The 275,293-nt window shown below is 38.4% G+C and overlaps 8 protein-coding genes across 10 annotated transcripts in view; 3 read left to right on the top strand and 5 right to left on the bottom strand.

Annotated features, from left to right (window-relative positions):
* Nucleotides 1–15,823: 15,823 nt before the first annotated feature.
* On the bottom strand, nt 15,824–16,357 carry LOC115760097 (enhancer of rudimentary homolog). Its single transcript, XM_030701282.1, has 2 exons — nt 16,292–16,357; nt 15,824–16,226 (listed from the first exon to the last, which is right to left on the bottom strand). The coding sequence occupies exon 2, from the start codon at nt 16,210–16,212 to the stop codon at nt 15,901–15,903; it is 312 nt and encodes a 103-aa protein (XP_030557142.1). The 5' UTR covers nt 16,213–16,226; nt 16,292–16,357; the 3' UTR covers nt 15,824–15,900.
* A 17,707-nt stretch (nt 16,358–34,064) lies between these two features.
* Nucleotides 34,065–187,630, bottom strand: LOC115760268 (CUGBP Elav-like family member 2). Of its 2 annotated transcripts, XM_030701538.1 has the most exons (12): nt 187,367–187,630; nt 133,919–134,999; nt 86,393–86,844; nt 78,378–78,460; nt 74,755–74,803; nt 53,950–54,131; nt 53,583–53,880; nt 52,902–53,090; nt 45,175–45,324; nt 35,899–36,408; nt 34,349–34,449; nt 34,065–34,280 (listed from the first exon to the last, which is right to left on the bottom strand). In XM_030701538.1, exons 2-10 carry the CDS (start codon nt 134,683–134,685, stop codon nt 36,137–36,139), a joined length of 2,442 nt encoding a protein of 813 aa, XP_030557398.1. In that variant the 5' UTR covers nt 134,686–134,999; nt 187,367–187,630; the 3' UTR covers nt 34,065–34,280; nt 34,349–34,449; nt 35,899–36,136. The 2 variants fall into 2 exon arrangements, with proteins under 2 accessions (XP_030557398.1, XP_030557399.1); XM_030701539.1 differs by lacking the exons at nt 74,755–74,803; nt 78,378–78,460; nt 86,393–86,844; nt 133,919–134,999; nt 187,367–187,630 and adding an exon at nt 54,387–54,486.
* Nucleotides 187,631–221,976: 34,346 nt separating this feature from the next.
* LOC115760271 lies at nt 221,977–224,829 on the top strand. The gene is made up of 3 exons (XM_030701541.1): nt 221,977–222,142; nt 223,041–223,211; nt 224,526–224,829. The coding sequence occupies exons 1-3, from the start codon at nt 222,088–222,090 to the stop codon at nt 224,729–224,731; spliced, it is 432 nt and encodes a 143-aa protein (XP_030557401.1). The 5' UTR covers nt 221,977–222,087; the 3' UTR covers nt 224,732–224,829.
* Nucleotides 224,830–225,849: 1,020 nt separating this feature from the next.
* Nucleotides 225,850–226,785, bottom strand: LOC115760270. Its single transcript, XM_030701540.1, has 2 exons — nt 226,631–226,785; nt 225,850–226,552 (listed from the first exon to the last, which is right to left on the bottom strand). Exons 1-2 carry the CDS (start codon nt 226,689–226,691, stop codon nt 226,158–226,160), a joined length of 456 nt encoding a protein of 151 aa, XP_030557400.1. The 5' UTR covers nt 226,692–226,785; the 3' UTR covers nt 225,850–226,157.
* A 418-nt stretch (nt 226,786–227,203) lies between these two features.
* Nucleotides 227,204–235,935, top strand: LOC115759968 (ring canal kelch protein). Of its 2 annotated transcripts, none has more exons than XM_030701117.1 (6): nt 227,204–227,751; nt 229,877–230,278; nt 230,984–232,222; nt 232,313–232,863; nt 233,174–234,288; nt 234,347–235,935. In XM_030701117.1, the coding sequence occupies exons 1-6, from the start codon at nt 227,288–227,290 to the stop codon at nt 235,136–235,138; spliced, it is 4,563 nt and encodes a 1,520-aa protein (XP_030556977.1). In that variant the 5' UTR covers nt 227,204–227,287; the 3' UTR covers nt 235,139–235,935. The 2 variants fall into 2 exon arrangements, with proteins under 2 accessions (XP_030556977.1, XP_030556976.1); XM_030701116.1 differs by having other exon boundaries at nt 234,344–235,935.
* Nucleotides 235,936–236,301: 366 nt separating this feature from the next.
* LOC115760116 lies at nt 236,302–243,894 on the bottom strand. The gene is made up of 7 exons (XM_030701311.1): nt 243,542–243,894; nt 239,678–240,020; nt 238,747–239,150; nt 238,561–238,682; nt 238,348–238,463; nt 237,604–237,721; nt 236,302–237,533 (listed from the first exon to the last, which is right to left on the bottom strand). The coding sequence occupies exons 1-7, from the start codon at nt 243,828–243,830 to the stop codon at nt 237,063–237,065; spliced, it is 1,863 nt and encodes a 620-aa protein (XP_030557171.1). The 5' UTR covers nt 243,831–243,894; the 3' UTR covers nt 236,302–237,062.
* Nucleotides 243,895–253,607: 9,713 nt separating this feature from the next.
* LOC115760040 lies at nt 253,608–254,305 on the bottom strand. Its single transcript, XM_030701208.1, has one exon. It carries the CDS (start codon nt 254,275–254,277, stop codon nt 253,939–253,941), a length of 339 nt encoding a protein of 112 aa, XP_030557068.1. The 5' UTR covers nt 254,278–254,305; the 3' UTR covers nt 253,608–253,938.
* A 3,431-nt stretch (nt 254,306–257,736) lies between these two features.
* The window catches only part of LOC115759990, a 24,826-nt gene continuing 7,269 nt past the window's right edge, over nt 257,737–275,293 (top strand). Inside the window, exons 1-2 of the mRNA XM_030701143.1 lie at nt 257,737–257,838; nt 257,895–258,117. Of these exons, the coding sequence (XP_030557003.1) occupies nt 257,834–257,838; nt 257,895–258,117 (228 nt within the window). The 5' untranslated portion in view covers nt 257,737–257,833. The remainder of the gene's footprint in view (nt 257,839–257,894; nt 258,118–275,293) is intronic.

Below are 275,293 nucleotides of genomic sequence, written 5' to 3'. Positions count from 1 at the left end.
AAGCTGCGTCACCGTCATCTAAAAGAAGTTTTCATGGAGAGCTAACGAATAGTTGGAAATTGATTATTAACGCTAAAATATCTCCATTTGTCAATCAATTTCGTATTCTGCCTCCCGTTCCATGCATGAATTACGTAACAGTAACTTTCGATAACTATCAAAGCAGCAGTGTATAACTCTTAAATCTCACAAATATTTTGATTTTTTTTATCTATGCAAAAAGAAACATTGACCGTGCTAAAAATTAGTTTTTGAAACTCTTCTTATTTCATGCAAATGGTTTTACAATTTTGTTCGATTCTTTTACTCAGAAATAATTATTGATTTCACTAGAATCTCATAACGTCAATTCGTTTTATCGCTAGTCCCAAAGCATATTGTATTCTATATTTCCTAATAACTTCGCTGAGCTGCTTATTTCTGTTGAGAACTCTGTTATATATGATTTCTTACTCCACAAGTTAAGTTTTGCTGACTTCTCAATTATATTGCTCAAAAACTATTGACAGGAAGTTTCTTATATTCCTTTCACTATCTTGATTATCAATAGCGCGAGCTGGCGAGAAACTTTATGTGCCACACAGCTCATCACACAAAGCTTATCTACCCTATAGCTCGCTTATCTATAAATATCGCTTGATAGGCGATTCAAGTGTCGGCTGTTCCATCTCCAAACAGACGAAATTTCTGCTCAGAGCACTGTGAAAATTTATGACAATGAGTGTCCACTTCAAAGGCTCCGGGACCGCACTTAATGCCCAACAAAAAAGCGGCCATCTTTAGATCCGTTTGGCCCGTGGCTCAAAGCGAGCCGAAACGCTTAGCAAACAATAGAAATCCACCGCAACCCAATCCCAGAGCCAGCCAAACCCAATTCGAGCCGCCCGCCTGACCACACATCATATGCGATTTAGCAGCTGGGCAGCATAAAATGCTTTATGAGATTATTTGCTGAAATGTAGCGAACGGTTTTTCTTATTTATTTGCTTTGGGGCCGGGTCCACACTTTTATGGCGCCTCAAGGTATGCAGCGAAACGGAACGTAGCTGAACGGGCCCAAAAAGGGAAATTGTTGCGGCCCAGCCCGATGGCAGGCATTAACCAACATTCCTGTGGCCAAAACATTGCCGCATATTTCATGTTTCAGGATTCAAGGACCTTTCCGCCTTGTTTTTCGTGTTTGGCTCAAATGCGCTCAAGTGTTAAAATAGGCCAAGATTTGCATGGCAGGCCATAAGTTTTTGATACCTTTATTGAAATATAATACGCTTTCCATTTCGTTGGGGCGTTCCCGCTAACCGATTCGATAGCTTTTCGATTTGTGCGCCTTTTGCTGCAATGTCAAATACGTCGATGGATTTGAGGCGATTTCAGTGGAATTGGACGCGTGACAAAACGCAACTTATGCTAGCTTGGGATTTATGTTACTGCTAAGCCAAAGCACACAAAAGTGACATAGCTCTACACACACACACACACACACTCACAACCAACTCGCACACACACGTACGCCCACCTCTCAGGCCTATAGATCTAGTGGTGCTCACAGAGCTGATGCCCTCTGTCGAGAGATGTCTGCTGCCGAGTGTTAAGCCTGCTCTTCAACGCTTTGAGTGCGCCTGTCAGAAACGTGAACGGGCTTAAGAGCCCTATGAAATGGTCAGCATGACGTCATCGATAGCCAATGTTAGGCCAAGCACCTCACATGTATGAGAAATCTACGATATGAGCTCCGTTGTCAAATATGCAGCAACAATTGCTTAGAAAAAAACCAAAAATTTGGATATTAACAAAATATTATCAAACAGAAAATATTATCAGAGCATCTGATTAATTCATTAAAATATTAATTTGTATATTACTTTCCGACCGTCCGTCTGTGCGATTAATCGGAATTATTTTAGTTGCAGAAATTAAAACTTCCCAAATTCCAATAAGAGTGTGCTGATTCCAGTGCTAGCAAGTGATTAAATGCATCAAATTGATTATTGAATATTCCAATTTAAAATTAAATATTGAATCAATTAATTTAGAATCCCAAATTTATCAAGAGGTTCAATCTTAGCCAAAATTCTTAGACAGAAAATTGTAAGAAATATAGCTTGGCTTGGCATTTTATAAGCACAAAAATGGCACAGGTTTTTCGTATCAAATTTAAAATCTGTTTTGCTGCTCATAATTGAGCAATTCCTTTTAAAAAATGACAGCCCAGCCGAAGGCATGTTGTATTTAATAGATTTTTATACAACATAAAGATATTTAACAGTGCCTGCCACACATATGCTGAAAGTTGTTTAAAAGCTAAGCGGCTTATGCCCGCTGCCAGTCAGCCATCCCGTCTGGCAGTCCATCTGTGTGTGTCCAGGCCGTCACTAAGTGCCAGGTACACGGTGCCCGTATCGATGGAACGACAGAAGAGCCAAAGCCGGCGCAGCTGGACGGAAAAAAATTCGCAAACAAAAATAGAAGGAAATGTGGCATCATGTGTGGGTTCATTTGTAGCGGAAATAACTTTTTGATGCACAGCTTCCACAGGCTGATTCACCTGGCCACAACAGCTCGAAGCAGAAGTCCGATGTGCTTAAACTGTAAAACATTAGGGACAGCAACTGAAAAATACAACAGCCAGTGGAACGGGCAGAGAAAAAATGTTTTTGGTGAAGTCCATTACTATTAAAAAAGTTTCAGCTGGGAACAACAGCAGCAGGAGCAGCAGCAGCAGCAGCAGCAGGCAGAAACTTTGTCGAAGGCCTGAGCACAAAGATGACATCAAAGTTGTGCGCTTAATGTAATGGCAAAGGGAGCGAATGAGTAAGGGGGCGTGTGCGACTGCAGGGTATATTGGAATATAGCATGCATGTTTATGTACAACATGCGGCGCTGTCGATGCTCAGAGTTAACTCTTTGTGTCCCCGCTCGCCGCCCTCGCTGCAGCTGCTCCTTTGGCAACTTTGTTTCACAATCGAGTACAAAATTCACTCGACTGGATTAAAAGATTAGTGCAGAGATTATGAATCATGTGGCGTGGAGTGTGGCGTGCGTGGTGGAGCATGGAGGGGCCAGTCGTCCCCTGGTTAGCTGCAAAGTTTTCATTTTCTGTGCGGCTTTTGTTGCTTACAGCCCAGAGCATGTGGAGCCGCAACTTTAAAGCCCACATTGTTTACGCTTCAGTTGAAGTCACGTTCGGTAATCTCTGAAATATTGACAAACTTAACTTAACGTAACCAGGGGCCTGTCAATTGCAGCTGCCGTTTGCCCGTTGACCCTTTTTAGCTTCTGTCAACCCCATTTAATTTCAATTTGACTCAAGTTTGTCCTGCCATAGACAAGAGACAACAGCGAGACTCTCTCTACTCCTCCCTCTCTCTGTCAGTTTCTTTACCTGTGACCCTAATTTAACGCCTTGACAATTTTTAATTTTTATTTGAAAACTTTGCGCCTCACTCAAACCCTCAACTCAAATCAAATTTTTAACGCCAAAAAAAGAAAATAAAACAAAAAACAAAAGTTGCCGCTCATTACGAATTCTAAAAGTTTTTTTTTTTTGTTTGTTCCTTGACAAGAACCACGCGCAGGTAAAAGTAAACTTTGTGCATTAATTTTATTGCAGCGACATCTTGAATGACAAACCCCAAAAAGCTCTTGTTCTATGGCTCTATCTCTATCTATCTATCCCTGTCTCCATCTCTAAGTCTGCCTTTTGGCCAGCTTTGGCAGTACTCGACATTTTTATCAGCTGCAAAAAGTTGTCAATTAAGTTTTCTGCCCTTCAAATTGGGTTTTCTCTATCTTTTTTTCGATGCTCTAGCAGTGGGTATTATAATTTTGTCACACTTTTAAGAAAACAGTTCGCATTGCTGAACATTTAATTATTAATCTTCATCAGTTTGTTGAATGAAGCATGATATTCCATAAAGATATGGGCTCTATATATGAGAGAGATCAGTAGGCATATTCTGAACTCATTTTTAAATCTATTAGTTTATCTTAAGACTGTTTATATATTTCTTGATATCGCAAAGAGCTAGTTCATAATTATAATATAATTAATAATAATTATAACTATAAATTTTAAAATAATCTGCCAGGTAAATAATACTGAATTGTTTTAAGAGATATTGTAAATAACCAGCTGACGATATTTTGTGAGAGCTTTATTGATCGCGACCTACACATAAACCTACTATGAGTAAAACTGAAGTAGAATTCGGATCAATACAAAAAATCGCTTAAAACATGTCCATTCTGTCTTTGACAGGCCAGCAAAAATATATATCATCTGCTGCCTACTATATCTTACAATTATAGAAAATTGAGCTTTTGCAGAAAAAGTAAAGTTCTTTACTATTTGCAAAATAATTGAAAGATACAAAGTTTTCCAAGCTTAGCATTTTGTTAAAGGGTATTTCTTCTTCGGCAGACTGTATTTTTAAACGTTTCAACTTGGATTTCGCTTCTTTTTTGTTTGTTTATAATTTGTAGTTGTTATTGTTGTTGTTGGGTCAGAAAATGCGCCTAAAGCTGCTTCAGATTTTTGAGCACTTGGTGCAAATGAAGTGCGCAGATTTGTTTACTTAGGCGGCAAAGGGTTGAAGGTGGACGGGCAAATGGGCTCGGCAGCAGCTTAATGAATTAAGCATAATGTGCTACGGAAATTTAATTTAAAAAAGGCAGCAAAATCTAGCGAGCCTTGTAATTAAATACACTTATCTAGTGATCTAAACGCTAATCAAGCTTATCGCATTACGCATACGCAACGTATTACACAAGCTGAAAGAGCATTATTTAAAGCAGGCTAATTGTTTTTCATTCTTTATTCATTTGCTGCATGACCATTTAAAAGCGCATTACAAACGCCTTAACAACTGTAAACAAAGGGCCAAAAGCTGGCAAAAAATGACAAACTAAATCTCTAAAAAACAAACACACATTTATGAGCAACACAGAGGGAAATAAGGTGGTGGGGGGGAGCGGCCCTTGGCAACTTTGGCAGTGTATAACTAAGCCCTAATGCGCAGCTAAGGATACAAATTACGAAACAATGACGTCAACGTGCCTGTCAACAACATGGCCAGACAATAGTTTTCCAACAGACAGCAACAGAGCGTAGTGCTGGATGCGGGGTGTGGTTATAGGTAGAGGGTTTGGCTGGGTCTGGTTGGAGGCCAGCGCCAGGTGCAGCGGACATTTCTGTCGCATGCACACAAATTACGTGCGAGATTATGCCGAAGTCCGAGCTCAAGTTGGAGTCGTTCCAAGTGGGGGTTGGGTTAGTTTCATTTGCGATCATTTTGCCAAGCGCACGTAGCGAATGCAACAAACACGGGTATTCGACTATAAGTTACCCTGTACAACATACAACTATGGGCCGCAACTATGAAAAATTAATTCAAAAATAGCTAGCTTGATTCTTGTCGCATTGTTTTTAAATGTTAAGGTCGAAGAGATGTTATTGAAATGTGTTTACAATTTTCCGTTTTACTTTTGGATAGATTTAGGAAGAACACCTGACAAGTAAATGGCATTTTATGTGTCTATGCAATAGGAGAATCTAAATAGTTGGTGCCTCTAACTTTTCTAATCTTTAATCATAGGATACAAGTGAACAAAACACAAACTCTTTCAGCCTCTCTCTCTCTCTCTCAGCTACTCTCTCCTCTAATCAGCTGTAATATACCCATCTTAAATTTTTACTGGGTATAGTCCATACGAACACACAGTTCAAGTTCAAATCATATATTATGACAAAGGCTGCAGCCATTGCCTGCCATTGACCAGGCTTGTGTGGGGCAGGGTGGCGGGCTGAACTTAAAGGAGTCGTCCTCGAGCTAAACATGCATTTAAATGCAGCCTGATTTGATAACAAAGCCCCGGGGATAGCGGCAGGGAGAGTAACTGAATGAGAATCGCTGACAGCGACAACAATTGTGCATTGTTCGCATATGTCAAAAGGTGTGAAAATTAATATTTACGCTAAAAAGAAAACAAACCTGAGCAAGAAAATAATGAAGAAGATGAGGGACAATAACAAGAGCAACAACAACAACAACTGCAGCAGCAGCAGCAGCAGAAGCTTGCATTGTCTGCCACGTGCAGTCAACTCTTGTAATTAATTTCCTGGGCTCCTCTTCACAGCCTGCAGCAAGCTTTTAGATCAAATGCATTATCCTGGTTTTGGTGCACAGCTCCTTTCACGCTTGTTGCTTAGCAGCCATCTAAAGGTGCTTCGATGTTGTTGTTGCTGCTGCTGCTGCTGTTTCCATTGTTGTTGCCCTGTGGCCATTTTATTGTTTAGCTGCAACGCATTCGGCTACGCATGTTGCTGGCAGGCGCTTTGAATTACGTGGCATTCGCTTTAAAGTGCTCTTGAACTCAACTTCACAGCGCGAAAACCTCAGCTTCCACTTAGCTGAGTGGCCCCCAAGTGATTGTTTAGTTAGCAGCTGTCTGGATTTGGCGGCTGTCTAGTTGGCTCTTCAACTGCATAAGTCTTCAAAATATCCAAGATAGATTAGTTATTCGCTCTTCAGTGCAAATAAATTGAGCACGATTTGCCTGCAGCGAGTGTCAATCAGTTGATTAGCTCGACAGTCAGGCAAAAACTGCACAAAAGCAGATTAATAGCTGCGCGTGCGTTTATTCATGTGCAATTTTCGGCTTGGAGCTTACGCAGGAAGATGAGTTCGTAGTGCAAATGTCTTTAAGAACTTAAAATTAATTCCATTGTCCATAATAGCAAAAGCGATCAAAAAAATAATTATTAATCATTTATTTTTAAAATTTCGGTTGTATAAGTTTAAGACAATTCTCATATCTTGACTGACAAATAGACGAATCTGTTTCTAAGCCCTTGCCCTTTTCACAACAGACTTTACCCCTCATATTTTTCTGTCAGTAAAAAGACAACGCAACATAATTTATTTCATTCATTTATTTATTTATCTCCACATTAATGACCTTTCTTTAAATGCGGCACTTTTTGCCATACATCTCAGCATTATTATCCATTATATGCCAGAGTCGAGTGCCTTTTCGAAGGTTTGCCTGAAAGTCATGCAACATAATATCTTTTGGCTATTCAGTAACAGAAAGCAATTATTATTGCCTCTAGCACAGGTAAAGCAGCTCTTTTGATTTGTGGCATATGCCGCACGCCTCCGCATAATGTGGTCGCACAATTAAACTTGCCACAAGCCGCAGCTGCGCTGCACTTTCGCCCATAAATTTTGGCGGCCACCGACATTTTTCGTTCCAAATACAAAATAAATGGCCAGGCAAGAACAGATATATTTGTATATATAAATAAATATAAATACTCGCACAGCTAAAGATACAAGTGCAGAACTAAAAGATATTTCCAGCGAGAATTTAACTGCTGTGCAGTCGCGCATGAATTGCGCAGTAACTGCGAATGCCTCACAGCTCGGCCCCCAGTCAATTATATGGGCCTTGGACATGTCATTACGCAGCAACAATCAAAAGGAGCAGCCTCTAGACAGAGGACGGGTGACGGGAGACGGGAGATGAGGGGCACAACATGAAGCAGGACGCAGGACACAGCAGCGTCAAGCTAAGCATGAAATTAAAATGCGCCCAAGATGTATTGTCGTCTGTCATGCGTTCGACTCTAGGCAAAGATGATGCCATACTTTAGGCCAACTTAGCTATGCTTCCTATTACACGGCTAGAATTGCTAGGGACTAAACATTTTGTTTTGTTTGTAAACTTTTTCTAGGGTTCATACTTATGCATATCGTATAAACCAGTCAGTATTTCATTTAAATTCTGCAATTTTCTATTTTGAAACTTAAATTTAGTTTAACAAATATTTTAAAAAATAATACATAATTAACCCATACAATTTTTCCATAAAATTCCAAGCTTTCTCACAATATCAAGTCCTAAAAAATAAATATTAAATGTTCGAAGACAAACAGATCCATTAACCATTTGCTGTGAACATAAATCTTTAATTCAAATTTGAAGAAAGTATCGTAAAATATAATAATTTAGTCGACTTTTTTTTATTGTGTAGCTCTGCCGCGCCGCGTCGCGTCGCCTCGTGTCGCTGGCAGCCTGTCGTTTTGCTTATAATTTCATTTTTCACACCGTTGTCTCAACTGCCGCAAGTTGGCAGCCAACTTGCTAGTCGGCTCGCCCCGCGCCCCTCCACAGCAAGCCCCTTCCCTGATGGGACAAAAGTGTGAAGCTCCGGTTGTGCCTCATTGTCTGGCAGCCTTTCGGTTCGTTTTGGGCCATTTTGTGCCTTTTTGGCTTTTGGGAATTATGCCAAAGCGATAATAATAATAAAATAAAAGTGCCTTTAAAAAAAAAAAGAGAGATGTCCTGCAGGCTCTCTTGGCACACACACAGACAATAATATATATTAAATTTCTGCAGCTGAAATTCTGAATTGCTGCTGAACGCCTGTTGCATAATTCGCCGTCAGACTACTTCAAATGTTTTCTAAAATTTAATTAATTTACCGCAAGCCACAAAAAGAAAATTATTCCTTTGCTTCATTTGAAATGCAAAATCAAAAAGGGGCCGCTCGCAGGCCACAGCTCGAAGCTCGAAGCTCGCAGCTGGCGGCGACTCAATTAAATGAATGTCAAAGAGCAGTCGCTGGCAACGCTTACAATGGCTTGTCCTGGCTCAACAATTCCTTTGACACGCACACCGGAGCACAAATATGACTTGCTGCTGGACGAGCACTGACAATGAGTGCGGCTCCTGTTCCTGCCCCTGGCCCTTGGTCCTGTGTTCCCTCTCCTGTTGCTATTGCTACTCCTGCGACCTGCTCCCGCTCCTGTTGCTGTAGCTGTTGTTGTCTTTATAGCCTGGTCGCCTCCTGTGGCCAGCGCGTTCTCTCTGTGTTATTGTAGCCATGGAAATGAATATTAATGCCGCCTGCCGAATTGTGCAGCTAACGTATACTCATGACCATGCCTACTGTCATGCCCACTGCCATGCCTACGCCCATTGGCAATCCCTTGCCCAATGCCGCAGGTCTTCGGCCACTTCGACAAAGTCCTTTGGCCGCAGTGCGGCTCAGTGCACACTTTGCTTGGCATTAATATTTATCAGCGGTATCAGAAGTTGCTATCGCTCTTCTTGTTGTTATTGTTCTTGTTGTCGATTCCCTTCGTTAAGTAATACATTTTGCATACCCTTTGCTTATTAAATTCCAATAAACAAATTTAATTGGGCGTGCAAACAGTCTTAGTTAAATATTCATTTATAAACATGCATTTTGTGTATAAACAAAGTGAATATTTTAAAATAATTTTGAATATTTATAAACTGAGTTGTATGTATAAATAATAATATGTCTCTATACAAATACCTTGAGTTTTCTACTTAAATTCATTTTCTTAAATATCATAGAAATATTATAAAACATGCGAAAAGAAAGAACGCTTTAACAATATTTAATACGCTTTAAAATCATTTAAAAGCATTTAATTGTTTTAACTCAAAGGTAACTTAATCGAATTTGAAGTGCCTTAAATATCACATAAATTAAAAAAAAAAAGTGCCCATATAAATGTTAATAGACCAGCGTCGGCTATTTAATTTCAGCATACTATTAACTGATATTTTACGAATTTCCTGTGATTTTTCAATTGATAAAGTCGAAAATTAAATACATTTAAATGCAGCGTTCGGGCTGCGATAATATTATATGCTTGAAACACGGCACCCTTGAATATGATTAAACCTTATCATTTAACCACACACTCGCTCACGCACACTCCGAGTGTGTTGTGCCATTGTCAACAGTAATGAAATTTACCTGTACACGAAACGAAATTAAATCATTAACACCTGAAGCGTGTGCAGCCAATGACATCGGCATTGAAGTTCGAGTCCTGCGCTGGCCAAACAGGACACTGCAGCATATTTAAGTAAATACCCTGCCATTATTGCTTAATACGTTCAATTGAAAGCTGGCACTTCCAGGAGAAGATGCGAAAAGGAATGGGTAAAGAAAAGCGTTTCCCCTGGACCATAGAATAAGTGTCACCAGGGAGATACAATACCGATAATAACAAACATTCATAACATATAATTAGACATATAATTAGACTCTTCTTGCTTCACTTTTCGGCAATGTAAGTCTTGTTCTTGCAAGGCAGTGCTATCGCCATACTATCCCTTGGAAGATACAAAAGCGATAACAGCGCATTCGAGCTTTCCATGGCAACCTCCTGCTGAATAATTTTGATAATGATAAAAATTATCGCAAAATGCTTGCAGAGTATATTTATTTCCTCTGTATGCAATTAACAGCGCGACTTTCAATAACATTTAAAATACGCACACACTCCAGAGGGCAGTTTGAGGGCATGTGTATGTATGTGTGTGTATGTGTATTGCGCTTTTATTGCGCCAATAATGCAATTTGTTGACATTGGCTAGGCCGTGTTAATAAGTCGCGCCGCGAAACGGTAATGCAATTTCCAGCCAGGGCCAGAGGGAAATTCCGTTTTTGCACGACCATTGAACTTGGCCCCAAAAGGCGATTGCAAAGAACTTAATTAATTAGCTGCCAAAAACTTTGCTTTTCAAGTTTTTTGGCCACAATCTGATACACTTGCCGCACAGCAGCTGCACTACTGAATCCTGACCATGAAAAATAAAACCCCAACCCGAAAAGGAAGAAAAACACAACCGGGGCTAAAGAACTTTGCGTGTATTTACTGTTTTTCTTTGGGATTTTCGATTCGGGCTGCTTTTTTGTTGCGGCTCCTAAGTGCAGGACAAGGACAACAAGGACCTGCTGTAGGAAGCTTTTGTATTTTAGTTACGCTGCGAGCCGGAAACGGATGCGGCAACGACAGAGGCAAAGGGAACGGCAAAGGCGGCTCAACATTGGGTTCAGCCATGTCCAGTGCTGACCGCAATCGCATTGTGGCATTGTCCACATCAATGTTGTCGCCTCCTATTTTTGTTACCGGCTCTGCCAGGCTGGATTAATGGTCTGGCCCATGTCCATCAGCACAGGGAAAGGCACAAAAATTGATTTTACTTTTTGATTCATTGCAACAGAGCAGCATACAGTCCCTAAACGAAACCTTTTCACTTGGCCAACAGATGCTGCTGCTGCTGCTGTTGCTGGTCCAACTGCAACTTCAATAATTTCATTGACAAATCTTTGGCTTTTGGCACTCGCACAGCTCAGAAACTTAGCACAAACCACGCCAAATGAAAATCAAAACTGACAAAGTTTTAAGCACACAACTCTAAAGAACTTTGCACACGCAGACACACACACACACACACAGAGGCACACACACTTTGAAACGACTCTCAAATTAAATTAAAGTTATTAAATCATCAATTCAATCAGACAATTAAGAAAGTTGCCAGTTGCAAGTTTTTGGCCACATAAACTTGACGACACATGTGGCAGGCCACCAACTATCCGCCTCCCTCTCTCCCTCTCCCTCTCTCGCACTATTTTCAACTCTATGAAGCGGATCTGGCTCTCTCTATCTCATTCTCTCTGCATGCAGTGAAAAGTCAGCATTTAGTGCTAAACATTCTGTAAAAAATTTGTTCCAGTCAAAATTTAATTTACTCACAAAACTCAATTTGTGGTTAGCAGCGAATAAAGTCACAAATTTCAACACTTGATTACGATGTATTCATATAAAACTTGACAAAAAAAAGTGCAATTGATTTAATAGAAAGTGTCTGGACTAGGAGATTTCCTGTACGTGACCCTTAAAGTATATTTATCTAGTTATTATATGTACAAAAGACATTACATAAATCGAAATTTATCGATTTTTGCTGTTAAAAAGCATATATCTATGCACTTACACTTACCCCACAAATGTAAGTCCCATTTTACGTGATTATCTAGATCGCAGACTCTCTTTTATAAGTTGTGACTTAGAAAGGGATTTTCTATCTAACTCAAACGCTTTCATCAGGACTCGGTTAGCTTCAGAATATTATATATATATATATATATATTTTATTCGGTACAGGGTATTCAAATATAAACACATAACCAGATATAATCGGTTTATTAGAGTTCTAGTCAAATTCTAAATGGTCAGTGCTGCGCTTTGATGTAAACAGCTTTGAATGGTTGTGTGTCTGTGTATGTTTGTGTGTGTGCGTGAGTTTCACTTGTTATTGATTTCAATTTCATTAACGCTTTGAGTTTTGTTTCTGCCATTTACACTCCGGCCCAGAGCACAACTGTCTGGCTGTCTGTTGTGTAGACTTGTCCGCCTGCCAGTCAGCCGCTGCTTTTGTCTGAACTATGACCTCTAGGCATGGGCATTACAACATGTAATGAAAGCTAACAACAACAAAAAACGAACTATTTAAGCTATGTACTAATGTGTTTACGTAAAATACTTACATTTTATTTACTTTACCTGATGAATCCGCGAAGAAGGTTTCTTACTTATCTTATAAATCAACTGATTGCATCACCCAAAGATAATAGCCAGATTTTTAAATTATTTACTTTTATACTGTTATGATAACTTGTGGTCTTTTGTAAAGTTTCGATTCCGACACTTAGCTTACACCTTGATCACAATTTGTTATAATTTACAGGTAATTTTTTGATTTAATTTCTTTATGGAGCATATTTTGTATAAGTTAAATTTCAATGTGAAGTGTATCTAAAGCTCGCTACATCCGATTCAATTTCCATCATAGCCTTTAAATCCTTAGTAAACAAAAACTTTTCAGACAGATACTTGATAAAATTTGTTGTATTCAAGTCAAAAGCTAGACCAAGCAGTTCTTATTTTGTACAAGAGTAAAATGTATGTGTGTATTTACAGGCTTCGCTTTCGATTAGCTTAATTCGAAAATTCCAAACTACGGGCATTGATTGAACTTGTCCTGCGCCTGGCACTAATGAAAATAACGCAAATGTTTAATGTTTTCTTTTCTTTTTCTCTCACCTTTCTCACTCAGGTTGGCAAAAAGCTGACAGCAGTGGGCAAGAGGGTTGGCTATGGGAGCAGGGCTTGATGTGGTAGCTGCCATCTGAAGCGTGTCCTGTCGGCGCCCGGCATGATTTTCAATTTGTGATCTTAATCAGCAGGTGTCCTGCATGGCTCTCTTTCAGTGCCTTCCTTTGGCAATGCCTTTCTTCTCGATTCTCATTTTGTTTTTAGCGTTTTTCTTTTGGTTGCCTATCAACATGGACATCAGCGTCATAGTCATTGCCTTTTTATTATTTTCATTCGGGTTTTGGCTGGCTGCCTACTAATAACAGTTGTTGTTGTTGTACGCCTTTGTTCGCTCTCAACGTTCGACGTTGCTAGGCATTAACTTTTGTCATTTTGAGCATCCCTCAGTCAGTGAACAATGCATTGTGAATTGGCAGGACCTGGCCCAGGACCTGAGGCCTCGTTGGCCCCGTGGCTCACACTCAAGTCTAGACTGTCTGTTGGCCTGGCCAGTACTGGCCAGACTGCCCGCTGCTTTTGGTCTACTGCTGTGTTCATTTAATTAAATTACACCAAATTGTTCGGGTCGTCCTTTCATTCAGCTCACAAAATACCAACAACAACAACAACAACGACGAATCGCATAAAATGTGTAGAAAATTACAAAATATGTTGGCCTGGAAAAATATTTACCCAATGCCTGTTGCCAGTTGTGCTTAAAGTGTTCGTAATTGTTTTGCTTGTTTTGTTTTCTTTTTTTTTGTGTGGTATTCCTTTCCAATTGAAAAACAATTTGGCTTTCAAATTATGTGAAATACATGAGAAAATGAGCACAAGAAATGCCGCATAAATAATGCAAGCAGAGTACAAAACAATTTTTATATTTTTGGCTAACATATTCGAAAGATACGCGTAGCAGCTGTGCCGTATTTATTTGTATTTGACTCAAATTGAAAGCTGTTTGTGTGTGTGTGTGTGTGTGTGTGTGCTAGTGTTTGCGAAATCTGCCGTCAATTTGCTGTTATCAAAATGCAATAGACATTTGAGCTGTGAGGCAGATATGAACACAAAACGCTTTCGCCGTAAAATCGCCAATATGCGAACAAGGTTTACTTTATGACAGACTAAATATATTGGGGAGTAGCATGTATATATTTTTTAAATTTTAAACAATCTCCATTCGGCTTTTCTTATACATTTGGCGAAATGTTGTTGGAATTGAACTTAGGAATATTTTGTTATTACAGGCTGTTCCATTGTTGACTAACACGCACGTAAATTCAGACACCAAAGCAGGCAAAACTTTTGCACAGCCCAGATGCGAATGCGAATCCCAACTGCACTATGGAATACATTTGAAAATGTTGAGAACAATATAATGTGTGCTAGTTGGTTAACGTAGCCCAAAAGATTCACAGTTCATTAAATGATAATACCTCATATAGATTTCTAAAAGAAAGACTTCTGTCCAAGATGCCAACTCAAGTATCTTAACTAAGTTGGACACACAAATAATGTGGGAACGACTAAATCTAAATCTGTTTACCTTACTCACTACATCTAGAAACTGTGACTTTCAATTGGTCCAAAAGAATGCTCAAATCTGGGCAAAAATTTCAATCTTAGCAGCTCTTATTACTTGGTATTACTATTTTATTTATTTGTTATTTTTGAAGACTGAAAATTCATGAGAATCCCATTGTGCAGCAGGCGAGCGTTTTACATTTTTCGTTGCCTACTTTTTTGGGCATTCGCAATGCTCGCAATCAAAATCATAAAATATAAGTTTGCACTGCGTAAATTTCGAGTGCTCGCCACAGCTGCCTAAATATTTTTTAATTTGCATTGTTGTTGCCATTTTGCCAACTGTGCGCGTTAAAGCTCAAGTTATATTATTTTATAAAAAGTTCTTTTGCTGCCAACTGTTGCCCCATGCGGCACGTAGTGATTAATCATAAACAGAAATCACTTGGAACGCAGCTGCAGCCGCCAAAGCCCCACACCTCGCCAGCACAACAAAAGTCTGTCATTCGAAACAAGAGTTGACAAAAAAAAAAAACGGAAGCACGATATAAAAAAGATAAAGGCAGGTAACTGACGGTTAGGTAACTGCGGCTCTCATATTGATCAATCAATGTCAGTCGGCTCCTGTTGCAAAATCTATAAGCAATATGATAACCATTTGGCAATAAACTCCAACAACGCCAGCATCTGACTGTCTCTCTGTCTATCTGTCTGTCTCTCTGTTTGTCTGTCTGGGCATCTGTGCTTTTGTCTGGCGTTGTCTTTGTAACACTTTGAGTGATTCGATATGGCACATAACTGCATACACACATACACACACACACACACGTGTGCCCATTTGCTGCTAAACCTTTGATTGAAACAAATTTCCAATATAACCGAATGACGGATGCGACGAAAAGCGACATTTTGTTTTCCCCTTCCGCCCACGGCCTTACCATTCCGTCCGTTTCACATCCTTTTGCTGTACTCCTTGTCTCTTTGTCCACCTTTGGCTGGTGCGCCAAAAAGTGTCACTTTTTATGAGCGATCATTTGTATTTTCCTTCTTTTTTTCCGCTTTCCCAATTCTGTTGACCCCTTTTTGGCACTGGTATTTGTTGTCGCATGTTTTCCTCGCCCTCCTCAACGTCTTCTTGTATTAGCTATTGCTTCTGTAATTTTATGCTTTTGACAAATTCGAGTTTAAGTGGATTACTTTTCACTGTGGCAACTTCCCCGCCGGGAACTCTCTGGCGAACGATTGTAGTTAATGTTCTCTTCTTGTTGCTGATGATTAATTAATTGTTTTTCCTGTTGCTTGTTTGTATCTGATTTTACCCGAGACATTGGTAGCGCAATTAATTTTCATTTGCATTTGCAAAGACGAGTGAAATAAACTGGACTTTTATTTTCAATTTGTGGGAATTGTTATAAAAAAAAGGCACAGGATCTTGTATTTCGTGAATCTACTTTATATTTAAAGCTGATTGTCGAAACTGTTCATAGATCTTATCCTTAATCCATTCCTTGCTGTGTGGCACATAGCCTCCTGTGCTCTTCTCATGCACTAGGCAGCTTATGTCCACGAAGGAATCGATGAAATCAAACAGTTGTATGATATCATAGGTAATCGTCGGCAATTGGGGCATGCTACGCTTCAGATGCTCCTCATAAATCTTGCAGACCGCATCCAGGCATTGCTGAGTGCTACTATATTCAGTATAGGTGCGCGTCCTTGGATTTTTCTTTGGGTGCACCAGCAATATCGTACGAGACATGGTCAGGAATAACTCTAAAATATAAAAAATTAGCAACATAAATATGTTTATTTTTATGAGAAAGCGGGGAAGTACGCACCTTCTTAATAATTGTGAGTAAAATTCAAAATTAATGCCTGTTTTCAATTGCAACTAAATTGGCATAAAAGGGAAAGCCTACTCTGATGTTCTTTTTACATTCAAAGCAAGCAGAGCTGGCAATCCTTTCTACCCTTGAGTCTGTCCTTGCGGGCAATTATTAAGGAGTTATGTTATGCTATATAGATATTTTTGATAACTATTCTATTAATGCAATTCGGAATACAGCATAAATATTCCTAAAATATTCTATCCTATTCTGTCAGCTTAGCATTTCGTTCAGTTTCATTAGCTAATTAATAATTTGACATATTTGAAAGAAGATTTCTCATGTAACTTCAAAGCAAACATGGTGGTTAGTTCTTCGCACCTTTGAGTCTCTTTTTTAGGACAATTAATAAGGAGATACGTTATTTTGTATATCTATAAGATTATATTTATACATATTATATCCTTTTTACCTCATGCCAGAAAGAGAACTTAAGGGTAAGGTGAAGGTGAAGAAATACGTTCTTGCCTCCAAAATGATTTTAAAACTTTCGTTTTATAAATGGCCAACAAAAGTTTTAAGATTTTGCGATCAATTGCACATCGAAACTGAAATAATTTTGCGCTAAACTGTACTTGAGTTGATTTCATTTTCCGGGTGGGCGTGGCCAGCTTTACAGTTAGCCGAAAAGTGTCCCATGCGAACAATTAGAGGCAAGGGTTTTAACGTCTTAAACACGTGCGTGCGCTTTCAATTTCATTTCCGGCTGTGCCAGGGTGTCCCAGCATCCATCCAGCTCCTTCCATAATATACTTGAGTATGAAGCTCATAAAAGATTTAAGCGTCGCTGCCATTACAAATGCAATTTGCAAAAAACTTTTGATTTCGCCAAGAGACCCCAGGCACAGGATCTGGCTCTGGGTCTGGGGCTGGGCCACAGGCTTTTATTGGTCTCATTAAACGAAAATGTTTGCGACTGAAGCGAGCTCAAGTTGGGCTTACGCTGAGTTCCTCGAGCTCTTCGAGTTCTCCGAGCTGTAGCCCAGTTCAGTCTCGCTTTCGATTTCTCGTTGCTCTATGGACGCTCTGGCATTGGCAAGTCAACTCACGTTTCGCTACCTTTTCAAAAAGGTGCTCGGCGTTGATTTTAGAAAGTTTCTTCTTTTCCTATTTTCTTTTTTTTTTTTGTGTTTGTGGGACGCAACCGAGGCTCGAGTGAGGCCAAAGATTTGAATGGTTTTTCACTTGACATTTTTGTTGAAGTGCTTGTTGGTTGCCGCGTTGTGGCCGGCAACGTGATTCGATTTCAATTCGTTTTGGTTACTTGGCCGCCGCCAAAGACTTTGATATACAACTTTGCAATTAAGCTGGCAATGAAGCGCAAAGCGGCCCCGACCACCCAGATTGGCGAAGTTTGATGTGAGTTTACAGCACTTTGCCAACTGAGTGACAAATCAAATTAAATTTTGCCAAATTATTTGTAAGTTGCCGAAAGATGGTCGAGGATAAGCGAGAGAGTTTGAGAGTCTGAGTGGGAATGGAAGTGGGAGTGGCACATTTGCTTTATATTCATATTCATTTGAGATTCAATTCAATTTTCACAAATTATTTGCTTGGTTAGTTTTGTGGCTTCCACAAAATTGTTTGGCTCCGCAACTCAAGAGCACAGACACACACACACACGCACACGCACACGCACTCACATGTGTGCTGCCAGAGGCTTCCTGTTCATTATCTGTGAGGCATTCGGGTAACCATAAAATGGCTGCTCCGTTACCCCGGCCAAAGAGACACTCGAGCAAACTATGCACGAGCAGCTCAACTCTGGCCACAATGCTTGAGTTTTGGTATTGAGTTTCCTTTATGACAGCCCATAGAATTGTAATTGAATTGTTGGGCCCAAAATGACGATAACAATTTGGCTTTAACACAAAGAATGAGTTCTGAAATCTGTCACTCTGATACGGCCTATACTCTTTAGCAATGGGAAATGCTTTATAATAAATGTTGAACTTGTTTTTAATAATTTTATTCAAATTATAATGTGTCATGTGCTCTTTATGATAATTTCATATTGATAGATATTCCGAACTTTAATTTGGAAATGCAATTTGTATAATTTGATATTTCCCATCGATAGCTTTATGTATATATATATATTTCCTACGAAGTAAAGGGTAGCACACAGTCGTGCGCTTTTCTCCTTTTTTGCCTCAATATATATTTTATTATAACTTGATATCTTTTGTCAAATATGGAAACTAATGAAGATAAATATAGCTTGGATTCATTAGGCTTTATTTGCAGCAGCCAAAAGCAACTGCCGACAGTTGAGAAATTCGAAAGCTTTCGATGGGAATAATACAAATTTGCATTTCCATATTAAAGTTTGGTCGGTTCAATAAATATGTAAGCTTAATTTCTATATAAACGAAATTAAATGAAACTTATTTTTTCCAAGCTTATGAACACAGAGCTTGATTGTGTTTATTCTTAAATAGTTATTGGAAAACTCAGCAAACTCGACCATAAAGTTCAATTCAAACAGATTTAAATACTTCAATGGCATCAATTTAAATCCCTCAATGCGAGATACAATCACAACTGAATATTCTTGCTGCAAAATTGACACAAATTCATGATCAGCAGCTTTTTGTGGCATGTCAAATTCTTTAAATCGAAAATCGATTGTCATTCGTGGGCTTTGTGGCAAATGTTCAGCGCTTTCTGAGCGATTAGGTGCCACATGAAGAGCAAAAATTTGTGTGGCATGTGTGGCGATGCCGATAAGAACATGATAATGATGTCTAAGTCGCGCAATCCAACAATGAAAATTAATTTCACACAGAGGGGCGGACGGGCGGACAGACGGGCAGACGGGCAGAGAGAGAGAGAGAGAGAGAGGCGCGAGTGTGACATGTGCTGCTACCCACATGGCCCTAAAGCAATTTATGCCAATTTTCACACACACACACACACACACACGCACACGCATACTAATGCAGAGAGACAGACACAGTCATGCCTGAAATATTTTTGACACCTGCAGAATTCCTATTGACAGCTGCGCCGCAGCGGCAGAGGCTACAAAATACGCGTTTGAATTCGAAGCGTTTAGCATTTTGTTGGTTTTAGCTTGTGTGCGTGTGTGTGTGTGTGTGCGTGTTATTGGTGTGTGTGCATGCGAGCCGCAGGCTTAGCGTGTGTGTTTGTGTGTATGGCATACGTGAAATTTTTGACAGTTATTTTAATGAAATTATGCAAGCGCACTTTCACACATTCAACACCAAAGGATCCCCCAGGTGAGAGCTGCGAGCTCCAGCTTGTGGTTGCACTTGTTGTTGTTGTTGTTATTGCTGTTGTTGTTATTGTGGCGACGTGTAAGGGGCTGTGGCGTCACGAATGTGGGTTAATTATATGCATTGGCAACACAATAACATGGCATTCCAAATTTTGGTTATTTAATTAGCTGTTTGCAGTTGGACTTGGTAATCAGTTTGAATAATAATATTGCTAATTTTCAGAGCTTGCTGAAAGTGTTTGGATAAAGCGCAAACATGTTATTTATTTCTAACCTTTTTTTTTATGCTCTGATAAACGAGATAGGAAAATATTCAAATAAATCGATATTATAACTGTTTTAAAGGGAAGTTTTCTTTTTATATTTCCTCTTTCCATTTAGTTTGGTTACGTTTTCTATTTCGGTTGATGTAAGATCGTGTTTCGATATCTTTTCTGGAAAGATTTCTTTCTGTTTTTGCTGAGATTCTTTCCCCAGACAAAAAGTTCTTAGTTCAAGTTCCTCGCGCTAAAATGGCTAGGCTCGAAACACAGTGTGCGATATTATGGCTATGTTGGACAAAAGTAAAAGTAATAAACGCCTTATAAGTTCAGTTGTTAGTTTCACATGATAATTTAACAGGCTTATGCTTCAAATGAGTAGGGTAGGTAGTCTACAAATCTAGAGTTGCAAGCAAAGCTGCTCAATCATAGAACTTGAAGGCTTTTGAAATATTTAAAGAGAAAAGAATCAGAAAACGCACATTGAACTTGAACCTAGTCAGCTTAATATATGACATTAATAAGAATTATTGTTGTTTTTCAAATTTGTATAACCTAACCCTATGTTTCGCTGACACTGCGGGAACATGCTGAGTCTCGAGCCGCCTTCAGTTTTTTTTTCTTCCATCATAAAAACAGCCTTAGCGAAGCCCTAAAAATTGTACAACTCGCACATTATTTGCACTTGTAAATAGAATTTCATGTTCAAGTGCTTTAAAAAGTTGTTGTCGCTATTTCTATTTTTTATTTTCTGATTATACTTTGGCTCGTTGTGCAACCTTTTTTTTCTGTTTTGGGGTACATTTGTGTCATCGTCGCCTCGTCAGCGTCTGGAGCTTCAACTCGAAACTCCCAAGTGGCTAAGCAGCACTCGAAAAATGTCGCATTCGCTGGCCCTGGACATGGACCTGCTGACAGCAGCATTCGAGCTGAAAGTACTCGTCAGCTTCACAATCACATTCATATCCGCAGGAGCAGCAGCACACAATGAGCTGGAATGGGAGCGGGACTGGGGTAGCTGACGCTGAGCACGTGTTGAGTGCGCACAAAAGTATGCTATGGAGCATACGAGCCATCTTTTATTTGATACGTTTTTGATTTGAGAACTAAAAGTCGCCGCAGCAGACAATGTCAATGTGTGCTCCCCACATCCCATGCCAAACCCATCCGCCCAACAAACCCAAATTGCTGTCGAAAACAATGACAGAAACACCCAGAGGAGTACATGAGGGGAGAGAGAGAGAGAGGGAGTGATAGCCAGAGCAGCAGTTGACTGCGCCCAGTCTCAAGTGCATCATGACACGTGAGTTTTTTTTCTTCTTTTTTGTCAAGCACATACCTTGTCCCAACACACACCCCGCGCTGTGCTGCCGGGCTAGGTGCATGTTTTTGGTAATTTGATTTTCAGATTTTTCTCTGATTTGTCAGAGATGCCAAGTTAACGCTACATTTGACGCCATTGGCCAAGACAAAACAAAAAAAAAACCAATAAAAAGCTGATAAAAAAAAAAGAAGAAACGGAAACGGAAACGTGTGCTGAATTTTCAAATGCAAATGCCGCTCGCCCGCACTTCTGTTTATCGTTTTGCATGTTGTTTGCGCTCTAATAGAAAATCTTTTTCGATTTGATTTTCACACAATAATTGAGCAGGCCGCACGGCAACAGAAAGCGCCAATTTGTGTCACATCAGCTTTTGGCAAGTTGCAAACGTAAAATATATATGAAAGAAGAAAAAAAAAAAACAAAAATAGGTGGCAACTGCCACGCCCCCAATACGCGCCCCTGCAGCCAATTGCAATATGGCGTCGCTCTGATGAGGCACTCGCCGTTAAATTTACTGTCACACAAATTTTTGTTTCACTTTGCAGTTGTTGTTGTTGTTGTTGTTGTTGCGCACGTATTTGTCGTTTCCATTACAGTTTGTGCTGATTTTGATTTGCTGCCCAAGCTGTGAGCTACATAGATGCCACCCCCTTCCTCCCCACTTCCCTGCACCCCCTGGGCAACTGCCTGTCATTCAATCTCAAATTCACTCAATCAGTCAGTGCGTTGGTCCGTCTGTCCGTCAGCCTGGCTGGCAGGCTGGCAGTTTCAGTTAGTCATTGCGTCAACACTTTGCCAGTGCAAGAGGCGTGCCGCACACACCCTCACCCACCCACACACACACACACACAAACACACACTCTTTGGTTATACACATGTTGTTGGAGTCACGTTTATTGTTGGCAATTTTTTCGCCGCTGCTGTTGCCTTTTCCATTGCCGACTTATGACTTTTGTGCGCGCATAGGCAATTTCTATGCAGCCCCAGCTCCAGTCCCTGACACGCCCCCACCCCCACACACACCACCCACTTTCAGTACGCAGCCCGCTTTGGCACGTGTGTGGGCGTGTTGCGTGGGACGCATTTGTCATACTCGAATTTAAAATTCAATTTACTTGCGTCATAAATTTAATAGCCTAGCTGGCAAAATCGGTTCAGTTGATTTGGGCCAGGTGCCCATCTGGCCAAAAAGAGGTTTCTGAATCTATATATCGTATATACATAAACATACATATTTTTATTGCGCAACGGCAGCTGTTTTGCACTTGTATATTTTGACATCGACAATTTGTTTTTGGCGTTTTGGAACATCATATCTCCGCGCGGAGTTATGTCGTTTTGGAACGTCATATCTCCGCGCGGAGTTATGTCGTTTTGGAACGTCATATCTCCGCGCGGAGTTATGTCGTTTTGGAACGTCATATCTCCGCGCGGAGTTATGTCGTTTTGGAACGTCATATCTCCGCGCGGAGTTATGTCGTTTTGGAACGTCATATCTCCGCGCGGAGTTATGTCGTTTTGGAACGTCATATCTCCGCGCGGAGTTATGTCGTTTTGGAACGTCATATCTCCGCGCGGAGTTATGTCGTTTTGGAACGTCATATCTCCAGGCGGAGTTATGTCGTTTTGGAACGCCATATCTCCCCCTGGAGTTATGTCGTTTTGGAACGTCATATCTCCAGGGGGAGCTATGTCGTTTTGGAACGTCATATCTCCAGGGGGAGTTATGTCGTTTTGGAACGTCATATCTCCAGGGGGAGCTATGTCGTTTTGGAACGTCATACCTCCAGGGGGAGTTATGTCGTTTTGGAACGTCATACCTCCAGGCGAAGTTATGTCCAGGCGGAGTTATGTCGCTTTGGAACGTCATATCTCCAGGCGGAGTTATGTCGTTTTGGCTGGCTGCCGAGATTTTTCTTAAAATCTGCCAAAATACCATATTTTTAGCTGCCGAAAATTATTCATTGCATATCCAAAAGGGGCGCCCTTGTCGCCGGCTGGGTCCGAAATTTTTAGCTTAAATTTCCCAAAAATACCAGGCGAACTGAAATCCCAGAAGGTCGACAAAAAATATTTTTAGCTGCCGAAAAAATTTTATTGCATACCCAAAAGGTCGCCCAAAACATTTTTGGCTGTAGAAATAAAAGGCTGTAGATCCGCCGTTTCCTCGCCGATCGTGATGTCCTTTGGCCAATCGTTAGTCCTCACCCTCCCAATTCAGAATATATAATAAAAAGGACGAAAGTCCTTTAGACAGCATATATATGAGTACAAATCTATCGTAAATTAACAAAGCCATAACTCGGTCGTATCCTTGCAGATCCTTGCGAGTCCTGTACCAAACGAACCGTATCAACAAGGACATCAAACTGTCCAAAGGACATCAAAATCGTCCTTACCGTTTCAGAGATATGCCTTATTTACTAAAAAGGACATTTTTCAATTAGCCATAACTCGGCCAAATCCTTAAGGATATCGGAAGGATATACCTTGTTAAACTCGTGGAGAGCAGGACTATCGATTGGCATCCAAAGATTTCCATGATTCGACAAAAAATTTCACCAACATTTTTCATAGGGGGTAAGTCGCAAAATTGGCAAAAATCGAAAAAATCAGGACTAACTTGGCCATTTGAAGGACTATCGGGATGTCCTTTGAACTGTAAATAGTGCTCGACCTCCCATTTAAGAAAATACAAAAAAAAGGACGATAGTCCTTCAAACGGCGAAGTTTTAAGGACGATTTTTGCAAGAGAAAATAGGCCATAACTCTGCCATATCCTGGCGTATCCTGTCGAGTCCTATGTCAAAAAAATTGTATTGACCAGGACTACCAACTGGCCAAATTTCATTAAGATCGTCCTTGTAGTTTTGGAGATATTCAAGGATTTGTGTTTTCGGGCCATTTCGGTGCACTTCGGGATGAAAATTACACAAGTAAAAATACAAGTCCTGGGGTTCTTAGATGACCCCATATTTTTTTGATGCAGATCGATGCAGGGGGTCGATACGATCCTAACGCACCATGTCCTTTGAAAATCTGCAAGGATATGGCCGAGTTATGTCCTTTTTTCTGAAAAAAATTGCCTTCATATTTTTTTCGTTTTTTTCAATTTTAATGTGTTTTTATCCTTTCAGACTGACAAATTAAGGACTATAATGAGCTCTAAGGACCTCCACGACTGACCAAGCACATTTTTCCAGGATTCGACTATAATTAAGCCAGATATACTTATTTTAAGTTTAAATAAGCTCAAATTATAATTTATGCTCGATTTTAATAATTTTGAGAAAAATAGTTACGAAAATTAGCAAAAAAAAACAACCATTTTGTAAATAAATCAATTATTTGAAAGGAAAAACGAAATTCCTGTTTTTTTATTTAAAAATTCAACAATTAAAAATTTCGTTGCATACCCAAAAGGGGCATCGGTGGGCAGCCGAGATTTTTCTTAAAATCTGCCAAAATACCAGGCGAACAGAAACGCCCAGAAGGTCGACAAAAAATATTTTTAGCTGCCGATAAATTTCATTGCATACCCAAAAGGGGCGCCCTCGCTACCGGCCGGGTCCCAGATTTAAGCTAAAATTTCCCAAAAACACCAGGCGAACAGAAATGCCCAGAAGGTCGACGTGGTTTGAATAAAATTTTTCATTGCATAGCATTAAGGGGCAAAAATGTAACTCAAATTGAGTGATGTTAGCTAGCAGTTCATGTTAAATGAATGCTGTAAGCCGGCTGTTAAGCAACAGCAGCAACTGCAGCTAATGTAAAAGGGCTTCTGAAAGAAAAAGCATACATGTTTTTGGACCATTTTAAAAGACATTTTGCAGGGATCTGGTCCTTTAGGTTCTATATCGATGGTATGGTATAACCAAGGATATGCTAGTCAACTAGAAACCATCCAGGGGCGGGTCTGTTGCTGGGGGCGGCTGTAAAAGAAAAGCATACATATTTATGGGCCCTGTTCCTACGCATTTTGCAAGAACTTGGTCCTTTAAGTTCGCTAGGACTACATCCATGATATAGAATAACCAAGGATATATAGGTCAGCTAGGTACCATGAATATCGATTGTTTGCTGGCTAAATGTTGTCAATGTCCATCCGCAGGTCAGCGGCGAAGTTATGTCGCCTTAAAATCCGATCCGGCGCCAATGCCAAAGATGAAGCGGTCGAGAACCTGTTAGGCTGAAAAATATACAAAGAAATATATATAACATCGGTTTAATTACGTCCGACTGTGGAAAGACACACCTTTGAGGATTCGTGACTTTTTCAAATTGATAGAATTATACAAAATGTTGACTTGAGAATCGACGCAGATTGGCAACAATTTTGATATAACCATTGCTACTTTGGTCAAAATTTCGAACACGATTGTAAAAGGTCATTCAGGTGCCAACGTTATTGAATGTTTCCTTGTCTATGGCAGATTAAGCTGCAATATTAAAAATAAATAAATAAAATAGTATTTTGTAAGCTTTTAATGTCGGTTAAATTAAGTCCGAGATCGGAAGGATATACCTTTTGGGGTTCATGAAAGCCATAAAAATCGGCAAAGCACTAAGAAATTTTTAATTCAGAACCGGCAAGAATTAAGCAACCATTTTGACTTTGACCATTGCCCTATATGGTCAAACCTCAGAAGGCCACTTTTTCAGATGTTAATTGGTATTCTCAATACGGACGAGAATTTACCCTTATAACATTTGCAATGAGCTTTACTCGAATGCTGCCCAGAGTCGGCGCACAGCAAACCGAGCAAGCAATCTACAAACTCGAGTGAGCGCCGATCAAAGCTAGATAACGCACAAGCCAGCATAAGTAGATATGAATTGCGAAAACACACACACAAACACATGTATGCAGAGAGAGTCGCTAAATATGTACATACATGTGTATGTGTATATTGCATGTGCACTATCTTCTTTTTCATCTCGCTCTCACCAACTTTTTGCAAAGTGAGGAGGCAATTACAATAAAATAAACACTTTAACACCCGTGAATGTCTATAAATTCGATGACCTTCATTAAATTTTGATTCCACTTTTGTCAAATTTATGTTTTATCTCTATGCTTAAATCTCTTATGCATTATCTTCTTATTCACCGCGTTCACGAATATTTCGCCAATTAAGGAGGCAATTACAACAAAATAAACACTTTAACATTAGAGAATGTCTGTAAAATCGATGGACTTCTTTAAAATTTGGTTCCATTTTTGTGAAACTTTAGAATGCGATTTGTTTTTATGGTTTAACTAACACAAGAAAGGTTGCGCGCACGAAAAGTGGACAAAAGTCGGCGAGCAGCAACTCGAGTAAGCAAAGGTAGATAACGCACAAGCAAGCATACAGAAGCATAAGGAGATATGAGTTGCGAAAACACACACCCAAACATACATATGCATGCAGAGAGAATCACTAAATACGTACATACATGTGTATGTGTATATTGCACGTGCATTATCTTCTTATTTATCTCGTTCTCACGAACTTTATGCGAATTGAGGAATCAATTACAATAAAATAAACACTTTAACACCCGTAAATGTCTATAAAATCGATGAACTTCTTTAAAATTTGATTCCATTTTTGTCAAAGTTCAGAGTAGGATTTGGTTATGGTTATTAATACTTCCGACCCGTGCAACTTGCTCGCGCGCAGCACAACAACATGCCATATTGACTAATAGGGCCACACTGACACAGCGTAAAGTTGCGCAGATCCATAAAAGCAGCGCTCAGAGAGAAGAGCGCTCGAACGACCAGCTGAGAACATAACTGCCAGCAGTAATTGATTGGACCAATCAGCGATCGGCACCAAAGAGAATCGTGAGTGCGTGAGCGTAAGTAGAAAAATGACAGCGAACACACACACGCACAGCTGACTCTGCTTATCTCAGGCTTTGGCTTATCTCGTGTTTGTGTGAGTGTGTATTCTAAGCAATGTGGCGCTTCGTTCTCACTCGAATTTTGATCGCTTGCTTAATTTCTGGGCGCCGGTTTTTTCGTCCGCTTAAGTCACTCACAATTTAACACTCTGTTAACTTGAGCCCAGTACATGTTGTTATTAACAGGAGCTGCTGACTCGGGGTAGTCTGAAAGCGTATTATGCATATTTTATTTAGCTTATTTAATAGCTGCTTTCTTAAGAAATGGATTACTCAACGGAACCAAAACAACAAGAGAACTACAGTTACAGTCTGAAAACATATCCCATATAATATTTTCACAGAAAACAGAAATATTATCTAAGGCAAATAATCTAGGATTTGTACGAATCCCTTCTAAGGAACTGCATTAAAAAAATTAAAGTAAAGTCAAACTTTTTTGCTGATTATTAGATTTTAAAGTGAAATATGTAGTAGGGCCATTTCGGAAAGAAGCTCAAACATCTTCGTATAAATTATTATTTTTGTACAAATAGATATTGTATATTTTCTTGTCGTTTGGAGCAACAGCTCTTCAGCTTTTTTGACTAAACTTAATAACTCAGAGGGCACATTTATTTGTATCTGTATCTTTATCTGCACTTTGTCTCTTATTTGGCAAATTTTCAACGACAGCTGCAAAGCTAATTGCTGAGCTTGTTAGACATATGAAAGACTTTTATTCCAAACCAATTTATGAGGGTGTGCGTGTGTGTGTGTGTGTGTGTGTGAATTTTGTGCTAAACAAAAGTGCGCCAATTAGTAGGAAAATGTAGTTTTTAAGCTCTCACAATTCCACACACACACACACACACGACTCACAACTAAATGTGCGCCCAACCGCAAATGCCAGAAAAGTTGATTTCTTAACAACTCCGAGAAAGGAGACCACAGAACCGCAAAAATGTCAGAACGTCAGGCAAACAGGCGCTGAATATGGGCAACAATTTTAAGCTCGAGCCTGGGACACCCAAAAAAAAAGTTCAGTACCAAGACCACAGTTTTAAGCCCAAATAAGTTGAAGGTGTGTGCGAGTGTGTGTGCGAGTGTGTGTGCGTGTGTGTTGTTGGTAAGTTGTCTGCTTGTTGTCTCTATTTTGCGGCACATTTGGCCTGGAAGCTCAGCTGCAAGTCCACACACTCACACACGCTCAAACAACACACATCTGACATGGCTATGAAAAAGATGAATGCATTTCATATAAACACTGCACACATACAGCTTGCCCTCGAATGGGTCGCATAATTCAGTCATAGGTTACGGACTAGTACTGCAAATTAAAGATCAACTTGTACGAAGATTATGGAAGCATACAACTGCGATACCTTCTCCTTCTCCAATATCAAGAGAGGCCTTGCTTATTTTACAAATCTGCGAATCTGTAGTCTTTCTTTAAAATATATAAATTAATAGAGGAAACAATGCTATATAATCCTCACTTTCTTTATATTATTTATTTAAGAAGTGTATTAAAAGTTCGTCATGTCAATCACATAATTTCCCTGTACTTTACTTAAAACTTTGTGGCTTGTTAGAGAGTTCGAATGTGTGTGTGTGTGTGTGTGTGTGTGTGTGTGTGTGACTGGGAGAATTCTGATTTGCGCTTGTCACGCTGAAAATTAAACTAAGTCCATTTTAATTGAGTTTTTCAGCATGTGACATGCATAGAGGCATAAAATAAAATTCAATTTTTTAGTTATTTGTCACACAAGCATTTGATTTCATATCAACTTGCACTCGCAAACGCACAATTCACAATTCACAATTTACAATTCGTTATGCAGGCAATTTGGCAACATTGTCGCAAATGAATTGTGAATGAAATGCAAATTTGTGTGGTGCAATTTAATGGTCGCACAACAAATCGAATAAGAGAGCATGACAAATTAAATTCCACACTTGTATTTCCAATTTTCCAATTTGTTTTCCCGCCCAAAATAAAAGAAAAAGCGAGATACTCGAAATTGCGACAAAGTTTTCTGCGTTATCAAAGGCAGATATTTACCGCAAGACACTCAAGCAGAATGTTTTTGTTTTTCTTATTATTTTTCTCAGCGCTTTTCCTTATTTTTCCTCTTTACTTTTTGTGCGTAATCAGCTACGAGGGCAACGAAATAAGTTTTACTGCTAAAAAAAATAATAAAAAATTTGTGTTTACAAATTTTAAACAGGAAACGAGGGCAACGGGAAGTTGTTGCCAGTATTGGAAAACACCCAAAGGCAATGGAAGGGCAAGGGAGGCGCGGTTGTGGTCGGCACATTACTTAAATCCGATTAGACGGCTTTGAACGGATGTGGTTTAGTTTGACAAAATGTTTTGCGGTGCTTATGAAAAGCTTGCGAATACTTCAGATCATAATGCACGACTAAGGGATACCCTGTATGCGCAGTGGATCTTAAGCATACACAAGGTTATAAAATATATCATTAGAAATCCTTATCGACGTTCTCCTATATTTCTACCCTACACTTAAACAAAATAAGAGAAAATATATTAATTAATATAATATATTGTGAAATTAAAACAAAAGTATTAACAAGAGCTAATGACTTGTAACGAATCGAACTATTGCTCAGCAATTGCACAATGTAATCACAACTTATACGGTTTCAAATAAAATGTGGGATATATTTTTTGGCCCTTTTGGCCGCAACAACCATTCAACTATTCATAGAACTCCCGACAGCGGCGCCCAAGTGCATTTATCCAAATCAATATGCAATTTTTACAGTATCCACAGGTAACTGATTTCAAAACTGGCAGCACAAAATGCCAGTCATAAGTGCGGCAGAAGGCACATAACAAATTCCTGTGTGTGTGTGCTTGTGTGTCTAGTTCTGTAGAAACAACTGAGCCATAAAAAGCGCAAAACTGGGTTAGCTGTCGAGATTTCCCAACACTGCGACAACAACAACAACAGCAGCAGCAGCAGCAACAATCAGTCGAGGAATATACAGGAACAGGAACATTGACAGCCCATACCCATCAGAGACTGAGCATTTGGGATTGGCAATGCATTTCGAATTGAGCGGGCAGAAAAAAAAGAGGAAATAGACAAGTTAAAAACTCACGAACTGAAGCTGAACGCTGGCAGCCAAGCGAAATGGCGGCCAATGCAAGCCGACGCTGTCACGCCCACCGCCCACCGCCCAACGCCCAACGCGCAGCATATATGTCAAGTGAACTGGAAGTGATATGGCATAGCGCAGCAGGACGAGCCTGAAAGCGAAGGACGAGCGTGTTCACGTGCAAAATTGCAGCTATTCCCAAACGGTTGCCAACCTTCTTCTTCTTTTTTACTGCTGCCGCTCAAAATCGAATTCACTTTGTGTGCGTGTGTGTGTGTGTGTGCGTTATTTGAGCGCCATTTTGAGCGTGATCGATGGCTGCTGGCAGGACATGCAGCAGGCGGCAGCCAATGGGCCTCGATTTTAATCAGCAACTGAAAGCCGATCGGAGCTCAGCCCGACAATGACAACGAGTGATATGCTTGCGGCTTTGCTTTGGCCTGTTCCAGGCATTTATCTCATGCACACACACACACATGCAGCTGTTCATGCACTTGTACTTCCACTTCCGCTTCCGCTCAATGGCGGCGCAAAGACACGCTGGACGCGGCCCATCTTCAAAGTCAGCTGGCTGGCAAACGGTGGCTCAGACGCACCGCTGATTGTTTGCCGCACGTTGCAATGCCACTAAATTGTTTATGCGTGTGTGTGTGTGTGTGTGTGTGTGTGTGTGTGTGTGTGTGTGTGTGTGTGTGTGTGTGTGCGTGCAATGCCATTAACAATACGCCCATGCCAAAACTGGCAAACGCGCCAAAGCCATTGTTATTTCGGCGGTCGATTGTTGTTCTTCCGGCTTGCGTGAGCTTACCCAAACCCAGACCCCAACCCCAGCGCCAGAGCCAGAGCCAGCCTCATCCGCTGCCACAAATTGTGCAAACAAGCGTGGGAATTGGCCAGAAAGAGTGAGCGCCAGCTAAACGCCAGCTGTGCCAGCGTTAGAGCAAGAGGCAGCAGCATCGTGATGCTCTCCATGCAAAACTTGTGCCACAAATCGCTTCAATTTTGTTGCGTGTTCGGGTTTTTGGCCTTGTTGCCACTGCTGCTGTTGTTTTTGCACTACTGTTGCTGTTGTTGTTATTGTTGTTGCTCTGTTTGATTGGGAGTCTGGCCTGGTTTGAGTTGTTTTTTCAGCTCGGTTTGTTCTCAACTGCAATAATCTTATTAGCAGTTTGTTGTTCGAACCTAATCAATTACCAACGTAATTACAAACTTTGCTAATCTGCTTAGCTCACAGCGCACACAGGGCGAAAGAGAGAGGGAGAGGGAGTAGAGAAAGACAAGGAAAGTGTGTGGCAGGAAGACATATTAGAACCCTATGCCACGGATATTCATGAACATTTATGGCCATGATTTGTTGCAAAGGCCCATTTTTGGCAATTCTGTTGCTGATGGCGCGACTATTTTCTTTTTTTTTGGCAACTCAAATTGCAATTTGCACATTAAACGGAGCGAGGTCTAACTTGGAAAAATAATAGAATTTTCACCTTGCAAAATATATATAGCTTAATTCTCCTCTTACAGCAAATTATGGCCATATGACTAGCAAAACTAGATCAAACATTTGGTATGTAAAATTAAACGCAGATCACAAACTGAACAATTCAAGCTACTACTTGAAGTTTATCCTTACGATGCTTACACGACTTTTCACTAGATGCGAAAGGTATTTTGTATTTTCCGATCACATTCGACTAATTTATTGAATTTATTACTTACCCCTTTTTCTTTGTCAAGTAACGCAAGTGCAATAAAGGCATTCAAAAAGGTCAGGATTAAGCAGATAAGATGTTTCATCAGAAGCTGCAAATGCTTGCAAGCCCAAAGCCCCAAATCCTTGGGAAGTCTGCAAGGATACGACCGTTTGAGCGGCATTTTCAATAAAGACAACCTTTTACTTACACATATTGAGAATGTACCGAAATATTGATTGCCCGCCTCCTAGTCAAAAGCAACCTGAAATTTTTTGCTGCTCTCATGATGATTCAACAGTTATCAGAAGCCAAAAGTCCATTTGACAGCATAACGAAAATCTTCCGAGCAGCTGTTGTTGCGCTTGTTGTTCTGCCGAACCGAACGATGCCAAAAACTTTTGTCATAATCAAAAGCAAAAATATTTGAATATGCCAAGACAAAATGAATGCCGTGTCTGCTGTATGCCTGCTCCTCCAAGCCTCTGCAGCATTTAGCCTGAACTCCCAAGGCCCTCATACGTTAGATTCTTGCCTTTTGCTGCCAACAGCAGCAGCAAACTTTTCCACGCATGATTTAAATGGAAATAAATCTTGCGTTAAGATTCGACTCGGATTTGGATTATGCAATGTGGCGGCGTCTGGCTGACTCTGTAGGGGCGGTGTATGCGTGTGCGTGTCCTGGGAGGGGGGGAGGGTAGGTGCGACCGGAGATGGATCTCAATTCGTTGGCATTTCTTTGGGGCGCTGCTGCATCACGTAGTTGCTAAATTTGTTTACATGTTGCCGTCGTTGTCGTTTTAGTTTTGGCTGCCCCACCCCCTTCAATGACAGCCAAACACCTCGCCTCCACACACACACACACGCAGACACACACGTCCACAATTGGCATAAACTTTTTCGTATGCAAATCGCAAGTTTAGCAAAATATTTCGTTTATTGTTGAAGTTTTCTTTAGTTGCTCGTCAACATTTTGTACATATAATTTCTTACTTTTTTTTGGCAGCGCAAAAGTTAGCGCAAAACTTTTGGAACTTGCCGCTGAATTTGATAAATTGCGCTAGGCCAGCGATATAAGTTCATCTTGCAGCACACATTGCACCAATTTATTTAGAAAACAATTTAAGATTTTTTTTTTGGATTTTAATATAAAAAATTTATGACACCTTTTATTGATTTAGTTTTGGTATGATGTGTGTGTGGTGTGTGTGTGCGCGTGTGTGTGTGTGTGTGTGTGTGTGTGTGTGTTGGTTTGTCTATTTTATACACCAATATACAATAATGCATATACATACATAATTTGTTCACTTAACTGCATTTATCACTAGATTTTTACGTTCTCGCTTTCGACTTTTGCCGTAAATCGAACTCAGCAAATTATTATTTATCTTGTTGTATTTTGCGCACATAATTATTTGTTATACTTAATTATCTAATTAGAACACACAGCCTTGCTTTGTTTCTCTAAAAAATTACACTTAATCCTCTTATTAATTACAATTAATTACACAACGACAAAAACGCTTAAATGTAATTTACAATTTGTATGCATTTGACGTGTCATTGAAAAAGCAATCATTTCTGTTTTTTAATTTAAAGCCACATTCAGATAGTTATACAAAATGCACAGTTAGAGTTACACCTATAGCTTACGGATATATATATATATATATATATATATATGTGTATATATATAATATACTACAATACTTAATTCAAATAAATTTGCTAAATAAATAATGCAGCCATATATAACTTAAAGAAATTATAAAACCACCTAAAGCCTGCATATTATTTCAGTGGTATTTTGCATATATCCTGCACAAAAGGTGGCAACTCTGCAGTAAGTTTCAAACAAAAAAACAATTGCAATACATTCAAATAATATTTTAGATAATTTTTAGTTTTTAGTTTTACAATATATACGAGAAGAACTTACTTTGGTGCTGCCACATCTTGTGCAGCATATAATCTGGCAACATCCACACTTTTAGTCCAATTGTATTCCAAACTTTGATTTGTCAATGCTTTTGTATTACTACAAATAAACAACAAATCATGAACACACACAATTATGCTAATAATATATATATTTTTGTTTGCTCATCTTAGTTCTTTTGTGTTTGTTTACTTTTCTTATCTTCGTTTTATTATTTATAAAAGTTTTTTTGCTTTGCAAGCTTTATTAAAAATGGCAATATGCTGCGCTATCTTACAAATATCCTCTATATAAGGTGTTTTCTCATTGTTTAGCTTTTTTTTTGTTGGGGTATTTTTCGTTTTTGTTTGTTTGTTTTTCTTTACAAATACAAGGCTTTTAAAATTTACACTTGTTGCGAATTTGTATGTATGACAGCAATTTGATGGGCAGCATAATATGTACAATATATATGGGACCAAAAATGCTATACAGAACGACGGCAAACATCTGAAAGAGCAACATTATCATTCGGATTGAATAGGCTTTATAACTTTATTTTATTTCGAGCTTCTCACCTTTTGACTCGTTAGCAGCATCACTTGACTTGGCCTTCGAAAAAAATATGATGTAAATTAATAATATCCTAGGGCAACTTGAAGAAACGTCAACTTGGAATCTAAACGGATGAGAAAAGAAAAAAGAACTTGATTAGTGGGGTATATAAATTAAAAATTTCGAAATCAAACTAGACAACAATATTGTATTCATGTGCATTTTGAAACAGAAAACAAAACTTTATTTATATTAATATATGTGCATGTTTTATGCGTACAAATGTATGTGTGTGTGTGTGTGTGTGTGTTGAGTGTGTGTAGAGATTTTTACATAAACAAAACTATGCTCTACATAAATTAATGCAAAATATATATAGCTCGACTAATTAACTACAAAATGTTTAACGCGTGAATTCGAATAAACACGATGAATTTTAATTTAAGACATTTTGAAATGATTACAAAAAGTACACTGGAAAAAAGAAGTGTATAAAAAAATGAAATGTAACAAAAATATAAACTAAAAACTTCATTATAGAAAATACGATTTGTTGATATTGTTTCTAATTTCAAGAGTTACAATTTTAAATTTTATCAGTTTTTTCAATCGCCTAAAAACTAAAACAGCTCGTTGAAATTATGAACAGATTCAACAGCATTATTTGTTTTTTTTTCTTTTTTTTTTTTTATTTCCTCACAATAACACTAAACAATTTTGTAGCGCATTAATTAAAATTAAAGCTAAACGAAATATATAATCATTATGATAGTAAATTATGTATAACAAAAACATTGTTTTTTCCATTCAGTACAAATAAAAAATGTTGGTATTTTTTGTTGATTTTTCGTTGTTTCTTTTTTTTGTTTTTTTTTTTTAACAATTCAGTTTAAGCACTAAAACTAATAATATATATATACGCATCAGCATATAAAAGAAAGATAATCCATTTAACAAAACAAAGTAACCAATATATTTTTGAATATATTCTAGATAATAGAGTAGTATATTTGTTAAGTTGAGAACTTCAGATATTCAACAAAACGGTTCAAAACTTGTGACTTGCAACATTATGAGATGAACATATGAAACAGAGACAAGTGTGGATTGTTCAAAGGAATTGGGCATTTTAAATAGGTTTCTTTCCTGTTATGTTTTGTGTGAAACTTAAGAGCTAACACTTGAAACAGATTAAATAGTATATGTAGTGTCATATTTTCAAAATAGGGGGAAAAAGTGTGTACAAAAATTAATCGTTAAAAAATTGTAACTGTACGACAACAGCTTAAAAAATAGAAATGTGTCGTTAAATTTGTTGCGAAAGTAACTTCAAAGCGTAACAAACAGAGAGTGTGTCGACAAAACTAAACGCTAAACTAAGGCACTAAATTTATAGGGTATCTATATATTGTATTTGTTTCTTGTTTTAACTTCAACATTTAATGTGCTAGGTATATATATATTTGCTGTCTCTTTTTGGCACAAATTCATGTCTTTTTCAATTGGATTTTTTTTTTCTGTGTTTAATATAGTTTTTCCTGTTTTTTTTTTTTGTTTTATAGGGTATACGTACAACGTAGGCTTCTTGACTTTTTGGTTTACTTTAAACGCGCGCGCTCCACACGGGTAACTCTTCATTGGACTACTCCATTTGACAATTTTTCTCTTGGGGTAAACATTTCTTGTTGCTCTTTTAGCAATTGTTGTTGTTGTTGTTGTTGTTATTGTTAATGTTGTTCATATTAGTTGGTTAGGTTGTTCTTGCAGCTGATTCTTCGTAGTTCTCTTCTCTCTGTCTGTTTTCTTAACCACTAGTAGGGCTTGGATGCATCCTTGGGTTTCTTCAGCTGCACCTTCAAACGCTTCGTGCCCACCTGAAAGCCGTTCATGGCCTTGATGGCCATCTGTGCCGATTCCGGATTGTCAAAGGAAACGAAACCAAAGCATTTCGAGAGACTCGTCTGCTTATCAATGAACACCTTGGCCGAGATTACATTGCCAAATGGCAAAAAAGTGGATGCCAAATCTGTATCGGTAAACTCCTGCGGCAAATGATAGATAAACAAATTGCAGCCTTCAGGTCCTGGAATAAAGAAACAATTAATGAAGGAATATTTAAAATAGATTATGGATTACGTTAAAGTAAGCACTGCTTGAATTGGATATATATAACCAGCAGTTAACCTTCAGAAATGATAAACAACTCGTAAAAAATGATTCCACTCACGAACGTGGAATGAGTGAAATTCTTTCGAACATTTTTAAAAAGATGACTAAGGTTCCAGCCTCCCAGCTGGATAAAAAATGACCAATATGTAAGATAGGTGGAATACTAAGTAAAATTGTTCTCTCTGAATCCAATTAACTCGTTCCACGCAAACAACAGGAAATCGGGTGAGAACTATAAAAACATCACACAGCTTGCACAGAGAGTTCCTCGCAAAGAAACGAGTGCACTTAAGTATAAATAAAGTTGGCTTATCTGATTCCAATAAGTATTCGCTCCAGGGTACTTCAACTACAGTATATACCAGCTAAGCTGACTGACATGAAAGTTGTCTGAATTGGCATTTCAACTGACCCCCAGCTTAAAAGTCATTTCATCTGCTGTCCGCTGCTCAATCAACAGTCGTTTTGGGGATCTTCAACTCGGGGTCTTATCTTTGCAATGAGCAATTAATTTACCTCGCACACATGTGACCGCAGACACACAAACACACACGCACACACGCACGCACACATGCACACATGTAAAGTTCGTATAATGACAGCTGCTCGAATGAGCTGAAATTTGAGCAGACAAAAGCTAAAATTATATATACTTAGAGCGCCAGCAGGACGAAGGACGAGGGAACGGCTGATTGCCAAAACGGATGCGGAAATGATGCGCCCAAGTGCCGTGCGTCTGTGCTGTCCGTGTGTGCGTGTCCGTGTGTGTGTGTGTGTGTGTGTGGGTGTATTGCTGGAGGCGTGTCACATTTTGTTTAGCAGCACGTGCCGCCAACTGTCGCTGGCAACGCATATTAACAGTTGCGCCCTCGTCAACGGCTTCGGTCCTCGCTTGCGTCCTGCTGCGGTTTGCACTTTTCGTGCAAATTACTGCCAATGTCCGCAGCAGTAAACCGGCCCAGCAGTGAGCAGTGGCAGTAGCAGTAGCAGTTGCAGCAGCAACAGCCGCAGCTGCAGTCAGCAGTCGGTGTTGTTGTAGGTGCTGCTATTAGGTTTTCACTTTCAAGCAGCTGCTTTTAATGACGCTTTAAGTGGCAGTTGCCAGTTGTCAGTCGGCATTTTGCGGTCTGTCAATTTGCCAAGCAGTACTATTCCAACTAATAAGCAAACAGTTGGGCAAGGGCAAATTAGAATATAAATTAAATTGAAGGCTATGCTTAAGGAGAAGAACAGCTAACTGAGTTCAAGCTATGCATTTAAAGCGTGTTATATTAAAACATCTTTGATCGAAAATTTAAAGAGTTTTGAACTAAAACCAATTGAGAATTATAAGGCTGGGCTAGGCTAAAAGGGAAAAATTCTCCAAATATTGTTATAGCATAAACAAACCAAACACTTAACAATAAGTTAACTTAAAATATTCTTTACGGCAGCTGACTATAATTTCATGTAATTAGCTTTGCTTCTCGCACCCTCATTAAAGACCTTACAATAGTTATATTTAATGAACTTAGTTAATTAAATATTATTGACTCCTTGAAAAACTGCAATCAGATCTTTCAACAATTGTTAGGCGGTAAATACAAAATTTCTTTGGGCTCCCTGTTAGGCTTTGTATTATTGTAGACTTAGGCTTTGCTGCGCACACGCGTCAGTCGTGTCGTATACGTAATTAATCTGCATTGCCTGCACATCAACGCTATCATAAATGCATGGCCATGGATAATAGCAACAGCAAGAACAGCGGCAACGGCAACTATCAATTTATGTACATGGCCGCTTTGTCGCAAGAGCCGCGCCCACACACACACACACACACACCCACACACATAAAGCTCATAATGCATGGCGCATTGTAATCAAATAACTTTGTGCGCCTCCTTCGTAGTGCTTGCTGCTGTTGGGAATGTCAACTCCATCATCGTTTGCCAGCAGCGCTATTAATAACATAGATACATCTTTTGTCATCTTTGCCGCGAGTGCAGCACACACTCGCACACACACGTGCCACGCCCAACGCCCCACATTCAGTTTGATTGAATTTGCTGGCAGCAGCAAAGGCACAAATCAAAGGACGCCGCTTTTGGCCGCCTGTTGACGAAGCAGCTCTCGCAGTGACTGATGCGATTATAAAATGAAAAGCAAATTGAGAGGCGTCCGCCCCCTACTCCACCATAAGGTTTGCCAGAAGACGGCGAGGGGGGGGGGGGGGGAAGGGATAGCGTGATTATTGCTCCTATATGGCCTCAAGATATGCCTATACAAATGCTGCTTTATATGCATTAATTGACTTGGCTTGTCCTGTGTTTGTGTGTGTGTGTGTGTGTGCGTGTTGCCGCTTTGTTATTTTGCACACACTCTACAATTAATTTGGCTCCACCCACACACACACACACACACATGACGTCTGGTGTGTTGGTAATTATAGAGTGTTGAATGACGCTTTAAAATGTGCTGCTAGCTTATTGAATTAGGCGCCTAACGAGCGGCACGTGTGCGTCTCATGTGAAATAAAAAGAGAAAAAAATATAAACATAAAACTCACGAGAGGACAGCGCATAATTAGCAGAACTTCAATGGTTGCCAGGACAACAGAAGGTGTAGCGAGACAAGCGCATTTGCCTGTTAACGCATCTCATTTTGATTAAATTTAAGTTTTGTGTAGCACACTTTTAAGGGCAGCCACGCCTTTAGCCTTGGTTAGGCTTTGAAGTTTTTGCATTCAGAATGGAATCGATAACATTACCGAAAAGGTGAGAAGAGTCTCGAATAGAATTTCTAGCGATTTGGATCGCCATTTGCCTTTTTTTCTGCAAACGCATGAATTTCTCTGTTCCCGCAGAATATAATTCAATGGTCAGCTAACTTTTCTTAGCAATAATTATAAGATTAATTATTAGTTAAGGACCGAAGGCTAAAGCTTAAACAATTGAAATCGAGTTCGTAGTGCAGAAGTTTTCTTCCGAAGAATCATAGCTACATACAAACTTTTGGCTGACATTATATATTTTTTTGTATCGATTACAAGTTATTTCTTTTAAATTCATTTTATATATATACATATAATATATATTTGCATACATCATGTAAATCATTTAAATTATAAAGTTAGCCTCGGTGAAATTATTTTCTACAAATATATTCCAAGCAGAAGCACAGAACTTGTAAACTAATACAAATCGATTCATATTATTTATGAAGTTCGTCTGCTAGTTTTCAACAATTTTGTCCATTAAAAACGTCATTTACAAATTTCTAAATGCTTGCTTTTGCATTTTCTAAGCAATGCCAGGAACAACAATGAATAGATTTTCCAACGTTTTTCATGTTTGGCAAAAATCTGAAATCGAAGTTGCGACAGAAGAAAAAAAATAATACAGCACACATTTGTGCAATCTGTGAAGGCGGCAGGCGGCAACAATATCTGGGGGCAGATACATTCTCAGCATGTAAAATTTATCAAATGACGACATGAACATAAGCAACAGCAACAATAAGAAGCAGCAGCAACAGAGGCAGACGAAGAGGAAGCAGTGCCAGAAGAAGCAGCAGAGTAACAACAACAGGAAACAAGTTATAAGCATGTAGACAGGCGCAGACGACAGGCGCAAAATTAAGCAGGAAGCGTACAGAGAAAAAAGTTAAGCTAAAGGATGTGCAAAAAAAAAGAGAAGATCATGCAGTTTGCGGACTTAGTAGTGGGTGGGCGTTACAACTAGTAAATGTAGTAAATAAATATAATGCTTTAAATGCGAGGCCGTAGAGCAAAAGGCAGCCAAATATGACAGTGACAAACGATGTTTCACAGCGGAAGGGGCTAAGGCAGCCGAAGGGGTTGGCGGGCGAGGCAGCAACAAGGCAACAAACCTCCAAACGGATGCAGCCAGCTTAAAGTCATGTGCATAAGCCGGAAGTTGGAATATAAAATAAGCAAGTGCAGGCAGGCAGACAGACAGACAGACAGGATACACACAAACACACAGGACATAAGCTGCGTGAGAGGGAGAGAGAGGGAGAGAGAGAGAGAGAGCGCGGGGTAAAGTCAAAAAGATTTGCGACTTTTAGTTGGACATGCGGCCAGTCCATTCGCACGCCAACAGTGAGTGATTATGAGAATAGGCGACATATAGCAGCAGCCACTGACTACACTCAGCGAAAAAGCCAAGCAGTTCGTGAGAAATCTGAACAGATTTCAAATTTATAAAGCTATGAAAAAAATTATGCAATTATGGAAAGCATATAAGTTAAAATATATCTCAATTAAGAACATTTTAACCTTCTTTTCATCAGGTGCACAAATTCTTGCCAATATTGTAAAATAAAGGTTTCGAGTCCAATCAACCCAGAATTCAGTGCGACTTTTTTCTCCGTGCGTCTGTGTATGTGGCAATAAAATCAATAAAACTGAATGCAAGCCAGATGTTATGCTGCCATATAAATTCCATTTGGCTGGGCCATGCCCTTGAGAGCCGAATTGAAACGCGGACAAAACGAAGTAGAAATTGGCAGCAAAAAATTGTTGGGCTGCTGCTTGTTAGCAAACATGTTAGAGGAACGCGGTACGCATAAAGATATATACCCTATATACTGTGTGTTTCGACTTGTGTGTGTGTGTGTGTGTGTGCATGTGCATCAATAGGAAGCACTATACAAAAAAAAAGGACGAGCTCGAGCACGAGCTGGAGTAGACATGGAGACAAGAACTCGTAACGGATGCGGCATCTTTGCTCAACGGAAGAGGAAAATGCAATATAGGAAATCGTTTTTCGCACACACACACACAAACAAAAGGAGAAAAAAAACAGGAAGTTTATTTGTGGGTGGAAAAAGAAGTCACGACAAAAAAAATTCGTTACATAAAACGTTTTTTTTTTCTGATTTTGTGGCAGATTTCTGCGACTTGCAGCGAAATGCAGTGGTGCATAATGTGGGTAGAATATGGATAATAATTCCGACTTAATCTGAAATTATAAGCCAAGACCAGTTATCGAATGAGATGAGAGTGTGTGTGAAGGCATGCAGCTTGCAAGGAATAAAATATTATATACAAAAGATGGAAAATTAATTTAAAAATAACATAATATATTATACGGATAAGCGAGAAGCAGTTGACTTTTGTATTCGCATCATTTTTTTTAGCTTTGATATAATAATACTTTTTTTAAATCTAAAAAAGGAAATAATAAAAGAGTATATATCAAGCGCTGAAATTACCATATAGATACAGGGGATCGCAAGGAATATTTTACATTAATTAATTTATATATTTCATAGACAACTGAAAGAAGTTAAGACTTCATCTGTGAAGTACCGGAGAGTAACTAACCCTAGAGACATATAACAGAAATGAGGTATATTAGAAAAGATTCATGCAATTTTTAAGCTTTTGTGTCATGTTAGAAGATCGTCAAAGCAACCAACATTATATTTAAAACAGTTGACCGATGTTGATGAATATCATTATATTAAAAATCAAACCAAAATAAAATATATTTTGCATATATTTTGCTTGAATATTAAGCAGATCCCCCACATATTAAATGCTTGCTAATGGACGAGTCTAGGCCAAGTTTCATCAAGCTAGAAGCAATAAAACTGAAAGGCTAGTTGCCGTCAATATTAAAGGCTGCAAACGTAATTACCAAACAAAGTTTATCTATATCTATTGATACTAAATTGATAGCCCCCACTTCTATAGGAAACCAAACTTTGACTTGATTATGTTTAGTTTTGTGACACACACACACACAGACACACGCACACCTGCCGAAAACTAATATGAGTCTAATTATTCCCACATGCACAACTTTTTGGCCACTTTATGAGATCATGCCAAAACGAAAGAAGAGCAAAACTAGAGTACTTATAGTCCAAAATGCACAGAAGCGTGAAGAGGCTGAGGGGGCAAGCGTGTGCGGGGGACTACGTAAACATGGCAGCTCGCATGTCGCATAACATGCGCAATTTGTTTGAATGTGGACGACTGACGACTACACTCATGTGTCTGTGTGTGTGTGTGTGTGTGTGTGTGTGTGTGTGAAGTTGTTGTTCTGCTTCTTGTTGTGTATGTTTTTGTTGGCCACGAGAGAATTTTTCGGGAAACATCATGAGTCAGCAAACCAAACAAGCAACACACACACACACACACACACACACACACACACACACAACAAGTCAGTCAACTGCCAAACTGTATACACACATATATCACGTATATATAGATATATTTGGCATGACTAGCTCTTGGCGAATGCCGCCGCGTGGTCCCCACCAGACGCTAAGTCAGCTCGCCCAACCGCCGGCAAGCCGCGCTCTCTTCAACCAGCCTGACGACTGTTGCTTATGTAACCGGAAATATGGCAAAAAGTGCAACGCCAAAACATTTTCCGTTGCATTTTCCCCAAGCGGCAGCAGCAGCAACAGCAGCAGCCGCATCAGCATCAGCGTCGTCATCGTCTTCGTGTCTGCCACTGCCACTCGCTGCTAAGCAGATAGCTGAGGCAACCCCTTTGCCAAGCTATATGCCACTGCAACTTTAATGTTATGTGTGCCACTATTCGCTGTTGGCGCTGCAGTTGATCTGAGTGTACATGTGTGTGCACGGGTGTGTGTTTGTGTGTGTGCCTGGGGTGGTGTCGGACACATTGCAATATTTTCTGATATCGACATTCACGTCTGACTAATGGAATTGTGTGTCAAGTGTGTAATATTTACACTGTGTCAAAAGCTGATAAAAATTTAAGCTGCAGCAGAATGCCGTTCACATAAATTCGCATTAGTTTCCCAAAAGCACGAGTGTGAGCGTGGAGATGGAAAATGTATAAGATGATTGATACTATTGATTTTTCTTATCTGCCCTGCTGCTTGAAATTGAAAAAGCGAATAAGGATTTGTATCAGCAACAGCCTTAAAGCTCGTCTTGCCAATCGAAATTCGGAGAGTCAGATAACCGAAAAGGAGGCATATTTATTTTTGTTTGTTTCTTTGTTTTCCGTTCTTGTTGCTGATGCTTCTGGCTTTGAGCCCAATTTGGGTTTTGTGTAACGTGATTAAACTGCACATGCACATATGAAAGCAGCCTTTCACAGTCTGTGCAAATTGTGAATAGCTTTGATTTCTCTACACAATTTTGAATGCACTCTGAATCGGACAAAAAATCACTTTATCCAATTTGAGATAAAGACAAGGGGGGGCATGAAATTGAACTGTTATACTAAATCGAATTGAGAAAATTAAAACAAATCGACCTAAGACCAGGTAAGTCAATTTAACTTTACGTTCGTGAAGTAACAGTTGAAGACTGCAGTTTTGATAATCAATAGTTCTTATATTCCGAATCGCTTTCAAAGATCCTTCTCAATTATCATATTTTAAGTATACTACAGATTCTTGCAATATATTAAAAAAAAAAAAACAAGTAGAGGTTCTAGTCGGGAGCTCCCGACAAGGGGATACCCTGAAGCCTCTTCTTCCAACATCAAATGCATATATATATTCTATTTTAAAAGCTATATGTCAAGTTTGGTGACTCTAGCTCTTATTATTTACCGAAATTGCCCGAAAAACAGGATATCGATATCGATTTTTATCGATTGCTTGAAAACGGAGTAAGTTATCGATTATCGGATATCGATCTGCGCAGGCACTAGGAGCAGCTACATCTAACATTTCAAGTCTCTAGCTCTTATAGGTTCTGAGAGCCTTGCGGTCATACATACGGACAGACGGACGGACAGACAGACAGACGGACATGGCTGGATCGACTCGGCTATTGATGCTGATCAAGAATATATATACTTTATGGGATCGGAGATGCTTCCTTCTGCCTGTTACATACATTTGGATTTTGCACAAATACAATAGACCCATATACCCATTTTTAATGGGTTTAGGGTACATAAATTATAGCAATATAAATGGATTGCTGTATTATTTTTCTTCATTCTTATTCCATACACTATTTTCATTGTATTTAATTTCTAATTATTTTCTTTTCTAATTCTTGTTCTAGAGCTCGCATTGTACTATTTAACCTTTCTGTTGCCCAGCTCCTCTTAATAACTTTTTGATAAATGATGCACATAGTAGCTACATCTGTGCATGTGTACGTTTATAGAAACATTAGTTGCATAACAGCCAGCTTTTTGCCCACCACAGAGACAGACAGAGAGAGAGAGAGACCCAGTTCTCCCAGTTGTGCCTCACACACACACACACACACACATACACTAATGAAAGATTAATCCAGCAGCAAATAACTAAGTAGATTGACAACCAAACGGGCTGCATGACAGGGCGCGCAAAGGCAGCGCACAAAACCGCAAAATGGATGCGAATGCGAATGACGCTGACAGCGATGAGCGGGTTAATGCATTTGATGTTGCAACACCAGCAGCTGCAGCTGCAGCAGTGGCAGTGGCAGTGGCAGCAAAAACGGCAACATTTAGTTTTATGTAATGCAAGCGAGCGAGCGACCGACTGACTGACTGACTGTGGAACTGACTGACTGACAGAACCGCAGTCAGACATTTTAGAGCATTTATCAAAATGTCTGGCGTTTAGACATTTCTATTTGTGCGCAGCGCAGCGGGAGCTGCAACCACACCCCCAATGGACCCAATGCATATGCCCCCCAAGTATTGCAGACTCCTCTCTCCCCCCTATGTTTCCACTCACTTACCTTCAATCTGCTTGCCCGCAGCTGCGGCCGCAGCGGCGCTCAGCGCAACGCTGGCTAACGGTGAGGTGGACAGTGCGGTGGTGCTTCCAAATTGCGGTAAGCCAGCGGCTGTTGACATATACGCCGATGCCAATGGATTCGGATCGGACCCTGGAACAAAAAAGAATAACATAGATGAGATATATATGAGAGAATAGGGTTGCGTGTTTGAATTTAGTTAGCGTTCTACCAAAGTAAATTACAATTTTGGAAAACCAAAAATTACATAACGTAATTAAAATCGCGCCGGTTTCGATATGTGAAGGTGTGTATGTGTGCGTGAATGTGTGTTTGTATAAGTTTGATCAAGCCAGATTTAACTGAGTTTCTCTTAAACAGTTTTCGTATCTCAATATGCTGGCTAGAGTTGGATGTTTTTAACATTGCTGTTAAAGTTCATGTTAAGCTGCAAATCGGTTGTTCAACCTCTTGTCAAACAATATCTGTGTGAAAAAAGGTGTCAACGCCTTGGCACGTGTGTGAAGTGGCAGCACCGCAATTCATGTGTTTGACTGTTAGATTAACCATCTTCTACTGACCGACATATTTGCAAAGAACATGTTGGGAAAGTTGCCTTGACTCGTTCATACGAACTAGTTCTCAATTCTGCTAATATTTGTTACCTATAGATGAGCTACAATTAGCAGTGAATCATATACAATGAGCTAGTTTTAGTTTTACTAAGCTTGATATTGAAACAAACTTGGTCGAGTAAGTTTTACTTCAAGGAACTAGGTTTTAATCCATAATTTTTCGTTTTCGGTTTACGGATTTTTCTACGTATTTTGCATGATTCAATGAACTAGTTTGAGCCACTTTAAATTGTTGTGTACAAATTAAACAAAATTATTTTTTTCTGACCAGTTACACAACTTAATTGCATAAACGTACATTTTATTTAATGAACCAGTTCATTTAAACTTTTTGGTACTTTATGTATTACCCTTTAAGTTAATTTTAAATGCCATCAAATAAAGTTACTCTTGTCATATTTACAAGCAACTCTTGTGCTTTCAGGATAGTTGTTCAGCTAACAAAGTTCACCAGAGTTCGTGCTGCCTTCACAATTGCTTTTCTCTCTGTCAGTTGTCCACTTTGTAACTCATTTAACACATCAGCCATATACTAAATCACATTGATATTTAGTTTTGAACTACAGCTTTTCACCCACCACCCAAATGTCAGACGTAATTAATCATCGAACCTAACACGCCACGAGGGCGACATTTGATTACATTTAACACAGCAAACAATATTTACAATTATTTTTATGTGTATATATATACATATACGATTATATATAAATCTAAAATTAATTTGTTGCTCATACGCCATGTGGCACTTGTCTCTCTGGCTGCTTGTGTGCGTGTGTTTTGTGTAATTTGACGCCTGTTGTTTGTTATTTAGTTGTTTTGCGCTGCCCGCCGTCATGCAATGCAATTTTGTGGTTTGCAGTTCAGTTCAAGCCGCCATGCCAAAGCGCGACACGATCTGACAGCCGGCCACCCTGCCCCCCTCAGCTGTTCATGCTGCTTGTTATTAATGAGTTTTGCAACTGTACGACTGAGTGTGTCAGTGTGTGTGTGTGTGCGGTCGCTCCATGTTGACAATGAGCGTCCAGTGCATTTGATAACTAATTTGGCTAATAACAAGTTATGATGTCAGCTCGCCACGGCGACTTTTGACTATCGAGAGCTCGAGAGGGAGAGCAAGGGGAGAGGGAGAGCGAGCGCGAGTCAAAAACTTTGCATTTTCGGCCAAGTTAAAATTATTTCTATGCCATATAAAATTATACGAAAAGTTCTTCAAAGAACTGAACTCAACTGTTCTCGCCATACACACAATCACACACACACACACACTTATGCGCAAACTGCCAAACTTTTGTGAGATTTTACAGATTTAATTTCAAAAGTTTTTACCCATGTGCTGCAGCAGCACCACCTCCACTCATACACTCCAAGGTGTTGCAATCAATTTTTGGGGGTGGCAGCATTTTTAATTTAACAGCTTGCAAAGTGAAGAGCAGACTCTTGGCAACTTCAGAAGGTGTGTGCGTGTGTGTGTGTGTGTGTGTGTGGCAACCAACAATAATAACGATAAGAACGTTGCTTTTAAAACTAACCGAATACTGGATGCTCTTTCGACAGTTTTTAGAACGTAAAGAATATACAGAAACTTCTTGTGGGACATCATTTTTTCAGGTTCAAATAAATTATTGAGCTAATTGTCAACTGTGACTTTCAAACTGTGTCCTTCAAGCTGTGTCCTTCAAACTGCCTTTCAAACTATGTCCGTCTAAATGTGGACTAACTAAAATAAACTCCAGTTTGTGACTTTCAAACTGTGGCTCTCCACACATGACTGCTCCCACAAATTATATATATACGTATGCATATATTTATTGCAGAAAAAGACGCATCTATATAATTCCAACATATTCCCGCATATGCTCATATTGCCCTTTCTGAAACAGGGTATACAACAAAAGAAAAAAAACAACATAAAAAAATAAGCATATGTAAAGGAAAAGCTAAAAGGTAAGTGTAACTTCAAAGAAGTTTTGCATATTTGCCAAGAAATTGTTTTAATTGTTTGTTGATGCTCCCCCACCCCCATTTTATGAAGGCTGGCGCGAAGTGGAGGAAGGGGGGGGGGAAGGTTCAGGCAGCTATGGCAAACTGCAAACTGCAAAAAGTAAGCAAAATGTATGCAACATGTTATAATAGCTAAAGGCTAACACTGAGCTTTGGCCAGGCCAATAATAACAAAGTAGACACAACAAATACACACTCAGACACACACACACACACACACACACACACAGAGCCTGCGACTATTTGGTACTTTTGTGTGTCTGTTGTAGCTGGTATTTAATGTCCTGCCCTGCCCATTCAATCCCCTACGTAACACCGACTATGGCATTCGACTTTTTAGCTGGCAAATTTGTGCAAAATTTGAGGCAACTTTTGTATATTTTTCTATTGTTTTGCTGTTGTTGTTGCTTTTGGCCCAAGACTTTGCCACTTGCAGGCACTTGAAGACTTTTGCCAGTTGTTGCTGTTGCTGTTGCTGTTGATTTTGAAGTGCAAAGAGCGAAAAAGCGTATAAACAAACGTAATGGAGAGCCATGTTGAAAACAGAGTTGAAAACGTGTTAGCTAAAGGCAGAGTGGATGAAGCGAGGGTCGAGGGTGGAAAACTCCACCCTAAAAAAAAAAACCAAACTATAGCCCGGGTTTATAAACTACATAGTTTACAGCACTTTACCAAACTTTGATTAAGATTTTCGTTTGTTGCTTCTCTTTTGATTTTGTTTTCTGATTTTATTTTTATTTTTTTTTTTTACACTTTTTGCTTCTATTTCGTTGGGCAAAAAAAAAAAAAAAGAAGATAGAAAAGTTTTGAATTGGATGTGCTTGAGATTGTAGCCGGATTTTGTTAGATTCTTTTGTTTCCATAGTTGTTTGGAAAATGGTTAATAAAGACCAGTGCGAATGCTAGAGTTGAAAAGGTTGCCGCAGCATAAAGAACGGATTGGGCTTTACTATCAACAGTTGAATGCAACTGAAAATATTAAAAAAAAAAAAAAAACGACAACCTTTTTAATCCGATTATTTAGCATTTCAGGCTTAAAAATAAATTTCAAATTTCACTCTTTTCGCAAATTCACAGACTATGGTGAAATTGTAGAATGTTATATTCAAAGTGAGACGATTTTCTCAGGCGCTTCTTGCACAAAACCAAAAACATTTTCTTTTTTATCCGATTATTTATATGAAGTGCTTGATACTAGTTTTTGAAGATAAATAAATAGTTTTATTGGAGGCGTGTTTCACCCTTTTCTTCAAATTCACCGTCAGCGGTGGAAAATGTGAAAAATATGTTATATTTCATGAAAAATACTTCACGCAGGGGTGGAAATTGCCGTCTTGCTCAAATATATATATATATATTTTTAATAATCTCAACATAGCTCTAGTATTGCAAACCTATCAGCCTGTATAGAATTCACTAATCGTACATTGCTTCCTTCACAATTGATTTTTCAGCTGCTGCAATGTTATAGAAATTATTATTACCACACATTATCAATTGGATTCAGCTTGAAAATTCTACTAATATCGACAGAGTTATCGGTAGTTTACTAATTCCAATAAAACTGCTCGTGAATGTTATCTTCCAATTACACAAAACTTCAAATGCCAATCTACACATTTTTGGATGCTATCGAAATATTGCCCGACAATTTACAATACCAATTTTCACGCACGCACGCACACACACACGCACAGACACTGGCAACAATTATGAGCCAATCTGTGCGCACATATTGATATTTTTCAATGGATTTTGCGCTGCGTTTGCCATAAACAATTTGCAGCAAACAAAAGCCTCGGGCGCAATTTGTTGGGCCATTTAATTACAACAACAAACAGTTACAATAGAGACTAGAAAAAACAGCAATAATATGAACTGCAATAGTGATTTTGATGCTGAGTTTATGTCGCAGTTGGTCGAAAGTAAAAAAAAAAAGTGAACAGAATAGCAAATGGCACAAAAAGCCTGCAAATTTTCTTGTACATTTATTCGTTCATTTATGGGGAGGGCAATACTAGATTTAGGCGCATTCCCGTTGTGGGTCTCAAGGACCGTGAACTTAAGATTTTCGACTCGACAAGAATTTTTAATATTTCATTAAATTAAGTGCCCCGGAAATCGTTCAAGTGGCACATGATGAGCACGCACAGCTGCACAGGCGGGCCGGAAGGGGCGGGGGAGGGGCATGAAAAACTAGAGAGGCAACAAGACAGGGGCGTGCCAGGGCCAGAAAGCACACTGTATTTGTAGTTTAGGCAGACACGAAAAATCCGCTTAAATATCTCCAGCTATTCTTGGTTTCTTTCGTTTTTGTTTTGTGTTGTTTGTTGTTTTTGGCATTTCTCTGGTTAAGTCAGGCACTTTTTTTCACGGTTCGTAGCTGCTCATGAAATTAACTTGGTAATGCGCAGCTTAGCCAGCAAATTCGCCTGGCCGAAAGTCGGAGGAAGGTTGCGTTGTCCTTTTGGGGTTTTGTTGTGTTTAAAATTTAACAATAGCTGCGCTGAGCCGAAAAGTGGAATGGGGCAACTTGGTAGAGAATGAGAAAATGGCTAATGACATTTCCGCGTTCAGAGATGCAAGTGTCTTGAGCCCTAAGCAATTCAGAAAGTAATCGGCCGCCGGATAAGCTGCTAGTGCTGCATGGCTTTGTTATCGATAACAATCGATCACCTGTTCAACGCATATTTACTACTAACTTAATTCGATTTGAATATATATATATTAGCGAAAAGCTATTAAAAGTTATCGATAAGAAGTTCGATAACAAGGTTTGTACAATTGGCCTATCGATTTCCATTACAGAGACTTTTTTTCTCCACGGATCTAATGTGACCCCGATGGGAACACTTCTGCTCTTGAATCCAGGCAAACCTTTATTTTTAGTTGAATCTATCGATATTATTGATATCAACTAATCAAACAATAGAAAGCCGAATGGAATGCTTATAGCATAAATTTGGGATCACTTATGATTGAAATAAAATATATAAATCTCCCTACTGCTGGACAGTATTGATATTTCTATGGAATGTCGGTAAACTATACTGCCAAAAGCAAGCAGAATACATTTTTGCAGAATTTATTAACTGAGCTACAACAGATATATTATAAAACCTTTCAAAGATACTCTCAACAAGTGCTGCACTTTATTGATTTCTATCTGCCTAGGGTTGCTTTTTAAGAACTGCATTTTTCCTGGCCATATTTTCATCCAGCCTATTGAAAAATGCCGAACATTGGGCCATAATTCTTTTGCACTTGTATTGCAGCCACATTCATTTTTATTGCTGCCGTGTAGAGGGAGATGCTACTTTATATCTGTCGGTCTGTCGGTCTGGTCTACTACTCTTGTAAGCCTGTGCCACGTGACAGTTGGTAAATTCTCAACTGGGGTAGCACAACTGCAAGTGGAGCTGAAGCATTGCAATTTGGCCCCAGAGCGAAACGCGGCTAAAAGTCAATGAGGCCAAAGTTTCTGCCATCCGACTCTACACTCTTTCATGTCCTGTTTGCCTGCTCTTGTTGTTGTTGCTGTTGCTGCTGCTGCTTCTTCTGCTACTCTGTTGCAATAAGTTCCGTGTTGTTAATTTCTGAAGAGAGTGTAACTTGTAATTTTGTACGCTCCACGTTCTACGGCTTCGCTTAACTGTTGCAGCAACTGCTACAGCTACTGCGCTACTGCTACTGCTACTGCTTTACGGCCATCAACTTTGGCGCGTGACGTAAACGACGACGTAAAACAGGAGCCACGTGAGCGTTACATAGCGTAAGCGACGCTTCGTTTGCTTTAAATGTCAAGTAAAATAACCATTATTAATATGATTTTTATATTCACATCCTTTTTTTTTTTTTTTGCATAACGACAAAATAAAATAAAAACGTGAAGCAAAAAATTGTCAAAATTGACAACCGAAAGTAGAAAGCGGAATGGAAGTCTGTCAAAATCAGGCAGAACAAAAATATCCATATTAACAAAAATTTACGACTTTCAGTTGTTTTTTTTCTCTTGATGATGATGATAAACTGCTCACCTGTGACTTTGGCAACCGCCTTTTTTTTTATCAGACCTGGTGTACAAAACAATTACAACAATATATCCACATATAAGTTGGTAAGCATTTGAATTAAATAAATGGGAGAGAAAATATGGTTAGCTTAAGTTGAGTTATTCTTAAATCTAAGCTGCTTTTGATTAAATAATTAAACCAAAATCAGGCCCGTTCATGCGGCATAAATTGGACTATTTTCAGTCGCATTTGATAGGAATGCGATTTCTTTAAGAAAGATTGACAGACAGAGATTGATGCATTTGTATATAGAAAAACTTTCCAACTGGCAACTATTCGATTTGCTTTAATTTGGTTAACTTAGCTCATTTTTGCTCCGAGCTTGTCTGAATTAATTTATATATAGCTTTATATTATTATATAGAAAATCATTTAAATTCAATGAAAATGTTTCAATGGAATATTTAATACTGGGAAAATAATTTAAATTTTAAACATTTATACACATTACTAGAAATTAAAGTCTTATGAATTCCTGAAGAATCCTTTAAATAAATATAAACTTCTACGATTCTTTCTATATGAAAGAAATATGAATCCTTACACCAAAATCCCAGCTACCCCTCCACCTATGACTACAAAAGCCTTAACTAATTTGCCAGTCATTAAAATCTATTAACAAGGCAACACCATGCAATGGATGAGGAGACAAAGCGAAGGAAAGGGCACTCCACAAATTAGGCGACGAAAATAATTAGAAATCGATAAGCAGCCGCATGAAACACAAGTGTTGGAAGCTGGCAAAAAGTTAAGCGTGTACAGAAGAAGGCTTTAAATGGGGAAATATTTCCATATAAAATTTTATTTGGCAGCTGTCAAAAGCCTGACACAGATCCATTTTGTGAGTGGGGTGTGATTACGGGCACAAATCGGGTAAAAAAATGGAAATTAGTTGATTAGCGCTAAAATCGATGAAGGATTTTTCACTGCTTTGGTTTTCTTTTTTTTGGTATGGGCATAGTATGGGTACAGCTGTTATTCAATAATGTATATATTATATATATATATAGAAACTTACATAAAAGTGCCGCCGTATTGGTCAACTGTGCACTGCCCGGCGATGTGGCTGCATTGGTCAGACTCGGCTGGGTCATGGCGGCAATGGCTGCCAAATTTTGTACGGCTAGAGGATTCAACAGACCAGCTGCGGCGCTTGTTGTGTCCTGTGACGAATTGTTTTGCTGGGCGGCACCTAAGCCTGTGAGCGCTGCAGAAATAAAAAGAAATAATGCTTAGATTGGGTATATAAATAGGATAAATATAAATAAATAATAAATAATAATAATAATAATGATAAATAATAAATATATATTAAAAATATTTAATGCTGATTTTGACGACCTTTTCTTTTTTGAAATCTTTATTTCCAAGAACCCGAATCGAACTTCGAATCGAGCTTCAAACGAAAATATTTGCCAAAAAATGGACGAGGCTTTAACCAATGATACATACTACAGATTGAATACATACTATTTTTGGCTTTTTAATAGCAATATGTTCAAGATTCAAGATCGAAGAGTTATACTTTTAGCCTTAAGCCACTATTACTGCCCAAAAAAGAGATGAGCCTTAAACTGATGTGAACCAGATTGAATTGGATACAAAAACAAAGAGCCTAGGCTGAACCCAAAAGCTGGCACAAAGCAGAACCTTAAGCTTCTACATTGATTTCTATGCACATCTATGTACAGATATTTACCTTGAAGCAGCTGTTGCTGCAGTCCAACTGTTTGGAGCTGCTGAAGCAACTGAATGCTGGCGGGCGTCAGCGCATCGGCGCCCATCACCGGCGACGGCTGTTGCGGTGGGTTTGGCAGTATCGGTGTGGATACAGTGGTCGGCGTTTGGCCTAGCGGTATGTTAATATTGGTCGCCAGATTCCATAGATTCGCCTGAATTTGCTGTATCTTCTTCTGTTCCTTCTCCTTTTGCGTATCGGCAAATTTAACAACCAGCGGCGATGTGCAGCCCTCCATTATTTTGTTTTGACTCAAGGTCTAAAGAGTTTTGGTCATATTATTATAATTATCTATATATTTTTGTTTATATAAAAGCCAGTTACTTACCACTTTAATGGCCGAGATGGCAGCGTGTTTGGTGGCAAAGGTAACAAAGGCACAACCCTTGCTCTGGCCGTTCTGATCGCGCAGCACAGTGCACTCCTCGATGGCGCCGTGAACTTCAAATAACTTACGCACGTCGTTCTCGTTCAGCTTCTTATTTAGCATGCCCACGAACAGTTTGCGTTCTGCAAAGGGAAGAAGGCGACCAAAATATGTATATTAATCAATTTTATTTAATAAATCCCAAAAATTTTAAATGCACAATTGGCCAAAGGTAAGCCCATGACCAAAAGATCAAATCTCTTGACTGCAATATAAAGAATTGAAATGGATTTTTTCGAACAGCAGTATTGCGGAAAGAAGTTGACAGCACTTTTTGAGTAAAAATTCTTTAAATTCTTTAAAATTAATTTTAAGCAGAGCTCGTGTTCAGATCAAACCTGGTCTAAAGGTTATCAATCATGAAAATCGGTCCAGACTTGTCACAGTTATGGAAATTCGAAATTTAGAATAGTCATAAATTCGAAATATAAAGAATCGAAATTTTGAAAATATTTTTTTGTTTTTATTTTAAAGCAGATTTTAAAGATCGAGTATTCCAATCGAATCTGTTTTGACAAAGTTACGAGAATAAATTACTAGGCGCAGCAGCTTAACAAAAAGCATATTTGATTTCAAATAAAATGAAATTAAGATTAATTTTGTAATTTTGTCAAGTGTATATCAATGTTGTTGCATATGACAGTTGTCACAATTATGTTAGCATTGCATTTGTTTTGACCTTGGTAACTTAATCGCAGCATGAAGAAAACGCAATGCGGAAGCGCCAGCCGCAAGCAGCCTTCAGGCGAGCACACACCGAGAAGGTGTAACCGAAAACCTCAGTTCAAGTCAATGTCTGACACCGCGAAACTATCAGATGACAAGGTTTCCCGTTTTGACATTGCCAGCAGCCGGAGCAGTTTGACCGTCAGTTTAGTTGCTTAACCTAGTTTTGCAATGGGCCTGTGAACCGACTAGAGCTGCCGCGCAGCTCACCTGGCCCAGAGCCAGAGCCAGAGCCAGACCAGGCGCTGAGCGGCAACTGAATAATGCTCAATTAATTTGGCATAAATTGAAATTCGTTTGCACCGTTTTAAGCACCTTGCTAAACTAATTTGTTGCACATTTAACATGGCGCCAAATATTTGCAAAGGCCACACACAATGTGGGCGTGTTCAGCACCACACACACACACATAGACAAAATTGTCAGCTAATTTATTTGCACAAAGCAACTCGAGCGCGCAACTGCCCAAATTAATTGTTATCAAATATGCAATTGGCTGGGACGATTTGTTGCAGCAATTGCCGCAGCAGCAGTAACAGTTGCTGCTGCTGCAGCTGCAGCTTTTTATAGCTGCTGCTAAATAATGCATTTGGTCTAAATGCAGTTCATTAAAATGCAATTTTTCACGCTCGAATGTTAGGGAAACAAACCCGCATTAAAGTTAACAAATTAGTTGTTTGCCAAAACAAGTAAACCTTTTGTCGGGGCAGATAAAAGCATTTGAAGTGCAGATGTAATGTTTAAAGAAGAGTATTAAATGGAATGATAAATGTACTTCTGGGGAGTGTGCTCCCTTTTGGGATATCATACTTAAGTATAATATGTTGGTATGCAATGGAATTTGGTAGCATAAAAAGTAGTATACAATAAACTGAGGTTCGGCTATCGATAGCCATATTTTATACTTTCACTAAAAATAATAACAATAATCCCAATAATGATAAAAAGTAGCATACCATGTCGGATAAGAATGTTTTGTTTGACTCCGGGAGAGATTCTACTCATAAATTATTGATAATAGTATTGTGCGACTTTACTTGAATATATTATTTATGTTAAAGAGGTTTTATTACGATTAAAGTGATAACACAAATCTGAATACTATGTCGAGAGAGTCGCTTAGGGTACCGAGATCTGATTCAGTTCCATACCTGTTCACGATTTCGCTCTAATTTATCGATTATAGTTGTTTTTCAAGTCGATGAGGCTGCGACTGTATTAATAAAAGAACTTCATTAATAGAAGGAACTTCACAAAAGCCAATCATAGAGTACTGTTATCTTCGTTAAATACTCTTGAGATTAACTATTTATTTCGTATTTCTTTGCAGTGTTTAGAACCTTTTTAGTTAAATGGTGTCTAATATGATATCCTCAAGCGTTGCATATTGCGGCCCATAATTATAAAACCCTCCAGTGCAACCACAAATTTAAATTCTTTACAATTTTTGCCTTTAGTGATGAGCCCCTCTGTGGCAATTGCAATTATTTTTGTACGCTGGCAGCGAATTTTCAATTGTTACCTATTACAATTATTTTAACGCTTGAATGGAGAACAGCAAATTTTTGGGCAATGCGAAAATTGCATTTTATTGTTTATAATTGCCGCAGCCAAAAATTATGATTATTATAATACAATTATGTATTGTTATTGTTGTTGTAACCGAAATATGTTTTGGAAATCAATTAAAATTATAATTAAGCTGTTTATAGAAAATATTGACTTTAGCACTCGCAACTCTCTCGCAGACTCCGCGAGGTGGCTTTTATTTAAACATCTCATCGCCATCAGCATTATAATAGATATTCAGTAACAATTTAAGCACCACAAAAGCTATGCAATTGTGAAATACATTTGTACTTCAGCGTAATGGCAAAATTAGAATGAGGTAAGCTCCATTTCGTATCAGTGAGCGATAGATAGACAGAGGGGGGCACTCTATCAGTGATACGTGCTGCAATGCAACAGCATCTACTGCATCGACTATAAAGCCCTCCACACCTCTCCCTTGTTGCAATTCCTTTGCCACTTGCTAGTCGAATTGCCATTGCCATTGCCATTTTAAGAGCTGCATCGTCATCGTTATCAAATGCAAACCGCCGACACAGCGTGACGGCGCCAACGGCAGCCGCCCCACTTGCATTATTATTATGATTATTGCAGCTGCAATGGCAAAAGCTAACTGCACTTGAGCTATATTATCATAATCCCAGTTGTAGCCAACAGCAACAACAACAATAACAACAGAAACAGCAGCAGAAAAAATTTTAAATTCATTGAATTTGATGCGTGTTGATCCCGTTTGGGTGGTGTGTTGACTGTGACTGAGCCACAAATCCACAACTTCCACGCCACACCCGCATTTTGTTGCAATCCAAAAAATTTGCTGTGGCAATGACTTTGCGGTAGTTACATTAAATATCTGAGAGATATGGCATTGGCAATTTACAGTCAGGCTTGTAAAAAGCGAACGAAGTCACAAGCATTTGCAGTATCTAACTAAGCTAAATCAGTTTATTTACGCAAATTCTGATTGAAGTATTTTTACTTTATAGTTCTCTGATAATTTTGGGATCAATATAAGGATCAGGATCATTAAGAAAGGAATCTTCAAAAAGAATACGTACTTTGTACTTAATCGAAGACTTTTTCTTATTCTTTATCATAAGCGACAATTTCCTACACAAATTCTTTTAAATATTTTAACCAAGCAATTTCCTAATTTAATATAATATGTATATAATAAATATATAATATATATGTATGCAACTTAAGTGAAAAACTAAAAAAACACACAAGCTAACCTATCTGGTTATTTGAAGACTGCATTTCTATTAACATTTTCCAGGCAATCCTAACAAATATCGTTGACTGCATTCAACCACTTCAAGCTCAAGCCTTAACTCTTCTTATTTCCATGCACAACTCCCAAGTCTCATTTCTTTGCTAAAGCCAACTTTCCAAGTGCAATTTAATTTCATATTAAATAGTTGACTGCAACTTTAAGCTTGTCGTTCGACGCCTGTGCGCCGCCATCGAGCATCTTTTTCGTTTCTATTTTAAATATTAATATTACCATGGGCCGTGACCGGTGTGGCCCGGCCCGGCCCGGCCCAGAGCGTCCGGGTCCAAGACTCGGGAACACCCTTAATGCAACTAATCTGCTTCTAGTGGCGCACATTAAGTGTTGCCACGCTTTCGACTTTAATTTGAAAACATAAAGCATGACGCTGCAGGTGCAGCAAAAGCAGCAGCGGCAGCGTCTAAAGTGCGGCCACTTGTGCAGCTGCAATACACACACACACACACACTCTCACTAGAAAAACACAGAGAGAGGCAGCCATTTGTTTTTCTTGCAGCCATTTTGCATGCAACTCAACTAACCGAGCGACCACTCAAACCAAACAAAAACCCAACCGAACCGTAGAAAACCCAAACGCAATACGCGCCCTGCCCTGACATCGACTCAGATGTTGCTGCTGCTGCTGATGATGATGATGAGAATCATGATGATGATACAGTGATATCGGCGAATAGTTTAATGAAAAATATGGAGATTTCTTTAACTCTCTAAAAAAAAGATATGCTGTGGTGCTTGTTATATTATGTTCGAAGACGACGACTTCGTCGTGTTAAAAAATTTCACCAAATCCTATTTTCTTTGTTTTTAATTTCCAATTATAATCTGGCAATATTTGTGCTTTTCTTATGAAGTTTTTCAATATTCTTCTTCTAAAATTGATATGACAATATTTAGAAGTTAGAAATATCTAGATGGGATTTTGTTATTTCCAGTTGTCCTGGAAAAAGTAAATGTTAGTTCCCAGTAATATTATTTACTGCGCTCTTATCACAGCATTCTTTTGTTAAATATAAATATAAAAATATATATAAAAAATATTTAATAATTTTAGAGAAATATTTTATTACCCCGCTTTCTTTTGTGAGACTTTCCCTCATTATTGTAATAATACAGATCAAACTCTAGAATTTGTCGCTTTTAAAACAAAGGCATTCAATGTCTGCCGTATGCGGATTGGTTAAAGCTTTTGAGACACGTCTAAAGTAGAGACGAGTTCTTTACAAAGAGGCTCTACAAAATTGTAGTTGAAAAATGAAATTGTTACCACTGTGCGACAGGTGCGACTCTATTCGCATTTGTTGATTTCGTATGTAAGCGGGTCATATTTGCCGCCATCGCACACAGACCGGGCTGTACCAGTGCTCAGTAGTCCCGGGTTTTTGACGGGGAACCGGAACCGGGGTTTAGCTTATTTATGTCAAAAATATGAGCAGCGAGCCGAGAGCTGCGAGCTGCGAGTGAGCGACCGAGTAAGCGTGTCGTACGCAATGCCACGGCTGGTTAGCCTCGGCTTGGCTGGGTTTTTGCCTCCGGTTGGATGACTCCGGGCTGATGCTGAGAGTGGGTGTGGCTGGGCTTGGCCGGGGTTTGGGGCTGCCCCGAATGGTTGGCCTGGCTGGTTGGCCACTTTGCATGCATCGCTGCGTGTTTGGCATATTTAACAAATTTTCACAAAAATAATGTAGCGCCCAGTGTGCCAGCTCTCCGCTTCACGTCCTTGTTGTTGTTGTGGCTGCGGTTTTCATTTCACACATATGGAACAGGAGCAAGAGCAGAAGCAGAGGCAGCAGCAGGAACACCGGCAGGTGGAACAACTGGTTAGCTGGCTAAAATCTAATCAAGCGCTGCGGCCGGCAGCCCAGCAGCAAACTTATCAATAAGCCACACACACACGGCGACCTGTGAAACGCCCTCGACCAAAAAATATATCACCTTGCCATCTAATGAAATTTCAGCGCTTCGGTTTGCATTATTAAATTTAATTTTGGAACAAGCGAACGCCGCGCTTTTCTCATAGAAATTATGGCAAAAATTCTTATTCTCATTTCATTTCGCTGGTTTTTTTCAGTTTTCTTCTCTGTGTATATAAAAATTTAAATTTTAATCGCAAGCAGCAAAAAGGAATTTTTTTTATTGGATTCAGCTTGAAGTGTGCACTTGATAAGCAGCGCGCAAGTCTTGGAGAGGGAAGGCGAGCGGAGCTGTGTTCAAGTGTGCCGAGCATTTCGAGTGGGTTTCTTTCTAGAATTCGCAGCGATAACAAGCAGCGCCAAGTGGATGGAACAAGGAACTGCTAAAGGCACACGCAGGCACATACGATTTTCGGGGTGTGCTGCGCCTTCACAGAATTTCAAAAATTCTATGCGTGAAATATGGCTAAGCGTATTAGATTTTAAATATATGCTCAACGAATTTTCCAGTAAGTTTTAAATTATTATTGATTTAAATAATAATGGATGCTTAAGAAATAAAAGAAAGTTAGAGGAAGCTACAATAAACACAACATTAAAACCCTGCTATAAAGGTAAACTAAACGAATTGTATTCACTGCGCGTTGTCTAATGCGAACTTTCTATATATATATATGGAATACATTCCAATTCGCGCACCTTACCCAAATTCAGAACCACATCGAGCACCTCCTACCCCTCCGTCCGACTACCTTACTGCACGGGCTCTACAAGAGTTTGTTGAGCGCTGTGCCAATGCCATCTTTTGTATAAATTTTTATTTTTTCAAGCATTTGGCTTCCGCTCAGCAGTCGATTTGGCTACATAGAGCAAGAAAGAAAGAGAGAGAGAGAGGGAGAGAGAGGAAGGGAGAGGGAAAGAGATACAGGCAAAAGAAAGCATCCTTTAGCATATCCTTTGGCCATGGCTTGGCGCATTTGCCTCCTTATTCTGTTTGCGAATGCATAAACTTTTGGGGCAACGAAATTTACATTTTAATTGCATTGAAATTTGTTTTTGTCTCCCTGCGTTTAATCTATTTCCAAAAATATTGAATATCAAGTGGCGAAGAAAAGGGAGCTTGAATGCTGCTTAACGCAAGCCACATACATATATCAAGGATAATTGCAAGGGTAGCAAGTTTTCGCATAAATTTCCATTATGCCATAACTGCCAACACTTTGGGTGTCGTCCAGAGAGACAGAGAGACAGAAAGAGAGTAAGAGTGAAAGTTCTCACTGAAGCCAAAGAACATTCATATCACACACGGAGAAAAAAAGAAATAAATTCAAACACTAAACCGAGAAAACGAGCAATTTCAAGAAACTAAAACACATTTATCACAAGAAAATCCAGAGATTGCCATAGAATAGGAGAGAGGGAGACAGAAACCAAGACAATAGTTCACACAGGTTAATAAATCGATATGACATTTTGAGCCCATCCAGTCAGCCCTCTAGCCAAAATATCCTGCGTGTGTGTGTGTGTGTCCTGTAACAACTACAACTAATACAAGCAACAACAAGCCAATAAAATAAGCCATTATTTTTCCCTCGACATGCACAAAAAACCATTTGAAGGCACAACTGGAACTGCTGCCGCAAATATACACAACTACATGCATATAAATTTCCATGTAAAGGCAATAAAAAGGACATGTTTTCATAGTTTACTTGCCTTCATAGAAGGCACTGCACAACAACAACAACAACAACTAGAACAACAACAACAACATTATCAAGAGCATAACAATAACGAGGCGAGTCCAAAAATTATTTGCATTTTTACACATTTTGAGGGTCAGCCAAAGGACAACACATACGAAAAAGAAAAAAAAAACTGAATGTTCTGCATGATGTCCATTATGTGAGGGGTTAAAAGTTTTGCCCAATGATCGGACAATGCGTACGCGTAAGTGTGTGTGTGTGTGTGTGCGAGTGTGTGTGTAACTGTGATAATGGGTTTCTGTGTCGGAACTTTCAACTTCCTTTATTGCATTTTATGGGTTTGGTGGGGTTATTCTTCGTCTTTTTTTTTTTTTTTTTGGGACTTCGTTTAAGGATATTAGGATGTAGGATGTAGGCATGTGTCCTGCCTGTAGGTTATGATTATGACATCGAACGACGTTAAGGTCGATTTTTTTTATTATGCAAGAAATTGAATTATGCGACGCATTCGAAATGCGTAAACATGTGACATTTATGCAAATAGAGTTTTGTTTATGGTACAATGCGAGGGAGTACGAAATATGAAAAAAGGGGAAAACACACAACTTGTCTGGGATATAATAGTTAAATTTTATTAAAATTGATGTTATGCGAAGATATTTTGAGCAGTCATGTGCCGATTGAACTAATTTAAAGACAATTGGAAAATTCCATAAATTCACATTTGATAAAAAATTTCATATCATAAATATGCTAAATGAGAGATATTGCTAGAAGCTTCTTTTTTCTTTGTTTTCAGTTAAAGATAGGCGATGAAAATGTGAGGAAGAGGTAGAGAAATGTTTGAAATTAATTATATTCTAAAAAAAAATTACTTGAGAAGCGCGTAGAAAGGCAACACTTAAGGGAAAGAGAAAGCAGGTAAGAGAATAAAGGATTGAAAGCGAGAAAGTAACAGAAATGAAGACTCGACTTTACGCAAAAAGAAAGGCAATAGAGATTCAGAGAGAAAAAGTTGGGAATAAGAGGAAACGGACTGTAGCAAAAATATTAAAGGCCTCTTACAATAGAACTTTTTCCAGCAATCAAAAAAAAAAATCATCGTGAATACCCAAAGATTAGTGGCAGTGAAGCACCAAGCTTCCTGCCTCAACTGGTTACTCCATAAAATAGCACAAAACCTAGAGATTTAATGGCTCGTCGGTCACACTCCAAGCTCCTAGCTGACATTCCAAAGATATCTGCAAGCAGACAAACGTCATTCACTTGGACACTCAGTCGGTCGGGTAGTGAGTCACCCAGTCAGTCAGTCAGTCAGTCAGTCAGTGAGTGCAGCAATCATTCACTCAGACTTGCACAGTCTGCCACTCAAAGCCAGATGCCAGGCGTTCAGTTCAGTTGCCGCTTCTGTGGTCTCTTCCAGCGAGTGTCACGCTGTATCCTGGCGCCGAGGCAGGAGCAGGGAGGCAGGGGCATGGGCTAGAGCCTCGAGACAAGGCGCGGCAACGGCGATAGCGAGGTCGACTCAGTTCGCGCCGGCTGCACGCGTTGGGGCAAACAAAGTGTGAAGTATTTCAGTAAAAACCAATTCATTTGCATAAAACGGCAACTAGCCGGGGCAACTGTAAATGCAGCCGGAACCAGGAGCAGTGTCCGCGTCGTCGTGGATTAGAAACGGGACACGGCAGACGCTTCACAACTATCTCAGCGGGTGGGATGCGGGCAGAAGAGAGAAACACACACACACACTCACGGCAGGCTGTATGTGGGTAAATGGCACACGCGCGCGCTCCAAATGTGAAAGTGCATTAGGCAACAACAGCAGGGCGGTCGGGAAGGGTGGTTTTTGGGGCTAAAAACTTTATGCAGGCCATAGGCAATGTGGTTTTTGTGGCCGAGTTCTGCTGCATGGCCCATAACCCAGAGTCAGGCAACCAGATCCTATGAGACATTCGCCCCACCGCCTGCTGCGTTTTTGGGTCAAAGCAATTAAAGGTTATAAATTTGTGTGTGTGCGAAAAATTACATATTTTATGCGCCTCGCACAACACACACACACACAGCTCGTTTAAATAGCAGAGAGTTCGGCTTGGTAAGGGCTTGGGTAATGGGGTCTAAAAAGGGATGCCTGTCACGTGCTGGCTACGTGGCCAGTTCATTTGGCGTTTAATTTAGCAGAAAATTAAAGTCCAGTTAAAATTTGCATGCCAGTTTGCCAGTTAGATTTATGAAGTGCCAGCAGAATGCAGTTAGAAAATTTATAAACCGATGACAGCTGCATATATTATAGAGAGTGGAGCAGGGGTTTTCTGGAAGAGGTAAAATTATCGATAAGAGTATCGATTACATTTGTAATATTATCAATGGACAATGGAAACTAATATCTGACTTAAAAAAAAAGTATTGCAATCTAACGTAATTTAGTTAAGGAATTCCCTAAATATAATCGATTCTTCAAATAGTCATCAAATGATATAATAAAAAGTATTGTCTGACTTAAGGAATACCCCTAATATAACCAATAGGTAGTACGGTCTAATAAAGTTTAGTTACAAGATTGTCTAAGTCCAGGTAGAAATTGTTTCATAGTGAATAGCTAAATAAGTCTGTTTACGTTTTTAAAGAAAAGAATAAAAAGAAACACCCTTTTAGTTTGAATTTCAAGACAATTTGCTAGTTTTAACTAAATAAGCACAAGTATCAGCCAAATATTTGTAAAGTTTAAGAGTAAATATCATTAAACTGCGTTCACGCGCACACACACACACACATAACCCGTGTTAATGTTAAGCATATGAACTGACTTGCTCAGTTTCTCATTGCACCTGTTCATAACATTTTCATGGATTTATCGCCCGCATGATATTGTGTCAACATGCTTCCGGCTCAATTTTAAATTTTAATGTCAATTACCCAGAAGCGTTTTTATGAACTTAACGCGTTGATGACATACTTTACCGTACGTCGCAACCCCCACAGTTTCGCATTGCCCCGCATCAGGCCACAATTTTTTTGTTTGTCGTCGCTTTTTCGCATTTAAAGACAAAAGAAACATATGCCAAACATATTAAAAATCATGTCAATGGCATTGTCTGGCGCACACCTGACATGACGAGAGCACGCCCACTGGCAGTGCGCCCGCCCACTTGGCCACAATTTACACTTGACTTTAACATCATTAACACACAGACACACACACACACGCACACACTTTGAGCTCTGGTGCAGTTTGTATTTTTCTCCTTTTGTCGGTTGAAGTTAACAAAAACAATCTGTGCCTGACGTTTGGCCAACTAAGAGATAAGAGGGAGAGTGTGCGTGTGTATCTCCATGTGAAAGTAGCTAAAGTGTGCATGTGTGTATGTGTGTGTTTGTGGCTGGATGTGTGTGTGTTAATGTGTGTCTGCATTGACATGTGCGTGCTGCTGGCACGACACTTTAGCTGTTTGAAATACTCAGGTTCAGAGACGGCAACCGGCTCAGGATTCAGAACTCAGGCTGAGGCTTTAAATTAAGCTCAGTTTTCTGATCCTGTCATTCTCAACATCTTTGTTGTTGCTGACATATATGGCATAAGTGAACATTTATATTTTACACTTAATGTTGTGTTTAACAGTGCGTGAAATTCTCAATTCAACTGACGCACAACACTCGATAAAGTTCTGATGCGTGTGTGAATTAATGTATAGCTGAGCAAAGTTGAGAATCACTTCGCGTAAGTCAACAAATATGCTGTCTATATTTTGTGAGGGAGTAAACAAAACTATGGCTAAACACATTATAAATATTAAGCCGACTTTTGATATAGATGATGTATAGAAAATATTCGAAAAGAATTAGCCTCTTAACATTCTAAATGCTCTCAAAATTTCAAGACAGGTTAAACAATGTTGCCAGTTTACAGCCAAATGTTAAAATATTTTCGCATTCAAATCCTACAAATGTTAAACAACATTTATTGTTGCTTATTGGTTACTTTAAAGCCTGTAAAAAGCGCATTCCAATTTGATTGATGTTCCCTTCAAGTCTCAAATGCCAATGCAGTCTGATACCTGGCAACATCATTTGGTCAAATTGAAGGCAAATCCCATGCCCGCTTTCAGTTTGTTTGGCAACAAAAGTCTCGAGCGCTGTTTTGGGCCATTTACTTAATGACAACTGCTTGGCAATTTTGGAGGCCAATAAATTGCTTTAATTACCCCATTTTAAAGGCAACCAATGAGAGGCACAGTCAGAGAGGGCCAGAGAGGTAGTGTAGGGGATTGTAATGTGCATGTAAGTTGGTGCCAGAGCAATTTGGACAGCTGCTGCTCCCAGGGCACACTGAAACAAGGTAGATAACACTCAACATCAACAGACCATCAATAAGAGAGACAGGAGAGAGGGAGCGAGTGTGTGAGAGAGAGAAAGAGAGATGGACAAACAGAGCAGAAGAGTTGAATGAAGATGGACAGCAGCTGTATAAGGCTTTATGTTGACTTGCTGGAACTGGAGCTGGACCTGGAGCTGGAGGTGGTTGGTGAAGGAGGAGAAGGACCAGCTGCTGTTCCTGGCTGACTGGCTGATGGCAATTGAGCGACTGTTGCATACCTGGCACTGTGTACGGTGATGGATGCGACGATGGCAGCCAATATGCTGAATTTATTGGCGGATAGGATTTATGCGTGGCATGCGACCTGCAGGTTGCCAGCAATGATGACGATGCCGATGCCGATGACGATGACGATAACGATGTCGATGCCGATGACGCTGACAATGATGCGGAGGACAATGCCGCGAAGTCGCTATTATTGGATAAATTCTCAATTACTGACGATAATTGACTGCTGCTGGCGTTGATGTTGCTGTTGCTGCTGCTGCTGTTGATGTTGCTGGCGTGAATGTTGCTGCTGTTGCAGTTGCCATTCTCTGCTGCTGCTGCTGCTGCTGTGTTGTTGCTGCCGCCTTGGCTATTTACGAAACCAATTGCAGCTGAATTATTTATCATGTCAGTTGGCGAGATGGCGACGGCGATTGGCGACGAAGAAGAGAAAATTCTTGAAAATACTTTACACTTATTTACACACACACACACACACAGAGAGAGAGAGAGAGAGAGAGAGAGAGTGAGCACACACACACACAACACACACACACACACAGAGCGAGCGTTAAAAACACACAAAAAGCTTCGCAATGCCGTTGTAGTGAAAAAGTATGTAAGTATCGAGTACTTTATAAATATATAAATATATATATATATATATATGAAGCGAATTGAGTGAGTGAAAATTCGTTAAGTAAATATCATAAATATTAACAACGACAGCGTTGACTTTTAAACAATTAGCGTCAGGTTAACACTTCTTGCTTTTATTGATTTTTCTGTTCGTCTTGATTTGATTTGATTATTAATATTTATTATTTTTTAGTTTTTAAACTAAAAACACGCAACGTTTTGCTTTTATTTATGCTTTTTTATTTTTTTTTTTTTAGCCACGCACGTTCAACTTTGCATTGAAATATTTAACGTTTAACGCTTAACAATTAAAGTGAAACAAATAATAAATATTTTTAACTGATTTGCTATTTAACAACAATTAACATTTAGTTTTATTTTTTTGTCGGAATTGCACAGCGTGTTTTTTGGTTCGCACTTTTAGCGTGTTTTTCGCTTTTTGTCTTTGGCTCTAGACAGATGCTGGCATCGAGTTTTCCTTCGGATTGCAGGCCATACGTCTGTCATGGGCTGCTTTTATAGATCGAATAGTTCGATTTGACTTGCCGCTATATATAGTTGGGACGTAAACAGGCAGATGTCAAAGCAGGAGACAAAAGGCGCCCAAAGAATTAAAAGAATTGATTCGCAAATGAGCAAAACGAAAGGTATTCGGCATTTAATTGCATAGAGTCCAAGTGGAGAAAGACAGCATAAGATAGAAAGTTGGCATTGCTTTGCTCTTTATAGGGTGGGTCATGGTTTGGGCCTACCCAAAGCTCAGTTGCAAAGCTATAGCAAACATATACTCTGTAGCTAGAATAGAGCACAACATTTTGTATCAATATAAATATGAAACGGGACTAAGCACGAAAGTATATGAGCCTAATTTGTCCCAGGATGGATATGAAATGCGGTGAATTTAATGTAGAAACTCAAAAGCATTTTTTTCGCTGATGACTTCGAAGAAGTTTAGGCTAAGAAAAGGTTTCTTGTATAAATATATTTATATTTATAAATAATTTTCAATGGATGTATATAACTTTTAAATGAAATTGAAACAAGAATAGAAAGTTTATATATTTTCCAGTTCATCGACAAGGGGCTGTCATTTGAGACAATTCGTAGATATTAGAAAACATTTTAATTTGCAAAAAAATTAAAATGACAAAAGGTTTCATAGTTCGTAATATAGTATTTATGAAGGATAAATATATGGGATACATATATAGTGTGAATATATACTGTATACAAAGTGAGGAATGCGTGGAGGAATGCAGAAATGCTAGGTTATTTATGCTAAGTTACAAAGAGTCTATGAAGATGCATTTGTTGTTTATAATAAAGAACCCAACTAAAGCTGGATTTGTATATATAAACGTGTAGTATATATAAACATTAGCAATATTCAGTACGTAACAATTAATTATCATTTGAATTGAAACTCACGGTAGTTGCTTTGCAATCAAACAATCTTTTAATTGATGACTTTGGCAGATATTTCAAGTTGTTGTTTTCAAGAGTCACCCTGTAGCAAGTGGTATTGTTTTTCGTTTCACTTTTGCGGCATGCGTCGTTGCATAGCGATTAAAATTTAATTTCAGACTAAATCGATTTATTTTGATTTTCTTTTTTCAATATATACATATATATATATGTATGTATGTGTATATATATTGTTTTTCACTTTTCCCCAGCGGCGGCACAACAATGAAGCACAGTTCGCATGTCGCGCGGCGGGCATAAAAAACGCGTATATTGGCAAAAATCAAATGGCTAAAAATAAATTGACATCAATCAGTGGCGCAAAGAGATAGGAGGGGCGGCGGGCAGAAGGGTGCAGCACTGCAACTAATTAAGCGACGTCACATGCAACAACAACAATGAATTGAAACAACGAGAATGTCGCGTATTTTTGGTATTTAAATATCAAACGAAAAAAAATAACCGACGACGTGCAAAAAATGCGCAGAAATATTGGAATTTATTTCGAGCCGTTGCGTTTGCGACCGTTTCACGTTTTAGCGGCAACTAAACCAAGCGTTTATCATAGAGCAGCGCGACAGACACAAAATGCAAATCCAACACAGCAGCAGCAGCAGCAGCAGCAGCAGAAGCTCATCCATCTAAAATCCCAACTCATCTCCGATCTCAACATTATCTATGTATATGTCAAAAAGGTTCTGGGCGGACTTAACTGGAAAAACTTGATTTACAACTTGTTGTTGTTGTGAAATTGTTGCGCTCTTTTTTAAATGACTTTTAATGTTAGTTTCTTGCTTTTACGTATTCTTTGTTCATTTGCAAGTCTCTCAATAGTTGTTATTGTTGCTGCAGTTGTTGCTGTTGCTGCTAATGAGTTAATTAACACATTTTGCTTGGCGAGTTTTTAAGGTGAACTTCGTAACACTGTTTCGTGTGCGCTAATTATGATTAGAATCAAAATGTGTGAATGCGCACAAGAGCAAGATTTAGTTTAGTTCGATCAAAAGAACATATCTATATTTTTAGATAACCAGAGCGTAAAATGAAAAAGTTATTAACAGAGGCTATTAGACAAGCTGAATTGTTGCATTTTTGTGAAGATTTCAAGTATGATAAATTATTTTCATCATATAAATTAAATGCCAAATTGTAGATAAATAAACATATTTATTTTTTGAAATCTTGTCCGACAGGGTCTCGAGGCGCAAAAATGTAAACATTTAATATTGGAGAGGAATACACATATCTAATGAACAATAAAATAAAATACTGCACAATATATAAGCTTTAAATTAAGCGCTTTTCATACATGTAGCTGAACAAAATATAAAAAATAATTCATTAAATATTCGCTTTCGATTAATCCTTTCTTCTAAAGCCCTTTTTGTTTTCATTGATTTGCCAAGCACAAGGAAAATATGCAAGAAAAACCGTGAATGAAAAATGCAAATACAAATGTTGTATAAACTTGGCTCAAGGCTCTGCAGCGACTGCTTCTACTGCTACTTCTATTCCACAATTGCCTTCCGGTAATTTCTAGCCACATTTTACATTTCAACGCGACAACACACAAGCAACACACCACGCACACACACACATGCACACTCATTTATGTGTACTTGACTTGCCATAATGGCTAATTTGAATTTTTATCATGTTTACAAGCAAACAATACGTGCATCATCATCGCAAAGGAAGTCGAGAGACGCACCCCGCGCACCCCACCTTCCCCCATCTAAATTATCGCAGTTCCTACTTGCGCGAACCTCGCACAACATTTGCATATCGATTTCATATGCGGCAATATATCCCCCCCTCCCACCCCTTTCCACTCCTCGTGCCATTTCGCGTACAAATGCAAATACAATCCATTTTGAATATTTTCTTAGGAGCGCGTTCGCAAATTGTGTGGAATAACCATGAAAATGTTTACATGTCTGCCTGCCTTTTGCTGCTTGCCGTTTGCCGTTTGCCGGTGGCTTACTGCATTTCTGGCGCGCCCTCAAGTATGCAGCGCCAAAAATATAAAAAAGGGAAAACACATTTGACATTACGTATTTGCAAATTTAATAACACCCCTCAAATATGACGGGAGTGTTCGACGAAAAGCATAATAAATATATTGACTGTGCAATACTCTGTTCGCAGTTGGAAAACAGTTGGAAATTGTTGTAAAAAATCATAGTGGGAAGACGGCTGGAAATGGCTTCTATTGCTCTGAAACTGTTAGGCTAAGTGGCTTTAAAATTGTAGAAGAAATCAATTGAAAAATATTAGAGAATCATTTGAACAAACTATTCAACAACAGCTTATGTAGGGCTTAAAACTGTCAACTCAATGACTGCTAAACTGTGACTGCGAACCACTGACTTACAACCTGTATAAGAAATTAATTTGTGTAAAATATTTTAAAAGTAGGCTCAAGACGGTGGCTTTTAAACTGTAGCCTGAAAACTATTTTTATTGAAAGATATATTTATATTTCTGAAAATATAGATTCTTGAAGTATTAGCTGTTTATCGTATCTAATATGTTCATCAATATATGTTCAACGGATAAGCACTATATCTAGTTACTACTAAATACTCTAAATATGGACCACTACACCTTAAAACCAATATACCCTATTCCACTTAATAAGCGGAGCATGAAAACCTGACGCCAGCAAACTTGACATCGTCTCTGGGGCGCTTCATCGTTGTCTGTTTGAAGTTTGCTCGCATGCAAATTGCACTGATTACCACGTTGCATTTTTCTTTCTACCATTTTACCACCTCGCTCTCTCTTTCGCACTCTTTTCTCTCTCTCTGTCTCTCGCTCTCTTCCTTTTACTCTTTAGCTCTTTGCTTACTCATTTGATTTGGTTGCATTTTGTCTGGCACTTTTCATGTTTTCTACTTAAGTAAACTTAATGCAAATCGCCTTTATTGCAAACACTTTTTCTTTGGTCTATTGTTCAACTGCCCCCCTCCCCACTTCACTATCCCCCTGCCACTTTTAACACTTGACGTATTTATGTACACCCAACCCCGCCTGCACAGTCTTTGTTTTGGTTTGAAGTTTATGGGACAGGGTCAGCACCATAAAATTTAACTACATTTGCTGCAATTCATGTGGAAATGAGGCGTCATTTGTTGGGTCTTTAGAAGGCTACAAGAAATTTGTAATAGCGTGCTGGGACTCTAGATATTACAGAAGGGTGTCTCGCATTGTACTTATGTGTAATAGGCACAATATGATTGGGTGAAGATCAAGAATTTTTGATAGCTTTATTGGTGCTATTGAGGTCTCTTTCACGAAAGAATGCATGTGGACAAGCCAGAATATAAATACACATATTAGATGAGATATTTCTGGATCTTAATTTATATTGAAATCTACATACACATCCATTTACAAGTGGTCATATATGTATACCTAAATATAACCCTTGCCTCACCATATAGGTAGTTGAGGTAAGCAGGCAATGCTAAAAAGGCGCTAGTGTTGGATAATGAATAAATGATTGAAGCAAGGCAACTGTTCTATAACGATATGTATATACCATCCCTATTTCAATCGTTACCCAGCACTAGAACCGCTATAACCACTTCGACGCTAAAAAGGCGCCAGTGTTGAATAATGAATAGAGAATTACAGCAATGGAAACTGTTCAAAAACGCCTGTGCTGCGATTGTTTAGAGATAAAAAACAAACAGAACTTCCATGTATTATTATCTTTATTTCAATCGTTAGCCAACACTTAAAGGCATAACCGCTTCAACGCTAATGAGGCGCCCGTGTTGGACAACGAATAAAAAGTTAAGGCAATGGAAACTGTTCTACGACACTTAATTGCTGCAATTGCTAAGAGATTCATGCCCCATCCTTAATTCAAACGTTACCCAACACTAACACCGCTATAAACGCTTTCAGTATTGTAATAACTAACAGCACAAGTCACAGACTCATTGCCACACTCAATCGCGACAACTTGAGCACTTTCTTAGCCACTCTTCTTCTTCTTCTGGCTGCGGCACACTTATATATATATATATATATATATATATATATATACATACTTTTCAAACTGCAAAGCTCTAACAGAAGAGCTCTCAGCCAGCAACTGAAATAACAACAAGAGTTGCACAGAAAACCCCAAAAACCAATCAAAGGTTGCTTCTGCTTGCCGCCGCCTGCTGCTTTGGCAACGACTGCCAAAAAGTATGCTACACTTTCTGCGACAGCAGCAGGACTATAAGGAGCAGCAGGATCCGCAGCAGGAAACAAAACTCGGCGACTCACTCAAGCATTTTATTAAATTGCCACCTTCCGTTTGTTGTTACGTTGGCTCCAACTTTTGTCTGCAACTGTCTCTTATTTTCGATTTCTAGGCATAAACCAACACACAGACACACCCACACAGCCCCCCTCATCTCTTTGGAGACATTGTAAAATACAAAATAAAGAGAAAAAAATCGAGGAATATTTCTGCCATCTTTTTCTATTATATCGTTTCCGCTGTTTGGCATAAATTTCTGTGTTGCGGCCAAAGTAAAACTTTTGCTATTTTTTATGCTTATTGCGAGTTTTCTTTCCGTTTTTTTTTTCTGTGTTATTTTTTGAGGTTAAAGTGCCAAAGCCCACGAATATAAAATACTAGAAAAACACAAAAAACTACAAAACAATAATAAAAAAACGAAAAAACATTAAAAAAATAAGCGAAATCGTGTAGTTTTTGGCTTTGTTGAGATATTGAAATGCGATTGAGGCAAGCAGCGACTCGGTTCATACACATCAACTATATATATTTATATATATACATGTATATCTGAACGAGTAGAAGAATACGCCTATAATGCGGCAAATGTTGGAGTTTGTCCAAAATGCATTTGCATTGCCATCGCTTTAGGCGCATTGCGGGTGTTTCGCCTTTTAAGCTTATCTAAAATTGAAATTCAAACACGACACAACAATAAAAATACATTTGCTTTCAAAGCTGCTTTTAGTCAAGCTAATTATAGCTTTTTAACCAGAGGGGTTTAGGGAAAAGCAAAAAAAAAACTAAATTACATAATGCATTGCCTAATGCATTGTAAGCTCCAGCGCTAATGGCATTTTCTTTGACATATATTTGAGCTATTAAAGGAATTAATAACACGGTTTACATTTGTGATGTTTAACGTGGAAAACTGACGCAAAGTAGCTGAAACCAAGCGATTGTAGCATGTCTTCAATTTAATCGATAACAATTTCAATAAGTTATTTCATAACGAGCTAGAATAGATTTTACTCTTAAATTTTGCAAATTTTAAGTTGTCGCTGGAAAAGACGCTTTTCAATTTGCCGGCTACTAACAGTTTTTTTTTTGCCCTCCATTATGCTCATACGCTATTCTAACTGATATTCATTTAAAATTTGTGCATCTCTATTAAAAGCAGCCACAAAATAGACAAGGAAATGGTTTGTGATGGAGCAGCCAACAAAAAATTAAGCATACTCCATGTTGAACAAGCGTAATTATACGCACAGCAACAACAGAGCGGCAGAAGCGGCAGCGGTCGCAGAGGGCGTGGGCGGGGGGCTTAAACCGGATGCAGTTGGTAGAAGCCGCATGTCGAAAACTTTTTTTTTTGTAAACTTCGCTCGCTGGCAGCAAACGCTACAACTTGTTAACAATACGCGCCGCTAGAGGTCGCCAATTAAAAATTGTATGCAGCATACGATCTGTGTGTGTGTGTAAGAGAGAGGGTGTGTGAGGGTTGTATGTGTGGAAAAGTCGACATTTTTGTGGTCACTTAAGCAGATTAATTTCATGGGTATAATTAAAAAAAGAAGCCGCCGACCAGGCGTGCGTGGAGCAGCAAAGAGGGAGGGAGCGGAAAGATAGTAGGCAAGCTGGCAACGAAGAAAAAAAATATTAACATAAATTAAATTTTTGCGCAGAAACTTTATTTAATTTCACTATTTTTTTTTATCGTTGTCGCTGTTAAACAATTTTGCAGCGCGGCGCACATAATTGATGGTTTTTAATTAACTGCCAAGTGACCGACACGCAACTGACAGAGGCCAAAAAAAAAAAAAACAACAGAAAAAAAAGAAGGCGGGGCGAGCGAATAAAAACCAAAGAGTGAAGCGCCAGTGCCTGGCAAACAAAAAAAAATCCGTTGAAATGTTTAAAATGTGGCCTGTCCATCGCCAGAGTCACACAGAAGCCAAACCGGTGGCAGCCCACCCTCCGCCTCCCCCCTTACGTTCATTGGGGCTGGCAACAAAAGCTGTCAAATGGAATTGCATGCTTTTAGGCTGTGTCAAACATTTGACATACAGTTTTGGAGCAGTTGGAAACGGCGGCCAGAAAAACAAATACGCACACAAATGAAAGTTTCGTGTTAAACTATTCAGCCAAATGCCTGGCCAGTTAGCTGGCAGTTGGCGCTCGCGACACTAACTATTAATCCATCAGTCAGTTTGAATCGAGGCTTGTTTCTCGTGTCGCTGTCAAAGTGCAAATCAGCTGACAGGCAGTTCAATTACTTTTCATTTGAACAAAAGCTTCCCGGCCATAAATGCTTAAGCTATGTAGATTGATGACAGCATTGCGTCGATAGATTTGACAGCATCTTGACAAGGAGTTGCAAAACTAAACTTATAAATTTCAATTGTGTGGTGCTTGTTAAATATTTAACAGCTGGACGTAACAAGGATAAACGCATGACTAAAAGCATTATGAGCTAAGATTGAGCTTGACAGTCTGTCAAAATAGTATCGAAAAACCTTTTGAGCCCATTCCAAATTTGACGCATTTAAATTTAATTCTTTTAAAAATAACTGACTTACCATTGCGATTTTCACTATCGGCGGGTTTCATTTGTATGGGGTGATACATCTGGAAGTAGAGAAAATATAAAGAGAAACAATGAGAAGAAGGTCTTAAGCGAAAATTATTAATATAAATAATATTAATTGTAATTAATATATAAAATGAACAGTTGATAAATCTGAATTCAGTCAGTCCAATTTACACATAAGCTCTACCTATTTCTCTCCCCGACAACAACTGCCAACTTTGTACAAAATCCACTTTTAATCCATTCTTATTCCACGCTTTCTGTACAGATTTTACTTTTCACTAAAAATGCCAAGCATTTCAGTTTTTTTTTTCCCCCACTTAATTTGCCGTGTTAATCACATTTGATATATTGTGGCGCTATAAACGACGCAGCCGGCGATTAATTTGCCAAGCTCTTTGGCGCAATGCAACCAGCCAAAATTGGACAACAGACATGCTGCTGTATATGCATATATATATATCTGTGTGTATATAGAGAAGTGGAGTCAATTTATATGGCGCTGCAGCGTGCTTGTTTTCCCGGTTTTCTCTGGCTTTTTTTGTCCCCCTTCTGGTAGGCGCTTAAGCTGCATAATGAATGAATGCAGCAAAGAACCGACAAGCTGCTTCTAACTGGCCGCCAAATCCTCGACTAAAGCCAAACACATTTATTCAGCGGTCGCCGAGAAGAAGCAGCAGCAACAACAACAGAGCTAACTGGGCACCTTTTTGGTCGCCCCTCTCTCTCTCTCTCACACACTCTCTCACTCTTGTTGCCGTGAAAATCCTAAAATATGCGTTCGCATTTCCCTATTTTGCCGTTCCTCTGACTCCGTTTAGTTGCAGCCGCGTTTTAAATGTAATTTTTCGCACAGCGTCTTCTAATTAAAACAAGCTTAAAGCGCCCGCAAAACGTGCCGCAGCACGAGGTCAGGCGGGCACGCCCCAAACGAGGCCGCATACCCAAGCACTTCCGTCGCCAAGTCCGCGCGGCTAATGGGCCGTGATTTATTGGCAACGGCGACAGTCTACGTTTATACGTTTATGTCCTTGTACGCAATACCCTTTCGACACCCAGCTCTCGCCCTTTCTTGGTCTTCGTGCCCGTCTCCATCTGCGTCTCCCTGTCTTTCTCGTTTTCTTTTTTAAGCTCGTAAATAATACACGCAACGCGACTTGTTACAAATTGCAGTCCAAGTCAACCTGTTCCCGGCTGTGTTGAACGCTGCCCTTTTTTTTCTCCTCTCTTTTTTAATGTGACGCCACGCCCCTTTTTATTTGACCAATTCCCTCATTTTTATGCAGGAAGTAGAAATTACCAGGGCAAACGCAGCCTTTTTAACGCCCCTAACTGCCCGGAATCAGTCTTTAAGAATTTCTTGCCTTTTTTCTGTAATTCTATCGTTATTCAACACTGAAATAGTGAATACGATCTATAATTTAAAGACGGAATTGTCATTGGCGTTAATTGAAGCTTTTCAAATAAATATACATTTAGTTGAAATGAATAATTTGACAATAATTTATAGATATTTAACACTAAATGCTATATTTTCCAGTGCTAAAAAATGTTTTGTTTGGATGACAGTCAGTGTTGTTAAATGCCAATTAAATGTAAACGATTGCCCCTTTATAATAACTGCCGCATATTTAAGCTCTGTTTGAAGCTGTTTTGTACTTTGATGAATTTCATGCACTTAAACAACAAGTTGCAGTGTTGTAAAACGCAAGCTGTCACTGTCAAAACTAAAGAGATCGAAGCTGTCGATAACTATATCTCGATACATTTAAATATATTCAACTGTCAATTTCCTAAATTTCCATGGGAACATTGTCAATTGGTGCCCTGCACATGCTCCAAAATGGGCACAAAACGCAAGCTCTGCCAATTTCTTGTCAGTTGCTTATCCTTTTAACTATTCTTTTACCCGCTTTTCTATGCTTTCTCAGCTTTCTTAGCATTTGTTGTGCCTTTCAATGGCAATTCTGTAAAAGAAATATCGCCGCGTGGCCACACTATTTTTGGCAGCGCACACGACATGTCACATTTTGAGCGTCTGACACAAAGCATTGTTATGCGGGGCTGCATAACCTATCCCAATACATATTCCCCCCTCCTGCTTCCCCTTTGGGTACCTACATGACATACCAAATAATAATATTCATGCTGATTTGATGGCGCAATAGAAAATCCCAAACGTTGTTCGCTTTTCGCTGACGTCGTCTATGTTTAACCCTCCTGCAACCCCTCCTCTTAGCCACAACCCCTTTACCTATTGTTGCTAGGGACTTGGTAGTTGGACGAGGTTGAATGCAGCTCCCAAGCGCAAATTGACATTTTTGTGCCTGTGGTTTTGGTTGACTTTGCATGAAAAAAAAAACTTTTGGCGCGTGTCTTGTGCTAACAATTTTTCTTATTTTCTTTCTTTTTTTTTCAAGAATTTTTCATATTTTTTGTTGCATACTTTTAAGCTGCCAGGACACAGGGCTAAACTTTGAATTTACTTGCATTTTATGCGGTTGAGGTTCGGGTCGGAAAGCGGCTGCGAACTTAGAGAGTGTTGCAAAAAACTTTATTGGGAAATAGCAAAATAACTGCAATGATTGTGGTATACCCTGTAATACAAACAGGCTTTATCTACTTATCTGAACAGAAACAAGGTATCTTTTCAAGATCTCCTAAGCCAACTTGTTGAGCGGCCTTCTCAAAATAGATCTAAACAGGCTTGATTGGTCACTGCGTATATAAAATTTAGATGAATTAGACTTTTCTATAGTCTACAGGTTATTGCAATGCAAGGTTCTTCGAAAGGTAGTCAAAGAGATTTTAGTAAAGTGAAACAAATAGGGTATTTAGACAGTCGTGCCTTTGCAAATCAACATTTTATATGGAATTTCAGTTAACGGCGTAACTAGATAATTGTAATTTTTTCACATTGTTTCTAAAAATTCCATAAAGTAAAGCTAACGGGGTATCCAGACAGTCGTGTCTCTCTAGTTTCAATTTATTTATTTATAATCGTACTAGAAAGTTCAAGAAACTAAAAACGACAGGGTATTTAGACTGTCGTCCTACTCTAATTAGTATCTATACCCTTTATTTTATGAAAATTATAATGATAAGCTAGCCGGGTATCTTCGACAGAGTCGTCACTCTCTAATTTTAATTTTTTCTATAGCTGTACTTGCATCTATACCCTATGTTATACGAAAACTCAATAAGGAGTATCTAGACAGTCGTACCCCCAAATTTTTCGCATACATTTTTTGTGCTGTGTCAGTCCACGCGTCAGTCAATCTGTCAGTCACGCAGTCTGTTAGCCATAATGAAGGCAATGCGCTGCCAAAATTCCTGCCAGCTATTTCCTGCAGTTGTTGTTGTTGTTGTTGTTGTTGCTGTGTTGCATGAATGCGTTTATGATAAGTTGATGCGGCCGACGATTTTTCGCGTTGCAAGCTCAGCAAAAAAAAAATAAATAATCGTTTCCAATTAAAAGCTAAAATCGTGTCTAAAATTTCACACGTTCGCATAAGCTGTAAAAATCTTATCACTGCCAATAAATGTGTCGCAAGAAAATTATGTGATATTATAAAAAGTAAGAGGAAAATCCTTGGGAAAAATCAAACTTACCCCATTCAGCGTTTTCACGTTGTGCAGTGCGTCCTGAGCCTTCAGCGCGGCGCGGCGCGTATAAAAAGTAACAAAGCAACAACCTGCAAGGAGAGAGAGAGAGAGAGAGAGAGGGAGTGAGAATTAAGGTGTGAGCGAGCAAGATATATTGAGATTAGCATAAGGGTTAAATTGGAGTTTATTCTCAAGCGATGTCAGAAAAAGGTGGCAAGGAAATTATGAAAATTATTGTTATTAGCAGGCACGCAAAATGGCAGCAGCTGGGCAGGGGCTGTGGCAAAAGAGGGTAAGATTGTGGCGAGGGGGAGAGGGGGTGTAACGCAAATGTGGCAACACGGCACAACTAAATTAAACATTATGACCAAAGCCGCGACCCTACTTGCCACGACCTGCCCGCAAAAAGCCTAAAATGTGTCGTGCCTTATGAAGCAAATGTGTGGAGAATGTTTGGGGCATGATTAAAGCAAGTGTGTTGTAGCTGTTGCAAGTTAGGCAGGGTTGCTTTTGTGGGCAGGTGGCAAGCATCTTTAAGCAGGCAAGCGATACTTAAGGACAACTTCTAAACGTTTACCATAGAGAAGAATATTAAGCTTATTAGCAGAAAAAAAACCTGTCTACGGGAAACTAGTTCGCATAAAAACAGACAGACTGGCGGACAATGCGTTACATTGTGCATGACAAACTTAAAATACCCTTTACAAGGGTATAGAAAAGTAATTTTTCTTAATCGGAATATAGGAGGAATTGCACTTTTCAGAAGAAAACATATATTTTTATCCTTCATACACATTTCGGTAAGTTTCTTCTTTTCCTTCGATCAGAAACTCTTATTCTTTATTTCCTAATCAAAATTGTGGAACCAAATTAGAAAAACTAACTCTTATATGAGTACTATTTCTTCGTTTAGGAAATACGTCTGGGATAACCTTGAATAAAAGCCGACATTTATTGCTTTATGCGGCAAATACTTTTCACCAGACACATTTTATTCAAAAGTAAGTTGGCAATACGTAACTTTCCCGGGCTTTTCTTTTACCATATGCCCGAAATGTACTTCATTTTATTTACCTTTTTGCAGTTTACACCAAATCTGTGGCCCAACTATAACAAAGTAAAAAAAAAAAAAACGAAAGAAAACAAGGAAAAGCCTAAGCGTCAGTTGAATTTCAATTCCGGCTCGCGCACATATTCCATTTAACGTGGCTTGTTGCCCCCTTCCCACCCTTTCGAACCCTTTTATCAGGCGCCACCTTTCGCATGCGAGTCCATTTGAAATTCTGGCCATTGGATTCTGGATTTTGGCCTGGTCGCCGCCGCCGCCGCCGCCGCCGCCGCCTAACTGTGAGTGGAAAACTTAATATGGCAATAGTTGCATAATGCAATTACCGGGCATATCGGCGGCGCTCGCTTCACCCAAGCGTAATGCGTTGCGGTGGACATGGCCCACGCAGACTAACCCCCGCCGCCCCCTCCACGCCCACCATTTAGCCCTGTTGAGGATGGGCTTTGACGCAACATATACACACACACACACCTGCTCAACACTTGGGTAATTCAATCTGTCGCAGTTTTTATGCCGTCGCCGCCGCCGTCGCCACACACACACACACGCCACACACACACACACCGCACACACACAGACACACGCACTTGGCCATTTTTCAGAATTTTTCACATATTTGCAAATATTTTCATTTCTCGTTTTGCGTTTTTTTGATATCCGGTGCAGTTTTAGGCAGAGAGCGAGAGAGAAATGCCGACGCCATCGGTGCCACAACGGATGTGTGAGAATTATGCGTTTTTTTTTTTAAATCTGCACGGAAAGCTTTCAGCTTTTAAAGTTTTTGTAAACGAACCAACTTTAATGCCTCTTTTGCTTACAGTACCTTGAATATACTTAATCTGCGGCTTAAAAAGCTCTTTTTTAAAGCTCATTTTAAGATGAAGCTTTAGAATATGTAGGATTAGTTTCTTTATATATAATTATTGACTAAAAAGTCGACGCTTTATTTGCACGGGAAGAGCAAATATAGTTGCGTAAGCTTGAAAGCTCGCTGAAAGCTCCTTAAAAAGCTCACATACATATTAAAGTACAATATAAAGCTAAATTCAAGCTCATTGTATACTTTATGAAAATTTCGTTTAAAATTACAAATAAAAGCTTTTCAGTTTATGTGGACATTGGGTTAAGATGCAGCCACTAACGAACTTTAATCTTTTAAGTTTCGCCCAGCTGAAGCAAACAAATATCGCATTTCACTTAACCCCAAATGAAATGAAATCAAATCGAAGGAAAATAAGAAAAAACGTAACTTGTGCAATCGCAGATTAAATATCACTTAAAATTAAACTAGCGTTAAATGTAACAAATGAAAGAAAATCGAAACGATTTCAAATGCAATAAAATATCGTGCAAGAAGTGAAAGAACAAACTGAGAAACCAAAGACGAAAACCAATCGCGCGATAACGAAGCAGAAAAAGAGAAAGAGACGAAGGCAGGCAGGCAGAAGGCGGAAGCAGAAGAGAAATCTCTCAATTCCCATTATGTGCATGTCAACTGCAGTTAGAATCAAAGCGCCAAAACAAGACGCAGGCTGTGGAGCGAGGAGAGAGAGAGGGAGGGAGTGCACTGGTTGAAGAGGAAGGGGAACAGTTGAGCTTTCGCTTGCTTGAAGGAACAATGCGATAAAGTAACAACAAAACCGGCGGCAAATGCTGAAAACGACATCCAGTCACGTTTTTGGACAAAAACTTAATCCACGAACAGGAGAGGGGCGCGGTGGCGCCCGAGTTGCGGGCGTGCGTGTGCATGTGCATGTGTGTGTGTGTGTGGAAGTGGGTTGGATTGGATTTTAAGATGTGAAATCGAGAGCCGCCGCTCGAGCCAGACACGACGTGCCAAAGTCCAGCAAAGGGGATAAACTATGGGATATATACATAAAGGATGTGTGAGAGAGAGAGAGAGAGAGAGAGAGAGAGCAGGATACGAATTAATCGAAATTAAATAAATCAATGTCATTAAACTTTGGGGCAGAGATTTAGTGGCCGACTCCGAGTGCACACTAAACAGAAAGAGATAGCAACAAAGGCAGTTGCAACACACAGCAACAACAACAACAACAACTAAAGCAACTACAGCAAAATGCAATTTCAATCGAATTTAGTTTATGGCTCCCTTCTGTAACCACCCCGCCCCCCTCCCCCACCAGGACTCCCTCACTCGGACCAAACCCAGATAACGCTCGACCTAGCGAAAGTGACAAACGTTTAGCAATAGTTCAGTGGGCGCCAAAAGTCATGACCAAAACCAAAAATGCCACAAGGACAAGTAAGACGGTTTAAGTCGAGAATGATCGACTCGCAAAACACCCTGTAATGTGTGAACTCTTAATACATGATGGCACTTATATAACTCACGTACTTGGAATCAAAACAAAGTTGTTTTTACTTTTAAAAGAATTTGACAAAAAGAAAGCATCGAAAAATTTTGGTTCTAAATATTGAATTTATCATGAATTTCCTTACCAGCCTGTTACATATTTCAGCATAAGTTCAGAATACCCCGTCTATTAGTCACTTCCAAAGAATACAGGGTATCTAGACCTCATAATCATCTCGAAGAACATTTGATTTATGTGCTTAGCTGCCTGTTGCATATTTTAGAGTTATCTTCAAATTACCCCATCTATTAACCATTTTTACAGGGTATAGGGTGGAATAAAACAAACGAGTCTTTGAAATTGAAATCTCTTTGAAAATTAAGTGAAATTTTATGCATTTTTCACGCTCGGCAAGCAACTAAATAAAAATGTCAAGCACACAAAGTTGGAAGACGGTAAGAGCAGAAGGGGGGGATGGGAGACAGTGGGCGAGGCCGATGAAGGCGGCAGATAAGTGCGTCTCTTGTTCAGTTTTTTTCTTTTTCTGCTTCTTTCTTTTAGGTGACAGCGGACAGCTGGCCCAAGCACAGTTAGACGCAGAGCTTGACAATGGGCGCGGGGGAAAATGAAGTTCTGAAGCACAGTGGGCGGCGGGGAGGGGAAAAAACCAAAGTGGCAAGAAGCAGAGCATCTTTTTCCTCTGTGGGTGAATTATAGTATTCGCGTTTTTTTGTTATTTTATTTTTTCCGGTTTTTTTGTGATTCGGTCAGCGCAAGTTAAGTTTTTTATATGGTCATAAATCACATTTATAGAAAAGAAATTCAAGAACTGAGGCTAAGGACAGGACAGTAAAAGCTCTTAATAGCCTCAAGCGGAAGCTCAAATGCGTTCTTTAAGCTTTAAAAATATTTGATATTATATTTAATTTAAGTTGGGAAACTATTTTTATTGTTTTATGTCAAATAGGGTTGCCCTCGAGCTGAAAAGCTTTAATAACAGAGTTGTGGTCTATTGGAAAAAGTTCTAATTATTGAAAAAACCTGTTTCCCAGACACAAGTTAAATAATTATTAACATTATTAACTTATTTCTTTCATTTCCATATTTTGCACATTTTCTTTATTTTCTATAACTTTAAAACAGGAAAAGAAATTTAACATGCGTGTCAAATACATTCAACATGTTAATTCGAATTTTACAAAATTTCTCATTTCTGGCAGCTCCAATTTCCGAGGGTAACTAGTTGAGTTATATTTGCCAAAATTTAATTTATTTGCATTGCAAACAGTTTGTCATTCATTGACTAATTTATGGCACACCCTTATCAACCCTCAGGTTTGCCGCTCGACAAACTTTAGCTAAATTTTACAGCTTATAAAAAAAAATAGGACGAGCCCCTCAAATTAAACGCTTTGGCCAAACGCAGCTGTAAAAGCGCTTTACACCTGAACGAACTGAAAGAGAAGCGCACAGAGTTAACCCTTCTCGCTCTCTCCCTCTCTTTCGCTCTGCGTCTCTTTCGCTCTTGTAGTTCCTTTGCTAACCGCAAGCGCTAATAAATTATGACGCTAGAGCTTAAACGCACCCTCGCACTCGCACTCGCACTCACCCTCTCTCTCGCTCGCTCTGTCTCTTTCTAACACACACGCAGAGCAACAAGAACAAGAAGCAAAGCGTAACCGCAATAACAACACCCGCAAACAACATAGAAAATCCACTCGAAAAAGTAACTGGCCGCTAACGAAATTTAGTGTGAAAGAAAAACAAGTTTTTGGCCAAAAAGGCATTAGACCAGAAATAATAATAAAAGCCGCGCACAGAGCGTCGAAACTTTTGCCGAAATGAAAAGGACATTTTTTTTTGTATTTTCAATCGCGAGGGGTGGGGGGGGGGGGGGGGGCGTGGTGTTATTTACGACTTTCTGGCTCAGAGGTCATCGTCGCGCTTAAAAGTGTCATTTCCCATTTTTGGTAGCTGCAGCCGGCCAAGTCCTGTGCTGGCTTTTGGCTAAGCGTTTTACCATAAAAATGCAACAGCAAAGTCCAAATTTAAAGGGCGAGGGGTGGGGCAGGGGAGGCTGCATTGACAACTTTTTGTCGCAGCCAAAAGGACCAAGGTAGAAAAAAACTGGCCAAAAGTGGGTTACAAGCCAGGCTAAATGGAAATGTTGTAGCAGGAAGTTGCAGCCAAAATAAAACTGCACATGAAAGGAAACGACAGAAAAGCGACTAAACAACAAAACTTCGGCAAGCGGCAAGAAAGTGCAAAAACTTTGTCCCCTTTACGCCAACGGACCACCCCTTCTCGATACACACTTGCCAAAGGGGGTGTTTTAGTTTTGTCATGCGTTTTGTAACGCATAAAATGGAGACCTGAAATATTCGTGATCCTAACTTTTCCAAGTAAATCAGATATGTTAAGATCTCTCCTCTCTCTTTCCCTTTCTCTCTCTCTCATTTTCTCTCTCTCTTTCTCTCACTCTCTCTTTCACTCTTTTGCTTTTTCTCTCTCTCACTCTCTCTTTTTCTCACTCTCACTCTCTCTTTTTCGCACTCTCTCTCTCTCACTTTCTCTCTCTCTCACTCTCTTTCTTTATATTTTTTTCACTTTTTTCTCTCTCTCTCATTTTCCCTCTACTTCTCTCTTCTCTCTCTTCTCTCTATTTTTTTCTTGTTCTCTCTATTTCTTTCTTGTTCTCTCTATTTCTCTCTTCTTCTAACTCTTTCTCTCTTCTTTCCCTTTCTCTCTTCTCTCTCTTTCTCTCTTCTTCTCTCCCTCTCTCTTCTCTCTCTCTATTCTCTCTCTCTTCTCTCTCTCTCTTCTCTCTCTCTCTTCTCTCTTCTCTTTCTCTCTTCTCTCTCTCTCTTCTTCTGTCTTCTTCTCTCTCTTTCTCACTTCCTCCCTTTCTCTCTTGTTTTCTCTCTTTTTATTCTCTATAATATTCTCTCTCTTATCACTCTTTCTCCCTCTCATTTGCTAGGGTATCTCAACTGCGACACTCGGCAGGTAACTGTTCTTTCCGATTTCTTTCATATTCTCTTTGCCTTTTTCGGGTCAGCGCCGACAACGCCACGCCCCTCTTTATTTTTGTTTGCCTTCTCGCATTTGACAGTTGCCTGGCATAAATAATAACTTTCAAATGCAATTTGTGTCGATTTGTGTTCGTGGCATGGCGCGCTTTTAAGCTCAAGTGATAAACAGCGACAAGCACACACAGACACAAGCACACACATACACACACACAGCACACATATGTGTAGGCAGGCACTTAGCCGAAAGCTTCCCACTCTCAATCTCAGAGTCGCAGCCGCTCTCTCGCTGTCTCACTGTCATAAATCATCAACACAACGCGCCACTTAAGTGCGTCCTAAAACTGTTTGCGCTTTTACTTTGTCACACACACACACACACACACTAACACACACACTTACTCACTCACGACTACCACGCCCATCGATGACAAGCTGACCATGCGAACGCCCACATTTCAAAGCAGCGGCCGACTGTCAACTGCAGCCCCACCAAAATGATATAGGAAGCAAGAGTGCGTGTGTGTGTGTGTGTGTGAAAGAGCAGGAGAGAGGAGGCGGCCAAATAAGTGCTACAAAAGTGGGCTAAAACTAAATAAGCTGCTGACAATAGGCAGTGTCTAAACACAAATGAATTTTGCAAAAAAAAAAACATATACATTAATATAGAAATAAATAAATGTACAAACAAAAGGCCTACACAATTGGTCACAATTGAAAATTCCGTTATGAATGCCAGCGAGAGCTAACGGAGAATGGTGCGGAAGCGCATCAATAGAAATGCTAGCTGACCATTTGGTCTGCCTGCAGTTAAATTGCCTGCAAATGACAAGAGCAACAATGGGCAAAGTGAGCAGTCAAATCAAACGCTTTTGAGTTATTTCTCAATATCGCACTGTGCATCACTTAGCTGTTTTTTTGTCTTTTCTTTTAAACAGCAATGTTTCCTTTGCGTACAGCATTCAAATTCTCTCAAACAGCAGCTCAAGGCAATGCGCGCTCAAGTCAAATACAAATGGCGCACAAAAAGCAATTTGCTGATGAAATGAAATGGCAAAGCGCATGACATGCAATTAAAATACACACACACACACACTAACGCACAATGCAGAATGCAAAAGCAGCAAGCGAAAGATGTCATATACTTATGTTAGTGTGCGTGTGTTTGTACCGTGGCTAATTTTAGCTCATTTACTTTAAGCGTATTAGTTGTGCGTGGGAGCGAGAGGGCGAGTCTGTGATATTGAGCTTTACCGTTTACCGTTTTAATATTTAAAATGCACATTTATTTCTATACCCTTGCAGAGAGTATCATTGATTGATCATGCAACTTGAGCCGAATTTAATAAATAGTCTCGAATATATATACTCATCAATTGGATTACTACAAATGGTTATATGGGTGACCATTAAGCAGACAACTATCGACTCTTAAGGGAAAAATCGGAATAATATAATAATATATTTAATAAGCTCGTAATGAAAGCAAAGTGAATTCAATGGGAGAAGCAACATATGTGATTGATTTATGCTTGCAGGGTATTCATACGTCGGTACACCGACGAGAACTGTTTTCAAATATTTCCCTTTCTCTTTCGCACTCACCTTTGCTAATGCCTGTGGCCTTGTCACGCAGCACATTTATCGAGTGCACTGGTCCGTATTCCTCAAACATTTCGCGCAGCTGAGCCTCGTCCATCGATTTGGGCACCTGGCCCACAAACATTTTAATGTTATCGGGATCGGGCTCCTTTTCACCATAGGTAACGACGGCCGTGTCCGGATCTAGGCGATAGCACGAATCGTCGTCCATGCTGACAACATTGCGATTGGCGCTGCACGAATTGTTGTTGTTCATCAAGCTGCTGGACATGATGCTGTTGTTGGCGTTGTTGTTATTGCCGTTACCAAAGGGTGTGCCCGTTAGCGAATTGTTGCTGCCCACCAAGCTTGAGTTGTTGTTGTTGTTGAGCAGCGACGAATTATTGTTGCTATGTATGGGACTATTCGGTAGGCTGTTGGTGGCGCTGCTGCTCTTATCGCTCATACCAAATGCACTGCAACGACAAAGAGAGCACGTAAAGAGCATGAGTAAATGTTAACAGTTATAGTTGTGGATCGCACAGCCTTTATAAAGAGAGGTAATAAAGGCGTAGGCTACATGGATTAACAGTTATAGTGTGGTAGATTTTGCTTTACACTCATTTCGAAAGAGGAGCACATAGGAAGAGTAAATGTAAGTATGGGTTAAAAATAATATCAAAATGTTCGATTAACAGTTATAGTTGTATATTTTGAGCACTGTTTTTTTTTGCTCAATACTCACTCCATATACAAGTCGGTGCTTTTTTCGGAGAAATCGAAAATCATGCGGCGATTGCCCAAAAACGAAGTGCGACTGCTAAACATATTGTTTATCTTATTACTTTTATTTTGATAGTTTTTTTTTGTTTTTTAACACTGTAAATCGATTACAACAAAGAGAATCGTGTACTAGAGTAAACAGACGCACACGGACAATAGTCAATTGTAAAAAAAAAAAGAAAGAAACTTGCAAATTTTAATTTGTAAATCAATTTGTTTTTTAAAATGTTTCCATGTAAACACTGCAACAAAATGCACGAATACAAAATGCACTAATTAAAATTTGGGCACAAAATTTTTCACGCACGCGCAACTCCTTTACACTTCCTTCTTTGGCAATCGTCCAAGAACAAATGAGCGAGCCATGCAGCCAAGCCTGCCAAAAAATCTGTGCGTAAAGAAGAGGAGAGAGTGTAAAGGGGAGCAAAGAAGAAGAATGGCGCGAGCGCAGCTTAAGCTTATGCAAGGCGCAGGTGCAGCATAGAAGCGCAAGCTAGACGACCGCTGCGCTCTCTCTCTCGCTCTCTCTCTCCCCCTCATTCTTTGAATGATTTTATCTGCTGCGCCTGATGAGGCAACATTTTGAGTTCTTTTTGCAGCACTTGTTCATTTCATGAGCTGAGCTTTATAGTTAACTGTAGTTTATTATGTTTTCTTGAGTGTGCATTAGATGTGTTTCAGAGTTTTGCCGCAAAATTTTAATTTTTATATTAATTGGTAAAAATATTGATTATTGTTATGCCTATCTCTCTCCTTCTCTCTCTCTTAATTTTTCTTAGTCAACCTTATTCTATTTACGATAAAAAAAAAGTTGGACTTGAAAGGTGCGCGCACACGCCCAGCTATCAATTTACCTAAGCAGGTGCTTTAGTATCTAATCAGCGTGGCCGGCAGGTCAGGTGTTTGAGCACTGAAATTCACCCATTTGGCGCTGTCTATTTACAAATGGCCATTAGGTTAATGTTCTTTGTGGTTTTTTCACGCTGAAAATTGTTGCATAAACAAGAGAGTTCACTCAACTCGAAGCGCATTAAAAGCTTAGTAACTGACACCTGCACAAATAATCATAATCAAAACCGTTACCCTTGTGGCATATCATGTTACACTTGTAATTAAACAAAACAAAAGGCAGCCCTTGCTCTGCCAAACTCAAACTTATGCGCTTTGACTCGCTGCTACCCGCCTTATAATTACTCGAACCCTTGTTTGCCCCACTCCCCCTCTCCCGCTCGCACGCACGCACGCACGCACGCACACACACACTCACTGACTCACTCACACACGCAAGTGCATGCTCATTTCATTTTGACTTCTAATTTCTTTACAAGTTTCGCTTTTGTGTAGCAAATTCTTTGTCTTTATCGTTGTTGTTGTTGTTCTTGTTGTTGTTGTTGCTGCTTCTCCCACTCATGAATTTTACCGCTTGCTTTGTTGCATTTCGGAATTTGAACTTTGCGCCGGCTTTTGTTGTTGGCATTGTTGCAATTGTTGCCGTTTCTTTTGTATTTTAAGCACATCGTTGCAAACTTTGCAACTCGTTTTTACTTCCGAAACTGTCTCATTTAACCCGCTCTTAGCTTTGGCATTGTTCGCTCTTCTATTTGAATGTGGCTCATATTAAGAGCGCCTGCCATTTGACACAATTATTGCATTTCCTTTGCCATGTTATGCCCTTTTGGCCCAATAAAACATTCAATTACAGCAATTCTATTTAGAACTTTGCTGCTCAACTTTTCCAGCGAACACAACAACAAAAAAAACAGAATAGGAAAACAACTAAGCAAAGCTTGTTGTGCATTTCTATCAAAGTTCTAACTGCAATTCATCTTCATCATCATCAAGAAAATGAAGAGCACAAGCAACAAGCACAATATTGAGATCAACAGCTGCAAAGTGTGTTCGTGTGTGTGTGTGTGTGTGTGTGTGTGTGTGTGTGTGTGTGTGCACACGCTGAAAACTTTTTAGTTCGACTATCGACTTAACAAGACTATCGCATTTATTTCGATACCAGTTACAGTTTACAAGTTTAATACCCTGTAAACAAATGACAGCAGAGGGGTATATTGGTTTTAACAAACGCTTTGTTAGTTATTTTATGTTATACAGAATATATTTACTTAATACCCTGTTATTAAGAAAGCAGGTATGTATATTACATATGCAAGCTTATATACGAATATTTAATACCCTGGAGCGTATTTTCTAGTGCCAGCTAGCACAATTTTCATCCACATCTCGACGTTTTGCCCGAAGTTTGGATAATTTGTGCATGGAAAAAATAAACTTTTGTTGCCCTGCTTAATGCACATTTATCTTAATTTGTCTACGCAGCAGAATAGCCAAAGAGGGAATGAAAAGAAAAAGAATATATATATAAATGTAACCCAAAGCTGTCAACAATTTACAGCCCAAATTATCCTGGGGGCAACCCAAAGGCCAAGACGAAAGGAAAGTTGGCATCCAATTCGGACGTGAGACGCTGGCGCCCTCTCTCGCTCTCGCTAGGAACTAGGAAAAACATACTAATTTGCTTGATTACTCTAGAGTATAAGAGAGGGGCGGCAGGCGGGCGATATTTGAAATCTATTAAAAAAGTTTCAAGTTGTAGGAAATGAGAATTGTGCTATCGGGCAGAGAAATCACTTGTCGCTCGGCGCTCGCTCTCATGACGGACAAAACGGAACAAAAGCCAAAGTAAGAGACAACGGCCAACGGGACTTGTAAAAAGGTAGTAAAAAGCGTAGTAGCCGTAGTAGTAGGTTTGGGGGTGTAGCTGTGTGCGCGTAAAAGTAGTAGAAAATATGTTGCACAACTTTTTGTTTTCTTGTGTCTGGCTACTGTTTGCCTTTTGCTCTTTCACTTTTTGCTTGGCCAACAGGTAACTAAAACTGCAGGTAAATTTGAAGCGTCTGCTCCACAAATCAAGTGCAAAACTGTACAAAAAAAAAAAAGTGTTGTCAAGTAGCGACTGCATTGTTGTTGCTGCTGCTCAAAAGAACTTGATGCTTGTTTTGTTTTGTTTTTGTGTTCTTGCTCTTTATTACAGCTACGCATGCTTCATAATGTCAATTTGTAAGTTAACTTCAAGACGTAGAGCGGAGAGTGGGAAAGACTTGGCAAATCAATGGGAAGTCTAGTGGAAGAGCTTTAAGCTTGCTTTGGCTTGGCTTAAGAGTTTATTGTATAAGACAGTAGAAGAGAGGCCGCGATAAATTTAAGCGTGATGCCAGATCCCGAGTTGAATTCTAGAATAAGCTATTTGCGCCCGTTTTTCAAGGGAATATATAGTAGAAGAGCTTTAAGCTTGCTTTTGGTTGGCTTAAGAGTATTGTATAAGACAGTAGAAGAGAGGCCGCTGTAGAGATGATGAATTAAGAGATCCTAGATCCTAAGTTGAACTATTTTACATAGAGATTCATGTGGTAGAACTTTAAGCTTTAAAATACAAGAGCTGAGCTGATTATAAGAGCTATATGAAGTGGATTCCAAGTTGAACTTGTAGTTGTGAGCGTAATAGAAGAGTTTCAACTGAAAGATTATCATTAACTCTTTTGCTCCTTAAGCACTTTTTAAGAGCAAGAATCTTTTGTTCTTGCCCCTACGCACACTTACAATTTATTTATGTTGGCCAATTAGTTTACCTTTTAACACTAATGAGCCCCTCCCCCCCCCACCACCTTCCAGTGAGCGCACCCCCTCAGCGACCACGCCCACCGCATCCACTGCTAAATCAGCTTTCGTTAAGCCGCTTAAACTTTGGCCCAAACCAAGTTGGACAGCAGCGCAAAGGACGACTTTGATCTCAAGGACCTTTTCGTGGAGGCGCACAAACGTTTGCCTATAAATTACTCAGCAGCAACATTTCGCCACGGTTATCAAAGATAATTTTAAGCCGCATTTAAAATGATTTCTTTGCCTTGCTTCCTCTTTCTATTTCTTTTTTAACCCCAGCCACAACCCCACGTAAACTTTGGAGTTACGTTCTCTTTTTTGCGCAACAATTTACGCTGACTGTGCGTTGTCTGGCAACGCTGGCAGCGCCCCAGCGCAAGCCGGGCAAAAAGTGCAAGTTGGCAGCGCGGTGGGAGGCGGGGATTGGGGCGGGCGTGTGGCTTACGTTGAAAAAGAACGCCGCGCCATGTTGACAGTCAGTGAACCCCGCCCGAAAATCAGTCCCCGCCCGCCCCCGCCCACGCGCACGTCGCCTGCTGCGCTGCGCTTTTTGTCAATGATAAGCTGCGTCTGCGTTCAGCCTGGCGCCGCGCGTCCCGCAGCCGCGACGCGACGTTGACGACGACTAACGGCAAAGCGTAGAGAGAGGCAGAGCGAGAGTGAGAGAGGAGATAGAAAGACAGCGAAGCTTGGACTTTGTGCAAATATTTGACATGGACGCAAAATGGACTCTATATAGCGAGAGGGGCGGGGGGCGAAGGTAGTTAGCAAGGGTCAGCAGCAGCTCATTTTTTGGCTGGCAAAGTCAACGCGACAAATTGGGGAAATTTTAGCAGAGTGGCAGTGGGAGAGGGGTGAGGGGCTTTGGCAAAGGACTCGTGTGTAATTAAGCAAAAATGTAAAATTGTTTGTTGTCATAGTTGCGCTTCTTCTTGCTACTCTCCTACTCCTTGTTGTTGTTGTTGTTGTTGTGTTAATAATTGCTTGTAAATAGATCAAAGTTGGCATTTGTTTGGTTTTGGCCCAGAGAGGGCGCGGGGAGGCGGGGCGGGTGCGCTTACAGCTGTAGCGCTTAGCTGGATTATGTTGACTAATTAGAGGTTGTTTGACATGCTCCATTGGCAGTTGAATGTGCTGCAAGTAGTGTCAAGTGGGGCAGAGGGGGTACGGGGGGCTGGGAGGGGGTTGCACGGCCAGCCATATAATTTCACAAAGTTGGCTAGAAGCTGCGGCCAATAGAGCTCGCAAGTTATTTAAGTGAAACTCCTTTTTGACTGCCTTTTTTAGCCATAATTAATTAAGGGCTGGGCGAAGAGGGCTTGACTTTACTGACAAACTATTTTAGTATAAGATCAAGTGCTACTTTTTTAATTTTTTTTTATTTTTCATAATTTTTAATTTGTTGTATTAATTAATATTTAATAAGCATTAAATCAAGTGTTTTTCATGTTTCTTTTTCTTTTTTAATCAATAATAATTAATATTTATTTATTTATTTTTATTAGTTTTAAATCATTATTTATTATTATTTATTTTTTAAATTTAGTTTTTTGGCTGTTTTCTATTCTTTTCTTAATTTAATTTTTTTTCATTTTTATTTTAATATTTTTTTTTTATTTATTTCTTTTTTTTTTGCTTATATTAATTCATTAACTTTTATATACTTTTGTGTTGTCAACTATTAAAATAAATAAATAAGAAATTAAAATAATAGAATATAAATATTTTTCAGAAAATGCTTTAAGCTGATTTGAAAAGAACTTTTAAGTTCCACCTTCACTTTAATTATATTTCTTTGAATTTTTGTCAATACACAATTGTGAAGGTTCCACAAATTGGAATAAGTATAAATTTGGTCAAGAAACAAGTCAGGAAGGATATGCCAGATATTTACACATAATAAAAGGTACATAAAAACTCGTATATATTACAATAAAATAAAAGCTGAGCTGTAATATAAGCGCGTAACCAAATACGGCAAGTCCGACCTGCCGACCGCAACGAATTGAATGAAATACATATTCCCAGAGTTTTTTTTATTTGCATGCACAAAGAGGACAGGGTCCACCTTTGGAGGTCCTGACAGCCGTAACGGCATTTCGCATACAGCGCGCGTTGACCGCGGCCCAAAAATGCCAAAAATGCCGCCGGATCCTGTGAACCAGGCGACAAAAACAATGAAATTTACTCAGTTGAAATAGGGTAACACTGGCATGCTCTTTAAAGGCTTGGGAATATCAAAAAACACAAAAGCTAGAAAATTTAAAACAAACTAAGTTCCAGTAATATTAAGGATTGAAATATTTGATAGAAAATAGATTATTTATGCATTATCACTCCACAAAAAATTTTAATATTTATTTAAAAAAAAAAAATAAGTTGCAATATTTGATTAAAATTATTAAAATATTTCCTATATATATAATCCTATATTAAAAATAAGTTCTCTAATTTCTTAAATATTTTATAATAAGTAGAAAGCATGCTTAGAAATATTTTAATTCTTAAACAAATATTGCAACTTATTTATTTTTTTTTTAATAAATTTAATTAAATTTTTTTGTGGAATGATGATTTTTAAATTTTTAACTAATTATTAAAAGTTAAAAGAGAATTCAGGAAAAAATGGATATTAATAATATTAATAACAATATTTTAATTGATAAACACAATATTAAAGAATTATTTGATTCTAATAAAAATAGGGTAACACTGACATTATATTTAAGTGTGCCTACAAATAGCCAAAAATATTAAAATTCATGTATTTAATACGAAATAAAATACTTATACAGATAAAAATGAATGAAAAAAATAAAAAATATTTTCTGCTATGAAAGTAGACTCAAAAATGGAAATGAGCTAAATTCAAATATGTTCTGTATTGAAAATAAGTTATATATTTTCTTATAAAACTAATTTTCTTTGTTAAAACTAATATTTAGATCAACAAAAGTCGCACAAAAGCCAGCATACCCCAAATTTGCGCAAGAGTATTAAAAAAAGGAAAGGGAAAGGTTTGCCGAAATAAAAAATTTGCTTAAACTTCGTCTAAAGAATTTATTGATTCATTTTGGTGAAAACCAACGACAATGACGACGCCGAGCTCCGGACTCTGGCAACAGCCAGTGCCCCAAGGCAGAAAGGAAAATGATTTGCATGGCAGCCAGTTTTCGGAACCCGGGAGTAAAGCCCTCGCAGTCAGTGTGTGTAAAATTGAATCAAATGCCTTTCATATATGCACACACACGCACACACACACACACCCCCCTTTTTAATGTGGACTTTTTCGGCGCGCACTTTTCGAGCATAAGTCTTGCAGCGGGCAGACATAAAAAAAAATAAGTAAAAGGTTCTAGTCGGGAGCTCCCGACTAGGGGATACCCTGAACCCTCTTCTTCCAGCTTCAAATGCATATATATATTCTATTTTAGAAGCTATATGTCAAGTTTGGTAACTCTAGATCTTATTATTTACCAAAATTGGCAACAAAAAACAGGATATCGATATCGATTTTTATCGATTGCTTGAAAACGGAAGTAAGTTATCGATTATCGGAAACAAACTCGATCTGCGCGGGAACTAGGAGCATCTACACCAAGTCTATTTCAAGTCTCTAGCTCTTATAGGTTCTGAGATCCTTGCGTTCATACATACGGACGGACAGACAGACGGACATGGCTAGATCGACTCGGCTATTGATGCTGATCAAGAATATATATAATTTATGGGGTCGGAGATGCTTCCTTCTGCCTGTTACATACATTTGGATTTTGCACAAATACAATATACCCTTATACCCATTTTTAATGGGTTCAGGGTATAAAAAAACATATATAAAGAAAATTATAAATGAAAATTCCGGAGCGTCGGGCATGCATGAGACCGAGCCGGGCAGGAGACTCGCCAGAATTGTCGCCACTTGTGCGCAAATTGTTGTTTGCCCGGCGAAATTGAAACAATTCACGCGGCCAGTGTTGCCACCCCTCCCAACACACACACACGCAATCTTTCACTATGCGAATCTCTTTACCATTCGATGCAAGTGGCGCATAAATTTTGTTGGTTTGATGCGCAGGCGAGGCCTTGCGGCAGCAAGCACTGACTGCATGTGGCATGCAGCACTTGGGTTGCCAGTTTGCAGCACTGTCGCTGGCGTTGCCATATTTGCGCATTTAAAGCTTAATTAAGTGGCGCGCCATTACAGCTCGGCCTGGCATTGAGCAATTGTTTATATTTGACTTAAAGCGAGTTCTTAATTAAAATAAAGCCAGAAAATTATTTAAAGCCATTTTACAAACATTTTAAAGCAATTTTTAATAATATAATGAAAATATTTGAGCTTAAACTACTTTTTGGCCATTTTAAAACCAATTTACTTTGTCCCTTAGCAGTTTTTTTTCAGCAATCTAAAACCACTTTTCAACAATTTAAAACCCACTTCTCAAAGCTCCTTTTAATCCGTTTTGGATCCAAATGAATTGGAACTTTCTGTTGGAACTATTTTGAAGCCCGTTTCCGCCGCAATTCATTTGTTTAGCTTTGAAATTTTCAGGTTTTTTTTTGAAACCACTTTTCATTCATCTTCAAACCCCCTTTTAACCAGTTTTGCAACCAGATCTTCTATTTCTAGCATTCCAATTCTCCTTCAACTCAATTTCAAAGGCATTTTCTACAGGTATTTGCTATAATCTAACAAATTGAAGCTCTTTTCAATCATATTGAAACCACTTTTTAAGCCAATTTCAAACCTCTTTTAGACCAGTTCTCGAACTATATAACAAGCATACTGTAGCTATTATTTTGAACCACTTTTCATTCGTTTGACAACACTTTTACAACACTTATATCCGCCCTCAAATCATTTGCTAGCATTTGCTTATTCAATAAACACAAATTCTCAAGCACTTTTCTACACTCGATTTATGCGCTCGCCTTTGGGCCGAGCATCGCGTAGATTGTTTTTCAATAAATTGAGGGCTTGGCCGCGCCTTATCATAAACCTGCCGCAGGCGTTGCACCTGCCACAAACTGAGCTGTCCCCCTTCTATTTTGTTTTGTTTGTGTTTTTGTCTTGGGCAATTAGATACCGAGACGGGCCTTAAACGCGGCCTACCCTAAAACGGGCAGCCGGGCTCTCTCCTCGAGGCGTCCCTGGGGCGTCGTTGGGAAAGGCCCATTATAATGATTATCGTTGGTCGTTTGTATGTGTGTGTGTGTTTGTTAACCTTTTGCTTTCGCAGCTCGTTTTCGTTTGCCGAGTTGACAAAATCATAAAAATGTAGACGACACAACAAATTATACAAATGTCTGCCGCATGGCCAAGGCAAATGTTGAATTTAAACTGAATTTATAATGTTTTCTCTCTCGTTCAACGCGTTGTCACCATTTTTTCGGTTAATGGGCCCCAGGCGACCCGAAACGGTAACTGCCTGCTGTGGGCGGCTGTTTGTGGGGGGCGTGGTCGCCGCTAATGTGCTCAAAAATACCATTCACAATGGGCTGTAAATGCGTCTAGACACGAGTCTTTGCGGAAGACTCAACTGCAACTCTTTAAGGCAGCCCAGCTATTTCTGTTCAAAATCAAATATATTCCAAAAGTTTTTAATTCCAAACGCAACTCTTTAAAAATGGCTTTATTTTCTGATTAACATTTAAAACTTTCTATCAATTTTAGGTTTTCCATTGAGAAAAAAAATGAACATTTTGTATAAATCCTATTGTTTTTATTTCTATATCTATACACTCCCTTAACCAGCATACATTTTCTGATAAAAATGAAATGTTTTAAATTTTACAATTCGTTTTATAAGCTTCCATAAAAAAATCTTTATCCAAAAGAAATTCTTTAGTTAGAAAAGCAGAATTCACTTTTTAATGCTTACAAAAATTGGATGAGTTTCGCTCTCTCTCTCTCTCATTCTCTCTCTTTCATTATCTTATCTATTCTCTCTTCTTTTCTCTCTCTCATTGTCTCTCTAACTCTTTCTCTCATTCTCCCTGATCACGGTAAAAATAATCTGTCTAAGTGTATTCCCTTTTTACTTGTAATTGTTAATAAAGAATTCCCAGCTGTAATCAGATTACTAATCAATTTATGAATTACCACCTAGCTAGCTTTTTGGGAAATCTGACATTTGAGAGCATTTTACAACACTACTGCGCCCAAATGTAGGCTACATATGAGCACAAGCACAATCCAATCTTGTCAGAATAAAAAGTGAGGCATCAACTTAAAAGCCACGTAAGAGACGACGTCTTAACGCCTGGCTGCACACACACACACACACACACACACACACACAACACACACCCCCTCGCACACATTTACAAAGCGAGAGGAGGAGACGCAGAGCACAACACGGCAGAGTTGTATTTAGACAAGTTGCCAGACTCGTCGCGTAGTTTGCGCAAAGAAAAAAAAAAAACACACACACACACAGACAGACAGACAGACAGACAGACAGACGAAAGCAAAACTGGCAATAAATATTTAGACAAAATTCGCATGTCAAACACAAAACAAGCGACAAGAGCGGAAGAGCGGAAGAGTGGGCTGAGAGTAGAGCGAAAAAAAGTAACGCAGCCAAGTCACGTAAATAATTAAACACGTGACATGCGTGGGGCGTCATTTTTATGGGCGGAAGAGGAGAAAAAAAAGAAACTGTCGCGCCTGCTTAGTTGTGTGCGTGTAAGAGAGACAGCACGATTGCGTGCGTGCGTGCGTGCTTGTGGTGCGAGCGCGCGCGCTTTGATGTCCGGACGACTTGTGTGTGTTTGCCTAAGTGTGCGTGCGTGATTTTGCACGCAGCAGGTATGGCAACGGTACTTGGCCCAAAAATAGCATTTGAGTGTGAGAAATTACATAAGTATATGTATATATATTGCCTGCCTCTCCTTGGCAATGTCAGCCTAATTAGCGTATATATTTAGTGTGCTTTTTTCCAAGCATACGTCCATAAATAGGCTCAAATTAGTGCACAGTAAATTGAATGCATAATTGGAAAGCCATAAAAAGAGTTGGCCAAGCCAGATTTAATCGAAACAACTAAGAAGTTCTAGTCTTCCAACATCAAATGCATATATATATATTCTATTTTAGAAGCTAGATGTCAAGTTTGGTGAGTCTAGCTCTTATTATTTACCAAAATTGCCCCAAAAACAGGATATCGATATCGATTTTTATCGATTGCTTGAAAACGGAAGTAAGTTATCGATTATCGGAAACAAACTCGATCTGCGCGGGAACTAGGAGCATCTACACCAAGTCTATTTCAAGTCTCTAGCTCTTATAGGTTCTGAGATCCTTGCGTTCATACATATGGATGGACGGACGGACGGACGGACATGGCTAGATCGACTCGGCTATTGATGCTGATCAAGAATATATACACTTTATGGGGTCGAAGGAGCTTCCTTCTGCCTGTTACATACATTTGGATTATGCACAAATACAATATACCCTTATACCCATTTTTAATGGGTTCAGGGTATAAAAAGCTTAACTTCTTGCTGGAAATATATTACGAAAGTTTGCAAAACATTTTCACATGACAATCAATTCTAAAGCGCAGTGTTGCCACCTAATAGGCGTTTTTTCCAGACTAAAATAGCCTTGCCAGCTTGTCAAAAAGGTGTTGTCCCTATGCCTGCCCTTGGCGTTGCCACAGTTTTCAAATTGCGATTGAAAGAAACATGTGTGCATTTTTTAATAAAAACAGTCAGTTAGCTGCCGGATTACAAATTGGTTTTCTGATTGTTCCAATTAATAAATTATAAACAGGTCACAAGCTAAGGCAAAGCATATATATTCTAACCACAGGCCCCCGCTTAATACATGAAATTCACAAAGTTGCACAATTGTACAGACAACAAACACACACACGCACACACACAAATCCATTCACACAAAAGTGAACACAAGCGCGCAGACAGAGAGGGAAGATTTAAAGAGAGCGCGAGAGTGGGAGAGGCATGCAAAATGCCACGCACACAATTAAAAACACAAGCAAAGTCATTAAAAATTTAAGCAGCTTTTAGGCTTACACATGAGACACTCCAACTCACACACACCCACACACCCAGGAGTGTGTGTGCGCAGCAATAACAAAAATAAAAACAAATTTGTCTGAGCCATTGCCTTTTCCAGTGTTGCCCTATGCCTGCCTGATTAACATGCGTAAACAGACTAACACGCTGTGTGGTGGGGCGGGGCGGGGCGGGGGGCAGAAGGGTTTGCTTTGCGTGCGCTCGACTTGATCAAATTTCATTAATTGAGTGCACACACAGCAGACAAATAAACAAACAAACAAACGCACAAACATTTAAATTAATTAGCACTGATGAAAAATAAATTAAATTTAAAAAAAAAAATTAAATAAATATAAATAAGTTTTTTTGTTTTAATTTCCATTTTGATAGGCTTAAGGGCGTTGCGAATTTTTGACGTGTTAATGAACCTGATTCTAAGTTTATTAAAAAATTCGTTACGTTCAAATAAGGTAAGGTCACGGGTTGGATGGGATTAGGAACCATAGGACCTATTGCAACAAAACATATATAATTTCTAACTTTTTTCTTTCTTTCTTTATAAAACATAAGAAAATAAAAAAATGTTTAAGATAATTAATGACTTATTGTAAATATATATGCTTCATTTTAAGTGTTCTTATAAAATATGGAATAAAGAAAAACTTAAAAAAAAATGACTATTTTTTTGTAATATATATTATTTTCTATACCTTATGAATCTGTTCTATTCTCAGTGAATATCCATTCTTATTCTTTATTGTTTTTATAAAATATAATATAAAAAAAATTTGTTGAATAAAAAAAGACTTATTTGGATTATCTATACCTAATCATTTTTATAATACAATATTATGTGACTTATTTAGATTATACATGTATTCCAATTTATAAAATATAATAATAATAATAAAAAAAATTTATTTTTTATAAGGCTTGTTTTGAATAATTAAATGTAACTTTGAATTAAGCGCAACCCAGACAATTTGAATATGCCAGAACCCCATAGATCCTCAAAGTAAATAATGCATATGCAATCGAGCAAAAACTATATTCAGTTTTTCTATAATTTTCACACGCTTTGACCACTTGACGTTTCCCTTGGGCACATCGCAAAGCGAATTTTATTGTTTGAACATGTCAAATGCATATTAAAATTTTGAATATAGAATGATTTGACATGACGCGAACCCAGAGTCCACATCAAACCCCGTTGTTGGCGTTTGTCAATCTATTTACACGCCCTTTTTTTTTAAATATTTTTATTTGTGTTTTTTTGTGTGTGTTATTCAACACTGCATGCATTTTAAAAACACGCCCAACTGGGCGATATGAAAAATTCAGTGCAAAAAACTGGAGTTTGCAATGCATTTTGTTGTTCTTGTGGTTGCCGCTGCTCGCCTTAAAATATGCAACGCAGGTGGGTGGGGGAGAGGGGGGGGCGTCTCCATGTCCTGCATCCTGTGGCATTATGTTGGCTCAAATGCGATTGACATGCGAACATCAAACGGCCCAAAAACAATTTTTGCCCGCAAAAAATGCGCCATGAAAAATGAAAATCAATGGAAATATATTTTTGTGTTATATTTTTAATACATGTTTATTTTTCGTTAATTTTTTCCATTCTTTCATTTCATTTTCATTCTATATTTATATTTTACGTTTGCTTAACCCGCATTTGGCAATGTGAAAACCTCTTTGCATGAATAAAATACACGTTTTTTATTTGCCCGCACATATTTATGTGCATATGTATATCCCTTTTATACTTTTGTGGGGCATATACTTTTGCTCACTTTTACGTGCGATTTATCAAATTTAATACGGCCACAATTCTAGCTGACAATTCAATGTGCATAAATTCATGCAACAATCTATGGGTTACAATACAATTTGTGTAGCAAATTTGTTTCGTATACCCTGTAAATGGCTACAAATGGGGATAAGTGGTGGGTGCTCGACCAGAAGTCAGACTTGTTTCCAATCAAAAAACTGCCTTTTGTTGTTACTAACAAATAATCTTTGGGTTATAAAACAATTCGTGTAGTATTTTGAATACCCTGTAAATGGCTACAAGTGGGGTATGCAAAAGACATTGTCGGGCCTATAAAACTGATGCGTGTTTCCGTTTAGTCGCGGATTGTGCATAAATCTATGCTTTCTGGAATATTTTTATTATTGTCAGCAATATCGCCATTTTATCGCATTTTTATCTTCCAGGCGATAGGCAAAGGTAGCATATGAGCTTTATACGCGGTATCTGCTAGTTGTGCTTCTCACTGATAAGCTCATTTCCTTTTTTTTAACAATATTTGGTCGAATTACGTATACGCCAGTTGGGCCGCAGGCTCTGGAAATGGCAGAACTCGCAACAAGGTAAGCGATAAAAGCTTTCCTACAATATCTGGATGTTCCCACAATATCACTGGATGTGTGTGTGTGTGTGTGTGTGCGAGTGACACACTTATTGATGTAATAACATGTGCATTAAATATTTATTGTATTGGCAGACGACATGGCACTTTCTTTTTTATATATGAGGCCAAGAATTGGTTGGAACGGACGGACGGACGGACGGACGGACGGACGAACGGAAGGGCACAAGTGGCTCTCTGGCAGCGGATTGTCGAAGATTGCCCGGCTCGGGTTCGGGGGTTCGGAAATGTGCAAGCGAAAACAGAAACTGTGCCATGCTAAAAGGAAGCAATTGCTTTGGAATTGGAATTGTCTGTGGCAGCAGTTCGTTTTTGCCGTGTAGCCTTTCGAGTGGGTAACAAAAGATGTGGCAAAGCGCTGTGCGAGTGTGTGTGTGTGTGTGTGTGTGTGTGTAAATACAAGAAACTAAACTAGAAGCAGAGCATTTAATGTTTAGAAATTGCTGAGAAAATTTTAAATTCCAGTCTGGCTAGGCAGAGGCAGGCCACTAAAAGGTGGGGCATATTGGATATGCTGATATACTCGTAAGCTGGCATTTTTCAAGAAGTTAAATCGATTACGATTACAATCAAGTCACAGAGAAATTCAAATAATATTGTACTTAAAATATTGTAGAGCTTGGAAAAAAATAACATAAGTTTCAGAGCTGGCAGATGAGAGGAGCATTTGTCAGATTGTCTTAAAGCAATATAAACTTATCTAGTAATCCAATATATTAAATTGAAATATTAAAAATATACTAAATTAAAAAATAAATGTAAAAATAAGTTTTAGAATTTGAAGAGTTGGGACAGAACTTTCATGCTGAATACATTAATTACAACTTAGAAGAAAATGAACTTTATATCACTGAGAATATGAAAGAATATATATTTAATCAATTAAATTTTAATCAAAATAGAAAAGGACAGATAGATCTTAGCTACCCTGTACTACGAGTAAAAATAAAAAGCTAAATTGTATTTATTCATAAATAATAAATTAATTTGAGTGAGAGATATACAGAAGGTAGGAGGGGGAGTAAATGAAAGATATACAGAGAGAGAGAGGGTAAGAGTGAGAAATGGATTGACTGCAAGATACACAGAGACTGCGAGGGGGAGAGGGAGAGTGAATGAGTGAGATATACAAAAAATAATAGAAATTGATGAATAAAAAATATATTCACAGGAAGGAGGGAAAGCCCCAAGTAAGCCACAATCCAATTGTATTACAACTTTTCCCCTTTTACAAAGAGCAATTTTTTGCAACTCACCTAGAAATGGCATCAGCGCACATGTAAAGAGAAGAAAATGTATGAAAAATGATTAGCTTTATGTGAATATAAGCAACAACTTTACTAATATTTATTAACAAAAGCAACACACATGCACATAAATACAAATAAGATTCTCCAATTTACAACAGCAAAGGGAGAGAAAACACACAGCTGCTAGACTAGAGTAAAAAAAGTTGCATAACTCGAACAATTTCTGTGTAATTAGACTTGCACTTAAATGGCCAACAAGGGGCAAAGGTTGGCCAGATGAGGGGCAGGGGGCGGAGGAGAGGAAGCGGCAGCTGCAGATTAAACTAAATACAAAGAGTTGAGCCAGCCAGAGAGGCCGCAACTCTCTATGAAAAGTACGACAACCGCAAATAAAATGGCTGGCAAATTGGTCGACTGTTTGGTTGGGCAAAGGAATGGTGGGGGGAGTAGGTGGAAAGGGGGGGGCTAAAGCTGAGGTGAGGCACAAGTTGCTCGAGTAGACGCCTTTAAACGCCTCTTAACCCAAACACAACAACTTCATAACTTTTTCCATAGTCAGCGCAAAATGTTTCATTTTGTTGTTGCTGTTTTTCTTTTCTTGCAACAGCTCGTTTTGACTTTGTTTAAACAACATTTGTTGTTGTTGTTGTTGTTGTTTGCCTTGTGAATATACGAGTATTTGCCTTAACGCCGTCGCCTGTCGAATTATATTTTATAAGCCTTGCCAAAGGAAAATAGCACGCAGTGAGCACGACTGAGAGTTACCCTTTAAAGGAATTACAACGAAAATTGTTGCCAGCTCTTTTCGAAATTTATGAGAAGTTCGATAGAATAATTATTTAAATTTTAATTTGAAATTTTAGCAGTATTTGTTCCTCTTAAGAAGGACAACAAAAATGCATTACTTTAACTATTATTTATTTTTATTTTTTTTTTTTTAAATTTGTTTGCAATTTTATCGACTTTAATTGAAATGTGAAATATTCAAGGTTTTTTTTTAAATTTGAATTTTTATTCTTATTTATTTGTATTAAAATTTTGTTTGAATGTTATTGATTTGAATTTATTTATATATTTCAGTTTTAGATTTCAGATTAATCGAAGACAAAAATCTTTAAAAATTCAACTTTGTTTTTGAAAACCTTGCACATTGCATGAAGTAAGAAATAAGTTCACATCCCCCTCATATACTCTATCAGGCATGCTTTGTAGGGTATTTGAACGTAAACGACACGCGCGTTGCAAACTTTTGTAGCAGACATTTTTTATGCGCTCGCCTAAAAGCGCGCCAGGCGCTGCTGGTATGTGTGTGTATATTAATATGTATATGTGTGTGTGTGTGTGTGTGTGTGGTTGTGTGCGGTTTTGGTCGCAGGTGCCACTTATGTGGCACAAAGACAACAACAAAGCCAACAGCGGGCGACGTTTGCGCTTTTTGCCATCTCCGCCGCAGCAGTTGCTGCCGCTTATTATAACGGTACCCCCAACGCTTTTTATTACGTTGCTAGAGAGAGCGAGAGAGAGAGAGCGAGCGAGAAAATTTCAACTTTTTTATGCAGCCCAGACTCGGGCGAGAGGTTCCAAGTATCCAGACGGCGGTGCTTTTAAGCATCTTAAAAAAAGGAGGTAACTGGGAGGAGGGAAGGGAGAAGGGAGGGGTGGTGGAGTGGAGGTGTGGCGGCGTGCTTGTCTGCCGCTGGCTAAATGTGTTTTCGCAGCCGCTTTAATAATTCATCTAGCACTATTTATGTGACAGGTAATATAGCTGCAGAAGGACCTGCCCGCCGGACAGTCCGGCAAATGCTTGGTTTCTTTGTCTAGACGAGCCGAGTTCAACTGAATAATTGCTGAATTGTGTGTAGACTCTTGGACCCTTGGGTAAGTACGCTGCAACTTGAACGGGTTCTTTAACGATAAACTAGCATTAGCATAAAAATATGCAAAGCTTAGCTGTTATTGTTAGCTGTTCACTTAATTTACAAGTTTGGGAATATTTTACAATAGTTTAAATAACAACAGAATAATAAATCAATTAGAAGAAGATTTCTCTTGTATCGTTTCCAGGTGTTATTAACTTGAAAACTCCGAGGGCTCACAAAGTCTATAAGTTTCTGTTATAAGCTCTGATACCGCCGCTGTCATACATATGGACAAACAGACGGATATGGCTAGATCGACTCGGCTTCTGATGCTAATCAAGAGTATATATTCTTTATGGGGTTGGAAATGCTTCCTTCTGCCTGTTACATACATTTGTAATAGTCAGGCCAAAATAGCGCAAATTGTTGACTCAAAGTATCCCTATTAAAGGCCCCAAGCCATATCAAAATTTCAGGTTTGCGCCCAATTTACATGAATGAGTTAATTTTGTTCATGGTTTGGTCTCACAAGAACTATTAAAACTACATTTTTTTCTCGAGATTTTACCACTTTTTCATTTTAGAAAAAAAAAACCGTTAGTTCTTGGCTTGCCAGTGTTACCATACATGATTAAGAAACTAGTTTTAACAAATTCGTATGAATTATTTTGGGTTTGATTTTGCCCAAGTTTTGTGCACTCAACTGGCCTCAGGCACTGCCATTTTTTTGTAACGTGCGAAACGCCTCGAATTCGTGCAGCCATTTCTCATTGAATATTCAAACAGCTTCGCTGCGAGCTAACCCAATCAAGTGCTCATTAATTTTGGCCCGCATAAGGTCCTGATGCCACTCGCAATGGTACTCATGCGGCGCAGAGCCTCGAAAACTTGATGAAGCACCGCAAGATTTGGGGCTCACATGCAAATTTAAAGGCAGCTCGAGCAAAAAAGTCAAACACCCGAGCCCGTATCAGTTGTTGTTTTGCTCGCATTTGGGGTTTCTTTGTGGCCATGTTTGGTTGAGGCAGCGCCCCGCCCCTCACTCTCTTGACATGGTTTGCCCCAGCCACGGCATTCATTGCCGCTTCATTAGACGCGCACTGCTGCCTATCAACAGGAGCTTGGGCAAAAATTGCTGCAAGGATATGAGTTGTTAGTTAATATTATGGGTGCCACATTTCCGGCAACGAGACGTTGCCTTACTTTTGAGTGACGAAGACGAAAATTTCGCTCGCTTGTCCTTGGCTTATGCTTTCGCTGCTTTTCTTTTCATTTCTTTTTTTTTTTGCCTGCTGGCGCAAACGCTTAAACTGTCGTTTAGTTAATGATGTAGCATGTAGTTGTGCTTGGGCGGCCGTTTGTTGAGCTGAGTCGCCCGACTGCCGAGTGCCGAAAGCCGCCTGGCTGCCTCTATCAGCCTGCATGCCTCATCTGGCACAATTTCCACTTTCTTTTGACGTCGTCGGAAGTTGCCAGCGGCTGTTAAAGCAACAACAACTACTACGGCAACAATATCGAAGGCCGCCAGCCAAAATAATGCTAGCCTGTTTGCCGGGATTTCTGGCTGCCTGCCGGCAACACTCGACGCCACTGACTGATTTTTTTGCCACATCACATTTTGTTTGCTTTCGCATTTTGCTTTTTAATTTTTTGTCAAGTGTATCACATTTTTTTGTCTTTTTTAATTTGCATTTTTTTTTTTTTTTGGCGGCCATGTGTATTTAATGTGCTGCAAGGACACTTGATAAAATGTCAGCGAGAGAACATTTAAGAGTTGAGTTTGTGAAAGTGAGCATAGCTTCGGGTAGCCGATCATTTAATACCCTTGACGGGCTTGTAGATGTGAGATTACTTCTAAATGCTGAGATTCATCAAAACATCTAACAAAAGAGAGTATTTCGCCATATAAGAACCTAATTTTCGACCGACGCCAGTTATATGATATAGTTTTCCGATGTTGATAAGATTTTGAAGATGTACGCAGTGTATAATGAAACTTATAAATGCCGAGTGTGGGTTTTGACCAAGTTATGGGGGTGGACAATTTTGACCCATGCCTATGTAGAATATTTTGGGGTACCATTTTGACATGAATTTCGACCAAAAATTATGTTGCCATATTTTGATGCAGGATTGATAATGAGGCCAAACCATGAACAAAAAACCAAACCTTATTAAAATCTGATGAGGTTTCACCGAGTTATGGGTGTGGGAAGTTTTGACCTATGTCTATATCGGATATTTGAGGGTCCCCTTTTGACATGAATTTCGACCAAAAATTATGTTGCCATATTTTGATGCAGGATTGATAATTAGGTCAAACCATGAACAAAAACCCAAACCTCGTAAAAATCTGATGAGATTTGACCGAGTTATGGGTATGGGAAATTTTGACCTATGTCTATATAGGATATTTAAGGGTCCCATTTTGACATGAATTTTGACGAAAAATGAGTTTGCCAGATTTTGATGCAGAATTGATAATGAGGCCAAACCATAAACAAAAAGCCAAACCTTATGAAAATCGGATGAGATTTGACCGAGTTATGGGTGTGGGAAGTTTTGACCTATGTCTATATCGGATATTTGAGGGTACTATTTTGACATGAATTTCGACCAAAAATTATGTTGCCAGATTTTGATGCAGGATTGATAATGAGGCCAAACCATGAACGAAAAGCCAAACCTTATGAAAATCTGATGAGATTTGACCGAGTTATGGGTGTGGGAAGTTTTGACCTACATATGTCTATATCGGATATTTGAGGGTACCATTTTGACATGAATTTCGACCAAAAATTATGTTGCCAGATTTTGATGCAGGATTGATAATGAGGCCAAGCCATGAACGAAAAGACAAACCTTATGAAAATCTGATGAGATTTGACAGAGTTATGGGTGTGGGAAGTTTTGACCTATGTCTATATCGGATATTTGAGGGTACCATTTTGACATGAATTTCGACCAAAAATGATGTTGCCAGATTTTGATGCAGGATTGATAATGAGGCCAAACCATGAACAAAAACCCAAACCTCGTAAAAATCTGATGAGATTTGACCGAGTTATGGGTGTGGGAAGTTTTGACCTATGTCTATATCGGATATTTGAAGGTACTATTTTGACATGAATTTCGACCAAAAATTATGTTGCCAGATTTTGATGCAGGATTGATAATGAGGCCAAACCATGAACAAAAACCCAAACCTCGTAAAAATCTGATGAGATTTGACCGAGTTATGGGTGTGGGAAGTTTTGACCTATGTCTATATCGGATATTTGAGGGTACCATTTACACATGAATTTCGACCAAAAATTATGTTGCCAGATTTTGATGCAGGATTGATAATTAGGCCAAACCATGAACAAAAACCCAAACCTCGTAAAAATCTGATGAGATTTGACCGAGTTATGGGTATGGGAAGTTTTGACCTATGTCTATATCGGATATTTGAGGGTACTATTTTGACATGAATATCGACCAAAAATTATGTTGCCAGATTTTGATGCAGGATTGATAATGAGGCCAAACCATGAACAAAAACCCAAACCTCGTAAAAATCTGATGAGATTTGACCGAGTTATGGGTGTGGGAAGTTTTGACCTATGTCTATATCGGATATTTGAGGGTACCATTTTGACATGAATTTCGACCAAAAATTATGTTGCCAGATTTTGATGCAGGATTAATAATGAGGCCAAGCCATGAACGAAAAGACAAACCTTATGAAAATCTGATGAGATTTGACCGAGTTATGGGTGTGGGAAGTTTTGACCTATGTCTATATCGGATATTTGAGGGTACTATTTTGACATGAATTTCGACCAAAAATTATGTTGCCAGATTTTGATGCAGGATTGATAATGAGGCCAAACCATGAACAAAAACCCAAACCTCGTAAAAATCTGATGAGATTTGACCGAGTTATGGGTGTGGGAAGTTTTGACCTATGTCTATATCGGATATTTGAGGGTACTATTTTGACATGAATTTCGACCAAAAATTATGTTGCCAGATTTTGATGCAGGATTGATAATGAGGCCAAACCATGAACAAAAACCCAAACCTCGTAAAAATCTGATGAGATTTGACCGAGTTATGGGTGTGGGAATTTTGACCTATGTCTATATCGGATATTTGAGGGTACCATTTTGACATGAATTTCGACCAAAAATTATGTTGCCAGATTTTGATGCAGGATTGATAATGAGGCCAAGCCATGAACGAAAAGACAAACCTTATGAAAATCTGATGAGATTTGACAGAGTTATGGGTGTGGGAAGTTTTGACCTATGTCTATATCGGATATTTGAGGGTACCATTTTGACATGAATTTCGACCAAAAATTATGTTGCCAGATTTTGATGCAGGATTGATAATGAGGCCAAACCATGAACAAAAATCCAAACCTTATGAAAATCTGATGAGATTGGACCGAGTTATGGGTGTGGGAAGTTTTGACCTATGTCTATATCGGATATTTGAGGGTACTATTTTGACATGAATTTCGACCAAAAATTATGTTGCCAGATTTTGATGCAGGATTGATAATTAGGCCAAACCATGAACAAAAACCCAAACCTCGTAAAAATCTGATGAGATTTGGCCGAGTTATGGGTATGGGAAGTTTTGACCTATGTCTATATCGGATATTTGAGGGTACTATTTTGACATGAATTTCGACCAAAAATTATGCAGTCAGATTTTGATGCAGAATTGATAAAGAGGCCAAACCATAAACGAAAAGCCAAACCTTATGAAAATCTGATGAGATTTGACCGAGTTATGGGTGTGGGAAGTTTTGACCTATGTCTATATCGGATATTTGAGGGTACTGACATGAATTTCGACCAAAAATTATGTTGCCAGATTTTGATGCGAATTGATAATGAGGCCAAACCATGAACAAAAACCCAAACCTCGTAAAAATCTGATGAGATTTGACCGAGTTATGGGTGTGGGAAGTTTTGACCTATGTCTATATCGGATATTTGAGGGTACCATTTTGATATGAATTTCGACCAAAAATTATGTTGTCAGATTTTGATGCAGGATTGATAATGAGGCCAAACCATGAACAAAAACGCAAACCTCGTAAAAATCTGATGAGATTTGATCAAGTTATGGGTGTGGGAAGTTTTGACCTATGTCTATATCGGATATTTGAGGGTACTATTTTGACATGAATTTCGACCAAAAATTATGTTGCCAGATTTTGATGCGAATTGATAATGAGGCCAAACCATGAACAAAAACCCAAACCTCGTAAAAATCTGATGAGATTTGACCGAGTTATGGGTGTGGGAAGTTTTGACCTATGTCTATATCGGATATTTGAGGGTACCATTTTGATATGAATTTCGACCAAAAATTATGTTGTCAGATTTTGATGCAGGATTGATAATGAGGCCAAACCATGAACAAAAACGCAAACCTCGTAAAAATCTGATGAGATTTGATCAAGTTATGGGTGTGGGAAGTTTTGACCTATGTCTATATCGGATATTTGAGGGTACTATTTTGACATGAATTTCGACCAAAAATTATGTTGCCAGATTTTGATGCAGGATTGATAATGAGGCCAAACCATGAACAAAAACCCAAACCTCGTAAAAATCTGATGAGATTTGACCGAGTTATGGGTGTGGGAAGTTTTGACCTATGTCTATATCGGATATTTGAGGGTACCATTTTGACATGAATTTCGACCAAAAATTATGTTGCCAGATTTTGATGCAGGATTAATAATGAGGCCAAGCCATGAACGAAAAGACAAACCTTATGAAAATCTGATGAGATTTGACCGAGTTATGGGTGTGGGAAGTTTTGACCTATGTCTATATCGGATATTTGAGGGTACTATTTTGACATGAATTTCGACCAAAAATTATGTTGCCAGATTTTGATGCAGGATTGATAATGAGGCCAAACCATGAACAAAAACCCAAACCTCGTAAAAATCTGATGAGATTTGACCGAGTTATGGGTGTGGGAAGTTTTGACCTATGTCTATATCGGATATTTGAGGGTACTATTTTGACATGAATTTCGACCAAAAATTATGTTGCCAGATTTTGATGCAGGATTGATAATGAGGCCAAACCATGAACAAAAACCCAAACCTCGTAAAAATCTGATGAGATTTGACCGAGTTATGGGTGTGGGAATTTTGACCTATGTCTATATCGGATATTTGAGGGTACCATTTTGACATGAATTTCGACCAAAAATTATGTTGCCAGATTTTGATGCAGGATTGATAATGAGGCCAAGCCATGAACGAAAAGACAAACCTTATGAAAATCTGATGAGATTTGACCGAGTTATGGGTGTGGGAAGTTTTGACCTATGTCTATATCGGATATTTGAGGGTACTATTTTGACATGAATTTCGACCAAAAATTATGTTGCCAGATTTTGATGCAGGATTGATAATGAGGCCAAACCATGAACGAAAAGCCAAACCTTATGAAAATCTGATGAGATTTGACCGAGTTATGGGTGTGGGAAGTTTTGACCTACATATGTCTATATCGGATATTTGAGGGTACCATTTTGACATGAATTTCGACCAAAAATTATGTTGCCAGATTTTGATGCAGGATTGATAATGAGGCCAAGCCATGAACGAAAAGACAAACCTTATGAAAATCTGATGAGATTTGACAGAGTTATGGGTGTGGGAAGTTTTGACCTATGTCTATATCGGATATTTGAGGGTACTGACATGAATTTCGACCAAAAATTATGTTGCCAGATTTTGATGCGAATTGATAATGAGGCCAAACCATGAACAAAAACCCAAACCTCGTAAAAATCTGATGAGATTTGACCGAGTTATGGGTGTGGGAAGTTTTGACCTATGTCTATATCGGATATTTGAGGGTACCATTTTGATATGAATTTCGACCAAAAATTATGTTGCCAGATTTTGATGCAGGATTGATAATGAGGCCAAACCATGAACAAAAACGCAAACCTCGTAAAAATCTGATGAGATTTGATCAAGTTATGGGTGTGGGAAGTTTTGACCTATGTCTATATCGGATATTTGAGGGTACTATTTTGACATGAATTTCGACCAAAAATTAAGTTGCCAGATTTTGATGCGAATTGATAATGAGGCCAAACCATAAACAAAAACCCAAACCTCGTAAAAATCTGATGAGATTTGACCGAGTTATGGGTGTGGGAAGTTTTGACCTACATATGTCTATATCGGATATTTGAGGGTACCATTTTGACATGAATTTCGACCAAAAATTATGTTGCCAGATTTTGATGCAGGATTGATAATGAGGCCAAACCATGAACAAGAAGCCAAACCTTATGAAAATCTGATGAGATTTGACCGAGTTATGGGTGTAGGAAGTTTTGACCTATGTCTATATCGGATATTTGAGGGTACCATTTTGACATGAATTTCGACCAAAAATTATGTTGCCAGATTTTGATGCAGGATTGATAATGAGGCCAAACCATGAACAAAAATGAATATCGGTGGAATATCGGTGGAGATTTGACCAAGTTATAGGGGTGGGAAATATTGATCAGTCTATATAGGATATTTAAGGGTCCAGATTAAGATGCCAAATTTAGAGGCCAAACCATAAACAAAGATCCAAATTTAATTTTGAAATTTCAGCAACATAAATCAAAATTATTTGATTTATAAAGTTTTTCTTTTTATAAATGTAAATTTAAATTTTAATATTCAGCAAATTCGATAAGTATTGCCCGCAAAACATTTACAATTTTGCAGCCGAAACATTTAAATGCGGTATTTATTCATTTTTGATTTAAGGCGCTTAAATATTTAAGCTACAATTTTCAATATATATATTAAAAACAAAAAAGGGTATAAAACTCAGTTGTTTTTCTGGCACAATTTAAAGCTATCAAGAGAGCAACAAAGTTCATTTGAATAGCTCGACGGCCCCGAAGCATGCAACAATGTTGAAATTGGCAGCAACAAACAGGCCACAAAAAGCCCAAAATTTTAATTGTCACATTTCGAGGACCGCAAAACACATGAGACCTGCACGAGCCGAGGAGAGAAGAGACAACAGACGACAGACAGACAGACAGAGACGCAGCGCCTAATTTTATGCTACACAATAAAACAGGCAGACAATTTATGAAGCAGGAGAGATAGTGGGGAGGGGCGAAGGCTGGGCATGAGACAAGAACAAAGGGCAAGAGTTTAAAGGCAATGCCCAGCAAAATGTCTTGCCACACGTTTATTTGCTGCGTATGTGTGTGTGTGTGTGTTTGGTCCTTGCTGCGCACTTTAATGGTCATTTTAATTGTCGTCTGTGTTTAGAGGCTGCAGCTGTGATAAAATATTCTGTGCCGTCTGCTAAGCAGCCCGCCTTTCAACCAGGCCGCCGCAGGCAGAGCTGGGCAAATTAGTTTCATTGATGGCCCAGCTGATCTGGACACATATATTAGACGGACGGCAAGCGAGAGGCAGAGAGCGGGAGGGCAAGTGAGAACGAGACAGCATTCATTCTGTGGCAGCATCATTAAAAATTATGATTATGACGAGCGGGCAAACAATTAAAAGGCATCAAGTGCAGCAGCAGCAGCAGGACGAAGGACACAGCTGATGATAATTATGTCGAAACAAAGAAGCAAACAACAAACAACTGCAATTTTTCTTGTAGTTGTTGTTGTTGTTGGTGTTGTTGTCAAATTGAATGCATGTCCTTGCGCTCCTGTGTGCGGGCACAGGCCACAATGAATGGCAAAATAAAGGGGCCACGCCCCGCCCCGTAAACAGCCCACATAGAGTGCACAATTAACAAAACGTAGGAAGCACATGATTATGATTATGAGTTCTCATTCTCATTCTCATTCTCATACTCGTTCTCGTACTCGTCCTTTTCGGCTGGCGGTCATTGGGCGCCCGGCTTCTTGCTTGGCAGGTTCACTTCAAAAATGGCAACTCAGTTGTTTTAATTGTTGTGTTGCGGCTGTGTGCGTGTCTCTTCTCTATGTGTAGTTGTATTTGTAATTATGCTTTTATTATTGTTCTTGCTCTTTTTGCTGTTGCTTGTTTTGAGAGTCCTGGCCGTTTGTGCCTGTTGATTACGTCTGCACTGCGCTGCAGCGGAGCAGGCGTCGAGCATTTATTATAGCATACTTTTCAGAGCTCGCTTTAAATGAAACTTAACGTCGATTAGTTGCGACGTTTGTGTTTCATTTATTTTGCGATCTCATAACGTACAGCAAATTGTTTTCAGCAAATTTAGTTAAGTTGAGTTCATTTTATTATACTATATTATAATATATATTTATGTATACTTTGATGTAAGCATATGCATATTTAAGGAGAATCTTGGAAGACTGTTTGGCGATATCGAAAGAAAAAATTGACATCCCTTTTAAGCTTCCCTAGCGACAACAGAGTATTATCATTTAAGTCTAACAGAAAGACAATTATAAGAAATGAGAAATAAAGTAAGTAATTTTTAACTCAAGGCGGAGATCAATTTAGTTTTGGAAATTGATTACAATTTTCTATAAAATTTCTAATGTATGTCAATTGATATTATAAAAAATTGCCAATGTTTCTGCTCATCTTAAACAAAAGAAAATTTTGATAGCAAGAAGTACTTGATTTAATGCTATGTGCGGTAGCTAATGGGTCAAATTGAAATTCAATGAAAAATATTACCAAAACTCAATAAAAGGAAAGGATATTAGTTTTCTTGCTTCGCTAACCTTTTTTGATACAAATTACAGCTTGCGAAGGATGCCCAGAAATAAATCAATAATTCATATTTGTACAATTGAATGAATGCATTCTGCATATTTGAAATCTTCGTATAAAATTCGTAATAAACATTTATTTATATATTAATTTCAAACAAAGCACGCAAAGTTTGCTTTTTATAATTGCCCCAGCCTAATTGTTTACACCTTGTTATTTAACACTTGTCAAACATGATTGAAACTTTAACAATTTTTAATGGATTGGGCTGCTGCCAAGCTGCCAAAAAACTCATTTAAATCACAACAAAAAAAACTTGTTTAATTATCACTTTATGCATTTTATTTGGGTTAGCTGAAATAAAACACACACACATACGCACACATTGACAGGGCTGCCATGCCTAAATGCATTTGAAAAGGATTCTTTTTCATTTTCATTTTCAACAGTATTATGAAAGCAAACTTTCTCTTTTTGGTATTATTTTTTTGTATTTTGTTCTTTTTGAGCCACAAATAATTCTCGTATTCTCTTTATTCTTTTTGCGTGTAAAATGTAATTAAAGCGCTGCGTACTTTAGAGTTTTGCACGGAACTTTCCCACAAATGATGCCATACACAAACAACAAATAAGTGCCAGGCCAAGCAATTTCTATAGAGACCGAAGAGAGAGAGAGAGAGAGAGAGAGAGAGAGAGAGAGAGAGAGAGAGAGAGAGAGCAGCAGCAGCTGCAATATGTGCAAATTTCATGGCTTGTGGTTGGGTTTCGTTGGATTACATAAAATGTGGCTAAAAGTGGTCATAGTGCTATCTGCCGCTACCCCAACCCTATCCCTAGGGTAGCCTCCCTTCCACCCACCCCTTTGCCAGTACTGTGCGCTCCGTGTGTTTGGGTTTTAACTTTTCAATGCGGCTTTGCTGTGTGTTGGCTGAAAACCAACAAAAAATATGTCAAGAGAGAGCTCGCACACTCGCGTAATTAGGAAACTTGCCACGCACTTGACTCGCTTCTGTGAACTCTGGCAGCGGGGGAGAAGTTCAGGCTGTGGCATAGATCAACAAGCGACCAACTTAAGACTAAGTTAAACAGAACGGAGAACACTTCTGCTAATCTAGTGTAGGTGTTCAGCCAAAAGAAAACTGGGTTAATGTGTTAACTGGGTTACATCTATATCTATATCAATATCTATATATCTATCTATATTTATATCTATATATCTATAACAATATATCGAAAATTCTTTTAAAAAAATATTTGAATTAAAAATAAACACAGTTTTTGTTAACAGAATTAATGCTTATTATGGTTTAGAAGTGGCCGACGTCCCTTCCTTGATGTGCTTCTATTGGAACCCCTTTTGCGTTGGGTTTAAGGACCTCCCCTCATGAAAGGGTACAAAGTGGAGCAGTTATTTTCCATTAAACGCTGCTGCACAGCTTCCTGCAACGACAACAGAAACAACGGGGCAAAAACCCGAACAGCATAATTGATGCCTCCCGGGAGCTGCGATAAAAACAAATCAGCGGAGCACACACACACACACACACACACACACACACACACACACACACACACACACACACACACACACACACACACACACACACACACACACACACACACACACACACACACACACACACACACACACACACACACACACACACACACACACACACACACACACACACACACACACACACACACACACACACACACACACACACACACACACACACACACACGTGCTTTTTTATGTGTATGCGTTGGCTTGGCACACACACACAGGCACACACATCGAGCGGACCATCAGTGCTTGGCCCCAGCCATAACCACGCCCCTGAACGCAGCTGTCTCGACTGACATACACAATCACAATCTCCCAACACACACACACACACACACACACACACACACACACACACAGAGAGAGGTGTGCGTGTGTATTGTTGGCAGCGTCGCTTAATATAATTCACACCATTAAACCAAGAGCTGCGGCATTTGCCCGGTTAGACATAAATTTTTATAGACAACACCCCTTTTTGGCAGCGAGGCGCGCCAGTGGGGCTTGTCGGCGGGGTTGTGATAGTCAGCGCAACCCCAAACGAAATATGTTAAGTGTGCTTCTTTTTTTTCAGAGAGAGAGGGAGGGGGCGAGTTTTCGTTGGGGACGGGCTGAGGCCAAGCGCGCAGCGGTCGCTTATCAGCGTTGTTTTGGCAGTTCATTTTTTTACTTTGCCTTCTTTTTTTGTTATAAATTTGCGTTGGTTTTTTATGTACACACACCTAGCTGTTTACCCCCAGCTGGCTAAAGTTTCGGGCCGCCTCGCCTGCATGCATGTGTGGCCTTTTAGCTTATCAACGCGTTATGCCAAAACACACACAAACACACAACAACAACACCCAGACACACGCACACGCACACAAGCACACCAAGGCAGCGTCACAACTTGAATTTCAGTTTGCCAAATCCCCCTGGTAGGCGCCCGAGGTTTGCTCAGGGCCTGATTATTGTGGCCGGTTAGTGCTTCAGGGGGTGGCGTTTGAGGCCGGGAGAGGGCGGATGCTGTGTGCTGCCGTGTGCTACTTAGCCTAATGTAAACCGTGTGCATGCCTCGCTGCGCAGCGACAGCTCCAGCAATAACAAGCAACAGACATGTGTCGCATCTAAGATGCTCGACCAAGAGTTACCCTATGGGGACGAACATATTTTAATGCTAGAGAGCATTGAAACGAAGAGACAATTAAATCTCTATTTGAATCTCTATTCATTTAAAGATAATAAAATTGCTGAAAATGTAAATACAGAAATGTGAAGCATTGCGAAGAAACAAAAGATGGGAGAAAACTAAGTCTTAGATATTGTTGCATTATCGACGATTTAATTTGTTTAAAACTAGAAAAAATAAATGTATATTATAGAACATTTAAATACAGAAATTTTGTTTCAAAAGCGTTCTCAAATGGTTAAAGCGAAATTTTGTTGTTTTTTTTTTCTTTATCAAACAGAAGCCAAAAAATTTTTCTAAATTTTTTAGTTATCTGTTGGGTTTTTTTTTTTTTAATTTCATAATGCAATCAAGAAATTTTTGCTTATTAAAATTGTTTACCTGTGCCTAACAGGTGCGGCAATCCATATTTTTTTCAAAATTCTGCCAACCCTGATGCGTATTCTTCGTTTTGTTTGCGAACAGCGTTTAAACCAATAATCTGATTGAAAAATTCTATAAAATATGATAAAAAGTATATTGTTATCTTTAATAGACTGTAATTAGATTTTAAGAACTTTCAACTATAACTTGAGATATTTTTATAAAAGCAAAATACGTTTTTTTTTTTTTAGAAAACTGAAAAACTGCCATTTGGAAAAAATCGAATTAAACAATCTTTTGAGCGTGCGATTTAACTAAAGAAATTGTTAAGAGTTGTTTGAAATATTGTTGTAAATAGTTGTATTTCTTGTACCTCACGATTTAAACGACAGCATTTTCTTATTATTTGTTAAAAATGTTAAAAATTTCGTATGAATCCAAGGATCTGATTATCAATGATTTGTCTTTATTTTCTAAAAGAGGACTACCCTGTACTTTAATTGTGTAGTTTTTCTATGCCCAAAGCGAAATGCTTTGCGGTTATTCATTTATTATTATTTATATTGTTTATTTATATATTATGACAAAGCAAAACAAATTTTTTTTATCAAAGAAAAATATATATAACAAATATGTATATAAAAAATAAATGATATATCAAATTTGGTAGCTATTTGCAGAAAACAAAGCTTTGTGCGTCTGAATTTAGGCTCATCTAAAAGAATTTGTAAAACTATTATAAAAAAAAATGTGGACCTGGCATGTGCCCGATATTATCAAAAAAGTATTAATAGAAAACAAATTGTTTTGATGAAGAGCGTGCCGCTGCCTAAAAACATTCCTATACACATTTGATAAATCGCACACGCTCGCATACCCTATATTGTGTGTACAGGGAATAACAACACTTTGCTGTGCAGCGATGCTTGGCCTGTTCGCTGGGCTGATTCACCAAAAACGGAGCAAGCAGCAACTCTCAGCATATATTGACACAGAAATTGTTAGCTGAAGCTTGTGCCAAAGCAAAAGCCAGCCTTAGCGAAAACTTTAACCCCTTATACACCTATAAATTGCTCAGTGCGAGCAAAAAAGACGACACACGTGGCAGCAACTTTTGGCCCATTAAAAGCAAAAGAAAGAGCAGTAGCTGCAGCAGGGGGTGCTTATTAGCAAAGTGCATTCTTCAGGCTCGCTCGCGTGCCTTCATTTAGTGAGTATATCTGTGTCTATATATATGTATATATATATATACATTTCAACTGGCTGGTCTGGCTTCAGTTGCATATTTTAAACTTGTTGAGCGAAAATTAAATTTTTAATGAATTTTGTGCGCAAAGTTTTCACGTGAGCCGAAAAACTATGGCAGCCAGTTTTAGATTTGGCTACGGCTCGAAGGGCTTTCATTTTGGCCGAACGCTCCTGCTGCTGGCCTTTTTTCTGATTTAATTAAAACATTCTTTGAGCCGGGCTAAAAGTGTTGAAAATGCTGTAAGCGCTTGCCCAGGTAGAATTAATACAACAAAGCTATTAAAAAGTTCGGCTTGATTTTTGTTTCCCCTTTTTGGTGCTTGCCTTTTTTTTTTTTTTTTTGCAAACTGTTTAAAGCTGTCGCTGGTAGCTGCTGCCAAGGGAGGCGGTCTTTAAATTGTTTAAACTGTTTGAGCGGCGCTCGAAAGTAGGCAATAGATTTTGGCACACAGACATTGACTGCAATTTTGGCTTGGGGGCCGACTTGCGAACCTGCGCCTGCTGGCCCATATATCAAAGCCGCTGCCAAGCCAAGCAAAAGCCATTGCCTGCTTAAACACATAGACAAACACACACTCACACACCAGTACAGCTGTGCCGGCACTTCAGCCTTATTGATTTTCAATTAAAAATGCACAAACTCCAAGCCAATTAGCCCAGTTTTGAGGCGGGCAACGCCACCGACGACAGACAACCTGGAATGCGCCTGCCCAAAATGCTGCAACGGAAATTGCTTACAACAACAATTACCAGGACAACAATGTGCATGCCACTGCGGGCACGCTGGGGGCCGCTGGCTAAGGACAGGACATGCAGGACTACAAAAGCTGCCACTTTACTTTATTGGTTTAGGCGCTAAGAGCGGGCTGACAATTTAAAGATAAATGTAATATAATATATTATACATTATTTAGAGGAAATTATAGAATAAATAATACTATTGAAAAATAGATTTTAATGCAATCGATAATTTCGATAACAATTTTGTTAGCTGAACCCAAGCGATTATTTTGAAAGAGGCAGTTAGCCTTAACCAATTAATCGATAATCGATAGTTAATCAATTTCGTTAATCGATACAAACTTATGATCGATATTGTAAAGTTGCTTGCATGTACAGAATAATTCTTGGCACGAACGTCAATCGATTTAGTTTCTATGCAGGGCATTTGCAGTTCTATCAACTTATACTTTTTATCGGGTTTCTTGCTGCAATTGTGCACACACAAAACTTTTTTGGCGGCAAGGTGTTGACGTCGCTGTTGACGCGTCATCAGCGCAGCGTTGCAAGGCACTACTTCAACTGGCCACGCCTCTCAGCCATTGGCATAAACCTTAGCCCATGATTGCAGTCAGCCGCTAATTCGCATAGACCAGACGACAACTTGACGGGCACAGGCTGAGTGCGAGGGGGCCGGCGGCGCAGGTGAGTCAAATGACTCGCTGATTGCTGAGCGCGGGTTGCAGCAGTTTGATTGACTGACGGACTGACTGACTGACTGGAGGTACACAAGTGTGTTGTTTTTAAGGGTTGCGGGTGGTGGCGGCTGCGGTGGCTCCGTTTATTAGCTGCACCACTCGAAGCTGCTGCCACAAATGTTGCTAACGATACTTTAGCTGCCAGACGGCGGCGATGTCAGTGGCCCAGACGACGCCTGTCAGCGTCTAGGCATGGAATTTCGAATGCAATATCGGTTTTAATGCTGTGTCTGTGTGAGTGTGCTTGCATGTGTGTGTGTGTGTGTGCGACGGTCTGTGAGCAGTTGAAAAAGTGTAGCATACTTATGTGCGTGCGGCAGAGAATGACAGCTTTAAGGCAAACGCAGAGTTTTGAGTTTGAGGTAAGCTAAACACAGGCGCAGTAGAAAACGCTATGTGGCAGCCTGTTTATGTCTAGTTGCTGCAGCTGCTATTCGCCCTGTCTGTTGCCCCTTCGACCTCTCCCTAGCAATCCTTCGCACACTGTCTGCCATTTTGCAAACGCATTTGGCCGGAAATGATATCCACTGTGTTAAAGTCCGCATGTTGAACTCTAGTTGTTGTTGTTGCTGCTGCTGCTGTCGTGTCGTGGTGTTGCATTTGCCGCTTCGTTGCACCGTCGATTGGCAACTGGCAACTGGCGGCGGCAACAGCTCGGCCTTTGTCTTTAAGTGGCCAATGAACACGGACAGGTGAACAGACAAACAAAAACGAAAAGAAGTTGCCGATTGTAATGGGCAAAAATGTTCTGTGTGTGCTTTGTGCAGCTGTCAGTTTGTGTTTTGCGATCAGCCAATGCCTTAATTGAAAGCAAAGTTCACAAAAAGTAGAGTAGATTTACAATAAATATTTTGATAATAGCAAAATTAAGCAACATTTGTAATGTGAGTAAACTTTATTTATAACAAATTTGCTCTAAAGATTTTGCCAATCTTATTCCATTTAAAAGCACACTAGTACATACGAAATTTAAGCATAAAATGCTTCTCATACAAGCTTTAAAATGCACACGGGCTTTACAAATGGAACAAGATTCGGTTTGCTTTTACGCACATTGCCCTTTATCTGAGTCCATTAACAAACCGCAGCATCATAAAACCGAAATGTTAATGTCAACAATTGCCAAGAACGTTGCTCACGCCAGAAGAAAATAAAAAGAAAAGGACAAAGGCACACGCTGCGTATGCGCAATGCGCGCAAATTGCCGGCCAGGCGCACAAAAGCGATTTAGCGTATTAAAAAGAAGATAGAAGCCACCCCAATAAAGTTAAGAAAACCGCTTTTAATTCTTTTTTAAGCAAGCACATAAAATTATGCAGCCGCGCCATAAACACGGCAAATAAATAATATGCACAGAGAAAACTCCCTCGAGTGCCTTCAATGGCTCGACAAAGTATAAAAAAAAAAGAATGAAACACATTTCACATTTGGCTGGAAAGCAATGAAAGGCGGAATACAAATGCCAAAGACACGCTGCCAGAGAGTTATGTCTGCTACAGACAAACAGACGGGGCGACGCAAAGCAGAGCAAAAAGTTGGGCCGCTGTCTTTTTGTTGTTTTTGTTTATTTATTTTCTCTGTGTGTTTAATGAGCTAAGCGGAAGGAAGTCAGTCAGCGGGAACAAGTAAAAAAACGTCAAAGTCGACATCGTAATATTAAATAAATAAAAACAGGCAAACATTTTTAAAGTCTGGCAACGCGCGCTTTTCAGTTTTCATAAAGCCAAGCCGAAAATTAGCGAGCGTCTGTCACTTTTGCTTTCCTTTCTTTTCGGTTTTGGCCAAAAGTTGAATTTTGATTTAGCTCAGACAGCAGCCAGATGTTGCACGAACTCTTAAAAGTTCGAGGCAGCAGAGGGTCGCTCACAATTTAATCACCCTCCCACCCCCTCAAAACAACACAGTCTATACAAAAGCTGGCTGCTGTCTGGGCCAACATTAAAAGATTTAATTTCTTTAAGTCAACATTTCGGTACAGCGCATTTAAAAAGCTTAAACAAATATCAATTGGAAGCTGAAATTGGTTTAAAATATTTATGTATTGAAATCAGTGTTGGAAAAGTACAAGTAGGCAGCAAGTGTTGGTAACTGTATGAACGCTGTTTAGCACTGCCGCAACAGATTTTCTTGGCAAATCATATAAAAAATATCTTTAGCTTGATTCGGGTTGAGCGTATTTCGATGCACTACAAATTCAAAAACAAAATTATAAATGAAAACGATATATATCGATTGCGGAAGAAACATATGTATATACAAGTGATCGCATTTTCTAAGAGTCTCTTTTGTGTATTAATATATACTTATTAAAAATAAAGCTATTGCAAAGATTTCTTTTCTACAACCAAAAAAAGCTACTTTACATTCAATCTATACCCTTATAAAAAACTAAAAGCTGCAAGAAATAATGAGGGTGCCTTTCTCCAGCTTGGGCTTACAAAGATGTATAAACTACTTTCACAATTTTTTTCAACATGCTGCGGCTCAGGCGCAAAATAAAAAAAAATGTTTATCCCTAAGCTCTTGTTATGTAAAACACGTGCTAAATATGCCACAATAACAAGAAGAAGAACAAGGGAAACATGGGGAACAAGGAGGCACAAGGCAAAAACACAAACAGGTAATAAAACACCGCCGTTTAGATATTTGACTAAGATTTTCAATAAAAACGCTGTGTGGCAACAATCCAACAATCCACAGGACTAGCCCAAATCTATGCCATAAGCCCAAGACAATCTAATTTTATAGCGCTCAATGCTTAGCCCAACTGATTTGCCAGTTGCCAGAGTGAAGTTGCGACGACTTGAAGGGGGAAACGGGTGGTCGGTCGGTCTGCTGCCCAAATAAATTGCGGCAGTCAAATTGTAAGCCAAACCAGTCAGGCAGCAGTCCGACAGGCTGGCTGGAGGAGAGACCGTGTAATGCGCTCAATCAAAAGTCAAATGTCTAAAAATATTATGAAAAGCCTTTTTTGCAGGCTGGTACGCTGCGCACCAGCCACCCAGCCACCCAGCCACCCAGCCAGTCAGTCAGTCAGTCAGTCGTTCCCTTGGGGCGCTTTGGCTACGGGCTTGTTTACGTTCAGCTGCTGGCCAACGCCTGTTTAGCATTCATTTATGCTGGCCCGTCGGGGTTTTTTGGTCTGCTGCTGCTTATCGTGTTGCCTACAAACACGAAATACACTCAGCGAAAATATCGAGAAAAATTAAAATTCGATCAAAATAAACCAATTCTAAACCTGAAAACATAATTCGTATTTGCATCCCAAGCTTTGCACTGAGGTTTTACTTTATGTGGTACGCTTTTTTAAGGCATAAACATTCTTGTTTTAAGACTATTTTTCGATATTAGTTCAGATAGTTTGTAGATTTTCTCTTTCTCGAATACTTGAAAGGGCGCTTTATAAAATATGCAGTACATTCGTTCACAAATTATTGGGCTTATTTCAATATCTGGCAATAATCTATATTGTGCTTAATTGCATATACTTTCAAAGATCAGAATGTACTCGAATGGACTCTGTTCAATAACATGTTTTTCTCGCAGTGTACGTACTTGTGCATATATATGTGTATAGCTGCAGCAATCGGTTTCGATTTCTTTTCATTAATACACTTTCCTGTTTGGCCTGGCAACTTGTTTCAGCTCACACCCCATCTAATAATACCTCTCTTTCCAACACTGCCCTCTCTCTCTCCCTCTTTCTTACTACCGCAATCTTATGTATGCTTTTTTTCTATTATTGGCTCCATTTACTTTTCGCAGTTGCTGGCGCTTGGCTCTGTGTTTGTTTATGCTTCATTTTGATTTTCTCGGCTTAAATTGTATTTGTTGTTTCTATTTTCGTTAGTTATCCGAACGGTCAGCGAGGCAGTGAAGACTATTTTTCGTTTGCTTTGCCGCAAACCCAGCAACTCCTCCTCCCTCCCTCCCTCCCTCACACACTCCTTGAGTCCTGCTCAAGCTAACCGAACTCCGTTTTGGTTTTCTCGTATACCCTTTTGTTTGCCTTGTTAGTTGAGTCGTCGCCTCTAAGTTTATTTGTATTTTGCTTTATAAAGCGTTTCGGTTCCTCTTTTTTTTTTGACTCCCCCTCTATTTATTTGCTGTAAGAGTTCATGTCTAAATTTATGTGGCCGCAATTTATTTAAATTTATGTGGCTTTTGTCAAATTGATTTCAATGTTAAGAAGGGTTGACAGGCTAAATGTGTGGGCAGAACGGACGGATCAAGCGCGTACGTCTGTGGCTACTCGTTTAACATTTTACAACACTGATTGAGTTAGCATAAAAGGGCGGATGATAAAATGATGAAAAACGTGTGGCAGATAATCGAAAGGATATTAAGTTGACAACTGAAATAGGCATGCAAACTAAATAATATGTGAGGTACTAGCCAAAAGTATTTCTATTTTGGAATTTAATTTATAATATATTTCTTTATATAAGTTTCAGATCGCATAGTTCATCATATAGTTCATTGAATTCAGTACTTTTGGCCAAGTTCTTAAAAAATGCAATAAATTAAATAATTTGCAGATAAAGTTTTGCTAAAAACTATATTATAATATATTATTAGATTAGAAGCCCATTAAACTATTAATGAGTGTGTAATAAAACAGATGAAGCCTAAATACTTAAGAAATCGCTAGCACAAAAAGCAACAATCCTTAACATTAAGCGCTATAAATAGACGTAAAACCAATTAATGTAAATTCCAGCCAGTTCCATGTTAAACATTAATGCTAATGTCTAGTCTAGAGCGCTTAGCAATGCATTGTTTGGATCCTGTCATTGTCAGCCACTTGATATTGATGAAGCAGGCCAAAAACAAATCATTAGTTGTGCCTTTTATGACAGGCCAAATAGGCACACAGGACCTCATAAAATGGGGTCTTCCATCACCACCCCCCAAAAAAATAGGCATTGATGGTGGTAGGTTGATTTCCTTATATAGCTGGTGGCGTAAAAAAAGGTTTCATATCAAAATGGCAATAAATAACAAACAATGCTGTCTGCAATTTTCCACTTTATAAAAGAAAAAGCCATAAACAAAAGACGCGTGGGAGAGGGGGGAGCGAGCCAGAAAATTATCATCTTGTTGTTGTTTCGAGTTTTGTTGTTTATATATTTATTATTTTTGTTGTTGCTGTTGGTTTGCTTTGTGCCTGTTGGCGCTCTCATAAATGCAGGCGCAGAAAACGACCGGAAATGACTGACAGAGCGCGCTGGAGCTGGGTAGCTTGTGGCAGCGCGAGGGGCGGGGCAGGTTTGGGCGGAGGGTAAGTCTCTCAACTTGTAGCATATTTTTGTGCCTTGCAATTAATTAATCTCCAAGGTAATAACAAAAGCAACAGCAACAAAAGCAACGACCTCGACAATTGTTTTGCGCTTCATGTTTTATTGTTTTGTGCGCTTTTCGGGGCTGGCAATGAAAAACAGAACCAGCAACAAAAAACAAAGTAAAAACCAATAAAAAAACAAGAAAATGTCTGCAACTCTTTGACGCTCGTGAGTTTGGCAACATATTTTTTGCATTTCATTTCCAGTTTTTCTTCCTCTTTTTCGATGGCGTTGAAGCGTCGTTTTAATTTATGAAATTGTTGACAAGCAACAGACTGAAGGGTAGGGTAATAGGAGAGTCGCATAGCGTGAGTCAGAAGGGTAGTCAAGTCGGGTTCACATTCCATAAATATTGACTTTGAGACTAAAAATATGAAAGAATGCCTTACGGGCGCTATTTTAAGTGAGGTAATTATTATACTTATTAAAAATTGCAGGCATAAAAGACTGAGATACAGATTTGTTGGGCAAGAGAAAAATACAAGCTCTTTTCAGGCCTTGATATCATTCCGAATCTGCCAACCCAGAAAGATTGTAGCAATACATTTTGAACAGTGGAAATCAAGAACCGATTTCTGCTCTAATATAATATATTACTTAAGTAGAGTTAGTTTACAATAAGCTGTATTCCAGGCCTTTGTATTTCAAGACTTTTCTTGCTTAAGCAAAGAAAAGGAACATTAAATATTTCAATCGGTCGGATTAGACTCACATATTGCTTACGTATTAGAAAAAGAACATTAAATATTCGCATCGCACAAAATAAACTTTCTTTATTTATGAAACAAGCAGCACAGGTCCTCAACCCTTATGAAATGCAACTGCGAATTACCATTTAATGTTCGAAGCTAATTGAGGGGCAAATTGAAGCCGCACACTAAATTATGCAGTCGCAACAAATAAATAAAGCCGAAAACGTGTGCAAATGTTAATTTGATATATAAAACTGGGCACAGGGTCGTTATTGTTGTTGTTGGAGTTTGCATAAATATTGCAATTCGCATAATCGCATAAACAAACAACAGCTCACATAGAAAGTCGACGGTTCGAATCCAACGAGTAACGAAATACGAAAACACATTCTCATTTGTTAAGCGGAAAAGTGCAAATCAATGGACAGAGAGGGTCGAGAGAGCTGGCCGGTCGGTCGTTTGGTTTGCATTATATATGGTATATATAGATTTATTTTTTTTTTACAATTTACTTTTTTCTTGTGCGTTGTTTTTTCAAGTGCGGTTTGTGCCCGCAAAATAACTCAGCTCGTTAACTGCACAAATAACATGTCAGCACTTTTGCAATGGAGCTTCAAACAGGGTCGAGAATGCGCCGCAAATTTGCGGCAGTCGAGGGAGCGAGAGAGAAAGGGAGAGAGTTGACGGAGTGGGGGACACGGTCTGCTGCTCGCTGGTCTGTTCCATCATTACTCAAGTGTCCTTAAGGTTCGTACAAAATAAAATGAAAGAGCCCAGGCACACACACTCACAAAATAAAACGGCATGGCTGTTCAAATAAAATACAGCCCGAGTTTTGGGCTTAATGTCTGACCAAAAGTATTAATCACACAAACACACGCACACACACACAGCCACACACTGTGTGGATACCCTCGCAGCGGTCTGCAAAGTTTTTTCCATATCGATGAGCCCTCGAGTGTGGAACAGAAACCAATAACTAAACCGTAAACCGTTTGCCCCAAAGTACAAGCCCCAAAATTAGTGAATGAAATGCCAAAGAGCAGTCGATATAAGAGTCGATGCTGCGGTTTTTGGTTAGCAAAAAGCGAAGAACAAGATATGCATATAAAATGAAAAAAGATAAACAAACATAAGATGCATGGGTTGGTTGATGAACTGGCAGATACCCTATTGGTGGAGATGCTCGTAAATACTAACAAAATCTTATCATAGCGCAAACATAAATCAGAAATGCTCTTAAATAAACTATCAAAAAAATATATCATGTATAAACTATTGAAATGATGTTCTCTTAGATACCCTACATTTAAAAGGAATATCTAGCTGCCTAATTTTAAAATTTAGAAATTTATATACAGAACTTTTAGTTTTCCAGCAATGTGCTAAAAAATTATTTTATAAAATAAATATAAAAAATAAGCATACAGTATATAGATATATCTAATCTTGATCAGCATCTATATAAAGCACAAAAGTAGATATGCACGCATAAATTCATACATACATAGATAGATACATATATACATTTATACATACATACATACCCTACACACACATACATTGATCACCAACATTGCATGTGCCTACAAAAAAACATTTCTTTAAAAATCTCAATTATTGCATGAGGCAAGTTTCTGCCATTTCTCAGATATCTTAAAAAGTATAAAGTATTCCCAATGCTCTTTAAATAAGCATGTATACTCTACATATTTCACTTGAAAACTGCGGCCTGAGCACTTGGCGCCCAACAGTTGGCTATGTGTGTGTAGTTGCGGTTCCTCAGGCCACATAATGTAAATAAAAATAAAATATAAATGTTTGCATATAGCAATAAAAACTAAATATACAGAAAAAAAAAAACAAAGTTTGTGCAAAAAGTGAAAACAGCGTGGAGCATTAATAAAATAAGCAGCACCGGCGCCGTTTGCTGTGCTATAGTTTTTCTCGACGTTTTTTTTTTCCAAACCATTTTTTACAGTTCTCAACTGTTTGCTGTTTTTTATTATTTCTTTTTCTATTGCAGGCAAGCGCCTCGAAAATTGCGGTTAGTTTTGTTCGGCTCCGCTTGTGCTCCTATTGCAAGTGTTTATGTGTGTGTGTGTGTGAGTGTGTGTGTTTTTGTAACTGCGTTGCGGTCTCCTCTCGGCTACAGTTGGCTGACTACGGCAGCCATCAGGCAGCGTTTCCCAGCCACGCCCTCACCGCCCCTTTAGTCGCCGGCACGACTGCGACCCTCTATTCGCCGCAATGGCAAAACAAAAGCTGCAAAGCTGTTACCCATTTTCCAAGACCCTCCCCTCTTGCCACCACAAACCCAATAAAGCCAGACCCACCCCAACAAGCTGTGTCCTGTCTGTGTCTCAGTTTGAGTGTGTGTATGTGTGTGCGTGTGTGTGTGTGCGTGTGTCTGCTTGCCGCCGCTTGGTTCATTGATTTTGGTGTGGAAATGAACTTTGCTAGTTTTTTGGTTTTTGTGGCATCGTCAGCGCCAGCGTCAACGTAGCTAGCTGCTAGCTGAATTTTTGCTCTTGCCCTTTTCTTTGTTTTGCTCTGCCTTAACTAGATTTTCGGCACTTTGTAAGCATTATTTGTTTTCGCTTTTATTTATGTTGCGGTCTGTTTTGTTTAGCATGCAATTTCTGTATCCGCAGCTTGTTATTAAAGTAACATTCACAAAAGATGCAAGCGAAAGAAATTGGTTAGCAAATGAAATTTGCAAAATAAAATGAAAACTAATTTTTAATATTTGTTTGCGTAGTTTGCATGCAAATCAAAGCCCAAAAGCTAGCACACTTACTTTCAAATTTATTGCACAAATTGTTTAAAGCAATTATCAACAGCATTTAGAATACATTTAAGAAAGAACAAATTTCATTTCGCCCCGAGTTATTGCACTATTTTAAATATTATTTTTAACACTAAAAAGCTAATATCACATTACTGAAACCAGTTTTATCGCTTGCTTTGCCACAAATATTTGTTACGCTGACAGCTGGGTTCCGTTTTTGCCATGTGGCAAAAATATCACGTATGCGTCAAAAAAAACATGCGCTCCATTCAAACTTTTGCCATGCATATAATTTATATGCAACTCAGTTTTTTCTTTTTCTTTGATTATTTAAATAACAAATTTTGCCAAATAGCTTTGAACAATGAATGCGTATGCTAAATAGACACGCCCCTAACACACACATACACCCTCGCTTAAACAAACATACAAATGCCAAAAAATGTTGAGCATTTATGCATAAACAATTTTCATAAAATAATAAAGCTGCGCACATACATATGCACATACGCTTGACTAATATATAGAAAACCCACTGCATTTCGGGCAAGAATATTGCAAAAATGTAAAAATCAACGAGAAAGTAGGAATATTTTTGGCACGACGAAGATTTAATACCCTTTCAGATTTGTGTAGTTAAACTTTAAATATTTTGCCATATGAGAACACACTTTTCGGACGATCGTTCCTATGGCATCTATTGGATGTTGTAAAAGAGGGACCTATGCAAAGTTTCCAGACGATAGCTGAGAGATAACTGATGACTAGTTCGTATAGAAACAAACAAAGGCTATTTGCTGATCCAATATATATACACTTTATATGGTCGGAGAGTCTCCTACTATAATACCCACACAAGGGTACAAAATATGAAGGTATATCACATTGTTGCACACATTTATGTACACACAAATATTCTTTTTTTTTTTTTTTTGGCTTCCGTAGACAGACAAAAATTTGAGCTCTCAGTGGGTTAGCCGTGAAAATATGGTCGAGATTCTCGCTGAGCTACTGTGCAGCTAAATTAGCCTGGCCTGGCTTAAGGGTCAGAAAAACAAGAACAAACGCAGCAACAGCAGCAGCTGCTGCAACAACAATTTAAACCGAAGGTTGCAGCAACGCGCCACGCGCAACTGCAACAATTGAAATGAAAATGTAGATCTGTGTGTGTGTGCGTGTGTAACACTGAGTGGGTGCTGCATTGTTATTCTTGTTGCTTTGGCATGCATAATAGAGAATGCAAAGCCAAAGCCAAAAGGCGCCAAGCACTCAACGAGACTAAGGGTTGGATTTTCTATAGCCAACGCATGAATGTCTATATGCCAACGCTTCTGACTATTTCCCTATCTCTCAAAGGGCATACTAACTTAGAGAAGCAACGCATAAATTTATGCGAAGTGAAATTGAATTGATGTTGCCACGAAAATAGTGTAAAGAAATACGAGTTGGGAATTAAATTGTCTTCAAACAAACACAAACCTAGGGAAACTGCATAAGCGAGAGTTTGGCGATTTATCATCGGACAAATGTCTATTTTAACCATTTACAGGGTATACATTAACAATTTGCCTTGCTCAATGATCATTGCTCTCTTGCAGTCAATAAGCTTTCCTATTAGCAGCAGTTTGACCAAAGTGAAGCGATTTGCGACTTATTTATATAACATCGTTATCGTGGCAATATCACGCCCATTTCATATATATTTTAGCAGAGTATGCCAGCTATTAATGAATCGAACTACCATTTGTTGTACTAATCTATACATCTAACTCGATGTTTTAAGCACAGCTATTAGGGTATTAAGTGCGAGATTTACTCCAGGTAATTCCCTCTAGGGTACACACAGACACAGGCACGTGAACTTAACTAGCTTCATACATGTGCAACTCCGTCTACCTACAACTCCACAATGTTTGCTCGCCTACGTGTCCGAGCTCGACTTTGCACATCCTGCCCCGGCCGCAGGACTCGCCGGGTAGTCACTTTAATAAATGAAAAACCATCCAATTTTTGTTTGCTTGCAAGTGTTTGTTCACGTTTGTTTATTGTTGTAGCTGTTGCTGTTGCTGCTGTTTTGTTGTGTTGCAGTTGTTGTTGTTGGCTATTTGCTGGCGCTTTTGTCACTCGTCATTTCACTTTCACTGAAATGCCCTGCGGGCCGGGTCTCTCATTTTGTTTTGTACAGCGCAAGGCAAATAGAATTTCACGTAATTATTATGGATAGTCGCGTTATCTGTGTCATCAGCTCGTAATTTAACCTTTCTATCTGTATTTGCTTTTTCTCTCTCGCTCAGTTGGTTTCTTCCTGTCGAAACTCTAATTGGCTGTTGGCCCCGTCACATGCAAATCCCTCGTTTCTCACTGATTTCGATTACCCAGCGCCGACTACTTTTCATTTTTATTTATTTTTCCCCCCTTTATTTTAAGGCTAATTGCATTACAGCACGCGCTTTAAAGTCAATGAACGGTTAGCTCGACATTTTTCAACAAAGAAGGCGGCGTGGCGCCAGGCTCAAGCACGCAAATGTCAACAACAGCAAGAACAACAACATTAACAAGCGGTACAACAAATTGCAAAAGAACAATAAACAATAAAATGTCATATGTGGCATGCGGCAGCAGCGCACTCCTGAGCATTTTTATCTTGTGCATAAAAATAAAAGATTTGCCTTTCAGAATGCATTAAAATAGCCCCCGAAAGGTGAAGTGCACTGCGCGAAAAGTGGGGATTGGCTTAAAGTATGTTTAAATATATATGTATCAAATAAATTAATTTTTCTGATGTCTGAACCGAAAAGCTTTGTATTTAGAATTATATAAATTGAAAATAGTCTGCATATTCTTAACAATTTTTTGTATATATAGACATACTCAACAAGTGTTGAAAATATATCTTACATATCGTGTAGAAAAATATATAAAAATAATCCGAAATAGATAAAATTATTCTAAAAAATAAAAATGTCCTATAAAATACCTCAATGAACTCGTATTTGCATGCATGAAAGCAAGGCCCATTTGCAATTCGAAACTAAGTATAATATCAAGCCAAAAACAGGCCTATTTCTCACAGTGTAATTAAGTTGGGTGCACAGCTGTCAGAACGGCGCCTACGCCCAAGCACCAAAATATATTTGCATGTGTGAAAAAGAAAGAGCAAGAACATGGGCAACAAGGGCAAACCGAGGGCAAACTCGCTGCGGGCAGTCGTTAAGTCAAAGGGCTACGTTACTTGAGCAACACACACAAATCAAAGTAAAACACGAAAAACAATATGTCAAATGTTATTATACATTAAATTAGTTAAGAGCCACAGTAATAAAATGCACAAACAAACATGTGTAGGTATAATAAAGTTAAATGTCGTCTCCGTGTGTGTGTGTGTGTGTGTGTGTGTGCGTGTCACTGGTTTTGCTAGCTGGCCATCTCTGTCTAACTTTCCCCAGCTCACTTTCTCCTTCTCTCTAGTTAGTTCATTGCTTGAGACGTTGTTACAACATTTGCCCAGCAGCAATTTGTCACGTGAATTTCATTTGCCATATTGTTGTTGTTTAGTTGCCCCATTGTTGTTGTTGTTGTTGTTTTTGTGACATTTTTGGTTGTTACGTTGAGCCGAGGCAAAGCCAACAAATTACAACTGTTTCGAGTCACACAAAATTCTGTTGCATGCTTTGAGGCGTTTCTTCCTTATTTTTTTTTTTTTTTGTGGTTTTACCTTGTTTTGGTATTTCTCTTTTGTGTTTCTCGACGTGTTTACGTGTTGAAGACACAACATGACAGACTACATAAAGATTCACAGTCACAATGAATGAATCAACCGAATGCTGTGAGTACATTCAAACGATTCAGCCAAGAATAGGCGTACATTCAACAATTGGTTGGTCGAGAGCGGGTTGACATTTAGTTTGCAATGTGAATTTTAAAATATTTAATTATTTGTTAATAATGTAATAAATAATTATAATAGTAATTCAGTTAAATGAAATTAATATTTAATTATTTATCAATAGCAGTTAGCATATTATCTTTTAAATTGATTCAAATGTGTTTAGGGAAAAAACTTTTTTCCCATAGCAGTCGTTATATATATCTCACAGACTAGATTTCTTGTCTTTATATGTCATTCTGTACATAATAGCCTTCACTCAATAACAGCAAACCCAATTAAAGCCTGATAAATAGTAAAAAAAGTTTTTATCAGCTATGCTGCAATTAACTGCCAGATAATTTATTGTTTTCAAACATTTACTCACAGCCAGTGGCAAATAAATTGAATTAAATGTGAATGATGAGCTATTGAACATGAATGAAATGTATATTTAAAGAGAAGACAGCATTTAAAAACATTCGTTAAGTTGGCAGCACTGGCTGCAAGCAAGGTGGCAACACTGCATTTATATCTGCATGTCAAATATTTAACAGGGCCAAGAGTTGATGGTAAATTGTACTGCTGCTTACAGCAAGAAATGAAAAGAAAATTAACGTTGATTACAAATCAAAACTGATATTAATTGTGAAGCATTTTTCATAGTTAAATCGATTAATCAAAATCAATAGCTGTAAATGAACTAGCTAATAAATATTCGAGGTAATTAACAAGGTATTTGAACTGTTGTCTCTGTTTGTAGATGCTTCAGCTCCTGTCTGCAGCACACCTGGGGGAATAAGAGTGCACTTTACACACCTGTTCAGTCATGTGAATAACAAACTGACTACCCCCCTGACGTTCTATATGTATATTCTTTTTAATGCATTTTTACTCTATGAAGAACAACAGGCAGCCGCAATTCAGCACTGCCCCGCGCTCAACGGTTGCTTGTTGATTTTAGTTAATGAATTAAGTTTGTTTTAAAAACAATTTTTCCCTTTTTTTCGTTTTTTTTTATGTGAAGTGCATGCAAACATGCAATGTCTGGGATAAGTATAAAACAATAAAAAAAAGGGTATATAATAAATGTTTATATATATATAAATATATAGAAGAGAGAGAAAAAATGGTTGTTTATGGTTTTAAAAGGGTACTAATTAGTAAGGGGCACGGTGTTTGGGGGTATATTGCGTGATATGCAACAAATATGACAGCTTTAAGATGGGAACATAACGTGCACTAGTAGTTGGGCATTTGTTTTTAGTCTGTGGGCGTGGGCGTGGCAGCAGACACTCACCTATCCCTCAGGCAAATTTTGTACTCATGCTGTGAGTCGTGGTCACTGTTGCAGCTATCATTATAATTAACGGCAGACTGGCGCTCTCTTTCCTGTTGCTGTTGCAAGTTGATCAGCTGCTTGTGGAACAGTTCCTGCTGTGACTGCAGCAGTTCCTGATGATGATCCTGCAGCGCGGCCAAATGCGATAGCTGTTGCTGATATGGCGATTGTTGTTGCTGCTGCTGCTGCTGTTGATGCTGCGGTGGACTGTGTTGCTGCTGCAACGCAGGTGACACTGGCCGCAACGGACGCTGATATGGATGATGATAATGCTGCTGCTGTTGCTGCTGATGCCTGGCATGACCATTACCTGCTGACTTGCCCGCCGCTGCCGCTGCCGCCGCCGCTGCGGCCTGTGCGCTATGATTGAGCAGGTGCATACTCTGGCTGCTGCGGCGATGTGTGAGCAGTGTTAGACAGCTTTTTGTATCCACTTCGGCCAAGCCAAACTCTAGCTCGGCCTGTGCCTGCTGCTCGTATGCATGTTGCGCCTGTTGCAATCTCTCGCGTTCGCTGCGCGGCGAATTGGCCAATTGTTCGGCAGGTGGTTCAATCTCAACGGCTGAGTAATCATAGTCCAGTTGATGCCGTGTTCCATGATGCTGATGCGCCGGATGATGGGCATTATTTGTTGGTTTATTGCCATTGGCACTGGCCGCCACGGCGCCTGTGCCCGGGGTCGCCTTGGCAATTTTACCAGCTAGCGCGTCCAGAGAACTGAGCATGATTTGATGACGGTCTCCCTCTATGTATCTCTTAATTGTACTTCCTGAATCTTAACGCTCTCTCTGCGCCTTTTGCTCTGTTAATTTTTCAATTTTTCACGCGTTTTTCGAGTCCAAGTGCGCTGTAATTGTTGTTGTTATTACAGCTTGCTTGCTTTAATTTAATTTTGCAACAAATTATTTATGTGAGAATTCTTGAGATTGTTGTTGTTTCTCGCTGCTCACTTGCGTTGCTCTCTTTAGTTTTTCTCACTTTCTCTCTGTTCTGTCTGTCTTCTGTATAGCTATATTTGCCCTGTTTATTGTTTACTTGCCTGAGGGAAAAGTTGGGAGGCAAATTGCAAATTGGATTAGTACAAATAAACGCCAAAAAAATGAAATTAGTTGGTTAAGATGGTTGTGCGACGGCGACCTTGACAATCATTACACACACATACATGTATGCACACAAACACACACACACACACACACAGATATATACATATAAATTCCCTTTGTTAAAAGTATCTTTCAGTCTTTCGGTCGCGCCCCTCGTTCTTGTGCACTGACATTTGCGTTTCTTATTGTCCTGAAAGTCGCCTACGTGCGCTGTGTGCATGTGTGTTGTGCGTGTGTATGTCCGTGCCTCGGTGTGTGTGTGTGTTTACGTTGCATTTGTGTTTATTTTGTAGCTTAGGTCAGCTACATTTCACTTAAGCTGGTGCTAGAAACTCTTCTACAAAATGCCAACGCACAAACACAAAACGTATAAAGTACACACACACACACCAGCAGCTGCTGAGTTTGCGTGTGTGTAAGTGTGAGTGTCTGCAAGTGTGTGGTTGTAAAATGCAAACACTTGAGCCATAGAAGCTTGACACTGAATGCCAACAGCAGCAGTTGAAGGGTGGCCATAGGCAAAGGGGCAGCTCATGTGGGGTCTGTCTGTGTTGGTGTGCGTGTGTAGTGGGTGGGTGTTGCCCTGTCCCGTGGGGCACTGGGGCGGGCTCAGTTTAATGGTCAACATTTTGAGGCATTTTTGAATGATGCTGTCGTTGCCCTCGGGCAGCAACAAATCAGACAATAAAATGAGAGAACCAAAAGAACTCAACTCAATTGATTGGAAGATATTAACAAGGTTCCCAAAAACTTAAAAATGTAAGCTTTAGTATAAACAGATCATAAGAATACACAAAAATATAATTAAGTCCCCGATATAATAAGTTCTGTGAAAGCCCCGCAAACCTTTGAATAGCATAAAATTGATTGCAATATCGCGTTTTTTTTTATTTTCCAACCTCCCCCTTATTCATTCTTAACAGGTTATTTTGTAATTGTTTTTATTCCATTTTCTCATGATATAATTTTGACCACAAAAATGAATTATTATTTACATAAGACCTCAAAAATCGTGTCTTAAATTTCGCTACCTTTCCGCTTTATTTTTAATTATCTTCCATAGATACATTTATGCTACACGCTATCCCTTTATTTTTTGCTAATTAAGCGCAGAAGCCTGGCCATTTCAGAGAAGATGAAAAAAAAAAAAATCAGTTTTGTTAGTTTTTCACTACTTTCCTGAAGATAACTTCCTGCTTGGCTGGCTGCCTGCTGTGGCAGCGGCAAACAACATCCTGCAAGAAACAGCAAACGTCAGCAAGCAACTACTTTATATATCTACACGACACGATATAATGCCATGTAATAAGAAAGCAACATTTACAAAAGCCAAATGCATACAATACATGTGCATATCTACGAATACATATACTTATATGCACTTGTGTATTGCTATATATATATACATATATATATATATATAAGGAAAGTGCGCGGCGCGTGTAAATTGCAAAGAGTAAAATCTTGTAAAGGCAAATTCCTTTCAAATGCAACCATTTCCTTGGCACCAACAAATACACACACACACACACACACAACTACTTAAAGTTGCAACAGTGTTGAAAGAACACACGCACACAAGCAAAGCTTTAGAACGCATTGCAAAATGCAATGCAACAGTGAATGCTGGGTGGCTAAATTTACACAGCGCATTCAAGTTGACTTTTATATGTCATACAACAAACAGCAAGGCCTCCTCTCCCACCCACAAACACACACTCTGCGTCTGTGTGTGTGTGTGTGTGATTGTGCTAGTCGAGTGGCATGCAAAGCATGCTGAAACGTACGACTAGACAACAGTCCGAGAATCCGAGTTGCCCAGCTGCACCAATGCAAGAATGAAAGAACACCCAACCAAAGCACATATAAGAGAAACCATGCTCAGACAACTGTGCAGCACAGTGTAAAAGATACTAAACAAACATTCTAGTTTAGATACTTGCAACAGCAGCTAGCAGCGAGCAGCAGGCAGCAAGGGCTAGTGAACTGTCGGGCTATTGAGGCTGCCGACAGTGGCAGGTGTCTGTGTATCTGTGTATATATGTGTGTGTGTGTGTGTGTGAATGAGACTTGACCAAAATGCTTGTAAGATGCTTAGCCATGGATCCGACGACGCTGTTGCGGTCAACTGCTTGCAACTACTTGAATAGCATCATCTGGCCACAAAATTATCTTACAGCTTCTTTGTAAGCCATTGAAAAGCGCTCGAAGATAAGCTGCCGCCTTGAAGTTAACAAGCGTTGATTGATTGTTAGATATGTTCACATTTAGCCGCAAAGAATGTAATGAAAAATCGAGAAGGAGTCTTCAATCGAAAAGTCAAGTAATTGTTAATCAAACTGATTACGAACAAATAATTTTGTAATTTGTAGACCTTTGCGCTTTTGTTGCCTATAAATTTTCTCTTCAAATATTATATATAGTATTTTTTAAATTTTAGCTTCCCGTGCGACGAGTACGGTTAAAATTTCGACGCTTTTATACTTCTTTTCTTCTCCTCATTAAAACATTCACAGCATTTTCTTTTGTTCTATTTTCATTCTTGTATACGCGCCTTGATCAAATTTCCTTTCATAAATTTTCCTTTAATGAGGACTTCAAGCGTATGTATTCTATGTATGTATTTTCTTCTGTAAGCTTTAATTAAATTTTCGCTCGAATAACAACTTTAGTTTAGCATTTAAATTCTGTCTTATACAGCTTCTTTCTTTATTTACGCCCTAATCTATTGTCAAAACTATGCCAAGTCTACAACTTAATTAGGCAAAGCCGCAATTACATTCAAAAAAAAATCCGCCCCATTTGTGACTCAGGCTCAGCCCATAGCCTTTGGCAAAGTTCTTGTCTTCATATAACAGCAGACGCGGCACAGCTTTTATTTTATTTTCATTATTTTTGCACTCTTGCGTTTTTTTTCATTAGTCAGCAGCAAAGCTGTCGCATAATAGAATTTGAAAAGGCTTTAAAAACTAGCTGCGCTATGTTATCAAACTGAAGCGTATGAAGAGTAATGAAAAAATTGTGATAAAGTGAGGAAAACGTAGTCGGGAAAAAAATAGCAACATCAAAGACAAGCGCCATAACCCAAAAACATAAATCCTATGGAAAATAAATAAAGCAAATGGCAAAAGAAATGAATATGCTGCGAGACTACGCGAGTTGCCAGACTATATAGGAGTTACACACACACACACACTTCCACTATACTATGCAAGTGCGAAGAAAATCTATATGGAAAAAGTTGATAAGCGGCAACGAGGAACCGCTTTCTAACACCCAGAGAATCGAGCAGGGGAATGGCTACAATTGAATGGGCTGGGGTCTCGGTTTAGGTTAGCTACTCTCTCTTTCCCTCTCTCTCTGTGCCTTTCTCTCTCTCCCTCTGACAGCATTGCCATAGGAAGCTGCGGAGCCACAAAAAAATAATGAGATTTTGCCGCATGAAAATGACAAGAGCAGTGCATAAAGAACTGAGCGTAAGCAAAAGACCAAAAAAATAAAGTCCATTTCGTTGCAGCTTTAATGTTTTGAATGCATGCTGCATAATAAAAAAAAACCCAAACAAATTTATTGAACAATAAATTTTTAGTTGAACTAGAAACTTTCAATTTAAGCAGATGTATTAAAAGTTTAATATCAAATATAGAGGAACTGCCTATTAAGTTTGACGAACATATATTCTGCGCTTGCCGTAAATGCAGGTGAGTTATAAACCTGCATCTATATATGCAGTGCCGCAAGAGATAATAAAACAATAAATGACGTAAATCGAGTTTTAGGAAGGAGCTAAGTAAAGACATTAAGCAACTACTTAAGTTTCCAGGGCGGATTCCAAGTAACAATGGAGGACACATGCAGTTACTGGATAAATATTAATGGAGGACAAATGCACTTGAGAAGAGTTCAGGAGAACAGGGCGTCATCTAGAGACATTGAAGGTTTACCATTAAATATATAGGTCTGGAACTGAATCAATTGATTATAGAAGAAGTATAGTGGTAAACGAAACTAGAATGTGAAAAAACGACAATGGAGGAAAGCTAAAAAGGCATTCATCAAGTTCCATCTGCAAAACCAATTGACAAAAGAAGCCGTAAATACAGTAAAAAGCTTTAAATAAAGTTGAAATCGGGAGGACGCTGAGGATATGAGAAACAATGCTGAACAATTGTCTATATATCAAGTACAGTCTGAGAAAATCATTAATACAGTATAGAATTTTAAATTGGAAGCTTGCAAGAGAGAAAGATGAGGCTCAATACAGTCAAGAGGCAATGGAGAATATATACATATGTAAATAAATAACTAAAATATTAATTTCATTACCAATAGTAAGACTTATGTTTGCCTAGTTCTTCTAAGTTCAACCCACACCAGTTCAAATATTTGCCAATATTCAATAGTCAATATTATTTACGAATTAAACTAGAATTAAATTAAGCGAAGCGTTTATTTCAAAATTGTGGCAACTGGTCGCCCGAAAACACATAAATTATCAGCTGACAATTGAATTACAAATGCAAGACTCTCATGATGCAATATGATGATTAATTCAAGGACTCAATTGGCAAAGACAGCCAGAACAATATACTTGGCTGCAAACTCATGAAAATAGGCTGTGTGCCAATTATCGAGCCCTAGAAGGCAGCCCCCGAGTAGAAGCTTGCCTAAAATGTTTATGCACCATTGAAAAGTTTGCAATTATTATTATGAATTTACTTGCTATTGTTCAAAGATTATTGTGGAAAATATGTAATCGGGAAAAAACACGAAAACTCACTTTGCTTGCGAAAAAGCGAAGAGTCTGTCATTGATTTGCCTTGAGCCAATGAATAAAATATAATGCGCATACGCCACGTGTGAAGCTGAAATATTTATAAAGCACTAAAAAACTTGAGAGCCTGGCACGCCCCCGCATCTGCAAGGTTTAAACAACAACAGTCCTAAAAATTAAACATAGCCAACGATGCGATTTTCATTGTATGACGGCAGTCGCCTAATGGCTGCCAGAATATGGCCTGAAGGGGACGTGGGACGTAGTTACCATGGCCACGACCACAGGCAGCATAGTCATGGCATACACTGTGCCGCCCCGCTCTTTCTGCTGCCACATAAAACGAAGCCAGCAACAACAACAACAAGGACAAGCAGGATGAGTAGCAGTAAGCAATTACTTCGTCTTCTGGCATTGCTGCTGCTTGTTGCTTCTCTGGAGCTGAGAGCAGAGCCAAAACGGAAAAACTTTTGGTTGCGCCCCAGCAGCCAACAGTTCATGCCACACTTGCCTCTAGTCAACTGTCAATATTTTACTTTAAGACAGCGCCACATCATTGCTATAAATTTACTTGGTGCTTGCAACTGCCAGACTGAAACAGTTCAAAAAGAGACAAAGGACGTAATGTGCCCCAAGCTGGCCACATGCTAGTCACAAAATAATAGTAGTATCTATTAGTTGTGTTCTTGAAAACTATTTCACCAAAAAGTTAATTTGTTTATGTAAGACATCACTCTACATTAGCTCGATAATTAGTATATATAAGAAGTTCAATTCTGATGAGACGTCCCACTTATTTAAATTTCATTATATACTGAGTTTTTACTACAAGCTTTTACAGTCTGCATTTAAAGCGATTCTTGATATAAATGAGAGACAGATTAAATTATCGTAAGACTTTAGTCTGCAAAACTAATCGATGATGATTCAAATATACAATAAGTGATTTTTTGTCGTATTTAAAATAAACGTTAAACTCGCTGTTTTTGAAACAAAAGCAAACGAATTAAAAATCGTTCAACAAAGGATAACGTATTTTTTTGTGTTGTCAGCGACATATGAAATTTTTACAAAATTCCCGCATTTTGGCGAAATTCTGTCGAATTGGCTTTGCAAGCCTTAAAAGCCCAATGATGTAAATATTTTAAGGCATACCACAGGCAACAACTTTTCAGTCATGCTTGAGCACAGTTGGGCTTTTACATGTGTTTTTGAACTCAACAGCGAGAACAGCCTAATAGCAGCCCGAGGAGCTACACAGTCGGGCACCTTCAGGCTCTGGCACAAGTCTAGCACAAATTTTGAGGTCAACATGGCTGCTTGGCATAAATCTGTGCCCACTCGAATGTCTTGGGCAAGAGTGTATACCATAAGCTTAACATTTCGGTGAACGGGAGAGTGAGAAGCGCGACACACAGCAGGACACACAAGATGCCGTGTCTAACGGCGAGCCTACAGTTTGTATTGGTGCGCTGCGGCGTTGCCGCCTTGTTGGTGCTGGTAATCAAGGCATTAAGTGTGTTTACTGTTTATTTTATTAGACTTTAAGGCTTAATAGCTTATTGTGTGGCATTTTGGGCTCTTTTGTTTGGCAGAATATTCAATTAAAGTCCAAATTTTTGATTTAATTAAAAGTTAAGCGCCGTTTTTCGCAATGAATTATTTATGTCATCAGCTGAAACTCAAAAGGCAAGTGCTCAGGCAAATAAACGTATTAAAAAAAAACTAGAAAAAATCAACCCAAGTGTAGTAAGAACTTGGCCACAACGCAAGATGGAAAAATTATGGGATAAGGAGGCGAGTGCACAGAAAATAAAGGAAAACTCTTACACTCATTAGCAAAAGTTTGTGGTGGACTTCGGGGCTAACCTTTCCTTGCGCCCACAACTTATTTTAAAATGTATGTACCGCTCAAATGGGCAAAGCACATGGCAAATATATATATATATAACAAAAAATTTTCCAGCGCATTCAAAAGTTTTTCGTTTAACTTTTCTTAACCCAGCCGCAGACGCCGTTAAGTTTCTGTTGTCGCATTCTCTACAGCATTTTCTTGAATTTGTTTCTTTTGGCACTTTCTCAATTTCCGGCAATCCTAGTGGTTTGTTTGGGGGGGAATTTGCAACTTTGACGACGTGTCCGAGTGGCAACAACTGCTGCAATCGACTGTCGCGGCGTATTCCTGCTCCGCCGTTAACTGCCGAATTTATCGCGCTAATCTGTCATCTTTTTTTTCCTCTCCTATTTTGCAGTGCAAAATTGTTGTTTTGAACAAATTTAGCAGCTGCGTTTTTTACATTTTATTTCTTATTTTTTTTCTTTTCGCAACTGCTTATCATTATTATGATAGTTGTTGTTTGGCTCGTTTGTGTTTTGATAAACGCCGCATGCCTGATGAAGGCCCCCAGCAGGAAGTTTGCTAAAGAAGCCACAAGAATTCTGATTGAGATAAACAAACGGAAATGAACTTGGGGAACAAACTAAGAGAAGAAAGTTATGCATTTTAAGCACAAGCGCTATCACTCAGCTAGGTGTTATTTTGATTCTTATAATTTATAGCTGAAATTCTTCTAAAATTAAAGGCAAAATGAAATTGCTTCAAATAATATTTGAAATTTTAGAAATTTCTCTAGCATTTCTTCGACGCAATTAAGAAATTAAATTTTACTTGAGTTCAATTGAAAAATGCAATATCCATTTGCCATAGTTATTTACTTAAAATGCAAAAAAAAAAATTGCCTTTCAGTTCATATACGAATATTACTTTCCATAAGCCAATACAAATACAAATATTTCTCATATTTACCATATTCCGTTCTCAATAGTTTCAATTTCAATTGGGCAAAATGCTGGCTTTTTTCTTGCTTTAAAACGAATATATCAAAATGTATTCTGCCTATAGAACAAACAGCGACAAGAACAATTGAAGCAGCAAAATTAGCAACGAGTTGAGAGCCACTTGGAATTTTCAATGCAATTTTCATATGCCAATATTTATTGCTTGCCCAGGATCAAAAACGAAATGCACAACAATCCACACAGAAAAAACTAAGCCTAAATATTTATATCGGATAGGCTGATGCTCTGCAAAAGTACATTAAATGTATCGTACATCAATTATGTTAAATATATAGCAGAAAATATTATTTTTCAGTTGAAAATATGCAATCATATCCGTCTATTTATATATCTGTCCATTTATCATTAAGTTCTAAATATATTTTCAGCTATCCATCTACCATCTATGCGTACATATTGTATTATTTGTCTCTATATCAACCTGATAAATATCTTTCAACGAATTTGATTAATATCAAAACATTTGTAAAGCTAGCTTTTATAATCCCTTAGACAGATAAAGATATACATCTACCTATTATGCCCGCTTGCTTCCAACGATTTTATAAGTCAAACATACCCTTACAACTCTAGGGCATAAAAACACAGATACGACAGACAAATACACGAAACCAGCAAGACTACAAAACACGATACATTCGAACCAAATATGCGAAATGTAATTCCCAAAACAGCCGCACAGGCGGGCAGGTGTAGTTGAATTGAAATGATATTTCACAATTTATATCGAGCTTCTTTTTTAATTTCGTTTTAACATTTAAAACAAGGACCAATATCAATAGCTACTAGCCCAACTAAAATGATAACTGCAACTGGAAAGCATTATGAGGGCAGCGCAAGGTAGCGAGGGCAACTGCAATACGATTGCTTTGCACAGGGTCTGCAATAATTTATATATATATAACAGACAATATGCTGTTATCTATTGACTACAAATACTGCAACGCTGAAGTCCTGGAATATATAGTGCGGGCAGAAGGTTGGATTTTGGCAAGCAATAGGTAGATTGGCAGTCGGTGCTGTCGTGCTTATAGATACACACTCACACACATCTGTTGCAGTGCATATCTCGGATGACTCATAAAATTGAATGAGGCAGTTTGAAATATGAACGGTTGCAAATCGAAGTGCAGATGGGTCAAAGGCTTACAAGGCTCGAAGGCTTGAAAATATAAAGTAATGTGAAAGCATCGAAAGTAATGACAAAAAAATATTGATTGGTATTCAGTCGAAAGTTTATCAATTGGAATAAAATAGACATGAAATAGCCAATCAATAATTATTATACATTAATCGTTGTGTATGATTCGCATGGCCATAATTGATTCGATAGTTATCGGTTGTCCTTATCGAAGTGCAGCCACTAATAAACGTTTGCCAACACTGCAAGAGGAAAAGAACATTACGAACAGGCAATTCCCAACTAGTTAACAGATAAAGCTAATCATCTTAAAGCCCCTTTCCATATGATTACCCAAATACCGGCTCATTAACGCACCCTACTTCTTAGACTCGCACGCGTACATAAAAATCAAGCAAAATTAGAAAATTGGTTCATGTTACGCTTTAATTAGTATTTAATTGCTTAATAATGCAAAGCACGCGTCGTATGTGCAATATATATTATTTTCTAGGCCCGAGCGGCGGGCATTGTATAAATTAATAAAACATCAACGGACGCCATTAATTTTATTACGTACAAATATTTTTGCGTGCGATCGCTGCTAAACGATGCTGACACAGAGCAAACCCCCAACCACAGACCACCCCCCAGCCCGAAAGCCGAAAAGGCAACCCCAAACAACACGCAATAGAGAATATCTGAGGGCAAGTTTGGACATGCCAAAAGTCGTAAAAGAGCACAAATCTCATAGCAAAAGTCAAACAAGAGAAAAAAAAACAAACAATATATAAAAGTGAAAGTAAAGAAAACAAAATTGATTTGTTCTTGGGAAATTCGGAAATGTGTGGGGTGAAAATTTAGTTGTTTGAGCGTCAAAATAAATGGAACTTGGTATTAATTAGCAAATGGCCAGCCAAAGCAGTTAAATGAGAAATGTGCCGCGTGCTGCGTGTATGGGCCACATAAATATGTCTCACTCAACTGCCAGCTTTAGCCTTTCAGGTGGGCCAATAAAAGCAAAAGTCGGTTGAGCATTAAAAGTTCGGTTTGCGAGTGTTTGGCACGCAAAGTTTCATTTTTAGTTTCAGTCCCAAATAGTTTAAGTGTTTTTGGCATTTCATGCTGAGAGGAGGTATTCGAAAAGTGGACAATGTGTTAATTGGCTTGGACACGTCGTAAGCTGCTCGAGTTGGGGGGTCCAGGAAGTAGAACTATTGCGCTAAAACCTAAAGGAAGGTACCAAAAATAAACAAACTATTTTATGGTTTTATGTGGAAATATTATAAGGTAAACCTACACTAGTGGGAATCAGGAATAAGGGTAATTAAATTCAGCTTAACCTAATTAATTTTGTATTGTATTATCTAACTTCTATCCATGACTGATTTCGCGAGACAGATATATATTTATATATAAATTTCTTTATTAAAAAAACTGACGGTTTCTTTTTATTCCTCTGCACCTTTTGCAGTACAATACAGAAAAGTGAATAATAGTAATATAATTTGTAATAGTACATAAACTACAAATAAATAATAAACTATAAACAAATGTTATAAGGATTCTAGATTAAGAGGACAAGATCTCCCCTTTCATTCAGATAAAATATCTACTACTTGTGAGGCGATTGAAATACATTGAAGCTCTAATACATTTCCAAGCTCTAATACTCTTGGAAAGAGTGTTTCTTTCTCTCTCTCGCTCTCTCTAAATATCTGCATAATCGCTTTCCACAATCATATATATTTCAGACCAATTTGGAGTGCTTTTCTAACAACAGTGGCCGAAAACCCCTTAGTTCTCAGCTCCTTTAAAATAATTTACATAATTTAAAATAATCTAAGCATGAAATGACGTCTGCTTAGTTTTCTACATTTATTGTCGCACAGGACACAGCTTTAAATATCAAATTAGCCAAAGAGTGCAGGCAACAAAAATGGTAGCAACAATTTTGCATGGCTAGACACAAGTTGGACACATTAATTGCGCCGTTGTGATTTGCATGCATTGTGCATTGTTGAGACCAGCAACAACAACAACAACAATAACAGCAACAAAAGGGCCAACTGAATTAGAGTGTAGTGAGAGTGCATTTAGACTAACCCCGTCGTCGTCTGCACAAATATACCACAAACAACTGCAGCACTTGTCTGGCTGAAATAACTCTTCAGCGCACTCGACTCGTGCCCCACACCCCGCTTGCAGTTGCTAATTACAGAGTATTAAAGTTCGCTGACTGCATTGAAGCTGCCACAAAGCGAATAATGCGCTTCAGAGAGCGAGAGTGGGAGAAAGCAAACAATTCTCAAACGCTGATAAATGCAATAAGCTTTGACAATATGCATTGTCAATTGTCATTCATTTGCTTTTGAGCTGCGTTTGTTGTGGCTGCTGATAAAAAACATGCATATACACAACTTTTCTGTTTTCATCAGTATCCGGTTTGGTTTTTATATTTTTTGATACCCTGCACCAATTGAAATGGATAGAAAGGGTATAATGTTTTAGTGCAAATATATGTAACAGGCAGAAGGAATCATAGCAGCATTAATTTGATTCCAATAATCGATAACAGGTCCCGTTTCTAAGCCATCGATATAAATCGATATTGAAATCCTGTTGTGTGAGCTAATTATGAAGTCTTAAAAGCTAGAGTCACCATATTTCACATGTTGCTTCTAGAATAGAATGAAATATCTTTCATTTTGTGTTGGTAAAGGAAGCTGCAGGGTATCCTCCAATCGGGCATTCCCGACTAGAGCACTCTTACTTGTTTTTTTGTGCTCTGTTGACATGCCAGTCAAATTGTGCGGCGCCCAACGATGTCCAATTTCCCGTTTCGTGTTCTTATTGCTGTTGTTGCATTTTATATGTCTATATACAGATATATATATCCTATCATAATCTTTACTGACACGCGATGTGTTCGCTGTGCGCTGTGTTTGATGTGCGTTTTTTAATGTTATCAGCAGTGGGTCGCCTTTTGGCTTTTTCTGTCCATATTTTTTCTTCTGCTGGGTTTGTTGGGTCCGTCCTTGTCACTCATTTGTTGCGTCCATCAATTTGATGTTGTCAATTTTCTGAAAATTTATCGTTTACTGCTACCAAAATTTGACATTGTCATGCAGTTCGTTAGCTCTTTGGTGTTGTGATCTATTTAAAACCGTTGACAGACAGGTCAACAACAAAGTTGACAACTCAACAGCATTATCTTGTTATAATATTGGACTTTTTAAAATATATTCAAATAGGAATTGTTTGATATTATATCTCCAGCTTTAGTCTATAGACATTACTTCAAGAGATTTACTTAATATTGTATAATTTTGTAATCCTAATTTTTAAATTTGTCTCATTTTCTTCAGAAAAACCCTGATAGAAAGATTTTTGCTGTTGTTTTTATAGTTTTTGTAAAATTGGTTTGCTTTGACGATCTATTATGTATCTATCTATTATATCTTCATAAAACTAAAGTCTTATGAGTAATTTCCTCAATTTTGTTATATTCTTTCAAGTTTTATTCTTCATACTTTTGGTTACCTATCTTAAGTCCAGATTTAAAAGTTCTTGCTCTTGTTCAGAAAGGCTCAAAACAATTCGTCCATTTTATTTAATTTATTTAAGGTTTACCAGTTTAATATGTTTCAGATCCCTTTCTGTTTTTAACTTTATAGTCTCTTCCCATTTATGGAAACAAGTCAAAAAATTCTTTAAATAATATCAAATAATGTACTTAAGTTGCTGCACATAATAAATTGCGGTACCACGCCTCAAAAAAAGTTACCGCAACTGGGCTGCAAACAAAATGAAGAATTGCAGTCAATAACTATAAATGTATACCCAAAAAACAAACAATAAATAGTGTATGTGCACAACAAACAGAGCACCCTCAGCTGCACCGCAATATGCAACGAGATGATAAGTCCGTCATAGATCTGCCATAAAATGCAAACGTCCCACGCGAAATAATAAACAAAAAAAATATATATTAAACCAAATAATTTCAGGCTGTGTTTCGCTTGGCTGCATTCAGAGTATTCCACACTGCCTCCACGTTGCAACGTGCGCTGATAAAAGTGCCATAGGGTTTTTTGGGCAAATAAATATGTGCAGCAGCCGCATAAAATACACAACAACAACAAACCAAAGCCGTAAAAAATTGCGCCACAAGATATGAGAGAAGGTAAACACAAAACTGGCGCACAAAGCTGTTGACATGTCTGTTGGCCTGTCCTGTGTGTGTCCTGCGAGTGAGAGTGATAGAGATGAGCACACACACACACACACAAGCACAACAAATGCAAATGCAAATACAGATACAGACGTATAGATAAGTTGCGACCCGTCGCTTGTTTATTTATTTTTGGACTTCATGTTAATTCGTGTGTAATAGACAAATGTGGCCCCGCAAAAGCAGGTCCAAGGGCAAAAGGCATAATAAAAGGCCAATGCGAAAATGGTTGCTTGTAACCCTTTTTTTTTTAAAGCAAAGTATTTGTTGGTATCTCTGTGTCTATTTTGTGACATCACGTCGCACGCTTATCACGACGGCTGCGCCCTCGCTCAAAGGGCTTTCATTTTGTATACTTTTTTTTGTGGTCCACCCCTTTTGTTTTACCAACTGCAGGTGTTTGACTCTGGTCAGTGAATGTCCCTTGCCCCTTGGACACATATCCCTTTTGCTAGAAATATTATCAAACATTTCCTTTTGCTTGTTTAACCTTTTCCCATTTTACTTTCGTTTTTTTCGTTTTTTGTATTTTCTTTACTTTGTAAACTGTTAAATTGAATTAAGTCAGTGAAAATGTCGAGATTTGTCTGTGTGCGAATTGGATTTAATTCTAGATTTCATGGAATGTGTGTTTTGTGCATTGAATTTGCTCGTTCATTGAGATAAATTGAATGGGAAGCACAGCACAGCATTGTAGTCAAGGCAAATGGGGAGAAAAAAAGGAAAGTGAAGAGGTAAAGCCTTATTTTACCAAAAATATAATTCGCCGTAAAGGCTTAGCTTACAGCAGCTCAAACATTTTCCAGCGTGTGTTCCAAGAAAAGCTAGACATTTCATATTTCAAGGAAAAGATTTAAATGGATATAAGGGCAAAACATGTTATAAATAAAATTTATGCGAATTTTGCAACAAGAAAAAAGTGTCTGTGTATAAAATATTTTGCTTTCGCCACACTATCATCAAAGAACTTATAGAAGCAATTAAAATTATGCGATTAAATAAATAACAATTTTAAAACTACACAATTTTCATTGAAAAATATTGTTCTTTAAGCTTTTGAAAAAGTCATTAATTTGCAGCTTAAAATCTTAAAGAATTTGCCAAGAGATAGAAGTGATTATGATGTTTATCATGATGCTAGCTTTAAAATGCTTTCACTTTAAAATAATATGAAAATTGTTTGCTTCAAAAACAACACAGATTTTCAGTCTGTTCGAGGCTCATCAATTATTAAAGACTGTAAATATGCTACAGTGCGTATGAGTTATGTAGTTCGGATTGTTATATATGAACTGTTGTTGCTGTTGTCTTTTGTTGTGCGTGTGTGTGTGTGTGTGTGTGTGTGTGTGTGTTATGCATCGTTTGTCGCTTGTTAATATGCCTCATAAATAACACATTTATGACACAGAGACAGACACACACGCACACACACTCGCGCGCACATTACAATGCAAAACACACACACACGTCTGTATTGTTTTCTCTTTTTGCTACGACGTCTCTTTCTCTCTCTATTAGCTGCTTTGATATGCAAATTTACGCCTCTTCTATTTTATTTACGTTTGTCTACATAATAAAGTTGCGCCAGATTTTCCGCATCTATTTATGAGGCAAACACACACACACACATGCGATTGTCGCACGCACACAGTTCTCTAATAGTTTAATATGCCTATAATTGTTAGAAAATTTGCATCCATTTTAGTTTGTTGCTGCATTTTAAATATTTTATTAATTTCATCCACATTTTTGTGACAATTTTAAATTGGCTGCGTCTAGCGCTGAGTGCAAATGACAGCCATTGTTTAGCTGCTATGTCTCCCCGCGCTCTCCCTCTCTCTATCTCTCTCTCTCTCTCTCTTTCTATCTCTATCACTCTCGCTGGCGCATTTAATCCGATTGTCTGTGTCGCTCTCATTGATTTATGTTTAATGCAGTTTTCGGGTAGCGCATTTAATTTATGTTATATAAAATGATTTCACATTTACTTCTCAAAATTTTTTATCGCTTTGTCAGTTTTTGGCGGAAGTGGCGAGAGTTTGTTTGGTTTTCGGGTTTGTTTTGGTTTGCATACATTTTTTGGTGCATACTTTTGTGCGCATGCATGAAGGATCTCACATGCTGGTTGTGCGTAGATGTGTATAGCAGTGATGTGTATGTGTGTGTGTCTTTGTGTGTGTGCGTACGTTGCTGTGAGCTATTGATTTTTGAACATGCTCGTTGTACTTGTGCGATTTTGTCGCCTGATATAAAGCTTGCAGTTCAACAAAATTGAAGAGTATATGAAGCAAGTGAAGTTGTGACCTCATGAGCTTAAATTGTACAGTGTATTCTAAAGAATTGCTATCGCAAGTGAGAGAATGAATTTTTGAATTTTAAATATTAGAAGTAATTTAATGATTTTTTAAGTATAATAAAAATATACGAAATATATTAAAACCACTTTGAACAGATCTATGAGAATTTAGGCAACATTTTAAATGTTTCTCATTGAGATCCCAAGAAAATATATTTGGGAGAAGATCAGCATTTTCCCTTGGGAAAATTCGTCCGCATGCTATTTTTATTACAGTTCCACTGCCAAACCCCTCAACCTTCCATGGAACTGACACAAAACATATATCTGACCTACAAGAAATGATGGCAATTCTTTTCACACGAACACTCGCACTTAATTTCTTAGCATTTGCTTATTTACGTATTTATTAAATGCGCCATCCTGCCGATCATTAAGTAAAATCTCGCCAAGGAGCAACAGCAGCAGCAGCAGACAAGCAGGAGCAATAACAACGGCTGTGGCAGGCATAAAAATGTCCTTGATATAAAGATGTTTGCCTAGCCGAGCGCGGTGCTGCGCCTGACACAGAAGCTGACGACTTTATTAAGACATTTTACGTTGAAATTTATATAAAAGTAAAATAACAGCAGCCACACACACACACACACACTAATACACACACATACACCCACACTGGCGGCAATAAAGCCAGGCGCAGCTGAGTTTCATGCAGGAATCGTGAGATTTATGACACAGCCGGTAAAGATAACAACAACACAAGGACGAAGACTGATATGCCTGGAAAACTCAGACTCTGCTCACGTTTTGCACGTTCAGGCCATGTTTGTCATAAAAGCCAAGTTAAACCAGGCAGCTGGCCAAGCAGCAGGCCGAAGCATAACAAATATTACCAACTTTTGTGCGATTTGCGGACTTTGTTTGGCCTTTTCATATAATTACGCTAAGTTGTTGGCTTCTCTTAAAGGCAAATCAAATTTTTCATCAATTTTAATGTATTCAACAAATGTGGGCGGGGATGTGTTATATTTGATTAAGTCGGCGAGCAATAAATAATTATTTTTTTGTTTTGAGTAAAAAGTAAAAGGGTTACACAAATTTTTATAGTCTCTTCCTCGATTGGGAAGATTCCATCGATGGGACTAATCAACAAATAACTATAATAACATTAAAAATCTATCTAAATGTGATTTTTTTCTGTTTTTATCTCTTGGATTTCAACTGAAATGACTGCTTATAATATTGAAAGTACAAGTCAGAAGCTGTGCTCATTTTTAATTAAAAGAATTTAATTGAAATAATTTCTGAGCTTTTGGCAAGAGGTCAGCTACATTTGGTAACTTTTTTCGAAGAAACATCGACAAAAAGAATGCCCACACACAAATGACTTTATGAGAGTTTAATTGCTTAAGAATTACGCAGGCAAGCTCAACAAATTAAAAATGTATTTCGGCTACCGTTTCAAGGGGCAAAGTTAACCTATTTTGTTTTTGCCTGTCTAGCTTGAAAATTTAATTAAAACAAAATTAATTTATTCCAGCTGAGGGCAACTCTTGGATGTATATAGAAATGTTCAAAAATAAAAAAATTGTTGCGGCTCACATTTGCACAGAAAATTTATAAGGTTTAATGTGGGTGCCACTTGTTAAATGCTGGCTTAAAGAGCGACAAAGGCAGCTGCTGCAGTAAACAAATTAGCTCGTTTCAACTTGCACAACAAACACCGACACGCACACACATATACACGTTGTGAAGAAAATATATGGTATATATGCCAATGGCAGCTGACGCGCCACAAAAAAATAATTAAAACCGCAGAAACGAAAAATATTTTTAAACTCTGTACAGTGAAAACTCTGTTAAAGAACCATTGATTAAATGCGAAGAAAAGTAAGCTGCATGCATGTATTCATAATTGAAGAAATTTTGTCAAGGAAGCGTATGCTCTGCTTGTGAAAAGAACGTAGGACAGTTTGTTAGAAAAGTAAGGAACATGATTTGAAGAAATAAAATTGGCCAGCTACATATATTTTCCAAAGTAGTCCACTTGCAGAGTTATCACTGCACATTGTGCAACATCTGAGTAAAATAAATAACAGAGTGGAAACAAAAAAGAGTGGTTGCTGCAAAAAAATTGTAAACGCTGCAATTAAAGACAAAGTCGTCTGTCAATAAACGCGGTTTAAGCGGCTATTTTTGTTGTAGCCGACGCGGCTTTAACAAGTGTCTGTATGTGGGGGGCGTGTACGGATATGTGTGTGCGTGTATGTGCGGCACGCTGAAAAGTATGCTACATGAATGCATAACCTGTGGGTCAGCAAAAATAATGTAGCCATGCTTCATTGAGCGTCGACGCTGACTGGCCTGAACTGTGCGCTGGGAATATAACGCTGACTGCTCGGCTGCTCGACTGCCTTTTGTGGTTGTATGATGATGACCGCAGCTACAAAAACCCACTCGACCAAAGCCAGCTCCATCAGCAACAACAACAACAAGAAGAGCAGCCAACTGTAGGATGAAAACAATGCTGCTGCTGCACAACATTTGCCACAATGGGAACTGGGAATCAACGACAACCGTTGACCAGCTTGGCCAGGTGAAAATTTAAGTTCGCTGCACGTTGGACACAATGCCAGGCGTTGTTATTCAGTTCTAGCCCCCCCTCTTTTTCTTGTTGGTCTTTCTCGCTTTTGTTTACGCCCTCTTCGAAAAAAATAAGAGAAAAAACAGCGGGTTAGGCGGCCAATTGTAGAAATGTGGCAGTGTAATGGACTAAAGCTAAAACTGTGGCCAGTAAAATTGTGGTTAAATGAAAAATCTTTCGTTGAATTGCGGTTATAATAAGAGAAAGCAGCCGGTGTCAGAGAAATTCGTAAATACTATATTATATATATAAATACATACATATATATAGAAGATTAGACATACAATAAATATTACATACAAATACATTAACATATTTTTGAGGTATATTCTTCCACTCTATTAATTTCTTATGCTTCTGAAAATATAAGTTTGTTTTGTTTTTTTTTTTTAGTTTTTATACCTTGTTGAGTATGCTTTTGAAACTGTTTTAAAAAGGCATGAGGTTTCTCTTCTATTATTGAATTTACATATAAACCATATTTTTTATATGTTGGGCACTTTGAAATCTCGTTTGGATAAGTTTTGTATGTACATAAACTTTCCAAAACATTTTAAAAATAGTAGAGCATTCAGTAAGAATTTAAAACATTTTAAACAAGGCGACGCAAATTTTAATATCTTTAAAACGTAAACCATTTTGGTTAGCATATACTAAACATCACAAATTTTCATTATCTTTATTGCCCCACGCCTACATCCTCCTCCTCCTCCTCCTACTCTTTAAATGTCAATTAAACCAGCCACATAAATATAAATATAAAAAAAAAAAAAACAATTTGCCTGCTGCAAAAAAGAAAACGCGTCATAAAATGAGCAATTTGCATGAAAATATTGTCGCTTTAATGTTAAGAAAAATGTGAGGCACATTTATAGCAACGAGTCCTTTAAGCGCAGCCCATGCGGGCCATAAGTTCGAGCTATGAGAAAATACACGCACACACATGGCAAAGAGAGACATTTAGAGTCATTTGAGTGCCGCCTTTGTTATAAATACAAACATACCATATAAAATGTATATATAGTATGTATATTTTTTATTCTGTTCTGAAAAGCCTGGGTAAACAAAAGTAAACACATGTCTGCTGTGGAGCATCAAATAACGGAGCGCACTGTGCAACAAAGGCCACTAAAAATATTATATCTAATAAAGCAGCTGGCAAAATGTAAAGCAAAACAACTGCGAGCCATAAGAGAAATGTTTTCGAGCCAGAGAAGAAAGAAAAAATATGTACAAAAATAAAAGGCAAAAACACACAACAACAATAACAAAAGGCATCAATCATAAGTCAGAGCACATGCTACATAATCTGCGTCCATCCACCCCACTGCTAACGATTGCCCGGGCATATATCTGTCTTGGGATCCTGGCCCGACTGGCATCCACCCAGCCATGCCTATTTTTTAGGCTGTCTTAAAGACTGCAAAAAGGCATTGAAAAATAGATTGCTGCAGCACCGCTCTCCATTTCCCTGTCCCTTTTTCTAAACGCCGTCAGTCGCCCACTCCCTCTCTCCTGCCTGGTGCTTTGACATTCAACGCTTGAAGTCTATTTGCCACGCCTCAGGCAGCTGCTGGCTGCCGGCGGCATATGTTCATTAAATTTATTAAATTACAGACACACGCAGCATATGACATCAAGGACAACAAGTGTCAGGACATGCTGGATATGTGCGGCAGCAGCAGCTGTGCAGACACTGCAACATTTAATAAAGACATGCGAAACTCTCTTACAATGATGTAAGCTAATTGGCTGCTTAGGCAGACGGCGGACACATCATTAAATTAGACCAAATGCGAATGGAAAAGCAAAATGTGTGTCTAAGAGTTTTGAGGAGAACAACATGCCCTGTTATTGAGTGAATGGCAAAAAAATATATTATTTTAAAAATATGATATAAATTGTAAAATAAATGCAAAAGCATAAGCAAAAAATAGTCCATTGCCTTTGAAGTGTACTTCACGCAGCTGGATTATTATGATTTATAAGCATCCTTTATTATTATTATTATTTTTGTTTGCGTTAACCCATTGCTATTTATTAATAAACTATAAATAAGCATTTCTGCAATGAAATCCAGTGCATTTTTTGTTCTGTGCCTACTTTCCGTTTTATTTGTGCCACATTTGTTTTATGCCTCGAATTGTTATACAAACAAATTAAAATTAAAACAAGCGAATTAATTTTTATAGAAAACTTTTACAAAGCACAAAACAGAAAAAAATACGGCAATTAGTTAACAATGCAGAGTTTCGAGAAGGAAAAAAAATTAGGGGCAAAGGGCATATGTTAGAGTATGCTGGACCTTAACATACCACACTTTAAAAGTCCATCTATTTGGAGATAAAATAATGTACAAAGAGTACGATATGATAGAATAATATATAATTATCCAATTTAGAAATTATCAAAAAATTAAGTAAATAAAACACATTAATTACAATTAAAACATCGCAATATATAACTTCCACTGCACTAGTTAATATCGTTTATTTTTTTTCTGTCTCCAATATTTTCTCTAAATATTATATTTTGTTTTTATACAAAACATACTTGGCAAACAAAGAGTAAATCGTGCTGTGTTATTCGGTCGTGACACACTTTTAGCCAGTCCAAAAAACAACCAACCGACCAACCAACCAAATAAAGCTTTTAATTGTTGCCAATGGATTAAGGTTTATGTGCGTATACTTAATATCCCTGTGCACTCGGTCGGTTTGTTTGGTTGCCTGGCGGATTGTGCCCACGTTTTTTTTTTTTTACTGGCTGGCTTTGCATCTGTGCTAATAGTAATTAAAACTATAAATTTTCAAGTGAAATTGTTCAGCAAGCACGCGTGAAATAATAATAACAATATACACACACCATATACATATGTAAACATTGTGTATATATGCTTTATTAATCGCTTTTTTATAACCAATTAATTGAAATATGATTGGTAATTAAATGCATACTTGATGGCCAGTGGCATATTTTCATTTTTCAAACATAATTAATGCCACTGTATAAATACAAATAATAAAACAAACAAAAAATATGTTTAAGTGCCGCTCAATTAAAGCTGAAAAAAGGGGAGCCACAATAACAACAAGCGAAACTATAGCCTACTTTTCAGCGTTCAATAAATGTGAACAATGACGATACGAAAAGCACGGCACGTGCCACAACGTCTAGTCGCGAAAACTAATTGAAAGTCAGACAGACGACAGTCAAGCAGCGTCTGGGAAAGCAAACAAAAAAAAAATGCGGCAGGAAAAACAAATTTGCATATGGCGCAAAATGGCCCATAGCCAGGAGCCTACAAAAGGGCTGGGGGGGAAAAATAAAAAACAAAGAAAGTAACTTTCCAAAGAAAGGAGCAAGGCAAAGCCAGCAAAACTCGAACTGGAGCACAGCTGCTGCTGCTGCTGCTGCTGCTGCAACTGCTGCTGTTATATAGCCTGGCGTCCTTGCCATCGTTAGTATCCTGTTATCTCTCTAATAATGCCTCAGAGAGTTTGTAATTAAATTTTTCAAAAACTGAAGCGCCCATCGTTAGAGCAGACCGTCCGCCGTAGTCATGGGCCACAAAACAGCGGCAGCAGCTACTCATCTCGGAGATGCAAAAAGCTTCAGATACAAGCCACGAGATACAAGCATTGGTCGCAATGGCGGGCAACGGGACGTCGCATAAAGAACGTTACGCGCACGAGTGCCACTAGTTAGTTAGATAATAACGCTCAACGGAAGCTGTTCAAAGCGGAAACGGAAGTTAAGTTAAGCGCACTACTAAACAGATACTCAAGAGCAGCCCAAGCCATACCACGCAATAGGGCCAAGCCGGACGGACAGAGAGCGCATTGCGTCGAGCGAATGACGAATGAATGATAGATAGAACAAATGTGCCGCCAATGAGTGTGTTCCTCGAAACGTTTTCACAGTCATTTCAACGCAAAAATTCAAAGCACCCAATAGTTGATTATGAATTCAACGCCAGTTCTGTCAGCTAGAGAAAGAATAGAATATCAATTCAGGAGAGACTAGAATATCAGTTCAGGTGAGAATATATCATCAGTTCAAGAGAGAATAGTTCAGGGGAGAACATATTTATCAGTTAGGGCTAGAATGGAGTATTCCTTCAGGTACAAACAAGGGAATATATGGCGTATATTGTGTCAACTCTCACTTATCACAATTCTCTTGCAACTGCACTCATTGAGATTTATTACTTTAATAATTGAATAAAATTTGATTGATTACTTCACAGCATATTTTAAGTAAATAACCGCCGCAGTCTTATATCAAGAGAAAATAATTGTCTAAGATGACATTTTATTTTTAAATTTGCCTAAAAGCAATCTTATTACCGTGAAGTATTGAAGCATTATATTTCCACCATTTGGATCTGGGATGCTTTTCTTTTTTTAACACTTGCCTTAAAGCAGTATAATTACCGTGACATTTTCCAGACTTCTACATTAAGATTTGTCTAGAATACGCTCTACAATCCATATAAAGTTTGCTCAAGTTTTACAGTTGGGTGCAACAAATTTGACATTTGGCGAAAATCGAGTAAAAGAGATTTTTGCGCATTTAGAACGTTTTCATGGCTTCTAATTATGCTCCGGTGTGGCTTTCATGACGTCGTCTGTTTTGGGTTGTTGCCACTGCGAAAGCAGCCGCTTGTTACACTCACTAACACAAATTAGTTACTACGCATAGCGCATGAAAAGCATAACAACAAAATGCGAGTCTGCTTCGGTCTGGGCACTTGTGCAACCGCAGACAGCTAGACAGTCACGTCAAAGGCTGCTGTCCCGGCAGTGGCTGCTCTATGGGCGTTGGCGTGGAGGCGTGGCCTGCGTATTTCATTTCACTTTGTGAAATTCGTGTGATGTCTATTTAAATGGTTACGTAATTGCATAATTATATGGCTGCTGCCCAGCAAGCCGAAACCGGCACAAAGCCGTACCGTCCCCTCCTATAATACGCAGAGTTTGTTTTCTGGCCTAATGGGACAAGTGTGGGCTTCAAACTTTTGCACAGACGCGTGCAGCAAATAGATAAATAATGAACACCCACACACACACACACACAGAAATAAATACAAGAATAGCACTTCAGAGGCATTTAATTAAAAGCCATAAATCAAAAAGCCGACAAGTTTAAGGAAATCATTTTGAAAACTACGAATAAAATAATCACAAAAATTGTACAGACTACACAAGTCAAGCACAGAATGGACTGTAAAATGCAAATGCATTTAATTAAAACAATATCAAATGTGTGGCAACTAGAAGTGGCAGGAAGATGGTTGGCCACACAAAACGCAGATCAAGAAATTTCGCATCCGCAGCACGTTTTTCAATTAAAAGCTCGTTGAGACGGTAGTCTTTGGCATTTTTGTTGGGTCCACAACCAAAGCAAACTGTCAACAAGCGGGCGGCGAAAATAAGAAAGGCAAAAGAAAAAGTTGTAGAACAAACGCGTGAAAAATCGCGCTCGCGTCTATTGCCGCAAACCGACGCTGCACGTGATTTGTGTGCGATTTTTGGTGTTCTTTAACCGTTTGGTCAGAGGCAAAACATTTGTGGCCAACGCACGCACACACACACACACACACACGTACACAGCAGCATACATATATAATTGCCAGTTGAATTGCGGTTAAATATTTGTGCAAATTGCTAAATTTCGTTTTGGCAAAATTTGATAAACTTTTATTTAGTTGCTTGTGGCTGTTGTTGTTGTTCATTAAATATGCTTTTCACATTTATTGATGCACATTTAAGTCTCGCATAAATAATGTGAAAACATATATATATATATATTGAAAAATATTTATAAATCTATTATTTAAGCAATCGAATTTAATTCAAGAGGTAAAACTCATCAAACAAGTGACAAAAATATGCTTAGAAATTGTCTGCTAATATTTATGTAAAAAATTTAAGCAATACATTACAGTAAATGTTGCTTGGAATAAAATTAAATTTTGTAATTAAATAAATTGTTAATCTTTTTAAGTTACACCTCTGATAATCACCATGCTTGAGAATAATTACATTTCTATTGTAATAAATTGTTTAGTTAAACTAATTGGCCATCAAAGTGTGGTGCGGCCAGAAAAAAAATTCAACATTTGGAAAATACTCAGAATTATGCATGGACACTCTAAATGAAAATCGAATGTGCAGCGAGTTGGTAAGAAATCAAAACATTTATCAAATATGCATTACGCATATTAAAAATCAATTAAATATTTATGCAAAATACACACACACACACAGTCAACATTGACTGCAAAAAAGCAGCAGCGACAACAAAAATGGCAAAAACACAAAATTTGAATTATGCGAGCAGAAGAAGAAATTTTGTATAGTAAGAAGCGAAAAGCGAGCGAGAAATTGTAATGTAATTGAGGCAGAAAAACACACAAAAAAAAAAAGGAACAATAAATAAAAGCAAATGAAATTAAAAATTTATTATGCTCAGCTGCTGCTGCTGCTGTTGCTGCTGTTGTTGTGTCGAATAAGAAGCGACAGCAGCCAGAAACGGAAATGGATATTGCTGTGAAAAACAGACGCACGCACACACATACACACACACACACACACACACACAGCTCGAGTGAGTGGGTTGGGCAACAGCAGCAGGAGGACAAATGATGCTGCTGCTGTTGAAGTTTTGCATTTCCGGTATGCAAACAGCAGCAAGAGCAATAACAACAACAGCGACACGCAGACACATGCTCAAGACATAAAAATGTGTAATTGTTGTTGCCATTTTATTGTTGTTGCTGTTGTTGTTAACCATTGATAAAGCTTAACAGTCAAGCCAAACGAAGTGCAAAGGGGTGCCGCAACGGCAACGGCAACAGACAAAAAACTCATTTGCATTTAACACGTTCACAATAGTCGCACAGCGGCAATAACAGCAACTAGGTAATACAGTAGGTATTAACTAAATGCAATTCAATTGAACATTTCACGCAATGTATATTAAATAAATATTTAGCACTGTTTACAATAAGCTATTTACACATATTGCCTGTGAGTTTCTAATTTTGCTGAGCTTAAATTAAGTTAGATTAAATTGGGTATTGCTATCAAATTGCTTCATTTTTTTTACTAATATATCATAAATTTTGCAATTTAATCGGTAATACTACTACCTAAACATATAAAGTTATGTTTTAATTTTAGAGTTTGACCAAGTGAAATAATAGCTTGACTTGTAAACATACAATTGAAAACCAGATTTACATTTTGTGTTAAGTATCGACGAGCTTTTGTCATTCTTAAAAATGCGCTGACAATTGTTTAAAGCAAATCAATGTACATAGCTAGTTTTGGCAACTATTTAAGGACTATATATTTTTGTCTCAAAATTGGAATTTACATTTACATTATAAGAATAAAGGAACACATGTTTCCATTCAAGTACTAACAATGAAAAATGTACTGTCTAAGATTAAGTACTTTACAAAATGTACTCCCATTTTTATTAGAATCCGGACAGTAAATTATGTTATCAAAATATGCAGATTACCAAATGTTAATGTCAATAAATTCTAGCGTTAAAAAAATGCTCAAGAAAATGCCATAATGCGACCCTATACTTTTATAAGAACCCACAAGAATTATTCATTAAAATTTAAATTAAAATAAATAACAAGAACTTCATTCAAATAAAGATGTGCCTGTGCCTAACAATAAACAATGCGCGCCTAACTGCACTTAAGCAATTTTTACTGTACCCGTTCAAAAGAAAACACTCACAAATTCAAGCACACAACACACACACCATCACACATTTTACAACAATAAAAATACCTTTAGTGTATGTCTTTTTTTAACTCTTTAATTACGCTTAATTATTTATTAAGCAGATTGCGAGCTGCGTTGGAATTTAATTTGGGCTGGGCGTATTGCGAGCAGCTCAGATATAAAGGACTCTGGAGAAAGTCGTGCAACCAGTTGTTGCCTTTCCGGCCTGTCATTACTTTGGTCTTTGCTCTGGCGTGTGCCCGGGCACTTGGAAGTGCCGCAGCACTTTTTGGCATACACTTCTTATGGTGCGCCAGAATTTTGGGTGCTTATTGGATTGACTTTGATACGCGCTGTATTTTGCACTTCTAAAGGACAACGAATCTTGCAGAAGAGCTACGCGAGCCTGTGAACAATCAAGTTTTCTGATTATTGTTTTGCCTAAACAATAAGTTTGACGTATGGACGACGATAACGACGGCAAGGACAACAACGCGCATCCGCACCGTTTGAATGCACGATTTGTACTAAACTCAGCAGCACGAATCGTGCAACATGCTCGGCAAATGCCAATGGCAAATTAAATTCATCGCCGTAGTCCTTGTACGAGCCAGGACTTGCTCTCTGTTTACAGGCGGCAAAATGTACTAAATAATAAACGGACATTTTTAGCTCGTCTCGACTCTACCCGTTGAAAACAACATTCGGTTGGTTTTCGCTCGGCTGTGCGAATTGCCTCGCTCGTGCGTCCACATGTTGCCGTGGCCAGCAACCTGTTAGACACATCCTTGCGAGACCGCTGCTGGCTATATGAATAAATGAATGAATGGCAATTGCAGTGGGACCCTTAAGCCTCAATGGTCGTTTGCCAATTTTAGACATGATTAACAAGAAATATTTATATCCTTATGGGCAAATCCAATTTTTTATATGCTATCGTTATAGATGTTAATAAATGTTTTGGGAACAATTCTGAGAAATATTATTTTATAGGTTTTTATATTTTAAAAATGTTAAAACTGAACAAAAAAATATACATATTGAAAATAATAAAAAAGCTTTACCATTATTAAAAAAGGAAACGTGGTTTTAAAAAATATAATTGTTGCAGTTTATCAATTTTATTTATATTAAATTAACCTTTTTCAAAATCCATCCATCTATATAACATTTTTTGTAAATCAACTTTTATAAATTGCAGGCAAAATATAATATATAATTTATTTTATACACTTTTTTTAATATTTTAAAAATTTTGATAAAAAACTGATAATGAAAGTTGTTTGGAAATTCGATTATGGTACATAGTGTATGAAGAATGAAAAGTTTATTATTTGAAAAGTTTGTTATTTTCTTTTTTGTAATAATATATTTGATCTTTGTTTTAGCCACATTTTTTAAAGGAATTTACTTTGGTGCAGACAGCAAAAGAGAACAATTTCCCAATAAGAGCGCGCATGCGCAATACATCGAATCGGTTAAGGGGAATAAAGCCGATGAAACGGTTAAACAAAAGTCGAGCTAAAAATGCCCAAAACAAAATGTAAACAAAATTAAGGGAAGCCGAAAACATGTCAATTGGCTAAAGCCTAGCCTTACCGACTACAGAAATGAAGGGAATTAATTGAACTAAGCGATATAAGAATAGAGCTTGTTGCCATAAGTCAATTTGAAGAGCAGCTCTCCTCATTGCGCTAAGCCTAATCCACTTTATGGGTATACAGCTCCTTTGGGTACCACAAATACCAACTAACTAACCAACTAAAACCAAACCCCGACCAAACTCAACTAACTGATGTACTGATGCAATATCATGCCGCTCGACTGTGGCAAGGAGCATGTCTAACAAATGCCAGCAACTTTAACCGCGAAAAAAAAAAGCCAAAGTTGTAGCGAAACGGCAGTGTCCCAGACAACAACAGCGAACAACAAACACAACAACGGGTTTAACGTTGGCCTGTGCCGTTGTGGTCGCCGCCACAACGACAATAAATACGCAACAGCAGCAGCAAAAACAACAAGCACGTCGAGCGGTAGCTGAGAGAGCAACAGCGTCAGAGTCTACGACTAACAGGCATATCAACAGCATCATGATGTAAAAACTTTTTGCATTCGAGAGCCTTAAACCACCTTCAACCAGCTAACCAACACCTACCCTTTCCACTGCACCGCAGTTACTTCTGCGTCGACCCCGTCAACAATTTTTGTTTACAAACTTTTGCTTGTTTGTGTATTGTGCGAAGCGGTTGTAGCCTAAAAGGTGGTAGGGGTGGGCCGCCCACCTGCGACAGCGACGGCAGCTGTTGCTGTGTTAGCATTGTCCACAAAGGACTCACAGGATTTGCTCCTGCCAGCCATCAAGTATGACGCGTCGCGCCAAAAGTTGCAAATTTTTATATTTTTTTCGCCTTTTCTATGTTGTTTTTTTTCTCTACTCCAGTTTACAGGGAAATTCCTGATGCGATTATGAGACGCCTTGTTAAGTCAGGTAACCAAGCTGGCTGGGTTGTTGCAAATAGATCACATGACAAAGATGCTAAATATTTGTGGCTTTGCGGTCAGGTGATAAGCTTAAATTTAAGTTTTAGTGCTGCAGAGAGATACAACATATATATATATATATATATATATATATATATATATATATATATATATATATATATAAGTATGTTTAAATATGCCTTAATTATCTAAGAACTAAAAATTCAATTATATACTGCCTACGAGCCCAAAACAATTGTTCGATGCTTCAATTTACGCGTTGTAGCAATGCATCGCTTAGAGGTTCGATTAGAAAACTTGACTTTCTAATTTAAATATTTTGAATTTTGAAAGCCGTAACTTTAAATATCAAAAACAAACTGTCAATACTTGAAAATTGTCCAAATAAAATACATCTTAGTCAAATCAAGTATTTAACATATCTAGTTTGGTTCAGTTTTAATGTCGGATGTTTCACATCGGTTTTAGTTTCGGATCATGATAAATATAAAATATTGGTATATTAAAGCAGCTCTGTTAAAAATAAGCTCAGCTTATAGCAGACGAAAAGAACCAACTAAATTAATAACCAAATCTATTTAACAAGCTATTTAAATGGTTGTCAACTGACGTTAACACAGACATGTACGAACGAGCATGTATAGAAAACATTCCTTTTTTTTTAACAAGTGCAGTCACAGACCTATCAAATTAAGCTAACAATAGCTTAACGTTGCTTAGGATAGTAGATATTTCTCTCTCCCAATGACAGCCCTAAACTAAAATGTAGGCATATGCTTCAATGCCAAGCTCACTTCACTTACGCTTAACAGATACAAAGTTGACTGAGCGCACTTACCTGCAACGAGAAAACAATAAAAAATGGAAATCAATTGGCTGTATCATAAACAGTGCTTCAAATTGATTATAAAGTCGTAGTAGCTTCTAAGTAAAGTACTTGAAATCCACTCTAGACGGACAGGCAGACAGACAGACAGACAGGACAACAAGCAAGCGTAGACACACACGCACACGCACAACCCTTGAAAAGGCCTCGGCCACAACGAAGTGCACTCAGTCCTTTCCATCAAACTGTGGAGCAGCAGGCCCTTCTCTAACCTACTCGCCAACTCCTGTCCGACCCACAATGCAATAACGCCGACAGATTACAAAGTGCACATGTGGTGCGCCATAAAGTAGTGGGTTGCACAATGCCAGAGCAGCGAGCGGAAATCCATGTTGCAACAACAACAGCAGCAGCGGCAACATCAAGCACAAGTCTACGAGACGAAACGCACTGCCGTGGCCAAAAGCCTTCGGCCGCTGCTATGACTGTACACACGCACACGCCTCTTCCTCCTAAAGGACACTCCTCACACAAAACCTCGTTTTCCTGTGGCCTTTTGCCGAACTCCATTAAGTTTACGCGACCAGCAACACGAAGAACTTTACTTCTGTGGTCGCCGGGGTTGCAGCTTCTGCTGTTGTTGTTGTTGCTTTGAGTATGTCGATGTCCCTGCTTATAATTGTTGTAGTTGTTGCCCTTGGCAACTATATGTCAGGTCTATTGCCTGCACCAACATAAACCGCAACCTTTGAGGCATTCGCTGATGCTGGAGCCCTACAACTTTATAGTGTTCGAAAATGTTACAAAGTTTGGGGTGCAATGTGCCCGCCCAATGTAGATTTCATACCGAAATATTGTTAACGTGTGTACAGCAAAATGTTTGATGAACAATTGCCTAACGTGTGGTCTATTCTGATAGACATAAGTTGTCGGAAAAGTATGGAATGAGATTGTGCTTTAGGTAGAAGAAAAGATTGAAATATAAAATAAATATACATATAATACACATAAATATGAAATAAATATAGCAAAGCTATTCTCTTTGTTAGATAAATGCATAGTGCTAAAAGTTTTCAGAGAGACCAGTCATTCATAAGCTTTATATGTATGTAAAAGGAATTGTTTTTGATCAAGGCTAGCCTTAAATTTAGAATATTTCCAATTCAAATGTGGTTTACTGTGAATATCAGAGATAACAGGAAAAGAAAAGGTAGATTTTAGATAGGCATTATCAGAGAGCTTAAGTTTTTGTTTGGAATTGCAGATGCAGAGACAAGCATTAACAATTAAGAACCTCGTAATTTAAAAAAAATTTATGGTCTCGAGAATAATAATAGTTAAAATAGTAAATAATAATAAAGTTATTTACTACAACAGAATGAAGAAAAATCCGGGTATTAAATGTTCGTTAAATTTGCGGCTTTATATTAAAGCACTTTGATTCATTCAGAGGTTTAAAATTTATAATATATACATTTTTAAACGACCAAATATTCAATATATAGACATGGTTAAAAATTTCCCACCCCCATAACTCAGTCAAATCTCATCCGATTTTCATAATGTTTGGCTTTTTGTCCATGGTTTGGCCTCATTATCAATCCTGCATCAAAATCTGGCAACATAATTTTTGGTCGAAATTCATGTCAAAATGGGACCCTCAAATATTCGATATAGACATAGGTCAAAACTCCCCACACCCATAACTCGGTCAAATCTCATCCGATTTTTACGAGGTTTGGGGTTTTGTTCATGGTTTGGCCTCATTATCAATCCCGCATCAAAATCTGGCAACATTATTTTTGGTCGAAATTCATGTCAAAATGGTACCCTCAAATATCCGATATAGACGTAGTCAAAACTTCCCACACCCATAACTCGGTCAAATCTCATCAGATTTTCATAAGGTTTGGCTTTTTGTTCATGGTTTGGCCTCATTATCAATCCTGCATCAAAATCTGGCAACATCATGTTTGGTCGAAATTCATGTCAAAATGGTACCCTCAAATATCCTATATAGACGTAGTCAAAACTTGCCACACCCATAACTCGGTCAAATCTCATCAGATTTTCATAAGGTTTGGCTTTTTGTTCATGGTTTGGCCTCATTATCAATCCTGCATAAAAATCTGGCAACATAATTTTTGGTCGAAATTCATGTCAAAATGGGACCCTCAAATATCCGATATAGACATAGGTCAAAACTTCCCACACCCATAACTCGGTCAAATCTCATCCGATTTTTACGAGGTTTGGGGTTTTGTTCATGGTTTGGCCTCATTATCAATCCTGCATCAAAATCTGGCAACATTATTTTTGGTCGAAATTCATGTCAAAATAGGATCCTCAAATATCCGATATAGACGTAGTCAAAACTTCCTACACCCATAACTCGGTCAAATCTCATCAGATTTTCATAAGGTTTGGCTTTTTGTTCATGGTTTGGCCTCATTATCAATCCTGCATCAAAATCTGGTAACATTATTTTTGGTCGAAATTCATGTCAAAATGGTACCCTCAAATATCCTATATAGACGTAGTCAAAACTTCCCACCCCCATAAGTCAGTCAAATCTCAAGCGATTTTCATAATGTTTGGCTTTTTGTTCATGGTTTGGCGTCATTATCAATCCTGCATCAAAATATGGCAACATCATGTTTGGTCGAAATTCATGTCAAAATGGGACCCTCAAATATCCTATATAGACATAGGTCAAAACTTCCCACACCCATAACTCGGTCAAATCTCATCCGATTTTTACGAGGTTTGGGGTTTTGTTCATGGTTTGGCCTCATTATCAATCCTGCATCAAAATCTGGCAACATTATTTTTGGTCGAAATTCATGTCAAACGGTACCCTCAAATATCCGATATAGACGTAGTCAAAACTTCCCACACCCATAACTCGGTCAAATCTCATCAGATTTTCATAAGGTTTGGCTTTTTGTTCATGGTTTGGCCTCATTATCAATCCTGCATCAAAATCTGGCAACATCATTTTTGGTCGAAATTCATGCCAAAATGGGACCCTCAAATATCCGATATAGACATAGGTCAAAACTTCCCACACCCATAACTCGGTCAAATCTCATCCGATTTTTACGAGGTTTGGCTTTTTGTTCATGGTTTGGCCTCATTATCAATCCTGCATCAAAATCTGGCAACATCATATTTGGTCGAAATTCATGTCAAAATGGTACCCTCAAATATCCTATATAGACGTAGTCAAAACTTGCCACACCCATAACTCGGTCAAATCTCACCAGATTTTCATAAGGTTTGGCTTTTTGTTCATGGTTTGGCCTCATTATCAATCCTGCATCAAAATCTGGCAACATAATTTTTGGTCGAAATTCATGTCAAAACTCATAGCTCGGTCAAATCTCATCAGATTTTCATAAGGTTTGGCTTTTTGATCATGGTTTGGCCTCATTATCAATCCTGCATCAAAATCTGGCAACATTATTTTTGGTCGAAATTCATGTCAAAATGGTACCCTCAAATATCCTATATAGACGTAGTCAAAACTTGCCACATCCATAACTCGGTCAAATCTCATCCGATTTTTACGAGGTTTGGCTTTTTGTTCATGGTTTGGCCTCATTATCAATCCCGCATCAAAATCTGGCAACATTATTTTTGGTCGAAATTCATGTCAAAATGGTACCCTCAAATATCCTATATAGACGTAGTCAAAACTTGCCACACCCATAACTCGGTCAAATCTCATCAGATTTTCATAAGGTTTGGCTTTTTGTTCATGGTTTGGCCTCATTATCAATCCTGCATCAAAATCTGGCAACATAATTTTTGGTCGAAATTCATGTCAAAATGGGACCCTCAAATATCCGATATAGACGTAGTCAAAACTTCTCACACCCATAACTCGGTCAAATCTCATCAGATTTTCATAAGGTTTGGCTTTTGTTCATGGTTTGGCCTCATTATCAATCCTGCATAAAAAATTTGGCAACATAATTTTTGGTCGAAATTCATGTCAAAATGGGACCCTCAAATATCCGATATAGACATAGTCAAAACTCATCCGATTTTTACGAGGTTTGGGGTTTTGTTCATGGTTTGGCTTCATTATCAATCCTGCATCAAAATCTGCCAACATTATTTTTGTTCGAAATTCATGTCAAAATGGTACCCTCAAATATCCGATATAGACATAGGTCAAAACTTCCCACCCCCATAAGGACCCTCAAATATCTGATATAGACGTAGTCAAAACTTCCCACACCCATAACTCGGAAAAATCTCATCAGATTTTCATAAGGTTTGGCTTTTTGTCCATGGTTTGGCCTCATTATCAATCCTGCATCAAAATCTGGCAACATCATTTTTGGTCGAAATTCATGTCAAAATGGTACCCTCAAATATCCGATATAGACGTAGTCAAAACTTCCCACACCCATAACTCGGTCAAATCTCATCCGATTTTTACGAGGTTTGAAGTTTTGTTCATGGTTTGGCCTCATTATCAATCCTGCATCAAAATATGGCAACATCATGTTTGGTCGAAATTCATGTCAAAATGGGACCCTCAAATATCCGATATAGACATAGGTCAAAACTTCCCACACCCATAACTCGGTCAAATCTCATCCGATTTTTACGAGGTTTGGGGTTTTGTTCATGGTTTGGCCTCATTATCAATCCTGCATCAAAATCTGGCAACATTATTTTTGGTCGAAATTCATGTCAAAATGGGATCCTCAAATATCCGATATAGACGTAGTCAAAACTTCCTACACCCATAACTCGGTCAAATCTCATCAGATTTTCATAAGGTTTGGCTTTTTGTTCATGGTTTGGCCTCATTATCAATCCTGCATCAAAATCTGGCAACATTATTTTTGGTCGAAATTCATGTCAAAATGGTACCCTCAAATATCCTATATAGACGTAGTCAAAACTTCCTACACCCATAACTCGGTCAAATCTCATCAGATTTTCATAAGGTTTGGCTTTTTGTTCATGGTTTGGCCTCATTATCAATCCTGCATCAAAATCTGGCAACATCATTTTTGGTCGAAATTCATATCAAAATGGGACCCTCAAATATCTGATATAGACGTAGTCAAAACTCCCCACACCCATAGCTCGGTCAAATCTCATCAGATTTTCATAAGGTTTGGCTTTTTGTTCATGGTTTGGGCTCATTATCAATCCTGCATCAAAATCTGGCAACATTATTTTTGGTCGAAATTCATGTCAAAATGGGACCCTCAAATATCCGATATAGACATAGGTCAAAACTTCCCACACCCATAACTCGGTCAAATCTCATCAGATTTTCATAAGGTTTGGCTTTTTGTCCATGGTTTGGCCTCATTATCAATCCTGCATCAAAATCTGGCAACATCATTTTTGGTCGAAATTCATGTCAAAATGGTACCCTCAAATATCCGATATAGACGTAGTCAAAACTTCCCACACCCATAACTCGGTCAAATCTCATCCGATTTTTACGAGGTTTGGGGTTTTGTTCATGGTTTGGCCTCATTATCAATCCTGCATCAAAATCTGGCAACATTATTTTTGGTCGAAATTCATGTCAAAATGGGATCCTCAAATATCCGATATAGACGTAGTCAAAACTTCCTACACCCATAACTCGGTCAAATCTCATCAGATTTTCATAAGGTTTGGCTTTTTGTTCATGGTTTGGCCTCATTATCAATCCTGCATCAAAATCTGGCAACATTATTTTTGGTCGAAATTCATGTCAAAATGGTACCCTCAAATATCCTATATAGACGTAGTCAAAACTTCCTACACCCATAACTCGGTCAAATCTCATCAGATTTTCATAAGGTTTGGCTTTTTGTTCATGGTTTGGCCTCATTATCAATCCTGCATCAAAATCTGGCAACATCATTTTTGGTCGAAATTCATATCAAAATGGGATCCTCAAATATCTGATATAGACGTAGTCAAAACTCCCCACACCCATAGCTCGGTCAAATCTCATCAGATTTTCATAAGGTTTGGCTTTTTGTTCATGGTTTGGGCTCATTATCAATCCTGCATCAAAATCTGGCAACATTATTTTTGGTCGAAATTCATGTCAAAATGGGACCCTCAAATATCCGATATAGACATAGGTCAAAACTTCCCACACCCATAACTCGGTCAAATCTCATCCGATTTTTACGAGGTTTGGGGTTTTGTTCATGGTTTGGCCTCATTATCAATCCTGCATCAAAATCTGGCAACATCATTTTTGGTCGAAATTCATGTCAAAATGGGACCCTCAAATATCCGATATAGACATAGGTCAAAACTTCCCACCCCCATAAGTCAGTCAAATCTCAAGCGATTTTCATAATGTTTGGCTTTTTGTTCATGGTTTGGCGTCCTTATCAATCCTGCATCAAAATATGGCAACATCATGTTTGGTCGAAATTCATGTCAAAATGGGACCCTCAAATATCCTATATAGACATAGGTCAAAACTTCCCACACCCATAACTCGGTCAAATCTCATCCGATTTTTACGAGGTTTGGGGTTTTGTTCATGGTTTGGCCTCATTATCAATCCTGCATCAAAATCTGGCAACATTATTTTTGGTCGAAATTCATGTCAAAATGGTACCCTCAAATATCCGATATAGACATAGGTCAAAACTTCCCACACCCATAACTCGGTCAAATCTCATCAGATTTTCATAAGGTTTGGCTTTTTGTTCATGGTTTGGCCTCATTATCAATCCTGCATCAAAATCTGGCAACATTATTTTTGGTCGAAATTCATGTCAAAATGGTACCCTCAAATATCCTATATAGACGTAGTCAAAACTTGCCACATGCATAACTCGGTCAAATCTTATCAGATTTTCATAAGGTTTGGCTTTTTGTTCATGGTTTGGCCTCATTATCAATCCTGCATCAAAATCTGGCAACATCATTTTTGGTCGAAATTCATGTCAAAATGGGACCCTCAAATATCCGATATAGACATAGGTCAAAACTTCCCACACCCATAACTCGGTCAAATCTCATCCGATTTTTACGAGGTTTGGCTTTTTGTTCATGGTTTGGCCTCATTATCAATCCTGCATCAAAATCTGGCAACATCATATTTGGTCGAAATTCATGTCAAAATGGTACCCTCAAATATCCTATATAGACGTAGTCAAAACTTGCCACACCCATAACTCGGTCAAATCTCACCAGATTTTCATAAGGTTTGGCTTTTTGTTCATGGTTTGGCCTCATTATCAATCCTGCATCAAAATCTGGCAACATAATTTTTGGTCGAAATTCATGTCAAAATGGGACCCTCAAATATCCGATATAGACATAGGTCAAAACTTCCCACACCCATAACTCGGTCAAATCTCATCCGATTTTTACGAGGTTTGGGGTTTTGTTCATGGTTTGGCCTCATTATCAATCCTGCATCAAAATCTGGCAACATCATTTTTGGTCGAAATTCATGTCAAAATGGGACCCTCAAATATCCGATATAGACATAGGTCAAAACTTCCCACCCCCATAAGTCAGTCAAATCTCAAGCGATTTTCATAATGTTTGGCTTTTTGTTCATGGTTTGGCGTCATTATCAATCCTGCATCAAAATATGGCAACATCATGTTTGGTCGAAATTCATGTCAAAATGGGACCCTCAAATATCCTATATAGACATAGGTCAAAACTTCCCACACCCATAACTCGGTCAAATCTCATCCGATTTTTACGAGGTTTGGGGTTTTGTTCATGGTTTGGCCTCATTATCAATCCTGCATCAAAATCTGGCAACATTATTTTTGGTCGAAATTCATGTCAAACGGTACCCTCAAATATCCTCTATAGACGTAGTCAAAACTTCCCACACCCATAACTCGGTCAAATCTCATCAGATTTTCATAAGGTTTGGCTTTTTGTTCATGGTTTGGCCTCATTATCAATCCTGCATCAAAATCTGGCAACATTATTTTTGGTCGAAATTCATGTCAAAATGGTACCCTCAAATATCCGATATAGACATAGGTCAAAACTTCCCACACCCATAACTCGGTCAAATCTCATCAGATTTTCATAAGGTTTGGCTTTTTGTTCATGGTTTGGCCTCATTATCAATCCTGCATCAAAATCTGGCAACATTATTTTTGGTCGAAATTCATGTCAAAATGGTACCCTCAAATATCCTATATAGACGTAGTCAAAACTTGCCACATCCATAACTCGGTCAAATCTTATCAGATTTTCATAAGGTTTGGCTTTTTGTTCATGGTTTGGCCTCATTATCAATCCTGCATCAAAATCTGGCAACATCATTTTTGGTCGAAATTCATGTCAAAATGGGACCCTCAAATATCCGATATAGACATAGGTCAAAACTTCCCACACCCATAACTCGGTCAAATCTCATCCGATTTTTACGAGGTTTGGCTTTTTGTTCATGGTTTGGCCTCATTATCAATCCTGCATCAAAATCTGGCAACATCATATTTGGTCGAAATTCATGTCAAAATGGTACCCTCAAATATCCTATATAGACGTAGTCAAAACTTGCCACACCCATAACTCGGTCAAATCTCACCAGATTTTCATAAGGTTTGGCTTTTTGTTCATGGTTTTGCCTCATTATCAATCCTGCATCAAAATCTGGCAACATAATTTTTGGTCGAAATTCATGTCAAAACTCATAGCTCGGTCAAATCTCATCAGATTTTCATAAGGTTTGGCTTTTTGTTCATGGTTTGGCCTCATTATCAATCCTGCATCAAAATCTGGCAACATCATATTTGGTCGAAATTCATGTCAAAATGGTACCCTCAAATATCCTATATAGACGTAGCCAAAACTTGCCACACCCATAACTCGGTCAAATCTCATCAGATTTTCATAAGGTTTGGCTTTTTGTTCATGGTTTGGCCTCATTATCAATCCTGCATCAAAATCTGGCAACATAATTTTTGGTCGAAATTCATGTCAAAACTCATAGCTCGGTCAAATCTCATCAGATTTTCATAAGGTTTGGCTTTTTGATCATGGTTTGGCCTCATTATCAATCCTGCATCAAAATCTGGCAACATTATTTTTGGTCGAAATTCATGTCAAAATGGTACCCTCAAATATCCTTTATAGACGTAGTCAAAACTTCCCACACCCATAACTCGGTCAAATCTCATCAGATTTTCATAAGGTTTGGCTTTTTGTTCATGGTTTGGCCTCATTATCAATCCTGCATCAAAATCTGGCAACATTATTTTTGGTCGAAATTCATGTCAAAATGGTACCCTCAAATATCCGATATAGACATAGGTCAAAACTTCCCACACCCATAACTCGGTCAAATCTCATCAGATTTTCATAAGGTTTGGCTTTTTGTTCATGGTTTGGCCTCATTATCAATCCTGCATCAAAATCTGGCAACATTATTTTTGGTCGAAATTCATGTCAAAATGGTACCCTCAAATATCCTTTATAGATCACCAGATTTTCATAAGGTTTGGCTTTTTGTTCATGGTTTGGCCTCATTATCAATCCTGCATCAAAATCTGGCAACATAATTTTTGGTCGAAATTCATGTCAAAACTCATAGCTCGGTCAAATCTCATCAGATTTTCATAAGGTTTGGCTTTTTGTTCATGGTTTGGCCTCATTATCAATCCTGCATCAAAATCTGGCAACATCATATTTGGTCGAAATTCATGTCAAAATGGTACCCTCAAATATCCTATATAGACGTAGCCAAAACTTGCCACACCCATAACTCGGTCAAATCTCATCAGATTTTCATAAGGTTTGGCTTTTTGTTCATGGTTTGGCCTCATTATCAATCCTGCATCAAAATCTGGCAACATAATTTTTGGTCGAAATTCATGTCAAAACTCATAGCTCGGTCAAATCTCATCAGATTTTCATAAGGTTTGGCTTTTTGATCATGGTTTGGCCTCATTATCAATCCTGCATCAAAATCTGGCAACATTATTTTTGGTCGAAATTCATGTCAAAATGGTACCCTCAAATATCCTATATAGACGTAGTCAAAACTTCCCACACCCATAACTCGGTCAAATCTCATCAGATTTTCATAAGGTTTGGCTTTTTGTTCATGGTTTGGCCTCATTATCAATCCTGCATCAAAATCTGGCAACATTATTTTTGGTCGAAATTCATGTCAAAATGGTACCCTCAAATATCCGATATAGACATAGGTCAAAACTTCCCACACCCATAACTCGGTCAAATCTCATCAGATTTTCATAAGGTTTGGCTTTTTGTTCATGGTTTGGCCTCATTATCAATCCTGCATCAAAATCTGGCAACATCATTTTTGGTCGAAATTCATGTCAAAATGGGACCCTCAAATATCCGATATAGACATAGGTCAAAACTTCCCATGGTTTTGTTCATGGTTTGGCCTCATTATCAATCCTGCATCAAAATCTGGCAACATTATTTTTGGTCGAAATTCATGTCAAAATGGGACCCTCAAATATCCGATATAGACGTAGTTAAAACTTCCCACACCCATAACTCGGTCAAATCTCACCAGATTTTCATAAGGTTTGGCTTTTTGTTCATGGTTTGGCCTCATTATCAATCCTGCATCAAAATCTGGCAACATAATTTTTGGTCGAAATTCATGTCAAAACTCATAGCTCGGTCAAATCTCATCAGATTTTCATAAGGTTTGGCTTTTTGTTCATGGTTTGGCCTCATTATCAATCCTGCATCAAAATCTGGCAACATCATATTTGGTCGAAATTCATGCCAAAATGGTACCCTCAAATATCCTATATAGACGTAGCCAAAACTTGCCACACCCATAACTCGGTCAAATCTCATCAGATTTTCATAAGGTTTGGCTTTTTGTTCATGGTTTGGCCTCATTATCAATCCTGCATCAAAATCTGGCAACATAATTTTTGGTCGAAATTCATGTCAAAATGGGACCCTCAAGTATCCGATATAGACATAGGTCAAAACTTCCCATGGTTTTGTTCATGGTTTGGCCTCATTATCAATCCTGCATCAAAATCTGGCAACATTATTTTTGGTCGAAATTCATGTCAAAATGGGACCCTCTAATATCCGATATAGACGTAGTCAAAACTTCCCACACCCATAACTCGGTCAAATCTCATCAGATTTTCATAAGGTTTGGCTTTTTGTTCATGGTTTGGCCTCATTATCAATCCTGCATCAAAATCTGGCAACATTATTTTTGGTCGAAATTCATGTCAAAATGGTACCCTCAAATATCCGATATAGACATAGGTCAAAACTTCCCACACCCATAACTCGGTCAAATCTCATCAGATTTTCATAAGGTTTGGCTTTTTGTTCATGGTTTGGCCTCATTATCAATCCTGCATCAAAATCTGGCAACATAATTTTTGGTCGAAATTCATGTCAAAACTCATAGCTCGGTCAAATCTCATCAGATTTTCATAAGGTTTGGCTTTTTGATCATGGTTTGGCCTCATTATCAATCCTGCATCAAAATCTGGCAACATTATTTTTGGTCGAAATTCATGTCAAAATGGTACCCTCAAATATCCTATATAGACGTAGTCAAAACTTCCCACACCCATAACTCGGTCAAATCTCATCAGATTTTCATAAGGTTTGGCTTTTTGTTCATGGTTTGGCCTCATTATCAATCCTGCATCAAAATCTGGCAACATTATTTTTGGTCGAAATTCATGTCAAAATGGTACCCTCAAATATCCGATATAGACATAGGTCAAAACTTCCCACACCCATAACTCGGTCAAATCTCATCAGATTTTCATAAGGTTTGGCTTTTTGTTCATGGTTTGGCCTCATTATCAATCCTGCATCAAAATCTGGCAACATCATTTTTGGTCGAAATTCATGTCAAAATGGGACCCTCAAATATCCGATATAGACATAGGTCAAAACTTCCCATGGTTTTGTTCATGGTTTGGCCTCATTATCAATCCTGCATCAAAATCTGGCAACATTATTTTTGGTCGAAATTCATGTCAAAATGGGACCCTCAAATATCCGATATAGACGTAGTTAAAACTTCCCACACCCATAACTCGGTCAAATCTCACCAGATTTTCATAAGGTTTGGCTTTTTGTTCATGGTTTGGCCTCATTATCAATCCTGCATCAAAATCTGGCAACATAATTTTTGGTCGAAATTCATGTCAAAACTCATAGCTCGGTCAAATCTCATCAGATTTTCATAAGGTTTGGCTTTTTGTTCATGGTTTGGCCTCATTATCAATCCTGCATCAAAATCTGGCAACATCATATTTGGTCGAAATTCATGTCAAAATGGTACCCTCAAATATCCTATATAGACGTAGCCAAAACTTGCCACACCCATAACTCGGTCAAATCTCATCAGATTTTCATAAGGTTTGGCTTTTTGTTCATGGTTTGGCCTCATTATCAATCCTGCATCAAAATCTGGCAACATAATTTTTGGTCGAAATTCATGTCAAAACTCATAGCTCGGTCAAATCTCATCAGATTTTCATAAGGTTTGGCTTTTTGATCATGGTTTGGCCTCATTATCAATCCTGCATCAAAATCTGGCAACATTATTTTTGGTCGAAATTCATGTCAAAATGGTACCCTCAAATATCCTATATAGACGTAGTCAAAACTTCCCACACCCATAACTCGGTCAAATCTCATCAGATTTTCATAAGGTTTGGCTTTTTGTTCATGGTTTGGCCTCATTATCAATCCTGCATCAAAATCTGGCAACATTATTTTTGGTCGAAATTCATGTCAAAATGGTACCCTCAAATATCCGATATAGACATAGGTCAAAACTTCCCACACCCATAACTCGGTCAAATCTCATCAGATTTTCATAAGGTTTGGCTTTTTGTTCATGGTTTGGCCTCATTATCAATCCTGCATCAAAATCTGGCAACATCATTTTTGGTCGAAATTCATGTCAAAATGGGACCCTCAAATATCCGATATAGACATAGGTCAAAACTTCCCATGGTTTTGTTCATGGTTTGGCCTCATTATCAATCCTGCATCAAAATCTGGCAACATTATTTTTGGTCGAAATTCATGTCAAAATGGGACCCTCAAATATCCGATATAGACGTAGTTAAAACTTCCCACACCCATAACTCGGTCAAATCTCACCAGATTTTCATAAGGTTTGGCTTTTTGTTCATGGTTTGGCCTCATTATCAATCCTGCATCAAAATCTGGCAACATAATTTTTGGTCGAAATTCATGTCAAAACTCATAGCTCGGTCAAATCTCATCAGATTTTCATAAGGTTTGGCTTTTTGTTCATGGTTTGGCCTCATTATCAATCCTGCATCAAAATCTGGCAACATCATATTTGGTCGAAATTCATGCCAAAATGGTACCCTCAAATATCCTATATAGACGTAGCCAAAACTTGCCACACCCATAACTCGGTCAAATCTCATCAGATTTTCATAAGGTTTGGCTTTTTGTTCATGGTTTGGCCTCATTATCAATCCTGCATCAAAATCTGGCAACATAATTTTTGGTCGAAATTCATGTCAAAATGGGACCCTCAAGTATCCGATATAGACATAGGTCAAAACTTCCCATGGTTTTGTTCATGGTTTGGCCTCATTATCAATCCTGCATCAAAATCTGGCAACATTATTTTTGGTCGAAATTCATGTCAAAATGGGACCCTCTAATATCCGATATAGACGTAGTCAAAACTTCCCACACCCATAACTCGGTCAAATCTCATCAGATTTTCATAAGGTTTGGCTTTTTGTTCATGGTTTGGCCTCATTATCAATCCTGCATCAAAATCTGGCAACATTATTTTTGGTCGAAATTCATGTCAAAATGGTACCCTCAAATATCCTATATAGACGTAGTCAAAACTTGCCACATCCATAACTCGGTCAAATCTTATCAGATTTTCATAAGGTTTGGCTTTTTGTTCATGGTTTGGCCTCATTATCAATCCTGCATCAAAATCTGGCAACATCATTTTTGGTCGAAATTCATGTCAAAATGGGACCCTCAAATATCCGATATAGACATAGGTCAAAACTTCCCACACCCATAACTCGGTCAAATCGCATCCGATTTTTACGAGGTTTGGCTTTATGTTCATGGTTTGGCCTCATTATCAATCCTGCATCAAAATCTGGCAACATCATTTTTGGTCGAAATTCATGTCAAAATGGGACCCTCAAATATCCGATATAGACATAGGTCAAAACTTCCCACACCCATAACTCGGTCAAATCTCATCCGATTTTCATAAGGTTTGGCTTTTTGTTCATGGTTTGGCCTCATTATCAATCCTGCATCAAAATCTGGCAACATTATTTTTGGTCGAAATTCATGTCAAAATGGTACCCTCAAATATCCTATATAGACGTAGTCAAAACTTGCCACATCCATAACTCGGTCAAATCTTATCAGATTTTCATAAGGTTTGGCTTTTTGTTCATGGTTTGGCCTCATTATCAATCCTGCATCAAAATCTGGCAACATTATTTTTGGTCGAAATTCATGTCAAAATGGGACCCTCAAATATCCGATATAGACGTAGTTAAAACTTCCCACACCCATAACTCGGTCAAATCTCACCAGATTTTCATAAGGTTTGGCTTTTTGTTCATGGTTTGGCCTCATTATCAATCCTGCATCAAAATCTGGCAACATTATTTTTGGTCGAAATTCATGTCAAAATGGTACCCTCAAATATCCTATATAGACGTAGTCAAAACTTGCCACATCCATAACTCGGTCAAATCTTATCAGATTTTCATAAGGTTTGGCTTTTTGTTCATGGTTTGGCCTCATTATCAATCCTGCATCAAAATCTGGCAACATCATTTTTGGTCGAAATTCATGTCAAAATGGGACCCTCAAATATCCGATATAGACATAGGTCAAAACTTCCCACACCCATAACTCGGTCAAATCGCATCCGATTTTTACGAGGTTTGGCTTTTTGTTCATGGTTTGGCCTCATTATCAATCCTGCATCAAAATCTGGCAACATCATTTTTGGTCGAAATTCATGTCAAAATGGGACCCTCAAATATCCGATATAGACATAGGTCAAAACTTCCCACACCCATAACTCGGTCAAATCTCATCCGATTTTTACGAGTATTGGCTTTTTGTTCATGGTTTGGCCTCATTATCAATCCTGCATCAAAATCTGGCAACATCATATTTGGTCGAAATTCATGTCAAAATGGTACCCTCAAATATCCTATATAGACGTAGCCAAAACTTGCCACACCCATAACTCGGTCAAATCTCATCAGATTTTCATAAGGTTTGGCTTTTTGTTCATGGTTTGGCCTCATTATCAATCCTGCATCAAAATCTGGCAACATAATTTTTGGTCGAAATTCATGTCAAAATGGGACCCTCAAATATCCGATATAGACATAGGTCAAAACTTCCCATGGTTTTGTTCATGGTTTGGCCTCATTATCAATCCTGCATCAAAATCTGGCAACATTATTTTTGGTCGAAATTCATGTCAAAATGGGACCCTCTAATATCCGATATAGACGTAGTCAAAACTTCCCACACCCATAACTCGGTCAAATCTCATCAGATTTTCATAAGGTTTGGCTTTTTGTTCATGGTTTGGCCTCATTATCAATCCTGCATCAAAATCTGGCAACATTATTTTTGGTCGAAATTCATGTCAAAATGGTACCCTCAAATATCCTATATAGACGTAGTCAAAACTTGCCACATCCATAACTCGGTCAAATCTTATCAGATTTTCATAAGGTTTGGCTTTTTGTTCATGGTTTGGCCTCATTATCAATCCTGCATCAAAATCTGGCAACATCATTTTTGGTCGAAATTCATGTCAAAATGGGACCCTCAAATATCCGATATAGACATAGGTCAAAACTTCCCACACCCATAACTCGGTCAAATCGCATCCGATTTTTACGAGGTTTGGCTTTTTGTTCATGGTTTGGCCTCATTATCAATCCTGCATCAAAATCTGGCAACATCATTTTTGGTCGAAATTCATGTCAAAATGGGACCCTCAAATATCCGATATAGACGTAGTCAAAACTTCCCACACCCATAACTCGGTCAAATCTCATCCGATTTTTACGAGTATTGGCTTTTTGTTCATGGTTTGGCCTCATTATCAATCCTGCATCAAAATCTGGCAACATCATATTTGGTCGAAATTCATGTCAAAATGGTACCCTCAAATATCCTATATAGACGTAGTCAAAACTTGCCACACCCATAACTCGGTCAAATCTCACCAGATTTTCATAAGGTTTGGCTTCTTGTTCATGGTTTGGCCTCATTATCAATCCTGCATCAAAATCTGGCAACATAATTTTTGGTCGAAATTCATGTCAAAACTCATAGCTCGGTCAAATCTCATCAGATTTTCATAAGGTTTGGCTTTTTGATCATGGTTTGGCCTCATTATCAATCCTGCATCAAAATCTGGCAACATCATATTTGGTCGAAATTCATGTCAAAATGGTACCCTCAAATATCCTATATAGACGTAGTCAAAACTTGCCACACCCATAACTCGGTCAAATCTCACCAGATTTTCATAAGGTTTGGCTTCTTGTTCATGGTTTGGCCTCATTATCAATCCTGCATCAAAATCTGGCAACATAATTTTTGGTCGAAATTCATGTCAAAACTCATAGCTCGGTCAAATCTCATCAGATTTTCATAAGGTTTGGCTTTTTGTTCATGGTTTGGCCTCATTATCAATCCTGCATCAAAATCTGGCAACATCATTTTTGGTCGAAATTCATGTCAAAATGGGACCCTCAAATATCCGATATAGACATAGGTCAAAACTTCCCACACCCATAACTCGGTCAAATCGCATCCGATTTTTACGAGGTTTGGCTTTTTGTTCATGGTTTGGCCTCATTATCAATCCTGCATAAAAAATTTGGCAACATAATTTTTGGTCGAAATTCATGTCAAAATGGGACCCTCAAATATCCGATATAGACGTAGTCAAAACTTCCCACACCCATAGCTCGGTCAAATCTCATCAGATTTTCATAAGGTTTGGCTTTTTGTTCATGGTTTGGCCTCATTATCAATCCTGCATCAAAATCTGGCAACATAATTTTTGGTCGAAATTCATGTCAAAATGGGACCCTCAAATATCCGATATAGACGTAGTCAAAACTTCCCACACCCACAGCTCGGTCAAATCTCATCAGATTTTCATAAGGTTTGGCTTTTTGTTCATGGTTTGGCCTCATTATCAATCCTGCATCAAAATCTGGCAACATAATTTTTGGTCGAAATTCATGTCAAAATGGGACCCTCAAATATCCTATATAGACGTAGTCAAAACTTCCCACACCCATAACTCGGTCAAATCTCATTATCAATCCTGCATCAAAATCTGGCAACATCATTTTTGGTCGAAATTCATGTCAAAATGGGACTCTCAAATATCCGATATAGACGTAATCAAAACTTCCCACCCCCTATAACTCGGTCAAATCTCATCCGATTTTTACGAGGTTTGGCTTTTTGTTCATGGTTTGGCCTCATTATCAATCCTGTATCAAAATATGGCAACATCATTTTTGGTCGAAATTTATGTCAGAATGGTACCCTCAAATATCCTATATAGACGTAATCAAAACTTCCCACCCCCTATAACTCGGTCAAATCTCATCCGATTTTTACGAGGTTTGGCTTTTTATTTATGGTTTGGCCTCATTATCAATCCTGCATCAAAATCTGGCAACATAATTTTTGGTCGAAATTCATGTCAAAATGGGACTCTCAAATATCCGATATAGACATAGGTGAAAACTTCCCACACCCATAACTCGGTCAAATCTCATCCGATTTTTACGAGGTTTGGGTTTTTGTTCATGGTTTGGCCTCTTAATCAACTTGGCATCAAAATCTGGCAACATAATTTTTTGATCGAAATTCACGTGGAAATAGTACACAAGATATGCTATGTAGACATTGGTCATAAATTTTAGACAGTAAATTAATAGTTTTTCATTAATTACTTTTCTCTGTGTGCATATTCAAGCGAACAGCACCAATGAAATTTCTAAATACAATTCCCGTAAAACAAAACATTTTAGGGAGAAGGTTTAGCAGCCCATTTTATGTAGCTTGCAGCAGCATTCCGTTAAAGCAACTGCCAGAGAGTCTACGTGCCACACAAACAACTAGACGACAATGCGACAAAAGGAAGTTCATGCTGCTTTGTCCTGCAACTGAAGACAGCGAAGAGGCAGCTGCCTCACGCCCAAGCCATTATTTGGTATGCCATCAAAGAGGGCCCGAGACAGCTGCAGAAGACGGGCCCATACCGAAGGCCTTATAAAAAAATATATACGAGTTGGAGAAGGATGAGCGGGAAGAATGTGAAGTGCAGTGCACATACAAAACAGATAAATGGTAGCAACTTTTTAACAAAACCAACGGACGGGGCCCAGTGCATTGAGTAGAGGACAATGCCCCAACCCCGCCGGCAATCGCCGCCCCACCCAACTCCACATACAATTTGAATTTTTTTTCTTCTGCCCGTAAGCAGCAGCATTGAGACGAGACAAAATGTAAAATTATGCGGCAGTTGCAAGCAAAAGTTTATGGTTGACCCAAGCGCAGAGAGCAAGAGAATGCGAGAGAGACAGAGACGGGAAGGCTGACAGAGATAGAGAGGGGGAGGTGAAAGCCGGCAAAGGCAAGTGCATTTATTGTCTTTGGGCGAAGCAGTCGAGCACGCAAATATGCTGCCAGCTGACTGATGCTGCCGCCCCCTGAGTAGCACACACACACACGCACACACATTGCGACAACAAACAGGAAGTACGCATTTCCTGCACTCGAAAACAGGCAAAGTGAGAGGAAGAGAACTCAACTCTCTGAAATGCAGAGACTACTCTTCAGTGCAAATGTCGCGACAACGTCGACAAACAACTTTTGACACAAAAGTGCTGAAAACTGTTTTTCTTTTGCCAGTTTCCTGGCGCTGGTCTACAGTTTTGCCCACGTTGCCAAATTAATTGAAAATGACTAGACCTAAGGGAGAGTGTCTATATTTGTGTGTGTGTGTGAGGGAGAGAGCGAGCCGGAGCCCTTGCCAGATAATTCCGAGCAGTATGTGTGCCTTGATCTTGACGCAGTCGCTTGTCCCTGAACTTGGTCCCTGCTCGGTCGCCTGTTCTCTTACAGCTTATTTATATGTGTGTGTGTGTGTGTGTGTGCGTTTTTGTCTGTGTGTGGCCAGCGGCACAAATGAGTTTCGTGTCACAAGTTGACCCAACTGAGATTAAGTGGGCGTTTAATTTGCCAACTCTCGCTGGGGTCGCCGCCCTTGGCTCACAGAAATTGCGTTAATGTAATCCCCGCATGGCGTATGCTCCCGCTTTCTTTTTTTTTTTTGTTGTTTTTTTTTTGTTAACCCCCCTGTTCACAGTTTAGTACATTTTTTGTTATTTTTGTTTTGTTTTTTAGGTTTGCTTGGATATTGTCGCTTGGCTGGCGCCGCGGCTACTGTGCGGTCGCTTATTTTTTCGGCTGCGGAGTCACCACTTGCTGTGCTTTGTCCTTGGGCCAAGGCAAGCCCTCGACTTACTGGCTGCACTGCCTGGCTGATCTCTGCGCGGTATTTTAACTTAATCAACAGAGTAAATAACACGTCCGCTGCCACTGCGCTACTTGTCAAGTTTTTTTTTTTTTCATGGGTTTTATTATTTAGCGTACTTGAAATTTATGAAGTTGTCGGACGTACGAGAGTTATTAATAATGACATTAAATTAATACAAATCGGAGCCACTTGTTTTTGGGAATATTCCTTTATATTATTGTTGCCCTTATATTATTATCATATTATATTTGTTTGATCACATGATTTGATAAATATGTGTGTTATGAAGGTCTTATTTTATACATATTCTTTTATTTAATTTTTTCTATTATTTCTTATATGTGTTTATTTATTTAATTTGTATTATTATTTTCTTATATTTATATAATTCTTATTTTTAATGGTTTTTTTTTTTTGAAGGAACATTTGGAGAATGCTTTGAATTGAACATTGTGCCAATATACCAATAAAATACAAACTATTAAAATCTACAGAATGCTTTAAAGAAATTTATGAAAGTTGATGAATTCCACAAAATATCCCTTTGATTTAAATTTTTCAAAAGCTTTTTACAGACAATAATTGGTAAAAATAAAATTCTTCTTAAATATTTCCTAAAAGATCTTAAAGCTTTGGTGGAAATGCCGAGTCTTTATAGCCAATAAAACAATTGAGAGTCCTGGGGATAACACAATGGAAAGAAAACATGTATTTTCTTCCTTTCATACATAAATTATTTTTACGCCAATTATGAAACACAAGAACATAGTGTTGACTTTCTCACCTTTCAAGCTTTTTCTATCTATTTTTGCTATCATTTAATAAAAATCTGCAGAGTGTAAAATCAATTTGCATACATATTCAATCTATAAACATGTCAAATAAGAACCTATGACAGACTACGGCAATTTTAATTAAATATTTATCTAAATAAATAAGGCATTTAATTTATGTGCTGGACAAATGGTTGAGCTTAGCACAGTTGCTGCAAATTGCTTAGAAATATGTTACAAGTTGTGTGATTATTTGGCCAAAATAAAAAAAGCCAAGAAAAAAAACTGCGAAGCGACAACAAATCGAGCAAATCCCCAAGTAGCTTAGCTCCTGGTTACTTGGCTGCTCTTCCGGCTGATTGCAGCAGTGTCAGAGTTGGACTCGGAGAGCCAAAGGCAGCGCAGAGCAATTAATGTGAAAATTTCAAAAGAAAAACCAAATATAAAAAAATAGCTGCTTCAGCGGAAAAACACAAACAGCTAAAGAAATCTGGGCGAAAAATCCCCAGCCAACTGAAGTGATTTTCGCACTAATTAACTGCACTTAGTTGACACATACCAATCTATTCACACACACGCACACATACACACACACACTCAACACACACACACACCTACACACACAGCGTTGTTGGCATAATCAGGAGCAGTGCAGCATTTTAATTGGTTTCCAGCGCTGCCAATATAAAGTCCCACATGTGCAATCGGAATTTCTAGAGAAATTATAGAAAGTAAATGAAATGTGAGTATGTGTGTGTGTGTGTGTGTATGTGCGCAGGCGTTTCTGTGAGTTCGTGTGTGTTCGAGTGCGGCTTTGCTGCTAATGTTGTGGGTGGGTGCTTTGGCTGCAACTTAATAATTACGTGGCGCGATTGACAGCTTTACACTGGCCTCAAACTCGGTAACTACAACCCGACAACAACGACCCTGGTACCGACTTCTGTTCGAGTTTTTACGTTATCGCTGGCATAGCATGTCAAAGGAAATGCACTGTTTCAAAGGCTTTATACAATTTGAATGCCCGATAATGAGGCAAAAACCATTTAATAATAATAATAATAATAATAATAATATTCTTCATCTATCTAGCCATGCATTCGAGAAGGACGTCAGTCATGTGCATGTTAAAAACTATGCAACACATTCTAAATTTTAAATAGAGCTCGACCTCGAGCCAGCCAATAAATATGTTAAAGCTTGAATTGAACGCAAATGATGTTACGAAAAAAATAAGATAAACAAGACTATAAAGGTATAAAAAAAAGAAGAGGATTTATGTAGCTCAGACTTGATAACAGGATGCCATGAAGTCGATCACTTTCGACCAAAAAGTTACCACTGCTTTTAATATAATTTGGTTATTTCCTTTTGCTTTATTTTAACCTGAGAGCCCTCATTACACAGCTCAATTTTAAACAAGAACGTAATAAACGTTAATGTTACGATCCAAATGAGACACAATCGAAGGCGAGAGCCAAGACAACAAAAACAAAGAAAAACAATAGAAGAAGAAAAACAAAATACAGCTAGGAAAATAACAAGTAACTGGAAACTACAAATGCATACACGGCGGTAAAAGTAAACAGCAAGTGCCATAAAAATGCGACGCTTGGAGCCAAAGCAGATCATATGAGCATTAGGAGAGTGGAGTAGAGCGGCGCCAAGTGCATAAAGAGCAGAAACAGGCCAAGGATTGGATGACTGGGCCAAAGGAATTGGCTTGGCCCAAGTATCACGAAACGAGTCAACAACTGCAGCAGTGCACAAACACACACACACACACACACCCACCACACATACACGTTCGAACTCATAAAGGACATGCCAGGTTGGCATGGAAGAGGAGAGCACATAATAGGACAGGACAAGCCAAACGAAACCAATTGAAGAAATGTTGCTGACACGTGAAGACGACAGCGACGAAATTAGTTAGCACTCGAGCTGCATTTGGCCCAAGTCCAGCAGCACCAGGAGCAGCAGCACCAGGATAAACACACACATACAATAGGCAGGCAGAAGCAACGCCACGCTGCTAGATTACAACACCTGCGGGTAAAAGTCGAGCTGGGTCTTAGCTGCCCCTGCTACTGCTGCTGCTGCTGTTGTTGTAGTAGTTGTTGTTTTTATACCCTGCAAACGTTGAAATTTGGTCAATCGAGGCATATTGTAATTGATATAATGTATGTTACAGGCGAAAGAAGATTTAAGGGATATATATATTCTAACTCAAGTCGATTTTGCAGTCCGTCCCTCTCTATCATTGCTAGAAACTTGGCAAAGTTCATTAAGATGATCGATAAACTGTCGCGATTCCCGGTTATCGATAAATCGTAATTTCAGCCTAGATTTGTTCAGCATATCTATGAAAAATATAAAAGCTAGAAACACTAAATTTGACAGATAGTTTATAGTATAAAATCAGGATCAAAAACACTTCAATGCTTCGTGAAAACCACTGCAAGGTATCATCATATGATATATCTATCACATTCTTTACACACATTTAGATGTCATATTAACACCCTTAATTTAATACAATTTTCTATGAAAGCATGAGAAGGGACAAGAATAGTTGTGTATGTTTTTGTGTTCACATGTGTATATCGAAGCGTGAATGTATGATAGAGCAGCTTGAGGCTGTGTACAGGGTATCTGTTAATCGGACGCTGCTGGACCACCATTACGCTATGCTCCTTTGGTGTCCTGCGCTGCAGCTGCAATTAAATAGCTTCGAGCACACTGAACTCAATTGCTGCAATTTCAATAACTGTTAAGAACACTCAAAGGTACAAGCTTTGGACAGCACACACACACACAGAGAGACAGCGCCTGATAATCTGTCATGCCGGAAGAAGGCAGCAGGAGCTTATTCTTTAAATTCCGCCAACAACCAACCCAACCACCATCACAGTTTTTATGTCACTTGACCAAGTTGCTTTTGCACTTACCTATTTTCTTTTATTTTTAGCTTGCAATGGCCGAAAGGGAACACGAATGATAAAAATTTTTAGATCTGGTCTATTGCGAATTTATTTTATTTTTTTTTAATTCTTGTGTAGTTATATTGTATATAGTTTAAAGTTTTTTTTTTTTGCAAATTAAGTTTTGATCGTGACGCGGTACGGCCGAAAAGTTAACACATTAAGAATTTTGCCACTAAGAAGCCGAAATTGAACTTTTATAAAATATATGTACGCTACACAATCTGATTTTATAAACAATACAAAGAGTAAAAACAAGTTGACATAAACTGATAAATCTTGCACAGAGTGCTGAGTTTCCAGTGCCCAGTTGCAAAAATATTTCATAGCAAATATGGGAAAAGGTAAAACAGTTCAATTCTTTTCTGGATTAAAGTGTAACTAAAAGTGTGCGGAAATTAAACTAAAAGCTAAAAAGCTTCAAATATAAATATTATACAAGAATATTTGAACAAATTAATTTTTGTTATCTTAATTGAAGTTCTTAAATTCGAAATATTTGAAAATATATTTGACACATTTTGATTTGCCTTTAATTTTGATATTGTGTCAAAATATTTTTCAGATTATATTTTAGACAAATTATATTCGTTTGTTATTGCGCTTATCTTTTCAGTTTAAGCAATTAATCCAAAATAACTTTGGAAAACTTCACAGCTTAAATGCCACAAAACAGAACTCTTATAATGATTACCAAAGGGCCTCATAAAACTGCCAACTGGGCGCATTCCTCGACAAGAACTTCAACAACAGGTCCCTCACCCAACCGACAGCACCAGTTTAAGGTTTAGTTTAAGCAGAACAACAGCCCAGCATCTTTCTTATTAAGTTGTTTTCAAAACTAGCAGCAAAAGTTAAATTATAAGCCGCCAAATGATGTCTGTCGCCTATGCAAACACACAGCCTGCCATCCAAAAACTTCAGAGTCTGGAATGGGAGGCGTCTGCCACGCTCCCCCCTAAAGTGGAGGCACTTAAGATGCTTAGCGCCATGGCAAGCGAAAATAATGACGCTCATAAAAACTAACTAAACAGAAAAATAAAGCAAACAGCATCAAAGGACGACAACGTGAAATACAGTTATATAGACGGCAACTCAGAACTTAGATGGAAACGCTCGGGTTTTTGTGTATAGAGCGGTAGTTGATGGAAGCCTGTTGGTTGTTTTAGTATACCCTGTAGATGCGGTGGTCTAATGAGGCATATGCTGTTTTAACTACATTAAATTAAGCCTTAAGTTGGTTGTTGTTGTTGTTGGTTGTTTTATGATATACCCTGTATATTGAACTCCTGAGGGGCATAGGCCTATAACTAGATAAAATTACTTTTTTGAAAGAGATACAGCACATGCATACTAAAATTTTGGCATAGTTTTAGACAAGATTTTGATATGAATATGTATATATATAATATATGTTGCTATTTTAATATAATTTTTTTCAACTTTTTGTAATGGTGCATATACGTTTTTTTAATATTTTATTATTTTTTATTATACATTTATTGATTAATTGTTGCTATTTTATAAAGTAAATGAAACTTTATTAACTGCATTTTGTATTTGTTATCAAGAGAAAATAATAATCATTTGCTCCTTATATTTTTCTACAGGGTATTCCAGCGTTTAATCGCTATCAAACTTTTGACTTTCTTACTTGTTTTTAAGCTGTGCCGCGCTCGGAATGACAATGATAATGATGTGCGATAATGTTGGTAGTTGTTGTGTTTGCTTTGTTTATTGTTTTAGCCTCAGCGACAAATACCATTCACTACGATAATGAAGCCAACGTGATGATGATGCTCATGAAATTTTTGTTGATTATTGCCGCTAAGACAACTGTCTAAGTTTCTGCTAAAGGATTAGTCAGCCTTTAATTGAAATTACAGAAGCAAAATGCCACGCCCCCTTGCTAATCAGTTTAGCGACAGCCCACACGAAGTACTCCTGATTTATTTATTAGCCAATGTTGCCGCGGCCTATGGAAGATCTCGAGTTTTTCAGCAATTTCATTAATTGATTAGAAATACGTTTCCAATTTATCTCTTTCCCTCTCTTTCTCTCTGTCGCTCTATCGTTTGGCATTTGCCCAACGAATTTGCAGCCTGATTGAAAGACTTTTTCCCAGATTTGGCTGGCGTGTTGCTAGATTGTTTTCGTTATTTGATTTTATTTTATTGTGCTATGCACTGCATTTACTCGCTCCCTGCCAATTTTAGCAAATGATTTTCTTGGCACAACTTTTCAATTTGTTTTGGCTATTTAAATTTTAATGAATTTGTTCCTAAATGACACACACACATATACACACGCATACTAATTCAATTCCCCTGATTTTGCAGGCTCATTTCTCGGCGCTCACGTGCGTCTCAAATTGTATTCCAATTGGCATTTTGTTAACAAAGTTTCCAGGTAGCAAATCCTCAAATAGAAGTAATTGACTTGAATTGCTATTGCTATTGTTATTGAAATCGTATACGTAAATGGGATATATAAGATATCGGATATGCTATTTTCTAGACTATTTTCTTGTGAATATATTCAAAATGCTTCGATGAATTCTAATTAGATAATATGCCCAAGTTTAAATGATGGGAGTATTATTCAAAAGTAATAGCTCACATATTCACACTTGGTAAAAAATATATATAAAATTTAATAAAAATTTAGTTATATTGAAACTAGTTTTCAAACTAACGGCTCTCAAAACAGTTTTTATCAACTAAAGTGGACTTTACAGAGATTCACAGATGTGCGTTTAAATATCAATGCTTAATAGTAGCTCACCTGCCAATGCGCCGGTCTTTCTAATTATAAACCAACTATTTCTAGCCCTAACCCATTAACATTTTGAGGAGTGCCTCAAGAGTTCAACCCAATGGCTATTTGCAGCCTATAAATATTTGAATGCGGCGAAACTTAATTAAGGCATATCAAAAGTTTCCAAGCAAAGCTCCAAACCAATTATGCAACTTTTGCAACAATATTTCAGACTGTTCTCATTGTTTATATGCCGCCAGACGAGTTGACGGGGCGGAGAGCGGGTGCGCTGGATAGCCAAAAGTTGAGAGCTAAGTTTACTCACCTGCTGTAGCTCAACTTCTTTTTTTTTTGCCTATTTGAGGCAAACTTGTTTTAAGCGCTTTTGTGAGCTTATAATTTATAATTTCATTACAAATTTCAAAGAGAGCAAAAGGCTAAAGAGTTTCGGGTCAAATCTTGGAGGAGGGGAAAAAACTAAGTGCAAGTAAAACATAATTGCCATACATGTCGTATACGCAACATCATCAATTTCACTTGACTGTTGCCTGGTTGACGCTGTCAGAGGAGTCGTCGCATTGTAAGCAAGCATAGAAACACACAAATGAACATATGTTATATCAAAAAGGGAACAGCAAAAAGGATAAAAAGCTGGGGGAAAAAACATGAAAATGAGCACATCACAAAGAAAAAAAACCGAGAAAAACTCAACTAAAATAAACAAACAAGAATGCGAAAAAAAAATACAAAGAAAATGAAGAGCAGCAGCAACGCACTTAATGCACACATTATTGGAGTCAACATGAAAAACATGAATAAGACAACCAAACAAGACATAAAATATATATATAAATATGAAATATAAACAATAAAAATCACAATAGACAACAAGCAAACAAACAAACTGCAAAGCGGATAACAAATAGAGGACATGGGAACACTTCCCATTGCTAACAAGCATAAAAAAGCAAGTAAGAGCGCTGAAGTTAAGACTGCCAGGCTACGGGATACCCTTTAGCTGAGTCTAAAATGGTCTGGAAGCTTTGTTTCGCCAAATTTCGTGTCAGTCAGAAAGTTATTATTGTGCTTACATATAAAAGATTACCAAAAAAAAGTCTATGAAATTGATATTTGTCGTATATTTCTGGGTAAAATTGTAAACCTACATTAATCTCTAGCTGTGTACGAAACAACCCATTGTATTTTTAAAACTCAAAATGAAAGAAGCCTAAAGAAAGTCTAGCATTGCGCGGTCTGACAAGAAGTTATACATAAATTTAAATGATCTTGGACCTGAATAAAGACATAAATAAACATTTATAAATATAAATATAAATGTTCATCAAAAACCTATACCCTCTCGAGTATCGTAGCTGCCTGCGTGCCATCTTTATTATACACGCTTATTAATCATTTTGTATGTTAACAGGGTATAAAAAGCAATGCTTGGAACCGGGAAGCTGCTTTAGGAGCTCCTCACCATTTCAATGCAATTTATATGCGACTAAAGAGTCGCCTCGGGCACAACAAGAAGCCGTATAACACCGTCCGGTTTTGTGGCCCATAATGAAATATATGTATAAATTTATATAAGTTGATAGCTAGAAAGAGCAGCAGCAGCAGCAGCTCGAGGTCATAAATAATATTATTATGGGTTCAGTTATTGGCATTAGGAACTTGTGTTTGTCAAAGCAAACAAAACTGTGTGTCCTGCCTCCATTGTGTTTGTATTTATCTGTGTGTATCCTTGTTGCTGGCGCTGTTTAACATGCCCAACGTCGCTGTTATTAGCGCCATTATTCATGCAACAAGTTAGCCAGAGACGTCTCTAATTATGGCTAATTAAATCCATTTGGGTATATTCTCATTGATCAATATGTGCGGCATTATGGAAACTTAAAGGGTTGCTTGGGATTATAAAATGGGATTCGGAAATTGAATGAGATAAATGAGATGGTGTTCATTTAATATCTTGAAATAAGTAAAATCTTAATTATTTTTCTAATTTCTAGTTTTGCTTAAAACATAAGACTATATTCTTTGTTTGCCTGAAATTCTTCTCACTATATAGTTTTATTCGCAGCATCACAGCCCTACGTAATTTGTAAAGTTGCTCAAATCTATTTAAATGAAATTGTGGCCAGTTTTTAATTAAAAATTTGCAGTCTAGTCAACATTTTGCTATTTATTTCATTTCAATAATATGCAAAACTACGTGTATATATTGCACTGGGAATACATTGTGAGGGCAAATAGGTGGACAGTTTTATTGACATATAGACGGACAGCAACAACGGCCAACAGATAGCACAAAAGCACACACGTGAAAACACATATATTTATATATTTATATACACATACACACACACACACACGTACATTAAGACGCACATATATAAAAGGTATCAAGGTTGATTTATATAGCAAAAACGAGCAGATGGTTATAATTTAATTGTTAGCAGTAGTTTTTGTGAATAGCATTTGAAACGACATAAAATGAGGTTAATAAAGGCCATACGAGTGAGACGTAAGAAAGAATGGTGGAAATAGTAAAGGGGGGCAAAAAGGAACAGAAAAACATTGAAATACGCTTAAGCACACAGACTTATAAACTAATCACCTTAGCTCAAGTACTCACATAAATTGCTAGAGACACAAACAAATATGCAAAAATTTAATATTATAAAGATATATTTGAAATATATCTTGAATAGACCAGATAAGTTGTAATAATAGACACCCACAAAGAAAGCGAAACAAGCACTTTTTTTTCAAAGACTACGCTGAGACGTTGACGTTTAACACGTTACGAGAGACGTAATGACATAAGCGTAAAGTTTTACGTAGTTTTTTTTTCTGGTAATTTTCCTATATATTGCAACGACGACAATTACACAACGGCACTTGTAATATATGTGAATATTAATTTAATAATTTTTTTTGTTGTTTTATTCAACTTTCCAACGTTTTTAGCCAAATTCAGAGACGCACAAAACGAAACGCAGACACACACAGATAATACGAGATAGAAATATGCAAGTGGGAAACGTTAACGTTATCAAGACAACAGACTCTGACAAACTAAAATCCCAATTCGAATCCGAGCACTGCGAGACGGGGGCATGTGACAAACGCAACTGTTCTCCTCCTTGTTGTTCTTGTTGTTTTTTTTTTTGTTGTTGTTGATAATGCTCGTGTGTTCGCTGACCGGCGATCGCCTGAATTAAGAGGCGGCATCTATCGTTGAGAGCGTGCGCGGGAGATAAGCGAGATGCGAGCTATTTTCGAAATTGATAAGCACCAAATCGATCGATTCGACAAGTCGCAGCGGCCGCGTTCGGCGCGTTCATCGACAATACTGCCTAGTAAACCAATTTGTTTATTAGTCAAGCAGATGATGTTACAGCTGAGAGATGTGTGTGAAGCGGAGAATAAAAATTACAATATTTTCATGAAATCAAATGGGAACATAAACTCTATTCTTCACGTCAAATGGCAACTGACAGCCTAAAAAAAGCAGAAACTAGAAGTTAGGCTAGAAGATGGGAAGGTTTAATACCCTCGTACGCGTTTGCCTTACGGTTTTGCAGATATGTGAGAATAGTGAAGGTGATATATACCGAGTTTGATGAAAGTATCTTGGAAAACAGAATATTTTGTCATACAACTATTTGATATAGTGGTATATACATTTGGAGCATAGTGAAACTTATATGCCAAGTGTCATCAAGATATATTAATAATCAAAAAAGTTGACAAAAACCTACTTTCCGACTGAGAGTTCGACGAGATTTGACCGAGTTAAAGGGGCCGGAAATTTTGACCTATGTCTATATACAAATCTTAGGGGTAAGATTTGGGCATGATTTTCGACTAAAAATTATGTATTCAGGTTTAGATGTCAGATTAATTCAGAGGGAAAACTATGTACAAAAAGCCAAACCTCGTGAAAATGTAATGAGATTTGACCGAGTTATGGGGGTGGAAAGTTTTGACCTGTGTCTATATAGGATAATTGCGTACCACGAGGACATTTTCAGACATTTACAAATTAAAGAAAAAAGAGAAAAGCACGCGATCTTATGTGAATTATAGATCAACTAAGCTAACTAAGAGTAGCTTTCTATGCGGACTACACTTATTTCTCAAACAAGAAAAATCGATTTTCAGGCACAACACAAAAAACTAGCATAGCTCACACAACGATCGATCAATGAAGCGACGGCAACATTGACCCTTGCGTTTCAGGCGATGGCTACTTAAAAAACTTTAATAGCCGTAAATTCGCAACAACACGGCTATGAAATTTAATAGCAGACACCGGATAGCCAGCAGAGCCCACGTATTGACCATTTCCAGAGCCCTAGACGGGGCAAATGTCTTTTTGGTACAAATACGCAACTGTATTAGCTCACGTAAAGGGTGTCCGTACCCGGGAGAGTGGGCACAACGGACGGGTTACATCTATATACATATATATATGCATGTATGTGTGTGTGTGTGTGTGTGTGTGTGTGTGTGTCCAGTGCAGTTACTGAGAACGTATTATTGACTTTTATAGCTGTGCCATTCATCGTCTCCGGAGCAGCTTGAGTTTGCCAGCGTGTGTTTACATTTTCAACTATGTAATTCGTTGCATTTTATTGCACATTTTTACTTGATATATATATATATATATGTGTGTGTGTGTGTGTGTGTTTTCTGAGTGTGTTAAAATATTTATATCTACCGTTTGTGTGTGCTCTGGACAGGAGCTTTTCATTTTTGCAAAGTTTAACGAAGTGTTAAATGGGCTGGACCCAGACAATGATCCTATACCATAATCGTCATTCTCATCATCATCATCATTATCATCGTCTCGGAAAAGCAGCCTTTTTATCGAAATTTGTCACGCACCACATTGGGCTACGAATGGATTAATATCCAGCGACAACAAAAGATTTTCATTTTCAGGATGATAGGAAAATGTTTGCGACATGAGTCGCATGTAAGACAGCTCGAGTTGAAGCAGGGTTGCAAGCTACGTCTGTTTTTTTTTTTCTTTTCGTTCTTTTCGTATCAATAGTGTTGACAAGTATTGGGCACGTGTTGCTAATACCTGTGGATGACGACAATAACGGCATTACTTTTACTTTTGCCAAATGTTTGGATTCGATTGTGAATTGTTGAGGGGGGGAGCGGGAAGGCGGCTTAAGTAGTTTATTTCTTTGTTTGTGCGGCTGCAATGCAATGATAAATGCCGAAAATTATTTAGCCAAATGTTCGACATTAGTTTAGCTTTTGTACCCAAGATGAATTGGCAAAATACAGACTATAATTGAATAAATGTGTGTTATACTTGCGTAGATTGTGAATGTATTGAGTGTTGACACACACATTTTGGAACTTGCAATTTATTATTTATTTTTGTCTAGATTTCTTTGAAAACAATTGTTTTTATATATAAGAACTCCATTCTAAGTGACCTGCACCTAAGCTACATCAGCATAATTACCGACCAACTACTATTTCCGTTTAAAAACAAAGGCCAGCCGCAAGACAAGCCAATTAAAGCTATTAAACGGTTAAAATATGTAAGTTCCCAAAGCAACTGCAGATATTCCCACAATGCCAATCAATAACAAATGAACCAAGCGACCTAATAGCTGTACATGGCAACATTGAACCCCTTAAACATAAACCAACATGAATGAACGCCACGCCTTTTGGCGTTTCCAGGCTTGCAAATAATGAGCCACAATTTGCAACACCCACGAGCCGAGCAGCATTTTAGAGTGTTATAAAGAAATTAGCTACCATTTAGCCTAATGAGCATAATAACAGCAAACTAATGGCCAACCACAAGGAACAGAGAATCGATTCCAGCCGAACTGAATGGTGCTTCTCGGATGACCAGCGCCCCTTTTATTAAACAAACATTGACTGAAGTGCGATTAACTTGGGAAAGTGTTATAAATGTTGGGTAATTTATATAAAGAATGTGCGTGTGTGTGCAAATATGTAAAGGAAAGAGAATAGATAGAGATATACAGGCATTATATAGACTACAGCAGGACGGTTTAATGGGCGCCGAGTGTCAACAATGATGAACATAAATATTAAAGCCAAGCCAAGCCAAGCCAAGGCCAAGGCAAATTGCCGGGAATTCTATCAATTAATTTAGCTGGCTGCCAATAATCATAAATAAACCAAACCCAAGGATAGACCAAGAGCATAAAAACCCACACTCACACACACACACACATACGCACATGTCCACGACAGAGTTTTAATTATTTTGCCAGAACACACACATTCACATTCACACACAAATAAGCAAATTTAATAAAGAATAATTGACAGGCAGGCGGGCGGGCTGCACACGTTAGGAATGTGAACCGAAGCATAATACAAAAAATAATTAACAAAAACTGACAAAGCAAGAGAAGCATTTGAACTCCCCTCCACTAACTGCCACGCACACAAAATACAAATGAAATGAAACCCAATAATGCCATATAATTAACATATAAATTAAAGACTAATAAATATGTGCGCATATAAAATGCTAAAATTGTTCACATCTTTTGACTATTATTCTCGGCTAGCAGAAAAAAATATACCTAGAGATGTAATTTTATTGACAATAAATTTTAAATACTGCTAAATAACTGGTATTTTAATGACAAGAATCGTTTTATCTACAACACAAGGTAATATTAAGGAAAAGAATTTTCCTTTCGACACAAATAAGGAAAACATGATAAAGATAAAGAAAAAGAAATAAATATGAAAATCTTTTTCATCATATTGTCAAGCCTAAAGAATTACAATTTAAAAACAAGTAAAATATGCTCTAATTGGAAGTGCACTACTTGGGGATACCCTGCACTTTCGTTGTGGCGGTAGCTATTAAATGAAACATACTTGATCTGTATAAACTTTACCTACATATTAAATTTGGTGGCGAGCTCTTTAAACCCAAGAGAAAAACAGAATTTTGATATAGATTTTTATAGATTGCTTGGAATCGGGCCAAGTTATCGATTATCGGAAATAAACTCATACCGCACGGGCACCTGCCCGTGTAAAGTCTTCAGTTCTCATATCTATAGCCCCGAAGATCAAAGCATTCATGCATACGGAATGGCTAGATCCACACGGATAATATATAATATATACTATATAATATATATTTTATGGGGTCGGAAAAGGTGCTTTTGCCTGTAACATACATTTGCACAAACCCATTATTTTCTTTTTACCCACTTTCAATGGGCTCCAAAGTCGGGGAGTCGTCAAAAATATACAGGCCGCAAATTATATAGCGCGACTAAGAAACCATCCTAATCGTCTGGCTATGCGTCTTCTGAATAGCCGTAGAATTGAAGGAATCCGATCTCCCAGATCGATTTATACAGTCGCCACTGTAAATTTGTATATTCGACTTACTAGTAGAATAACTTTTTTGTAAATATTCATTTAAATTTAATTTAAGTTCTTCCTGATAGTAACAGAAAAATTAAAATAAAGCAAAATTTTAATAACAATAATTATTCAATGGGTTCATCAGATGTATATTAACTTAAATATTTCCGACACGCATGAGTTGTTCAATAGTATTTTCAAATAAACATGAGCATTAACACCTGTTCAAAAGATGACAAACTACAAAAAAATGACAATGGTGTGAAACAAAGCAAATACTGCAGCATTAAACAACTTTATAATAAAAAAAAAAAACAGTTGAATGAAATATTTACTTAAAAAGCAAATTGTGATGAACTGTCAGCTTAACAATAGCCACAGTTATTCACAATTCAGATAAAAATTTTATCATTCACAATGTTATTTGAAAAATTGCGTCAAAGCGCATACTTTGTTCTCCAAACGGAATTTATGCGACTAAACCAGCAATAAATATCCTCAACAAGAAATAATAAATAAAATATACACATTTATGTCATAAAATTGATGCATCGGAATTTAATTATACACCAGCGCAAAGTGCAATTAACTTGCATTTAATTAACTGCGTCCGAGCGGCGGCAAATGTAAGAGAGGAAAAAATGTGCGAGCAAAATATTTGAAATGCCATTTCGGCTACTGCCAACAAACAAACAATATAATAGAGCTATTAGCAGTTGTTGGCCAGCGGACGGGGGGAACTGGTGCGTGTGTTAATAGCGGGTTAATGCCAATAACAAAAGCGTGACACAAAATGCACAAATCAATTTCCGCTCGGCGACTGAAAATGCTGCAACCACAGCGTCCCAAAAGTACTGAACGCACTGCGTCACGCACAATGGGCAATCAAAAGTGTGCTGAAAACAATGGAACCAAACAGAATCCAGAATCCAACCAAACCAATACCATATCCCAGTGCCCAAGCCGTATCAAATCGTATCCCTATATATATTTATATGGGAGCTGAGCTGAAAAACAAAAGCAGTTTTGTTAGCAAATAAAACAATAGCCGTCACATAGAGTTGAGCAATTTTCGTAAAATTAGTTTAATTTCAAGTTTTGAAGCCCGCACCAATTGGCCAATACGCAAGTGAGACGGGCTGACATGTATGTACGTAGGGGAGCTACAGAGATAGAGAGATGACAGCACGCAGCTGTCAGTTTGATTATAAAAATTGTGTAGCTGGCGTATCGGCAGCTGCAGCTGCAGCTGCTGCTGTGCATCCACCATTCATTTGTACAACATCCGAAACGCAGGTCACATTGTTTTATGTCAGAGTCTCATCAAGAGCAACAGCAAATGCAGTTTCGCCATAAATGGACGATTGGTCAGCGAGTCACCCAGCACCAGCAACAATAAGAACAACATATTTGCAGCGCCAACGAATAATCTACACACTTCGAAATCTGATTTATCTTTAGACATTACTTGAATTTCAACTGTGATATAATTTTTAAATTATATCAAGTTGAAAACTTCTATAGCTGGGGTGCTTGACAACTAGATCGAACCCATCGAACAGGTCGGGTAGACATTATTTCCAGCAGATTTTTTGATAACTGGTGTTTGATATATAGATTTAAATCGAGTCTGTTGTGATAAGATTTTAATTCCTGCTGATAATTAGATTAGATTTTAATTCAGGTCCACATATTACATATTGAATATAACAAATCAAAGCAAATATAACAAATCAATATCTCTTTGAAAGCCGATTAGGACAACATACTTAGAACGTTATTTGAACCTCTTTTAAGATACTACCATATTATTATTGAGACTAGCCAGATGTACGTTACCAGCTGCCTCTAAAAGTTGTGCTGCATAGCCGCAGCAAGGATTAGGACAATTGAACTAGCCAAGCCTGTAAAGTGTCCGTCTGTCATCAGCGTCGTTGTCATTCCCATCGATGACCCAAGCAGCAGCAGCAGCAACAGCTTCGCTTGCTGCAGCAGTTTTATATGCACGTGCCACATACCCCTCAGCGTATGCAACACAAAATAATGCCGATTCAGCGCGCGGCGTTCGCACAAAAGCGAGCAACACAAAACACACAAACACACACACAGAATGACAGACAGACATACTTACTGCCTGCCAGTCAGTCAGGGCAACTAAAACAAAATGGCCGCACTCACAATGCCTTCACAATATTCACATTCACATTCGTATTCATTTATTTTAAAATGCAGTTGATGTCAGGCTTGCGTAGTAGGTCATACGCTATATATATATATATATGTCTATATATATATATATATGACGAGTGCTGTACATTGTGGATGGATAATGCCAAGTGACATGGATACTTTTTGGACTGCGCATTGGTAATGAGCATCGCAGTCCGCTGCCGACGGGCACAAAGCAAATGCCAAAACGAGCATCAAATGAAGAGAACATATAATATATATATACTAAAGACAGCTGTAATCAGCAAAAGGCATATAAAAGGATAATAAAAGAATACGATATAATAAACGACCAATGCATTTATATAGTTAATGCACGAGTTTCACATTACTGAAGCCATTTCTTTTTGTTTCACATTCGGAAATTATTTGATCACAACCCTTTGAACCAACGGAATATATAAGCCAAATCCTTTTTATCCTTCATTAATATTGTATTATACTGTCAGTCTTTCTGCATAATAGAGCCTTAAAATTGTTATTACTTTTTATAGTCTCACAAGGTCTGCTCGTTATAAAAGTATTCCACATGTATACGTTCATTATTTCGCTTTGCATTTAAGTTCGTCCTCACTTCCAGAGCACAAGTGTCCATGAAGCCATTTTTAACCACACAATCTCCCTTATAGAAACCACAAAGCCTTGCACAAACTTCAATCCATCGACTGCACCAGCCACAAATCAGTCGTAATTATTACACCAAGAGTGTTCGCAATCCACACATATATATCTATATATTTGTAGACAATCCCCTTTTGGTACCACTCGAAAAACCAATCGCGCATGTAGTTTTAAGACCCGGCCAGACAAGCTTCATTAAGCTTTCATTTAAAACAGAAAACCCAAACCCCGAACACAATATCTTCCATACCATTCCACACCAGCTGTCGTTGTACAATGCAAAACAATTCAACTATTTTGCCATACACAACAAAATACGAAATGGGTTAAGCTGGCGGAGATGGGGGCGGGTTTGGTCAGGAAGCAGGAGAAGTATAGCAGTGGTAGCTGCAGATCGAATACTGCCAGCAGTTGGTTGGGTCACAGATTGATAGACGACGTCAGCGACACCATCAACGTCATCGCTGTCGTAGTCGTTCTCGTCGTAGACGTCCTCCTCGTCGATGTCGTCGTCGTCGTCGTCGTCGTTGTCGTGGTCGTCATCGTTATTGGTCCTGGCAACGTTGCTGACTGACTGCCTGCCTGCTCCTGGGTTGTTGTCAATTAACGTACGAAAATGACTTCCGCTTTGATTGTGCGGCAAAACTAAGTGCGGCCCGCCCAACGTTGCGAACCTTATCTATCGATTGACTGTCAACTGGCTGACTGCCTGCCTAACTGCCGACTGTCAGCCTGTTTCCGTTTCCGATTAAACCAGCAAATAGTTTTCAGAGTGTGTGCAGCTCTCTCGCTCGCTCACATCCTCCCGCTCGTTCAATTTCTCTCTCGCCCAGTCAAAAGTTTCATCTCAAGTGATTTCAGTAATTGTTGTTAGCCACATTTTTTGCGCTCCCCTTGATATTGTTGTCGCATGCACCCAACCGCTCCGCCACGCCCCACCCTGCCACGCATCAATCACTTGATTAATGGGCGTTTAATTGTCCCCATTTATGAGCCGCATTTTCGTTGGCTTTTTGGCACACAATTTAGTGCTGTTGATTTATTGAAAATGCTTTTAAATGTTCTTGGTTAGGCCTAATGAGGCGTAGAACAAAGCAAAAGAATATGTGTTAATATGCATTGTAAAAACAACATGTGAGCGGGCGGAATACATGATTTATTGCTTAGAAAATGGGAGAACGGTTTATTTTTACAAATTAATGCTAAATTAATTTAATAGTTAGGCTATAACCAAAATGGCAAAGTTTTTTAGGCGCTTAGATGCCTGACATGTCAAACTTGTTGTCAATTTTGACAACCAAAAAATGCATTTTAAAATAACGCCTTAAACTACTTTTAACATGAACAATTAATTGAAAAATCAAACTACAAAATAAATAAAAAATTCCAAAAAAAATATTAACAAGTAAATTGATTGTGAAAAATCCGGAAAATAAAAATGCAGTTTAATTTTAGATTAAGCCATGAACAAAATGTGTTCAATCATAAAATTCAGTTCAGTTTTTACTAAGTTTTGGTAGCTTGAAGTCGTTGAATTCACAAAATTTTTCAAAATTTTGAAATCAGTTGTGAATAAAAATTTGACGAACTAAAAATCTGTTTAGAAATTGCGTTCAATAGTAATGAATTTTCACCATTAAAATAGATATTTACAGATTCTATATCACAAAAACAAAGATTCCCAAATACTATAAGATGAGGTACATAAAACATTCGTCAAATAAAAAAGTTGTAAGAAATACATTTGCAGCAATTCTTGACCTATAAATGCAGAACTAATCAAAAGATCTAATCTAGAGCATAATGTCATAATGTAACTAATTATGTTTAAGTGCTAGCTTACAGACTAGAAAACGAGCATTCACTAGGGATGCGGCCACTAAGCTTTGCAGCGACTAACAATGATAGGGCATCTTTTAAATCATATATTTTACAAACAGCCGTCTTAAGGCACCTTTATAACTAATCAAAGCATGAAATTAGGCAAACAACTTTTAGCTGTGAAGAGTTTTACAGCAAACTCCAAGGGGACAACAACAACGAGATCAAGAACAACCAACAGGCAGTGCTTAAGCCTAAGTCGGCAAGAAAAAAAAGCGCAGCCTGGCTAAGAAGGGGTAAGACAAGACAAGGCAAGGCAAGGCAAGGGAAGGCAAACAAAACGTAGCAACCGGCAAGACGCCAACGACGCAGTGTAGCACTTAAGGCGGAAGCGGGCATGGTCGGAGGCAGCTAAGGAAGTTGGAAGGCAACGCCGCAGTGCAGACGCAAACAAAACGCCTAAGTAATTGCAAAATAAACAAGCATCAACAAAAGATTAAGACGCACAGAGCTCAGAGAGGCAGACTTCAGCTGTTACGATGCCGCCGCCGCCGCCGCCCGCTCACAGCCAAAGGCGGTGACAATTGCAAATGTTTTATTTGCTTTGTTGCCTGCAACATTTTGGCCAACAAAAAAGCAAAAACAATTAAGCAAACCCCCCATCCCTTAAAGTTGGGTTGCAGGCAAATTTGAAGTGAAGCCAGCCCAGGGGAGGGCGTGGCTAAAAGTCAGCGCTGAGAAGTTTGCACATTCGCGGTCGATGTGCAAATGAAGGGCGACGTGATAGCGGTCAGCTAGGATCTGTGGCGGAGGGCTGTACTTTATCTAGGGGTTGCGAGCGGCAACTACTTATAAAAGTTGTCGTTGCAAAAATACGTAGCCCCAAACTCATCGAGAGCTTACTTTTTGCCCAAGATTTTGAAAGCACAAAATTTCCCAGCGCAAAAGTTTTCACAACTGTGTTAAGAAAATTGCAAAGGCAACTGCAGCTCCCCGTCAAGTCCGGGAGCGGGGCGACTTCGCGTCGTGGACGCTGCGAAGCGTTAAGCAATTTGCCAGCTACATGCACTTGCATAGTAGAATTCAGCTACCCTTTCCTCATAGGCTCAGAAGGTCTCGACTCGGCAGTTGGCACAGGCCAATGCGGGTCTCGAGCAGTTAAGTGCGGGATTAAGAAAAGATAAACATTTGTAAGGATTTAGTGCAAAGTTTGTTTTTGCCTTGTTTGTTTGCCTTCTTATTATTGTTATTGTTGTTGTTGTTGATTTTGGCCAAGGCTCAGTTTCAAGTTTTGTTTTTGTGTGTGTGTTTTTTATTATTAACAATTGAATTTTATGCAACAGCAGTAATGCAATTTCTTAGTCCCTAGTATATGAAATTGATAAGCCCTCGAAAATATTAAAATTGAAGTAGGGAATGCTACAGAAAGGTGCATCAGCTTTAGATAGGTCTACCGACAACAATTTTTAAGAATATTTTTAAATGATAAACCATTTTGTTGTTAAATTTGTAAAATTTTTACGCAGTCAATAATTATATTTAATATAATAGAGTGTAAACATTTCATGGATTTATCGTGATTATTGATAACAACATTTAGCTGTGAATTTGTATGTCTACATATTTGGCCCAAGGTTATAATACATTTGGCTAAAAGAACCTTCAATTCTTTATCATTATACTCTTAAAGATTACCTAAATTGATCGATTGTATCGTCCGAACCGATACGAAAATATATCGCCAAAGCTAAAGAAAGCTATTTAAAATTAGGTGAAGAGATGCCTAAATATCTACTTGTTAAATTTATTTATTATTTATTTGTATACACTTTTTATTTTCATAAAGTAAATAGTATTTCTCAACATATATCAATTTTCTGCCCTTTTTGCCACCATACAATCTCTGCAACCCCTTAAAGTTTGCATGATAATGAGTCAATGTCAAATTTTGATGCCAAAGCTGACGATTGACTTTTGTAGACAAGTGAACAACACGCACACAAACACATACACACACACTTACACACACAATGTTAGTAATATATTAGTCAATAACTTTGGCCAAAGTGACGGCTCATCATTGACTGACTAAGCATGACGCATATGACTGATATCATGTGCTCGGAGTGGTACCAACAAAAGAGCAGAAGAACGAGAACCATTGCCAAAAGGCGAACAAAGTATAGCCAAGTGAGCGGGGGCGGGGGGAGTACAAGCAGCGCAACAGGGAACAGCATGCGTGATAAGTGAACGAGGCCCGGGGCGGATACAGAGGCCTCCCGTATAGCAGACGGTACGTATTGATGATGCATTTCTCGGGGCATCGACAAAACGGACAAGGGACAAGCAACAGGATGTCGTAATGGCTGCTCTTTTTCTATTTTTTTTTTTTACGTTTCTGCTCCCTTTACTGCACGGGTTTAGTGTATTTTCGGTTTTATTATGCAGCCGTTCTTCTGCGTGCCGCCTGCTGTGCTGCTCGCCCCCCTGTGTCCGGGGGCTGGTCTCAGGCGCAAAATGTTTGCACAAAGGCTTAAGGCAAACAAAGCTGAATCAGCAGCCGCTTCACAGGCAGCAGCAGCTACTCTGCAAACTACAATAAGCGGGGTGACAAAAAAAAAAGAGAGAAAATACAAAAAAAAAAAGTAGACTAGCAAAGAAAGCGGGCAACTCATTGGCGCTTTCCCGGCTCTGCCCATCTATTCTTTCTTTTTTTTTTTTACTGTTCTGTGTGGAGCGCAAACAAATGAAAGTGGATCCACTTGAGCGCAGCAAATGAAGTGCCAGTGGGGCTGGAGGATCGGGCCCATGCCTGGACAGTAAAAGTGCAACGAAAGCGAAAAAAACCAAGAGAGAACCCTTTCCAAGCTACTTGAAACAAATACAAAAATGTCGAAGCCAACAACACAAATGATATGTGAGCGAGTGTGTGTGGGTGGGTGGTGGTCTGGGTGGTGTGTGCTTGTGTGTGTGTGTAGTTGGCAACAGCGTCATGTGTTGCCAACCAGTTGATGATGTTGCTGACGCTGCCACAGCAGCAGCAGCAGCAGCAGGCGACAGCCAGCCATTGGCTGCTTACATTGGATGAGCCACGCTGGAGCACAATTTTCAAGAGATACGTCAATATTTGACAAGTCGTCATTGTCGTTGTCATTGTGCATTGCCTGTTTTCCACATTTTTTACTCGTATTCCCTTCGCTGCTGCTGTTTTTATATATACAAACATATATATATATATATATACATATTCGTCATAGATACTTGTGCATAGTTGCATTTGTTCTTTAGTCAGTTTTTGATAGCGGCAAATGGTGTGTGTAAGATGTAAAATTGACAGGAAGATTAACATTGGGTACCGAGTGGGTGATTTAATAAAATGTGCGCTTAAAGCGAATGCTGAACACACAAAAGTAGTTTGGATTAGATCAACGGAAAGCCCAGCATGGAGAGCTTGGGAAAAAGCCCAAAATTGAGAATCAAAAAGAGGAGTAAGCCCTTTAAAATCAATTAGAACAGAAAATATATATATATAACAAATATAAAAATGTATTATTAATAGATAAATACAACATTATTATTCAAATCACGGGACATGCTCCTTAACTGAGCTAAATCTCGCAATAAATTTACCCCAAAGGATAATGATACTGATACTATGCAACCCATCTATGATTATACATAACTTTCCGCTCGCTGCTTCCCACTGCACTCTGTGTATAGCTTATTGAAAGTGTTGTGTAATATAAACCCAATCAATGCATATCATACACAGCCCCAGGTCTTAGTCCAACGCCAGCATACGTAACTGCAATGCTATTGAACTTCGAGTTTGGTTACCAGACGGCGCCCCAGCTGAAAAGCACACCTCAAGCACAGGAAAAGCCACCACTCGAGTGAGGCACAGACACCACTCTCGACTGAGTGCCTCCAAGGGGGAGACACGACAAACGGGGGAAGCTGCAGATGCAGCCCAAATGCAGTAGCAAAGTTTTATGTGCAAACTAAGCTACTTTCCCACAGCATTAATACACTCACACCGAATATAATGGGTGGGCCACAGGTTCAAATACAATGCATAATGAAATCCAGGCAACAGCCAATGACCATTAGTAGACAAAGTAGCCGAACGCTGGCGGCCAGGACATGCATATGAACATATGAATACAAGGACCATATCATAAGGCAACACGAGTTATATATGAATAAACATGAAATGAACTACGCACGAATTATTTGTGCTCCGCATTTTGTATACCCTTTCCTAAATAGAACTAAAAATATGATTCTAATCAAAATTACTTTACAAGCTAGTTTATCTTGCAGATAAAAATTTGACATGAGGATAAGATTTCAGAGTTGCCAGTTCGTATTGTCAATTGATATGAATTATATTTGACGGAGGAAACAAAAAACACAAACTCAATTCCGCTTTATAAAGATATCTAAACTAACATGAGCTTTGCCAGGAATATAGTGTGTTGCAAGTCCAATGAAGAAATGTTGATACCCTCAAGTTCAAGTTAAACAAATATGATGTGGGTAGTACATTTACCCGGCCTAATACAGGAAACGGAAGTGCCGAAACACACACAAAAACAGTTACAAACACACAGCAGGAGGTGGGGAAAGAACAGACGGGCAAACTCTAAATGCGAACAAATATTGCAAAAGTTTTTGCATTGCACATAAATTTCTGTCATGGGGCATCATTAATTAGCGCTCCACGTTTAGTTTTCTCATCGGTTGCGAAAAACCGGAAGTACAGTCACGTTTAGCTCAAACTACATTGCAGCCAGTGTTGGTAAAAGTTAAATTAAGTTGGTAGTTTTTTTTTTCGTTTCGTTTGGGTTTTTTTTTTTGCGCCGACTTGTTTATGATGCTCGACATGAAAATTCAAATTGAAATCATCAATCATGCCAAACGGAAGAACTTTGGAAGGCATCATCATAGCTGAAAAGCCTGAGAGCCGACTAATGAAAGCCAAACTAAACACACTCACATTCACACACACACATACACACAGGGACATCAGCTGCCGGTTGGATATGTTATTAGGCGAAAGGAGGCGTGGCTGGTGGGGCGCACCGGTTGCTGTCACAAAGCGCTGTCGCTGCAATTTTGTGGCACCTTTTGCGCTAGTTTTTTTGTTGTTTTGTGTTTTTCCCCCTTCATTTTTTGTTGTTTGTGTTTTATATGCATTTCTCGCTCTTTTGCTATCAGTATAGTAATCAGAAATTTTAATCAAGAGGATGCCGCTGTCGACCGCCTCTCACACCCGGGGCGCCGCCTTAACGCTTCACTTAGCCCTGTGCCGAGGTAAACATTGCAATTATGCCGAGCACTGGCTGCACCAGAAGCTAAATAAAGAGCATAAAGCAGGTGAGCTATGATTAAAAAAAAACCGTGAGAATGGAAAGGGGGTGGCCCCTTAAACGAAGGCGGTAACAATTTTCACAAATCAAGTGCTCAGTTTATGACACGAACAAGAGAAGATTCAGATTATATTTTTTCTACATTTTTTGTAAGTTTTGATAAATGTTTGCAAATGTTGTGGATGCAGAAATATTGGCCAGGAAAGAAAATATGACACGAGCTGTTAAGAACAACCGTTTTTTAAGCCAAGTTGGTTACGATAAAATGAATTAAAAAAAAAAAAACGATACAAAATGATTAATTAAAACTTTAAGTAAGTAAAAATAGAAAAGCTGAATATGAAGCTAATATATCTGAAAATAAAAGTTGTAAAAACAAAGTGAAAACTAGATGGAAAACTTGATGCATATGTTTTAGCACAAAAAAATTGACAAAAACTGTAAAACGAAAAGCTGATTATATTTACACACTTGCCAAATAAAAGGGCAAAGGTATTAAGTTCCATAAGGCAGCGCAGAGCTTAGGGCACGCACGATTTGGCCAACTGAAAAAGGAATAAGAGTTAAATGGAGAAAGAGAGTTTAGGCAAATGCACACAACAGTCACAGCAGCCACGTGCCGAGCAAATGGCGCCCAACGTGGGCCCCACATGTTAAGTGACCCCTTACACTCGTAGACTGTGGAGTCATGTGTAGTGTCTTTTGTGGTTTTATGATGAATATGAATGCTATGTGATTGCATTAACAACTTGGACACTATGTAGACCCACCCTTGACATGACAACACATACACACACACACACACACACACACTCATTCTCATGCATGTAATGGGCGTCTCATGGAAGCATTATGAAAAATGTGTTTAGTGTGTGACAACGATGAAAGAGAGAAACTTGCAAGTGCAGCCGCCAAAAGCGGAAGTTGGTCCAGTTGTGCAGGGGCAGTGCATGTTGGGTTGGCCATTTTTTTTATTTTTTTCGTCTAGCTGGCGTCCTGTTGCGGTCCAAACTTCACTTAGTGGCATTTTGTTTATTTAAATTATGTTGTGCGGCTTCTAGACTTCCGTTGGCTCAATTAGTGGTCACAGGAAGTGCTGTCCACTCGCTGCACTCTGCCCCCTCCCAAAAAGCGAGAGCAACAAAAAATATGAGAAATGTCTGCATTTATTTTTATGCGGGCACGTACACAGACGCACGCACACGCCCACATTCCACATACTGTATGTATATTCCATAACCTCTCTCTCTTGTGGGTTTTGGTGCAGTGCGTTTCATATTAAATGTGATTACTTTGGCAATACACAGAGAAGATGGGCACCACTACCACCGCCAGGCAGCGGCCGTGTGGTGGCAATCCAATGAACCGTAAAGCAAACGAAATGCCACAAAAGCAGCCAACCTCCCCGCCAGCCCCCTGTCGTACAATAACCGCCAATTCATTTGAGTGCCGTTGTCGAATTGGCAACATTTTGGCTGTGTGTGTGTGTGCGAGTTGTTCTTGTCGTCCTGCGGGACGTCGTGGCGGTCAGTAAAGGGTTACCAGCTTTACCTTTTGTAAGGGAAGAGCACGCGTGTGTGTAGGAATAAAAAAAAAAACAATCATAAAAAAGCCCATCAGCGTTTGATTGAAAAGTCGCCGCTTCTGTTGCTTGTGGATCATCTCCAGCTTGCTCGCCGGAGTCATCCGTTGGCAATTGAAGCTCCTGCTTTGATTGCATTTACACAGCCCAACCCAACGGATCGGATATAACCAGTCAGTCACATTCCCTGGTGCGTCTGGAGGCACTCAAATTTTATGACATCAAATTGCCAAACAAAACAAGAAAACATAACGAACAAAATATTAAAAAGCCAAATCAACACGAAAGCGAATTTTATATTCACCGACTTCGTCAATTATTCAATTATATTTGTTTATGATGAGCGCATAACGCTGAATTATTTCGAAAGAGGCGCCTGGGGATGGACTCAAAATTCATTGCTTGAAAAATCATTGCAACGAATTTGTAATGTAATTTAATTTTGAGAATATTTAGAAATATTTTTTTATAATATTACTTACAAATAAATTGCCATTGTTGCATGGAGAAATCGTGGATAAATTTTGGGATCATAGTGCTCAGTTTACCAGATATCTTGAACAGACGGAAGAGTTTTTTCAAGCAAGTGCTCGATTTACGTCTGAAAGTCCTATGCCTTTTCTGACTGACTTTGATGACAGTTACGGATACATGCAAAGTTTTATTATAAAATAGCTTCAAGCGCGACAAACAAGTTTTGATAGAAACTGCCTATCCAGAACAGGATACGGAAACGATTGTTGTGAGCAGCCACTTGAAGGATTTAAATACGCAATTATTGCATCGTTAACCAACAGTACGACAACGCTCTATGATGTCTTCTTAAATAAGTTAATTGACCGCGACATAGATTCTTCTTTCTGTCCCTCTTTCAGAATAAGAGTATGATAGGATTAGGGGCATAGCTTGTTGGGCAGGCTAATTTTTGTATTCTGATAATTCTTTTAATTTGTCTATTCTTATGTATTGGATACTTAAAATGGCACTCGACTTTTAATAAATAACAAATAAATAAAAGACGATATCTTCAGGTCAGTTTGAGGCATATGTATCATATTTAAGCCAAGCATCCCGCATGCGTTCGTTTTTCTTCAGCAAGTCGTGAGTCAGATATGCGTGAGTCAATCCTGCTAAGACTTTTTATACAGACTTTGAACTCTCCAGCGAGCGTGAAACAAATTGCTTTCATTAACTTTTACTATGGCATTTTGGCGCGCTTGATGGCAATAAATTGTTATCTACATCATATGGTGTTCTCTAGCTTGGTATTTGTTGTTGTTGTTGTTGCTGTTGTTGTTGTTGTTGTAGTTTGTTGCTGTTAGTGGCAGCTGGTAGAGTGCTACCTACAGCTACTTCAACTAAATGCCAATACATATTCATTTCGCTTAAAATTTTGCACATATGCAGCACGCACACTTAGACACAGAGCGTGGTGAATGGCTGCTGGAGAAAATGGAGAGAGTGAGTATTCGAGAGGGTAGCGCGTGTGCGGGAAATTGTGTGGGGAATCAGTTTTACAAAATTGAATTTATTTTGCCAGCGCTGCAAGCGACCCAAGGGAGCTATGAGAAAGCCAAGCAGATGCATGTTTGTACAGATCGTACATATATATATGTATAGATGTGTGTGTGTGTGTGTGGCGCTATAAGTATCAATAAGTGCACGTTATAGCCCCAAACAGAAAGAACAAAAACAACAACAGCAACAGTAGCAGCTGGAAGTGTAACTAAGAAGGATAAGTGCCCAGCCCAGCCCCCAACTATTTCATGCAATCGAAATTTACGTTATTATTTTTGGGCCAACTACGAGGGTCGTTCATTAGCAACAGCAAATACAGTGAATACTCGATACCAACTACTCGGCAACTTTTTACCTCTACGAGCCACTAAAAAAGATATTCAATAGCCCGCTGAAAAGTAGCTGATGTCTAAGAAGAATCGTACGTATCGTAACAATTGTGTGGGTTTTAAAGGGAAATACATTCAAGGTATTTATTCTATTTTAAATCCGGTAAAAGTTGGAATTTAAATCAAATTAGTTGTATCTGCCAAACTAATACATTCTATTTAGCGAGCTGTTACTGTAGCCCTATGTTGATTAGATTTCTGCTGCTTGAACAACCCTCGTATTATGCGCTCGCGAGCGTCCTGTGTACAAACATCAATTGTTTAACTGTTAAATTTATAGCCATGTTTGTGCGGCGCCGCCAACGGCCAATAAATTTAAATTTACTCCGCCAATAGGTTCGGCAGCATGTGGTAAATAATTGAAATTGAGCGCGTCGTGAATGTTGAAAACTCGGTGAAAGCTGAGCGTGAAAAGTGCCGACAAATTAGCTGAATTAGATAAGTTTCGAAGTAGAAAGCGCATTTAACGCACAATTGTGAGCAACAACAACAACAAAAACAACAGCAACAACTTAAATAATGCCAAACGATTTTTGGCAACTGATAGTAAAATGTTGAAGGAAACCGCATTTAGGTGGTTGTTCGAGGCAAAGGCTGTAGCAAAAGTCTATAAATGTGTTGCAAAAGTTGTGCCACGCCGCAGAAACCAATAGAAACAAAAACAACTACTCGCACACAAACACACACACACACACACACACAGAGAAAAGCCTGAAAGCTTTTAATGCATGAAATAAACTCAAGAGTTGTCTGGCCTATGCATGTCCTTGCCCACACTCCACGCTCAAGGATATACAACAAGTCCCGCAAGCCTAAGCAGCTGACTAAAAGCCATTCGCACAGCAAAAGACTGCCAATGGATTGTGAATTTCCACAGAAATTGTTGAGCCAGTCAAGCAACAAAAACAGCAACAACAGCTAGAGCAAAACGTGTGCGTTCAACATGGCGTATGCGTAACTTAACATTTGATGTCATGTTCCTTTTGATTTTGTCGTCTCACTTTCTTTTTCATCGGTCGTGTTTTTATTGGTAGCGCTAGATTTTATGATTTTTAGCCCAACTGCTAAACTGATTTCCATGGGGAAATCAGTCCGTACAGCAATAAGTTTGCCTTTTGCCTCGTTGTATTTTATTTGCTTTTTTTTTCTTCATTTGATTCTCTGGTTTCTTTTTTTTTTTAGGTCATTTATATGCCACGGTTGTTGCTACTTATAGTGCAGCCTAAGGGCAAGAGTTGGAAGTTTATGTGAAATTAAAATATAAGAAATATTTGCAACCTTTCTCCTTGTACTATTTTATTTAAACAATATTAAATGTGGCAACATCTTTAGGGCTGGAAATAGTTGGCTTTAAATAAACGAATATTATATAACCATTGAGATATCTTGTTAGAAAAAGACGCCTGAAATGTGAATCATGCAAAAGCAAGATCTGGCAGACCTCCTTTAAAGAGTCCTAGTTATGGGCGGGCGCTCTTTATGTCTTTATGTCTTGCAAGACTCGCTGCATGACAGGTCAGCAACGTTGTCTTCGAGTGCTCAGTTAAAACCGAAATCTCTTCAATCCGGTTTTGCGTTTGTGAGCTTATGTGTAGTGCACTTAATTGCCTAAAAAATCAAATGAAAATCGTTCCCTAAACTAAACCACTTCCAAAAACAAAGAAAATCAACTTTATTTAGCGTCTAAGCTGCAAATCGGCAGTCAATGCAAGTGCACAAAGCAAACACACTTTTAAATTAGCCAGCGGCTGGTGGGAGAGAACTGTGGCTAATTGCAACTTTGCCACGCCCTGTTGGTTAAGCCGCCTCATCAGGAAGCCAGACAAACACGCACACAAAGTATTAAGAAGAAGAAGCAGAAGCGGCAGCAGCTGCTCCAGCTACACCTATACCTCAGTCGGATGCGCTGGCCACCCAAATGAAATGTAAAGAAAATGTTATTTATGGCCAATTTCATGAGTGTCTGCCAATGCAGCTCCTATGCCAGGCCCAAGCGGCAGGCGGCAGTCGGCTGACTGCCTGCTTGCCAGCCAGGATGACTCGTGTTCCTGTGTCCCCGCTGGCTGCTCCTGCTGCTGCTCCAGCTGCCGTTGCGTGTTTGATGCTTGGCCAACATGCAACGAGAGGAATGCAATCTGTAATGCAAAAGGCAAGCGGCGCACTCTGCTGAGCTTGCAGCAGCAGCTGCAGCCGCCGGAGGAGTAGCCGTCGCCGTGGCAGGAGAAGCTCTGCAAGAAGCAGTTGAAGCGGCAGTCGATAATGGACATGCACGTACAAACACACACACAGAGTGATATCATGCATGTGTGTGTGAAATCGAATGCAGGTTAAATGAAAATGTTATTTCATTTGCCCCGCCACTTAGAGTGTCGGAAATTGAAATTTATATCCGTGTTTCTGGCCAGGCAGCAGCCACTGAGCGTAGTCGAAACGAATTCGATTCGTGGTTTATTGCCACGATTGCTCAGCTGCGGCATTTACAGTTACAGCTGTTTCAAATCCAAGTCCTGCACCAGGCCAGCACCGACTCCGACTCCCCGCAATTTTGTGCCGTCCCTCTCGATTTGTGTGCTTGAAGCCCGCCCACTTGATTTTAATGCGCTTTGACATTTAGACGATAATAATAACGAATTTATTTCTCGCCTGGGCTGGCAAAAACTTTTAATTTATTGCACTTCTGGGTATCTCAGCTGTTGCCATAGATACTCCCAATGCATATACACATGCGAGAGTTGCTTGTAGAGTAATCAAAACAAAAGTCGTGAAGAAGAACCAACTAACCACGCTATACGCTCTTTAATAAAGGAACAGCTGAGGACAGGTGAAGAACATCCCAACTTGACTTGGGGCTAGTGAATCTCTAAACTCAATTTACATTATAGCGAAAAGCAGTAGATTTTAACAGCCGGAAACGAGCTTGACTCGGATATTTTTGGCCCAATCTTTATCATCAGTAATCTACCTGTCAATTTGTTTAATTTCCGCTAAGTCACCTAAGTCAACTGTGTTGTAATAAAAATGTATGCTATTTTTGATTCAATACAACAAACATTTACATAAAAAAAAAGGTAATCTACCTGTCAATTTTTGTAATTTCCGCTTTTAAACTGTGGGAAATATCTATTTAAAGTTGTGTTAAATGTGCCTATTCAAGGACTTAATATTCTTTATCCTTTGTAGATGAGTTTTCTTACAATATTTCTGGTTTGAGTGTCAGGCTTGTGTACGAATGCAATGACGTCTTAGAAGTATGTCCTACATAATAAAAAAAACATACAAATATATATATATTAGTCTATATATTCTTCTATATATTTATCAACAAATTAGGAGATATTGATCTAAATGATTGATGATCTATAAAGTCTCCCAAACTGATGATCATATAGACAAACTTCTATTCGGCTGATACCGCCAACTCGAGAATAACATTACTCCGTGGGATCAATAATTTCTACCTGTACATTGGAAAACTATATCAAAAGCAAGAAGGAGATTTAAAAGCTCGGATCAAATTGTGGCATAAACTGTTTACTCAACACATAGATTCGTATGCGATATCTACATCTTATTAGTGAGTTATATTAGAAGCAAATACTTTACTGGACACAGACATTGCACTTATTGGAGATCTTCGGGTCCTTGGTAATTTAATCAAAGTTTGTTATCATAAAACTTGCGCATAGCATTTAATACTTGTTTAAACACCAAACAACTCTCGCATTCATCCATATTGTATTTGATAGTATTCTACTGAATTTCGATTTCGGTTTCGGGTTTTGTGTTTGTCTTCGAAACGCCTTGTTTGCTGTTGCTTGGCTTAATTTATTGTTATTTTCACATTATTTGTATTATGTAAACACATTAGGCGCATGTATCCAATCGTTTCTATAGCATCCTATCTGGAAAGGGGAGATGCGCGCCGCACTAGCATCTGGCAGATGGATTTAATTTCCAGCGCACTTGCCAATGCACAATTTAATTAACTTTGTTTTTGGCCTCCGTTGGCAGATGTGTCTTTCCGTTCAGTTAGCATTGCGTTGCATTGTTGTTATTTTAATGCAATTCAATATTGTGTCGAAATTTCATTGTCGCTTGTATTTCAACATTTAATGTACAGCTTGCATTCATTAATTGCACTCCTTCAAGCAAATTTGTGTCAAATTGTTGCTTTTGATTTTATTATTATTTTATCGATTGCCGTAGAAACTCTGCCAAAGTGTTCCCAATTATGCTACAAACTATGACAAATAATTTGTAACTTGTTGCACAGAACACAAAGCATACTCAATATTTGGGTCAGTTGGTAAGTAGCCTGTTGAGAATTAATTAAAGTGAAGAGATTGTAACGGAATATGTGGCATTTACTGTGCTAAACAAATATCAATTGTAGTACAATGAATATTAAGTAGTAAAATGAGGAGGATGATTAATTTCTATTTGAATTTAAGCAAAAATTTGAGCTTAGCTTCGTGCTAACAGATTTTAAAGTGTTCTACTTTACATACTCCTCTGATACTCCTCTAAAATCATGCACAAGGTATCTGTAGCTATATTTTTATCAGAAATCTCACAGAATTTCTTCGCTCTCAAGATAAGCTCGGATCATCATAGTCCAAATCACATTTGCTCTGCTCTTTATTCGTTTCCATTTAGTCTATCCATGTCCATCAGTTAACCCAAAACAATTCTTTCAAATAATCCCATCTCCCTCCATATCTTTTGGAGCTGTTTTGTCTACTAAGCTGCTGCTGCTGCTGAGCAACAAATGCCCCATTTGGCTAAAGCCCATAAACACGTGCCACTTTGGAGAGCCTTGCCATGACCCCGGGCCTGTCCGTTGTCACCCTGTTCCTCTATTTCATGTGGCACGGCGTGTTGCAAATTATTTCGACATCTGATTTTAAGCGGAAAACAAGAGATAGAAGCAACGGAGTGGATCTGGATGCCTCGTCGCCAGGCACTAAGCACAAAATTACCGAACAAGCAAATGGACTGGACAACAGGACGGATGGGGTGTGGGACATGGACGCACGGCCCGTCCGCTTGTCCCCTGGGCCACTTATGGCCTTTCTGTGTAAACTTTTGAGTGCATTTTTCGTCGCAGCCAAACAAAAGGCCGGGCAACCCGGCACATTACCTAACCCCCATCCGCTCCGCCGCTCCAGCGTACATCGAAGCGATGCCATCAGTGGTGCAGTGGTGACATTTGCATGAACATAAAAAGCTCATGCACAGCAATTTGCGACTTTGCGAGTGACATTAAACGTGGACAGCGGACCCCCAAAAAGCCCGATGATGCCGACATCGAGCACCTCGGACTAGCTCATTTCGTGCCGGAGCATCTAAGCCGCCCGTGCGCACAGACACACAGGCACAATCACAGAGTTACACACACATGCACACACACACACGCCCCGAACAGAGACAACACATTGCACACTTCATTTGATCGCAAGTGAAAGATAATAGAAGAGGCACCACCAGAAATGATGTGTTAACGGCAGCGTTAAAAACCTAGAAAAACTCGAAAAAAGGTTCAACCTCATTGATTATACTCTAACCTTAGGTAAATAAACTATGTCGTGGTTTAGTTGCACACTACACTAGCCTACAAGTACTTTAAAGCTATCTGTAAGGGTCATGCTAAATAGGATATTAATGATAATCCCTTTCAATCTTTCTCAATCTTTTATAAAATGAAAGAATAAACCTCATAAAGCAATTTTAGGCGTTAGAAACATTTTTCTGCATATTTTGTATCCATTTATCGCACATCTGTATACTTTAAACACAAATTTAAGATATTTGTAATATACTTTAGTTAATTCTCAGAACACCATAAATGAGATTTCTGACAGACCTTTTTTTCAACCTAACTCCAGTCTTACTTTAAGGAAACATTATCAAGCTTAAGTGAGGTTTTGAATAACGATAGAGCATAACAACTTCGTTATAGCTCACGATGAGTGGATCCCGTTTTCTTGATTTTGTGCTGATTTTGCGTAAAATGCTGGCGAAAATTTATGCCGCCCATGTGTTGAATTTGAAATTCGCTTATGCTCGACTTTAAGAGCGGATTCAAACTCAATGCAACTCAACTATAATACCGGCGGCAGACATTTGTGGATGTGTGTGTCGGCGTCTGTTTGTGTGTGTGTGTGCTGTGGCTTGGTTGTGTTCCTGTTAGCTGCCACTTCCTGCAAGTCATTTTGATTTATTGCCAATGATTTTCCAAGTTATTGAACAGATTATATGGGCGTTTTGTTTCTTCGACAGAGTCCACAGTGCCAAACAATTTGTTTATTTCTGCGCCAGTTAGAGAAAGAGAGAGAGATGGAGGGCGTCTCTCTCAATTTCTCGACATATATAGTACTCGCTATAACTTATGAGCTAGTCGTTAGTTTTTTTCAACACGCCATTAAATGCAGGAGCTAAAGTCTGAAGCTTAAATTGAAAATTTGCTCGTTTCTAGTACAGCAAGTTTTCCAAATGAATGACAACGGTCCGTTGGAATGAAGTTTAGATGCCAAAGTGAATGGGCCAGGGCAAGCACACCTACACTCTCTGAGAGACGTAAGCAGCAGAAAGGGAATGTTAACGGAGCTGAGTTTCTTATTAAAATTGTGTGCAGACCGAGTCAAATTCTGTGGCCAGCAAATCTTTTGCAACAATGGAGCCAAAGCAGCGGACAACAAGCAGTGCGCAGAGATTGAATATAATATATATAAGTAGAAAATAACTATAAATATCATATTGCAAAAATGACCAACAGACACTGGGACGCAGGGACAACATGAGTCTGGCAAACAAGCAAAGTCACAGCCACTGCCTGATAATAATGCTGATAACAAGAACCTAACAAATGGGTGAGTTATGGCTCAAAAATAACCATCGGGTGTCCAAATACCCTGTGATTTTTAAAGCGTACTTTCCGAAATCCAAATCCATAACAAACTACTATATCTTTTTCAAATATTAATTTTAGGTTCTTTACGCAGTCAAATTCATTATAATTTATCCTGAAGATAAAATTACCATGAGGTTAAATTTAAGTATTCTCAGAAGCATACAAATTTTAAATGTTGCATATACTTATATTCAGTATATTAATAAACTGAAACATTTTCTATAAAAGGCAAGTAGAGTTACCATTGCAGTTTTGACTATTTTAAGCATTATCAAATATTGCATATATATTATTAAGAAACTGTTGAAAAAACATTGTTTTATAGAAAGGATATGGACTCAACTTAAAGAGAACATTTTAAAATATATAATATTGGTTTCTTTAAAATATTTAATATATCTTCCTAGCAACCACTAACAAATATTTTTAATGGGTATCATCCGCCCTTAACTTCTTATTGTTGTAGTTATAAGATCTCCCGCTTCGACTTGTACACACGTGCTTTTACATAATACAATTTGAAACCGACGCACAATCAATATGCACCACAATTACAGGGAATTCAGCAGCTTGCTTGCATTTTGTATGGTCTTGTCGTTGCGGCATCTCTATCTTTCAAACTCTATGCAGCCATATAATTGAATTCTAACCCGACGAGCCATCTGCAGGGTAATAAGAGGGCAGCAGCAGCAAACGGTCAAACCAGAACCACAACCAGAACCAGAAGCAGAAATGGTAGCAAAACCAGCGCCAATAACTGCATAGACAGGAACAACAACCCAACCCTCCCGCTGGCTACCAAAAATATAATAGAAAAATTGTGTGTCTGTCTGCATTTACTGCACGCTTTTCACTGGCAAAAAATTCAATCAGAATTTATTATTGCCGCCAATGCTGATGACCGGCGCAAAGCGGCTTAAGATTTTCTATTCTATAAATCATCATTGGGTAAGTGACAAAGTTGACGTTTCTGTTATTCTATGTGGAAAATTGACGGATATCTCGGTAGCATTATATGCGTGCTCAGTGTGAAATATTTAACTGGCAAATGACATGCTGTGAGCGGAAATTGAAATATGTTTTGACCCGGTTTTTAGCGCACAGCAAGTATACGCACCGTTGAGCAGTCAAATTAACTAGAATCTCTATACCCTGTACAAATAATTTATTGCAGGGATGATGCAGGGATGATTTATTAATAGATTAAAATCGAAAGTGCCCGTCTAGGGAATACCCTGAACGTCCTTTTACCAACAAACAAACAAATGTAGCTCTCGCTAGAAGCTACGTGTCTCTGCACGGACGGACGGACATGGCTAGATCGACTTGGCTATTGATGCTAACCAAGAATATATACGCATCATGGAGTCGAAGATGCTTCCTTTTGCCTGTTACATACATTTGCACAAATGCATTATACCCCTTTTGACCATATTCAACAGGTGCAGGGCATCATATCGCATAGATTATTTGAAAACTATATACTTAGTTCTATCAGCTCTGTTAACACCAAATGCAGGGTATATATTAGCCGGTAAACGTTCATCTGACAAATCGTTTTTAATTATGTCGAGCAATATGCAACTTTTACAAAAACCAATACCCCACGCAGTTAATTGCAATTGTGCGAACTGAAATTGACAAATTTAAATACTGCGACATGCCACAAAAGGTAAATTAAAGATTCTCCGTGCACAAGCAAACAAATAACAGCTTGGAGCTAAAGATCATTTGAGAGCTGTTGTCAAAGTAAAGCTTTCGAGTTGCTGCGCAATTGAAACGTGTTCGCTGCAGTAGCTGAGCCGAAAGCTGAGCCAAAGCTTAAGCAACAGGTGGGCAGAGACTGCAAAGGGGGCGTGTCGTATTGGGTTTGCCTTTTGTGGCACAACAAAACAAAGTCCGGTATATTTCCATTAAACGCGAAATGTAAATTGAGCGAAGATTTAAAAAGTCAAAAGACTGCAAATTGTGTCTGATTACCCACGACACTTTAACCCGCGTGTACTTTAAGTACTCTGTTTGATTGATAATCAGGCGGGCGCACAAAGACATTTGCTTGGCATGAGCTACAATGTTTCGTTGCCCTTTTGCAGACTTTTTCGCATGCACAAATAAAGCAAAGGGTTTCCCTATTAAGGATTTAAAAATCAATGCCGTCTGAGCTGCTCATTGCGCCCGATTGCCTCAAGTACGAATCACCAAGACAACAGACAGCAGGGGCTTTACGTAGCCGATAGCTCAAATATCATGCACAACAATTGGCAATCGGCGAGGGTAAGGGGGCCAAACGCAGACATCAGGACAGATAGCATTAAATATTTTCTTAATAAGGTTAATCAACTTTTCTATAGTAATACCAGAAGGTGGCTTGAAAAGTTTCAGGCTACTTACAAATTACACGCAACAGAAAACAATGCTACGATATGAGAGCTTAGCTTAAATAAGATAATATGGAAGCAAATTTTTAAGTAGTATTATGACAGAGAGGAATTATTTTGACAGAGAGGAAGTCTATTATATTTACTTATAGAATAGACAGAGAGGAAGTCTATTTTATCTGCTTCGGGTATATCGAATTTGGATATAGATATAGAAAAATAATCGGATATTAAAAACAGAAAGACAAATGTCAATTATAAAGTTCATTTTCTGAAGATCACAATTTCTACTGCTTGTTACATAAATACGCACTAGTTGTATGTACCCCTTTTATCGGTTACAAAGTATGACAAATCACTCTGAACAATGCTCAAAATCTGTGCCAGCTTGCAATTAAATTCAATTAAAATAAATGAAACTAAAGAAAACAAGAGGCTCTAGTCGGGAGCTACCGACTAGGGAATACCCTAATCCCTCCTCTACCAACACCAATTCACCTCGCGCTACGCACTCGTTCGCTTCAGCAACAAGAAGAGTAAATTCAAAATAAAAAACTATTACCTCGATAGGTCCCGACGGAGTGATTAAAATAGCAGCACAGAAATACAATAGAATCGCAATTGGCATGCTGTTGATAGAATTCAATAATGACGCGTTTGAATGTGTGTGTGTGTACATGTATACAGAAATTCCGGAAATTCGCGCTAGCAACCGCAACCACGTGGGCAGCCAAAACACTTTTTTTCCAATAACTTTCGTGCTTCTAATCTGATTTTACTATAGAATATTCGTGTATTTTCAAAATTGCTGGGCAATGTATATGTATATTATATACTATATATATACTATTCTAGTTTGCTGTCTCTAGCTCTTAAAGCATAGAGATTTGCTCAAATAACACGATTTCGATATCGATTTTTATCGATTACTTGGAAAAGGGGCAAGCTATCGATTATCGAAAACAAACTCGTACTGCGCGGGCACTAGGAGGACCTACGATCCATTTAAAATATCTAGCTCTTATAGGTTCTGAACTCGTAGCGTACGGACGGACGGACGGACGGACGGACAGACAGACGGACAGACGGACGGACAGACAGGCTAGACATGGCTAGATCGATTCGTATGTTGATGCTGATTAAGAACATATATACTTTATGGGATTTAAGATGCTTCCTTCTGCCTGTTACATACATTTGCACAAATACATTATACCCTTTTTACCCATTTTCAGTGTATAAATGGATCAACCGCAAGAGGCAAACTCACGCACACACACAGACACACTTATACACACACACACACGCCCAAAGACTTGCCCATAGTATATACAAGAATTCACCGCAAGCGAAGCTGCTGATCAAAACAAAATAGTTTTTTCTCATTGTTTTTCTTAATTTTTTGTTGCTCTTTCTCATGTTTTGTTTTTTCTTTTTTGGCGGCCTCTTTGCGCCGAACTCGTTTTGAGTTCCACTCACAATTTATTTAAACAATTTAAACTGAGTAGAAAAAAGCTTCGCGCTCTGCACTCAAAACAAGTTGAGAGCTAGCGCGCAGTTTAACAGGCAAACAAACAAACCAAATGCGCATTCAGTTGGGCGACGGCAGCGAAACAGTTTAAAGCGTTCAGTGCTCGAGTTCGTGTGTTAATTTCGACAAAAGTTTTAACAAAAATAGAAAGAAAAAAAAAACAAATATATAAAATGCAGCAACAAATTTTCGCCTGTTTGCTAATTGCCATGTGCCTCATGCACAGTGGTAAGTTTATTTTGTGTGCTTTTTTCTAATAATAAATTAAATTAGATTTGAAATTTCGAAATGCGAAATGCAAATTATCGAAAGCTTCAAATTGGAAACCGGTTTGGATTTTTCAATATCAATTCAAAGGGCAAAACACAAAGCTAAAGAGAAAATAAAATATTCAGAAATTACTTCAAAATAATTTATGAAGAAACTTTGATGGAAAGTTTTGAAAAAAATTGTGCAAGAAAATTACCTAAAAATGTGTTTAAACCAAAACAATTCCAATTTAGATCAAATAGGTCCAAAATATAAAATGAATTACAAGAAAAACCTGTTTGTAAAACAAATTGCATAAGCATTTAATTCATCTTTGAACAAATATCTCCTTTATCTGTATTATTTGACAGTGCAATGAATATCCAGTTAGAATTAATGTATTACATAAAATATTTGCAAGCTCCAACTAGACTTCTCTTTATAGAGTTCTTCTTTATAGGTTTATTTTTCGCTACAAATTTGATTAGAAAGCAGAAAGTTTTTTTGAATCATATTCATATTCAGGTACTCAAATACAACAAAAAACTTGATTTTAAAAAAATCCGCAAAAAGCATTGAATAAAAGATGAGCTATTTCATTTTATGCACGTATTCAAACCAAATATAAGTCGCAGCTAAAGCTGATCTCATAGCCAAAACAAACATAGGTAAACGTGTGTTTATAGAGAATTCCAATTGGAATAGACAATTCGCAGAGGGCGTTACATAATGAAGCAAACGTAACGGAAGGCGGCTCAGGTAAACTGGTTGTAACCTGAGCGAATTTGTATAACAAATAAGATTTGACCTTGTGACGTCTCTCTCTCTCTCTCTCTGTCTCTCTTTCTCTAATTGTCTCTGCTGCTCTCATCCACAGCAACTGCCATCAAATGCTATCAATGCAAGTCTCTGACGGATCCCAACTGCAGCAAAGATACGCTCGATGCCAATTCGAATATACGCCAGGTAGACTGCGATAGCGTGGCCAAGCCGAATACCATGGAGCAGCTGCAGCCTGTGACCAGGTGCAACAAGGTGGTCACCAGCGGTAAGTGTAAACAAAACTAACCCGACCCAGCCCCCCCCCCCCCCCCCCCTGCAGCTTAATTTGCATGCACCAAGTGTAAACACCTTGAGCGCAAATAAAAAAATCTAAATTATTATTAATGATGTCATTGCGTAGACGCTTTTAGCTAAACGACTCAAACCCGGGGCCAATGTTTATTAGCATACGTAAGGAATACAAATCGCTTAAAAAAACGCAAGTATTCGAGCTAGAAGTAAGTTTTTGACTGCCTACATGAAGCGAATTTCAATCATGAGACAAAAATAAAGCTTTGCGTGGGCTTAACATTTGGTAATCCCGTTGAAAATCTCAAAAATCAAATTCGAAATAAACAAACTAATTGTAAATAAAACAATTTGAAAAAAAAAACGAGTCAAAATCTGATGATGCATTGCTATAAATAAGTCAAAAAACGTAAAAATAATTAAAATGTTCAAATTGTTAAGAAAAACCAAATGGAATATGTGCAATCTTTGAGAATGAAACAATATTTGGGTTGGAAAATCTAGACGTTCTTTTAAAAAAATTAAAAATTTAAATAGTATGAGAATAAAAACAACAAAGAATCTGGAAGATTTCGTCTTAAGAGAAAAACTATTTCACAAATTCAAAATAAAGTCACATAGTTGCAAATTTAAAGAACAAGAATCTTCGGAATGATTAAGATTCTATAACCTTGAATATGTACTATAACAGATGCGGCATTTGTCAAGACTCATGCCAAGTTTCATTAGAACTACAGACTAGCTTGCAAATTAACTGACGTACATGGCTAAATCAACTTGGTGCTTGATTCTTCAAACAGAAGACAAACATATGTATAAAGACAACTCGTTCATATCGTTAATTATAAACGAGTACAGTCAAGTAAAGCTATAGATCTGTCTCGTAACTTTCGACACAAAACGTAGAGAATGTAGTTTACTAGCTCAGGCCAGAGACAACGAGTAGCTGCAGGGGTAGGAGTCATAACACTCAGACCCGTCAACATGCGTCTCGCTACTTTTGACAGCAGGAAGTACAAGCTCTCGCTAGTTTTTCTGTATCCGGAACGAGAGCAAAGAATTGAATCCCAAAGTGACCTTGATACGACGAAACTTTGCCCTATTAAGCAGAATGGTTAAACTTGTGTGCATACAAATTTAAATATGTTATAAACTTACCACAAAAAAATCAGCTTCTGACAATCCAACAGCAGCTCTGAAAAGTCTACAAAATGTCAGAAAACAAGCAACCAATAGAAAAATGGAATGAAATCAAACTCTTCTTCTTTTTTTTTTGAATTTTTCGCAACAGATCGCGCCGGCGTAATTGTCTCACGTGACTGTCACTTTGAGGTAGTTGGACAGAAGGAGAACGAGTGCACCGTAACGCACAGCCGCCAGGTGGAGAGCTGTTACACATGCAAGGGAGATCTGTGCAACGCATCCTCCGCGGGACGCTACATGGCGATGAGCGCAGCAGCGCTGCTTGCGCTGTTCGCCGTGCAGATGGCGCTGTGAGCTGCTTCGACAAGTTCACAATCAGATAATAGAATTCGTGTACAAATAATGTGAAATGTTATGCATATTGGTTTTCAATAAACAATAAACTTGTAGAATTTTGGCAAATAGTAAGTTAAACAAGCACTAACCTCATGTAATCACGTATGCATTTTAAGTTTTGCATAATGTTGCTCCTGAAGTCCACATCCATCCAGTATTCGTCGCAGTTATCCATTTCTCTTCTTCTCTTTTTATTTATTAATAACTTAGATTCGATACAAATAAGCACGAAATTCGGCAAAACAAAAAAAAAAAAAAAAAAAAAAAGACACAAAATGCACGAACGCGAATAAGATAAAAAAAAATGCAATATGGCAACACCGGCTGTTACAAATAACGGCGCTTTCGGCGCACACACAATTTGCAAACACAAATTAACTTGTTAAAATGCACGCTTACAATATGTTCCCGATATACAGACAATGCCGAATGCACTCAACAATCGCTTACAACAATTTAGAAGCCTTTAAAGACATTTTAAACACGTTTAAAACATAAATTAAAAACGAGCGACGCGCACACACACGAAGAAGACACAGAAGTGAGAGAATTGGCAATTTGCACAGGCTTCACAAGGCTCTCGTACAATGCAGCCTTTGGCAGGCCACACACGTCACAAAGTGCCGGACGACTCGGTGTGGTTCAGCGAGTAACGAGTATCGTTCAGTATTGAATAAGAACGGAAAATTAGTATGAAAGGAATGAAGGCATGTAAACAATACTGAGAGAAAGTTAATCAATTTGTTTAATTAATTTAGTTGGATACTGAGCAAACAGCGCGGCTTTTACTCTCACTGTCATACAACAAGAAAAAGCAGCAACGAGTAAGTACTCACCATTCGATACTTGGCATCGATATATTAGCAGCAATAAGAGATTAACTAATTAAATCTTTTCAAAAATGAAACAGAGTCAAGATCAAGTATATAATATTTTTTGTTCCAAACGAACGAGTTAAAGAACTAATACCAAGAAACTGGTTCGTTCTTTTGAGCTTGGGAATCACTTGCAGCTTTTATGTTGCTAGAGCATAATTATTGACTCAATTAGTTAATGCATATTGTTATTTAAATGGTTTATTCTGTTGTAAAAATGTTCTAAATTGCATTACAATAAAATTTGTAAACTTTCGTCGCTTAAACTAAACATTTGTAAAAACTGCATACAATATATAAGAAAATAATCGAGATTACACTTTGATCCTAAATGGTACGGAATATGTGCGCGTGGAATAGATGTCTGAAGGGATTTATATATACGTGCGCAGAGGCAGGACGGAAATGCGTTCCAAGTTAAGTTAAGTTCATTTCGGTTCGAGTTGAAGGCACATTGAAAAATTACACATAGAGAGTGGTACAGTTCGCTTTGGCTATAGTGGCTGCTGCTATTGCCGCAGGAAGTGCGCGACAAGGCCAACGGCAAAGGTGCCAAAGAGGACGCTGGTCAAGCTGCTCCGCTGCAGGCCCGCACCGTTGCAGCCGTCCTTGCTGTTGCAGGTGCAGAACTCCATGAAGATGTTGTAGCTGCCGGTGCGCATCAGGCAGAAGCGTTCGTCCCCCTCAATGCCCGGCTCGCCCATGTAGGCGCAGCTGCGGAAGTAGCGCCATTCGCCGTGCACCTTCTGGCGAATCTTGCGGCACATGGTCGGACGCACGCCCTTCAGGTGCTCCAGCTCCGGCGCCTGCTGGCAGTCCGTGATGGCCAGTGTGCTGTTGTCGAAGGGATCTCCGCACTTGGGATCGTTGTCGGAGCGGCAATCCCAGCATTTGATGGCCCAAGCTGTGTGTGAGACACCACGAGACAAGATTTGTAGTTTGTTTGTTTGTGTTTGTGCGCGCGGCTACGCATGCGACTTACCTGTTTGCAGCAGGCAGCCCAAAACGAGGGCGGCCAGCATGCATTTATCCATTGTGTTCATGCTTAGATACGTTTTTAATTAATAACTAATTTGTAAGCAGCGAATAATTAATGAAAACAAAATGCGAACACCGCCCTAAAAAATATGATGCGCGTATCGATAGATTTTGGCGTTTATCGATGGGAACAGAGCTGCCACCTGGTCGAAGTTGGTATTTTTTGCGTGCCTCAAATGCTGTGAGCGAATTTCTGTTAAATGAGCAGTTCAGTGCTGTTAGCAACGGCCAGGCAGGTAAGTCTATCGCTTGGCCGCCACATTCAAACTGCTGTAACTGCGCTGTTATGGCTGTTGTTTAAATCAAATTTTATGCTTTTAAAGCAAACTCAAGGAAATTTAAGTTCTTTATGCCATAACAGAGCCTGCCTTATAGAACATACCTATCGCTTTTTAATATATACCGAAACGGTTAAAATTAACGCGCGCTGTTAAATAACATTACAGCGCCCTGTTAACTTATTGATGCCAAATATCATATGTTATTTTTTTTCAGTTTTTGGACGGACTCGAATTTTTCAAGTTGTTGCAACTTGCGGAGTTGCTTAAAAACTTTTGTTGGCTACATTCGGCTGCCGCGCGTGCTGAGTGAACGTGTGTGAATGATAGCGCTCACTGCATTATTAACCAAATACACGATCGGTATTATGAGCAATTTAAGCAATGGCAATTTGCAGCAGAATCAACAACAGCAACAACAACAACAACAGCAACAACAACAGCAGCAGCAGCAACAGAACAACGTTGAAGCGGGCGCGGGTGCGGCTGCGGCGCCCCTATTAATGGAGCCTGGCGCAATGCCCGCCCCTGGCCTGGGCGTTGCGGTGGGCGTGGCGCAACGCCAGCGCCTGCTGCTGCAGCAGCAGCAACAGCAGAATCCCGCCGCCGAGGGCAGCGGCCTGGACCGCGGCAGCTGCCTGCTGCGCTACGCCAGCCAAAACAGCCTGGACGAGAGCTCCCAGAAGCACATCCAGCGGCCCAACGGCAAGGAGCGCGGCACTGTCGGCCAGTACAACAACGAGCAGCACACGGCGCGCTCCTTCGATGCGATGAACGAGATGCGCAAGTAAGCACAATCACGACTAGCAAATACCCTGTAGCTGTGGGAAACAACTTTGTTTACCTTGTAAATTCGATGCGCAAGTGAAAAATGGAGTGCTCGTTCGACAGATACCCAGTGCGTATAGTTAGTGCTGCGACTAGCAGACACCCTGTGAATATAAGAAAATATTTATTCTGCTCTTGAAAGTGTAAATGCTTTGACCAGTAGATACTCCTTAATAATATTGCTTCTACTTAAATAACTTGCAATTATTGTCCGATTGATGTGATATTTTCGAGACTAAAGTATGGCATTCATATGTGTGCATGCACCAAAAACCCAGGTGAAACATTTTTAAAGGGTATGGGTAATTGGAAATTATAATAATGTGGCCCAAAAACAAACAAGACGCGACGCGCAAATAAACTAAAAAGCACAGTATAGCCGACTAGGAGATACCCTGTGAGGTAATCTTAAATAACTTCCATGTATACAGGGTATTATAATAACATTACTTGTACAGAAGAGCTGGAATATGCTTCCAAAAAGTTAAGATATGCCGTCTAAAACATAAATCGAAAGCAAATGAAAGGTTACATATTGTGGCACATTTTCAATAGGCCCGTCTCGCCCAATTTTAATGGGTATTGGGCATTAAGACCTGAGAACTCATTAAATCCGTCGCCTGTTACATATTGTGGCACAATATCGATACACCCGTCTTGCGCATTTTTAATGGGTATCGGGCACCCAAAACCTGACATCTTATAAGATTTGTTTATTTTGGTCTTGGCAAAAATATGAAAAATATAATGGGCCAAAAAAGCTGTCGCGACGCGGTCAACAGTTGTTTGTGCCGATCTCTCGACTCACATTCCCTCGCATAATTGCGCATTACGCTTTATTTGTAGGTTTTGGCCCCCTTCAACTTTGCACAGATAATGCACATACTCTAAAACTATATATATATATAAATTATTTTGCCTTTAAATTTTGTCGCTTTATTTGCTTTTGTCAAGAGGCCATTCGCTTTAACATTCGACTTTGCGATTTTTGCTCTGATTATGATGATGACTTTTTTATATTTTTTTTTTTAGCATTTTGTTTTCGTTTTAGACAAAATAATTTTTGCCCTTGAACTTGAAGTCGCTCAGTTTTTTTTTTTTCTCGTTTTCTCTCTATGTATTCGCTTCCCACTTCCGTGTGAGGCCAGCTGATTAGATGTCATCTAAATGGAAAACTACCTTGATGGAATTTTTATTTATTTTTTTTTTTTTGGTCTTCAAACCCGTTTCGATTTTATATTTTATAAGCCAATGCCCTAAACGAGCTACGCACTGTGGGTCCAAGAGACACAAATCGTCGGCTTTTTTGTTCATTTACATTTTTAAGCGTAACGAACTTGAATTAATTGAACATTATTTGAGGTGTTTGTTAAAAAAAAACCCAAATAATTGTTAAAAAAAGTGCTTGAAATGTGTAACATTTCGGTTTTTGGCGTAATTTCAATTAACAAAACTTTTTACTTTAATTTTTTAAATGCCAAATATTTCTATTAAATTTATACTAGAGCCACTTTTTACTTTTCCTGAAAATTCTTTCATCTACAGAAAAGGGCCTTCGAAAAAATATTTCATAATTGGCTAAATTTAAATAAATCCTTTGTTTTGGTTACACAAATTTAAAACATTTAATACAAAATTAAAATGTTATTATTAATAAAAACAATAATAATGAAATAAGTAGTAAATATCTAGTCGGTTGACTAGAGGGCCAAGCGAAGTGTGGAGATTGCACGGCGTTCAAACAATTTTCTTGTAAAAAATGTTTCATATTTCACATACACATACACATGCACATACACATACACATACACATATACATACACAGCGCAATTCAAATTCGAACTCTAGATAAGATACTGAAAGAGGCTTTCATGCATCTCACATACATATACAAATACGTTCATATATATGCATATACATTCATACACATATACAAATACATTCACTTATATATTCACATACATATACATATATCTCGCACCACTGTGCTTGATTTTATAGAAAGTTTATATGCTAAGCTTTTAATTGCTGACCTTACTCAATAACCACATACCATCCGCTCGCTCCATTCTCATTTGGTACAGACAAAAACAGCTTTGTGATGTCATTCTGGTCGCGGACGATGTGGAAATTCCAGCGCATCGCATGGTCCTGGCCTCCTGCAGCCCCTACTTTTATGCAATGTTCACCAGTTTTGAGGAATCGCGCAAAACGCGCATCACGCTGCAAAGTGTCGATGCCCGTGCTCTGGAGCTGCTCATCGATTACGTGTACACATCGAATGTGGAGGTGAACGAGGACAATGTCCAGGTGCTGCTGACGGCGGCCAATCTGCTGCAGCTGACGGATGTGCGGGATGCCTGCTGTGATTTCCTGCAAACCCAATTGGATGCCAGCAATTGTCTAGGCATACGCGAATTTGCCGATCTGCATGGCTGCGTCGAGTTGCTTAACTATGCGGAGACTTATATTGAACAACATTTCAAGTGAGTGGACAATCCGGGCAATCAATCAGTCAATCAATCAATATATATTCCAATTTCTGTTACATTTCTTATGTAGAATGTTGAACATATATATGCAAGAATATTTCATGTACGGAATCTGATTATAATGGAATATAATATATTGTATGTTGTAGAGTCGAATAGAGTAGATTAAAATATTAACCAGAGTATTTCATTTTCATCTCTCAAGAGATTTTGTGCAGGGTATTTAGTCTTCGAAACGCCAAAGATAACTGATTAGTTCGTATATAAACGGATTCTCTAACAATTCATTATTCATCTTTCATGAAATGTGATATAGAATAGTTAATTTGAATGACTACAAAACAGACTTCGGAATAGACTAACGATATGATACAGACTTTCGAAATGATTAATGAATGATACGATATAGACTTATGCTTGATAAAATGAAAATATAATAAACAGTTGGCTGACTTGATTTAAAGACAGATTCTTCTCAGCTTAACTTATCGTGATTATCTTTTCTTCAACACATGTCGAATATAATTTCTCGCCCAACCTTCCACACATATGTACTAGACTTAAGCCCATTAACTTATTTAACCCGTTAGTCGCTCACTTTAACCAGTTTCTTAAGTGTATATACTACTTTTTTTTAATTACGCTATAATTTGGCACATTTTATGACACATACCCTAACTTGTTTCTCTCTTCTTGCAGCGAGGTCATTCAGTTTGACGAGTTTCTGAATCTCACACACGAACAGGTCATCAATTTGATATCCAACGATCGCATCTCGGTGCCAAATGAGGAGCGCGTCTATGAATGCGTCATCGGCTGGCTGCGCTACGATGTGCCCATGCGGGAGCAGTTCACGTCGGCCCTCATGGAGCATGTACGTCTGCCGTTCCTCTCCAAAGAGTACATAACACAGCGCGTGGACAAGGAGATTCTGCTCGAGGGCAACATTGATTGCAAGAATCTGATTATCGAGGCCCTGACCTATCACCTGCTGCCCACGGAAACAAAGTCAGCGCGCACCAGGCCCCGCAAGCCGGTGGGCATGCCCAAGATTCTGCTGGTCATTGGCGGTCAGGCGCCCAAGGCCATACGCTCCGTGGAGTGGTATGATCTGCGCGAGGAAAAGTGGTATCAGGCCGCCGAAATGCCGAATCGTCGTTGCCGCAGCGGCCTTTCTGTGCTCGGCGACAAGGTCTATGCCGTGGGCGGCTTCAATGGATCGCTGCGCGTGCGCACTGTGGATGTTTATGATCCGGCTACCGATCAATGGGCCAACTGCAGCAATATGGAGGCGCGTCGCTCTACGCTGGGCGTGGCTGTGCTTAATGGCTGCATCTATGCTGTGGGCGGCTTTGATGGCACCACCGGCCTGTCCAGCGCCGAGATGTACGATCCAAAGACTGAAATCTGGCGTTTTATTGCCTCCATGTCGACGCGACGCAGCTCTGTGGGCGTGGGCGTGGTTAATGGACTGCTCTACGCTGTTGGCGGCTACGATGGCTTCTCCCGTCAATGCCTCGCCTCCGTGGAACGCTATAATCCCGATACGGACACCTGGTGTGCCGTTGCCGAAATGTGTTCACGTCGCAGCGGCGCCGGAGTCGGCGTTCTGAATAATATTCTATACGCTGTCGGTGGTCACGACGGGCCGATGGTGCGCAAATCTGTGGAGGCCTACGACCATGAGACAAACACCTGGCGTTCCGTTGCGGACATGTCCTATTGTCGTCGCAATGCGGGCGTCGTCGCGCACGATGGCCTCTTGTATGTGGTGGGCGGCGATGATGGCACCTCAAATTTGGCCTCGGTGGAGGTTTATTGCCCGGACTCGGATAGCTGGCGCATATTGCCCGCACTGATGACCATTGGACGCAGCTATGCGGGCGTCTGTATGATCGATAAGCCCTTGTGAATGGAAGAGCAGGGCGCATTGGCACGGTAAGTGGTTAATAATCATAACCTTTGAGTACGGCTTTTAATTATGCCTAATATATAACTCCACTTAACATATTTGTCATCTGTTTCTAGCCAAGCGGCCTCGCTGGCCATAGCGCTGTTGGATGATGAGAATAGCCAGGCTGAGGGCACCATGGAGGGCGCCGTCGGTGGTGCTGTTTATGGCAATATAATAGCAGCAGCCGCAGCACCGCCAACGCCCGCACAGCCCGCTAATCATCCGCACTATGAAAACATTTATGCGCCAATTGGACAGCCCAACAACAACAACAACAATAATAATAATAACCAACAAGTTGTTGTGGCAAATGCCAATGCCAATGCCCCTGCAAATGTTGAGGAAGCAGCTCAACAACCACAGCAACAGCAGCAACAACAACCAGCAGCAACTGAAGCCAATGCCAGCAACAACAATCAGCCACAAGCCCAGCAAGCAGCACCCCAACAACAACAACAACCACAACAACAACAGCAGCAGCAGCAAGCGCGCATGCTGCCCATGAATAATTATCGCAATGATTTATATGATCGCTCCGCATCCACAGCGGCTGCCTACGATGTGCCAAGAGCGGTGCGCTCCGGTTTGGGCTATCGTCGAAATTTTCGCATTGATATGCAAAATGGTAAGTCACCTGGCTTGGAGCTGGTCACAGAATGGACCCAATGATAATTACCCGACAAGGGTATACTTAAGTAGTGCGAAGCAGGCAGCTAAAGTTTGTATACTTTTGTATGGAATTATGTTCTGTGTCCATGTATCCACCTGTCTGGCCGTTCAGTACGATCTTGAGAGTCTATTAGAGCTAAAGCTAAAGTGTAGACAAACAAATATTATCTTAAATCCAATATGAGTAGCTTTTACGACAGCTACAGGGTCCCTTACTTTCTTCTATTGCAAACTTAAGCTCACAATCCATTTCTGCTCCCTCACAGGCAATCGCTATGGCAGCGGCCTGCGCTGTGCTCCGCTCTATGCCAGCAATAGATCCAATTGCCAGCGACAGCGCAGCTTTGATGACACCGAATCGACAGATGGCTATAATCTGCCCTATGCGGCGGCGGGCACCATGCGCTATGAGAACATCTACGAGCAGATACGCGATGAGCCGTTGTATCGCACAACAGCTGCAGCGGCAGCAAGTCGTGTGCCACTCTATACGCGCCTGGATGTGCTGGGCCATGGCATTGGACGCATCGAACGGCATCTGAGCTCCTCCTGCGGCAACATAGATCATTACAATCTGGGTGGACACTATGCGGTGCTGGGACATTCGCATTTCGGCACCGTGGGTCACATACGCCTGAATGCGAATGGTGCTGCAGCAGCCAGCACTAATGCCAACAGCTGCACTGTGCCCAACTGTCAGGGCTATGTGGCTGGCGGTGGTGTTGCTGGTGCTGGTGTTGGTGGTGCAAGTGCTGCTGCCGCTGCTGCTGCAGCCGCTGCAGCGGCGGGCATGGACTATGGCCATGTCAAGGTGCCTGTCAAGAATAGCGCCTCTTCCTTCTTTAGTTGCCTGCATGGCGAGAACTCGCAGAGCATGACGAACATATATAAAACCACAGCTGCTGCAGTGGCTGCGGCGCACCACTGTTCACCACTGACGCCCAACGTTTCCATGGAGCGTGCGGCGCGCTCTGCATCCGCCGGACCCGCCACAGCAGTTATAGCAGCAGCAGCTGCTGCAGCTGCTGCTGAGGAGCAACAGCTAAGCGGCGGCGGCGACAGCGTGTGCAACTCGACCACAGCAATGCGCCCCACGGGCGCCATACCCAAAATAAAAACCACCAGCAAAGCGGCCAAGGAGTCCAGCACAGCAGCAACTGCTGCCAGTTCGAGTGGCGCCGAGAAGGCAGCAACTGGAGCAGCGCCCAAGAGCGCTGCGCTGGCCAAGAAAACAACAACGGCAACAACAGCTGCAACGCGCTCGAACTCCTCGTCGGATGCCAGCAATGGCACCTTGAATCGCATATCCAAGTCCAGCCTGCAGTGGCTGCTGGTCAACAAGTGGCTGCCGCTGTGGATTGGCCAGGGACCCGAGTGCAAGGTGAGCCTTGAATAATATTAAATAACTGCCTTTAATTACATTTTATATGCTTTAGCAGGTTATTGACTTCAACTTTATGTTCTCGCGCGACTGCGTCAATTGTGACACCGCCTCGGTGGCCTCACAAATGTCCAATCCGTATGGCACGCCACGCTTGGGGCTCGGCACACTGCCGCAGGACATGATGCGCTATCAGGGCAGCACCGCCAGCATGCGACGGGATGCCAATGCAGCTGCTGCTCGACCGCTGCACAGCAATTTGAATCGCTTGCGTTGCGGTGCCGACAAGCGTCAGAACCTGACGGCAGGCAGCAGCAACTATCGCCATGAGGATCCCTCCTATGAGAACGTGCACGTACAGTGGCAAAATGGCTTTGAGTTTGGACGCTCGCGCGAGTACGATGCCAGCTATAATCAACAGCAGCGGCCGCTGCTGCAACGCGCACGCTCTGAGAGTCCCACGTTCAGCAATCAGCAGCGACGCATGCAGAGCGCCGCGGCACAAGTGCAGGCACAAAACTGCCAACAATCCGCCAAGCTGGCCGATCCTTTCAAGAACTACGAACTGAATGTGGACAACAATAGTTTTAAGCCCAAGCAGCCAGCGGCAATAGAGCTGTGCGATGAGCTGGAGGGTGCTGTCGGTGGTGCAGCTGCCGAATCGGATGCAGAGCAAACGTTTGAACCCCCAAATCCAAATGATAACGAGACTGAAACAACGACTACAACAACAACAACAACAACAGCTGTAACAACAACAGCAACAACAACAAACAGCCAACAGCAAAACAATGCAAATGCCGCAACGTCTAGCAACAACAATGCAAGCACTCAAGAAGCAAACGACTAAAAAACTTAATTCGATATACATATAAAAAAGTATGATTAGCATACGTTACATGCAGTTGGAAAATTTACGATTTTATTTTAGCTAAGCTTATATTTTTTTTGTTTAATTTTGGTTCAACATTTGTCACTTTTATAATTAGATCTCACGAAAATTGCAATTGGCGACAGCATAAAAAAAAATTATATATTAAGTCAGAAAAAAAAACAAACAAACAAACAAACAACTACTGATATTGTAGAATTTGATACATTGTGATTCGAGGCGTTTGCGTGAATCTGCCAAAGCTCGAATATATAGCCTATTTTCCAGACTTTAAGATATATATATATATATATATTTATATGTATGTCTCTCTCTCTCTTTTTCAAATAGCTAAAGCATTTGAACGCGGCCATTTAAGTGTAGTTTCCATAACTGCATCTAGAAAAACAAAGAAATGCCGAGACGCAACATGCAATACAAAAGCGCCATATCATGCACATTATATATACATATACATACTTAGGTACATAAAACATGTAGACATTATATAGAAATATAAGCAATACGCATTTGATATTTTATTTTGAAATGTTCCAATATAAATTGTTGTGTTATTTTTTGATGGCACGGCACACAAGTCCACTGCCCCAATCTACCCCTCAAATATGAATTATATATGCTTACCTATCATTATTCATTAATGTTATTTTGGATAGGGGGCGTGTCAGTTTGCGCCCCCTTTGATATTGGCATTTGTTATGTGCACGCGCTTTGTTCAGTTTTTCGGAGCTTCCCAAGCAAAAAAAAAAAAAAAATGAAAGGAAAATTAGAGGAAAAACCATTACGAACTATCATTTAGGTCAATTAGCATAACAGGTATTATTTACATGCATACTACTTACTTATATACATACTATACAAACCCATAAAAAATGCATATACAATATTCCAAATATATAGATCCTAAGCATACTTACATGTATTGCGTTTAACTAATTCATAATAAAATAGAAAAACAAAAATAAATATATATATATATATATATGTGTAAAACTTTGTATATTCAAAAATTTGCAACGATTTTGTTGTGTTTTTGTTTTGCTTTTGTGTTTTTATCGTTTTATTTTTATTTTAACAAACTATTATAAAATTGCATGTTTTTTATTCTCATTGCTTCTTGTTGTTGTTGCTGTTGTTGTTCATATACACAGATACAGATAATATATAAGTATCATAAACTAAAAAATACATATCTGTCATAATATACTCGTATTCAATATAGACATACATATATGTTTACATATGTATATATATGCCCGATTTCTTCACAACTATTGCGCTTGGCTACGACAAATTGGAATTAATTTTTTTTATTTTATTTTTTTTTTTGCGCTACATTTCCGATAATTTGTTAAAATTTTTAGCCGATATGTTTTCTCTTAAAAAAAGCATTAACACCCAAGGAGCGTCTAATTGCATATATGTAGTACATATTTTAATATACGTATATATTGAATTTTTGTTTGTTTGAATGTTAATTTTAATTTTATTTTTTAAATTCCGTTTCGGAGTTTTTGTATTTTTGTTTTTGTGTAATTGCAATTTGTCGCTACGTAGATCTACAAGCTTCATTGGAATTGCTGATAAGTTCTTTAGGATTAGGTTTATATTTGTTGCCATTCATTAATTCACTTCTTTTCTGTTCTTCTGTAGTATACTTCGTTTCACCGCCTCGTTTTCAATGCTAACTTAAAATGTACACACACAAAACTAAAAACTAACTAAAAAAAAATCGTTACAAAAATTAGCTCAGAACTATACAAAACGCTTTAAGCGCGTCCACACACATCATTAAAAAACCCACACATATCAAAAATGATTCCCGCACAGCTCGGCCTGACATACCCTTGCAATCGATCGATAATTCACGACTTGTGTTCATCTACTTGGGCAACTCATAGATTTGGACGGGCAACGCTTTTGGCGTTATTATCTCATCCTCAAAGTCGTCATCATCGCCATGGATGGCATAGTCGCCGCCATTGTGCTCGCTCTCGAATTCATTGGGCACAATCTCCACATCGCTGGGTCGCACAGTGCTCCGTGAGCCTCCGCCAGCCTCGCCGCCATTTCGATCCGATCTCGTTTTAGTCGATTTGGTAATATGATCGCGCAGCATATGCGAATATAGTATATCGTCTATATAGTACATGGTGCCCAGATTGTAGACAAACACCTCGCTCTCCGTTATCTGTGCATTGTTCACACTCGTATAATTGCTGCCCGGATTACGTGTAATCTTCACATGACCACCGCCAATCGTTTCAAACACCTCATTATCCCGCAAATCCCGATTATAGAGTCGGCCACGCACAAAATGATTCAGCAGCATTTTAATGCCACGCTGCGAAGCCTGCAACATGAAGTTGTTTTTTTCTCTTGTTATTGATAAGGTGTAATTAGCTTGGTTTAGATCAACTTGCCATAACATCGTCGGATAGTCTGTCGAAGCCCAGCTTCTCGAAGGCCTTGTCTTCGGGCACAAAGAATGTATAATTTGCGCCAGAGATGTGGGGCGCTATTTCCGCATTGTTCAGATATCTGTGTGCAGTAATGGAGCTCTATTTAGTTCTGTTTGTCAATTATCCTGCCTAAAATTGTCATAATATCCCTTAAAAAGGTCATTCGCTATGGTCTTTGGTTATTTAAATGGAGTTTTTTCAAGTCAATAATGCGTATATGTACTATCGATCGGGTTTTCGAAATTAAAAGTGATCGATAACGAAGAAAATTTAGCAAATTTGTTAAGAAAGTTTTTCGAATTCACTTACTATACGTCGATCATATTTGATAACTCTCTCGATATTGAGTAAAATCGATAAATAGTAGACACATATTTTTAGGTAAGCCCCTGTAGCTATAGTAGGGTATCTCTTGGTCTCCCCATGTAGATTGTTGTACATCACATAGAAGGTAAATTTGGTATGTCGCAAGCCTTGACAGCTTCTTCTCGCCAAATCGATAAATATCGATAAATGTTTATAGATGCTGGGGGATTTTTGCTGCATGATTTTAAAAGCGATTTTCATCCTGGTATCTCTGAGTCGAGCATTCTCGCCCCAAGCATTTATAGTTGTTTGCTTGGTTGGCCTTTGTCCCACCCCTTTTCTAATTTAATCCCAAAGGGCTCCCAACTGATTTTAACTGTAATTGGTATTCAAATTCACCTTGTAATTTGCGTGAATCTTGAATCACGCTCCAAGGCCAAAAATGAGTGCGATAGAAATTGTGCGCCGAACCACGGGAATGCTAAAAGCGGTGGTGTCTCCTTATCCTTGTGCATCTACGGTGAGTATTAAAAGGCTTAGCTATATATATCAAAGGCATATGTGTGTGGGTGGATGTGGGTGTGGGTGTGTGTGGTTGTGTGTGTGCCTTACCTGATGCAATTTGGAGACCACAGCTTCAGAGACAAATAACACCTCGGATATAATGAACACCTGATTGCCATTGGAGAGCGTAAATTCCGAAATGATGCTGACATTATTCACAGTGGGCGTGGCTGTTTTTGTGGATCAAGGTAAATCATAAATGTACTTCGAAAATAATTCAAATTGAACCCTTACGTTGGCCATGGAAGATGACAAGCTCGCCGCCCATAGTCCGGACGCCCATTTGGTCCATGTTCTTGACATCGGACAAGCGCAGGGGCCGCTGCATGGGCAGGAAGTGATTACGCAATACGCTCTCGGTAAACTCGGGCACACTGAATGGATAGAAGCCCCAGTCGATGGGATGCCAGCGCTGGAAGGCATTGTCCGATGGTATAAGTACCGTATAGGCATTATCATCCATAATGCGTGTCAGATTGGATTTGGATAGAAAGTGCTGGAACACTTTTGTGCCCGTTTTCATGTTGGCCAGAAATGACATCAATGGACTCGCCTTTGATTCCTTAATAATGGGCTCCACTTTAGCATGTGCATTGGTAATGTTTGGCTGCTCCAGCGGCTGTGGGTCATTGTAGCGGCTGCAGCGATGGCATACAAGTAGGTTGAGAGGGAAGGTAAAGGGCATGTTAGGAAGTGTGCACAAAAGTTGGGCTACAAAAACTTTTCGCCAGTGCCTGATAAATTTCGCACGAGTGCACTTTTTGACCGCAAACAAACCAGCATTAGGGCGTACACTTGCCAAAAAGTGTGACATATACGTATTGGAAATATTTGAAAATATGTAGAGAAAAAAATATATATCTATCTATGTCGTTGGTTCGGTTCGTAAATCTGCCTTGCTTCAAATATATGAACACAGTTTTCGGTTCCTGTCGTTAAATTTCTTTTTAGCAAAAATTTCTGAATTATTGCAAATTCTTATTTTTAAAAATCTCAAAACTAAACATTTTTTTTAATTTTCATGTCGAATTTAATCTTTAAATGTTTATAAACTTTTTTCCTTGATATTTTCAAGCTATTGCTATTTCGCTGAGTGGTAGGACATGCTGATTGCACACCCTGCATTGCTAGGGGGTAAAATGTAGGCTTAGGTCGGTTCACTCACTTGTTCGTTTCCTGTATGTTACGCTTGGAGTAGGGCGATTTCCTATCACCCAAATAGCCATCAATTCCAATGGCCATCAATTGCTCATTGATACGCAGCTTGTAGAGTATTTGCTGTCCGTTGAGCAGCCAAACATTGTTGTGCGACTTTTCCAATTTACGAAAAACGACTTTATGCCCATTCCCATTACCATACGACTCCTCCTCTTCCTTGCCATTGGCGAGCGTATTGTAACTATCAAAGATTTTACCAGGCACCAAATGCTCCAACATGAACTCCTTCAAGCGCGGCTTCTCAATGCTACGCACATCGATTTTGGGTATTATCAATGTGAAGGGTGTATCTGGAAAGCAAAGTGATTGTGTCTGGTTAATGAAAAATAATAGTAAAGAGATAAAATGGTTGCTTCAAACAGTGACATCAAATTGAAGACTGAACGCAGCGACTCTGAATCCATTGTCTTTTCCCAACTATTCTATATCAAGTGCTTGAATTTGATATATTTTTTTTTTTGGCTAAACATTTTTGTGGGCTTAGCTAGAAAATGCCTACGCGTGCGATTTTATAGCTATGTGTCTTGACTACCAAATTTTACACATATTATTATTCAATACGAGTGCAACTTGAGTATAGTTAAGTAATTGTTTGGGTATTGCAAAGACAGCTAATGAGCTTACTGTAAAGCCTGGTTTATTATTGTCTGTTAACTAGATATAATCTAGGCAAACTGCATAAATTAAACTAAGCAGACTTCAAACAGGGTATACCTGTTATCTCCTGATACTCTCTATCGCCAGTTTAAGAGAAATATTGAACTGATTTGCTTCACTTTAAGCTTTTCTTATAAAGTTATAATATATTATTAATATGTTATTTTGCGAAAAACAAAAATAGTTTTATTAAACACAAAGTAAGTATAAAGCTTTTAAATATACTATTTTATTTATATATTTAACATTATTTATTTACTTGTTATTTATTTAATTGTTGTTATGAATTTTAAAGATTTTTTTTATATGAATTTTATGGGAAATTTAAATCACAATTTAAATATAAAGGTTTCGTTCGATACAAAAATAAATAAGAACAATTTTAAAAATTTTAGAAATTTCTTTATTCAATAAAATAAAAATGATGTAAAATATTTTTATTTAAAGAATACCATGCTCCTTATTGGCATTATGTTGGACCCAGGCATGTGGCGAGTTAACCAGAAGGCTGTTGGTGAACATGGCAAATATCCAGCTAACATACAAGCACTCCAAAATGTGACTGCGATTCATGTTGAATATATTCAACATGCTGCGATCCAAGGTGTAATAAGAGACCAATTTGTAGTGACAGAAGATTTGCAGCTGCAAAAGAGAATATCAACTAGCAAACCTTAGCGATAATACATGCATTTTGCATTTTCAACCGACCTGCTTCTGTCGCCTGCCATTGTTCTTCAACCTGATCAATTCATGCCCAAACTGTTGCTCAACCGATTTGATGAACTGGCTCTGGTATACAAAGCACAAAGGATATATCAGAGCACCGAGAATGGTATAGAGCAGATGGCCCAATTTATGTTTATCATACAGCAGTAGGTGGAAGCTACACATGCAACTGTTCAGCTCCGAAAACAGGCCAATACACACAAATGGACGCAACAGCAGCTCGAAGTGTTGCCTCAGCTTCATCAAGGCCACATAGTCTTCCAATAGCTCCTCATGAACAACATCGGTGCGTGGCTGTTTGTATTGCAGCAGCAGCTGGTGCTCCTTCTCGTAGTATCCGTGCAGCAGCAGAAATCCCAAGTGCGCCAACAGGGCCAAAAATAATGGCTGCAGGCTGACAAAGAGCACAGCTGAAAAGCTCAGAAAGGTGTTCATCGGCGAGTTATCGCCCACATAAGGTACTCGAGTGAAACCATTTGGCCGGACGACCGGCATCGCAAGACTAAACCATTCCGTAAAATAAACCAAAAAGAGCCACCAATTGATGCGCGGTGCATGGCCAAAGCGTCTTATAAATCGCTGATAAATATTCGCAAACTCATTGAGAGTCCGCTCAATGTTCTTCAGATGATACTTATAAATATATGTGATAAAAATGGATGCGATTATATTCTGATATTTCATTGCCAGGGCACTTAGATAATACACCAACGTTAGGGCCCTATCATTCTCTGCCACATTCTCCGAGATGGTCAGCAAAAAATGTAGAATAAAAAATCTCGCATGCAGATAGCTAGCAATGAATAGCCACGGACGCAGCCAGACGCTGTGCAGCAGCGAGATCAGACGTTGCAAATTCGGCCGACGCCGGAACGTGCAACTGTGCGGCATAAACCTGTAGACGTTGCAACCGACAATTGTGGCTAGCGCGGCCAGTACGCGCAGTATAACCGTTAGCGAGGACATGGCGCAACTGAATCCTGTCGTGGAATTTCAGCGGTGCCACGTGCTGACACTGATAAATGGCCAACTTGCTGGAATGGCTAAATGTGCAGCTCATTTGTTTAATAGCCCAAACATCGAAAAACGTGGCCAGCGAGTGTCGCAAAAAATCTATGATAAATTATAGCTAAAAACAGGAAAAGAACAGGAAGGAACGCAACAGCATGCCGAAAATTAAATATCCTTCTTGGAGGTATGGCTTGCGATTGAGTGAAGCGCCTAATTGCTGAGTTTGGTGAAGATATCTTTAAATAAAGAGACTCATTTACAAAAGAATCGTCCCATGGAGCTATGTGTTATAGAGGTGCGACTTAATAAGATATGTCTTACATATAAGGAGCGTAGGAAAACCAATAAATGCTGGGTTCGATCGAGTTAACTCAAACAATAACTTAGTTTTCGACCAAACTAACGTTCTAACTATTATATATCTATTATATATCTATATCTATCTATCTTTCAACCAAATCTGATTTAGTACATATAATCTATAGATGAAGTCCGATTAAAAGTATTTTTGTATTCAATGTCGACGCCTTGCATACTTTATGACAATGTTAATATACTCTTTATAAGTGTATTCACAAAATGTAGCTCTGTGAAAATGAAATTCGAGTCAGCTCAGTTTTCCATTTTTTTTAGCAGAATTAATTGTAATTGTATAACGAATTGAATAATCAGTTAAAATATATAATGCTGACAAATTAACATTAGCAAAGGTGCATTCAATAAAAAAAAAAATGGTTAAAGGTTCGGCTGACAGTTTGAGACAAGGCTTTACTTGCAGGTATATAGATATTTAAAGCGTTCGGTTCAATCGCCTTATTCCCTTTACGAAGCTTTAACTTGTTGAGAATTGCAAGCATCAGCAAGCAAGCTTAGCGTTCATTTGCAGTGCTTTTATATAAACTAAGGGCATGGCATATCGGAAAACTCTATATATGTTCCACAGCTTAAGAGCCAGAATGGCCAAATTTGGAATGAAGGCTGACGGCGAGCTCCTCGAAAGTTTGAACCATATTCAAATATGTCTAGGAAAACCTGTCTTAACTTGTCAGTTAAGGTGGGGGACATTACAAATCGGAAAACTATATCTTTCACAGCTTTAGAGTTGCAGTGAAATAATGGGTGACAACAAGCTTCTCTAAAGATCGATCTAAAGATATCTAATGTATTCAAAATTTTGTAGGGTAGCCTTTTATAAGCTGTGAATAAACTTTGAACGAGTATTACGCAGTCAGTTGCAGCCGACTGCAACAATTCTTATTTGAAATGCTTATCTTCTGTAGCTCAGGTATTTATACTTACTTAATGTGAAGGTTTATTTAACGTGACGTGTGCTCGTTTAGGGTTTACTAGCGCCTTACTCTTATATACAATAAAATGTAGCATGTACATGTGCATGTGTGTATATGTCACTCACCTGTCTTTGTCCTGTAGCCGTACAGCTCCAAAACTGGAAAGCCATCGTCGATAAACCGGTAAATGTGCTGCCACTTGTCATCTTCCTGATTGCGCTGCAGTCCAGCCAAATCGGGCAGCACTTTGCTCTCAATCAGCTTGGCATTCTTCAGACTCCCATCAATTTGGCGATCCAAGATGCTGCTGGCTGTTGTTTCGCTGCCAGTTGCGGCCGTCGCAGTCGCAGTCGCAGCCAGCTGCAGCAGCAACAATAATGTTGCTGCCGGCACTTGCAACATTTTGCGTGACATTCAAGTTTTGTGAGTTTTGGATGAAAATTGTTTTTAATTGTTAGCACTTTTCAAGTGTTTTTCTTTTTTGCTTGTTATGTTGCGCTTTTTTTTCAGTTTTGTAGTTTGTTTGAGTTTTTCTTATGGTACCACGATTTTATTCATTTTCGCTTGCAAATTTTTGCGCAAACACTTTACATAATTGCCAAAAGCTGTACAGAAATGTGTTAGGAGAGTGAAAGGAATAGAGCAATATATGATTCTATGAGTTTTATTTTTCTTTCTTGTACTTCAAGTAATTTTTGATTAGCTTCAAAAAGTTGTGATTGCAGCTCATTTAAATTCAAGACGTTGTGACTGAAATTTAATGTTAGCTCTCGACTATTTGGTATGCAAATCAAATCACAATTTTATATAAACGATATGCCCAGAATAGTCTGTGCTGATCACGATCGAATTTGCATCGCTTTAAAGATATATATATATATATATATAAGTGCATATACATGTGTATGTGTTTGCATAGCTGCCACACAAATGGCACAGTTACAATGCAGCTTGACCATATTTGGCTGGCAGCTGGATTACGTGTTTGCCAGGGAAAAGCCGAAAAAAACCTGTCTTTGACACGCTTTTCGTGACAGTTTTCCAGCGACAAAGTCGTTATTTGCGCCTAAACTAACCATTTGGACGGTGCAATAGTTAAAGATACTTTTGTTTCTTTTGTTATTTGCGAAATTTAGCTAGAAAATTTGCCAAGCTGTGTTATCTCTTTTTGCGTATTCTCACATCCAATAGGATAAACAACAACAACAACAACAACATAATATGCGACAATTTGTTTATTTGCTGACCTTTGTGCTTAAATCTGATCGCATACAAGGCTGACAGTCAGCGGCACATACACACAGCATACAGATACACAAGTTACGGATACAGATACAGATACGACAGCTAAATGTGAAGAAAGTAAATTAATTTCAATTGAAGTTGACAAACTAAACGACAAACTACGGCGTAAATAAATAAAACCAAACTGTGACACAAGCACTCTGAGCGGCAAATACGGCTGATCAAAATATGTAAAGATTAGATATATATGAGCATTTTGGAATTTTCCTTTTAGGCAAGTTTTTCACACACTAAATTAATGCATTAAATTCTTTTCATTTTTGTCCTCGCCTCAAATACTATTTAAATGCTTTGTATCTGTGCCACTTCACAGAATTTTCACCTTTTGGCGTCCATTTAGCGAACCGAACCGAACCAATTCCCGTTTCGTACTGCATGTCTGGGCGCGTTAAGCGCTCAACCGGGAGCCCAAAACGGGCTTAGCGAATGCCCAGTTGGAAATGGGATGACACACAGAAAAACCTGTTCGTCCGGCAACGCCATGTTAAGCGCATTGCTGCTCTTTTCATAACATATTTGTGACAATTTTCGACAATAAAATATGTACTGTATTTGGGAGCCAATATTTTTGGATAAGATTAAATATAATTTTATTTTTCTTAATAATTTATGAATATTTACTTTGTAAATAAATTTCTTGTTTTCATATTTCATATTCTTAAAGATATATATATAATATATATATATAATATAAAAAATACAAAAATTTTTGAATAGAAAAGAAAAATAAATAAGTAATGACGCCTTTAAGATATTTTACCGGCCATGCTTTAAGATCATAATTATTTTATTATGATTTTCAATATATATTTAACTATGTATTTACTTATATTTTATTTCTTAATCAAATCTCATAAAAATAATTTAATATTACTTTTTTAAATATAAAATTAGATTTGTAAATTTGCCTAAGCTTTCCTTTGTTGGCTAATTAAATTGGCATTTTCTGGAGAAACATAAATTTTTTCCAGTGTACTTTGTACATTTCCCACAGGGCACTTATCACTTATCACAAACGCTCATTATTCATGATTATGCTTTGGTTTTTATGTGCAAAATTGTGCAACTGACGTCGCGTCTCGACGTTGTCCGGCACTCGCAAGCCCTGCCACCCTCTCTATACCCTATATTATAAGGTCTGTCAGACTAACTCCTCTATGAAGCTCTTGCTCCATCTCTCTCTCTGGCTCGCTCACTCTGCCTTCCTCTCCCACTCTGTCTGTCTGTCCGCAATTGCTGTGATTACTGTTGTTGCTGAACGGAAAGGGGAGCTCTGAGTCGACGCCGGCGTCCACTGGCTGCATTACAAAAGCAGAAGTACGAGAACTCGAACTCGTAGGTTTCTCGAATTAACATTTTCGGCTTCTTTACTGACTGCCGACTGCTTTATAATGAAAGTCTCGTGCAATGCTATTATTATTTATTTTTATTTTTTTCGTTTATTGATCATTGTTGGTTGGTCGTTTCATTTGTGGAATGGAACTGAAACTGCCGGCCCATCACTTTAATTGATATTATTGTCAGGCGGATATTTTATTTTTAGTCGTCTTTCAATAGGCAGCAGCGCCCGAACTGCATTTCATATGCATAGTGAGTGATGATATCTTGATTGAAAATGTATTGTAATATTTAATTAAAATTATTTACATATCCTACACCCGGTGTGTAATCAAAAAAGTACAAAAATAAGGGTTTATATTACGATTGTAAATAAATTAGAGATAATTCATTGAGTATATTTAATTTTTTATCAGCAAAGCCTTAGAATTTGATTATATATATATAATTGCAAGGGAAAATCATATAGGAATAGTTGTTAATATGCACATCTTTTATACCTAATGTCTTCTAGTCTAGCCCTTTGATTGCAGCTTTCATATATATTTTGCTATCAAGAGAAGGATACAAAGTTGAAAGAGCTTAGATCACAAACGAAAACTCACCAAATAGTTGTCGAAACTAAAAGTAATTATTATTTTAAATAATAATTAATTAAAATTATAATTTTTTTTTAGAAAATTGTAAAAAGTTTTTAGATAAAAACCGGAATTGGCCTTTGGTTATAGGACAAACTGAATTTTGAAACCGGATACTCGTTGCTTAGATGTTTAAATTACTGACATTTTTACGGAAAACTATATCGACAATATAATTGACATATTTAAGTCTAATGCCTATTTCCACAAATGTTTAACCTTTTCGCTGAGCAAAAAGCTGGACTGAACTTTAATAAAAATATTTATGTGTGTTTCGTAAAACCGCAACGCAATTCTAAATGCATTCCTCAATCAAAAGCTGGACTTAAATGTTGCGGCAAATTGTAAATTGTTGTTAATTGTTTAACAACATTTTCTCGAGCATAAGCTGCGAGTATTTTTAATTACTTACGCGCGTAAAAGGTAACGGTATTTTCTCAACTTTTGTATAGCATGTTGTAGTATGTGCTGCACGTATGATTAAGAAATTCTTGTAAAACAATTTTCATGGCTTTAGCACTGCAAATGCCGGTAAATCAAGGCGAGCACGTACACACACGCATACACACAGTCACACACACACACACACGCGCACACACTTGTTATTAATGGCGGAAGTAGAGTTTGGGTGGGCAGAAGATGTGAGTACAGCATTTTCCGAGCTGCAAGCCTAACGGGAACGAAAAATGCTCAACTAACAGGCACACAGTTTAGGCATTTTGTTGTTCAAATTGTGTATACGCAAAATGGTGAAAAACCTTATACTACAACTAAATACTACTACTACGACAACTACTACGCCGCTACTACAAGCAACAAGAATAACAACAACAACAAGAAGAGCAGCAGTAAAGCCGCTGCGGCTGCTGCTTCTGCTTCTGCTGCTGCGTTTGTGTATCCAGAGTGCAAACCAATTGAAATTAATTTGCATAATATACTAGACGACAGTTAGCTGGACATTCAGCAATAGAATTATGGGTTGCTCCCGTGCACAGGGCCCAACTGCAGTTTGTATAGAGCTAATTCTGGATAATTCACAGTTTATTGCACTTGGCTTTTCCGTGCACAATTTTCTCTCGCATTCACATTTCCCTGGCAAATACACACGACACACACACGCACACAAACGTATTCCGTTTGGCAATTGTGAATAGTTAATTAGTTTTTGGTTTTTATTATTATTTTTGAACTTTTTTCTTTGCTTTCGCGGCTTTTGCTTAATTAGATTAATTTTGCAAGTATTTCTACTACAATTTTGTGTGTGCTCTCACTTTATTTAACTAAGCACAAGCTCGCGCGGCTACGGCAACAGAATGATTGCGTCTGTTGTGCCGGAAAATTTACGACAAATTGAGAAGCTTTTCGCGTTGCTTGCGTCGTTGCTAGACGCAGTCGTCGACGTCGGGACTCCTTGCACAGTGCATAGGGTTGTCAGGCTTTTCAGGTTTTCCAAAGCTTAGGAATTTTGCTTGAATACATTCAAATATATTCAAACAGGTTTCATTGTTTAAGAGCAGAAGAATGTAAAATATTTTGATGGCTATATTTAACATTCATTTGTTGTTAATTATAAAGAAAGCTTAAAGTTGTTGCCACCATTAGTCAGGGCACATTTCATCTCGTTAGCTTTCGGAACTTTAACGTTACGGCCATTTTCTTTCTGACTGACAGTTATAAAAAGCTCGCTTAAGCTTGGACAACAACCGTTTGAGTTGCCAGCACAAAAGAAATTGAATATTACTTATACGCCCTGTTGAATTTTAGTAAATTATAGAAAACGATTAATATGAAGCATCCAAATGCTTAAGTAAAAAAAGTAATAAACAATATATATAATATATATTAAAAAAAAAACAAATAATAATAAAACAAAAATGGTAACAAGCATAGTTGCCTTATTATAAAAACATTAAAGTACTAGAAAAATAATAATCAATATTAATTTCTAAAGAAACATAAATTAAATAATATTTATACATATTTTTGATAATACAAGAACAATTTGAAGCAATCAAATTAAATAAATAAATTATGAGAAAATATTACAAAACATATCTAGCATATTTTATATTTTTATATACACAATATTTCAAACTAGCTTAGCTTAAAAGAGAAAATTTTTAAGTTCGTTTTATATAAGCTCCAATAAAGTCAACACGTGTCAATAATACATGATTTTTTTGTTGCTGCTTCGAGCACCTTTACTGTGCTTACAAATAATTTTGTTCAATTGTTTGCATATGCAATTACATATTTATCAAGTATACGCAACGGTGGCAGCAACAGTATGAAATAATTAACACATTAACGGTCTGATTTATTTGTGATACTCATAAATATAATATGCTGGCAATGTCGGCAAGCGACACGTGACAATATAAAACAAGCGTAAAATGTGCCTGCTCAATTTATTTGCATTTCGCAAACATTAATACAATAAATAACACAATACAAGAACAATGCAACACACACTATTTAATGTCAAATTAATTTTCATGCCATTAAATGCAGCAACAAAAAAATAAATAAATAAAAGAAAACAAAAAAAGAGAGCAAACGCAAGCACTCAACAATCGAAGAGCAGGCAATAAAATCAATGCCAAGAGGATAAATATTATACTAGTTGATGGATAAAGCAGAAGTGGAACAAGTACGGCTGGCATTCGAGTATTCGGCCTAAGGAATACTGAATACCCTTACCAAATAACAAAGTTTTCTAATTGCAAAATATATTTTTGTAGCGCAGGCACATCTGGGGCTTCCACATCGCAGCAACCAGAGCAAAGTGGTTGAGAGAGCTCCAAAAGCTCGGCTGGCTGTTTGCCAGCTGCAAATTTCAACCAAATTCTCAAATTCTTCATCCGAGCGCGATCTCTAGAGTCTTGGCTAATCCAATCACAGAAACACGCATCCAAAGGTTACACCCCTGCGACCTACCTACCAGGTAAAAAAAGAATTCTCTAGAAATTGCCAACCATCGATTTTAGGCGTCCCGATCAACCTGACCTTGTGCGGACACAGAAGCCTGTTTTAATTTGCTCGATATTTCGCAAGAGTATAAAGGTCAAATATATATGCAACATTTTAAACGAGTGGCTTTGGCAACTGAGCGACACGCAACTTGAATCTAAATAAATATAGTCCAGACTACTTCACAGTTGCCCATTGAAATGCCCGGCAATCAACAGTGTGCAGGACACCACTCTTGTGCTAGCAAATTGCTACTGGGAAAAAAAAAAGAAAAGAGAAATAACGAAAAATAGTTAAATGACATGAAAGGCCAATGGCCAAACAAAAGTGCAACGAGGTCGGTGCACACAGCAAACTTTGCGGTTAAAACTAAAGTGGCCTGTTAGGCTTTCAGAAAAGTGTCCAAAAACTTTGGCATAGAAAGAATGCTGCTCATCTGCATTTGGCCACAGCTTTTGCTGTGCTCTCTCTCTCTCTCTGTTTTTTTTTTTTTTGGCTTTAATATTTCAACACATTTTGCACATTGCAGTTGCAGCGTAGCCTCAGGACTAGCCCCAGGACAAATGCCTCTCGCTCGAAGTGTCTCTTTTGTGGTAATTTATGCATGTTGTTTGCGTACTTTTGACTTTTTCGGCATTTACTCGTTATAAAATAAATAAAATATGTCACAAAATGCTTTGACATGCTCGTTACATTCTCTACATACTATACATGCACAGAGCACGAGAATTTTGGAAATTTATGTTTCTTCTTTGTGTTTTTAGGTGACAAATTTTATTCCCCATTTGGTTTTCGAATTTACATTGCATAATAACAAAATGTGCTTAATAAAATCTGCTTGCAAAGCAAATATGCTTTTGATAACAAAAAGTTTCGATTACTCTATCGATATTGTCGATTGGTTCTATGAAGCATCTAATGTTTAGGACACTTTTCTGAATATACTTTTAATTTCAATGTATGTCAGTTGTAATCTTAGCACAAATGAGAAGAAAACGTCTATGGCCCAGCTTTAGCACGCAAATTGGCATCACAGCTTGCAATCGGCAATGTATCTGGCCAAAAGCGAATAGAATAGGCGCACACACAGTTGTCGGCCTTGAATTGAGTTTATTTTTATTGCACACAATTCCAGATTTTTGGTTAGCGCTCAGTCAGTTGTCAGCTTTTGGGGTTGAGCAGCAGCTTATCACAGAATTGGCAGTTAGACTTAATTGAATATTCAAATGCGTTTGTGTGCAAATCTAAATGCGACTCTTCATTGGATGGACCAAAGTGTTGTTCGACAAGGCTTCCAGGCTTTTTGCATAAATTTCAAATAAAATGCTCAGCAGCATTTCTTTTTTTTTGTTGTTGTTAATTTGTAAGCATTATAAAATGCATAATTACTCTTGTTGAAAGTGTTGCGGTTGCTTTTTGCAATTTTCGTTAAGGTTAAAAAATATTATAAAAAATGCTACATTTTGTATGAGCATAATTTACATATGATATTCAATCAATATTTGCAGTGCTCTTTAACATGTGTATAATAACAGTTTTCAGTCATTTTTAAAGAGAATTAATGACTTATTTATCTGTCTGTCTCTAAGGGCTGTTAACTTAAATGCCAGCTAAATTTAACTCCAGCTTAAATTTACTAAACATTTTTAAATTCAAATAGGAATATATAATTATATGCGGCTAACAAATAAACACTTTTGTTTTCATAACAGCAACACATGTTGGTTTATAGCTTAGTCTTATTTATTTATAAATTTCAACTTATCCTTGCCAAGCAGCAGTCTCCAAGGACTCTTCAGACACTGTCCGCAGGTCTTGCATTCAAATTTTTCATTTACCCAGTTTGTCCTTCGCTTTCTTAGCTTGGCAACGCCTGAAAGGCTAAATGAAAAGTGTTCAACTGAGATTTACTTAAGAAATTTCTAAGACACATTTCCCTAGACATGGCAGAAGGAGGCAAAAATCAGCGACAGCTACGTTTTGGCCCTGGTGTCCTTGCAAAATGTGCAATCCTTGTCTATTTACATACTTGGCCTGTAACCTTTTGTTGTGCAATTGACTATGTCTATAACAATTGTGTTTTATTGCAAAAACAGAATAACTTAAAATGTTTCGCTTATGCATAATTCAGGCCTTTAAATAGTTGAAAACCATATAAATAAATAAATATGAACAGAGCAAAAATAATGACTGCAGGCAGCTTTTGTTTAAATAAAGCATTTATTGACAATATTGGCCAATCGAGCAATAAATCAAAGAATGACTGTGGTAAGAATATAAAAAGGCACGACTATCAGATACTATGCAAAGTTGGCAAGAAAATCAATTTGTTCTCTGCCTTATCGCGGAATATTAATGAACTTGGCTGCAGTAGACTTTATGCTTAAACCTTTTTACAGGGTAACTTACGCTTAATGATTGCATTTAATTGTTATCAAGGCAGCAAATCAGAAAGCGCAATCCACAACTTCAAACGTAATCTTCTTGCAGCCAAAGAAAAATTATGTTTAAAGGACATGCCGGGTTTCTAATTAAAACGCCACACCGAGCGGCCAGGCTAGCCAAAAAAAAAGGCCACGCCTTTAGCTTGCTATATACATATATATATATCCTTCGTCCTTGCCATCGTCATCGCAATCGCCATCGCCGTCAACAGACGGAAACGACATTAATGCTTAAGCTAAGCGCATTCGCCATTATAATTAAATACGCCGGCGTCGACGCCATCCTAGTCTTGGCCACGAGCCACACTAAGCATACACAGGCACACAGACACAAACTCACACACACACAGACACAAACACACACAAACATATATATACGTATTTTCCTTAGTGCACTGTGCAAATAATTAGCATGGCTCGAAATACTGTGAGTAATTAAGGTAAGTCAGCTGTTGCCCTTTGCCCTCGTTCAGTCACCTTTTGCTAGCGGAAATTAAAGTTGTAGTTTTTTTCAACAGGATGCGATTGCTTTGTTCTGCTTTGCTTGGCAGAATTTGAAAAAAAAAACAGAAAGTAAGAATATTTTTGGCACTCCAAAGATCTAATACTCTTGTAGACATTTGCCTATGTGAGCATAGTGAAGCTCGTAAGTGCTGAGTTTGAGGAAAATAGCTTGGAAAACAAAATATTTTTATAAGAACCAACTATTCGGCCCAGCTTTCCAATTGGCAGTTATATAAGATAGTGGTCTCCTCCGCCCAGCTCGAACATACATATGTACAGCCGAAAGATGGTTCTATGCAAAGTTTCAAGACAAATGGACTTGGCTATATCAATTCGGCTGTTGATGCTGATCTAGAGTATATATACTCTATGGGCTCGGAGATATCTCCTTCTATCGTGATATATTTTATGACAAAGTCATAATACCCTCAACAAGGGAATACAAATTGTTCACGTAACTTTTAAGTTCTTAAGTTATACGAAGCTCATGATATGTCTATGATATCTGTCCGTATGATATAAAGTTTCATAAGTTCATATATACTGAATGCTTGTATTTTACGCCACGAAGAATAATTCTTAATATACAATTTTTATGAATATAAAATTAATCACAAATTTTGAAAATATGTTTTTTGATTGTGGAACGTTGTTAGAAGTTTTGAGTTGACAAATTTTTCTGTCAAAAGTCATGCTCTCAATTACAACAATTTTAACGCTCCACTTTTGATATATATATATAATAACCTTGTATATGTATTTTATATATTCTGCAGTCATGAAGCTATTGTAGTGCGAGTTGAATGTCAACAGTTTTGTTGTTTTGCTTATATTTCATTGTCATTTGATGCAACAGCTAAAAACCAATTCTTTAGTTCTCAAAGACTGTTACTAAGTTATCTTGAAATTGAGTCCGAAATGAATTTGGTGTAGAAAACACTATTTATGAATTCGATGGTTCATTTATTGATCGTAAAAAACGTTTCGATTACACTTAGCAGGTTTGTTTATAGCAATAACATATATATATATATATATATATATATATTTTTTTTTTGGTTGAGAAGAGCGCCGCCACGAAATCCGAGTGTTTTGTTAAGGTTTTTTTTTTTGATAATTTATTGGAATTTTACCTAGAAGCTAGTTGGTATCAGTATTAACTATATAATGCCTTAATCAGCAAAAGTCGTTTCATATTTAATATGATTATTTTAAATATGTTTGCATAACACTTAAGACCCGAGATAATTGCCACCAGAAATGTCGTCAGATTTATTATGGTATAGTTGAACACGGATGGAACTGGTTACGTGGCTCAATTCATCATCGCACCTTGATGCTTTGCACCTCCAGCCAGATCATAAACGCTGCTATGACCACATACACGGCCACAATGAGTAACACCTGCAGTGGACTGGCGGTAAAGACCATTACCACCAGCAGCACGGAGCCCAGTAGAAATACGCTGGCCAAAAATATGATCAGTATGATGGTGGATATGCTCCGGTACCAGGCGTTTCGCTTGTCTGGCGGCGGTACATATTTTGGCCGCAATGGACTGTACTCCTTGCGATATTGTGTCTCAAAGCCGCTGGTGAAATCGATCTCATCGTTGCCGCCGCCGAGCGGCGCCGTCGCCACCTTCTTCTCGTCCGTGTCCATGTCGCAGCACGTTCGTCTCTTTACTAAATGAGAGAGAGACGCGAGCCCGCGACGCGTTTAACGCCGGGCGTCAGTATTGAGCAGTCGCAGTTGTTGTCTGCCTTATTATCACAGCGCAAAGGTGTTAATTGAAGCAGCAACAAAGGCTACCACAGCTACAACAACAGCGCTGACAAATGTGTTCAGTATGTGTATATATTTTTTTGTTTTTTGTGACTCAGATAAGATAAGACGCTATTACGATTCTTCGTTCGACTCTTTGAAAACTGCAACCTTATCAATTATGACTTCGATATATATATATGTATTTTTTTTTCTGACGCTTCAGCAGCCCAGCAATAACAGCTACAACAAATATGTGTATGTACTAATTACGGTCTTTTTTCTTTTTATTTGTAAACAAAATTTGTTACCCATTTTGTTGATTTTCTCACATAGCTGTGTTTGCTTTCATCATGAATGAAATGCGTTTCGTTTTACTTTTTTTTGTTTTTTTTTTTTTTGTTTGGAAGTTTTTCATATACACAAACCAGGTCTATGTGACATCTCTTATTCCAACCCATGCAATGTTGACATTTTTTTTAGTTCTAAATCAACAAAAGCACTTTGAGCTACATTATCAATTTCTTTAAAGGCCAAAGCTGTGTTCATAATATAATGTATGTATATTATGGAGTCCTTATAATGCTTCTAAATTACGTGGTTCTTACCTTGATGATACTAAAAAATATGCAGGATCGTGTCACAAATTTGTGTATATTAAATATATTTTGTAAATTGTATAGTACGAAGAGTTGGCTAATAATATTACTATCTTAGGTAGGACAAACTGATGATAAGAATTGAAGGTACTTGAGATTATTATTGATATACTCAATTGCAGGCTTGCACTCTACATATAAACATTTGATAAAAGCATATTACATTATTAAATTAATATTCTATAATTTTTTTTAAGAGATAATATAAATTATACCTTGCTTTAATTAAAAAAATATATATATGTAAAGTGTTCTAAGTTACCGAATCGAATCGCTGATTAATGAATATGGATATATTTTAAAAAGCTTATGTTTCTAGTATGTAACTATAAAGTACTTCAAATTACAATTTTAAAGAGTTTATTTTCAAATGATTTATTTTTAATATGTGATATTATGTAACTGTTTTTTAATGCAATTTTTGTTTTTGGCTTAAGTCAAGCAGTTTAAAGAGTAACGTAATTTGAAACTTTTTATGCACATATATTTTTTTTTTTATTTTTTATGCTGTGCATACTTACACCCTGTACAGATGCAATAAGCGCAAGAGGTATTATGGACTAAAGCAAATTAAGCACAGAATAGTATTCATTGCCGAATTGATTTATCGCACCTCTCTGGATAGACTGTACAAGGGCCTTAGCTAAGGTAGGTTTTACTAAGGATAGGCTAAGAACAAAGCGTTGGTATTTCAGGCTTTATTATACATCTATTTAATCCTACAGGGTATCTATTAGTAAAAAATAGTGGGTCATGTTTAGGTAGTCCACATAAACCGATCACAATATCAATTTTCATTGCTCACTACACACACATACACACATACACATGCTCAACACACAACAACAACAACTTAATTTTACACATGCAGTAAATTTCTGTTTGCGCTGAAAAAATATTTATTGTTGATATTTACAATCGGCTTTTTTATTGCCTATTGAAATACAACAATGTAAATATGTAAAATATTTAAACCACCGATTACATATGTCGTTTGCTGCGTTTTAAAATGCAATAAAATACTGTTAGACGATAAATTCACTAATTTAGTGCCATGCAAACAGGTTTGTGGGTGATAACAAATTTATTTTGCATTATATTAATTACAATTATATATGCAAATAAATTGAAATTTTACGTTATTTATTATTTGCTTTCATATTAATAATTTTTGTTTACTTGTATCTGAATGCATAGGCCACAAAATTCGAATTCAAGATAGCTTAATCACAACTTATAAATATACATAGATTCGTCATGTCTGACAATAGCATAAAGTAAAATAAGTTATACGCATGAAAATACACATTCATACCATTCGATTTAAATATAGGCATAGCTATAGTTAATAATTAAAATCAAATGATTTTAATAGGCATTTGCTTAGGCTATAACGTACTTAAAAGCTTACCAGAGAATTATTGTATATCAACTAAATACATTTAGCTTAATTAAATTGTGTGCTCCAAATGTTTGACCATGGACCATCATAATAATAACATAACAAAAGTGCATTGTAAGCATATCCAAGCACACAAGTACTTTAACACCTTTCCTTTAATATTGCTCTTTAATAAATAAAGCGTGCTCTAGTCGATAGTGCCCGACTAGGGGATACCCTGAACCTTTTTATACCCTAAGCCCATTAAAAATGGGTATAAGGGTATATTGTATTTGTGCATAATCCAAATGTATGTAACGGGCAGAAGGAAGCATCTACGACCCCATAAAGTATATATATTCTTGATCAGCATCAATGGCCCAGTCGATCTAGCCATGTCCGTCTGTCTGTCTGTCCGTATGTATGAACGCAGGGATCTCAGAAGCTATAAGAGCTAGAGACTTGAAGATGTAGGTGCTCCTAGTGCCTGCGCAGATCGAGTTTTTCCGATAATCGATAACTTACTCCGTTTCCAAGCAATCGATAAAAATCGATATCGATATACTGTTTTTTGGGCAATTTTGGTAAATAATAAGAGCTAGAGTCACCAAACTTGACATATAGCTTCTAAAATAGATTATATATATGCATTTGATTTTGGAAGAAGAGGGTTCAGGGTATCCCCTAGTCGGGAGCTCCCGACTAGAACCTCTTACTTGTTATGCATGCATAATATGTGGAATATAATTATATTTTCTTTAAAATTTAGAAAAGACTATTCGTGTTGCATCGATGACCCTTATTGATTTCCAAAGTATATTTTATTTTAAAATATTATTTTAAAATGAGGTTCTATACATGGTGGAAACAATTGCAATTTCTCTGTAATTTCGCCTAAAGGCTGTAACTTAAGACATGATTCAGTTGATCTGTAAGTTATATCTAACTAGATGTATGCATTGCGAAACCACCGAGTAGTCCACTTTTCAGCTAGAAGGGTATTCAAGCCGGGTATATAACCGTTGCCTCAAAGGGTACTTTTTTCGACTTTGAGCACGTTTGTAAATATTATTGATGTGAGAAAGAATTCAAATAATCATATATGCAGCAGCCAGAGCTAACAACAACAATATAACTACTTTGTGTACATATTTTGCTAATGTACTGGCCGTTGAAGGCGATAAAGCGCAGAGGAGCAAAAGATTTCTTGGAATGCATTTTGCTGACTTTTGCATTTGATGTTGCGGCTTGCAATTGAAACTGAAATTCAGCGCATAAAAACAAATAATATTTGTGGGAGCCACTGATGGTATTGTGAATTAGTTCGCCAATTGCCTTGAAGCTGATAACAACGCGCCGAGATTTTGATTTTGCATTTTTAAATCTATTGAATTTTGTTTCCGGGTGCTGCAAAATGTGGTAAATAATTGTTGCAAGTAATTTAAAGCTGTCCAGTATTTGTGTCATTTTTCAAGTGAAAGCCGTAAAATGCTGTTGGATGCCAGCGATAAGCGCAATCAAAATCCAGAGGTGATCATTGATGCAGCCCAACTGGAGGCTCAGCACGAGTTTACGGAGCCGCCGGAGGCGCCATATGCCGGTCGATTCGATTCGTACAAGCCGCATGTCTTTTTCAGATCACAAAGTTGGTCCACTTTGGGCATTATTTTTTGTGTTTTTTACAATTGTTTTATACTTGTAATATTATTACTATCATTTATACACTCCAAGTTGGCACATTAAATCATCATAAAAGTGTGTTGTAGTTTTGTTATTTTCGAAAAATGAACAAAAGTGCATCCAGAAGTTTAAGTAGGCAACTTAATTGGCTAAAATGTCGGTCATCGCTTATGCAGCATTAGAGCAGCACGAGTTTGCTTACAAATCGACAGTCCCTAAACGCATTTCAACTTTGTCCTCTTTAGGAGTATATATATATCCAATGCAGCCAAACAATTTAAGTTGTTACCAAAGTCATCAACATTCTAGCTGTGGCTACCACTCGGCAAAAACTTGCCCCTGTTGCAGTTTCTTCTTGCTTTTTTGTGTACCCTGTAAACAGCTAAAGGGCTTAATGGATATTATGTGTGTATTACTTATCCAATATAATTATTGTAGACGCGTGCTTAGAACGTTACGATCAATATTTGAAGTAATGTGCTTTTTGGATTCTACTATCGATTCTTTTTACCATAATTGATTATATCAGTTAGTAAGTACATAATTCATATCGTAAACTTCATACTATGGAGCTAAGCGGTAAACTCTATAGGGTATCTTCTCGTTGCTCACGCCATTTCAGTGCATTCTTGTCGGTTTTTTTTAAAGCTCTTTTCTCAAGTGACAAACTTTTTGTAGCTACTGCGCATTTGCATAATACAGAAAGAAGCCCGAGAGACATGAGGCATACTGCAACGTCAAGATACGGCCAGATCAAAGTACGAGTAGCTGCTTTTTGAAGCTGCTTAGCAATTAGACAAATCTCGAGCAGTTGCTGACATCCAATTCAATTCGTTGCCGGCGGCTGCAGCTGTCGGTTGGGGTCAAAAATATAATATGACCGCAGGCGCTGGGCGTGCTGCGCCACGCCTGTGGTCCATGAATTATGAGAGCCTCTGGCCTTGCCAGGAACTCGACCAGGATGCTCGCGGCTGCAACTGTGCCGTATTTCATGGCGGCTGTCATGGTGGCTGCGTGCTGCTACTCCGGCCACAATTCACCGAGCACTTTGGTGGCGCGGCCAACTTTTGGCGGGGCCAAAAGTTTTCGGCGGCTCGCACTTTTCAATTGTTTTAGGCTGCTTTTATCTAGGTATAAATTTGTTTAGCCGACTTTCGGCTTAAGGCGCGCCAAAACATTAATCTTTAAGCCTGCAATTTTTATAGCCACATTTTGTGCACCTTGCTCATTATTCAAATCTAAGACCGTGCTTAAAGTGAAAGCGTAGAAAAAAATGTATATAACTAAACTGAAAAAATCAAAATTCATGAGGCACTGTGCGAGAATTATAGCGACTTTCTTGACGGTTTTAAGGAGTCTGTCGTCCGTTGTCCGCCGCCCCTCTTCTCATCCAATTGCTACTGGGCAGAATGCGTTTGTTGTTGCAAACTTTTTCCATCAAAAGTTTCGGTTTTCGATACGCTCGCTGCTGGCAGCAGACTCTGCTGCGGCAACGGCGGCTGCTTTCCTGCCAAGTGCCACTTCCGCTTTGCGTCAGCGCACACGGCTGTGGCGCACAAAAGTGTGACTGAAGTGGCTTATACTGCACCAGCCCGCCTTCCAGCAGCCTCTGGGCCCGCCCACGCCAGCCGCTGACTCGCCGGCAACAACAACGTAACGCACAGGTGTTAATTAACTGTAGTCCCAACAATCTGCAGCGCGGGGCCAAGCACTAAATTTTAAATTGCAATCCGGGCAAAATTAATGAGACTTGCATTTGTACGCATCATGTTTTGGCCAAAAGCCGTGCGCAGGGATTGTTTTTTATGCCCGTTTTTTTTTTTTGTGTTTTTTTTGTGAGCTGCCAGAAACTCAAAGTTAAGCCAAACTTTTTCGCGCACAACTTGAAGGTGTGAAGAGAGGCGCGTCCTGGTCCCAGCAGCTATGCAGATACTTTATCCACGTTATTATCAGGGCTTATGAGGTGTGGCCAGCGGAAACTGTTGGTACAAGCCTGTCCAAATATTCATAAAAAACGCTTTGCCAAAAGAGCTATCTAAGGTCATCTGTGCTCTAAGGAAGACAGCAGCTGGGCATAGGCCAGATGAACAAAATATAACATCCTCTGGGCCAGAATGAATTTAGAGCTTATGTCTAGCTTTTAAATGCAAAATAAACTGACCTGGCCAAGATCTGTTTTATTAGCTTAACAGAGTAACACAATTTTTATGAGTAATATTTTCGCTATCTGTTTATCATTAAAAGGCCAAATCACGATTTAAGCAGCAGCTATATGGACTGAGCTGCATTCGATTTTTATACTTAACTTTTTGATATTTTATAAAGGAAAGCACGCCAGCTCAAGATAAAAGTGCTGCAAAATTCACTGCCACTCAATATTTACTTTGATCAACTTATCTTTGAAATTTCTTTGATTTCTTTTATAAATACCTTTTGCTGCCTTCAGCATATATATTTGAAAATAAGTAGCCTTGAATTGTCTGAGGGTGGATAAAAATTTAAAATATTTACATGTAAATGCCAAACTCCAACCACATGTAATTAATTATGTAATGTTAATTAAAATAATGCTAAGAAAAAATAAAGTTATTTATGACCCAATGATTTGTAGCTGCATTCTAAAATTAATTGAAACATGCAACTGTTCATGGCCCACACTCACACTCACACAAACACACACACACAAAATTTGCATCAACCTTAAATGCAATTAATAAATAATGAGCAGCTCTTGTACTCCGGATCGCCTGTGCGCCTGACATATTGTTGTCCTTGCCGGCAACTTAATGTCCTTCACAGCTGCATACAGTAGTGGGGGGTGAGCAGCGCATCGATGCTGCTGTTGAATGAAATTAGTTACGGTGTCACACAATGATGCTTGGCATGACGACATCCTGTCATCCTCCTGTTCCATGTGCCAGTGACTAAGTGTAAGTACGCTTGATCTATCATCATTAGTTGACCATGTCATAGCAGACACTTGGCCCAATTGATTTAGGGGCCTCGAATGGGCTCAATTGCTTAGCTGGCAAACTCAGTTTAGTTTAAGGGCGTGTCAAATTAATACCCCTTGAATAGGAGCAGACAAATAACATGTGTGCTTATTTAGAGGGAGGAGTGAAATAACATTGTAAGCTTCTAGAGAACTATAAGAACGTAATTAGCTATCAATATGTTTCAAGAATGCTTTGCTCTTGTTATAAGTATTACGAGAATAATGCTGCCAGCTTTAGATGCCAAATTGATCAAGAGATCAAGTTTTCTACACATATTTTTCATATTTGTTAAACTTTTCTCTTCAAGTTTATTAAAGATGAGATTAATTGCTACATTTAAGGTTTTATTAGTATTTACATCTAACCATTTATAATATTAATTAAGTTAATGCACACTTTTTTATTGTTATTCAATTAATTGGCAGCCTATTTGCATATGCATTAATCATACTAACACCAAGCAAACTAATTAAAATCTCATTTAAATACAATTGTTTTTGTTTAAATTGTAATTGCAATGGACTATAATAACATAAATCAAGTGTAGGCTATAAATATTTGCATAATACATTTATTGTTGTGAAAAGATACATAATGAGTTTTTTTTTTTTTAGTACAAAAGGTGCATGTGTAGCTTAGAAAATATGTGTGTTCCTTAAAGCCCCACACTGAGCAGCAGACCTGGAAGCTTGGAATATTTGCAACTGGGGGAACAATGTAAGAAGTTTTTTACTTTAAATAATGTTAGGTAATAAAACCTGAAGAAAATGTCCAATTTCTTTCCTACAATATAAGCAAATGAATACTGAACTAATTTATATATATTTCGTCTGCCTGTTCCCCAAAATAAGCTTATCTCTCTTAACGAAATACTAACTAATTGAATTTTATAAAGAAAAGTTATACTCATATGGGATTTTACTTGTTTCTGGCTGCTCTCATTAGAGAATATATTGTACTACGTATATAAATATATCTATCCAAATAGTTATATATTAATATCAAATATTTAAGCATAAAGGCGAAATAGCATAATTGAAATGTCAAATAGAAACGTATATAAGGGTAGCTAACTAATTTTAATTGAAATATGGAATACATGTCATACAATCAGTCAACTCTACATATTTTATAATTATTTATTATCAACATCCAATCAAATGGCGTTTTTTCGCATAAAAATACGTATACGCAATCTGCTTACCGCCTAATGCCCATTAAGAATAATTAACTTTCAGCGTTTTACTGAAACCAAAAAAAAAAAAAAAAAATAAACAAAAGTACGCTGAGTCCAGCGAAAAGCATCATTTTAACAGCATTTAAATGTAGGCCAATTGTCAATTAGTGGGCGCATATTTCAAATTTGATAATGAAATGTTTAGACTAATTGCGTGGCCGCTTTAAATTAATTTGGTAAGTATTTTGACAGTTAATTTTTGCGGTTTTGTTTGGGTTTATTAAATTAAAAAAAAGACAATTAAATGGCTTTGCTCGGGGAATTCAGGTCAGCGCCGGGGCTGCTTGGGCCCAACAAATTGATGCAAAAATAAGTGCCAGTACTGGAATTTAATTAAATGCGTGCATAAATTATGCATTATAATGGGAACTACATGTACAATAAGCACACAAGCACACACACACACAGACACACAAATGTACATTTGCAGCACTGAGTCAGGTTAATGCACAGGCCCGCAGAGCATAGCCATGGGCATAATTATTGCCAAATATGAAATTCTGCGCGCCAAAAAGTATGCAACGGGTATCTCCCAGCGCCTCGTCCTGTTGTGCCTGTCGTCGTTCTCTCGTCCTTGTCCTGCAGCATTATTAATGCAATTGCAATGGTGATAGCAGTGCACCACTTGGAGACCATAATCATTTTCCTTACAGGCTCATCATGCGGTAAATATGCAAACGACAGCTTCAAAACGTTTTCGCGTACAATTCGCCAAAATTGAAAATCGAAGTGTTTTTATATATATGTTATTTGCTTGGTTTCTATAATAGAAATGTCGATTGTACTGGAGAAAATTTTATACTTCCAGATAAATGTATGTATATATTGTAAAAATTTCTTAGAGCTAAGTTGTGTAAAAAGAAAATCTTTTTCTGATAACGGGAATGGGTTATTTCTATGCTGTTTTTCGGAAGCATCAAAAACGATGGCCAAGTATTTCACTTTAAATTATTTCAAAATGTCGTTGTGTATTGCGAACCCTTCAAGAGCATGTATTGAAAGCGTTTTTGGGAACACATTCATTTGTGTATCATTGTTGCAATGTGCAGCAGCTCTTTTGGGTGTGAGCTGGCTGTATCACTGTTTCAATTCACATGCTTGTAATTCACACGCATGCCCATAATTTGCCATACACCCACAAGTACACAGACACACCGACAGACACACCCACACACACACACACACACACACACACACACACACACACATAAACACGTGCGCACAGATGACAATGTTGTTTTTGGATTGCGCTGACGTTGCGTCTATCCCCTCGGTAGCTTCCGCTGTTCGTTTGTTTAAAGCAATTTCCACATTGTTGTCATTGTTGCCGCTGATGTTGCTGTTGTGGTTGTTGTTGTTGCCCGGTCTGGCCTGGCAGCCGTTGCCATAATAAGGCCATTGTTTATGTTGTTCCTGATGGCATTAATACCATTGTAATTTCAATATTTAGTCGACCACTTAATAATGTGCGGCTTACTAATGATTATTAATTATTGTTGAATACTTGTTGTCATTTTGTTGTTGTAGTATTGGCAGCCCGTTTATTCTACTACCATGTACGTTATGGTCTGGCAAAATGGTTAACCGCATATTAGATACGAATTATATCAAAGCGCAGCAGGTGATTCATTTTGGTCAGCTCTTACGCAAATGTTTCACGGATATCAGTTCAACGCACTCCTGATTTATGGAATGAACTGCAAGACAGATATATTATATTATGTTATGAAATATACGAAATTTCCGTAAGTGATTAACCATAGCATAGCATAGGTAATTATGTTTAATTTTATATGAACTAACGCTGACTATTCTCAGTCAAGACTTGAATGTTCTGCTTTAGCAACAAGCTGTGGCTAATTTATTAATCCCATTAACATCTTATATAATCATTTTAGCATGTAGACTGTGTTTGTCTTACTTTTAAGTATTTTTTAAAAGTGCAAAAGTTCTTATATAGTAATTTATCAAAAAAATTATTATTTTAACAAGTAATTGTTATAGAGAGTTCCTAATTAATTTAAATAACTATGAGGAAATACCTGGAAATACCTAAAAGCATTTAAGCCTTAAAGCATAATTTCTAATATTAATATTAATGATTTTTTAAAATATATCTATATTTAAAACTGTTTGGCCTGACTGACTGAATTACTGACTATGAGTTAGCTGAAATTTTGACTGTTGTAGGGGATTTCGGAAAATTCCATCCGCATGACTGGAAAAATCGTGAAAATTGTTTGTATGAAACTCTTTAGTTTACCATCCGATTGGCCTAAACTCATCTTCAAATATCTTTGAGAGCATGGCAAGGCTGGGTAATACCCGCTAGTTATCTTATATATATATATCTTATATATCTTATATATATCTTATATAAGAGTTCCACAAATAATTTTTTATTAAATAATTGTTACAGCACACAGTGTCCCTGCTTTATTTTTAAATATTCTACAAATTCCCTCAAATATAAGCTCAAATTTAATTTAAATTTAATATTATCCCTACAAAAAAAAACCACACGTAGAACATACCCAGGTGCTGTTAGCTTGGTCGAACATTTGCAGGCATGTAATGTAGACCATTAGAAGATTATCGATAAGCAGTGTCCTCCATTTAGGGCAAAGCCCATGCAAAACGTGGCTTATGGCCCACAACTAATTACGAGTATGGCCAACAATTAAATGCCATTTATTATCTTTGGTTTCGGCGCCGGCAAAAACAATGAATTATTACAACTAATTAAATCACCAAATTACAAGCACGCACATTACATAAATTGTAAATTGGATGCGAGACATTTGGGAAGCCCGCAAATCCCGCAGGTATTGTTACGCAAAATCTCAAATTAATGCCAAGCCATTGGCACGTCTGACTTAAAATTAAAATGAAACAATTCTAGCGAAAATTAAAGCTAATTAGCTGTAAATTGAACAAGTCGCATTCGCCAGCAGAAAGCGTGTAAAAATGCTGACTAAGCAGCTTAATTCCTGAAGCTAGCCGAGTCATGAGGTATTTAAGTGGCCAGCAGCAAATCAGAGGCGGGTCACGAAGCTGATAAAGTAATTTTAAATTGTTAAGTTATAAGCGCAGTAGGAAATTAGAGGTGGGTTACGAAGTTGATAAAGTTTTAGTTATTTATATATAAACCGAACGAATAAGGTTTTTGTATTTGCGCTCTGAACTAAATATAAATAGACAGCAAAAGGTAGTCCTATTCGCATTTTCACTACAATTTCGCAAATTGGCTTTCATTAAATTGAATCGAATTTTCTTTTATTTTCAAGTGAATTTCCCGTTAACTCTTGCAAAATATATATAAATTAGCCACTTTGATGTTAAGATGTTTATTCGATCGAAATTTATCCAAAATTTTCTTTGGGAACTTGCGATTTCTTTCGCGTTCACTGTTTATAGCTTTACAGCTTCAGCGATAAGCATCTCAGCGTCAATATATTGTTTATAATATGTGATGACAGCTTCAAAAGTGGCGCAAATGGAATTTATAAACCACAGCTGAACCTCAAAGCAGCGCCCATATCTAAAGCTGTCGAGTCTGTTGCTTGTGCTGGGCGGGCAACTGCTGTCAGCAGCTGGCTTCATGCTGTCCATCATGCGGTTGGGCGTAGATCAAGCTCTATATAAGCAGAGTGCAAATCCAATGTCCTCCAGAGTTTAGACGTAAAATATCTGGAAAAATCCAGCTGCTTGGCAGCAATGCAACTCGACCTAAGCTCAGCTTACATTTCACTCACTTTGGCTGTGACTTTAAAAACAATTTATGCAACATTTTTGCAGTGCGTTTATGCCGCATGCCACAATTTTGGCACGCACACATATACAACGTGCGGCATGGCCCAAAACCAGCGTCGAGACGTTGTCAGCAGCCAGTGCAAAATACGCGTTAAATGCGCAAAGCGTGTGGCACGCGCTGAGATTGCCGAGCGAAGAACGGGGCCCGTGTGAATATGTTGTCAAATTCTCAAGAGGATTTTCTGTTGTTTCTCAGCTCTTGTTGTTGCTGTTGTTGCTGGAGCTGATGCTGGTGCTGTTGCTGTTAAAAGCAGTCAGCTGCCAAGCATATTTCAAACTCCGGCTCGTAAGTGTGCTAAGTGGCTGCTTACAAATACATTTGCGTAACGTCTTCGCTGCTCGGCGCATATCACTTTTATTTGAGTTTGCGTTTTGCATTAGGCATATTACGCATACGCCAGCGTGCCACATACAGCCACATCCTTTTCAACACACACACGCACGCACAGAGCAACATATGATGTTGCTGCTTCTTCTTTTGTCATTTATGGCCTAGCGAAATTAGCAGCTTATGATTTTTGCTTGGCTCTAAGCCTTGCTAATGGCTCCAGCTTATGCTCTTTATCATTTTTTGTTATTGTTCTTTTTTTTCGTTTATTATTTTTGCTGACGTACTTGGCTGAAAGCTTGTGCAAATTTGACTTAATTTCCTGTGTGGTAGCCAAATTAATGTAAATTTCCGGTCTTAGGCTATGATGAGTAACTGCTCTGAGTTGGACTTGAATGGTAGACATTAAGTATACGCTCTTTTGCCATTAGCTTTCAATTTTACAAAGACCAGTAAGCAATAACTTGACTTAATGACCAAAAAATATGAAAAACACAATTTGCAGCAGATGATTATGATTGAAAATAACGTATACGCCGGGTAGTGCAGCCTGAAGTATATTCTTGGCTTTAATCTAACTAAGCGCTTAATACAAAATACATGAAAAACAACACAAATATACAACAGATGATGCAGCTGTTTTTACGGCCTGGGAATTGAGCAGCTGCATCATTTTGCTGCCATAAGAAATTGCATAAAAGCAAACGAGCAGCCGCCGCTAAAACACACACCAGAAAATGCATTTTTGCGTTAAAGTTTTTATGGAAAGTTTTCGGTTTTTTTTTTTTTTGTTTTTGTCGAGTTTGTTTGCTTGGGAATCATGTATGTATTAGATGACCAGAACTTTGGGATATATATGCATTAGCTTTAATATTGTTTATGGATTGGGGCAAGCTCGCACTTTGGTTCCTTTTATTGTTGCACTGGCACCATGCATCATTTATGGCGCGCAACATCAAATGCATGCTATTGTTTGCCTCGAAAACTTTATTTATGACAGATACACACACGCGCACGCACACGCACGCGCACACACACACACGCGCACACTGAGTCTTTTAAAAGCGCCAATGTCAATGTTTATTGATGCAAAACAAGATTTTGCTCGCTCGCGCAAAAGTAAAATGCATTTGAAGTTCTTTCTTTTTCCCCAGCTATTGTCAGAGTCGGGCGAAATGTTTTCAAAAGACCTTCGTTCCTTTTTCTGTACTCTGTATTGACAAATAGCCGAGGAACTGTGTGTGGGTGCGTTTGATGCGATTTGCTTTCAGAAATATATTATATTTTTGTTGTGTTACTTGGCTCAGCTTATTGACTATGAAAACACAGCGCAGGCAAATATTATGGGTTACCTAAAAGAGCATAACATACAAGGGGCTTACATCTAAGTAGCTAAGATCAGCTTAGTTTACTCCTACCGCTGCATCAGGCTCTTACATTCACGCTGCTTATGTTAAATATTATGTTTAACAGCTGTTGCATAAACATGCTTTGACTTATTTTGCCATCAATTAAGTTAATTAATTTATTATGTTTAATATTGTTATATTATTTAAATATCAAAATCATGTTTTCTCAATATCTATTCAAATTTATCTATAAAGTTATTTTTGAATGCCGTGCAAAATATAAATAGAACCCAACGCTGATTTCTACATTTAAATATTTATTTGCTGTCGCTGATTTGAAATGCGTGGCACGTCACAAAACCATCAGCGGCAACATCGCGGCTGGCCAAATTTTAGCCAGGCGTCACAGCCGCGGAGACCAAACACCATAATGCTAAATGCGCATTAATGCGCTCACGCGCCACGACCACGCCCACCTGCCGCGAAAATATCGCAAATAATTTTTTAACGCTAGGCAATCGGTTTTATTTTTTGACATTTAGATTTTTTTTATCCGCTTTTAAGGTCTAAATTTAAAGTCAAGTTTGGTTGTCTTGTTTAAGTTTAAAATTGTAAATCCTGCGACGAATTATGGCAGTGTTGAAAAATGTTAAACAGATAATCGATAATATCGTCAATTAACTTTAACTTTAAATCTGGCTTTGTTATAAATATTAAGAGTATAGTATATAAAAATGCTGCCATTTTCGTAGTTATCGATAGACGATAAATTTAAAAACAAGCTCGATGGCTTTGAATTTATTTATCGGCTGATTCGTTACGACCTTTTAATATTCGATAGTATACCTTATGTATGAAAGTTTTGATCGTGAATGGTCTGCACTTTTAAGAGCTTTAATCTTATACAAAATATTTTAAATTGCATACATATATTTTATCGATAAGGTCGAGAGCTATCGACTTCGACAGCAGTCAAGCTTTCATATAGAGAAACATATGCCAAACATAGAAACACACTAAATTGATCTAAACAAAGAGTACAATATCTTGTTGACTCTTACCTAATTCGTTCAACCAATCTCTTACCGCCAAACGCATGAAAGCCAGAAGAGCTTATTGTATAATAGCTTTTGTTTGTGCTGTCGTTGTTGTGGCTGGCACTTACAATAATTACAGGCAAAACATTTTGCACTTCTGCCTCAAAAATGTGAAAAACATTTTGCTTGGCCCGAGTCAACAGGTCGTATACGCAATGACCGCATAGTAACTTGTAGCGTGCTGCTGACTGTGGCAGACAAGCTGATTGCGCAATCCGCATTGGAGCTGGGATAGAAACAATGCCATCTGCCATCTGGCTAACGCGTACTCACATAAACTCACACTCTGCTACATGCTGGAATTTAAACATCAAGTGGCATCTTTAGCTGCTGTCACTTGTCTTTGTCATGTTTGCACTTGGCTTTAATGTGCGTGTTGGCGGTTTTTCTTGTTTTTCGGTTAAGCGAAACAATTTCAACAGATTGGAGCCAAAGCAACTTTTGCAGCCAGTCTATGACAATTTCAGGCGGTATTTGAACGCCAAACATCATTGCACTTCACTTGTAATCAAAAGTTTTGCCTGTGCCAAAGTGTGTGTGTGTGTGTGTATTAATGGTGTGCGTTAGTCTGCAGTAATTTGCAGTTCGCTTTGCAGTTTATAAGCATGATTACTTTGTGTGTTTGTGTTGTGGTATATATATGTGTGTGTGTGCATGCGCTGCCCGTTAATTGTGCTGATTTTCCAGTTGCAGTTGCTGCCAGCGTTAACTGGGCGAAAAGCGTTGGAAAATTGAAATAAAATGAAGATAAATTTGCTCGCTACCTGTTTAGAAACCATTTACTCATGTAAACATTGGCGTATTTACTAAGAGGGAAAGAAATAGATTTAACAACAGTATTTAAGTTTACATTTTTTGGTTTGTAATTAAACATTGACTAATGTAAATATTAAGCTTAAACTAGTTTTATAGTTTTTGTAATGTTTTTATCATTGCTTAACTCGTGATATATATGTCTATATAATCTCCTACCACACAACATTATTATTGCACGGTTTTAAAAATCAATCTTTAAAGCCCCACTTCACGTAACCTTTGCATATGTATCTGCGTTTATACGCCACATGGAGCACACCCAGCACTCTGTTGCTCACAATCAAAGTTATTATTAGGCATGAAAATGTAACCAAATAGCAGTTGATTATTATTCAGTATCTGCCTTTAGAGCTGCGTCTCCTTGCTCCTCTGCTCGATGGGTGGGAGTATTGGCTAAACGGGCACGGGGCGTCAATTATGCTAACAAGCTACCAACACTCATAATCACTCCACAGACAATCGTTTAGATAAGCGCAAAGGCGCGTTAAGGAAAACGCTGCGGGATATGCGTGAGCCGTGAGCCTGGACAAATCCAAATACTTGAACTGGTGTGGGTTGAAGTTTTGGGGGGTAGGCTTGTGAAACAAAAGGCATAACAAGCTGAATAAATAGCACGATAAATGCCATAAACAAGAGACGAAAAGTTTTAGCAATGAACGCAAAATAGCAAAAAGAGACAAAAAACAAAATACGAGGAAAAAAAAAAAACTAAATACACGAAAAACAGGCAAAGTCCAATAAAAGTCACGTTGCCACAATAGGAAGTCAGCAGAAAGTCCAAGACAAGTCCGTGTCCGAGTTCGAGAGTGCATAAAAAGGAAACTGCGTGTTGTAATTGCTTTAAGGAAACCCCTGCGTACAATTTGCAACTAGGTGGCAACGCTGTCGCGCTTTGTGAACCGGTAACAACTCTCAAAGGACGAGATTTATGCGATTGCCGATACGATTCGTGCCAAGCAGCAATGGCGCTCAAGTCTCTTTGTACTCTAATGGCATTTGTGGGCGTTCTTTTGGATAGCTTGGGGGGGGGGGGGGGGGGGGGGGGGGGGGGGCTGCTTGGCATTGTTCTGGCCATTTGTATTGTACAAGCATTGTCTTGTTCAGGCACCTAATAATGTGTATGTATACATTTATATGTACGTGTACATGGATATATATGTAGTTGTTGTTGTGTTCTTGCCTTGACTTTTCTAACGTCTCGCCTCACATTTTAATTTATTGCCTTTTAAATAACTTATTTCAATTTAATTCTACAACGACAACAAAAACTTGTTTTGCATTTTATTAATTAAACATTAACTGGAGTTGTTATTGTTTTATTTTTTTCACGTGCTGTTTTACAAGTTTTCTCCTAATGAGACACAATTTAATTGGCCTTAAGTACTTGGAAGTTTCGCTTTTTTCCCTTGAGGCATATTTATGATAATATTTTGCGCTTTTTTTGTGAGGGCACCGCCATAGTTATAGAGTCTTCAACAATCGTGGGCGAGAGTCTAGGTTCAATAGCCAAAAGCTATACATATTTATGGCATATACTTTATGGTAGCTCATGAATATGAAGTTGGCCAAAACAAACTATGTTTATAGCGATGTCTAGACAGACTGAAAAGTAAACTAGACTGGGCACAATAATTGAAATAAACTTTAAGGTGGGTTGCACTTTCTTTATGTTAGTATGGTAAAAGTTAAAAAAATCTGGTAAAAATATAAAATAGATTAAAAAAAAAAATATTTGCATAAAAAGAATATTTGATTATTAAAATTATATTTAATTATATGTAATCTTCTAGCTTTCAATCATTTAAGATAATTTTACCATCTCAAGTCTTTGCCTGCTTGTTATCTTAACTCGTTCTCTTTGAAATGGAATTAAATGCAGCTATTATTTGAGCATTTAAATTAATTTTTGCAATTATTTAGTATTACAATTTTGCACTATTTTAAAAAAATATTAAGAAATTTTTAAGCAATCGCCAGTCTCACAAAATTCGGTTAAAAGTTTTCCCTTCACATTGAGAAAAGTGCGAAACTTTATCGCATAATTTACAGCAATGCAGTGCCATTAGGGCTCCTATATATTTTCAACTAGACAGTGGAAATATAACAAGTTCCACGTACAAAACTTAATGCGGCTACAAATTTTCGCTATCAACGCGAGGAATGCGACGCTATCGGCAACATTCATCATCAGCTGCCAAACAATTGACAGCATAAAACGCAGAGTCCTGGCAACACTAAAATCTCTTGCCACCCATCCCGTCGCAGATATTCACCTGTAATGAAACTTTTGAATTTTGATTGCGCTGTGAGCGAGACCAACTTGGCGTTGGCGTCGACTGCGGCAGCGTTTATTGTTGTTGTCGAGTGCTTGGTTTTTATCAGAAGCCAGTCGGCATCGAGACTGCGAAGCGTCAGTCGGGCACTTCATATGCAAAGTATGATCCACTTAATGCGATTTATAATGCCCGTGCTGCGTTACCGCCCGCCCAACTCAGTCCCACGCTAACAGCATGCAAATATATTAAGCAGAGTAACTACGACTAGAGAGAAACTAAAGTACATTTTGCCTAGCACAGGCTCAGACGCTGCCTTAGTTCAGCCTTGTAGCAGCTGTAGCTCTCTGGGTTCATATACGCCGAGCTCGTTTGTTCCGCCTGTCATGGCCATGTTGCTGTCACCCATCAGCCATCACCCGTCGCCCGTCGCCCGACGCCCGACGCCCGTCAGCGTCGTTCTAGTCGATGATGCTGCGCTTTCATTCATGGAGATTATGCCGGTGCCCCATTGTTGCCTTAGCTTAGAAAATCCATTTCGAATCCCAGTTTAGTGCAAATTTATACGATGAATACGATTTCTTTTCTGTTTTTTTTTTTATTTTCTTGCCGCTTTGCTATTGCTTTTCGCTGCTCTTGTTGAAATTTAACGCCAAGACAAACAAAATATGTTTATGTAGATATATATTTAGATGTAAGTCACCCTCAACTATTACATAATTGTAAGCTTTCCACTTAAAACAGTTCAGTTTTCCCACGAGCAGCGCTTGGCATTGCTTAACAGGGCAACAACTGCTGGCACACTTGGCGTATGCGTAACACGGTTAGCCTTTGTACTTGGCCCGGCTGCCTGCTGGGCATTCGTCGTTGTCTTGTTAAAACGACAAAAAGGGGTCGGAATTATATTTTTAATAAATGCAAGCGCATATGATTGCCTGTTAGCTCTTTCTACCCTAAAACGCCAAGCTGCATAACAGCATACAAAAGTACTTTGGTAAAAATACAACAAAAAGTCGATTCCTTTTTTTCATTTTATTTTCCTTTATTTATTTATGACTTGAGAGGCTACAAAGACTATAAAATATACTTCTAATATTGTCAATAAATAAAAGTTAATATAGAGACTTCAAAGGCTATTGAAAACTTAAATGATGTATGTATGAAATTTAAGGTGAAAAAAAGAACATGAATAAGCACAAACTTATCTATCTATTGCGAGTTACTTTTGGCTTAAATTTAAAATGAGAGTTTACTTTTATCTATAAGAATATCTATCGGAATTAATTATCATATTGTTTGCGTGGTACATATTTTAATAAATATAAACAGTCATGTATGGGATGATTAGCATTTATTCTAAATAAGCTGCAAGCTATGTCCGCTATCAAAATCGAAAGAAAAGTTTGAAAACAGGCAACCAAAAGTTAAAGTAATATGAAAATATGTTTAAGAGCTTGGTCTAGAGCTTGTAGCTAAAGCTCCGTTTTCATTTCCTATCTCTTCCAATTAAAAAGACTTTAAGCCTTGCAAAATTGAGTTGAATGTGTATTCTGGAATAGCTGTGCTATACACTACCAGCCACAGGGCATGTTATGCCAGACAAGTTACAGACTCATTAGCAACTACTTAAAAAGTGTTCGGGCAACAGCTGTCATGTGGCGCTCACGTGGCTGTTGCCAAACGGTGCTGCAAGCGCAATATTTATAATGTCGCATGTAGGTAACAAATGTCAACATGCGACAAATTTAACGCAACTGACAGCTCCAGGCTCGGCGGGGCAAGATACCCTGGTGGTTAATTAAAAAATGGTAACATTCTGAGGGACCATTGGGAGTGCTGGATAAATGCGTTGACTTGAATTCTGTTTCGCTTAAAGCCAAGGGGGGTTTTGCATTACGTGGCATGATTAATATTTAATACGCGCTTTGCACGTAAATCTTCTATCTCTCAAGCTTGGTTACGGGCCATTTAGCCGCGACTAACTCATTTTTGCGTTAACATCCTTTCCTCTTGGATTTTTTTTTTCATATTTTTTTCTTAGTGTCCTTGCTACAGCTGTTGGGTCTGTCAATGAGCTCATTAAATTGCAATTCGTAGCACATTATTTCAAAGTAATGGAGTACGTACTCGACGTAGATTACTTACCTCTTTCATTCTGTCTTGTTTCTGTTGTTTCTCTTTTATTTTGCCGGCAAGAATTTCCCCTGAAATTCTAATTAAAGGTGTCTACAGCTCTACTTATGGTTTGTTTATTATGAATTATGCACTCTTCGAGCACGGGGTATAATTAAACTGAAATTATAAAGTAAAAAAGAAAATCCTATGAAGTGTGGTGCGTGCATTCGCCTGGATGAAGTGTAGTTAAGGTAGAAAAGTTTTGCGCCGCAGTAAGAAAGCGAATATAAAGTTCTTTAAGTTAGTTTGAAATATAATTAATTCATCATTAATAACAACAGTTAGCTCTTAAGCGGCAGCCAGAATGAAAGTTGTTATATATAAACTTGGAAATGTGTTAAATATTTATTTATTTATTTTCTACAATAAGGAACTAATATATTTGATCTGCTGGCGTGCTTAATCTCAAGAAAATACACTTATTCATATTCATATGAGCCTGTAATACATCAGTTCTATCAGCATATTGCAAATAGATACACCATAAACAATAATATCAATAAAAATAATCCAATAATTCAAGAATGGATAATGTAAAGCTCCGAATGAGAATCTGATCTGCAAGAAGAGAATTACTAAAGCTAAGGCTCTGCTGCTGCTAAAGTGTTAAGTGAGTGTAAAATAAAACATTTGGCAAATTTAATTTTATAAAAATTATTAAACAGCTCGAAAGGCTGACATGACATGCTTTTTCACAGCATTCACATTTGAAATTGTTTTCTGACAGACCAATAAAAATATCTCCAGGGTGAACATTAACCAAATTGTCACACAATTCGTAACATGCATGTGACAGTTGCTTGTGGCTTCGGCACAACTCCGTTTGTTGACACTCCTTTGAGTGTGTGAGAGTGTGTGTGCGAGTATGTGTGTGTGTGTGTGTTGTGTGTGTGTGTTGTGCTATGCATGTGGGTCAGCTTGTAGCTGCCTGCTAGCTGTTGTTTTTGAATGCACCACCTACCCGAAATATCATCATTGAAATATGTTTTTTGTCTGCAACAGAACAAGCCGAAAGCTGCTTGCAAAATGTTTGTAGCAGCAAGAACAGCAACAGCGGCCGCAGCATCCTGCGGCTATGCCACGTTACCGCAGCAGGCGGCCGGACAACCG

This window comes from Drosophila novamexicana, unplaced genomic scaffold (assembly GCF_003285875.2).
Source record: "Drosophila novamexicana strain 15010-1031.04,08,12 unplaced genomic scaffold, DnovRS2.1 tig00000387-arrow-pilon, whole genome shotgun sequence".
Lineage (NCBI taxonomy): Eukaryota > Metazoa > Arthropoda > Insecta > Diptera > Drosophilidae > Drosophila > Drosophila novamexicana.
Note: the sequence above shows the minus strand (reverse complement) of the source record. Positions and strands in the feature narration are given on the sequence as shown.

What these genes read in the sequence shown, in the direction of transcription:
- LOC115760097 (XM_030701282.1), bottom strand. Translation starts at nt 16,212, where the DNA reads ATGTCTCGTACGATATTGCTGGTGCACCCAAAGAAAAATCCAAGGACG.
- LOC115760268 (XM_030701538.1), bottom strand. Translation starts at nt 134,685, where the DNA reads ATGCTCAGTTCTCTGGACGCGCTAGCTGGTAAAATTGCCAAGGCGACC. An exon ending in ACGTGAAAACGCTGAATGGG is followed by an intron (nt 74,804 to 78,377) that starts GTAAGTTTGATT and finishes CTCTACTTCCAG; the next exon opens with ATGTATCACCCCATACAAAT. An exon ending in CGATAGTGAAAATCGCAATG is followed by an intron (nt 54,132 to 74,754) that starts GTAAGTCAGTTA and finishes TTCCCTTTGCAG; the next exon opens with AACGCAAACTGTTCGTGGGC.
- LOC115760271 (XM_030701541.1), top strand. Translation starts at nt 222,088, where the DNA reads ATGCAGCAACAAATTTTCGCCTGTTTGCTAATTGCCATGTGCCTCATG. An exon ending in CATGTGCCTCATGCACAGTG is followed by an intron (nt 222,143 to 223,040) that starts GTAAGTTTATTT and finishes TCTCATCCACAG; the next exon opens with CAACTGCCATCAAATGCTAT. An exon ending in CAACAAGGTGGTCACCAGCG is followed by an intron (nt 223,212 to 224,525) that starts GTAAGTGTAAAC and finishes TTTTCGCAACAG; the next exon opens with ATCGCGCCGGCGTAATTGTC.
- LOC115760270 (XM_030701540.1), bottom strand. Translation starts at nt 226,691, where the DNA reads ATGAACACAATGGATAAATGCATGCTGGCCGCCCTCGTTTTGGGCTGC. An exon ending in GGGCTGCCTGCTGCAAACAG is followed by an intron (nt 226,553 to 226,630) that starts GTAAGTCGCATG and finishes TCTCACACACAG; the next exon opens with CTTGGGCCATCAAATGCTGG.
- LOC115760116 (XM_030701311.1), bottom strand. Translation starts at nt 243,830, where the DNA reads ATGTCACGCAAAATGTTGCAAGTGCCGGCAGCAACATTATTGTTGCTG. An exon ending in AACATACAGGAAACGAACAA is followed by an intron (nt 239,151 to 239,677) that starts GTGAGTGAACCG and finishes CCATCGCTGCAG; the next exon opens with CCGCTACAATGACCCACAGC. An exon ending in AGATTCACGCAAATTACAAG is followed by an intron (nt 237,722 to 238,347) that starts GTGAATTTGAAT and finishes TACTGCACACAG; the next exon opens with ATATCTGAACAATGCGGAAA.
- LOC115760040 (XM_030701208.1), bottom strand. Translation starts at nt 254,277, where the DNA reads ATGGACACGGACGAGAAGAAGGTGGCGACGGCGCCGCTCGGCGGCGGC.